Below are 243,591 nucleotides of genomic sequence, written 5' to 3'. Positions count from 1 at the left end.
ACTGCAGGGTGGACAGACACCGCTAAAGGAGACTGTGAGCACCCTGCCCAGGGAGCAGCAAGGAGACACAACATCGCTGAAGTTGGCCAAACCAGCCTGGGTGGCACAAACCAGTGCTTGCCATGGGTACTGCTGCAGAGCATGTTGCCTGTGAGCACCTGTGAAGCTGTGTGGCTCATGCCCTCTGCAAGCCTGCACCAAGTGAGCTGGGACCTGCTTGAAATGGCAAATTGCCTCTCTTGTGCTGGAGCTGGTGTGCCCCTCTGCACCTGAATAAGGGTTGTGAGGGCAGCTGGGCAGCCAAACAAGGGCTGTACCATATCATGTCCTAGAGGACGTGCCCATGGGTACCCATGCCCACTTATTCCCAGTGGATATATTCAGTAAGACCACCACAAGGAGGCATAGCAGGTTCCCCTTTCTTCCTTCCCTCCATCCAACCATCCATCCTCTGCAGGTGGATTTTCATTCTTCTGCAGAGCTCCCGGCATGGATAACAGAGCGGAGTTGTCAGGAAGGTTTCTGGTGGAGGCCTGGGATTTCCCTGTGCCCATGGAGCAGCTGCTGTTTGCGCCTGCACTGCTGGGGCTGCAGTTCTCTTCCCAGGTCCATCTTGATGTGGTCCCTTTTCAGAGAGGCTTGCAACAGCCATCTTTTCCTTTGGATTTATTGAATCTCATACTGGACCTGTTTGTTCCCTCTTTCCATTTTCATAACCTGAAATAACCAAGACTGCCTCAAATTTTATGTTTTTTTCTATAGCATAAGCCAAGCATGATCAGTGCTCGATGAAGCAGCAGTGGCCTGGGTGCTGCGGCAGGTGAAACAGCGCTGCATGTGCCGAACTGAGCAAGACTCAGCCATGAGCTGCCACCCCAAACCAGCACATGCTGGGGGTGAAGCTGCAACGAGGAGCAGAGCTAGGGGCTGTGCACCTGCAGCCTTTCCCATGTGGCAAGACCCTGCTTGCAAGTCACTGCACTTTGAAAGCAGTTTCTTTCCTGCATGCTGTGGTCTACGGAGAGGGGCTGCTCACAGCTTCTGCAGGTAACTCGGGACCAAAGGAGTTTCACTGGACAATTAATATTAACCTCTCTGCATCATCCCAATATTTAGAGAAAACAAGGTCAGAAGGACCCCACAGGGCAAAGGGGCAGATTTGAAGGAGGAGCTGCAATAACTACTGCTGCTGGGAGGGTTATATCTTGCCAAAAATCACAGCCTTGCGATTACTTGGCAAGGCTGCATCAGCACACAGGGCTGGGCAGCGTGAGCCAGCCAACACATTGTTGCTGCACCCTTCTGCGTCCAGAAACTCCCTGTTGAGCACCCAGCCTGCGCAAGTGCTCACCATGCCCAGCTGGGCAACCCCATGCATGGGACCGCACGCTCGGCACAGGCGTCTCGGCGCTCCCGTGCTCCGGCGCAGAGCGGGGAGCTCTCGGATTAACCTTCTTGCCCTGAATCACCACTGCTCCTGCAGGGCTGGGAGCCAGGATGGGAGCTGTGTCGATGCTTTGCCCACATCTGGCTGTTATTGCTGTGTTAGCTTCTGCCATTTGCGGGGAACAGCGGGACATCTCCCACAGCAAACCGTTCTCGCAGAGCAGCTTCAGCTCCCAGCGTCCGGTTTGGCTCCATGTGCCTGCCCCTCATTTCAGCAAACGCACTCAATCCCTCACTGGGCTCTCGGAAGGATTGAGAATTAAACAACACAAAAATTCCTGCCAGCTGCCCACACCGGGGCTTCCTGGATCAGTGTCATGGGCTCTGCGCGGACAGGCACACAAGCAAACGAGGTCACCGCCACGGGGGGAGGCAGGCACCTCGGCCTCCCGCTCCGATCACACGAGTGCCACCAGAGCACGGAAGCTTCCATCGGAGAGCAGATCCCAGCACTGTGCTGCAAAGGCAGGCGAGAGGGTGCTAGGCACCAGGCTGCCTTAAGCAGTTGCCAGCCCAGAGGGCCTGCCCCTGTGTCTTGCACACTTACAGCTGCAAAACAAAGCCCTGCTAGCAAAGATGTTTTGTTTGTAATTCAGAGGGAAAAAATACATATCTAAAAAGTGACTTAGCAGTGCTGATGAATGTCACTTGATGATGCAGCTTATGCCATTGAGTGTGTCCTTTGGCCACCATATCCATGCTGCTGAGGCAGAAGGGCTCTCTTAACAGCATAAGCAGTGTAGCTTTAAAAGCAAAGCTGTGGTGTGCAAGCTAGAGAGCTCTGCTGTTCAAAGCTGCCCTGGTAAACTCTCTGGCCCAATGGCCTGTGCCTGTAAGGCATGGTCCGAGGGACACATCTATCAATTATGAAGAGATCACAGCTACCTTGGTCTGGGTGCACGAGGCTGTGTTGTAGTGGGAAGCACTCAGCCACGTTCTGAGTAGCTGTCATCAGGCTGTGCTATCACAACATGCTCTACAGGAACCAGCCATATCCAGAAGCTGGCATCTCATCTTGACCGAGTTGGCTTGGGAGCGAGTATTTCATATTTGCAGGCTGCCTCTGGAATAAACACACAGGGGAGCAGGAGGATCCTTTTATCTCTAATAATAATGCTGTTCTCTAGCTGTGCATCCACTTTCCTGCTATATATACATGAAAGAAAGAAAGAGGATAATATTCATGAATTAAAATTCCAGCCCTTTCCTCCTCCATTGCTAATCCCTGTTCAGATTTAATCACGCAAAGAGTGCATTTCAGTCACTGCGGTTGGGGTTATTGCGGCAGCTCCCTGCTCCAGACAGGCTGTGCTTAAGTGGGTGTTGTGCAAGCTCAGAATAAAAAGACAAACCCGCCTCTGAGCACCCACTGTCTGGAACACCACAGCAGGTAGAGACAACTTCAAGGGGCACTGGGGAAAAATGGATAGAAGTCAGCCAGTGCAGTCTGAGTGCTTGGTGGCAAATGCAGCCAGTTTCAAGTGCTTTCTCTTTAGGATTGTATCAGTCAGACGGTTCAAGTGTTCAGCTGGGCCTGAAAAACTGGTAGGATGATGATGCTGTACTCCCGGACAGAAGGACTTGATGACAGATATAAAGATCCTTGTTCTAGCGAGGTTGAGCTTGAGGCCATAGAATGGATCTGTGAGGAAAAAATAGGGTCAGGTTAATTTTGGACAGGCAAAGCTGAGTCTGGGACAGATAGGCAGATCTGCGGTTTCCCAACATGGAACTGGTATTGGATGGTGTTCATGTTCCCAGATAAAACCTTGGATTCATCTCATCTGATATTTTCCTTCCACTGAGCTAAAAACCCCTGGCTCCCTTCACAGTCAAAGGAAAGAAATATGTACTTTCAGGGCATCTAACCTAGGCTGAATATGTATTTGAGGGTGAAGGGAACGGTGCCTGACAGGTGTTTCCACTGATTATAAATAGGAACATAGGAGAAATTGCTGAGATACAGGTCACAATGATGCGGACCCCTGCATTTTCCCAGCTAAATCCTCACCCAGATGGTGGAAGGAGAAGCAGAGGGAATCTCACAGCAAGCCAAAGGGGATGGATGCATGGCCCAAAGAACACCCTGAGGAAAGCAGGAGGACACAGGACACAGAATCCAAAGGAAAACATAGTTTCAAGGATAAAAAAGTGGTCAGTGTCCCAGAGGAGATAACATTGCATCAAGATGGTGGCAGGCTCAAGAGGGGCTGGAAAATGTCCTGAGCAGGAGCTTTGCAGGGAAGTAGAGCAGTTTTACATGCTTGCACAAACTCAGGTTGTGAGCTTGCTCTAATGAACACGCGGAGATTTAGAAATGACCAAGCTGACAGCATATAGCAAGGATGAGCTCTGAGAAACCCCTGAGTGCAAAGGGCAGGTTCTTTGGTTCGGTTTGCTTCTATGAGACAGCTGCCCTCTCCCAGCAGTACCGCCTGCTCAAGTCTTTGGCCAGAGCATTGATGTGCATTGCTATCCCATTTTCCCTGCTGTGGGGAAGGGCTTTGCTCATGGTTTGGTAGACAGTCTAGAATACACTTAAAGCACTAGAAAAGCTCTGTTCTTTCTTCTAAAAAGTGGAGACAGGGCAGAAATGCCAGTGCCTCCATCCCTACTAGAAAAGCTCTGTTCTTTCTCCTAAAAAGTGGAGACAGGGCAGAAATGCCAGTGTCTCCATCCCTACATGTAGGTGTAATTAATAAACACTGCCTAAGGAGCATTCAGACTGCTGTGGTAGCATCCTGCAGCTAAAGATTTTGTGCTGAACAATCTCACTCCATCAGCATTGAACTGATAAGGCCACGGGGAGAAACTCCCCCTAAATAATGCCAAGACATAGCCGTTTTCTGACAAGCCCTCAGATTACAAACAATCCCTGGGTCCCATTAGGTTTGCCCTATGGCTCTGTGGCTTTTAGCAGGGATCCCTCTTGCTTCCAGCCTGTGCACTGAAACCTCTGGCCAGCCTGCAGGGAACAGCAGTTTGTGTTCCTGCTTGCTGTCTTAGCAGCTCTTTGCACTCAAGAGAAGTGCTTGGGCTGCTTCATGGTTTCATGGGAGACTTCTGGAGAAACTTATCTGCCTTCTAGGAAGGTGCATTCAGACAGGGAAGCTTTCCTCCTACATCTGGCTTTGCTTCGTGGCATGGGGCCCTGGTGCCAGAAAATCTGGCTTTTTTTCCTTCATTAGTACTTCCAGTGGATTCTGGAGCCTGTAACCAGCCTGAGGATTTGGGCTTTGCCCCATTGATATATCAGCCAAGGGATGTGGCTTTTAAGGGGTTTCTGAATGCAAAAGAGAGCACTGGAACTGCCAGTCAGGAACACAAGGTGATAGTTGGTGGGACAAGACTGGTGACTGACAGTCACTGTCACCAGCAACCACAGCCTCCTCTGTCCCTGTGCTTATACCTACTAACTATCTTCTCAGGGAACTGGGTGCTTTCCTCGTGGATTTGCAGAGGGGTGAGGTTTTAGCTAGCATTGCTATTTTGCAGTGTGATGAGACACTTTTCACTCCAGCACTTTCACAGCTTTCCTCCCCAAGGAATCCTAGCCTGCCATACTGCCTCGCTTCGCTGAATACAGCAGCCCACACACCGAGGAAGAAAAGGGGCTGAGTTCTTCATTGTACACTCAAGTTCCCAATACAGCTCTTAAAGGACAGAGCCAGAAGAGCCTAGTATGGTCCTGCTCTGTCCTACACCCTCTGGAGAGTAACAGCAGCTCCTTGGGAGTCCTAGATCTGCACCCCAGCTTAAGGAAGAAGAGCAATCATGCTGCCAAAGCTGTCTCTGTTCCACTAGAGAGAAGGGGCTGGGGGCCCCAGGAGATGATGGGTGAGAGGGGAATGAGGAGCAGATGTGGGAGCCAGCTAGACTCACAGGGAGGGAGAAAAGGTAGGAAGATGGAGATGAGGTTGGGACAAGAAGGAGAGAAGAACTGCTAGGTAGCGAGGACAGGCAGATAATGGATAAGAGATCCCATGATGAAAGAAAAAAAATCTCTGTAGCCGGTATCTTTGTGAGCAGGCAGCAGTTTTGTATGGATGTATGCAATATTCCATGAAGGTGAATGGCTGGCATTCAAGGATCAAAAGACATGACAAAAGTATGGTATCTGTCTAAAAATTCATGTGCTTTAGATGCTGACTTTTTCTAGACTTGTGCAGTTGCCAGCACTCAACATTTTTCCAAGCAGAATTATTCACATTAAGGCATGTAACTCTGAGCATGAAAGCAAATGGCACCTGGAAACAAACAACTTGTAATGAGTGTCATTAAGAATTTCAATCTGCAAACCACAAAATGATGCCTAGCCCAACTAAATGACTTTGCCAGTCTGTTTCTTTTCCGTTCCACTGAACAAAACAATGACATTGGGTTCATTTCACCAGTTTGGGGTCTTACGGCTCGTACCTCAGCTTTCTGAGCAAGCGCACATCAGTATCTCCCCAAAAGGCAGGAGGACTCCTGACTTCTAGGGGCAACACCCACACCACCCAAGCACCCACCATGCTCCAGGCAGGCCATGTGCAGTGGAATCACTCTGCGAGCTCTGACAGCGTTTAGGCTCCCATGGGCAAGGGAAACAGCCTTGCTATTGACTAGGAGGCCCTGAAACCATCAAGCAATTTAGAGCCAGGCTCCCCAGGGAAGGGGAATGGCATATGCAACCAGTTACCTAATCGTGATCTAATTACCCAACTGGAATTTGGCCAGGATGCTAGGATAAGAGCACTGCCCTGAGGAAAGGGCTGTAGGGTCTCTACTGAGTGTATGTGCTCGGCACACTTAGGAGCAGAAAGCACAGTTAGCACTGCCCAAGGACGCTCCAGGTTAAGCAAATCTCATTTCAGATAGGCTGTTTCTTAGTGACTTCTTGTTGCTAGATGTTAGAGACCCAGCTTCACCTCCAGGACTTAGAACCCTAACTACTGGCAAAGGCAGAGTTTTGTCTGTTGGAGAGTCTGTGTGCCTTGAGTGTCCGTATTGTGAAAAGTCTAGGAGGTCCAGACGAGCGGACCATTACTTAGCCTCTTGGTGGATATCTTTGTCCAAATCATACCAGCTTGTGCCAGTGGGCTGTGTGGTTTCTATGTGCAGGAACTATGCCGGGGTGCCAGGATGTGCCTGACTGGCCCGATGCCCCACTCCATGGCTGCAGTGTGCCTCCCAGCACCCATCCTTGGGCTAAACTGGCCCATTGACTTCTCTCATCTGAGTGCTGGCTCTCAGCACTGTCTGGTTGTTCTGCCACCATTAGTGGTTAAATCCAAGTACAGTCTTTAGGCTTCACCTACCTGCCTGCAATCCCAGACTCTGTCTCGAGGCTCAGACCTGAACCTGGTTTCTTTTCCTCCTAGAAAACTTGGGTGAGAGCAGCTCCTCCCACACCACATGGCCTTTTGCTGTTGCTCTTGATCTAGATTTCAGTGACATTTCCCTGTTACTGCCTTTTTCTCCAAGATTGTTTTGTTCTGAGGCTGCTTCCTCAGCAAGAAGCACTAGTCACTTGCTCAGCATGAGACCTGACAAACTCATCCCATCTTCAGTTTGTTTAAGGTGCTGCTTGCAGCTGTGCTCTGATCACAGACTCTGAGAACTGCTTCATCTCAACTCTTTTTAGGTGGATGGCAAGAGTTGAGAAAGAAGAGGAGCAGAGAGGGAAATGACAGCGTTGGTAGTAACATGGGAGCTGCTCCGGGTGGAGGTAGAGGCTGGAGGTGCCAGTGTCCTTTGGTCCTCCCCTTTGGGTGGATCTGGAGAAGTTTCCCGGGTGAGCTGAGGGATAGCTGTTGTACGGTGGTATATTGCAAAGGGTAGCGGGCATTACAGCAAGGTTTGCAACTGCCTGCCCCAGGACATGGCAGAAGACATCCTCGGGGGTCTGGTGGTGGTAATCTAGTAACTGAGAACTCCCAGCTCCTCAGCTTTCCCAGCTTGCTGCAAGACAGACCTTGACGGTGGCAGGATCCTTGCAGCCTGTCCACAGGACCCCTTATCACCGCCCTAATGTTTAAACAACTATATCTGTGCCAGGCTATTTCTCTCCAACTCTTCCTGATTTCCATAAACAATTCAATGTAACCGGCAGAGCTGGACTTTCATTAGCATAGAGCAAAGGCTTATTGACCTTTTTTGCTGTTTTATGATAATAAAGAAAGCTGGTAGAGCAAAATTTTTCCTCCCTTTTGACACTTCTTTTAGTCCTCACCTCTTAGCAGGCTCAAAAAGCTCATGAACAGTGTCTGTTCTGATCTCAACACACAATGGTAATATCCAGCCCAGAAAACAGAGGAAACCTGGGATTGTTAGCTACAGGTTTGAATTTTGCTTTTATATTTGCTTTTTATTTTCTTTTGTTCAAAGATCCAGTAAACAGTATAGAGAAATGGTCCCTAAATACAACAGATCCTGCTCAAACAGATGTTACTCAAGGAGCTCCTGAGGAAGATATCAAAAGGATCTCTGTTTATGTTATTCTTTTAAGACTTACCATCTCAGATCAATCACTAGAGATAAAAAGCAAGACACAGGTACTGCTAACAAGAGTTACAGCCTGTAAAAATGACTTTAAGGCTATAATGCTACATCTTCTGAGACTTATCTTTACCTGCAGCTTGCTCTGTTACTAAGTAAACTGTGCTCTGCAGCTGCCACGCAGGCTGTACGGTGGACACAAATATGCAAAATCTGGGAAATTCTGATTTTTTGTTTTTGTTTTTTTAAAAAGAGGGGCACGAGGAAGGGGAAAAATTACAATCTGGACAGTGAGAAGGTTCCCAATTATTAGTTATTGGTTGTGTTAAACTACACAAACTGCAGTACATGGACATTTAATGAAACAGGAGGGCTTCTCTTCTCATTGTATTGTAAATTCTTTGGAAAAAGGGAAAAAAGGGGGGAGTCAAAATGCGGTAACAGAGAGACTCCTGGGAGAAGGCATCGACAAATGCTTGCTTTTTGCACATTTCCCTTAGGAGCCTGGTGGCAGAATGTGGTCGTGACAAGGCTTTTATTTTGCTATCAGGGCCCTGAAAGTGCCACCTGTGTGTGCCCAGGGGAGGGAGGGATTGCCCGCTTTGCATGCTTTCCCCCCGTGCTTCATGTACCAGGAAGGCAAGGTGCACACGCACGCGGCTTGGACTCTGGCGCTGCTGGAACAACTTGGCTGCAAGGTTAAACAGCCTGTTTGCATAGGAAATGTCAGTCATTGACTGCTTTTAGAGGCTTGGTGGTTCTGGCAAACTGTGGGAGGTTGGCCTTTCCCTGTAATGTACTTTATTGCTCTAGGAAGTAATCTTATAAGAGCACCATAAAAATCCTCTGAGAAAAAGCATGTTGCTCATAAATACAGTTAAATACCTTTCCATATTGTTTATGTCTCTTACCAAGGCATTTTTAGTTTTAATGTTTAGTTTTCTCTCCCTGGGGCTCTCTGATAACAGCTATGCTGCGATATGAAATCACACCGAGGGAGGAGGAAGCTCTGGCCAACTGCTCCACACCAAAGCGAGAAGGATTCAGTAACCCCAAGGGTGCAGCTAGTACTTTACAGACAGGCACTGTCTAATTTTAGCACTGGGAATCACAGGGGGACTGTTACAAATTAAGTTCATAGGCAACGGGACCCTGTTTGCCTTACCCACTGGCACTCTGTGTCCAGCGCTGGGAGAAGGTGTCTCCATGTCTTTTGTCTATGCACATGGGGCCACGATGGAGGTCAGACAAGCAGAAAAGCCTGTTGCGGTCTCACGATGCTGCTCCCTCAGAGCCCATCGCTTTGGCTATGTCTACCAACAGCTTTTCCTTCAGCTTTGACAAATAGCTCCTCTTTTATCTCTGACAAGCGTTCCTCTTCAATGAATAAAAAGTACAAAAGCAAGAGAAAAACTATTCCCCTAGGCTGCTCTATTGAAGAATAACCTTCTGCACTCCTCAAATTTCTCCTGTTCATGTGAACAGAATAAAAACACAGCTGTAAGGCAGGAAGCAAGCTCCGTCATGGTGAGGGCTTCTGCACTTTGCCAAGCTAAAAGTGACTCCTCTCAGAAAGGTGAGATATCTGACCTCTTTAAAAAGAAGCACCTATTTTCTCCCTCTCATTGTTATAGGGAAGCCATGGCTTGATTTAAATGTGAATCAGATCAAAGTGGAGTAGGGAATTGTAGAACTGGTGTCACGTGCTCCTGTTAAACAGAGGGTGACCTTCTCCCAGAACCGCAGAGATTTGTGCGTCTAATCTGAGGCATCAAGGTCAGGAAATGTTGGCCTGATCCTAATGTGAATTGCTGTGTACAACACATGCCATCCGCACTCGGGAAGAATTAACTCAGAAATAGCTACAAAACAATCGGAACATCCAGGCCACCCAAGTCAGAGCTGATGGTCTCTGGACCACAAGGAAAAGACGCCTTTTTAAAAGTCTGGCAAAGCAAAATCTGAGAGGAGATGGAGTTGCTGCCTATAAATACATCTAGTGGGTAAACTCTAGGAAGAGAGAAATGCTGCATGTGCATGACCCTGGGTACAGCTGGCTCAAGAATAAATTGCCCCAAAATGAACAAGAAGTGCTTTGTTCGGGATACTGCATGAAAAATGGGTACACTTCTGTCGACTCCAGCATGAACGGTTGAAAGACTCTTCTCTTTCTACTGAGCAGCTGTAATTAAAAGGTCAGTTCCCATGGAAGCTGCTCTCTTATGTGGAGGGTTTTATCCCAGAGATGAAAGGATGCTTCTCGCCTCTCCAGCTTTTTGAAGAGGGATTTGTAATCTAAAAGCCAGCAGATCACTTTATCTGTCTTAAATGATTATGTGGTGATAGTGTCCGAGTGCCTCATCATTGCTAATGACACCCTTCATCTGTAATACATCCTTAAAGAATTATCACAACCTCCACTTTGTGGATAGAGAATTGAGGCATGAAGACTAAAACCCTACTGAAGTGTCTGTGCTTTTCAGGGAGGAAAGAGGACCCTTCTGAGCCTGCTGAAAGGAAAGATTCAGTGAGGGGCTTCAGTGGTGGAGTTGCAGGTTGATCAGGGTGGTCAAAGAGTCTCAGTTACAGGGGGAATCAAAATTAACCCACTGGCTAATGCCTTAAGTTGCCAGACACACATTACACATGAAGTTGCTGCCACATATCACCAAGTCACCCTTAGGAAAAGCCAAGGGGAATTTTGGAGAGAGGATATCCAGAGTTGCACATAAAATTTGGCTGGTCAGTCAGGGAGATGCTGCTGTCCTCGCTGTCCTGTTTGCCTCTCTGCCCTACCACTCTACATATGAGTGCAGTCCTTCAGGTCCGACGTTACTCGGACATCCTCGCTATTTCTGCACCTCTAAGACTTCATTCTGCTTCAGTGTTTTGGAATGTTAAAATGAATGTTCCAGTTTAAATATAATGAGGGAATTACAGGCTACTTCCCTACAACTCCCAGAGTATGTATGTGCTGTTCTCCAGTTACTGCACTGGTACCTGCTGTGATCCACCCTGATAAATCTGTGTTTCAAGGTGCTATTGAAATAGCTCCTCCATTCAGGTAAGATGCCATGCAGTGTTGAGAAAAAGATCCCCTAGCTGTTCTGCAAATGTTACTAGTAAACAAATGGAATAAAAATAACAGTGAAAGCCAATTCATTAGACTGTTACCTTTACAGTCAAATCTGAGAGCTGTTTTCCAATAATAGAATATCAATCAACTGCTTAGACTATATTCAGCACTCAGTTATTGTCAAATGTCATGGGGTAAATTAAAAGCTTTTTTTTTTTCCTTTATCTTTAGAGCTTAATCCCTCGCAACCTCAGGTTTGAGGTGATTTTTTTTGTCAGTTCCGTAACAGAAAAATGGTTTAACAGATCTAAACCTTTTCATTTAAAATAAAGCCCCTGCAGTTTTGTTACATGCCAGATTTCAGCTTGATCCATTCTACAATGGCAGAAATACAAACCCCCAAAAGGCAGAGGAGCAATAAAAGAAGAAAAAAGCACAGTTTATGTAGGCTGCAAATATAGCTACACTATTGCTCTCTTAATAGAGAAACTAAAGCAAATAGGTTGGCATGAAACAGCTGGCAAACTGCAGTGAGTCGAGGACCACCCATTTATAACCTTCCTATTCAACAGTGAGTGATCCTAGATCAATGGCTGGAGTCTGATCACCCAGAGAAGATTAACTCTTGCTTTGCACTGAGTGAAAATTGGATATCACTTTGCAATTGCCAGTTATGACTCCTTTCTGAATTTGCAGAGAACCTCAGTCTTAGTTCAGAAAGGCATACAGCTTCAATGTGTGTGAGGGTTACTTTATTGTATTTGTTGCACTGTATTTTTCCTCCTTAATTCAGTAAAATTCTTCTTTAAAAAACATTATATGATACTGATACAGAGCATACCACACAGAGCTACCGGAGAACTCTGCCAGCTGCAGAATTTAGACCCAGCTTGCTACAATAAGATTTGGGGCTTTCCTTGTAGTTAAGTATTTACAAACTTGGTATCTTCTTTTGTGGATTTACAGAAACAGATCTTGAAGGATCTTCCATGTTTAAGAGGCTGAGAAAAGCACCGGATTTTTTTTTTCCTTTTTTTATTGCAGAGTAAGTATCACTAAACTATTCCCGTATTGCTGACAACAATGTTTAGAGGAAGAACTGGAAAAAATAATAGAGAAAAATGTATTTGGGAAGTGTCATTCAACTAGGAAAATATAAAGCAGTTTATATGAAGGAGCAAATACAATTAGAGGAGGGGAAGTTTACCTTGTGAAAGTTTCCGAGTAGTGCTGTGGTCCTTCCTCCAGCCTGTTTGAAATAGAAAGGAGGGAGAGGATGGGCAGACACCCAGGCAACCACCATATTTGGGAATCAGGAGCTGGCTGAAGCACTTTTATGAAAGATCTCTTTTGATTAGATAAGGATTGGTAAAACACTCACCTAGACCTAAATAGATCTCAGAACGGCAGGGAATTTATATCATCTACGATAATCTCAGCCTTTGCTGTTATTGCTGGTAATGAGATATCTCAGCCAGTGAAGGTCCTGGATACAAGATGCTTACTGGATTGCCACACTTACTCGTACCACATTACTATGATTTTTAAAGGATGTGACATTATCTGCCTTTGATGAGACAATTTCTGCCTTATGGTAGCATATACAAGCTGTAGGCAAGACCTGTGCCATATGCTGTGTGACACAGTAAATGGCAACCATGGCCACAAAGATTTTATTCTTTAAATCAGGATGGGCAGAGCAATGGGGCCCAGCAGATGGAGAGGCTGGTGGAAGAGGACAGTGATGATGGGATTGTGTGGTTACTGCAGAGATCAGCTCATGCACAGTTTAAGGGTTTTCTTTTGCAACAAGGCTGCAAAGGAAGAAAAGAAAGGAGCTGTCTGAGATAAGTCTAAGACCCCTGAACAGATCTTTTGTTGGTATAAATTTCTGCAGGTCCAATGATTGAGAACTGAAAAGGCTGAGAATGTGGTATGCTACCCTAAGATAGGTTGGAGATAAATAATGAAGGGCTTTTTAGAACCAAACAGTGACGTCTCCTGGAGTTAACTGGAAACCAGTGTCATGCCCAGCTCACAGACGGGGCAGGCTTTGACGATGCACAGCCAAAACGCAGAGACTGATGTGCTGGAGCCCTTATAGTATCTTACTGCTACACTTAATATGATATACAAAAATGAATGTATAAACTACGTAAGTGAGGAAACAGGAGCCTTTGTGGGGTTTTGGAGCCTGTCAGAGACACTGAGGCCAGATTATGGACAAGCAAAGGAGACTCCTTCCTTTCCTGCTTTGATGTCGGTACTCAGTTTCCTGCACTGACTGTCCCTATTCACACTGCCAAGAATAGAAGTGTTCCTAGTCCTTTGAGACAGTGTCTGGTAACACCTTAGCCCATATTCTACCTGTTTTTTTACAGGAACACCCTGGCATGTCCTTTCAAGTGTCCCCTCTTGGCATCTCAGAGAAGCTGTAAGTACTGTTGACACATTTCCATGACTAACACACTTATGTGCAGTGAATATAATGGCAGTAAAACATACTGTACTGAATGGAGCAGAACTCAGCCCTCTCACCTCCAGGGCCGAATGCTGGGAAAGTTCGTGGTTCACTGGAACACCCAGCGAAGGGATTTGTCTCTGCCCTCTAAGCAGACTTTCGCATTCAGAACTCACATTACCTGGCACTCGACCGTTGAGTTTCAGTATCAGGAACTACTTGTTTCTCCTTGGATCCTCTGTTTGGAACCAAAACCACATTCTACCTGGTTATGGTTATTAATATCTTGAGATGAAGCAGTAGCAGCACAAGAACTAGCAGCCATCAGAGAAAACTATTAAAGAACCACATTCAAAGGAAACCAAAGGAGTGGTTCTTCCCGCAACAGCCCTGTGAAACACCTTACCAAAATATGTGGATGTCAGGAGTTGACAGAGGTCTAAGAGAGACTGGGGAATCACTTGGAAGAGAGATTGATCGGGAGTTAGTAAGTACCCAAACACATCAGGCTGAGGACCTCCCATCCGGGCTGATTACCCTTCAGAGCTGGAAGGATATTAAGAGGGAGATCTTCATGAAGCATAGCTCCTCCTCCTGTTCTTACTTTTTCCCCAGCCTTTGCTTATTTTTGTTAGAAACGGAATGGAGGGACCATCGCTCCGAATTGTTTGTGCTCTTCCTAGGGCGATCAGCTAGAGCCTGTGTCAGGGAGGGTGGACTGTACGTGCAGAAAACGACTCCCACGAAGACGCCAGCAGGAAGGTGCGTATCCAGCAAGTTCTCTTACACTGCAGGAGTAAAACAAAAGAAAAAACAACTTCCCCTTCCTCAAGTACTGTCGGAGCAAGGACAAACCTGCCCTGGGCATCACCTGGCTGCAGCACTCCAACGAGAGCAACGCCTGGAATACTGTGGCCGGCGTTCCTGCTCAAGGGGGACTTCTAACTCTTCTGCAAATAAACTGTGCAGTTTATAAAGCATCTAAGTGAGCAGACAAGATGAATTGCTCCAATTGCCTTCACCTTCTTGCAGAAAATCTTATATTAAGTAGCACGGAGTCACGGACACTTAAGCATTCTGCTTGAATCTGTAGCCTTAGCACTGCGCTAACCTTGCCTAGCTAGCTCATTTACATTTAATTTCATTTCATTCCTTTTTTCAGTGCTCACTACAGCAATTAACCCGCCGGAGCAAAGCCAGTCATAACTCGCGGGCTACAAGGAGCACTTTCCATGGGTGCTCGTGCCCGAGACCTCCGGGTCAGCCCTGGAGAGTTTAAAGGAGACGGTGGCTCTCCTCAGTGCACTGCGCTGCGCTGCGAAACGCGGCTCGTCCAGGGGACGCGCAGCTCAGACGCGGAGCGCCCGCCGCCGCGGCCAGCCGCGGGTGTCGAGGCGGAAACCGCGGCGCGGGTGATTTCCAGGGCCGTGCGAGGGCTGCCGGTGCAATGCCCCGCGCGCGGCTGAACGCACCGACTCGGTTCGCTTCAAAACCCCCTGAGTTTCGGGTTCGGCCCCAACCCCCCAGGCGAGCCTGCCCGCTGAGGCCGCGGCCGCGGCCGGGGCCGGGGCCCAGCGCGGCCGCGGGCGGGACATGGCGGCCGGCCCCGGAGGGCCGTTGCCGTGGTTACCGCGGCGGCGGCGCCCCCTGCCGGCCGCCGCCGGGGGCCGTGGCGGCGGGTGGCGGCCGCCCGCGGCGCCGCCCCGTCCCTGCCCTCAGCGGGGCGCGGCTCGTCCCGCCGCTCGGGCGGCTCCGCCCCCGCTCCCGGCACCGCCACTACCGCCGCCGCCGCCGCCTCGCCCGCCTGCCCGACCGGCGGGGCGGCATGAGGAGAGCCGGGGGCGGCCGGCAGCCGAGGCGCCGCCATGTCGCTGCTGTGCGTGCGGGGTGAGTGGGCGGCGGGGGCGGGCGGGCGGGCGGGCGGCTGCGAAAGTTTGCGGCTGAGGACGGGCGACCGCGGGCTGCCGCCGCCGCGTCCCGGCTGGAGGCGGCTCCGCGGCGGGCGCCGTTGCTCCTGCCCCCGCCGCGAGGGGCCGCGCTGCCGCCGCTGCGGCGCTCCCTCAGCCTTCGCGACGCCTTCGCCGAGGGCGGGCGGTCGCAGTGGCGGTCGCTGCGTTCGAGGAGTCGGGTGAGAGGTGCAGGTGTGGCTTCACCTTCAAAATGCCGTCGAGGCGCGGACGTGCGATCTCGGAAGCCCGCTGAGCACCTCCGGTAGGCGTACGAAGTCCGCTTCGAAGGCCTCGCCGGACGCCTCTGCTGAAGCAGGTTCTTGCTGGCTCAGGGATGCTCCGGCGTGATTGAGGCTTCTCTGTTGCTTTGGACGTGCCGTGGGACGGAGGCGTACGGAGGAGCAGGGCGACGGAAGAGCCTCGTTCCTTCAGAGCGCCGGGGCGTTTCTTTGGTGCGGAGAATGTCTGCTGGGCTAGAGCACCGGGCGAGGAAGGCTCCGGAAGGAAGGTGCAAGGTGCTCTGAGGTTTTGCGAGGCAAAACTTGCGTGGCTGAGCAAAATAGCTGCTGTTCCTCAGACATGACCCCTCGGCGGAGCTGGCCGCCGCGCCGCTCGAAGCCCTGGCCCCGTCCCCCGGGGGCAGCCGCTTCCCACAGGAGAAGTCCAGTACTGGGCTTCTGAGGGGAGATGTGTTTCTCCATTTGGTGGCCTAGAACAACATGCTTTTGTGTTTGGCCCATTCTTTGCTTAGGGATAAAGATATAAAGTTTGGAAGAAACTTGAGGACTGCAGAATTAGTGATGAGAATCATCACAGCGACATGTATATCTTTAACTTCAGCTGCAGTGCTGAGAGAGTAGATAATGTTGGCAGCAATTCGAATGCTTGATACTGAGCAACTTTGTTATAAGCGTGCGGAGTATAGTATTTTACTAACCTTGAAGAGACACATTTCTTGAAGTATTCATGATGGCAAGAGCGAGCCAAGGAAATTTCACAAGTGCGAAGCATGAAACATAAAACAGCGGCATGCTGAAGCAGGGTTTTCGGAAAACCAAAATGTATACTAGAAGCTGTGATAGAGCAGTAACTTTGGGGGCAAGCAGGAGAAAGCTCTGGCTGTCACTTCTAAAAAGTGATACTTTTTCTTGCATTTGCCCTTTCTCCTGCAATAAACGAGTCTTGCTCAGAAAGCAGTGCAGCTGTTAATGGAAAGAGTCACTCTTCCAACTTCCTTATAAAAAACGGTGCACATACAAGGCTGCATAATAATGTGGGGTTGGATGCTGTAAACCTGAGATTAAAAAAGACAAAAATAACAAAAAAACTGTTAAGGAAATTTAAGCGACAGGGACACTCTTAATTGCCTCTAAACTGCAGTTTAACAGATAAAAGGAAATGTGGAAAAAAACCTAAGTGGTAGTATAACAACAAGTCTGGCAGCCAGAAAGATAGTGTTGTGATTCAGGGACTTCCCCCTCCCCCTTGAATTACATGCATTAATAGTGTTTCAATGAATGGATAATCTAAAACAGTGCCCGCCAAACAAATCTGGTTGCTGTCTTTGTTCTTGGAAGAGTGGCTAACATAGGTAACGGATATCATCCGGTAATGGATATCATTTTTAGCTGCAAGTTTCTCTTCCTTTTTCTCCTGGGAGATCAAAGCAGATGCAGCACAAGGCTTCCCAAAAGGAAGTATCTGCCTTGGGAAGCACCTGTTGGAAAACACTGAACTCTGAGAAACTGTGAATCTGGGCTCGCCTGAAGGTACTTAGAGGATGTGTGAAATGAGCCAGTAGTACGGGCTGTGGAAGTAGGAGCAAATCCAAAGGATTTTTTTGGAGGAGGAATCCTGAAAGATGGAGAGAGTTCAGTTGAGGTGGAGAACAAATCCTAAATTTTATGTAGTTAAGGCTTTTAGAGGGGAATTCTTTGTATTTTGATTCTACTGCTTGAGTACAAAAGAGATTGCGTATATTCCTGTTCAGGGCAGCTGTGTGTGGATTATGTCTGATAATCTTCTCTTGGCATAGTTTGCTTTATTAGTTTGCATTTAGTATTGTATTTGTGAATATATCACATATTGAATAAAAGTAATCCCAGTGAAACAATCTAGGTTTTCACATCAGTCTTTCATTGTTAACTTCCTTGGCTTGCTTTTGGAGTCTTGATTTTTACCTCAATCTTATTTCTATTACGTTTTTTTCTGATCTTTCCTGTCTTTATACAGATAGAAATACCTGCTATCTCAGCACAGCTTGCAAGGGTCATCCCAAAGGAGGACCCTCCTGAGGATGGATTGCCTGGTCTTGGGCACTTCATCATCAGTTCCTTTGCTGTTTGCATCCTTTACATTTAACTCCAAAGCCTTTTGCTCACCCACTTTTATTACATCTTACGTTGCCTGTAGCTCTTGCTATCTCAAGATAATGACGTAGTTCCTTAATAAATTCAGTGATGGTTCTCTTCTCGTCTTCCTCCTCTCTGCTCTGTGACAGCTTATGCTGTGACTTCAGTCCCTCTGTCTCCCTAGCTTCTTGGCCTTATCCTGCTGCTAATTCTAGTAACATTTATGTCTTTTAACATCTGTGTCTCTTACCTTTGCTTGTCCTGCTCACAGCATCAATGTCTGAAATATTTCGCTTCTCTGCTGCGGCAAGGATATTGGCAGTGGGGATCTTGCCTCATCCCTGTGCGTGATACACAGCTTAGTCCTGAGATGGTCTAAGTGCTTTTTGTCTGACTAAAATCTTGGGGCCTGATGTGCAGTGTCTGTTTGAGATTTAGCTGCCTGAGGTACTTAGGAGATTGAATTAGAAGATCTGTTCTGGTCTTTTGTTCTGAAATGATTGATTGCTGACTATTATTTGAAGTGACACCACTGTGAGGGTGGGGGCTTTCTTTTTTGGCGTGCCATTTACATTGCTGCTGCTATGAAGCTAGTTGCAAAGGCTTGCTTATCTGCTGATGTTTTTGATCTATCAGAATAGCAAGAGGTATTGGAATACTACTCAGTGAACTCAATTGCGTGTTCCTTTACTGATAGCAAAATTAAGGTTCTGAATATTTGATCACCAGTTTAAACTCTTGTTAGTGTCCAAGTGAAGGAAACAAATGGGAAAATGATGTTATTGATACTAGAAATGAAAGCATACTAACCCTGTGAAATATCTAAAAATATCCATAACTCAAAGCAGGTAATCAAACATCAAGGCTTTTTCTTTGCATTAAAAGACTTTTTCCCTGACACAATAGCCTCAACTCATGTCTGTGTTCTTTGTAGGGCTGAATGCAGCTCCTCCAGCTCTTGATGTCGCAATGGTGAAGTGTCATTGTACTGCTATGTTGTGACTGTATTCTAAAACGGTTGCAAAACTGAAAAAAAAAAAGACCTGGCTGCCTTTGTATAGATCAAAAGGGGGAAAAAAAGAATTGGTTTCCAAATGCAGTAGCAGAAGTTCAAGGTATGAAGCTTGGGCATGAATAAAAGCATAACGCTTCATGGATAAATTGCTGTGTAACTCTTAAAAAAGCTCATTTTCTCTAGTTGCAATTAATCGTGAAGCTGCCAATGGATCTACTATTGGAACAATGTAAAATGCATCAAGAATTTGAGTGTTAACACTAATGAGTCTTTACTACTGAAGGAACTTCTTTGTATTGAGTCTTGGATTTGAAAAACTGAAGTGTTAGTTGGTGGCTTATTTGAAGAGAAAACTTGAAAGCTCTCTTGCTTCTTCTTGTTAAATAATAGGACTACTGAAAATCTGTATACAAACAGTGTTTGGCTTGTTGTGCACCAATGTTAATTCATTTATCTGTTTCAAACCTTCGCTCTTTCAGCTTTGAACGTTGTCATACTGCAAAAGTTGCAACTAACGGTTTGGACTTTGTTTTAAGTATTTGGGCACTATGAACTGCTTGAAAATCCTCTGCAGTTTCCAGTGGGATAAAGGCAATGTGCAGTACTGCTTCCTGAATTGGAATAGCATGTGCTTTCTCCTTGGTCACCTGGTGTCCTTTCAGTTGACTCCTTCAGCTTGAGCTCTGCCAGGTCAAACTTATTAAAGTTCTTTTTAACTTACTTAATTTTAATATGCAACACACTGCTGGATTTATCCAAATGCTGGAAGTTGTTCATTTTGTATTGTGCTAGTATGCAAATTGCAGTTCACACATTGTCATATAAAGTCCAGGCAAATGAAACTACCTCCTCCTTTTTTCTCAATCCAGCACCTTACTTCAAATATTTGACTTGGAGGCATGTGAAATGCCTATTTCTGCCTGCAAATGACCTTCCTTTTACTTTCCTTTGAACTCCTACATATTTTACTGCTCCCTTGTTACCAAATTTAAATCATTTTGAGAACTACTTTAATCACTTAATGAAAGCTGCCCTCAGTGCTCTTCCCAAAGAGCTGAGATACTTGGAGTGATGTACCTATTGCTTTTTCCTACAGGTAATTAATTATGTGGCATTACAAACAGATGTGCTGGCATGTACATATAGATTGGGAGCTGCTGTGAAGGTGTGTAGGGATTTCCTTTACTCTCTTTGATAGATTGAAGCCTGCTGGTACCTGGCATTTTCTATGAGTGGAAGCATGTGAAAGCCCTTACTGTCCTTCTTTCTTTTTAGATAAGCTACAAACTGCCAAAGTCTTTCTGGAAGGTTTCTTTTTAGCACTTGAATTTCTGTTGGTTTTCTCTGCAGCCTTTATTTTCTGACCACACTTCTACAGTTTCTGTAGAAATGAAATTTGGGTTTAATATTCTTGTGTGGATCTCATCATCATTGAATGGAGAACTAAAACCTGTTTTATTCCTATTCATAGCTCTTGCTTATCTGTGCATGCATTTTCCATCGTTGCCAAGGACTTTGCTGAAGTAATGTTTCGTTTGTGTACTGTGACTTGTAAAACTTGGCAGATGCTTTCTGTGATACAGGTTTCTCTTTTACAGCTGCATTCTGGGTGTTCAGATCTCTGTGTTGAGCAGGATTTCACATACATTTTCTTTTGACTTGGGCCCTGCTTACACTTGACCAGGCTGTGGTGCATAATGTTCCTTTTATTATTTGCCTCTTTGCCAGCTTCTGTGTCCTGATTGCTTTTTATAAGCAATGAATGCTCAGTCTAGCATTGAAAATATTGGAACATGGCAGGCATTAATACTGGTGTTTGGGGAACCCCACGAAATGTGACTTTACATTCAAGCAGCTAACCACTACTCTGTTTCACTGGCTTTCCTGATGATACATCATTTTACGCTTTCGTAAGAACATCAGGCACTGCTGAGTCAAATGACTCCAAAACCTCTGCCTGTTATATTTGTGTAGTTCAGGTAAGTCTTTCCAAACCAGTGTTGACTAGCAATTGCTATTTCTCGATATGCATTGATTGCTGCATTAGTTCTTGCAGATATTTCTGGCTAGAACTGGCAATGTGCTCTCTTATCTGTAGATACTTGCCCTCCTGCAAGGCTGCTCTGAGTATCGCTGGGAGGTGAGTACTCCTGGTCTCCTTAGAGCCTTTTTTTTCTAATCATTCAGGATGCATTTAATACAAACATCACTGTAATACAGGCTTCTTCAGGCGACACCTAAGTTATCCAGTTATCCAGACCTTCTGATAGTTATTGTTTGCGTCTAGGATGTTTAATCACTTTTTCACTTAATAAGGGATGCAAAGGAATTTGACCACACAGATGTCCTGCCTCTGCCCAAACATGGGACAGATGTTTATTGGATACCTGACGCTTCTTTGCCATTAGCAGTTTGCCCTCTTAGAGCATTCACTGACTAATATCCTTAGTATTTTTCCTTTAATATAATTGTTTTTTTATATCTAGCTCTCTGACATTTTCCCCACCATCTAAATTCTTAATGTTGCTCACTTGTACTGATACTGCTTATTTATCCTATGCTGTACTATGATTTATATCATTTGCCACTGTTGGAGTAGGATGGACTCTTATGCATAACTGTTCTTGTTGCTTGAGGAATAGTTACTTTTTGGTCCCCTGGAAAGCTCTTTGTAAATAATTTCTGTACTTAATATCACAGTTTTGGTTCAAATTTATTCTTCTCAGTGAGTTTTGTAATAATTATCCTCAGCTTTTGAAACTAGCCCCTTTGAAATGCCTCCTGTGAATTGCTTGAGATAGTCTTTGGACTAGCCATATTGCGTTTGATTTGATCGCAACTACTGTAGGTAACTTATCAATGACTCTTTTGTAGAAGTAATTGTATTGGGATTCAGTTCTCTAGCTGCCTGCTCAACACTTCTTGAGTTAGGAATCTACCTACAAGTTTGGAAAGAACGGAAGAATTACTCGTAGGCATATGAGCTCTCCAGTGTTTGCCAGTTTAACATCTTTATGTATGTCTAATGCTGTCTATGATCATAGAATCAGTAGGGTTGGAAGAGACCTCTGGAGATCATCTAGTCCAACCCCCCTGTTCAAGCAGGGTCACCTGCAGCATGTTAAACATGGTTGCATGCAGGTGGGCTTTGAATATCTCCAGAGAAGGAGACTCCACAACCTCTCCGGGTAACTTGTTCCAGTGCAAAAATGATGAGTTCACAAATTTCAGTAAACTACTTTCTAAGCAGGGTACTCCATATCATAGTATATTATCCCAAGCTTTTATATTTGTAGTTCAGGTAGGAGGTAAGTGTCAAGTTAAAAAAGTTTTAAAAAAAAAAAAAAATCTAGTTGTTACTTCAGTCAAAGATACAACTGAGGTATTATAAGGGTTACTTGGTGTATTGCAAAAAACTGAAATGCCTTCGTCCTCCAGGCTTTCAAAACAGATTCCTTAATGTACTTTTAGGTAATTTTTTCCCATTACTAGCTGCAAGTTTCAACTGAATAATTATACTTTTAGCTAGCAAATAGCATACTGAATATCTGCTCATGTTAGCAACTGTTTCCTACTTGTACATTGTGGAGTGCAGAGACCTGTTATGAGCCCAAGTTAGATGAAGAGAAATCCTCAGCTGAGGAAATCTTCTGACTGATGTTAGCTGAACTTTGTAAGCACTGTGCTTTCTCACAGATTCACGTCCTGTGGTTATGGAAAATGGCAAGGAATTGGAGTATGGATGATGGCACTAGCAGGTTTGCTCTGACAGGTGGGTGAGAGCATCTTAACGAAAGGAGGTGATGCCAGCCGATGGCTGTGACTCAGTTTCTAGCACACTGTTTTTGAGCCTCCATATCCATATGTTCGTTCTTTTCTCAGAGAGTTGGAGTGGGATTTGAAAAGAACTGTAAGAAAGTTGGCTACCAGCATTCACTGTGGAAGTCTGCATTTGGAGCCCCACAGCTTATGGAAATCTCTTACTGAGGGGGAATTGAATTGAGCATATGTCCCTCACACCTGCTTGCAGGGATTCCTTCTGATGGCTGGGACCTAAATTCATAAAAGTCTTAGTATTACTAGGCAGGGTTACATGGGTTAAAAAATTAAGTGTTAACAAAGTGATTTTGTTCCCTTTTTGCCCTCTGTGTTTGGGGAACGGGGCATCTGGAAACGTAAGATTGTGTGATCTTTTAACAGCTTCGTCCTGACCTCAGACCCCTGCTCCTCCTCCTTGCCGCTGAGCGGACCTATATGAATACAATGTGGATTGGGCTGGAATGGGATTTCTGAGGTGGGATAAGAGGAAATGTCTTGAGATAATCTCCAGGCTGTAACTGTTGGTACCTTTTTAAGAAAAGTTTAGTGTCCCGCCTTGACTGGGTCTCTCTAAGGAATACTAATTTCAACCTTATTACTTGAAGCTTCTATGACTTAAACCCCTTATTTCTTTATAGCTAAATGCTCTGCTAAACAAACTACAGCATTGAGACATAATTATTAGGTATAAAATAATGGAAGAATTAAATTTCTGTGCATTGGTAGACTCGATGCTTATTTTCTCAATTTAGGTTGATGAAGTAATACCCAGTTTAAGCTGCATCATTTAGAACAAACAAACAAAAGGAAACAACATTTCCATGTAAAAGGACTTCGTGGTCACCCCTCTATCTGGATGGAGTCTACAACATACAGACAACCTGTCTTCCCTTTTGTTGGTCTTTCCTGAAGAAAGAAGTTTAGGTCTGGAGCTAAGTGTGGTTACCCATTAAACCTCTCATCACGCTTTTAATTCTTGACCAGATTATTCCAAAACTACTCTGTGTACTCGGGTCTTTCACAGTTTTGGTTGTTTTTAAGTTGCTAAAACATATTTTAAGGTTATTTTAGAAATGTTGCATGTAATCAGATTGTGATGCAGAGTTTATGTGTGAAGAAACCCTGAGTTAAATTTCCCTAAGGCTATATTATAAACTCAAACTTTCTGCTTATCAAACATAGCGGTTTTCAAGGAGAGAAAATGTGTGTGAGTGTATGTGTGGATGAGTATCTAAATATTAAAATATCTAGAAGGAGAACCTTTTAGTGATGTTTCCTTTCCTGGGGGCATATTTAAACCACAGAACATGTTTTCAGAAAATGTCCAGGGACTTTAGACTTTCAGTACCTGGGATGATTCATTTTTAGCTGTCACCAAGTCTTCAGACTCCCTGTCTGTGAGCTCTTTTGTTGCAACAAACACAGTTCTTTTCAAATACAGTCTCTTTGGACTGTTACAACCGCAGTTTCACTAGAGATTTGCAAACTGTTATTCTGGAAACCTTGAATAACTGTTTTTCCTAAAGGGACCAGGAATGCTAGAAACTAGTTGAGATAATGCCAAGGTACCTTATCAGCTTTGAGTGAAGGAGGAATTTGATTGCTGAGTAAAGAACTGCGAGCAGTTTGGAAAATTGTAATTCCCATTTTCTTCACCCTCTCAATATCATAAATTAGTCTTAAGTGTGAGGCTTCTTTAAGAGGAAACAAGTGGCGGCCTTCTGAAGATGTCATGGCTTCTGCAAGAGGCCCGCTTCAGGTGGCTTCTTTGGAGAGTCTGAGGACCAGAAATTATGAGAAAGCTGAGACTCCCTTGATTTTTGGATATGGAAATTGTAATATCAGCAAAAATCTTAGTGTCTTTTCATAGGGCAATATATTCTTGTTATTTTATAAAATAAATTCTTGTCATTTTCTTGTTCAAACATCCCCCAAAATTGAATTCCTGATCCGAACCTGAAACTTGTAGTGCGTCGCTGGAGTTTGGCATGCAGTATGGATATGGATCTGATGGGGAGGGGGAAATGGATGTGAAACAGTAGTTTTGTTTCAGCCTTTCCTACTTGGTATAATTTGCTGCGTATGAAAAGTTTTATTAGATTTTTGACGTATCAAATTATTTAAGTGTGGAGTCTGTGTATGCTGCATTTTAGTTGCAGATCTTTTTTGAGGAGGTTAGTTGCTTAGAAAAACTATCGTGATAAAGCCAGAATGAATTGTTGTAATGATCTAATATGACCCTCTGTAGAACGTATTTTTTTTAGTGTAACAACAGACAGTCTTTTAGAAAAACACCAGGTTTTGAATTAAAATTGATGAATTTACTGTAGTTCCAGGCAGCTGCCTATTATGCTACTTGACAAATTCATACTTTCCAGACTGAACTGGTCATCCAGCTTGCATCAAAACAAAAGAAGTTGGTGAGCCTTTTCTTGAATTGGAGAGGCTATTATGAAATCTGTATTCCCCCCCCCCCTTCAAATACTTAATGATTGGAAAAGATTAAATTTGTTAATATTTTTGTTACTTGAGTAGAAGTACTTGGCTGTTGTATCGTGGCTAGCCTCTCTATAACGAAAAGTGCTCAGGTATCTTTTCCATAGTAAAAGAAGATGAAGACATGGCATGACTTATCAGATTGGTATGTTCAAATCAATGTTTTGTTACCCTTTGGCCCAGTAGAAGGACTGTGGCTTAACAGAGCCTTAACAACAAACTTTTTACTTCTGTTGTAAATCTGATACCATTCTGTATATGTCCGATGTTCTGTCAAAGATTTAAAAGTGTATTCTGGCTTTATTGGAGCAGAGTAGCACATGATGGACATCCAAGTCTGTTTGCCCTAACCCTGTGCATTCATGCTTGCTAGGGGCTTGCATTATATTTTTTCTTGTAGCGCATCATTGAAATGATGGTAGTGGAGATGAATTATTGATTACGTTGATTCTGGAATGGCAAGCAATGTAACTTGAAGTAAATTGTGACAAACATCTTAATCAGTAATTTATCTGAGTTTGTTTCCAGGAAGCTACAAGAACGTTAAGTGTCATAAAGTGACATGTGGGCTAGGAGTAAAATGGTGAGACTTGAGCTGTTGGTTTAAAACTTGGATCTAGCTTTCGTAGGGTTATCAAAAGTCCTGTGGAGTGGGAGGTATGAGGGCAAGGTAGATGCTGGAGGGAATGCTCTGCTCTGGAAAGAGAAGAATAAAGGTGACTGGCAATATTCCACTGTGTGTTAGTGATGCAAAATTGTAAAGCAGCATTAGTGTGGATAAAGGAGAACCAGCTGGGCTGAAATTACTTTGGAAAGAGCTGATAAGAGATTTTGCTGTGATACTGCTAGGGATCTACTGCATGTACTGCAGGATTTAAATGTAGGTAAGAGTCTTCTAATATGGTTAGAGAAAAACATTTATGGCTTTGTCACAGTGAGAGACTAACTCCCCACACCAGAGAACAGATGCTGTTGGTAATGGTTGAGTCCAGAGAACTGTGTTAGCTGTCAATGTCATCGAACAGTGACTGAGATAAAGAGATGAGTAGAGTTCACTGTAGACATGTCTTTGAGAAGCATTGAAGATGCTGCAGAGAATTTGGGCCTGGAGGTGAACTTGGTTTGAGTGATCATTGCTTAAGTTGTGTTGAGTTAAATAGATGCACAAGTAGACCAGCAACTGTTAAACCTCTAGAGAAACCAAAGAAACTGGTTGTTAAAGTCGGGTTGGCAGAAGAACTGGGAAGCTTGGATATGGAGAAGGGCAGGGAATGCTGTGAAGTTAAAGTGGCAAATATTAGCATCTCAAATAACAAGCAGAGGCCCAACCTAGGAAATGACCTCAGAGCTGGTGATTCATCTGATCATTGCGTCAGGATATGATGAGCAAACAGAACCTGTGAGAGGTGTGGGCAAAAATGAATTTGTAAAGGAAGGTGTATCTTGGAGATCAGGAAATTCAGTACTAAGGCAGAGGTTTCCAATGTAGCAAATGATATGAGTTCTTGCAAAGGATATAAAAACACGTAACAGGCCCTTTGGTCGCATAAAGAGGGGAAACAACCAATCTCAGGAAGGAAGGAATCGGACCACAGTGCAACAAGGACAGGGTGGAGCATAAAGATGATCTGGGTATGGTCTCTGAGTTGTAGGAGTTGTTTTTTGTGAAGGTGACATTGAAAATGATACATGGGCATATGGGGTGGGAGCAAAAGTTTAATGCCGTAATGCATTTGAGTCAGACACATCAAGTAATCTGTAGTCCAGAGCAATAAAACATGACACTTGAAATCAGAAGTCTGGTAGCAGAAGTTTAAATGCTGCTCTAAGCAAGCAGTGGCATCACCTAATTGGAGAACAAGAAAGGTGGTTTCTGTAGGTTGGCAGAAGGATAAGGGGATGGATGATATGGGCAAGTTTGGGTCTTGACCTCAAAAGCAGATGATTCTGTGTTAATATGCACAGCTTTAAAACCAACTAGAGAGAATAATAAAAATTTTGTAATTTGGTATAAAATGCAGTGAGTGTTGGCTAACTTCTTGTTCTAGACGAAAGCATGCATCTGTTGGGGCTTCTTATGAATAACTATAGCAGGCAGGTCCTTTTTTTTTTTTTTTTTCCTTCAAGAAAATGGGAATTGGTAGAAGAAACGTGAGGTGGATAAAGAGCTGGGTGAAGCAGAAGCTAGTAACACCAAAAAGGCTGGTGAGAGAAACAAATGTCTTTCCCGTGTGACATAGCAAGGAAAGTAGGAATGTGTTCGTTAAAGCTGTTGCTGAGCCAAGTCCTGATGGCATAATTGATTTGGAAGTAGATAAACATAATATATGAAGAATTAAATGAGCCCGAGGACAGCCATGATGCGGATGGGTGGATATTAAGCAGCAGAGCTATGCGTGTGAAGGCAAATGGCAAGAACCTCTACTAGAGCAAGGAGCTCGGTGATGAAAGGAGGGCTGTTGGGTAGTCCTTATCGCTCAGCACCGTGGTACCAACTGGTACAGAGTGACAGTGGGAAGAGCAGGAGATGCATTGAGGGGAGTATTCCTGGCCGCAGGGGAAGGGCAAAGGCACGGTGGGCTGCACTGGTGGTTCCCATCTGGGAAGGCTGAGCTCTGGCAGGCCTACATGGAGAGGGTGAAAGTAAACATGACTGCTTCTCCATTCCTGTGAGCCTCTGCTATGGGAAGGAGGGGAGCATGTGCCTTTTTCCACCTAGTAAACACAGGCTGATGGGAATCTATGGCTTTTGTAGATAAATCCATCAGGAAAGTAGACACGGGGGATAAGAAGAGCCATTTAAGATGGAGGACAGCATTGGCATGAGATGCAGTGGATACAAGTGTGTCATGAATTGAAGTCTAGGCTGGAAATTAGGGATGATTTTCAAATGGGTTAAATGACCCATAGGTGCTTGTGAGAGCAGAAACTAGACTCAGTGACCCCAAAGGGCCTTTCCAGTCTGGTGATCCTCACAGCTCTAACGTCAGGATGCTGTGCATCACTTCCATGGCAACTACTTACTGTGGACAAATTGTACGTTAAGGTAATGTTTTTTAACAAATGTGTTGCTGAGGTATAAATTTTAATAATAAAAAGACAAACTACATGTGGGGAAACTTGCTCATACGAAATTACTCATACGAAATTGCCACTCAAAGCTGTTTTAGTTAATGATTTTGGTACTAATGACATTTAGCCTGACGGAATTTCACTTTCATTTTTTTATGGAGGACAAAAGGCAAGCAGACAGCATGGGTTTCAGGAGAACCATCTTGGGTATAATCCCTGTCATAGTAACACCTGGTTATGATTCAGTTCTTTGCATATGTGTTGCATCTAAACGAAAGTTTTGGCAGGTGAATGATATGTTTGGGGGTGACAGCCGTGCAGCTATTGTAAAACTGCCATGGTAAGCATCAGTGCTACCGTCCCAAATGGAGTGAAAATCCAGTGCTTGCTTGGGGATCTGCCTTTAGGCTGAATCTTAGAAAACACTTTTTTTTTTTTTTTTTTTTTTTTTTTTTTTTTTTTTAAAGGACCCATTCTTCTCAGTTACCTTGTGGAATATTTAAGTGATTGATGTCCCAAGACCTTTAAAAAAAAAAAAAAAAAAAAGAAAAAAGAAAAAAAAGGAAAAAAAAGAAAGAAAAGAAAAAAAAAAGTTGATGCTGAGCTGTCCTGTTTCTCTGTACCATCCAGGGACTCGTATTTTCAGGTTGAGAACTGCTGAACGTGAAGTCAGGTTTGCAAAGAATTCCTCTGCAAACGCTGTCAGATCTTAAGTTCCCACATGGATATCTCATGTCATAGTTTTCAAAGTAGACGAGTCCTGCTTCGTTAGATGTTGCAGGAAAGCACAGGTGCTGTTTTTTCCTGGGAGCTTATCAGTTGCCTTAGTATGGTGGATTTTTGTTGTTGTTGTTGTTAAAAAAAAAAAAAACAAAAAAAAAAAAAAAAAAAAAACAGTTACTGAATGCAGCACAGACGTGCTGTGGGTTTGCTTCTGAATTCCCTTTTTGCCCAATGCACTAAACTTGCCAAACTGAGCGATGATGTTTATTGATCTCTCCCCTTAGCGAGACTCCTTTCGGAGCAAGGTAGCGCTCGGTCCGGCTTGGCAAGGAGCAGTGTCCAGTTGGTTGATTCCCACCATGCTCTAACGTAAATCGAAACTGCCAGAAGAGATACCGGGGCTGCGACTGGGTGGCCATCGCTTGCAGTGTGATTAGTCAGCAATTTTTCTTCCAGGGTGCTTCTCATTTAACCTAAATTTAAATGGGGAGTGTAGAAACCAGAGCCATGTGCTTTTGTTGACCAAGGACAGAGGCACACTCCAGCCCTCTTCCCCTCTTCCCCCCCCCCCAAAAAAAAAAAAAGCACACAAGTTCTTTTATTCTCTCTAATTCCTGCTTTTTCTTCTTGTTTGGTATCAGAAACATGTTACCTGTGTCTTCTAACAGCGATTACCTCCCAGTGAGCAGGCTACGTTGTTTAGCCCAGTAACTCCAGCAAGTTTCTGGTCATTTAAGGGGCCTTTACCATTAGTTAGTATGTCTGAGCAGCTGCTGAATGCACTTTGTTTTGGAAGAAATTATTCTGTGAAGAAGTGAATCTTCTATTTACTTTTTAAGTAAGAGAAAAGAGAACTCCAATTTGTCTGCTCATCTGATTTTGGAGTTAAGATTTTGTGTTTTGCTCTTTGGCTTGTTTTTTTGCAGTGAAGCTTTTCTGGTGGACTAGTTGAATTATTGGCTTGCCAGCACAGTCAGCTCACTAAAAGTGGCTTCTAGCAGGCTTGATACATTGTCTGTTTCTTGCTCCACTATAGGGCAGGGATATGGCTTTCATTAGGCATGTTTCCTTAGTCTTTGACAGCTGTGGGCATGTATGAGTTGACATCTGTCTTATGTAAAATAGTGGGGTTTTGAAGATTTATTTAATTGAGGTATTTCCATTAACTTAAAATAACCTATTTCTTTCAAACTCTGTGAGGTTCAGAAATATTACTGGGCACAAAAAATTGTATTTATCTTCAGTATCTAATTCTGAAAGATTTGAGTTTTTTTTTTTTTTTTTTTTTTTTTTTTTTTTTTTTTGGAAACAGGCACTGATACAGGAGTAGAGACACTATCTCTTCTGGCAATAAATTAAAAATTCAGGAGAAATCTGTAACCTGTAAAGAATCCCTTAAAGCAAGGGAACTGAAGCAAAATCTAATAGAAAATCTCTTTGGAGGGAAAGTGACACATACAGTAAGTAACTCTCTAGTATTTTGCATCTAAGCTGCTTTTTTTAACCAATAAAATAAAATAAAGACTGCAACATTGGACAGAAGAGACAGCCTGGATTACTGGTTAGTTCACCTCTTGCTTGGGGAACCAGGTCACCTGATAGTTGTCTGTGTTGCCAGCATCAGGAGGATTAACCTCTTATAATCTCTGTGATTTGAATAAGAGATTTTGTTCCTGTCCTCACTGCTCAGTTCAAAGCAGCTGCTGAACAGACACTTGAATGAATCTTCAGTAACGTGTCTGTGTTGATCAACCAAGAAAGGAAGAAACTGATATTTGAGAATTTTTCTTAGGTTTTTATCAACTAGCTTAAGTGTTCAAATGTTAGGTTCATATATGTGGAGCTGTTGTCCTCTGGAATCAGGGAAGTTGGCTGCATCCTCAGCTGCCTTTTTGTTTAAAAGGTATTTTGTTACACAGATAAAATCAAATCCATTTCTCCATCACCAACCTCTGCTTTCGCTTTGGAAAGCAAACTCTGGAACAAGGTGTCATCTCTTGCTTTGTAAGCACACCATAACAGAATATCAGCATGTATTTGTTGCCATGCTTCTCAAGAAAAATGCAAGTGATCCAGTCCAAATCACATGAGGTGATGACTGTTTGCCTGTGCTAGGTCAGTCGAAGGCTAGGACGGGTTGATTACTCAGTCATCTAATGTATGTGAAGCCTGGAAGAATGGTGGTGGTAGTAATGAGAGGTTTAACTCCATTTATAATCCTACAAATTTTGAAGAAAATTTTTCTTCAGCTTATTGTGATTGTGGGGAGGCTGTTTATTAAAAAAATGTATTTGCTGTGTCAACCATGCAGATGAAGAATCATTTTGTTATAGGTATTTGCATGGGCAAGATACCAGGCTAAAGGGCCTAGTGGTGCAGCCCATTTTATCCTGACACCATCTTCATCAGTTGTGTGTGCAGCCATGTGAGTTAATGTAAACTCCTGCTGAAGGTGTGTAAAGAATCCCTTGATCTGCAGGGCAGGAGATACCTGACGCTTGGGACCCGATTTGAGGGTGTCACTGGTGTCAAAGCACTCTTGGGGAAATGTCACCAGCCAGTTTGAACAGTGGGATTGTTGGACTTACTCTAGTCATGTTGCTGGTGCAGGGAGAGGCAGTAACCAAAAGTTAAACTGTGAGATGGCCAGAACATCTCTGTGGGGTATAGTATAGTATTGCAAATAACATAATACTGTTTTGATTGCAGCTCACTTAACTTTTGTGAGAAGTAGGGGCAGAGGAACTGATACTTCTGGGTCTTTCTTTTCTTGTTGAAGAGAACCATCTGAAAATAGCTTGAGTTCTCCACTGGCAGTCTCTGAGCCTCTGCTTCCAGCTTTGAGTAGCAGAGATGTTGAGGTGACAGCTAGAACTGGAGTTAAATTTCAGGTAGATGTTAACATGTCTATGTGAAGGCTGCAAAGAAGTAAAGCATAATTCCAAATAAGCATCTGAGTATACTGACTCTCAGCTTGCTAGAATTAACTTGTCAGTTTGCATTGAGATCATGATTATCATCAGATAAGTTGAAGAGGTGAGTAATGAGGAGCCAGGGCTCCTTGGAGAGCAGCACGAAGGCTTGGTGTACTTTGAGATACCTTGTGTCCAGCGTAGGCTTGAGAGCTGGAGCAAATACTTTTGGTGCAACCTTTAAGGTCTGATAGCAAGATTCCATGCTAGAGGGAAGAATCTCTTTGGGCACTGGGAAGCTGTAATTCCAACGAGCACCAAAGCTGGCAGGAGATGGTCTATGAGTCTCAGCTTATTCTAGTGATCTCAAAGGTGACTTGAGCTCATCTGGTTGATCTGCTCTGCATTGGCTGGGAATGTCTCCTGAGACTGACTCTGTCAGATGATCTGTGGGATGATACAGACAGGGGAAAGGGGAATAGCTCCATAGCCTGAAAAAACAGGTGTGACTTATCTCAGCTGGTTTTGAGAATTCCTGGGTGAGATGTTCTGCATTCTCCTTAAACTTCCCCTCCTCCTCTCTCCTGCCTAGCATATAGCCAAACACACTGCCTGGAACTGGAAGCTTCTTCACTTTTTCTGTTTCCCAGTATAGTTAATGTAAAATCTGGAAAGTCTTTTTATGAGCTGTTGGCATTCTGGATTCACTGGCAGTGCTATTCTGTTACAGGGGGCTGTAGAGTTCAGGGCCTTGTGTCCCCACTTTCTTTACCGTTTTTGAGCATCTGTTTCCAGCTTTTTTGGCTGTTCAGTTCATGAATACGTTCTTTTTTTCCCAAGGCAGAAGGAACAATACACTCAAACTTGTTTCAGCTGCTGCTTATCTGAAATCAATTGAATGCTTCCTATGGACTTTCAGGAAGCTTTTCCTAGGATAATGTGTAAGTAAACTTCCTGCAACTTCCTTACTGCAAAGCGGAAGTTTCGGTAATGGCTGATGCTCCATGTAATACTGATGCAAGCTGTGGTTTACAAAAGAGCTCGTAGTGTTTTATGCTGTTTATTGATAAGATCCCTTGAGTTTTTGGTTAAAATGACAAACGTGTTTTAAAATGCTGAAATCTTTTTACAGTATAGGCTTTGTGCCTAATGGTCATGGTATATTGGTCCTATTTTGCCAGCACCAATCCTGTTCTGAGCTGTGCTAGCTTTTTAATAAAAATCACCATAGATCTTTTGAAATTCCAGAGATGAGAGGAGTTCTGGGTCTTGGGCTCTGCTGTTCGGTGACTATCTCTTCCCTCCCATCCTTTCTGAACTGTTATGGTACTAGTTGCTCTGTTCAGAATTTTATTTTCAAATCAACAAATGCATCTCGACCTTGCTGCCAGCTACTGTTTTCCTGGTTAGTGCTGATGTAAGGATTCTCTAAGAGCAGTCTGACATACACTCATTTCAGGGAAAGAAATATTACAGGTGCAAGCCTCTTTCCTTTTCCTCTTCTATTTTTCCCCTGTTGTGGTTACTTTCTACAAGTTGTTTTTATCAGCTTAAACCTTTTGCATATAGTTCCATTTTTTGGTGTCCTGTGTCTTCCTAGGATACTTTGTTTTTGGTTTGTATTTACGTGGTGAGATACAGATTTGGTTTTTCTGCCCTAAGTTTCTGTTCATTCACAACTGCAGTCCCCTTGGTAATCTTTTTCAGTTGATGCTCTTTACGAAGAAATTTCTCCAGAACAGCCTTCCGGATTTCTGCAGGAGTGTCCTAACTGCATGGTGCCATTTTTTTCACCTGTGAATTTGTTTTTGTAATAATTTAAGAAAAATTTTAGGTACGTGAATTCTCGAGATAAGCAGCAAACAAGAATGCATATGAAACTCTTCAGTTCAGGAGCATTGAAACCTGTGTGATGTTAAGTCGGTGAGTCAAATCAAATCTGGTAACAGATTAACCCATAAACAAGATCCAGATGTCTCTCCAACTGTCTGAATCTATTTTGTCATTGAAAGTGTTTAGACGCCTATATACATTAACTGCCTGCTGCATTAAACCATTGTAGAAGGTAAAGATAATTTGAATTGTAACTCCTGCTGCTGTCTAAAATCCCTTTTAGAGAAGTAGGGGCTTTTAATAGATGGTTTCTATTGCTGGTGAGAGTTGAGCTATATTTAGAAAAAACTACACACGCCCCCCCCTCCCCCCCCCCCCCACACACACCCGACTCGGCAAAGGTGTCTGCACAGCTGGTCCTCTCTTTCAGCTGTACTTTGAGAATGTGTTTTTAATTGGTATATTTGCAACTGTCAAAAAGGATTTCCTACTAAACTTAAACAACAAATTTAAAGACTATCTAGTAACTTTCGTAAGGATAGAAGTGGAGCACTGGGAAGTGTGGTGCAAACAGAGCTATGTTGTATATGTTACTAAGTTTTGTTCAGGAACTGAGCTGGAAAGTGACAGTGTCTGCAGGAGGTGTGAAATGACTTAGTTCTCTAAGGTATTCAGGCTGGATGATTGAGCAGAATAGTCAGATTCATCTTTGTTTTGATAATTGGTTCCAGTAAAATGTATTAAATGCAGAATTGCTCAATTTTGCGTAGATGGGCTATTATATTATTCATCTGTCTCTGCAGGTACCTTGCCCAGGAAAGACACTGAATGGGGAATACTTGAGATAGCTGCCACTGGGTCACCCTAATGCTGAGGGGCTATGGCAGTAATTAGTAAGATTTAGATAAGACTATGATACATAGCATTTAGTGAGGTTACTGGGAGGGACACGTATGTACTTTCTGTAGTGCTTTTCTAGATTTGGTTTCTAAAATGGTACCAAAGCTGGATGGGATTAGTATGAATGTGTCTACCCTTAGCACAGGAATCTGGAAAACCCTTCCAAGGAGTGTCACCTGTGTCTCAGCCACTATCAGTCACCATCCTGTGGACAGAAAGGGTGGAGTGGCTATTAGGAAGCTCTCTGTTGGAATATTGTATTGCAAATTAAATAAACTTGGTAGCTTTGTGTGTCTCTGCATAGGATAATGAATTTGCAGAATATCTGAACAAGAAGATGCTAATTCACAGGAATTCGGGGGATTCTAATTCATTCTTAAGACATCAGGCAAAATGGAAATTCCCTGGGTGGATCAATTTGCTATCAGAAACAACAGAATATGTTCTCTCTCTTTTTACTTCTTGAGAGATCCAAGAGTGATGATAGTTTCTTTTTAGATGTAGTTGGCTGCTGAACTGAGCATAACTTCCCTTTGTTTGACATGTCTCACTTTTCTCAGGACCTTGGGAACCAAGTTGTCCTGCAGGCGTAGAGTGGTGTAACTGAGGAAAGCTCTTTGCTCTGAGAACAGGAACTGAGATCTGAAAGTGGGTTTTTCATTTTGAGGAACTCTTAAAAATTAATAGATGCATACTGTGTCCGTTCCATTTATTTTGGACTACTTATTAAAGCAGAAAGATCTCTGTTTAATTGAGGTAAGTTTAGTGTTACTGTTGGCTTGCTGTTCAGGCTATCTAGATCCCCTCACAATCATCTCAGTCAAACAGGTGATGGATTTTTTCAAAGACTGTTTCATGTTTTAAGTCAGAAAAATTCTGCCTTTAGACCCAATGTTAGTTCTCTTTGTAATGTTGGTATCTGTGCTATGTTCCTGTTGTAGCGGCTCGTTCTGCTGCTGCCCAAACAGCTCTCAGGTCAACCCAGCCCGTAACAAATCTATTCACACCAAGCAATAATAAAATGTTGTTCTCTGTTTATTATGAATGCAGTCTCAGCTTCTGTCCATTGATACGTGACGGTACCCAGTGTGCTTCCAGCACGTCATCCTCTGAAGGAAATACGCTGGTGCATAAAATGCTCCCTTCACTGATGGAGCAGAACAATAGTTACACATAAATCAGCGATTTGTTTTCCCTGGCAGTAAGTCAAAGCATAAAAGTAATTAACCTGACTGCAGTCTCTTGTCTTTTAATTGTCCCTCAGGTGCTGAGGCATCTCTCGGGTGCAGTGTCTTAACTCCGCAGTGCGCTGCTCCTAGGAGGTGGGGTCCGAGTGGGCCCTGCTCTGGGCTCTCTTGCAGTTACAGCAGAGGCTCTTGAGGTGCTGGTGAGTGCCAGTGCCCTATCTTTTCCTTCTTAGCTGGTTAAGGAAAATTTTTTCCTTCTCAATGTGATTTAACTCTGAATGTATGAGAATACAGTGAAGTACTGGTTTTTAAATCTGTCTCAGGCTGGGAAATAGCACAGGGCTGTGACATGTTGAATCCTCGTAACAGGCTTGGGGAACCATTAAACCGCTTTTTCATCCAGCTCTTCTTTTCCTAGAGTCATGGTGATGTGAAGAGTTTCACAGCACAGTCATTCTGCTGTTCTGCTGTTGCACGTGCAAGTTGATGTTCTGACTGTCTGATGCTGAGTTTCCACGTGCGAAACAAAACAGTGCCCAACTTAACGTGGGGTCTAAGGCCACTGTGTGGCCTCTGCTTTTTACAGCATGGAGCATCTTTTAGATTCTTGTGGTGATGGAAAGGCAAGGTTTCATTGCTCTCGAGGGGGAGGTGAGGATGTGCTGGGGTCTGATCTATAAAATGTCTTGATTTCCAGGGAAAAGTACCTGTGTGTCAGAGTTGGATCCACAGGAACAGAGCAGTCCCCAGCAGATGCAAGTCTTGCATCACTTGCCAGCCTTTCACGGGTCTCAGAAACAGCTTTCAAGAGGTGAGGGCTAGGTGTTGAGTTTCTGGCTCTGCTCTGAGTACATACACTGTAGCAGTTGGTGCAGGATTCAGATGGCAAAGTGGTCACCAAAGACTCAGTGCAGCTTATACAGAAAATGTAACAGTCCTGTAAGGTGACAGCAGTGACTAGCCAGTGTTTCCCCCTCAGAAGGGATTCCCTCTTTCCTGCTTGTGTACCGCAGGATGTGCAGGGTGTGAATTTAATGTGTTGACTTTGTCTTGGATAGCGTGAGCCTCTTGCAGTTGTCTCTTACTTCTGTTGCTTAAACAACCTTTGCACGGTGCTTGATATCACTGTGCACTGAAGGTCTGAGGCACCTGCAAGAGATGAGAAAAGCCCAGCAGAGTGAAATGGGAATCTGAGCTGATTCTGCTGTTCAGGTGGAGACAGCTCTCGTACAAGTTTGTGTACGTGGCTGGTTCTCTAAAATATGTTAATACTCTGTTCAGATTTTGCAGGGAAGAGGAAGCTATTTGTCAAATTGCTTGTGTACTTTAACTGATAATAAAAATGCATTTTGAATGCTCTGCTCTCAGCGCTGCGTTTCTTTTTAGAAGCAGTAACTAAACTGCATCTTCTCATTCTTCTCCTTTCCCGCACAACCCATCCTTGCTACTTTATTGGCTTCTCTGTCAGGATGTAGATTTTGTTGTAGTGTGGTGAGTGACCAGCTCGCAAGTCATGTGCTGGATTTAGTTAGGATGTAATCTTCTGGCCATCTGCTCAGGCACTCCCTATGTCTACACCACTCCAACTTGCAAAGCAAATGTTAAAAGTGAGCTTGAATCTGTAGTTTTTCAGAACATCCGTGTTCCCCCTAACTGAATAGGAGCGTGTTTCCATTCAAGAGATTTGAGAAATGTGGTGTATGAGCCTTACGGTAACTTGGCATGTTGGAGTTTTATTCTCTGGCTAGTGTATGATATACCCACGTGGAAAAACCATTATTAAGAAGAATTCAAAAATAAGTTGATAGCAGGAATTTCTCTGTAGAACTGAATTCAAGAATAACTATAATGTATGTTCTACTGTTGCTTTTCCACCCTCTCAAAATCATTCTGGATGTTTTCTGCAAACTCTGACTTGTATTTTATCCCTTCTAGGCTTTAGGAGTCTGTTTGGTTCTCCAGCATTTTGTAGCTAACAGATATAGAGCTTGTTATTTATTTCCATACTTTATTTAGAGTAACACCAAAATGGTGAAGGATTCCTAAGGACAACTCTCTGGATGAATCAAATGTTTACATCAATTATAATTGCTTTCATACCTGTCTGCCCAACATACATCCAGTTATTTCAGTGCAGTCTGTCTCCTTTCTAGGAGGTGTTATCAGCGCTCTTGGAAGTGAGGTGCAGTAGGTGTGACTCTCATGCCCATCTTTTTTTCCTTCAACTAAATGCACTCTCATTTGCTCAGTGAGAGCAAGTGTGTTTCTGGGCATTGGTATAATGCAGTGTGTTCACATGACAGTGCAAAGCTCTAGGCCGCTCTCTGTTCTAATTTTCTATCTTTTTTTCATTCTCTTCCTTCCTACAGAGCATTGCCACAGCCTATGTGGATTACCATTCAGTGCAATTTAATGTTTACCTCTGAAAGGCTGGGCTTTCTGCACTGCCCAGTTTGCTGAGAGCAGCCATTGGAAACTGGGAAGGATTTGACATTTCCCGTTAGTTTCCAAATAGTGGTTTCCCAGAACTCAGAAGTGCCTGTGGGATCACCTTTTTTGCTTGTGTTTTTTTTTGTTTTTGTTTTGTTTTGTTTTTGCATGTGAGTAAGGAAATCACTTATCCAGACCTCTGATGTACTTTATTTTCAGATTTTTAATTTGTGGCAGCACCAGAGCAAATGCATCTGTGATACCAGCATGGTTTCCTTTTGTGATACAAGTTTTAATCTATAAGGTGTGCTGCTTGGTGTGGCTTGATTTCAGTCTGCTTTCATGCTGAGCTATGGAATAGCAATGTTTTGTCAGTCTTTGCTGTTACACTACGACTAACTGATTTAGATTCTTTCATGGCTATGTTGCTCCTTTGCGTCATTTCTTGGACGCTTGGCATATAGAGGCCTTTAGGGAGCTCTAACGAAAGAGAACGAGCAAGTGTGGGTACCAAAAATTTCCCTTGGAGAAGCAGAGCTATTATGCCTTTCCAAAGCCACAGTTCACCAGCAGTGGCATGATGCGCACTGCTCTGCTCTGTCGCATCCAGTCTGTGAAAGAGCTGGGTCTTGGCAGTGTCTAGGGGCTATTTCTAGCTCTGGACTCCAGGATACACACCCTGTTGTACGGGAGACTCTGTGGTCTTGCAGCCAGACATGATCCTGGAGTATTACGGAAGCCGCACCTTTGCGAAGGTTTTTATGTATGCCTAAGAAGTGCTTTCCGCTGAGATAAAAAATCAAAATATGGCCAAGTTGCTTTTTCTGGGACACATTGTGTTAACTTGCAGAATGAGTGAAGGAATTGCTGGTGTAGATGAAGCTTCTGGGTTTGTGATTCAGCTCTTCTTTATAAGCCCTGCTTGTGCAGTTGAAGGTGACATTTGTTACACACAGATTGTCCTCAGGGAGTGAACCTAGGGTCTCTAGGTATTGTAAATGCAAGACTTCATTTTTGTGTTACGTGCTCTGTAGCAGGTTCAAGTTGTCCTGTGTTTCGCCTTGCTGCTGCTCCAGAGCATCCCCTTTGCTGTGAGCCCCGGGGCAGCTCTCGCTGGAGCCCTGCGCTGGGAGCTCCTCTGCGTACCAGCGCGGTAGAAGCTTTGCTATATTTCATCTAATGAACCTCTTAATATTTAAAGGTTGAGACCACAGTTTACAGCCAGCCATCTGTCCCTTAGTTTGCATATTGCTTGCTGCAAAGCCCATGTTCATCTCTGTGTGGCTGGGAGCGATTGGCCTGCGCTGGCTGCTTTTCTGATAAGTAATCCTTGAATTTCCACGCTGGGGATGCATCCACTTCCCTGCTAACAGCAGCACAGCTTGTTACCACTGACCAGGGAGTGAGACTAGTTGAAGTTTAGCTTACTGCACATGCCTCTGCCGTCTTGCTCCCTTTTTACCTTCCCTCAAGCGCATGCACTTGTTTCTTTGTGTCCCATGTCTTTCTGAAGCAGAGGGAGGATCTAAGATAATCTGATGTCTGCCGGCTCCAAGGCAATGTTTACTCATGAAACACCTGCTTTTGTGTTGTATCCAAAGGCACCTAGGAAGCAGGTAGATTGCCCTCCCTCCTCCTCTGCAGTTAAACAGATTGATTGGTTTGGAGGTTAAAAAGGAATCTGCACCTTCAGCCAGCTGGAACCCTGAACCCTGACTGTTGAGTGTTTTGCTTATACCACTAGGTTTAGCATCAGGAATACTTCAAGCCCTGAATATGGGAGAAAATGTGCCTGTTTATTTTGGAAATAAAGCTTGCAGGGCTTTGCAGTCTCACTAAAAGCTACTGTGCTTCTAGCTTCTGTTTGAGACTTCACTGTCCCGTGCTACAACTAGTATAGCATTCCCTGCGTAGAAACACCTGCCTGGGATGTGAATGCTTGCAAAGAGGCTTTATCAGATAGCGAGGGTGTTCTCCAGCATCATGCTCTGTTGTAATTCTGTGTATAACCAATGTGTATAATCATGTAAAGTTTTTTTTTTTTTTTTTATTTATTTCCTTTCCTGTTTCTCTCAGATATTAGTCACTGTGGGATATTAGTAAATGTTGGAGACCTTATTTTCTGGAGGAAGATGCACTACCTCCCTTTTCCAACTGTTTTTTGCTCTCAGCCGTATCTTGCTTCCTAGTTTGTCAAATATGTTGTTAATGTTACTCTATTTCCGTTGGGAAAACTAGGGGAGCCTGGGCATGTCTTGCCTCAGTACTTACACTTAGCGATGTCGTTGAGGATATGAGCTTGCAAAAGAGAAATGTAAACAAAATCTCAGTTCCGTGTGGACCATCTGCATACAGAGAGATAAGAACTAGTGCTGTTTTATGTTCTGATCCTTGTTTTTTGATAAACGCTGTCCTGGAATTAAATAAGAAAAGAGCTCTGAAAAGTGACATTCGAGTTCAGCCTGCTGCTTGTTTGGCATAGAGGGTTCATTTCCTTTACAGATGTCATATTATAGAGGTAATTCTTAGATGATTATTTTCAAGCTGTGATTGAAAGTCTGCTCTGTTCTGCTCTTAGGTGTTCCTCGTTTATATAGTAACATTTATTTCTTCTAGAGTATCTGTAACTTTAAGTGACCTGGTAATATGAATTACCTCTAAGTGAGGTAATAGGAAATGATGTCTTGCTAAGCAGAAATAACTTTTGTTAGCCACATTACAGTGATTTCCAAACATTAATCCTATAATTATTTTTTTTAATTGCATCAATTTAGGTAGATGAGATAGGGCACAGAAGAGGCTCTGTGTCCAGATCTGTTAAACTGTGAAAATGGGTACAGTTTTCCAACTTCCAGTTCTCTGTTGGAATGTTGTCCAGTGACACTGTGTATCTCCTAGAATGAAACTGTAGCAAGACAAATCACTAACTTCTTTTTTTTTCTTTCCTTACAGTAAAGAAAGCTAAACTTCAAGGACCACCAGGTGAGCCCTGCTCTGTTCTTGTTCCAGTCCATTTTGTTCACAGCAGCAGTGACACTTGTTCTCGTTCCTGCTCACGCTGCCCCCTTCCCCAGTTTTCATCTAACTCCTCTGTGCTCTTCTTATGATTGCCAAAAGCTACCCTGAGAGTCCAGGCTGTCTGAGTTACACCTGGTGTCATTGTGCTGAGAAACCTCCACCTGTTCACCTGACCTGAATAGGTGATGAGTTAGGAAAGTCAATTTTCATCTGTTGTGTCTGACTCTCACCCCAAGCCTGACCTTCTGTCTCATTCTTTCTTTGTCCCATTTAAAAATACGATCTGAAAATATCTGCCAGGTAGAACTGGTGTGTCCCAGTCACCAGTGTGTGCCTCTCTGGATCCAGTGTTTCCCCAGTGCTGCTTGGGGTTGCTGGATGCTACTGCAGAAGTGATTTGTTCTTTTATGTGACAGCCTTTAATGACTGTAATTGGAATTGCAATCCAATCTGTCTGGTTTTGTGTCCATATAATAAATAAAAACAAACAGCTTGTGGCACATAGTTTATAGCGTAAACAACTATTTCCCTGCACTTTGGTAGCGAGCAAGGAGTCCCTCAGCAGTTGTTTGTTGAATACAGTCTCATGCTTTTTACAAAAGCATAATCATTTTGCCTTTTTCTTGGAGCCCAGTTCGTAGTTTTTTGTAAACTTGCTTTTTTTGAAATACTGGCTTTAGGTCATCTTAAAAAAAAAAAAAAAAAAAAAAAAGAGAGAGAGAGAGAGATGTGGCTTCTGGGAAAACATGTTAAAATGTTTAGATCCAAAGCAGTCGCACAGCTGTATTGTCTTGGTATAGGGGTTATCAGGCTATGGCTGAACTGCAGGTGTATCCTTTTGCTGTCTCTTTGACCTTACCCCACATCAGATCCATCCATATCTGTGTGCACACTAGCCTTGTTTTTCCAGGAAAGGAAAACCGAGTGTACCGATCAGAAAGGAGACAGTATATACTCCAGGCCTTTTCCATCCAGCAGCTCTGCCTGGGGCTGCAAAACGTGTCCTATAGTCCAGGTTTAGCACAAGTGAAGTGTGTGGCTTCACTGACAAGCCCAGAGTGCCAGAAGGGTTGCAAGCAGTGTAGCTAGATATGGTGTCCAGCTTCCAGCAACCACCACTTCTGCCTAAACTTCTGGATCATGTCGTTTCCCTTTCCTTGCTGTGTATTAAGGTGTTTGAAGCTTGATATTGGGATATGCTATAGTAGCCTGCAGCACTGGTATATGTGAATTGGGCAGTGTTAAAATGGACTGTGATCTGACTTACACAGGGCATAGATAAAGCAGAACACTGAATTATTATGAATTGTACTTTGTTTTCTTGCTGCTTAGTATGTGTCTTGTTCCAGATTTGATACTGATAGATATGCCTGATGCAGTAACTCCCCTTAAAAGGAGGTTTGCTCATTCTCAGATGCTGATACTCAAATTTGCCCTGTGTCTGTTTGTCTGCTTTTGATTTTATTAGCAAAGTAGCAGTAGCAACAAGGAGAAAAGTTATTCCATGCTTTTTCGTCAGATTTAAAAGAAAAAGCAAAAAATCTAAATAAACCCTGGCTTGTCAAAATGTGAGCATAACATGGTCGTTCTAGTTCAGCTGATTTGACACTACACATCAGTTTTTACATGTTTGGCACAGATCACTGTATTTCCCTTCTGCCCTTAACTTGTCATTAGAAAGCCCTTTGTGGACTCACAGGTGGAAAACTGGATTGGAACTAGAAGAGCAGTCAGGCTGATTATATGGTATTTTCCATGCTTCTTGCCTGTGTGTTTTGCAAGTCTGCTTTTAGCTCTGCGTGGTCTGTGTGATAGGCCCTGTCTCTTCAGACTGTCTCTCCTTTCCCTCCTCTGCATTTCAGTAAGCAGCCATCCAAAGTGGCTGTGTTCTTCAGAATTTTACACTTCCCCCCCCCCCCCCCCGACCCTGACTTACTGCAAGTGCTTAGCTGTCTGTTGTTTTGGGGAGAGGATTTTTATTTGTTCATGGCATGAATTTATGAGAGAATTGGATTGACACTTTGGAAGGTAAAAGCCTCTGAAAGATATCTTGAATGTTGGGTCTTCAACCTAGTGATGTCTCCCCACATAGGCTTTTTATTTTGGGTTCCCTGGAGTGCAATGTATGGACTGAAAGCCTTGAAATGTGCTTATGTGGTGAAATGGCACGTGTGCTGAAGGGTATAACTTTTTGCCTCTTGTTCACCAGATAAATTCAATACGTATGTGACCCTGAAAGTGCAAAATGTGAAGAGCACAACAGTAGCAGTGCGAGGGGACCAACCCTGCTGGGAACAGGACTTCATGTTGTAAGTACGGTGTTGCGTGGCAGTGAGGTGCTTGTGCATGAGTCTTTCCACGTTTAGAGGAAGCTCCTTAGCATATTGTATCAAATGGAGTGCTTACGCAGGCAAAATGCACAAACCTGCTGACAACTTAAATCACTTGCTTTTCTATTTTATGCAGTAACCTATGCTCAAGCAGATGCAGGCTGGAAGATTGTTCCTGCTCGTGGACTGGTGGGAGTAACCTATATCCTGTAATGGTTCCAGGTTGTCTGGATTGCTGCTCCTGGATCCTGTGTGTCAAGGCACAGTGAGGACTGGCTACTCCTTCTAGGATGGGGATCCAGGAGCTGAGCGTGATACAACAGCTGGCAGGGCAGGGAGCTTGCCTGCCAGGGCTAAGTCTCACAGGACACGAGCAAGGCAAGCAGGGCAGACCCCAGGATCAGGCCAGGGTCAGCTCTGAGTCCAGGGCATCATATGAGGCAGGTTCAAGGTCAAGCTGGAGAGCAAGTGACGCTCAGGCCTGGTGAGGGTAACCAGGGTCGGACACTGCCCTGTGATGGCCAGGCAGGGGCAGGGCCGTGGTGGAGCTGAAGACAGGCACTGCTATGGTGCTGCTGGAGCAGGAACTGACAGCCTTGTGCTGGGCTGAAATGGGGCCTGGGGAGGGTGTAAGGAGGCCTGAGTGAGGCTGCTCAGGGCAATTAAGGCCTGTTAGGGTGCTGAGGGCCCTGGTGCTTTGACCCTGCTTAGCTCAATGTGGCAGCTGTCCTTGCTCAGACTTTGGCCCTTCCAGGTGCCCCTGGGCTGGTGCCCACAAATGTGCTTTCCAGCTGCCTTACTGCAGCCATCAGAGATGCTATCAGCCCCTGCCCGGAGCAGCAGAGAACTGGTGCCTGCTCTCTCAGGTCTTCTGGTGTAGTTGGCACTTCTGATTTTCCCTGGTCCTCGTGGTCCCAACACAGTCAGAGATTTCCCAGTATCTCCTAGGATAGTGAGTTTTTTTGCTCATAGATTAATACCTCATTCATATATTGCATCTGCTTCTCTTCCTACAGCTTTTTAAGACAAAGTGAACTAAACTTACTAAATCACAGACTCTAAATGTTTGATCTGTTCTTGGCATGGACGCTGCTATTGGTTGTGGGAATGATGTTCATCTTGTGGAGTCAAAGCTAGTGTTGCTGGTTTTGAGTGGTCTAAGGCTTTTGCATAGCCCTTGTAGCAAGACACCCACATAGCACTTTGTGAGTTTGCTCCCCGCATAGAGCAGCAGTCAGTTCTCTCCACAGAGTGGGAAACTTTTGTCTCTGGGTAAGGAGCTCACCTGGTTTGGAAGTGTTGCTATCATAGCTGTGCTCCCATGTCCCTTGTTTTGTGGCCTTCGTCTCCTTTTGGAGCAGGATGTGGGGTGTGTGCTCCTCCTGCAAGGAGAGTTGGTAGCCCGTTTTCCGTCTTCAGAGAAACGTGAATTGTACCATCATCTTAGCTTGGTACTTTCTGTTTAGACCAGGGCTGTGGCTGTCATTAGGGTAGACCAGGCAGCTCTGAGGTAACCCCGCTAAGGGAGGCTAGGGCAGGGAATTGTACCCATCTGCCAAATCCCATGCTAGTACACAAGCTATTAGCTAATTCTTTCTGTGCTTTGGGTGGGAACTGTGGGCAAGAACTAGCTTTAAACAATGCCAAATACTGAGGAGACTACTCAGGAGTGACTGAAGATAGGCAGGTTTGTTTTAGATGACTGTTTTCACCACTGTTCTCTTCCTTCTCCCCTGGAACTGCTCTCCTCTTACAGCTGGGAGCTTAGCTAGCATGCTGTAAGGTCGCTCTGCTGCTCTGTAGTTGCTAAGGGATATATAAGCAGCATGTCAGCTGAACTGCCTCGCCCGGGTCTTCCTTGCTTTTACCCGGGCAACACCATGGATATGGTAACGTGTATTTGTAGCATGTGGCAGCCAGTGGGTTTTGCGTGAGCAAAACATGTACATTAAACTGGCCCAGAAGAATTAACACTGGTATTTCAGTGCTACTCTTTGCTGGTTTGCTCATCTTTCTGGAGCTGGAAAAGGTTTCTGAATACAGTGTATTTTTTTTCCCGAAGGGAAGGGAGTTTATACTGTGTTTCTTTACTTTTTTTGTAAGGCATGGTAGAAAAACACCCTGCAAGCAGGAAAATGCTTTCTGTGTGTGTGTGTTGGTTTTGCTTTTGAACTCCTTGTGAGAAATAACATTTTGGATTTTGAGGCTTTGTGAATGTTTGAGATTTGCTTATTTACTGGATCAGTAAAGTGCTTTAATGTCGTCTTTGGGGACACCATCAAATTTTGAAGAAGCCTTAAAATGAATGCACACTTACAAGTAAGCACCTCTTTAGTGAAAACACAAACTATGATATTTAAAACATGATGATTAAAGCAATGTTGAAGTTGGTAGAAGTCTTTCACTTATTCTTTGTACATATGGAATGGGAGCGACATTAAATCCAAATCTTAGCTCTTTTGTTTTTTGATGTTGTTCTGCCTCTAACCAGAAGGTGGAGAAAGGGAGATGTAGTCAAGGCAATCAAAGCCACTGTCATAAAAATCTTTCTCTCATAGCTGGTGACCTGTCCTGTGGAGCCCTGGACAGAAGCCCATGGTTGTCTTACAGTCAGAATCTTGCTCTATAGATGTAGATTGGCTCAGCCATACTGTAAAACCACGGTCTTTGCTTCGATCTAATGAATCTTCCCTCCCTCCTCCTCCTGGCCTCATGGTGGTCCAACTAACAGAAAATCACTTGTTTCTGTCGTTGTTGCAGGTTTATCTGAGCAGCAAGATAAACATCATCTCCCCAAGAGGGAAGCAGGAGGATGGTACTGCAGTGATGATGTAGGAGGCTAGTTTTTGGCTCATTTCAAACCATGTTAGTTAGCAATATCCAAAATGAGAGGGTTGGAGACTCAACTTCAAAATGCTAATAGTAAATTTACAACAAGACTGTGGTTAGCTTAATTTTAAACTGTGGTGGATTAACTTGTCCAAGTACTCGATACTCCTAACCTTGTTTTTGGTGTCCTAAAACATAGGTGCTTGGATTTAAAATAGATGTTAATGTGTTTTGTTGTAGCTGTAGGGTTTATTTTGAACCTTGTAGATAGATACAACATACTCTTTCCAGTGTGTCTCTGAGACAAAGCCCAAATAGTTGTTGGAATTTACAGCAGTCCTTTTTTGGATATGAGGACAATCTGTGGAAATTAGCAATTAACAGGCTTTTAAATTCCTGTGATAAACTTCACACGGGTGCATTTGACTGGACAGAAGGACAGTAGGCAGCAGCGCTTTGTGGCCAAAATACCTAGTTTTGGAGATTAGCAGGTGGATAAAGGGCAGTCTTGAACGCAAACAAGAATGGGCAACAACATTGCTACATAGTAAGTGTGAGACCGCTGTGTATTAACAGAGAGCTTGGGGGCCTTCTCTTCTTTATACTTTTTCCCAAAATTGAAGCTGTACACATCACACTGTTCTTAGACATGTTATAAACTACAATAAAAGAGAGGAGGCATAAATGGCATGGAGCACAAGGGAGAAGCGAATTTGAGATATATCCTTTGCTCACTGAGAGGGACGACAATCGTGAAAAGCTTTTGACAGGTATTTCCAGGGGCATAGCACACAAAGACTGTGTGGTTGTGTTGCCATGTGGTGCCAGGGACTCACATGGCTCCAAGCCTTGCAGCGCCATACGGAGGAACAAGCTAGTGCAGGATCCGATACAGTGCAACTCAGCACCGAGTGATAGGTAGTGCTGCTAATGCAGCTATGCTGTGTGTGAAATTATTACTCTTGGCGTGTTGCAGCTCTGTTCACAGATGCGTATTGGCATGTTTGAGCCTGCCATAGCACGCACGCTTGTGTTGCTGAGGGAAAGGAGATGCTCACTTTGTTAGAAGTAGAGATGGCTGCTGACAGAAGAGCTTACCTCTGTTTCAGTCCAAAAATCTACTGCTTCTTCCTGTGTATATAGCTGCTGAGATGAGTTTCCAACTCTGGCAGTCCATGAGATAGTTCAGGGTTTTATTTTGTGATTTTTGTGCTGTTAAACTGAGAGAAACCGACCATTAGGAGTGAATGTTCCCTATGAGTGCAAGCCACTGTGGCCCACACAGGTTCCTTCCAGAAGCTGTCTGTAGCTTGAGTAAGCTACGTGGAAAGAGTTCACTGCTGTGATCACAGTGGTAATGCAGCATCTTGAGCAGACCTGGATTGTGTTCTGCTTTTTCCTCACCTGTGCTGCTTTTTGTTTTCTTGCAGTGAGATCAGTCGGCTGGACCTGGGCCTAATTGTTGAAGTATGGAACAAAGGACTGATCTGGGACACCCTGGTCGGGACCGTGTGGATTGCTCTGAAAGCCATTCGCCAAGCTGATGAGGTTAAGCTGACACACCAATTTTATTGTGGGAGCACCACAGTTGATAGTTAATGTGTTACAAAGCTTGCCTGGTGCAGATCAGAGCTGTGCTTCTCAGCAGAACTTCAACTGGTAAAGCTGGAACAAGAAGGAAGCTGCCAACATGAAGCAGTTGAACTTAAATAGGTTTCTGTGATCTTGTTCCACTCATGTGAACTCAGAATATAAGGCTTAATAAGTTAAAGAACACGCATTTTTGGCAAGCGGCTGAAGACTCAGATACAGACTCCTTATTTATTTATTTATTTATTAAGTCCCTGCTAAAGACAGAGGGTGTTATAGTTGTCCTAGTAATAGGCAAGCTGACTTTTAAGGAAGTCCTAGGGCATGTCTACATCATTTTCCTGCAACTGCTGAGTGCAGCATTAGAGGATATCTAGTGGTGTTGATTCCTGTTTTAAAAAAGTAGGAAATAGGCTGCACTCATATCTGTAATTCTCCGAACTACTGGATCTGTCATTCCTTGCAATTGATCAGAACATACTTGGTTCTCTTACCTCAAATCTGGTGCACTTGTTTAAAATACTACTGAATTTGGTCTTGGAGTAGGGAGAAGGAATTTGTTATCCATGAAAGGGAAAGGGGTAAGGATGTCCAGCAGAGTGACTATAAGGTCTAGGCAATGCTGAGTTCGTCTGGCTGTCCAGGCAGTCCTTGGCTTCTGCCTTTGAGGACTTACCTTTGCAATTCTAGTGAGAAATGAATAGTTCTGCTTTGAGGTATATGCCTCTTGTCATCATAAAAGCTTTTAGGATTTGTGAAACCAAGACTTCCAGCATGTGTTGAATGGATGCCTGTAGATGTAAAACTGAGAATCAGATCTTGATAATATTGTGAGGCTCTAATCCTAGTAAATGTGTGAGAATTACTGCAATAGCACCTGCCAGACTTGAAACTTCATCTGTGGCTTATGATTCACAGGAAGGTCCAGGAGAATGGTCTACACTGGAGGCAGAGGTTGTAATGAAACGTGATGAAATCTGTGGAACCAAAAAGCCAACTCCTCATAAGATTTTGTTGGATACAAGATTCGAGTTACCTTTTGGTGAGTGAATATCAGTAACTTACTCTGGAGAGTTTAGTGCGGATCAATGCTGGTGACTATTCCTTGACTGACTCCTTTCTTTCTTAAAAGGTCAGAATAAATAGGAAAGAATTGAAGGTCTCTAAGCAGATGAATGTTTAGAAACTAGTAATGCTTATTTCAGGATTGTGCAGTCAGACATTTTGTGTGCAAGTAGGGAACATTCACTTCTTTGCATTTATACACATTTGGCTCTAGAAGAGTTCAAGTCTATTAGAGCTATTTTGAATGAGCTATATGCAGTAAATGCACTTGTTTTGTTAGAAGCATGCTGCTCGATTAGTGAAGTATTAATGCTCAATGTTTTCAAACCTTATCATTGACAGAGCATATAAATAACTTGATATTATAAGAATAATTGCTTTTTTTGGCAAATACTTGTGGTTGAAAAGTACAGTTTGTGGAAAAGCAGCTAATCTGAGCAAACCTGTCTCAAGTAAAAGTGTTTTTAATAAAATTAAATTAGAAAAGGAGAGTTGAGGGAGAAGGAAGGGTTTAGCTAGAATACATCCAAGGCTTTATGTAGCTTCTCTTTCCAGGTCTTCACTATCTCACAGGAGCTAGAACAGAGATGGTATTTGGGTGGATTTTGTGTGTGTGTGTGTGCGTGTGTTTGTTTATTTCCTGCTTTGGGTGTTGAAGTGTTTCAAAGTTGTCTCTCCTGCTCTGCCTGTTGCTTGTTTTCTGTGACTAAGCTCCCAGTGGTGTGAGCACTGTTGCGTCATGATCTAAGGGCTGGTGGAGCATTTGTGCACCCTCTGGCATTTGGCCAGTAATTGTCAGGATTGGCCATCTGCTGTGGAAAAAAGTTAGGTCATCTGTTAGTCTCCCACCCTCCTTTGTGCAAGGGAGGATGCAGACCTTGGCTGTGTGGCACTAAAATCAATGTAAATTGTATCTCGCATTCTGAGAGCTACACTAGATGTACTGTTTTGAGTGCACGGTCAGCTAGATGGAGCAAATCTGACTGAATGCAATGTTTTATAGAAGTAACAGGTACTGCTGTTTAACTACAGTCCAGTAGTCTAGTCAGTACAGTGAATTTAAAGGAGGAAAGGTATCCAGCATCTTAAGTTGTCTAACGTTGCTGTGGAGCTATCCCTCTTCCTCATGAAAACTCTCTTGGTGATTCACTGCTGTCACTATGTCAGTGGGAAGTTTGTTAGCGAAATTGCCTGTTTATATAAGGAGAGGAGCAGCTCACTTTATTTCCTTGTAGAACGAAAAATTGCTTCTGTGGGGAAGGTGTTCAGGCTGCCCAAAGGGAGAGAAGACAGCACATGTAGCTAACAGCAAGGCTTGTAATTTCATCTTGACACCATTGCTTCTAAATTGTCTCTGCTTTAAGAACATAGAGTTGTGATCTCTCTCACTCTGTATTCAGGAAAAATCCAAAAGAGAATTTAGTTTCTTCAGAAATTTGTGTTTTGGACTGCATTGCAGTCTGTGGAACTGTGCTTAATAGAAATAAACAGTCTGTTTCATGTGTAGGAAAACAAACTCCCCACAAAACAAGTATGTGTTGGAGCACTCTGGATTTAACAAATGAAAAATATTTCATGTAATAAATGTATGTTTTCTCCCTGCTGCTGCCCTCAAAACGCAAGACTTCTTTTAACCACTATTTTAAAATGTATTATACTGTATAGAACCACAGCATGTGCAGAAGACTGAGAACATTAAATGAATAACAAATGTTTAGTGACTTAGCCGATCTTGATTCAACCCAGCTGATCGTATAAAACACACCTATTCTTTTGTTTATTGTGCCAAATCCTGAAATCATGGGTACTTCACACTTAACTGCCTTTCAGAGGTCTGAGACAATGTCTAATATATCGTATGAGGCTTTAAATGGCAATGTGAATTTTCAGTGGATTGTAGATTTAGTAAGAAAACTCTAGGAGGAGTCTGCTGTATTGAAGTAAATTTATTCTGGAGCGTAGAAAGTTGTCCAGGGTTTTGTGATGTCCAGGGAAATGCGGGCATGTCAGTTTGCCGTTTCAAGGCTTCTGCTGCTCTTGACTCAGAGTGCTGCTGGGTTTTCTTGGATCCTCTCCCTTTTCAGTCTTTCCGACTGCAGGAAGGTCAGAAGCAGATCAAAAAGGTGGAGGTGCTAGGAATGTGGAAAATTAATCTTGGGAAGATGACATCTACCCACATCTTTCTCAAGTGGTGCTTCCCCTCCTGTGGTGACTGAATATCTGCTTCCTCCACCTGTTAGATGGAGGAGAAGGGTCCCAGCGAGATGGATTGGGAGTCTTGGAGGGATGCGTGAAGATAGCTGAGCTCACAGCACTGCCCTTGCCTCTCTCCCTGTGGATTTGCTGAGTGATCTCCCTTTAGGCTGAGGGCAGCAGCATGACCTCTTCATGCCCCACTTGTTAAGATTGTGTTGCCTTGTCAGCTGGGAACAGCTGTTCTAAACCTGCACAGAGAACTAAACAGATCTTTGATCTGCCATGGAAGTTCTTACGTCTGCAGCTCTGTCACCACAGACGTAACCTTTTAATAACAGCGTGTTTGCAGTGGCGCATCGGAACATCGTGTATCATGTTTTGTTTCCCAGGTGAAGATCTCTTCGATATTGTAGGAGCACAAGACCAGGAGTGATACATGTTTGCTCATGTACAGCTTGTGCTGCTTTCCAAATCTGGTAAAATATGGTTACCTGGGGTAGCAGCTTTACCAAAATAGTGTGTTCTTCCGTTGGAGTGTGCTGTTATACTTTTTCTATTGCTTCTGGCTGCTCTGTTTTAGTTATGTTAGATGATGCATGTGGATGCAGTGTCCAAGGCTGCTCAATCTGTACATTTAAAGTGTTTCATTATATTTGTATAGTGCGTGAGAAATTGGTAAGGGATCATAATTGGAAATAAATTTCAAAAAAGCAAAAGCTGGAGTCCTTCGTATGAAACATGATTGTATCTTCAGAGAGGTTAGAAAGGGAAACTGAATTGTTGTTTGTAATACATTTATCCCAGGTTAGTTTGCTGTTTCTGCTTCTACCTAACATGTTTGGGATTCTTCCTCCCTGGTGAGTCAAGCTTTCAGGCTTCCTGCACCTTTTCTTGGTTCTCTGGAGGCTGGCAATAGCTAAAAGCTGGAAGAAATGCAGAGCATGCTGATGCTGTAATTAGTAGCACATGATGCGGACAACCAAGAGTGTGTTTTTTTTTTTTTTTTTTTTTTTTTTTTTTTTTTTTTTAAATGTGAATTTGTTTTTAGACAGTTAGCAGACTGGAATTTGGGAAGCAACCATCTTCTAAAAGAGAGTGGTAAGGACTATGTAGTCTCTGCTTCTGGTGATATAATCAGATCAGATCTTTCCAGAGATCATCTAGGAGTTAGACTTTGCTAATGCTTACATTTCTAATGGGATCGAGAACATCTGTAAGATCCTCAGTATATCCTCTGTGTAACCTGCTGCAAGTCTTGCTTTGTGTTCAGCAGTGTTGAGTGTGGCGTTAGCTGTGGTGTGTAGGGGAAGGAGCAGATCTGTGGATCTTCTGTGCTGAATTGCTGTGTGTAATGGAGTGCAGTGCTGGGGACCAGGCTCTCACCTAAAAGTTTGTGGCTAGCCCCATGTTCTTAAATGTTCAGTCTCCCAGAAACAGTGACTGAAAATTGTCTTCTCTGAAAATGCAGGAAAGTGTGAGCTTCTAAAATAGGAAGTGCTAGTGAGAGTTTGATATTAACCCTTACAGCGCAAAGCATTTTGGTGCTTAGTAGACTTTTAAAAGTGGTAATCAACTGCTTTCTTGATGGGAAGTGGTGTTAGCTAAGACAGACTAGAACAGCTTCGGCTACTATTCAAATCTGATTCTTCTCAGGAACAAGGCAGACATTCATGACGGGAGATGGTTAGATTTTCTTCTTGTTTTAGAAACTTTGAGAAGATAGCCCAAGAATTAGTCTTGCCACTGTTGTCCTGAGATGCAGTGAACGTGTACTGGCTTCTCTCCAAGATGTTGGTTTTCAAGTGTAAAATTTTACTGCTAAAAAGCAATTTTACTCTTTCCTTCTGTTTAGAGGTGCAGTGGCTATGTGCATGTCTCTTGCATGGTGGAGTGCTTAATGTTTTTGACTCCCAGTCTATAGTAATCTGGGTCTGTGCCAGTTTGTTTCTGGTAGATAATTGGAGTGAAAATGCTCTTGGGGTTCTCACCTCTCCCAGGCTGGGAGCATGCTGATCTGCATCCAGCCGTCAGGTGCAGTAAATATGCTTTGTTGTTTTATTGTTGTGAGAGCTGTACAGGAAGAGAAATGCTCAGCTCTGCAATGGCGTCTTAATGAGAACCTGTTCAGACTCATACCTCTGGAAGGGGAAGAAATTGGGGCTGGTAACTGAGGAAGGGAGGAACTGAAGAATTGAATTTCTTTTGCTTCCATCACTTGCTCTTGCTCATGCACAGCTGGGGTATGCGCCAGCCCAGGACTTGCTACTTGGGAAAAGGTCAGGTGGCACAGGATGATGTGCAAGTAGAGTGAGGAGCTGTGGCCCAGCCCCACTGTAGAGAAGAGCTGTTATGCTGAAACTCCAGGTTAGTGCAAGCTAGGGCTCTCTACACGAGAACACTGGTGTGTGTAAGTATCCAAGGGAGAGCAACCAATCCTTGCTATGCCCTGACACCAGGAGCCCAGAGTGATGGCCGGGTTTCAGCTTTCAACGTTTGGCTGAAGATGGCGATAGAAGCAAGGAGAGTAACTAGGAGCCTTTCCATGTTAGTGTCAAATGAAGAAATCCAAAAAGGTAGTGAATAGATCTACCCATTCTATCACTGTACTTATTTAGCAGTTTTATTTCACCAGCATATGGCCTTCCTGTCTTGTTTACCCAGCATGATGTCAGCGGAGTCCTTGGCTGATGTCGGATGATCTGTTTGAACTAGTTCAACTCCTTGTCTTGTAAGCAAAAGTTAATGTAGTGAAGTAGCTTGGACTTGTAATCAAAGCTTTGTATTGATGTAAGAGCTGGTTAGAGGATGAGCCTCATAAGCAATCTGATCTCTGCGCAAGGGGTTTGCGTTTTCTGTATTCCAAAGAAACAGCTTAAACAAAACAGATGATTAAGACTAGACACAAAAGGGTGGTAAAATTAAATATTTCTAATTTGCTTTCTCAAAAAAAAAAAAAAAAAAAAGTAGTGTTCTGGCTTGTTGGGCATCTGTTCTGAGAGGTAACTTCACTCTAATTCATAGTCTGATTACTTAATGTCTAAGGCTTGCTGTGCAGTAGCTCTGCTGCCATTTGCACTGGTGGCAAGTTTCTCCAAGACAAAAAGATGCCCTTAAAAACTCAGGCTCGACCATTGAATATTTCTATTTCTGACTTGTGTGAAAAAAAAAAAAAACTGTCTCTACAGAGCAGTAGTAATCCTGTGCTAAAAATCTCATAGCTCTGTGTGTGAAACTGGCACCTTGGATACAGGAGATTAAAAACTAACCCAGGAGATGCACAGTGCTCCTTGTTGCCTGGGCATGCAGATAAACCATGATCTATGCGTAAGCTTTGAAGCCTGCTCTGAGACCACTACAGTTTCTGCGGTGTCGATGATATCGCATCATTCCTCCTGGATCTCACTGGAATAGATTTTGGGCTTTGGAGGGTTTATTCCTCAATTTATGAATTATTCTTTGGCTTTTAGAGATGTAATGGCTTCCAAGGGCAAAAATTCCATATACTTCGCTATAATATTTGGATTGTTTCAGATTCTTGCAGGAATTTCTTGTCTCCCTAAATTGCATTAGGTCCTATGTTGATAACCTTCAGTTAAGTGATGTCCCCTTTGTAAATCAATTCTCTCCAAATTTTTCACATATCATCCCTAATTTGTGCAGAGCCCATCTAAGAAATCTGTTTATTTTTGATCCATAGCCCTCATGATCAAAAGCAGGTATATATTTCTGCAAGACCCATAATTGTGGAGAACCCTCTTATGTTTCTCCTGCCTTGTTTTCTAATAACATACGACAACAGAGCAACATACTGTACATCAGAAAGAGCAACTGATTATGTGTTATGGTTAAAATATATTACCTTGTTGATCTCCTCTCAAGAAAGGAGAAATAGCTTGTCCTTTTTCTACTTAATGCAGATTTTCAAGACCTTGGCACTAAATTTCCAGTTCCCTGAAACTTTCTCAAGTGAGACTTGCTTTATCCCCTTTGTCTGTACAAGGCTTATTGCATAAAAATATAGTGGTTATTTTCATACGTAATCTAGGGAAATACCTCCTTGAAAATTCCATGATATTTGGAAATGTTCATTATTGGTGTTGAAGCTCTTTGTGTTCTAGTACAGTGGCCACTGCTTTCTCCAGATGTTTTTAGGTCAATAAAGGCCTAAACAAAGACCTTAGTAAAGATGATGGTTTGTGTGGCTGAGAGGACATATGCCAAACAGGTGTTCTCGCTGGAAATAAGAAAGTAACACTCAATCCTTTCTGAAAGCATTGTAAATCTTTAATTTCCCATCCCAGTGAAACACTTACCCTTTCCCAACTCTGCCCCCCCCCCCCCAAAAAAAAAATCCAAACTCTAAAATCTCATTGTTTCTTTCAGAAGCTAGAATAGATGTGACTTTTGGAAGTACATTTTCATCAGGAAACCATCCCAGCATACTTCTCTTATTCTTGCCTATGTACAGCTTAACATGTTTTTGAGGATCTAGTTGTATGATATAGTTCATTGCAGCAAAACAAACTTGTTAGGTGTAAACATCTTGGCTCCTAATGAGGCATCTGAACAAGTTAAGAGTTGTAGGGGATGGGAAAGCCTGCTAAATTCGTATAAGGACTTATCCTCATTTTTTAGCCCTGAGGGTGGTTAGGTTGATGGGGCTGATTTGCTTCATGTTAAGCTTTCTGCAGCAGTTCATCTGTACCTTCAACAGTGTCCTCAGAGAGGTGATACTTTGAGTGAGAGAATTCATTGTTCCCTTCAAGCCATTAGGCCACAATGTTTTATTTCAAAGTATGAAATAGAAAATCCTTACCAAAATAAAGGTGAGAATGCTTGCTACTTGCTGTTAGCAGTTAACTTGGTAAATTTTCTGGAAGGTAAAAGGATGGCTGTAATGCATTTCACAATGAAGTTGCATTGAGGTGTAAAGTTGCTTTCACTGAATGTGTCTATAGCTCTGTTCATCACCTCACAACATCTCCTTATCACCTGCGAAGGAAAACAAGACCCAACCCCGATACTTCATTTGGGTCACCATAGGTGGGGTGTGCTATCCAAAAGGAGTCCTTGTTCTTTCGAGGTTTATGCAAGCCTCCGGAAGAGGCTCTTGATCTTGTTATGTGTTATCAAGTATGTAGCAAGTCATTATTAAATGGCACCTTATAAAACTAATACTTGAATTAAATACATACCACTCTGTCTCCTTCTTTCCTACTTTTGTGTGGTGTGCATTTGGTCAATCAGTTTTAAACAAAAAAGTAATGTTTGTTCTGAAGACCTTGAAATATGTGACTATTTAGAATGTTCATTTTTCCACTTGAGTGCTAGTATAAGGCAGTTTTATTACTTCAAAATTAAGTGTGCTTTTCGTGGTGTGATCTTGAAATACTCTTAGTGGTGCTGGTGATAAATGCAAACTTGCGTGGTCAGTAAGATAGTATGACTCTGATTCTTTTTCTATAGATATCCCTGAAGAAGAAGCCAGATACTGGACCAGAAAATTAGAACAAATAAACTCACTTGGAGATGATGAGGTAAATATCTGAACTGAAAGAGGAATGTAGGAATGCAGCCCTGAATGTCCTGTAGCTTGCTTATATTTTTGGTATTGAATCCTTGTGATTAAGGTAACTACTAAATGTTTTGCATTTACACGTCTTCCACGAGCTGTTTTCAGAATTGTTTTCGTAAGTGTAATGTTGGTTTTAATCAGATAAATGTTTTTCCATATCCTGGAAGTGCTCAAATAGAACTGTTGATGCATGTGTGCTCAAAGTAAAGGTAATGTTATTCCTTACCTTGCAGGAGGATGAAGCAGTTCTTGACAAGCCATGATAGACTGTCTTCATTCATCAAATCAAGTCAAAAAGAATATTTTATAGTTTACTTTTTCTGGGAAGATGACAAAAACAGTTAGTGAATCTTTCCTGGAAATGAGACATTACTGGAGGGAAGACTTTGGCCTGATCAGATTGTTAATGGCTCAGTTTATGAATTTTGTGTTATATTTCCTGCTAGCTATAGCTTTGCTTTCTTGGATTTTTCTTGTGTGTACTTGGGTAGACTGCTGTAAACTAAAAATTATGATTTACATTTTCTTTACATTTCATACTACTTTCTTTATACTTCATACTGCTGTGCTGTGATTTCAAAATAAGATCTGACATACTTTTGCAGTTATTGAAGTTTTGCATTTCTTACATCTCATGTATCAATGCTTATTACAGTGAGTAGGAACATGGTGCTTGATTAAACTCCAATAGATCTTTTCCCTTAGCGAGATACCTTGCAAAAGGTGCTGTCAGTGACTTTAGGAGCTTGTTGTTCTGGGATCTGTCATGTATCCTTATTTCAGTCATCGAATTTACTGTGCCAGTGGAGAAAACTAAGGTGGCTTTTTCTTCTTGATGAGGACTGATCAACGTTTAGGTGAATTAAAAAATAATTGCCTCAGGGTAACCTCTCTTGCCTTCCCAGAAGTTTGAGAACCTCTTGGATTCAGTGAAAAGTAGTTTGACTTGTTAGTGATACTGCTGTGATGCATCCCTGCTCCTGTGGGCTGTAGCATGTCTGTGCCAGGTACTTCAGTGGAGTTTAGATGCCCTCTAGTGCTTTACTGAACCTTTATTTGTTGAAAAATGTCCTGAATTTGAGACTCCTCTTTTCTTGAAGTGCCATATGTCTGCATGTTAAGTGCATTCTTTTACCAAATAATAACAACAAAGTCATGTCCCTGTATTTGCAACTTAATTTATAACGGATATTCCCTTTCGCCAGTAAGAAAATTAAGAGCCTGACCCAGGCTGTAGAGCCTGGGCTGTGCAGGGCGTGACCCAGGGTCATCTAGTCCTATGTCTGGTGACCTGGAGAGGAACATCGCAAGGGGCATCTTCCTTGAATATTCTCTGACTCTGCAGCAACTTGTAGTTTAGGCACTTCTCAAGCCTGAGGTAGTAATTTTAAATTTTATGTTTAACAGCACTTGATGGATTTTTCTTCTGTGACTGTCAGTTAGCTTTTTTAACCTACCTGGGTCTGTTACATTGTAGCAAGGAATTCGGCAATTTATTTCTTCTCACTGTGTATAATTATTTTCTTTGCTCTGAACAAAGAAATCCTTCCTTATGAAACCAGCTGGAGGCAGGGAGGCAGGTGTTTTGGAGAAACTGAGTGACTGACCCTCTTTCATCCATCCTGTGCCACTTGGAGCTCTGCAGATTTCTCCCTCTGGTGGCTTTCAGGCTGCAGAGTCCTAGTCTGTATAGCAGCATTTCACATTTCATACAACTTTGTTGTGTGTGTGTGTTTTTTCTCTCACCGTTTGAGATAAAACATGAACAGACCAAAGCTGTACACAATATTCAAAATGCAGATCCATTGGGAGATCCATTATATGGTGGCATAATAATGCTTTCTGTTTTCTATTTGTGTTCAATTTCCTTTTGGGACTGCTGCTAGCCATTGGGCTGACGTTTTAGAAAGCACAAACTGTTGCCACTCTTGAATGTCATCTCTGAGTATGACTGGTTCAGAACCTGTTGCTGTTCTGTGCAGCTTAGGTTGCTCATCAGCAGACTTCCTTCCACAAGTTTGCTTAACAGTCGGTGCTATGAGATCTTGTTTTTGTGATTATGAATAACTCCGCTGAGGATATGGCTTGCCACCTTTGAGCATCACTTGTGCATTTTAAATAGCATAGAAATGAAAATAAGCACCACGGAAGTTTTTTGGGTTGTCCCCCCTTCACTTAATGAGCTGATCATTAACTTTTACCAAATCAAAGGAGAGGCTGTCTGGTGTTACTGTTTAGTGCAGATTATAGCTCTCAGGTTACTAAGTTGCTTCTTTCCTTTTCTTGAGACTCATTTTTCCTAGCAAAGACTATTCTCATTGTTTTGCCCAGTTGTCCTAAATTTCTTTTATCTCTTTGTAATATGACACAGAGGAGAATAACAAAATAAGACCACCAGTATTTCCCTGGGGAATGCTTTGATGCTATAACAGCTTTGTAAAAGTTGAAGCTGATTAATTGAAATATCTTTGTTTCCTAATTTGTTGTGAAATGAGATGTAGAAATTCTTCACTGTGGACATACAAACTCTTCTGTGACCACTGTATGTGTTGATTGGGCAAATGTTTTACAGCCCTGCTGGGCACTAATTACGTAGCTGCCTTCCAGTGTCCAAGTGCAATATTGCTGTGAGCCCTAACCTTCAGTCTTGAGCTCCTGAAGGTATGCTTGGGTGCCTAAAACATAAGTTGCCTTATGCTCAGTTCTGAGCCCCCCACCACTGTAAAACTTTGATCCAGAGAGTTGGATCTTTTAGATGCTGAAACTGAAGTCTCAGAATTGAAAATATTGCCTCTGCTTGTAGTAAAGCAGACTGCACTAGCCAGATGCACAATTATTAATGTCTGCTTTTTATGCAAAAAGGGAGAGACTTCTGGGAGAATATTTGGATGTTCTCATATTAAGATGACTGCTTTGTGCTTTAGTACTATCAGAGATGTTTTCTCTAGTGTGGTGTGTCATGCTCTGAAAACTATTTAGAAAGTTACCGGTTTGTGTTCCTTTTCTTTTCCTTTAGTATTCCTATCAGGAAGAAGTCCGGAAGAAACCATTGCCCAGTGCTGCCTCCCAGTGTTGTAAGTCAGATCTTTTTATTTCTTCATAACGCTTTTTCCTCCTTCAGTTTACTTTGTTGCCTTCTCTGGTTAGTTGTCAAAGGATGGTACATCTGAACAATGTTTTCTTGTTAGAACTGCGTGGAAGAAATGACGAGTCAATTGGAGAGAGCAATTCTTTGGTCTTTGTCAAACCAGTAACTTCTGTAGGTTATGAAAAAATCTTCCCCCACAAAACTGTAAATTTAAAACTCCTGATGCTAAAAAGTGAAACTGGGTATTAAGTGTTTAATTTGTCGATGTGTTCTCATGTGTGTTAGGAAAACAAGCTGTGTCCAGGGTCACCTAGATTGTCAGACACTTGTAATACCAAGGCAGATGAGAAACTGAATGCTCAATTTTCATTGTATAACTGAGTCAGTCTATATTCTACTTAAATGCCATGTATTCAATGTTATTTTTATGACTTTTATGGAATTTTAAGAGGAGGAAAGTAGATGTAGTCAGGGATGCTGCCTGTAGCCTGTTAAAATGTAGCTGTTTTGTGTACTTAAAAGTAATATGAAAGAAATTAAACATTAAGTGGTGAATTGAAAGATGAAAAATGTTTTTACTAATTTTGGTTTGTCTCATCTTGCTTTCTAAATTTTTTCCACACTTCTGAAAACCCAGATGGGAAAATAGCATCATATACACTATATCTGATAGTTTGCAAAATTATATTTCTGAAATATTGCTCTTAACATACACTAGATGAAACCTCAGTGATAACCCTCTCAAATGTCTTACCTATTTTTGGCAGCAATGTTAATAAAGTGAAAAGTTCATAATTTAAATCTTTTATCCTCAGCTTAAAATTCTGGAAGACTTGCATATTACTCTTTGCAGAATGTTTATCCATTAGGCTGATTATAGGATCTCTACGAAGCTATTGACATTAGGAAATTTAATTACTCTTTGCCTTTTTTGAGAGAATAAATTAATTTATCTCTATGCTTTTATTATATTGTCTTAAAATTAGTTTCAAAAACATGGACACTTTCCAGTTGCTTAGGAAATCTGGATGTGTTGTGTAGCTGAGATCTACAAGCCTATATGAAAGTATGCCAGCAGTGGTATTCTAAGTAACACCAAATGTGTGCTCCTTTTAAAGAGAAAACAAAACCCCTAAAACCAAAGCATGCATACATACATGTAAATTAGCAGGACTATATCTCTATAGGCAAAATAGCTACATTTGTTCTCAGTGCGGTGCTTTTACATCTTCAAACTCTTGTAGCAGGTGTCTTTGCTTGGAGTATCAACTCACTTTTTCCACATAGGCATAGTAAAGAGTAGAACTGCAGCTGCCCTTTGTGTTGCCTGTTAACAGCCTGCACCTTGATGGAAAGTGACCTTTTAAAATAATTAATTGAAAGAACCTGGTTTGAACAATTAATATTATATAAGAATGAATTTAATTATTCATGGATTTAAAAACAGAGTCACTAGAACTGTGATGTTAGAAATTTCACGCAGTATGTGGCTAACATTTAGGAATTTTTTGGTAATTCAGTAAAGCTTGTGGCACTGCATGTACTCTTGCCTGCAAATTCATCTATGAATATCAAATTGTTTACATGACCATATATAGAATAGATGTTTAATGTAGAAATAAGTCTTAAGTTTGAAAAATGAGCTCTGTCTGCTTTATTCTGTGCATAAAAACCATAAACTTGCCCAAACGATTTGTAGTCCTTTGGAACTAAAGAATTCAACCCAGAAGACTCATTGATTGTGACTCCATATTGGAAGCTGACTTGACCTTTGCGTATGAAGCAGGCACTAAACCTATTTACACAGAAACGGTATGGGTGTCCTTCCTGAACCAAAACACTAAGTACATAATGTTCTTACTTAAAATGTGGGTAAATAACTAATATTTTTTTTAATAAAAATGATCTCAAGAGACTTTACTTGATAAAACTCATCCAACTTTCCATCACAATGGAAGTGCTAAATGAGATCTGTGGTCCAGCTGATGGTCTTCTGTTCCAAGTAGTGATCATGGCTGGCTATGTAGAGGCAAGAGCAAGAACCTCAATGTGAGTAGAATATTTTTTCCCCATGAGAATGTCTTCCCAAATTGTAAAAATTACAAAATTATCTTAAAACTAGAATCACCATAGAACAGAAGTGCACCAAAATGCTGCGCATAGCTTGCATTTAAAGAAACTAGCTGTGCCTGTGGTCTGTAGCTTCAGTCACTCGTGACCTGACTTCTTGGAGATGAGAATTGTAGAGCTCTTCTGAACTTGCATTCCATGGTACAATGGGCTCGCTGCTCACAGAGAGCAGCTACATATGCCTCTGGTGTTCTGCTCAGCCCTGTTACGGCTCTAAAAAGACTTGACTGATGGCTTTGTTCTAGCTGGAGAAAATTGCATTCCAGTAGGCAGGCTCCAGTTCATTAAATGGGGAAATGCTTGTCCTTAAGCGTTAGAATTAATTAGTCCTGGTCTGTTCTGCTCTTATGTTCTCCACGTGCCTCTGGTTGCTTACCAAAGCCACCTGTCTCATGGTTGTTTTCCCATCTCCAGTATGGATGTGATTTTCTGTTGCAGGGGAAGTAGAGAGGAGGTGAAAGATGGGACGATGAGTGAGGGAAGGGAGCTGGCTCAGGGCTGTCTGTTTATGGTGCTTGACAGTAGCCTCATGTCTAAAAGCCAAAGTCTGATCAGTGGCGATGGGCTCTCATTTTGTGTGGTTTTTCTGTGTTCTGCTGCTGCCTTGGCGTGGTGCCATGGGAAATCTCAGGGCAGACTAGGTGGTCTAATTTCTCCAGAGATTATGGAGCTTTCAAACATGCTTCACAGCCTGAAATGCTGCTTTGTCTTTAGAAGAATTTGACTTTTTTTTTGTTACTGGTGTAGTGCAGGATTTGGGTTTCCTATGGATTCCTCAGATGAAAGGGATGGCTCAGTGCTTGTACGTAGAGTCTTTTCTAACTAGGCCCTCCTAGTTTTGACACTTCTTGCCTCTTCCTTCATCATACTTAGTCATTTCACTTTTTCCACACTACTTCTGTGTTTCTCTGTGCGTTTGTCCTGTCCCAATACGATCACATGCTACCAACTGCTTTAACTTCTACTCATCTTAAGCCATAAGTGAGGCACTATAGTGGTGATATATTTAAACATATATAAACATATATAGAGATAATATATTTAAACAAGACTTCTGCCATGAGTCTTTCCTGAGAGTGAGTCCTGTCTGTAATTGGTGCCTCAACTATTCACTTCTTGGCTTGTTTTGTTTACATTTCTATTAAATATAACCTTAATTCTAAATTTCCTGATACTTGGTTGTTGGATAATTGCAGCATCCTCCTATTGACTTTTACCCACAACCTTCAAATTGTGTAAATTAAAAAAGAAAGCAAGCTTTTATTGCCTAGTAACTTGCTTTAAATGAACCAGACTGAAAAATTATTTGATTATTTTGACATTCATTGAGTCAATAAGCTCTACGTTATTTCCTGTTCTAGGTATAGATTTATTTTCCTTGCATGCTCACAATTATTTCTGGCAATGTTAAAGTCCATTATAATCCATAACTGAGTTGCTCTGTCAGTATTTTAAATGCAACTCTGACTTGGAGCAGACAGCAAGCAAACTAGGATGAGACATGTATTTTTTTTATCTCTGGGAAAAATGTTTGACTACCTTAGTTTGTGTCAGCTGCTGTAAATACTGCTGTATCTGTTTTTCAGAGAGTTCCTAGATCTGGAAGAGTGCAGGATTTTTCAGTATTGTTCTTGAAAAAGATAAGCTATGTGCCACTGGATCAACCGGTTTTCTCTGTCCTCACATCTTTGGCTGATAATCTTTCTGAGAAAGCTTTATCCTCCCATCTCTACATGTATTTTTCTTCCACTTCCTTGAATCTGTGATGTTGCTCTTTTCAGTTAGACCCTAGTAGACTGCAGCACACCGTAGTGCTGTCTTGCTTGGTTTCCACTGTGTAAAATCCCTGTTCAACAAGGCTGTGGATTCTCTTCAGAAGAAAGTAAATTTGTTGCCTAGCTCTGGATTATGTGTTGATGAAAAATGAAATAATTTCTGTAATTTTCTGTTACACCACAAAAAGCAGTCCAAGCCAGCCTGTCCTTGTTCTGTCAGCAGATAAAACAGAATGGAGCAAGACAACATCTAGTTTGGAATAATAAGCAAAGACCCTAAATACTATCTGGAATATGTATGCCTGTGTGTGTGCATGTGCACACAGGAAAAAAAAAATACAACTTTGTTCTTGATACTTGGATGCAGCCTTTTAACTGCCTAAAAGCTGGCAAAATACTTTGCACATGCTGTAGGAAGGGGCATCTTTCCAGGCCAAATGAATTTGCTACGTAGATCCTCCTTTCTCAGCAATATTTAAGAGATCTGACTCTTTTTTTGCAAAATATATAAGGTAGAATTTTGTTAGTATCTTAATTCATGAATCCATTGGAAGTACCAAAAGCCTACTCTGAAAAATTGAGAGGTTTCATTCCTGATATCCATTAGTGTTCTCTCTAGGAGCTCCAATCCCATTGATGCATCAGGAAGATTTATACATTCTTCTCCATAGGCTGAGCTTATGGCAACTTCTGTGGTACTGATGAGCTTTATCTACTAAAATGCCAGATGCCCACCTCCTTTCCACCTTACTTCTGCCCTCCCACTCCCCAACCAGCCCTAATACAGCCACACTGATTTTGTTGTGTTTAGGGTGCTGCACTGTGAATGCTAGCATCTTTATGCTGGTATTAATGCGTCATTGAGCTAGAGCTATGCAAATCTGTTGCTGGGATTTCAGTGGCGTAAGGGGTACAGTTCTTGCAGAAGTGGTGCTCTGTTTACAGGTCTTGGCAAGCTGTGGACCCAGTAGAGACAAGTAGAGCTCTTGCTTGAAGAGCTTGGTTGGCAGAACATGCATTTCAGCCTGTTCCCATGGAGTGCACTCAAAGTCACCCAAGGCTGCAAGTGCACTGGCTCAAACACATCTTTTCATGCAGTTGTAGAATCGTCTAGTTTATTCTAGTTGCAATTCAGTCACTGCTGTCCACCAGGGAGAGCTTGACCCTGTGGCAGTGAATGTGCTGAAATGCTGTCCTGTTGAGAGTTTTTTTTGTTGTTGTTTTGAACAACGTAACCTTTGCTATATAAGGCATTCAAGACTAGGCATTATCAAAATGCTTTTAAATAAGCCACAGATTGGTCATCTTAACTGTTCATAGAGGTATATGATCTGTAATATTGTACTGGCAAGCAGTGTAGTACACAGTGATTGCTGAGAGATGATACTGTTCTCCTGGTTGTAGAAATGCATGCCATACCTCTAGTTTTTTGGATGCTTTTTCTGAAGTTATTAACCTGCATCTGCATTTAGAAGCAACAGTGGGTTTGTAGCTACTTATTGCATCTCTAGACAGGCCAAGCCAGTTTGTTAAGGACAGCGAAGAAGTCAGTGACCATTTTCCCTTTTTCCTCAAGGGCAGGTGATGCTAAAGATTCTGCTGCTGTTGTTGAAAAGCTGTGGTTTAGGCACAACTACTGATTGCAGTGCAGACAACAAGCTTTAGGGCAATCCTCAGAAAACATTTGGTGTAACTCGAGACATGGCACATGAATAAAGGTTAAATGGTAAGGGAGATGGTGAGTAGAAATGAGGTTAGTGAGTTGTTACCGTTGTTACTGAATTAGAGAATAGCCGTCCTTGTGTGTACAAATGAAACAAATGTGAGGTGTTCTGTGGTTGTTCAGCTGATGGACTGGGAAAGTGGCCTTTCTGTTTCTGGAGAACTGATTCCTCTTTGTTTAGGTGGGGGATAAATCCCATCTGAATTTGTTTCTATGGTTTTGTGGTACTCGCTGTCCTGACTGGAGAAACGATGGGGCTACTCAAAGGAACCATGATTCAAAGTCTTGCTCTGAAATGCCTGCCTGCATCTTTAGTATAAAGCTGCTACTTCAAGACTGTATATGTCTAAGGGAAAACTATGCAGCAAACTAAAGTTAAAAATAAAAATAATGGCTATACTAGAAGATTATACAGTAGCAAAGTTGCTAACGTTTGACCTACTTCTGAACGCTGGAGGAGAGCAGATCTGTGACTTGACGACTGATCCTCTCAATGTACTTTGTTATCACTTTACTAGAGCACATACTGAATTTTGAAGAGGTTTGACAAAGAAACAAAGCTTTGACTTATAATTAACCCAGAACATAAATGTCTCTTCTTTAAATGCTGAGTACTGTCACAGGCTGTGACACAATTCTCTATAAACAGCGATCAAAAAAAGGCCAATGCTCAGTAATGACTTAGGCTTCCTAATTTGTTTATTGCTGTTTATGAATGCTTCTAATCTGTTTTTTCTTTTCTTCTTCCTTTTTTTCCTCCTGGGATAACTTTTTTTCTTTTTAAGACTTTACAGACTCTAATACTCATATGTCACGCTAATAACAGAAAATTAGTTTAATTCTTACTGGTTAATAAACTAATTTTTAGTACAATATAAGCATGTTTTTTTTTTAAAAAAAAGAATAATTTAAACTGATACAAAAGTTACTGCTTAGCTTGTACATAAGTCATAAGCATTTGTCCTGGAGCAGCGGGTCTGGTATTGGAAGTTCAAGATGGAACATTAGAAGAAAAAGGCACCAAATTTTTTATCTCAGCTACCAGTTCAACAGTATATTCTTCATTGCTTTTTGTATAAAGGTGAAATATGATCAACTGTAGTCTTAAACTGTATCTCAAGGAGGAATATATAAAGCTTTTTGTTATGTTTATATTTGTTAGCTGAATAGTCTGTGTGAGTTGGCAGCCCAGAAATTTAAATGACATCTGACAGCTCTTTCAGGCATTTGTGATGTGATGCAAATATTGTAGCTTTTCCACTGGGGATAAAATCAGTGCTTTCCCTGATAATTTTTTTTTCTATCTACTGTTATTAATGAGTTGCACAAGTCTCCAGTAACTTAATGGATACCTTTGAGGATTTGATGGTGGTCCTAGCCCAGCTTATGTTTTCAGCTCTTGATCAATTTGCTTGACCATAGTAAAGTCGGCCAGAAGGGCACTTTAATTTAGTGAAATTAAAATGCCCCCAAATTTCAGCATAAACTGAATACCAAACTACAAAAAAATGTGCTCAAAAAGAGGGAGTGTAGCAGGGAGGAGAGGAACAAGTACTCCTGTGCTTATTCTGGTCTCTGTCAGCTCCTTGTAGCTCATTTTCCTCCTGTGCTTTCTCACTCCTTTTGCACGAAATCCTTATCTCCCATTTCTGCTCTTCCAAAAATGAACTGGGAACTGTGATAGTTGGCATGAAACACTCTTGGTTAATTCTGCTTACTGAAAACTTGATTCTAAAAGCTAGCTATTTGACATTTGTTTTATATTTTGGAAGCTTATTCTACTAAATTAGTCTGTTTAATTTTAGGAAGTACATCAAACATTGGAATAATTACATTTTTATAGAATCTGCTGAGATCTGTGCATATTGTGTAGAGGGTGTTAGCTAGAGAAAGAAGAGGTATATAAAACCTCACATTAAAAAACTGAACAAGACTTGCCCATCTCTGTTTTCTCTAGAGCAGTACGTTATCAGCACCAAATATGTTGTAATTTCTTGAGCTCAGTTTGCTTTCTTAAAACTTGTTCAGATGCTCTGTGCCTTTGCTCAACATGGGCTGTAACAGGAGGATTACATAATTTATCAGCATAACTGTAGGAGAAGGCCAGTGGTAAATGATAGTATTCTGATGGGACTAGTACAGCCCAGCCACTCTGAAAGATTTGTAAAGAGTGAAACAAAATGACATGCGGAAAATAAAATTAGACTGCGTTAAAAACTTGGAATATTCTGCTTTTCTTCAGTGTCCCTGCTGATCCAGGCTTGACAGTGTGAAGTGGGGAGGAGAAGGTCCTCCTTTAATAGTTGCATAATTTGAGTCACAGAATGAGCATATGCTCTGTTCAGCTAACTGTGGGAACTTCGGTGTATTTTATAAAATGTGTTAATGACAAGAACGTTGCAGCTTCCAAGGCACCAGGCTTGCTGGCATTGCATTGCTCTTAATTGAGGTTTGCATGAAACCTCATTTTTGAGAGTACTGAAGCTTCTGAATACAAGATAATGTGATAACCGAGACGTGCACTGTTTGCGTTTAAGAGCACGTGAAGTAGCTAGTCAGATTTATCCGTTTCATCTATTCCACTGTTAACGTATTTTACTGTAACTTCTTAGAATTGCAACTTTTACTTTTCTGCTGTCTGGGCTTCTTGGTGTTTTCAATTCAAATTTGTAACATTTTCCCTTTGGCTTACAGGCTTACATTTGCTCCCAAAGGTGATCTCAATCTTGAAGCATAAAATCAACTTGAAAAGGCTAAAAAGAAATTCTGTTTTCATTAACCTTCAAAATATCAAGACTGTCAACCCAGGTCTTCTGTGATTATGCCAAAGGACTGAGATATATACTGTTAGCTCTTGAATCTTAAATGAAGCAGCATGTGTGTTGAATCTTTAATAAATTCATCTTTTATCCAAAATGTTAGACGCTGAAGCAAAATAGGTGTCAGTAAAAACAAACAAAAGCAGGGTTTTGAGATTCTGGCTGAAAATCTCTCTCTGTCACTGCATCCCTTTCTGGCTGTTGCTGCAGTTTTTCAGGCAGCTCTCTGGTTCTAGCATGTCCTTTTTAGCCAAGAGCCAACTTAGAGGGTAAGGAGATGGTCTCTGAAGGCAGCTGCTCTTCTCTGCCCTCTCTTCCTATCAACTGCTGTTTATTTTTATTTTTTTTTTTTTTTTTTTTTAATGCATGTTTAATGCATGTGTAGGATCTTGGTAGCAGTAAGGTAGAGAGGTAAGTAGCTACCTTAGGGGCATCCTTGTTAATTTGAGGGCTCCTGTCTATGGCAGGTGGTAATGTTTCCCCTCTAAGGACATACTTTGCCTCTGTGAGGCTTGTTTTTAGTGCTTAAATGCTTAAGCACACTAACTCTAGTGCTTAGTGTTTTCTCCTTGTTGCATTTTGAAGTTGTGAGCGGTACTGTACCAACCATCCTAATGGCTGCTGTCAGCGAAACAAGGGTAGGAAGGGGCTGAACTGCTTTCAAGAGTTTTCCTTAAGAAGCCTCTCGGTCCTTCTGTGCAGTTAATGTGGTTGGGATGGAGTTTTACCTTGGGGAAAAGCTGCAGGATGAGTAAGCTCCATTTCTTCTGTAGTTTTTTTTAACCTCTACGCTGCTTGGTGAAATGTATAGTCTCTACTGTTACTCTTCGCCATTGTCCTTGGTATGTTATATGTGCACGCAGTCATGAATAATGAAAGGGGGTTAACTAGCAGCTAGACTGAGTGCGGTGAGGCTGATCTGCTGTCTCTCTAGCAGTAATCCAGGCTGTGAATAGCTGAGCATTGACTTCCTTTGTCTCTCTGTGTTTACTAGAGATAGCTTAAGCATTTCCTTCCATCAAAAAGTTCTTATCTCATCTGCTAGTGGTGCTGTATCAGTAGAACTCTGCGGAGCTTCAAGATTTTCAGGATTGAGATTCATTGGCTGCTATCTGACTTGATGATAATAGGAAGCTGTTGATTTCTCTTCCACCTGAACTATTTAAGACAGTGAATTAAAGCTCAGTGCAAAGGTTTAGCTGTACCTTGCTCCATCTGCCTGGCCCTTTTCGCTGTGTGCTTCTTCATAATGTTCTTGCTTTCATTGCCTCTTGCTTCCATACTCTTTCTTCTGGCTGTCTCCCCTTCTCATCTCTCCTTGCCACATCTGTTTTACTTCTGTTTTCTTTGTCTGCCTGATTTCTTGTTTCTCTCTGCCTCCTCCCCTTTTCCTATGAAAATGACTTGGATTGTAGTCCGCTGGTGCTCAACTCTGTGGACTTCAGTTTTTTTCATTTGTTAATTCTGTAAACAGGAATTTTTTTTCTTTGTTATTCCTGTAGACAGGACAGGAATAACTTTTTATTTTCCATAGACACTGCAAGTATTCAACATTATATCATTTTAGTATGTGATTTTTTTCTAGATACACTGGGTTAAAAAATACCACATTTGTTTGGAGCACATACTTGGTGAGAGCTGCTTAGATTAATGACAAAAAGCAAACATATATGTGCGGCTTTCTCTTTGCTCTACTTGCTCTTCCAGGAGCCCTCAGGCTCATTTGTTCCCAGATCAGAGAGGATTAAACCTTGGTTTCTCTCTCCTCTCCCTATCCCTCCCAGATACTCCAAATCTACCCTCATATTTCTCTTATCTGCACACCTTTTTCTTCACTCACAGAACTGAAGGGGCACCAGTTCTGTGATAAATGTGCACATGGACTAAACTTATGGAAAGCCAGGTTACTCACTAGGATCAAAATTTGCTTATTTAAGTGATCGGGGGGTGGTTTGTGGTGTCTTTTCTAAGGGGAAAGAGGTTTCTAGAGATTTATTTATAGCTAGAAGTAAGAAATAGTCCATTTGTGGGTCTTGTTTTGAGGGAAGGAGGGATGATGTTGTGCATCCTCTGATCTATCTCTTACCAGAAAATAATACCTGCCTCACAGCTAGCGATGCAGATGGTAGCTAGAGAAGAAGGCTCTTGCTAGTTCTCTTTCCACATGTGAATTTGTTTATTGCCTGTTGCACGTCTACATCAGCACGTTTGTAAACTTTACTTTGTAAAGCATTCTTGCACACTGACTTCTAGAAATGCTTGTTCTGAGGCTTTTCTTGGTGTTACAAGTTTTGGGCATGCTTCCAAATTGCTTGGAAGGGTATATGTAGCAGCTTGCTACTGCCATCATCTTGGATATCATGTTGGGGTGACAATGTGGATATTGGAAAGCTATAAATTGACTTGCTTACCAACTTGCTGTTTAGCTTTAGTGCAAGTTTGTTGCCATCTTTAATTACAACACGGGGAAATTGGCTTGCTGCTGCAGGTTATGCTCCAAGAGCTCTGAGTTCTGTAGTTTCTCTCTCTGGCTAAGACACAGCTTTTCATTTATGCTCATTCACACGCGCGTGAATAGTTTTTGTGCACATAGTATTACCTATGTGGCCCTTTCACCACTGAATTATCTTTGCTCTGGAAAGTGGATAGGAGTGGAAACATGAAGCAACTTTTGCCAGTTAATTTGCGAAGTTCAGACTGGAATTCACATGTTACTCTGACCCAATCTCCCCTCCTGACTCTGGTTTCTCGTACATCCTGTCTGTAGTCGTGGTAATGCATGTACTAGAAAGTATAGAGCGTTTAGCTGCTCTCACAAAGTAGAGCGTTGATAAATATTTTGTCTACTCATGTTAATAAATGTGTGATAGGTTAATAATTCCTAGAGCTTATAGTAGTCTTAATCATCAGGGTGTCTTATAAGCAAACTTAATAGTGAACAGTGATCCCCAAAAGAAATTAAATGTTGTAAAGAAAAATTCTTATGTTCTTCAGGCATTTTAAATTCATGAAAAGTACGCTTGTGATTTGCTTTTCTAAGCTTTCTTTTTCCATTCCTATTCTTTGCTGCCATTTGTGTTACACCCAGGCAACTGGAGTTATTTCGGATGGGGAGAGCAGCTGAGTACGTAACTATTTAATTTCTTGCAAGTTTCATGATCCTATAGTGATGCAGCATGCTCCAGTATGAGGAAAATGGGAATATTCATGCATATAGAAAGTCTATTCTGTTGTCTTGTCTTTTCTTTTCTTTTTTTCTTTTCTTTTTTTTAACTGAGTCTTCATTTTTATGTGAATGGTTTTCTGCTCATTTTTATTTATTATTTAGCTTTTGTTTTAGCAATGCTTTGAATGAATCACTGGAGTTTGAGGGGTAAGAAAGCAGAATTGGAATATCCTTCCTATAAGGATGATTGATGATTCTGATTTTCTGCTTGTGCACTTCTCTGTGTTGGTCTTCCTGCCCATGTAAACCCAAATCCGTCTTTGGAGTAACTGAAAAACAGAAGGGAATCTGTAACGGTTGCTTTATTCAGATGACAAGATATGTTGGAGGTGAACGTAGATATACCAAGCACTACATACAAGAACAAATCTAAAAGATGAAATGGCTAGTGAATACCAGCGTGACAGAAGTGTTGCAGATGTTCTAGCATATTTGAGCTCAGTAGGACAGTGACATGGTAAAAGTGGTAAGGCTTTGCTTTAATTCATGTCCAGCAGCCTAGAAAAGTAAAACTTGGATACTGCTGTCTATGTCCTGTAGAGCGGAGGACTGCATCTGAAGACTATTTGGCATGATGACTTTTGCAGAAGCCCTGCAGCTCAAGGTTTGTGTTAGTTTGCCTGAAGAACCTGCATGAAGCCTCTTTACTTTATGGAAGTTTCACAGCCAAAGCTTCTGCTTAAGGTGTAGTGCATGGTTTCTCCTCTCTGTAGGACTTCCAGAGATGGTTCTATCAGTCTTAAAATTAAGATATTTGTTCCCTGTGTCAAAGCAAAAAACTAGTATTTCGCTCAGGGGCCCTCTAAAGAACAGCAACTGCTGCCAACAGGGAAATGGTTCTGCTGGATGCTGTTCCACATTTGACCTAATGGAATCTGGAGAGGAAACTTCCTGCAGCCAAGTAATTAGTCTGGTGTCAAGCTAATGTTACAGTGCATTTCACTAACAATATTTCTTCTTTCAGCTCTGCTCTATATCCAGCTAAATAAGCAAAAACCATGGATTCTTTTTCTGTCTTCTAGAATGCTTCGACCAGAGCTTCCCCATCTCTCCTTCTGTAACATCCTCCTTGTTCTACTGTCTTTGATCAAACCATAAGTTCTTCGAACTTTGACAGTGTTGAATGACTTCTTTGCACTGTTAATGTTGAGTTTCTCCATTGTTTGTGCTTATTCTCAAAGATGTGGTAGGATATTTGAGAATTGACTAGGCTTTTGTTTATTACTAAAAACAAGAAAGATCAGTGTCCTAAATGGTGTTTCTTAATTTGTCAGTTTGTGTGTTTGGGGGAGTGGGAGTGCTTAGGTATCGGTCAATCAGATTTACAGGTTTTGTGCAGAGAGTACTTCACCTGTTTCTCTGGAGTGGAGTTTTCAGAAATGACTAGTACTCATGGAACTCCCTCGTTCCCCTTCCTCCTTTCTGTGCTCTTCTCCTTGAAACCATGTTATGCGTTCCTTAAGGGCAGGCTTGGGCCAGCATTCGTTGCCCTTACGGATTGATTATTGCCACAGAAGAGTAAGGAAGAACATTTTTAGGATATGCTTTATTGCAGCTTGTGTGTAGCAAGCTTTAGTTTCTCTATGGCTGCTAAATGTTTCTATGGCTAGGATAAACTTGGGAAAACTTTTCAATGGAAGATGAATTTCCTTAGTCTCCAGTTATATTACCCCTCTAGTTGTGAGAGCCTATCCTTATCAACAGAAGACACTGATGTTGTCAGACAGGTTTGCATTTGTATGAATTGTACCCAAGCCAACTCCATTAGCTTGACAGTGTAATGAAAAATCCACATGAAGTTATAAACTTAAAGCAGCACTTGAGAGAAACAGCAGTTTGGCAGACTTCTTCCCAGTGACAGCTTTTTGCAAGAAGAGTGCTGCAGCCCGGAGCCCTGCTGTCTGGACACAGCATGCCTAGAGCACAGGGATATCTTGTACTGCTGACCTAACTTCCTTTTTGAGAAAAGGAAAGACAAAGAAATAAGGTAGATGTTGAAGATGCTCTTTGCACCTGTGACTGTCAGTCAAGTTCTTGACTGCTATTTCAGCTGAAGAAAACTTCTGAAGCAGGAAAAATAAAATTATGAAAGGCCTCAGACTGACTACTGCTCACATTTCTAGCGTGCTTTTTAAGTAACGAGGGCAATAGGAAGGATTAATGACTTGCAAAGTTTCATTCAAATCACTACTGCTAAGCTTTTCAGTTTTTAGCAGCAAGAGAGCAGTGGAAGAGCCTTTGGAAAGATTTTCTAGTCTCCTTTCTTTCTTTTTCTTTTTTCTCTGTTACTTCGCTATTTCTCCTTTAGCACCTGTGAATTTTAATTATAAGATTTCAGAAAGGGAGTATAACTGTCAGAGGTGACAGATGGTTCAGGGAGGATGGAGTACTGGGTTCTGAGAATTGATTAAGGAAAGAAGCTGTTAGAGGCTTGTGTATAAAGCAATTTAAATAGAATTCAGGGTGGTGAAGGTGAGCTGGGAAGGACCTGCTGTGGAAGTGGCAGAGATCCCTTCTGGCCTTGGACTGAAAGCACTGCATTCAGTCAGTATACTCTCTTCTTTTCTACCCTGTTCTTCTAAAAGTAGATAAAAGCTGTGAGAAGCTCAGTGACTTATTTTGGAGAAATGGCAGGGTCTTTGGAATGCAGAGCCTTGAATTAACCTCTTCCTTCCTGAGGACCTCCTATGGTGTGCTCTTACTCTTTTTATCCAAGTTCTTGCTCTAGCTTGTGAAGCATAGCTAAGCTTTGGGATTGGGCCTCCCTCATGATGGCAGATGACACTTCACCTCTAGAAAAGCATAAGGCAGTTTTAACTGAATGCAAATGCAAACTCTTGTGAGGAGCCCCTGCTGTGCATTGAGTCCTTAAAAAAAAAAAAAAAAAAAAAAAAAAAAAAAAAAAAAAAAAAGAAAGAAAAAGAAAAGAAAAAAAAAGGCACTTCTGAAAGGGCATTCATCCAGCAGCCTTTAATTTTGCTGTTACCTTTGCTTCCTATCCTGAAGTAGGATGTAAAGAAAGTTGCAGAAGTTAAGTCTAACTAGTAAAGCAGATGTGATAGGACTGCACAAAATGATTTTGAGATCATCATATTAAAAACTATGATTCTGCCCTGCAGCTGTGATAGGAGAACTTCTCAAGTTTAGGGAGAGGAATAGAGTTTCTTGTTTCAGAGAAGTGGATGTTCTGAGCAAATCTTATCTCCTTTCTTGTTTTTTCCCTACTCTGTAAAAAATCTTACCGTGTGATGTGACTGATAGGTTTTCTTTGTATGCGGCCTATATGCATGAATATTCAATTATTAAATATGGACAGCATGCTTTTGCCCTGCCCTTCAGCTTCCTCATTCCCCCTCTACTCTCTAAAAACTGGGTCCAAACAGTTTTCATCCCTTGAGAGCTCTTTGGTACATGTGAAACTTCTCAAATTGGGATAAAATAATTCCTTGTGTTTATGTTTCTTGTGATGAATGAACTGTTCTTCAAAGATTGAGGTTAAGCTACTATTTTCCTTTATGGAATGCTTGGTGGATCGTCTGTTTGAAGAAGATAGTGCTTAAACTTAATACCTCGTTGTGTGTTGTGAGGGGTGTTTTGCTGGAACATGACCTGTAATACTTGATCTTTCCTTTTGAAGTGTTACTCACCCTCAAAGCTGCTTCTGCAAGTTCTTGTCAGTCTCTTATTTAAATCAAATTCGTTAACTGTCGGGCATGTTAGTGAATGAGGTCATCACCATGTACAGGTACTTCATAGTGAACTTTCTTGCAGGGATAATGGGCTCTGAAAGCCACATAAGGGTCAGGTTTTGGTGCTCCTAATCAGGCTGAGCAATGTCTCTGTGAGTGCTTCCATTAAATGCTTTAAGACTGATCACTGGGGTAGGTGCAGTTCAGCATGGACATGTGTTTCTGAAGCTGGCCATTATTTGAGTCAGTTTTTGCTGAGGGTTTCTGCCTCGTACTAACAGCTATACGTGCTGTAGGTGCTGGCACTTGTATCAGAGAAACAGCATGTTCCTGTCTCGGTGGTGTTTGTAGTAGAGTTTGGTATCCTTAAACCTGTCATCAGGGAGGCATTCTGTGTGATGACCTCCAAGAGACGTCCTCATGCTGTACCTTAGTAGGAACCGGAAAAAATTCTGATGCCAATTTTTATAAGCGTATGTATTGTAAGTATCTAACTTTGAAGCTAGACTATTATTTTTAGATATAACTTAGAAATATAGTGTTCTTCTGGGAAATCCTCTTTTTAAGTCACAACATGTATTACCTTTCCTACAGAAGAGGAGGAGAATATCTGCTAATGAGCATGGTCCAACTAAGAGTGGAGAATTTTATCAGTCATGAATTTCTTCAGTCTGACATAGCAGAATAGTGCACTCTGCAAGACTAGCCAGTGCTAGACTGGTCATCAGCAGCCACTGGCATGCATTTAGCAGAACTGAAACAATGGCCTTACAGTCACTTTCAAGTGGTGTTAAGCATTAACTCCTGCAGAAAGTGGTCATTCACCTGCCAGCTGGTCATCTAGCGGCACATCCTGCCACCTCCCCTGTGCTGTCCCACTGTGAACTTTGTTAGGAGCTTGGCTTAGGCTGTAAACCAGCCTCTTCCACAAGCCAAAAGTGGGTTTTGGCTGGAGTGTGTGTGTGTGTGCATGTCTCTGACCTGCCCAGTGCTTAGGGACGTGGGCGCTGGAGCCAGCGCAAAGCAAGCGGGAACGCAAGGCCGCACAGCACGCGGACCGCGGGCTGCCTCGTGCGGCAGCAGACTGCTCTAACCACAGCTTACAGTGACTATGCAGCCACAGCTGGAAGAGCTTTGCATTATACTAGGTTTATCTAAGCTTAGCTTTAAAAGAGGGTTATAACTGATGGGAAGAAGAAATTAACTGAGCAGCAGAAGACATTAGAAAGCTCTTGTGAAAGTGTTTTCTGTCCTGACAAAAGTAATTATTGTGCATTAGACAGTAATGGCTCAAGTGTTCAGCAGTGACATTGCTCATCTGAGTAACAGCTTGTTATGCTTCTGAGGATGGTGCATGCCTTGATCCACAAATAGCTCAGACTTGCTCCACAGACTGAAAATATGGTACTTTTCAGAAGGGTTTGGCACTTTGGCATGTCAAATCATTTTTGTGTGGCAAATCATCAGTGTTTCTCTTAGGCACTCAACTGATGACATTTTGTTTTTAATAAAACTGAATAAAGCAATATATGTTTACTATTCATTTTAATTCAGTTGATTGGAGACTGACAAGAGCTATGCAGCATTTAGACAACTAAAACGCAGGAGTCTTAACTGTTTTTTCATTGTGGACAATCAAATTGAATTGATTATGCTTAAGAGGGTAGAGCTTCCTGCCCTCCCAGGAGTTTATAGATGTGTAGACGTGTTTCACACTGGCGTTGTTTTCTGCTTTTTCATCTGCTTTAGGGCATTGATGTATCTTTGCTCTATTGTAAAGGAACTGAAAAGGTCACTAACAACAGGCTTTACCTTGGATGATAAATAGAAGTTGAATTGGAGGGGCTTGACGCTCCAGTAGAAGAAAAAGGTGCACCATCGTTGTGCATCATGTCTGTCTAGAATTTCAGCAGTTAAACTTTTTTTAATTAAATGACATGAAAATGGACAGCACTTTTCCTTCATTCTTTGCTCAGCCTCATGGTGAGTGGCTGATGAGGGCACATACTATTGAATAACTTGCCAGTAGGTGCATTAATTTGATTGTCCTTTTTAGGCAGGCTTTTGGTGGCAGACCTGGTGAATAACGGCTGATCTTTATTTTTGTTTCAAGCATGCTAATGGTGCGTTCCACTAACTTACCAATGTTCTTATTTCACTGTGAACTTGCAAAGTTAACCTTGTGTTCTGCACAGCCAAATGCAGCCTTATACGAATATTGTATTTTTGACAGCTTTCCTCAGTATAACTCTTTGTTCTCTTTTTCTGAAGGGTTAGCAAGCAGAAGCCCTCCTCAAGGGAGGGAGACTCATGGGAAGGGAGCTTTTCCCTTTGTGAAGGTTTTCTTTACTGTCAGCTACTAAATTTAACAAGCTAACCTACCTTGGTGTGTTAAATGCAGCATTTTTTTTTCCTGGAAGGAACAATAATTGCTTGTAAGCAGAGCTGCTTTCACAGTTCTCCTGATTTTCCTACTGACTGCCTTGAACTTCCTACTATTTCATTAAATTTCTCTTGGCTTAAAAAACTAATGCTTTCAACAACCCTCCCCACTCCTCAGCCCACTAAAATACTGATTAAGGATGCTGAGAAGAGATGGTGGTATTGTGAAAAGGCAGAAATGGTTTCCAGACAAGAGCCCTTTTCCATAAGGAAATGTTTTTCTCCAACATCTAAATGTTTATTTTGGCAGCAGCAAAGAATCTTTCTTGCTTTCTTGAATTAAAAAAAAAAAAAACTTACTCTCCTGCTTATTAAGAATGACTGATGAAAAATAAGTTCCTCTAATAGGAAGTGGGAAAGAAGGGTGTGGAAGTGACCATTGGAATTTGTCAGTAGGTATTGAAAGAACTGCAGGTTATAAGCAGCTACAGGTGAAGACCCATCTGAAGACCCATAGTAGAAAAACTTTTTGTAGCTTTCTGTAATCTAAATGAACTTCACTGCCCCAGCAAGGCAGTATTAGAGCTGTGCCCTTAACTACTCTTGTTTCTTAGCCTTTGAAGATGCTGACAGTGCTGTGGATGATCGAGACAGTGATTATCGCAGTGAGACAAGTAACAGCATTCCTCCTCCGTACCATACGACTGCACAGCCCAATGCCTCTGTGCACCAGTTCACCGTACCGTCGCGCCTGCAGCAGCAAGGGGTCTTGCGGGAATCCTGTGCTGACTCGCTACAAAACTGTGATCTGGACTATCAGGAGCACGTGGCCATCAGGTGGGTGCTGTCTTCTGGGTAGCTGCTCTCTTCCTATTTATCTTCCATGGCAGAACCTGAAGTTGCTGTGCTAGCAGAGGAGGACAGCTCTAGGGCTCTGAAAGCCTTGAAATGAGGAGGTACAATATATTTTTGCTCACACTGGGACTCAGCTGTGAGCAGAGACGAATGCTTAAGTCTGTTACACCAGATCCTGCAGTTTTGTAAATAACCTTTTAAATATGTACTCAAGTATGAGGTCATTTATTCTTGGTTGTACTTTCTTTCCCTTTCGAAGGCCAGAACATTTAGTAATGGGTTGTTCTGGTACCAGTGTATGAGTGTGCCTCCAAAGTCTGACAAAGTTATCGTATTATGAGTTTCCTTTTGCTAGGAGCAGATGTATTTTCTTTTTTGGATTAACTCCTGTTCTTCTATTAGCTCTGCCCATGCAGCGTATTCAAGGAGAAGGTCTTTAACCGCCCTACTGTGCAGGATTGTTGGCTATTTTTTTTTCTTTTTTTGGTCTATGTGAGAGATAGAGTTTGCAGCTTTAAATTAACTTTCTTCATCATCTTAAGTGACTTCCTTCACTATGAGATTGATTTTTATTCATGACAAACATGTAAGTCTTAAGGCCTTTTAACCATAAAGCAGCAGTTTCACAACCGCTTTTGCCTGATCCAAGTATTAAGCATTAAAGCGTTAACTTGCAAAGATCACATGGTTGTGAACAAGAGCTGGTTTTCCTGGAGTAGTACAAATGTAACAAGAATGCTGTTCAAAGTAAAAGATGAGTAAGCATTAAGGGAAAGCAGGAGGAACTTGGACAATAGTAGTCAGCTTCATAGGTGGATCTGTAGGCCAGGGCATGCTGCTGCTTCTGCCCCTGTGTGGGAAGGAGGAGGTAGTTGCTTAAACACTGTCAGAGTGGGAGGTGCAGAGTTTTTTACACATGCTTTAACAGATTTGTTCTACCTTATCCTTCTCAGTAAGACTGTTCTTGTTTTGTGAAGCCTGAACCTGAATTCAGTTATCCTCCTTGGTGAATGGCTGAGGCTAAATTTTGATTTTTTTTGAGCTATAGTTAATTGATTTTTTTTGTGAAAGCAGAAGCTGACTTTAATAGTAGCATTTAATGTTGTCATTGGTGTTAGGATTTCATGTGCCACCAAAAATGCATATACTGTAATGTGTTGTGTCATTCTTACTGTTTTTTTCCTAGTCTGTTAAATGCCTGATGCAAGGAATAGACTCTCATGTAAGCTATTTTGTACTACTGGTTTGCGGTGGTAATGAACTGAAACCTTTTCTTTATGGGTAGGTGAAGCTGAAAAGCAGGTATTGGGCCCCCAAACTGAGGAAACTTTCACCCCAGGAAAACAAGTCCCAGATTTTTGATGAATTCCCTGTCAGCATTGCTGTTCTCCCATGCAATTTCCAGGTGCCCAGCAAAATTTTTTGCTATATATTTCATCTTAGGACATACAACTATGCTTTCCAAAGAAGCGACATGGGATTTTCTTTCTTACCAGGAAGGTATTTCTAACTAGAGTCATCTGAAAACACATATTTCAGTAGACATTAACTATTTTCAGAACTCTGTTGATTATTTAATATTTTTCAAACTCAGTTGCAGCTGAGTTTTGCTAAACCAAAATGTGTTTGACTTTTGCACCTAGCAGCTAGAAGTGCCCTGGACCCAAGCAGCCACTTGATGAAACCGGCATTCCTGGTAGACTTGTTCATGGTTCCTACGGGAATGACTGTATAACTGTTACAGACTCTTGGGCAGACCCAGAGGAACCAGACAAGGTTCTACTGGAACCTGTCTTGAATTGGGTGAAACTGATCCATGTCAAAATGCTTCAACTGAAACAGGCTCTACTAATACCTATTTTTTTTTTCCCTAACACCATTTGGTTAGACTGGAAAAGTTCTTATCCTCATGTTCACTTTGAACAGCTGTTCAAGGTGACTGTTCCTATGACAGAAGGACATTTATTTTATTCGCCTTTGCATTGGGGATAACAAATACTGTTCTTGATCGTCCTTGCAGAATTTCTGCTCCCAATAGCCAGTTCAACTTCCAAATAGCAGACACCTTTCCTACGTTTTTTTTTTTTTTTAAGTTCTGATTTTTCTTTGTTAGTTCATTTTTGGAAGCACTTTGTAACCGTGTGTCCTCCGTGTCTCCCTGCTCTTGCTCTATTCATTTCCAAGGTGCTATGATAGCACAGATTCCACTGTGAGTGGCCGAACTGACCCAGAATCTACATCTGAGTCTAGTCAAATGACAAGCCGCCCGTGCTCGCTCGAGAGCAGGCACTCTCTAGATCTGTCTGATAGGTGGGTTAACCTCTTTGCAGCCTACATGCTTGTCTCCTTGCTGTTGCTGGTGTGAAGTGGTCTTGTGAGGTATTTCAGCTGATTTTCACTGTTTGCCTTGGCTGTGTTTCAGATCTGTGGTAGTTTAATGCTGAGCTGATGTCATCATCTTTTTTCCCTATCTCCCAGGTGTTGGGCTTCTTGTCATTGCTTTCTGTTTTGTAAAAGAAGTACTTTGTAGAGTAGCAGGGGAAACTCTTATGAGAGGGAGCCGAACTAAAAACAAAAATAATTTGGTACTTAAATTAATCAATTACTGATTCAGCATTTACAGCTAATGGCTCTTCATGCATTCATGTAACTCCTATTGCTTTCAGCTGAGACTTGGAAGGACTTGATCCAGCAACTGTGGTGTCCCTGGGAGTCTTTTCCATTTCATTAGCTTTTTAAAGATAAACATTTCCATTACTGGCTTAAAATCACAAGTGGGAAGGATGTGGCTGTTTTCTAAACTGTGTATAACTCATTTAAAGTAATGGACATCTTTTCATTCAGTACTGATGGAAATGAGGCTCTAAACTAGCAGTAGTGAAAATGCAATGACCCATTTCTCTTTCAGTGCTAGCCCATCAGCATCCTATATTGGAGTGCCTTGGGCAGCGCAGGCTCTCAGGGTGGACAGACTTGTATTAGCAGTATCCATACAGTGCCCATATTCCCATTCCCTTTTCTTGTTCTGGTGGTGTCAAAATGTGCCCTTATGCTCGTTAGTTCTTTTCTGCCATGTATCTTTTAGATAAGCATTTTGATTTTTACGTCCACTTTCTACCTGGTTGTTCATTTTTGCATAGGCTGCCAGGAGCTCTTCCTGGAAGTTTTTGATGAGGAAGCTTTCTTGCTACTGGCATTGGGGGTGGTAGGAAATTGAAATAATCTTGTGATAATTTTGGTCCTGGCCTAGGAACTTAACTAAGTAGGAATTAATCCAGAAATCGCAAGGGTCATTTACTTGGGATTCTAGGAAGCTCAGCTGATTTGATAGCAAAACTGCTGCTATAATCCGTTCTCCCACAGTGGGCAAGTTTGGATTGCTAAATCTGTTTAGAGACATAATAGAGGGGGAGGTATAGACCCATGAAAGCGTCTGAGGCTTTTAATGGGCTAATATCTATCACTAATGAGTTGTTTTGCCTTCTAACCCAGTAGTGATCCTGAGGATCTTCCTTTTAAATCAGTAGGTAGATCCCTCCCTGCTGAGGGAGAAGAAAAGATCACTCTGTGCACATCTGTGGGCAGCAGGCAAGTTTCCCCTGGAAGAGAACAGAAGAGGATCGTGCTGTCCTATGTCTGTCCTGTTAAATGATCCAGTCTCAGTCTGTGCAGAGTCCTGAGACGTGAGCTCAGTTCTCCCTAGTTGCAGGAGGGTGCACCTAGTCAGGGGTGCAGGATCTGCCTGTCCTGCAGAATACCTGGAGAGGGGCTGCTCTGGCTTTGGTGATCCCAGCAAAATGAACAGAGCAGCTACAATAGCCAGAGCTCCTCATGTTGTCTGTGCGCATAAGTTTGTGTTTTGGGCCCTGGCCCCTTTCCCTTGCAGTCCGCTGACTGCTGAGGCTTTGCACATGTTCTCTGCTCTTTAGCCAGCCTCAGGAGAAACGAGGCACCTGTGTGCTGTATGAATACTGCTAAAACAAGGTCTCCTGCCTATAGTGGCTGAAATGCAGGCACAGCATAGTGGAATGGTGCACGTGGGCATGCATCTTGAAGTAGTCCTATTACTGTAATAAGTGACTTTTTTCAGCATGCTGAAAAATTTAACAGCGGAGCCTGCACAGTACAGTGCAGCCAAGGCTGTGTGCCCTCAATCGATCGCAGAAAGCTACTCTTCCTCAAATAGGCACTTTGTTAATTTTTTGAAAATGTAACTGCTGGAATATCGTAACCCATGCTACTTTTTTGACAGTTTGATTGAAATTGAATGTTCATGAATTGTCAAGTTTTTAGTTTTGTTATCTCTGACTAGTTCTCATTTTAATTTTTCCTTATTTAAAGCATTACTATTTTTCCTCATTGAAACTGTCCTTTTGAAGATTTTTTTAAAAAAACTTTATTTCCCTTTTCTTCTTTTTGTTGCTTCTCTTCCTTCCCTCTCCCTCCTTTATTTCTTATCTTAGACAAGGATCTCTAGCTAGAAATGAAAGAGTCAGGATCATTCCATTTAACTGTGAAGATGGAGAAGAAGAACAGGAGAGTAACTATGAAGAGCTAGGAAAACTATTAATAGAGGAATTCTTAGAAAAGAGCCATAAGAATAGAAGCTGGCAGGAAACAAAGATAAAAAAGATGCAAACTCTCTCAAAAAGGGAAAAATCTAATCACTGTGCAAGATCAAAGTATTGCCAGAACGTGTGTGTGGAGTCAGGATCTTTAGATGTCCCTAGGTATCCTCAGGAATATGATACAATAGATAGGAGAAGGAAAAAGAAACTGAGATACAATGATTTTGATGACAGTGAACAAATAAGCCTGCAAAGCAATGGAGGCCTGCAGTTTCCTAGGGAGAAAACAGTTTATTTCAGTGGTGTGCCAGCTACTTCTGAACTTAATGATGTTTTCCCAGTATACGATAGAACTGCAAAATATACCAGCAGCTCTGAAAATAAAGAACATTTGCCTGCCTATCCCATCCTGCGCCCATACAAAAATGGCCTGATGGTTAAAAGTGGTAAGTTGCCCAACAAGCAGGGACTGAACCCTGAGAGCTCACTTCACCTCAGTAGCAGTGAAGACATGAAACATAGGAAGCAGCTGGATGACGCTTTTGTGCCCCTGGATATCCTTGAGGAATTTGACAGCAGTGCTTCCGAGGAGTTCCAGTACTCGCCCGTTTCAGACGAGGAAATGGAAGAACTGGCTGTGCTTTCACAAACATGGTGCGAGGCTGACATCAGCCCTTTGAGAGACTTCACTGTTAATTGCCCTCCAAATTTGGAGTCCACGTTAAAGGCTAGCTGTGATAAAAACCACAAGACTAAAGGAAGCAAGCATAATTATTCTGTGCAAGACTTGGCGCTTTCTCCTGTTGAAGAACCCAGCGAGGATTATGTAGACACGATGGATGAACTTCAGTGTTTAGTAGAGTCAGTCTCAGAATACTTGGCTGAAAAAGAGGAGGAGATCAACAAGTTTGCTACATTGCCAGAGACCAAAAAAAGTGCTGAGTGTGTGTCACTGAAGAAGGATAGTGCTGGTAATTCAGTAGAGGGCAGACAATCTGAACAGACCAAACATCCTGCCACAGAGGAGATTAGCAAGAGCAAATCTGAATCTCTCCCGGACTTGTCAAGTGTGAAGAATACAGTGAATTCCCTGTTCAGCTCTTTCACTGAAAAGGTGGGATCAAGTACAAAGCAGTTCACAGCCTCTGTTGAAAAGCTTGTCTCCTCCAGTCCAGAGAAAACAGAAAGCAAAAACTCCACAGAAGGTGGAATCTCAAATGTAGTTTCTAGTAAGCCCGAATGTGAGAGTTCATCTGGAACAATGGCAGACAGTAAAGCTGACACCAAGTTCTCCATTCACTCTTTGCTACCATCCCAGGTTAGCGGTGATAAAAGAGCATCAAATACAAACTCCAGCAAGCCAGAAACCAAGGAGGGAGATGATAAGGCTTCCACACCGCATCATCCTCAGCAGTCACAAGAAACTACCACCAGCAGCCAACAGCACCAGCATTCGGTTATGAATTCTGTCCTAGGCATGTTTAATCCTTTAAAGATCTTCTCTGAGAAGGAAGTGCCAAAACAAGAAGTCATAAAAGAGGAGCAAGCCAAGGAGGACAGCCATGCGAAAGCTGATGAGGCAAACATAAGTGAGACACTGTCTGGGCGGACAGCAGTCAGGACTGGCAGTATTGTTCCAGAAATACAGGCGAGTGAGACGAGAAGTGAGGGAGAAGTAAACACAAATAACACTTCTGTGTCTTCAATCTTTGGCAAGCTCACAAACTCAGTCAGCTCCTTCAGTCTGAAAGCCAATTTTGATGGTCTCTTGGCTCCCAAGCAACAGGATGTGCCACAAATGCAGTCAGATTTGTGTCCTGTTACAAATCAGCCAGACATCACTGTCAAAGGGGCTTCACAGACTGCCAAAGAGCAGCATCCTATGAGTCCCTTAGGGAACTGGCATGCTACAGATCATGAACTAGGAAAAAAGCAAAGTAGAAGTAATGTGGAAGTTCATTCACAGCCTCCAGATCAGGCTACAGTATCTGATAACTTTCTCGGTCCACTCAAGAAGTCCTTCAGTCAGTTGCTTCATTCTGCTGAACTAGGGCACAAAGAAAGTACATCAGCGCTTTTTAAAGGCCACAAGTCTGAAGAAGACATAAGACGAAACAGTTCATCAAACGATGAACATTCATTTCCTTTTCCTGGGAAGGTTCCTTTTTTCAGCGGGTTGGGTTTTTCAGACAAGCAGGAAAGTACAAAGGAGAAAGGAGGCTTTATTCCTTCTTTGTTTAAATTTTCTTCTGCAGAAAATCTGGCAGCTTCAAAAGAACAACGAAGTCATCAGAGTTCTAGTGGCGTTTTTGAACAGAAAAACTGTGGTTTAGAAGATACCATGTCATTAAAATCTACCTCTGTTCCCAATTTATCAGACCAGAAAAAGGAACTTATACAAACAAAAAATATGAGTAAAAAAAACCCTTCTAGTGCCCAAGTAAACAGAGATAAACACCAGGAGAGGGCCTCTGGTGCCTTCAAGGTTGCAGACGAGCAGCAGAGAACTAAGAGTGCTCCAGAAAAACCTAGAAATGTAGAAGGAGGATTGAGAGAAGGTGCACTAAGTGCACCAGGCTTAAATGACAGCTCAGTTGAATCCATTTCTTCTGGTGAAATACCAGAAGCTACAAGTGCAGATGATATACAGAAGAAACACACAGCAGGTTTTCTTTCTGGATTTCTTCACATCTCTTCCAGTGAAAACACACCCAATAATCAAGACTTAACTGTTAAAAGTGAGGGTGATGGCCAGAGAACCAGTTCTCCTGGATTATTTTCTAGCTTATTTAAATTGGCTTCAAGTGAAAATGTATCTGAATGTAAGCAAGAGAAGGTGAAATCAAACTCTCTAGGCTTCATGAAGCTTTTTGATAGAAGTGATGGTTCTAGCTCAGATAAAAAGTCCAGCAGCTCCGGAATGACCTCTGATACTCAAAGCAGCACTGTAGAAAAGCATGAAACTTCCAGCTTCTTAAAAAATCTACTGCCCAAACCAAAGGAGAAACTAGAAAATGTGAAAATGGTGGAATCTTCCAAGAATGCCAGCTACCTGTCCAGTACAAGAGTAAATAAAACAACTGAGCCTCATGTTCCCAAGAGTGGGCATCTTATGTTCCATGATGCTCAAAATTCTGAGGACAAAGTGCAAGACTTATCTGGAAAGCCTTTAAATAGCAGGCATATCCCTAATCAGGATGCAGAATCTAGAGTTCTTCCAACCCCTTTAAACAAAGGGTCAAATGAATTTCTCACTTTGTCTAATAAAAGCCATAATTTTACAGAGCAGTACTCAGATTATCAGGAAACAAGAAGTCATTCTAGCTTTGAATGGGAGTATGACGTGGGGGAATTTGCTGCTGATGCTCATGGAATAGCATTACCAGTTTACTATGTACTAAACCAGAACTACGTTCCACCCTCTCAGTTCTTGAGCTGGCCAGAAAATGATATGGTAGTGAATCTCTGTAAAAAGGATGGAAATGCAAATGTAATGGATTGGCAGACTAATGCTAATTTTGATGGACAGAGTTTAGATTTAAGCGTGATGTCATATGAATCATTTGACCATTTAATGTTTCAAGATGTCTGTTCAGAAGAAAATGATAAATGGACTATTAATTCTCTCAATGAAAATTATAGTAATTTTCCATTCGAAAGAGATGGCAGTTACTCATTAGAAGAGATGCCCATGGATTTAAGTTACTCATCTGGTGGTGATGGAACTATGTGGACCCTAATTGACCAAGAGACTTTAAGTATGGATGAGAGCTTTATGTACTCCTCCTATAGCCAGGAGTACCAGGAGTGGCTAATGATGCTTGAACAGGGTATATGGTGGCCATCAGAAGATGGTGATTGTGGATACTACATGTACAGCGATAGCCAGTACGTGTATTCACTGCTCACTGATCCAACTGGGCAGTATGTCTATGTGTGTACTCCTGAAACATACTCCTACCCAGGTGGTTGGGATTATAATTTTCACATGGATTCTGTTTCAAGAGCTGTGTTAGAAGATAGCATGATTGCTGTCTGTGGTTTTAAAGTCCCTCTTGGCAGTGAAGATGAGCTGTTCTGGTTTGCTGAAGAAGAATCTTTAGATGATTACACAACAAATAAACCTCTGGATTTGTCAGTAGCTTTGCAGAGAAGTGATGAGTTAATGAACATGAACTTGGAGACTTTTTCACAGATGTTTGAGGAATCTATTTATTATCAAAGAGAGCAGCCATTAGACTTCTCAGGTTATAAACTTCAAAAACTCAAGGTAGACTTAAGACCTGAAAAGGAAAACCTGAATTATTCAGAAGAATCTCCTCTAACCCTTGATCTTAGAACACACTCCAAAGTGGCTTTCAGTAAGTCAGTGAATGAAAAAGTCCATACCAAGCAAGCGGATAAGACTGTCCCTGTGACAGCTACTGAGAGTGGATCATCAGGATTCTTTGATTTCCATCTGTTTCAGTCTGCTTCTAAAGCTGAAGAAACTGTGGTATCCACTGAAGGAGTAACAGAAGCAAAAAAGATTGAAGAAGGTAAGAAAACACCTGTGAACAAAGTTACTTCTTTATTTTCTGCTTTGGGTGGACTGATTGGAAAGTCTTCAGGTCCTGACTCTGAGCTGTCAGAAGATTCTGCTTTGAAGAAAAAAGATGCACAGTCAAAATCATCTGAAAACAAAGCTGATGTTTTATCACTTGCACTGGATGGAAAATTAGGAGATGAAGCAAAAATAGGGCAAAAGTATCCTATTACATCTGAACCAAGAATAAATACATCATTAGAATTTAATTTGGAGTCTACTAGAAGTGAAAAACATGAATCAAATCAGAATGAAAACTTCTATGTTAAAAAAACAGGATTAAAAAAATCTCCTTCTCAGCTGAGCCAAAATATTTCAGGTGATAGACCTGTGAGAGAAGAGAGACCCATTAAAGCAACACCAGTTTCGAGGCATCTTGAATGTCATGAGAGTAGTAGTGAGCCCAGACAGTCGCAGCCAAGTCAGAGCCACCCAGCCACCGAGCCTGAGGAGACATTATTTAAAAGTGCCCTGAAACTGTTCAGCATCGGGGAAGATTCTTCTGCAAGCAAAACTGCCAATAAAACCCAAACTTCTGGATTTCTTGACTTCTTTAAAACACAAGTAAGTAAAGCACCACAGCCATCACCAAATCTGGAAAAAAATCAAGGCAGTAGACCAGAAAAGACGATACATCTGGAACAGAAGGAAACCTCTAGCATCTCATCATTATTTGGATCGCTTGGAGATCTCTTCAAAGTGGAGGCTGTGTCTTCTCAACCAACCCCAAGTACTACGACTCTGCCAAAAAACAGTGGCCAAACTGTGGCTGAGTTGAAAGAAAAGAATGAAAAACCTGTTGGTCATCAGAGCACCAGTATGCCATGTCTGTCCTCTGCCCCTAAGGAAGATGTAAAAGCAGAAGGCATGGACAAGCAGATTTCCCCTAGTCCTGATGTGCAAATGAAAGACCTGAGAAAAAAAGCTGGGGAGGAGTCCCCTAATAATAAAAGAGTGCCTCCTGGAAATGGTTCACAGAAGCCAGTGTGTGTAGGTCCCAAAATAGGGCAACCAAGTCACTCAGCTGTGCAGCAAAGCAGTGTGCCCACTGTTACACCAAAGCAACAAAAAGCAAATCTTTTAGGTGATGCAGTTAATCAGACAAAGCCAAGCAAGGCAGATCAGAAACCTAAGGAATCTGGTTTCAGTTTGCCTTTCAGCTTGTCAGATATTACTGCTTCAAAATCACAGCCAGCACAACCAACCAGTAGGAACATATTCTCATTCTTCACCAGTTCAGATGAGCCAATGCCGTCAACTGCTAGTGCAAAGCAACAAGAAACAGAGGGGCTATTTCGTCTGCCCTCCTTTTTTTCCAGCAGTTCAGCTGCCGAGAAGAGCATACCTCAAAGAAGTACTAGCTTTAGTTTCTTCAATTTGACATCCTTTTTGGATGAAAAGCCTCAAACTGCCTCAAGACAGGAGAATGAGACAAAACGAGCTCAATCAGTGAACTCCAAGTCATATATGAAGCAAAGCATTTCCACTGACTCTGGTGTCAGAATTAGCAGACCTGCTGGGCAACAAGATGCAGACAAAAAAGAGGCTGATGATATTATCGCAGCAGTGACTAGTAAACAAACATCTAATAATCTCATTCTCTCAGAAAATAAATTGGAAGTGGAAAATATTGTAGAAAGTGTTGCTGAGCTAGTTGAAGATAGTGACAGAAAAAATATTCTGCAGACTAATGGCAATGCAATAACCAATTTGGCTGTTTCTGATGCTTGTCTTGAAACTCCCGGTGTGCAGGAGGGTTCTCAGGGCCAAGAAATAATTTCGTTAGAGGCAGAAAAACATATTCTGGGTAGTACAGGGAAGATGGACAGCATAGCATTTCCTATTGATGAGGAGCAGCCTTATTCTTCAAAAGATCAAGTCTCTGAAAATAGAGATTATAACATGGTCTTAGATGATAAAAGGGATTCGATGAATCTAAATGGCGTAGGTATTACAAGTGACATAATGAATGAGGCAGTCTCTAAAGAAGTAGCATGTTTACAACATGAGTTGCTGGAACATAAATTACCTGAACAAAGTCTTGGTGATGGATTACATCAGGCACAAGACCTGCAATCTCTCTCTAAAATGCCAGATGCATCTAACTTACAAAACAGACCTAAGGAATCTGAAAGTGATAAATCAGTACTCGATTCTTCAGTTGAAATGTTTTCAAGTTTCATGACAAAAATGAGACCTACTAAAACACTTTCTAGTTTCTTTTCGCAACCTGAAGTTCCAGCACCTCCTACTGCACAGAAGAAGAGCTCCTCTTTCTTTGGTTTCTCTTCTCTCCCAAGTGGCCCAGCCCCAGCTTTTGCAAATGATCTTTTTGGCGTTTTTAAAGGTCCAAAAGAAACTCCAAAAGAGATGCCTCCAAAAGCCACAGCTAAACCTCAGAGTAGTAGCATGAAAGATGTCATTGGGTCCATTCCAGACTCTAGAAAGATGGAAGATGCATCTTCCAGCAGAGCATCTAAAATAGATGTGCCAAACTCTCTGAAGCAGGATAAATTGTCTGTCTCAGCAGAAGGGAAGGCCACAAAAGAATCTCTTATGAAAATAGAAGCTGAAGAAAATAGGAATGCAGAAGTCTGTAGAGAGGAACCACTGAGGAACAGTCTAGAAGCAGTGGTCTGCAGTGAAGATCAAACCCTGGAGGTCCTGCAGTTGGATAGTGACACACAGTCCTCCGAGGTGGTAGAAGCTAAACCATGCCAGTCTGATTTCAGTAATGCAGTTGATACAGAGCAGACTGTGGTCACTGACCAGACTGATGTAAATCCATGCCAATTAGATGTGGGATTTTCACATGTAGAAGAAGCTGCTTCAACAGACGAGACAGCTGTTAATTTCCTTCAGACTGGCTCTAGCAGTGAGCTTGAACTGGAAATTGAAGCCCCACCTGCCAGTGTAGAAACAAACTTCTCTCAGACTGATCTGATCGCTACTCTTGAATCAGAGCCCACTGTAACAGGGCTCCAGGCAAATGCTAGCGCTGAACCGCCAGACCTGAGCGGTGGCATTGGAACAGAACCCACAGCTCCAGCTGATGAACCCAATGTTCATCTGCTCCCACTGGATGGGGAGAAAACAAGTGAAACAGAGCAAAGAACTGCTGAACAGACAGAGCATTTAGCAGTTAACAAGGCGCCTGCAGAAAGGATTGCCTCCAAATGTGATTTAGAGAAACAGGGTCAACCTAGTAGCGCTCCTACAGATTCAAGCAGCAGTAAGCCAGTCTTTGAAATACCGAGCATACCCAGTTTGCCAAAGTTCAGCTTTATGTCGTCTGCTGATAGTGGGAAGTCATTTGGATCATTCTTCTCTCAGCAACCACCTTCTGTTAATAAAGCAGGAGCAGACCAGGGGCTCATGTCCAGCTTTAAGAAATTTTCTTCAACTCTGTTTGAAGGAGGCAGTGAAGAAAAAGTGAATAAGCCAGAGAGTGCCCAAGGAACAGTATTCGGAAAAAAGCTAGATTTCTCCTTCCCTTGGCAAAAGGACAACAGGGAGGCTCCTGTCAAAAGGGAACCACATGTACCACCACAGGCGTTGTCAAAACCAGATGACAAGGTGTTAGGAACAGTCAGTTCAAATGAAAGCTCAAAATCTGCAGTATCGGATCAACTAACTAATGCAAATACAGAAGTGAATTTGTCTTTAAAGCAGCTTGACACTGTAGACAATGAACTTTCTGAAGAGCTATCTGGTACCAGTGCTGTCGATGAGGTATTCAACAAAGAGCTGAAAGAAAAAGTTGATAAAGAGGCTGAGGACCAGCAAAATGTGGTTTCCGGGGAACTGCATGAAGATGATAAGGCAGAAGAATGGGAAATGGACCAGCCTGAACTGAAAGAAACTGAGCTTGATTCTGCTCCGAAGAGAGAATCACTTCATCCTAGCACACAGCCTGCAGATCTGAACAGTGTGGAACAACTGAATGAGAAAAGGCTAGTTACAAATTGGGCATAATAAATGGTTTAAAGCAAATGACCATTTATAATGCAATACTGCAGCAGCAGATTTTGGCCTTAGTGTCTGATGTTTGTAGCTCAGTCCCACCCCTATTTGTCGTCTAGTGTTTGTAGTGCTACTGACAGTTGTCACAAGAGGATGTGGCAAGCTATTAGCACTAGTATGTGTAGGCCCTTACATCATTTTCTCAGCTTTCTCCGTTCCTTTTATAGGTGTTATTAGTTTTCCCCTGTTCTTGTACTGTACCACTGAATTAGATGCTTTTAATGCTAATTTCATTAGCCTTTCAGAACTGAAATCTTTGCGTGTTAATTCTGCTGTGTACAATGTGCTTTACTTTCTTGTTTAGAGATGATTTTGTTGTATTTGCTAAGCAAAAAGTGACAGTACATATGCTAAGGAGAAAGTAACAGTAGATAATGCTCTGTGGGGAATGAGCATGTTTTCAAAATGCAAAGTAAAGAGAAATCTAACTTACTTACCAATCTAACTTACCATTATAGAACTAAATAGGCTCATTTCACATTACTGAGGCTTTTAAAAATATTTCCAAAGATATCAGTGAAGGTATTCTAATGCTTGCTCTTCCTAAAAACTGTGCAAAGGTCATATCGTGCAGTTAAGGAAGCTACTAAAGGAAGCTAGCAATATTTCATGAATTTGAATTCAGTTCTGTATGCGTTCAGTTACAACTGCCCTCAAAAATCAGAACAGAGACTTGCTAAACTTTCAGCTGTAGGCTGTGCAAGTGAAACTGGTTGTGCTTTTAATCCTACAGTTGTTACACTGGACTCCAAAATTTCCTGTCTGACATCAAATTCATCTAAATTCTAAATGTGCAAGTAGGAGAAACATTAGTACAGCTTAATTTCTTGGATTGCAATATTTGCTGTGGTTCAGCTGTAGTTTCTGGACTGCACGAGAAATTTTCATGCACTCTATTTTGTGTGAGGATTGCAGGGATTCACTCCCAGAAGTGGTATCTTGAATCATGGAGGTCAGACCCATGCTGTGTTGGACTTTTCTATATGAATGAAATTCTTGGGAAAGCTCTGTTGGAGTGAGACCTACAGCTTCCCTTTGTGAACAAATTCTTCTAATTTTTTGATGGATTTTATGTGGATTATCTCAACCTTAATTTTGACTTTAATATTAGTTAACTGCGGTTCTTAGCAACAGTCATATTAAATGGCTGTAGTAAAGCCCATGGATGCAGTAAAACCATAGGAGGCAAAACCACTTCCATTCTGAATTCCTGTGTTTCTATTCTTAGTCCTGTCTGGCTATTAAAATACCTTCACGAGCAGTTTGTAGCTGACTTTAATGGAAGGTAGTTTGTGGATATTACCAAGACTGCTGTAATTCATTAACATATGTGGTCTGTATACTGGTAGGCTGTGTGTCAAGTATTTCTACTGCCTACCAGAGTTTTGAAGTTTGATAGTCTAGATCTAGGTCAGGGAGCAAAATTGTTATGTATTACTTAAAAACATATCTTTTCAGTGTTTCTGCTGTCTCATGCAGGTTGTTAGATGTGCAGGTTGCTTTGTGTTTCTCCAAGCCCCTGCTTTCTTTCCTGACAATCTCTTATTCTCTCATAGCCCTGCTGGCAGTAGTAGATATGGCTCCTCTTGTAATGTCAGCCGGGGAAGCTCTCACCCAAGTGAGCTGGACCATTCCCATGAAAGTGCCCACGGCTCTGAGCAAGATGATGACCACCAGGAAAGGGAGTCGATCCATTCTTACCACGACTCTGGCAGCTACCTGAAGGATGGCCAGACCTGGCTCAGGGAGCAAGAGGAGCCTCATGGCAAAGAGGAGGAGGAGGAGGTCTGTGAGACAGAGGACAAAGATACAGATCATTCTGCAGCTAAGTTACCTCTGGAACTTGAGAAGCCCAAGGACATTGATGCAGGAGCTCAAGTGAGGTAGGTAAAATGCTGAATTATTGAGTTTTTTTTGACTAATTTGTAAAGGATGCTTCTCTTTGCTGTCTGGAGCAACTTGGGTGCATTGTTGTTGCCCTCTTCTCTAATAACTAACTTGGTGTTGTTTATATATGAAACATCTTTATGCACAGAACGAGATGTTTTCGAGACATTGGCTAAGCTTAAACTATGTTTTCTATGTACATAAAGAGGAGCACCTGCTAGTGTCTTGAAACTCATTTGCTGTGTTTTATTTACTGTTCAGTGAGCCTAGTCTGGCCCAAAGATTGCTGCTTGCTTTGCTCATTTGTGATCAAGCTTACATGCAAGCAATCAAATACTACATCTGGTGATGGTGAGAGCTGCACTAGTTCCTTCCTGCTGTAGCAGGCTGCCACAGTTAGCTGGTCAGAATTAAGGTGTGTGTAGCTGTAGGTTGTAGTCTTACGATATGAAAAGACAAGTTGCTATGACTCGCTATGGCAGATTTTCTTGTCCTTGTACTTTCCAAGCCGTCAGCAGTGTTGAAGACGGTGATTTTGAAGACAGCCATCATAGCTGAGTTTGGAGGAGTAATACTCTGGATGATGTAGAGTTTTACAGCGATTCCACTATTTTGCTTTGGGAGTGACTGTGCTTTTTTTAAATGGTGGAATTAAGTCATAGCAGCCCCTAAAGTGGATAATTTTGCTTTCTGGATTAGGGATTGTTTGCCTGCCTGTGCTCAGAGCTTTGAAGGTAACCATATCTTGACATCAGTGTAACTGTGTGAGACAATAAACCACCTTATACTAAGGACATTAAAAAAAATACTAGAAAAAGCATTAAATATTAAATTCTTTTTAAGCTCTGACTCGCTTTCTTCTTACAGATCAGCAGAAGTCTTGTCCCGGAATAGCTGGCCTATAGTTATTTATGTGGAGGGTTATTCACACAGTCTGTTTCAGGCTAATTTAGGCATCTAACTTGGATATTACTGCATCACTGTCTTCCTTTCTTTCCACTTTCTGGGAACACATTCCTTTCTCCCTGGAGCATATAGAGAACTTAGCTCTGAGCAATCCTTGGAGTTACACCTGAGCTTAGATGTGTAGCACGGATGGTGTGCCTTGTTCCTATAAACGATGTGTGTGTGTGTGTGTATGTATGTTACACCGCCAGCAGTGCCTGATGCTTTACAGACAGGGAAGGACGCTTATGTCAGAATGGCTGACATCTCAATAGTGTACAAAAGAAGGGATACATCCAAAAGTCCAATGTATCATGAGCTCAGGGAGAATAAAACATTATGGGACACTGAGATAGAACATTTTTGCCAGATGCCCATAACCTTTAGAAAAGCTGTGGAAACGAGTGGACTGAGAAAGGTGCAAATGTGGATAAAACACACTTAAGCCTTGTTGCTAGGCTTTTTTTTTTCATGAATTTCCACTGAAGAAGGGCTGTAAATTTGTAGCAGTAGGGGCAAGAGACAGTAGTTAGTAGGGGCTGGCAGTAGATGCGGGTAATAATAGTTACAGATGTAGAATCTTCAGTCTACCTGCTTGTGTGCAGATGTGGTACCAGTGTGGTGAGTCGGCTTGATCTGATTAACTTCTTTCCCAGAGCATATGTGGGGTTGTAGGGTTTTTTCTGTGGGTTATTTTCACTTCTACAATTTAAGCTATAATTGTGCTGTGTAATGTCTTTAATATTACGGATGAGTAATTTTCATATCATGTTTTTCTGTTTCTTATCCTTAAGCTACTGTGATAATGAGCCACCACCATTTTCTCCAGCGAGAGCCCGTTGGATTCAAGCCATTAGCAGAGTACGATTGCAACTTCAAGAGGTAGGATGGAGTATGGCTTTGCGCCTTATCTGTGCTTTCTGGATTTTAGATCTGTAGCTGAGAGTTTCATTCCTTTTCCTTATGAGACACCTCTTGCAGTTTTTATGTTTCACAAACAAAAAGATAATCAGATGTATTGCATAGGACTGTAACATGTTTTGATTAGTCCGTGGTCTTAAAACTATCTCATTCTGCTAAACATTTTGGATGTTTATTATTTGGAACTAGAGAGAAATTCTCCGAAAGGATGCCGAAGCAGAGAAATTAGCTCTGAATTAGTAAATAATTAACATAAAAGTCTGGGCCTAAATGGTTCATGTTAAACTTTTCAAAATGAAGATGGCTTTTCAAGCCAGCCCTAGAATCTCTTGTTAGCTCAGTAGGTGTTAACTGTATTATGTCTCTTGTGAAGATCTACATCAAATATGTTTATATATACTAATTGGAAGTGGGAGTATAAAATATCCTGGTATGTCCATCTCCAAAAATAAGATTTTAAAATAAATAATCTCAATTTGAGAAGTCAAAAAAAAAAAAAAAAGAAAGGGTTGTGACAGTTTCTTCAACAATATAAACAGTAGGTTTAGAAAAAAGCAATTAAGCCTCCAAAAGTGTGTATGTGTGTGTATAATATATAATATATATACATATAAAGTCTCATGCTTTCGTCTATCTGTATGCCCAGAGAAGTAGAACATATGGTGTGTTTGTTTCCTATAGATGATACAACTGCCAGCTATCTAATGTGCACAGTTAATATTTTTCATTTAAAAAACACTGCTTTCTTCTATAACGTATTTTTTATGTGGAACAATTTTACGGCTTCTAACTAACCCTAGAAGAACTTCTATTTCTTTCCTGGATCTTTTGCTAGTTTTTTTCTGGGAAGGCATTTGAAGCATCATAGCATAACCCTCCTGCCCCCCCCCCCCCCCCCCGGCTTATCTGGATTGTAAATTCTTTCTTTCCCATCTGACAATTACTATATTACTTCACTTTTGAAAAGAATGACTCTTTGGATCAAAACTGTCAGTGTTTTTAGTTAATCCCAACAATTGGTATTTAAGATCACCACTGGCATCTAAGTAGAAAAGAAATTTCTGTTGTAGTTTTGTAATGCATGCAAGCAAAACAGTTTAGTTATGTGCATTATGGAAAACGTATGTACAGACATACCAGAGAGGGCGAGAGATCGGTGATGCCTCTCTCTGGGTATCTCTTCCTGAGTGTGCACAGGGAAGCTGTCAGAAGTGAGAGATGTTTCAGCATCAGTTTGACTGTGACTTTGTTCATTTCTCCTGGACTGAAAGGAAGTTATACCTTGAGATGGCTGTTACAGCAATCTTGGAGCAAAATCTCTCTTAGGAAATTAGTTTGAAACGAAACTTGAAATATCCTTAGTCTTCCTACACCATAGCAGGTTGTGTTGTGTTGACTGTACCTAGCCACTTTCTATCCAAACTTTCCTTAAAACAAAAAATGGAAGTGATTGAGCTTTCTAGGGGCCTGCTCCAGGGTTAGTTGTCTTTCCCGTCCAAAACCTTTCTTAACCTCTGTTCTGGATCTCTCTTGCTCCATATAAATCCATTTCTCCTGGGTAGGACCAGCTGTAATAGAGCAGAACTGATTCTCTTCCTCCTCACAAAAAACAAGGGCTGCTGCAAATGAAGGACTGAGTCCCTGCTCGCTCTTCTCCTATTCACTAAATGACCCTTTTTCTTTGACCTTTTCTTGTCAACATTTTTAGGTACTCTTTAATCAATAATTCTCTTCTGAAGTGCAGTGTCCAAAGCCGCCTATAGAAAGGCCAGTGGAGAGCCTTCTGATCTGCACTGGCGAGTGAGAAAGATTTGTCCATTTGTCCTATTGTTAAAAGCATTTGACAGTTTTACTCTTGATGAAACCATGCCAACTGTTACTTCCCTCCTTTTTGTGTTCTGGATGATTTACAGATAATTTGATTATTTGTTCCAGTCTTCAGTTCTCAAGGAGGGAAAAAAGTTATCTCTTCCATAATTATTTAAGTCTGTCTTTCTCCATTTTTTTTTCAGGATAAATGCTAGTGTTGCCCTTTTCCAATCTGCAGGTGCATAGCCTGTTTTTCAGGTTCTTAAGCATTAATGCTTGACAGTTGTCCGTGCTGTAACCTAAGTACCTGAGGATGAAGATTCATCAAGGCCAACTGATGTAGAAAGAACTACCTTTTGTATTTGATCTCCAGTTTCTTTTCCTTTACTGTAGCCTATTTCCTAACTTGCTAAACCAGTATTTTACTCTGTCAGCTGTCTCACTGCAGTTTTTATTTCCAGTGAAGACTGAAGCAAATAAGGCATTAAATGCTCCAGCACTGTTAATGCTATCTAATGATAGCTTCTTGAGAGCAGCAGCTGTGTATTTTGTCATGTTGTGTGTTCTCTGCTAGCTGTTTAATTTTGTTCTTTGCCCTTTTGATTTTTCTTGCTTGTTTGTGCTCATCCTTAAATACTTTATTTAGAAGAAATGTCAACTTTGAGCTCCAAGCCCTCTGAAGAGCTTGCGATATTCATGAGTTGCCCTCTTGTTGCGCCTCTTTTCCTTCCTCTTCACTGGGATAGCTTGTGGTTGTGTCAATTAATGTTTTTTTATTATCTGTTAACAGCTTTCTGACATTCTTTCTCTTTAAGCCAATTCTAGTTACTGATTTTCTGAGTATTGGTTTCCTTTCTTGAATTCTAGTGTTCACCTAGTCCATCTCACTCCTTTTCTTCCAAGCTATCAGTAAGACTGTTTCAGTTTTCCAAGATGCCTTTGCCTTCTCAGCTCATCTCTGTCTACAGTCAAATGTAGAAGAGCTTCTCTGCTAGTTACCGTTTGCATCTAGTGCACTGTCAACTCATTTGAAGACTCTTTTTTGGCAGAAATAGACTATTCAGATAGGTGTCTGGGTTTTAAAGTGCCATGTGATGGTAAAATCTGATGTTTCAGGTGATTGTAGGGGTAGTTAGAAAAGTTCTAGTCTGTTTATCTTCCCATCTTGTGTCACTACCTAGAAGCCTTCAGGAGGACTGTCTCCTTTTGTTCCGGCCGTAGGTGCAGGTGCTTACGTCCTTACGTCCCTTATGTTCAGGACAATGCCTCCAGCTCTGATCCCTGTTCTTATTCCTCGGTGCGTGACGTTCTTTCATATTAATACTTGTGGAACTCCAGCTCGCTGATCTGAGCTGTTGGAGTCCTCTCACATAGAATACCGGAACGGTTCTAATGACTCTTAATTGTTAATGATCTGGGCAGGAATTTGAGCAAAGATCTAGCTGGACTTTGAACAAATGACACCCAGTAAGTTTCTCTGTGTGATTACAAATCCCCTGAGCAACTCAGCCTGCTACCTGGGAAGAGATTAATATTCATGTGAATAATATACATGCATCCTACAGCACCATGAGTCAGAGAAATGTAGTATTTTAATTAAGACTTGACAGTTATAAAATAGCACAGAGATTTGTAACTATTCACATTAAAAAGACTTAGGGGTAGCATGTGTAGAGTTTTTTCTTCTTTTCTACTATTTAGCTAGTTTACTTTCTGTATTTCTGAAAAGGGAAATTTAATTATGCCAGAATCAAAGTAAGATTTTTCAGCCCTGAGAGGAATGACTCAATAATTCTCACCTTCACACTTAGAACCTTGTCTAGAGAGATTAACTGATAGCTCTTTTGCTGCAGTCCCTCTGTGGGAGCTTTTCCTCTTTTCTTCCCCCACCCTGTTCAGAATAAGAACATACAGAGGGCTATTAAATGTTCGACTTGCAGCCTCCTTAATTGAAATAGCTTTGAGTTATGGACATGCCTATGTGACTTTTAAAGTTATACAAATTTGAGTCTGATTGTAGAATGCAGAAGAATTAGCAGACAGAAACAGAAGACAAATTCCATCAAATCATCAAACTGACACTCTCACCAATTCTTTCAGCATTTTAAAGAATGCTTTGATCTGGAATTTTTGTGGGGAAAGCCTTAAACACATCAATTTGCTTTGCTTTGGTTTTGAAACAAAAGCCGTCTAAGCAGTGTTCCCTTTTTGGCTTTTCTATAGATGTCATTTTATACCAGTCATTTTGATTTTTAATCTTTGTCTTTGCTTGTTAAATATCAGTGTCTGTTCCTTCTGATTGCTGTGTAACTAGATCGTGTATTGAGATGGCGAATGTAGTTTGAGAGTTCATGACACTATTCTTCTGGATTGTGATAAGCACCTGGAGTAGGGAACACAGTTACCAGTCTTAATCTTATTTCCCCAGGCCTATAATTAAACAGACAGTGCCTTTAATCAAGCTCCTATAAATATTTAAGAGCCATTAGGCACTCTATTTAAATAGCTTTGCTCCTAAGAGTGTTATATTGGTGGCTTTGGAGTGTTAAGCCTTATTTTTATTTTGACAAAGAAAGATGGTGCTGCAGCAATTCCAGCATTGCTTTTGTACGTAGCTGTGGGGTTCCTGGCAAAGCAGAGCCATTTTTGGCGATTTCCACTTTTAGTGAGGACAGTAGTGGGGCACTAACTGGTGCTGGTTTTATTGCTAGTTTGATTATAAGCTGTCTGTCTGCCCCTCTCTCCACATCTGCGTTTAGGCCACCACTGCTCAGTAAAACTGTGTAGTGCTTTAGCGCAGACGGCTAATGGAGGACATGCTTTCTTTGCGTTAGTCACCAGGGGATTAGAAGCTGTCCCTTTCCACCTTTCATGAACCCTGCAGTCCATGCAGTCGTTTACTTTTGGCATTTTATCTCCCTTAAACTTTGTTGCCAAGGTGTCTTTTCGTCAGTCCCGTGAAGATGAGTTAAGCTGTGCATTTTCAAAGCCTCCCACACAGTGGCAAGGAAGCAAACTGAAGCACCGTGTGCTCTTTCTGAGAGTTATTAGAAACTCCTCTTCATAGGAAAAATTTCATCTCCAGTTAGAAATCTGTTGTCTTTTCTACCTCTTGTGTTCAGGAGGATTATCTTTAGCCTTCAGAAATTTCAGCATTGCTGATCAAATGCCCCAGAGATCAGGGATGGTGGGGATCTGTAGAGCACCCTGGTGCTTAGATTACTGTTCCTGCAGTGAAGAGCACAGCAAGTTTGTGTGGTTAAGTAGTGGGTCTGATGATCACTGCCAGCTCTTGTGCACACTGTCTGATGTTAGGCAGCTGTGCGTACAATGGCAGTCCAATAGTTTCTGCATACGTTATCTTCAAAATGCTTATGTGGCTTTCGGATTCCTTAGGGATTATGTAACAATAATTATTTCAGGAACATTACATACAAAAGAAATGGGGACCATCTCCCCATGCCATAATCTTGCTTCCTTGTGTTGCATCTGACTTTGTGGTATAGCAAGTCCTGTGCCAGGGCAAAAGTGTCAAAGCTGCACAGCCAGGGCCTCCCCAAAGCCCTCACTGCTCTCCCAAGGCAGTGTATGGTGTTTGGTAGTTATCTGATACTTAAGCGATCTGTGTCGTTTGCTTCTTTCTACTGCCTTTCTGTAAAGGTTTGGCTGACACTGTACTTGGAGTTGGAGGAGAGAGAGGTTCTTTCATCTGCCATCTGTCTTAAATAGCCACTTCTATTTGGAATAAAATATGTGTTTGTTTAGCTTACATATCCTTACTAAGGTTTTCTGAGATGTACTATCACTTTTAACCTGCTTTACATTGAATGGTAACAGTTATGTAGTAATGAAGAGATGATGTATACACACAAGAAAATAGTGTTGTACATTCCTTAATGCTGCTGTTGTAGTTTTGAGTGGCTTTTGGATAACCTAATCTCCAGAGGGGAAAAATCAGCAGGCTTGCCCTTTTTAGGGTAGTTGCACTGAAATTAAGAGAAATGCATCTCTTATGAGGCAGTGTGCCGGTTAGAAATCTTTCTCGTACTGAGCAGAGCAGCTAGAAGCCTACTTAATTGCTAACAGGATTTTCTGTGAGCTTGTCTAAACATACCAATGCATTAACATTCTGCTTCTATTCATTTAGAACAAATTTCTGTGTTGATGTCCAGTGCCAGGGAACACAGACCCTCCAACCCATTCAGTGAAAACAAAGCTCTTCCATACGCCCCCAGTTGCTAGAACTGAGAAATAACTCATTTTTGTTTGTGCAAAAACAAAGCAAAGAATCCTCTCTGGAATTTAGTGACTTTTCTTAAAGTCATTACAGGAATTTGCAGAGTGGACAGTTAACTTTCCTATTAGGCTGTTTTACTTATTCACTCCAAGCCTCCCATAGGTGTGCAAGACCAGGGACACCTGACATTTTATTTTCCCAGTCTGTAGTAGTACTCAAGACTACAGCTTTGTTTCTCCAATTTTGTATCAGAAACCTTACACATCTCTAAGTTAAAATTATTATGTAGTCTTTGAATGGAGATTCAAGTGTAATTTATTTCTACTCCAAGGCTTATTCCATTGATTTTCTTAAAAAGAAAAGGCAGGGGTGTGTGTGTCTGTATGTGCATGCAATGTCTGGCATGTGGTTCCACATATAATGATCCACAGCCTGACACCTCTCTAGCATTTGTGCCAGTGTGGCACACAAAGTTCAAGAAATCAAATTTGGTCAAAATATATGCTTGTGCTCTTTGACATCTAAGATTACATTGACACTGGGGCCAGGCTCTTTTCAGTGGTGCCAAGTGACAGGGAAAACAGCAACTGGCACAAACTCAAACAGAGGAAGTTCCACCTGAACATGAGGAAAAGCTTCTTTGCTATTAGAGTGACAGAGCACTGGAACAGGTTGCCCAGAGATGTTTTGGAGCCTCCTTCTCTGGAGGTATTCAAAACCCTCCTGGATATGATCCTGAGCAACGTGCTCTAGGTGACCCTGGTTGAGCAGAGTGGTTGGGCTGGATGACCTCCAGAGGTCCCTTCCAACCTCAGCCATTCTGTGATCCCGTGACGCAAGCATGTATGGGGATGCATGTGAGTAGTTCGCCATTATAGCTCAGATCTGACTTGAACCATTTCATGTTTAAGTGTTTTACTTCTGGAGTGAAGCTGTGTGGAAAGCAATTTCTTCTGTCCCATAACATAATGTGGGTTGATTACGTGCAGGGTAAAGTGTGGGTTTTCTGTTTGATTTTACCAAGAATGTCCATTACAGATTGAGATGTGACATATGGAAGATCATCTGCAGAAGAGGCAACAGCTTAAGCTATAATACATCTCAGATAAACAGGTGGACTAGGACTCTGGTTCCTGTTTTGAACTTGGCAGTACGGAGATTTTAACCTAGGTTTCCCACGTCTTAGGAAAGAGCACTGGCTGCTGAGCTGTAACACTCTTCTATGGAAGGACTCTTCCCTCCTCTTCCTTCTCTGTTTGGACATAGCTTCTGTCTTAGACCTGAGAAGTGTTTCCTGTCAAATTTTTTGTGTTCTTGTAAAAAATGTTTTGATTCTGAGAAACCAATGTTCTCTGAAGGCAAAGGTGTTTTATTAACCCTGCTTCCTCTGGACTGGACTACTGCTGATGAGAGAGTAAGATGTGAGTGGCGACAGTACTTTGCTAATGTTGATAAATGACCTCATGTCCCAGAGGATCCTGAGGTCCCCAATTAGAAGGGCCTAGAAATACTTATTTTTTTTTTTTTTTTTAATCCCTGGTTCTATTTCTCTCAGGCAACCTAATCGCAGTTTCAGGGTTTGTCCTCTGCAGAAGTGACTTGGATGTTGTGGAAGACTGAAGAAACTGTCATGAAGAAACGTCCTGCGCAGCGTTGTCCAACTGGGCTGAACCAGCAGCTGTTCCTCTACCTGCTGCTGCTCAGCCTGTATCCATGCTTGTACCAGTACCTTCCCAAACAGCTTGTCAAACAAGCGCTTTGCTCTTTCCAGGACCTGCTGCAACAGTTGTCTGAAGCTTTTAGGAAAAAAGACCATAGAAAAGCACTAAACGTGTTAGAAGAGGTAGCATTCACTGCCTTCTGCAAAATTTCCCTCTTTGCACCTTACTTTGGGGGTTTCATGGCAGAAGAATTGTAGCAGTGTGCTCTGTTGGTAGAAGCTTGTTTCTAGCGTGGAGTGCGGCAAAGAAGCCTGCAGTGGCCTGACTTTCTCACCATAGCACTTGCACATGGTGTTATTTTGTAAAAACAGTTTCATCTAGCTTTGGAGCAAGTCGGTTACTCCTGCTCAGAATAGGGGCGCAATGGGAGCGGTGGGTGGGGGGGGGGACTCCTACCTGCCACATATGCAGCTCTTAAAAATAACGTTGCCTGTTGGGAGAGCCAGTCTTCACACGCTTATTTTTGAGACTCTGCATGGGCGGAGGGGATATTTCCCCGTTTTGTATATTGCTGAAGCAATCTGTAATGCTGTGCTAGAGAGATAGCAGTGGGCTTTGGCTTACAAAGCACAGGACTTGCGAAGAGACGAGCTAACCAGCACTGCTTGGGAGAGCATCACAGATGAAGCATTAACTTTTAGTGCAATGTTAGCAAATGCTTTGAGTAATATCATAACTGTAGAAAAGGCAATAGCTCAGAGAAGTGGTCTAGTTCATGATGGTTTTGTTTTTAGTGCTTTTCTTTCACTTTCTCATTTTTCAAGCTGTGTCATCACACACGGCTTGCCTTTTATGCTGTTCAGCTAATATTTGGAGTTGTGGAGGGGTGGTTGTAATTTGAATCTTATAATACTGTGCATCTGGTTTTAAATAAGATAACTGCTCCCCCACCCCAATCATAAAAATGGCATCTGGAGGTCAAAATACTACTAATTATGCTTAATGCAATGTCTGGAGGCATCAGGGGCTTAGTTCTGGCTACTGCTAGGGTGTGCAGAAATCAAAACACTATTTGATATCAGTAATTTACGGAATCTAAGCTATTTGAAGATTTTTATGATATAGTAAATGAATGCTGTCTATTAGAAGGTCTCATTTTGAACCTGTGCTTGATAAAGGAGAGACAAATGCTTCCTCTCACAGCCTGCTGAACCTCTAAGGAAATGTGTGCAGCCCTGCTTGGCAAGCTGGGTTTGTACTGTCCATCCTGTGCTCAAAGGAGCTTGAGAACATTGAGGTATCTGATATCTATCCTGTAACGAGGGTTTACTGCGTGCGTTGACAGCTTCATCTTTGTGTGCACCAACTAAAGATAGTTTAGGCATAAAGCTGGGGTGGGATCCCAAATGTAGCTTTAGATTTTCATCTGTCGCTCAAGTGTGCATATATGAGATGCTGGAAGGGTTGTAGTGAGTGAGTGTTAATTTACTGGGAAGTGGAAGGCAGCATGTCTCTTGTTACTGCTCTACAGGGTGGCTTGTGCCTTCTGGGTTGTAAGATGTGGTCCCAGCTGAGCAGTTGTGGTGGGCACATAGCAGTATCCTATTAAAAACAGGAGAATCCTGCTTAAACCACTTAATATATATTAGATCAGGAGGAGAGAGGGAAAATTTGTTCTGGGTAACTATAGGCCTGCTTAGTTTGCCCTAAGCAGTGCGTGAAGCTGTGGAATAAATTTGGAGGGAAAATGTTACTGGGTGGCAAATGGGAAATTTGTAAAAATGCTAGTTGCATGCTATTTTCTATTCTGTGCTGCACTGTGACAGCCCAGGTGAGCAGTAAGTTTTGTCTGCGTGTATTTCCATAATATTTCTAATATGATGCCACATAGGAAACAAGAAAATAATTTGGAGAAGATGGGTACTGTTGCAAAAAATCAGAAAATGGGTTGTAAAACTGATGAGGGGGGCCCCCAGGGCAGTGTCTGGGGGGGAAGCGCTGGGAATGTGAGAGATTTGTTCATTTATCTCAGCAGACTGAAAGCTGAAAACGGATGTTGCTGCCACGTGCTAATAGATCAGGGGAGTAAATATTGGCAATCTTACAGCTATTTAAGCTAAAGGTTAATGTTAACGCAAGAACAGAAGGGTGTAAACTGGTTATGAACAAACTCAGGCTAGAAGTCAGAAAGCAATTTTTCTAATTGTTGGTGAACAGCTTCCAAATGGGTTCCTTTGCCCTTTCTGTTTCTAATTAATCTAAAAATGACTCTGTTTATGAAAGCTATTTTATGACAGTCGCATGTGGGAGCAAAGAATGGGACTTCATCATCCAGGAAGCTTCTAAGCAGGCTGTGAGAAATGTCCACATTTCCACAGAACCACAGCCTCCGTAAGTATTTTTTTGTAGCGTAGCCTCCCTGCGATCACGCTGCCCACCCGCCTGGCTTTGCCGCTGAGCAGTGCTGCCTCGCAGGACCCTGTGGGCTTCGCAGCCCAACCAGAGGTGCGTGGGAGAGATATTTGCCATTAGGTACAATCACTGAAATAAAACTGTGAAAATTATATTGCAGCCCTTATGGACTGACTTTTCCCTGTACTAGTGCAGTAGATGTTAAAGATGCTAGCAAGTGTGAGGTGTTTTTTTGAAGAATGGTGTTTATTAGTGACTCATGCCTTTTAATGAACCTATCATAGATACAAATTTGTTTTCTGACAAATGTTCAAGTGGTAGCGGTTTCAGAAAATATGGTATAGTATGTAAGCAGGTTTCTTAAATGAGATTATTCTTCAAGTTTCCTGTAGGATTTCAGTAGCTTATTTAGACAGTAAATTGCAGCTGAACCCATACTTGTTACAACTTTATAAAAGCTAACACCAGAAAATTATTTTTTAAGGAGAGCTTGAAAAGCAACAATCAATACAGCATTAAACTGGTGATCTGTTCTGAAAGCGAGACAACAGAGCTGTGCAGCATTTGCTAACTTTAGATTTAACCTTGAATTTATTTATATATTTAGCTCCATCTTGGCCAAAACTTTAAGCTTTTCTTACGTTCTTGTATATAATAAGCTGGAGATAACTTTACATAAAAGATCAGCTTATTTTAACTGTGTTTCCATCTGTTTTCTATTTTTTATGGTAATCGGTCAATATTCACCTTGTCAGTATTACCTTAAGGTAACATACATATTTTTGTGAAGCTGTTATTTGGACTACTAAATCTTATTGCAAGTTATTTAAATTTTCCTATTTTCATTCAGTTTATCCTGTTAGTGCTGCAGATTGAAATGCTTAAAGGTATTCCTGTGATATTTTATATAGAGGCTACCTGATGGATCCAGTTTTGTCTGCACAAATATCTCTGTATGTTGGCTGGTATATTCACTCTGGATTTTGTCATGCCTTGTTTGAGGAACTTATTTTAAAGCAAGTACCACTACTTCATATTTGTATGACGCGGATGCATGTTACTCATCATAATTAAGTCACACTATTTTTAGCTCACAGTACTAATAGATAGTTAATATGCAACTATATACAGCTGCTAGAATCATCCCTCTCACACACTGTCTTTGAATTTGCTTCTCTTCAGTTTCAGTGGAGATTAAAAAGGTTTCAGTGCCTTGAGAGCAGGCAACAGTGTTAGCTACAGGAACCCTCCTCCCTGCCTTCTCTGCTCAGTATTTGTGTATACTTTGGTCAAACTGTGCTTGTCCCTCCTATCACAGACTTGCCAAAAGGGCTAATTGGCCTCTCAGTCACTTAACTTAGTTCAGCTGTGTAATCAGAGACTGGTTTGTGGGGATTTTTTTTTATCATTTTGCATAAGCTTTTCAAACCTGGTTATTTTCATTTTTTGCATTAAATTTCCTGCTCTTTTCCCTGTCCCTGACAAGCAGGGGAATAGCCTGACTGGGTTTGTAGGCTAGCATTCAAACTCGCTCTGCAGAGCTCGTCAGCTGGAGGTTGGACTGGCACTGGTATGGTTACTGAAGCCAGCTTTGTCCGAGCTGCAGCGTGGCAGTGCCCCTGCTTTCTTAGTCATTGCATCTGTTAACAGCGTCTGCAGAGACTGGCGGAAGAACGTTCATATATGAGGCTTATGACAGAGGTTTATGACAGATCTTTAGGGGGTGTTTTGGTTCATTAGTCAACTGCCGTCTTCAGTAGGAAATACAAATTACACAATTATTCCCACCTACAGAGAAAAGCAAATTATTTCAGCCAGCTGTCATTAAGCACAAGGAAGGGTTGCACAAAGATTCTTTCCATGCTTTTGTGAAAGTTTATATGTCTATATAAAATACGGAAGTATAAGAGGAGAAAGCAGAGGTATCTGGGCATAGCTCCATATGGTTATTAGTTATTATTTCTCTGCCATAGTGTTACATGTTGCTGAGGAAGCTATTCAATGGTGGTTTTTGAAAAGGATTTCCTCCTGGCGTCTTCCTGTGATCCATTATTTGATTTCTGGTTATTTGACTTAAGATGCTGAAAACGAGCCATCGCAGCAGTAACTCAGGTAGCTGGAAGCTAGACTTCATAGTCTTTGATATGCTCTAAACTCAAGTACTCTGAAAAATCGAGTTTTTGAAATCTTGAAACAGTTGTCCAAAAGGAGCAGATGATCTTGACCTGATTCCACTCTTATTCCTCGCTTGTAATGGGGACAGTACACTTGTTCACTTCACAGGAATGCTATGAAAAAGCAAAATATTGTTTAAAGCGCTTGAGTAATATGGTGATGAGTACAAGGAACACTTCCTAACTCACTGTGTGTAACAGTGGTTCTGTTATGGTAGTGCTTGGCTGTAATGCAATAAATGCATGTGGCAATGCATTGAACAACACAAACAACTTTTCACTGAACAGTAGAACATGCTCTGTTCTTGCTGAAAAAGGGGCTTACCTCCAGCCAGAGAAGGAATGGTCTTGAGGTCCATACAGAGTATCATCCTGTAGGATAAAGTCATATAGGGCAAAATTAAAAGAAAATCTATGGTCAATTAATGTTGTGGGAAAGAAGAACTTAAACTCCACTTTTTTGGCTCTATGTAGTAACCAAACTGTTATCCAGGGCAAGAAAACCAACCCTGAGCAGATTTAGGGACACACAACCCCTTAATTCTAAGGGCATGCAGTGGGAGATGAGCACAGTGTCATGTCCCGACAGTGCTGATTTATGCTGGATGAAGAGTATGTGGGATGCCTGAATCCTGAGGAAGAATTAGGTGCTGAGACTGTGGGCTTCAAAGTTTGGTGTGAAGAAAGGAGCTGAGTTCCTGTAGCTAAATCTTTATTTCAGACCTACCTTTCTACAGAAGATGCAAATGGGTTTGTCAGAGACCTTTTCCTGTTCCCACCATTACACTCGAGTGGGAAAGCAAGCTCCACAGTGGTGGTCTAAGCCATTGTACTGTGCACAGCTGGGATGTTGTGCAGACCATCCATAGGGACTAATACGCCCTCATCTTTTATCACTAGAGAAATGATCTCCAAGGACTGATGGTGCTCAACTAAGGAGACAGTGCTCTAGTAGAGACCGGAGTCTAATAGGCTCCATAGGCTACATGTAAAGTCGTTCAGACACCTTGGTGCCTGTTCACTGGTATATACAGTATTATGTAGTTTCCTAGTTGAGAAAGGTTCTGAAATAGTAGAGGTAAGCAGCAATAGAATTGAGGCCTAGGCAGTATGTGAGGAGATTAACTAGACCATCCATCTTCCTCGAAAGCAGCCCTGAAAAATGCAAGTACTCCATCTTATTAAAAGCTTCTGGGATGGAGATTTTGTAGCCTCCATAGGCACTGCATGCTCACTTACTGTTAAAAGCTTTTCCTGATGTCTACCTAGCTTTTCCACTGCTGCAAGTTAAGCGTGTTATTTCTTCATCTACGTTTACAACACAAATGCTGATTGATTTGCTACACTTGTCCCTGCTTCAGCTGGTTTGTGCCTGAAGGCTGCTATGTCTATCTGATGCCTGTTTTTCACAGCACCTGCAAATTTTCTTTCCCAGGTTTCTTGATCAAAGAGCAGTTACAGCTCTAAATGAGTGTGTGTGTGTGTGTGTGTGTGTGTGTGTGTATATATATATATATATGTGTATATATATATATATATTTCATTCTCACCTCCAGCATGTTTGGGCTCAGATGCATTTGCATTTTAGTGAGGTTGATTATTTAATTAGATGTGCAATTAAGATATTGATTGTAATTTTCTAATCTCATGAACTATCAAGTCCTTATGTTTTAGATACCATATGGAGAGAGAAAGAGATGTAATTTGAAAGAGGAAGCAGCAGAGGGAGAGTTTTCTCTGCAATAAATGCTTCCTCACTGCCTGTTGACTTAGTTAAGCTGACTGAAATTTAAAAGCCAATTTAACAGTTGTTTCTGGAGTAGGAGCACCCAGTTGGTAAAAATTAAGTCAGGTGAGTTCTAGAGGGCAGTGTGAAAGATTGGTACATCTTGTGCTTGTACTTTTTCGATTAAACATAGAGCGCGACAATTCAAGTGAAGAAAAGCTGCTAGCACTTCTGAGTGGGCAGCCTAAACCCAGGACAAGAGCTCTGGAGGCATTCAGCTCATCTCAGGCGGACATCTAAGAAAGGTTTTGGTGTCAGTCATTCCTGGAGTGCAAGAAAACATGTTACTCCGGAGCTTGCCACCTGAAACAGCTTTGCTCTTCAAATCTGACTCGTGCTTTGAAGGCTGGTGTGGGATGTGACATGTGGGATGGTTTTGGCTCAGGAGCAGCTTCTGAAAAGAGCACAGTGTCCAGGGAAATGAGGCTAGTTTGTGCCCTGGAAAGGTCGTGACTTACTGGATGAGAAACAAGCTCTTTTTTTTTTTTTTTTTTTTTTTTTTTTTTTTTTTTCATCTGAAGACAGCATCTTAAAGATGGATATGAAGTGTGTTGTGGAACTACAGAATGGCTGTGATGACAGAAATAGCATTGATAGGTTGATCTTAAATGACTTGGAACATACTGTCTTTTCTCTTCCAAACTTGCATCTTAGCAGCACTGCTTATGTTGTGCTGATCCATATGACCTCAGATGCATGCAATGAGGACAGTTCTCACATGGTTTTACATGAATACTTTAGTATTTAGACTTTCTGATTTTATTTGCTTGTGGCTGTAAAGAAGATAGTGAATCATGGTTTCATTGCTGAACCAATTGACAACCACTGCACTGTGTATTTCAACTTTCGCGGTCCAGTACAGTTCTGATCCCAGACTACCTCACTGTGCTTTTTCTCTCTCTTTGGGGAAATGCAGTAGGCAGCTTCATTTTCAATAGCTGATGCTCCTTTTTTTTTTTCTTTTTTCTTTTTCTTTTTTTTTTTTTTTGGCATGGAAGAAAAATGATTTATTTTAGAGAACTCTTAGATCAGAGATGTCGGAGGCTGTTCGTGAGATGAGTCTGTACTGGACAGAGTTTATCCCTGATGTTCTAGATGGACTATCTGGGTTGATGTCTCCTTTCTTCTCCCTTTGTTCCAGTTCTGTAGGTAATATTTTATCCTGTAATTTACTTAACCCCCAATTTTTTACTTCTGCAACATTTGAGGCTAGAAGTGTTCTTGCTTGTTTTCCTGGTGAAAGAAAGGTGTAAGTGTGTAGGAGGAGCAGGAACTGTGCTCAAAGCTTGCTCATTTTCCTTTGGTTAATCCACTCGTGCTCATGGAGGAATTGCTTGCTTATACAATTTTATTAGTAATTCAGTACTTTACAGGGAGTTGGAATGAAATAGAAAGATGAGGAGGATTAAAAAAGAAAAAAGGGTAATGTATACCTTGCAGACATCAAAGCACTTGGCCTATATAGTGGAGCCTGGTTTTATCAGTTTTAATAATTCCCTATTGGCTCAACCTAAAATTAAAATCTAGTGGCAAATTAAAAAATCACAGTAAGAAGTATTTAAATTTTTAAGTGGAAGTTTATTTCTCTAGTAAAAGGCAAATAACTTAGCAATCTGAGCCTTAAGGTAAAACACATTCTTTCTCATAGGCTTCTTAGATGGGAGTTGTGCATACTTTTTCTAATCCTGAATTAATTCATTATTTCCAAAACCCAGAGAGTCCTGAAAAACAGAGCTAGTACCAATAAGCAAACAGTCTTCCATGTGTTAGGTAATGGATTTTAAGTGTTTGAAAGGAGCAGTCTTCCTTGCTTCTGTGAGCAGCTGTATTTTGTCTTTTCATAACCGTGTTTTCCTCTCTAGCTCTTCATGAGCTGTGATAAGGACCATAACCAGTATTTCACTGCTCATGACCTCGGTTGGCAATGTCTCCTGTCTCCTAGTCTAATGATGCTCACTTTTTCCATTTTTTTTTCGAGGCCTGCTCTTATAAGACATTCTTGGAAGTATTGGGATTTTATGTGGTAGTGCTTGGAAACCTTTGTAGTCTATTTTGGATCTCAAGAGCCCTGCCTGGAGGGCTGTGTTTGACCCTGGTGCGTTTGGATGTGCTGCAGTGAGGGGAAAAGACCAGGAACAGAAGACATGTGAAGGACAGAGGCAGAAATAGCAATATCAGTATGGCTTTGGCTGTACTTGTAAAAGGATCTTTGGAAAAGAGGGAAGACACAGACAACCTTAGGAGGCTGTCTAATGGGTACTTCAGGTGCTATAGATTGTTAAGGCCAATAAGAAGGGATTGTCTGACTGAAACGTTGTTTTTATTTTTTACTGTTATGAAAGAGACCACTGAGAAGGTCCTTTTTGTCTTATTTGTATGCAGAGCTTTGAAGATACTAAGTGGCACACAAATCCTGGATTGCATTTTATTTTTTCAGTTGGGCAGTCTTCATCCTTATGTGAATAAATTTGATTTGGAGCTTTGGCTCTGAGCTAAAGTGCTGTAATTGATGTGTTTAGTAGTAATCATTTCTATAGCAGTGGAACTCAGTGCCCTTAGTTGGATAGCAGCCTTGCTGTCCTGGCGTGGTGCAAACACAATGAGAAGCTCAGAGTCAGACTCTTAGAAGCATTTAAAGCTAAAACATTTCTGCAAATCTGACCTATGATTCCTGCCCCTACACCAAGGGAAGGGTAAAGAGGAGAGGTTTCTGGAGGATGGAGGAAATGAGTGACTGTGGTGGATCTTCAGGCTTATGGGTGGTCTGAAATGAAGTTGGCTGACTGATTTCTGTGGCTGGCTGAAAGGGGCAGAGCTGTGGCTGCATGTGGAAAGAGCAGAGGGGGTACTGTTCACCAGCATTGCTGCGAAGACAAAGTATTGTGAACCATGGTGTTAGTCTACCTGTAAGCAAAACTTGTGCTTGTATCTGTCAAATAAATGAGCTGATGGGGACACCAGCCTGACCATCAGCAGCTGATGTAGATGCTCCATCAACTGAAGTAGATGGGTGCTGGGAAGAAGCTGTAGGAATAGAGGGTAGAGGTTGTCAGGACAATGTCCCATGCAGTGAGAGTAAGACTGGGAGCACAGTGATCCTTGTGGAGGTAGTGGAGAATAAAAGTTGATTTTGGCATAGGGAAGAGATTTGGGAAGGGGGAAGCAAGTGTCATTGTCAGCAAGGCTGGCTCAAAAGGAGGTAGGAGGTACTTGAGCAGATGGGAAGACAGTGGCATTTCTATAGCTAAGTCACACAGGCCTCTTAAAAAATCCTACCCCACACTAAAAAGACTTTGTCTTGAATGATGCAGTGAGTTGTCCTTGAGCAAAACCAGCTGTGCACAGCTTCTGTATAATCTTTCAGTGCTACAGGGTACTGTGGGTGCAGCAGTGAAATAACACTTGGGAAGGAGGTAGGTACTTGCGTTGGGTGCATGAAGGAGGAGGGCCCACTGGTAGGGTGAAGGGAACATTTGTGAAAAAGGGGATGTGATGCAGACCAGCTGACCAGGAAGACTTTCTTAGCATCAGACCTTTGGATGCTCCTGGGACAACTTGCAGGGCAGATAAGAAGTGACTTTTATTTAGGTACATTTTACAGGGTTAGCGTCTGCTGCTGCCCTGATTTTGTATTTAAAGGAAAGAAGTGTCGGTTCAGAGTGAGTGGATCTGATTCTTTATGCAATGTTTTTGCAGCCGTTCTTTTATGTAATGATATGACTTTTATTTTTGGGAAATGCAAGATCAACGAGTGCTCAATCCCCCACACTTGTAACAGAACTGGTACTAGTCTTCCTTGGAAACTGGATATGATATGTTTGAGTGAGGGCATCACTGAATCTTGCAGGTTAGTCTGGGGGTGAAATGGAGATATAAAAATATACATGCATATCTCTAAAATGGGCAAAGAATCTTCTTGGAATGGATTAGTTGTACAGTCCTGGGCTTTTTTCCTGGCCCCCCTGCTCCGCAGACCTGCAGGATGCCAGGAGCCAGGCAGAGTGCTTTTCCAACGCAGATCTGCTCGCTGCGCTGCGCTGCCTGCTCTCCTAATGCCAAAGGAGTTCTTTTTGTCTGCAGTCAGATTGGTTCCATCAGTTCTTATTTCCTTCTGAATGGATAATAAAGTGGAGAATCATTTCAAGTCGAGGAGTGTTGGTGTGTGAGCGAAAGAGGGAGGCTGCGTGTGTGAGGATCTAGGCAGTAAGCAGCTGACGAGGAGGAGTAAAGTAGCAGTAGCTGCACAGCTTTCTCTCTGCCTCTGAAGTACAATATTTTCTGTTGAGTCACAACTGAAGAGAAGGATGAAGTTTTAACTGTACTTGGTACTGCCTGAGAAAGGGAAAAGATGCATTATGTTGGTGAACAAAAGAATTTCTGTTGAGGCATCCTCCTTGAAGCTGACAGGATTTCTGCATTTTTGGTTTTTACATTCACTGGCTTATACTGTTTTTTGCTTTTTGGATTTTTAGCAGCTGTTTACAAATTTTTTTGCTCTTCAAAACATGCCTTCAACTTTACGTGGTTTCTCATCCTAGTGCTGCTGTGGAACAGGATACTCTCGGTGCCTTTGTACCATCTCTTTCCCCGATACCTGAGATGGGACATCAGGAATATGTTGATAATCTCCATAGTGAAAATTCATTATCTGATGAACCTTTAACAAAATTAGGAATCATTCAGGACCTGGCTTTTCTATGAGAACAAGCTATTGTATTCTGTAGTTTTCTATTAATTCTATAAATTTCCTTTACATTTTAAGATTTTATTTTATTTTGAAGCAGAAAGGTAAGTGAATGATTGGAACAAATGAGCTGACTAGGCATAAACTGCAAATAGGCAGCAAACAGGGAGAATTGTTCTGTTTTATATTTAAGCTGAGCTATTTGAGTGCTGTTTACTTTGGTAATATAGTAGCTCCATTGGAAGCTTTTTGAATTTAAACACATGCTTTGAAAAGACAATCTACTCTTGGTATGTTCGTTTGTATGATCTATTTTTTAGTTTTTGTACTCACCTCTTAGACACTAATTGCAGATCTCTTATCTGTGGTATAATTGAGGTTGTGTCTGTTTATTTCGCATACTTCTGTATTAAGAGGGTTTGTATCTCAGTTGGAATTTGATGTCAAAATCACTGTATGAAGAAGAGTTAAAGGGGAAAAGATTTTGGAATAATTTAAATTTGATCACTTGAAAAGCAGATAGCTAGAGAGAATTAAATTACTGGTTTGATTCTTCCTCAAATGTCACTTTAAACAGGCTTGCTTTTAACCCAGAATATTTGTCATTGGCCTAATTTCCTGTGCTGGGAAGCTTGTGAACTGATGAGATGAAATGACTGGCGTGAAGGAACAATGAGGATGCTGTACAAGCTCATGAATCAGAGCAGATGGTGTGGCAGTTTCAGATATCTTTTCAATTTTTATTCCTTTTTTGCAGGCAACTAATGGAGAGCCTTTCTGGGATAAACATCAATATTTAATCCAGAATGCTTAGCTCTTCTGCCCTCAAGATGAAAGGGAGGATGCATATAGAAGTAAAGCTCCGGTTTTAGCTCAGGAGGATTTTAGTTGGAGAGAGCTGTCGTTTAGCAGCACAAGCTGGGAAAGCCCAGTTGTTCCATCAGCTGCCTATGTTTCCTTTTCCCATCCTGTCTGAAAGCTACTGAGTGTCTGTCTGCCCTAAAGATGTGCAGGACAGGTCAGAGACACATGAACGAGATGATGCAGCACCAGTCCAGCTGTGCTAGCAGTGCCTTTGCAACACAAGTTGCGTCTCCTAATTACATCACCTTGGGCTGGTGGGTGCTACCAGTCACTCCCAGCTTAGACTGTCCTTATTAGCTGAAGCACCAACTCCAGACCTTCTCAGTGAGCAACAGGAGTTCAGAGAAAAATCATAGGGATGTATGTGTTTCCTGGTGTCTCTTGTCAGAAATGCAGCACTCAAAAGTTCACATGATTGCTTCAGTGGTGGTTGTAAATTGGATTGCAAGTCGGGGAAGGTACAGCATGTTCTGTTTCTGTTACTCTAGGCAGAGCTCTTAGCTTCCTTCACTGCTTTCATAATGGTGCATGCAAACCTTATTTAAGGCAGAAGTACTGTACTTCTACTGATGGTGCTGCCTGGCTGTTCTCCTGTTAGAGGTATCTGGAACATGCAGAAAGAAACCTTTCCACAAAGCCGAGCATATTTCTACAGTCGTGATTCCAAGGCCAGCTAACTTGTCAGTCTGCTCTGGTGCTTGTATTTCGGTTGTTCGTCCTGTTTCCTTTAAACAGGAAAGTTTTTGTTCTTGCTCTGGCTCATATATTCAATATAGTACTTGTTCCTCGGGGTGCTGATTTGGGAAAAATCTGCTTTAAAGAGCAGCTGTCAGCTGATTATACTGCAGTGAATTAGGTTATCATGAGAAAAATCGTTTAATGGAGATACCTGATTCATTCAGCCACATACAAAACCCCATGTAACCTAACATGCTCTGGAAATAAGGAGGCTGCTGAACTTAATTCCCTCTCAATTTGCTCTTAAACTACTGACAGCTGATTGCTTGGGTTCCCTGTTTGCTGCTAAGCAGTGGAGTGATTTTGCATAAGAATGATAGAAGAAGCTGTGGTTTCTTTTTTTCTCAGCAGTCAATTATCCTTTCTGGCTTTTCTCAGCACAGTATTCTTAGATTTAGGTAGATGCCTTAGACTTAAGTTGCTGCTGGCTATGCATGGCTATGCACGAGCCTTGTCACTGCATTGCCATGCTCAGCAGCTTTCAGCCTGTTCTTGACTCTCCACTCAGAAAACTTTGTTTCTTTAACTCTGTCTCTGGATGCCTTGTGTTCCTGGCTGCCGGGTAATGACAAGACTTCATATGTTGTTGCAACGGGTGCATTGCTGTGCCAGTTGCTGCTCCTTTTAGCTTGCAGAAAAAGCCGTGATTAAAGGATGCACACAGGGAATGAGTACATCGCCGGGAATGGCAAGCCTGTCTAGTGCCTAGGTGCTCTTGGGGGCTCCAGATACAGCTTAACTTCAAAGGCCTGAGTATCTCAATCCTCCTCCATCTGTGCTGTCCAAGCTGGTGCCAGTAAGGAGGGGGAGCAACATTAGTCCCATTTTACAGAAGGCTCAGAGACACTTAACAACTTTTTCAGTCTGATGTACTTTGTAAGGGGTAGTAAGGAATTACAGCTGTGTGCTAGCTCCTTGCTGTATTTCACAGTGATACCCTTTAATTGCATGAGTTTAATTTTATGCTGGCTCTCAAAAAAAAAAAAATTTTTTTTACACTGGTGAATGCCTTTTTGCAACACTTTAGCAGCTTTTTTTACTTGCATGCTTGGTGTTTTTTACTGTTCCTTCACTTTGTAGCTACATCAGTCATGTGCTGCTATGGCAAAATATGACTTGGCAGTGTTTTTTTGCATCAGTTGAATGGACCCAGGTAAAAGGGTGCAAATACCTGTGGCATGAGAGTTGCACGAATGTGTAGTTTATTCAGCCAGTGTGTTGCATTCCCCAGATCATTTTTCAACCATGAAGGTTACTGGCATGTCAGATCTGACCCTTTGTCTTCCTTCTTTTCGTCTATCAAACAGCTTTGGAAAGGTTTCAAGTGTATTTTACAAAATGTGATAGAGGCTGTCTCTCTTTGATGACTGCTTTAGTGTTCTAAAACATTTTTCTCTGCTTTATTGAGACAGATCTGTTTGTAGATACATGTGAAACCTGAAAAACATCATTAGGAGTGCTTGAAAATTTCAGAAAATTTTACAAGTTGGACTGGGATGCAGTTACAGAGTTTTGCAGCTTGTGCTCTAATATATGAGCAAGAATACAGACTGCTAGTAAGGGATTTTGAAATAGTTTCTTTGCTCACTTTTTTTTTTTTTTTAAATAATTTTCCTTCTTTTGTAACTATTTTCTTTTCATTAGTATGGATGTATTTCCTTTATAATCCAGCTGTGGAGCGCTGTGCCTCTCCTGTACCTTACATTTTATCCAGAGTGTCCTCAGGTGAACCAATTTTTCTGAGTACATTTTGTTCTCCAGTTCTGCTGCTCTTCACCCAGGCTTACTCAGCTTTGTAACTTCTTGTTCATATAATTCATAACAGAAATTCCAACTTTTAAATCCTATTAACAACCAGGAACAAAGTTTGGAAGAGACGTATTCTAAGAAGCAAGCAATAAATGCCATGTTTAGGTAAGATCCAGCCCAAAATTAAATCAAATCTTGTTAATTAGAAAATAACATGTTCACCTTCAGAAGTCATACTGTCAGCAAGTCTGGGTGTAACTCTTCATATCACTGTCAAGCCTTGTTAGGATGCGTTTTGCAGCTAATGTGTTTAAAATTCTGTAATAATTCCTGGGAAGAGTTGATGTTTCAGCAGGCAGAGTGCTGGGGCGATGTTGCTATGGTAGCCTTAGCCGTGAATTCTTTCTCTTGTTAATGGCAAAACCTTTCTTCCTCAGAATGTCCTGCGTTTTACTTCATGATTTTTGTGTGTTTAAACAGCTCTTTATAAAATAGCAAGATGATTTTTCACAATTTTCCTATTGTAATTACTAGTACAGGTAACTACCACTTTGTGTGGAAGATGCTATAAATAAAATCTGGTCCAAAAGATTTCACTTAGTGCAATGGTTATGTGAGTCAATAGTCAGAGAGGCTGCTGTGAAATATTTTTTAGTCATAGTTGATCATTTTTTACACCTTTTTGCTGATGAATCTGAATATCACATTTACATGGGTTAACTGGCATCTTCTAACATGAAAATGTGGGACAAAAGTGTCTCATTATCTCCCTTAATGTGATGAAAGCCACATACCCGGTGAAGAGACAAACTGATCTCGTGTTAGCAGAGGTTTAATGGACACAAAGGGGCCAAACTCTCTCCTGACACTGTTGTGCTTTCCCGTAGCCCACTCACTGCTGCTTGGGGCAGTGCTGAAGGGACCACAAAACCGTCTCTGTTTTCACTCTTGTTTGTCCAGTGGCTGATAGAAGTGAAGATCCTGCTCCAGGTGGTTGCAGCCAGCTTTCCTCACTCTATGGAGAGCTTGACCTTCTCCAGAACACTGTAAATGTAAAGTTTGACTGATCCCCAACTGTTGAGCAGGGATTTCGTGATTGCAGTTTACTTCTTTGTGGGACTTCTCATATTCTTGTTTCTCACCTATCAGTGCTCAGCGTTGTCATGCCGTGCTTTCACTCCTCTTGTCATCACAAGGATGACATGCAGGAGGAGTTGTAATTGTTTATTCATGTGTTATGAGGATGTTTCAGAAATGTGGCCAGTGGCAAGGTGATCAGCCCTGCAGCCTTTGTGGTAGGTTGCCTGTTTCCCCCTGTCTAAAACCTTAAGATGTCGTTTTTCATCCCATGGAAATTAAAAAAACCTCAGATGTCCCCAAGAAAATTCAGGGTGCTCTCACGCCTGCTTAGCATGTGCCTAGCTTCCTTTGAGGCAGTTGCAGTACGCAGAGCTGTGGATGTTGCTGAAGGCTTTGCAGCTTGCTCTTCCATCTGCACACCCAGAGATGCCTGCGCTGAAATAAGCGCTGAGATCTCCTGGAGACACACGCCTGCTAAAAAGGCAGTCAGAAGTTTGTGTAGCGAGCGAGGGCTTGCAGCATCTGGCAGGATATCAGGAGGCAAATACTCTTTCTCAAAAGACTGGATTTCTTGTTACATGTTAGTATGATTCCTCAACTGATCCTGGGAGAGAAAAAGACTTCAGCAGTGATCTAAGTCTAGATTTTTATTATTGTTATTTTTATTGTTGTTTTGATATCTTTCTGGGCCGCAAGGAACACATGACCTTAACACAGGTGATACTAGAGGAACAAGAGACTTTTTACGGGGGACTAGTGACTGCACAACACCCAGTCTGGAACAGCTGAAGGGAACAGGAGCACCCACATAACCCTGGATGAGGAAGAGGAGCGAAGGAGCTTGGTAGGAGACGTAGAGGGACGGGGGGGAGTTCAGTCCACTGTATGAAGTGTGGGAGTACCTGGAGCTCCATGTCTCATCAGGGGAAACGGAGGTTTCCATTTGCTTATGCCCACTGTACAGAGAGGTGGAGAGATTCGCTCTGAGCTAGAGCTGATGTCCTTGTGTTCTGCTCTAGCCCTGTTCCCATGCTGAGAGAAAGCAATTTCTGGCCCTCTTGGAATGAGCTGGACTGGTATTGCTGGTGTTTAAAATTACTTCATTAATAAAATTACTTCATTATTATATAAATGACAGCTTTAGTGTTTGCTTTGAACTGCCTGCTTTGGAAAGGCTGCAGTCCTGCAAGTGTTTGATAGGAAAACATGTTCCTGTAACAAACTGCTGCTGTTGAATGTTGCAACACACGAAGTAACTCAGAGGAAATTTCTACAGTAGCTTGACAAGTCCCTCCAGCAGCTTGATAGCCATGTGCAGAAGGAAGCATGATGAACATTGAGCGTTCGGAGGGAATCCTTGCACAGGCATGTGTAGGCTTTTCTCCTAGCACTTAGGGTTTGATAAGCTGGAAAATACTTGAAATGAACATCTGTGTGTGTGTTACCCTCAAGCAACATGTGTCGGGAGGCACAACTTCAGAGCTCTTCTGCCCAGCTGCCACTGAATTCAGGTGATTGCTCTCTGAAGGTTCACTACTTTATTTTGACATGAGAGTGTTTCTGTGGCGTTAAATACTGATTCTTTGCTCAAGTGAGTGGTAACTGTGTACATGGTGAAAGAAGAGAGCCTGGCCAAATATTTCCTAGGTCTGCCCTGTTCTGTGATTGAGTAGATAGGTAGAAATGCATAAAACCCAGATCTTTATGGACTAATAGCCTGAACATTTTATACAATCAAAACTCCTTTAAGAAGCTAACAAAGAAATTTAATGGTAATTAGCCTACACAAGGACAGGTATTGCATCTGGTATGTAATTTCAGCTGAGGCGCTGGACAGCGGGGCTTAAACCTGAAGCACAGATGCAGCCTCTGTTATGGCATGTTAGCTAGCTCTGATTATAGAGATCGGTATTTGCAAGTGCAGCTTGCTCCAGATCAAAAACCCTCTCCCTCCCTAACCCCAAAGCGAAATGATAACAATGAAAACAGTACTTGCCAGAGTGAAAATACTAAAAGTGAAATACTGGTGAATTGTGAATGGCTGTCAGGTGGAACTGAAGGATGTTTGAGGGAAAGGGGTTTCTGCACTGCATTGGGATCAGGGCAGATGCAGAAATGTTGATTTAATGCTTTAAAAGTGGGAATCACTGTTTGACCATTGCAAGAGGGACCTGGTGAATGCTTCTATGACCTCTGCAGCTGACTCTTAGTCCATGGAAAGGTTCTTGTGTGTTCCCTGGGCTGTAGATCAAGACCTCAATTCAGTGCGAGCAGAGTTACTGTGGTGTTCAGTCCTCTGCTTCACATGAGAACATGCAATACTTGGGCTCAGCCCCTGGTCCCTCACTTGCCAGCAAGTGCTGTTGAGACGAATGTGACAGTCTCTGCAGAAGGTTTCAGGGTGGCACAGAGCATGGTAGGAGAACCAAGGTTACTAGGCCTTGAATAAGGATGAGAATGAAGCAGAAGAAAAATACTTTATGTAAATTGTAACATGTGTTAGCCTTAAAACAGTTAAACGAAGAACAAGGATAGCTTTGAGCTTTTGGGATTGTGACTTAATGGGGAAGGAGTTAAAGCTCGGGATTATTATTCTAGTGTAATTCTGAGGAACTGGAGGAGACCCCAGATTCCATCTTGCCCTGTTTCTGTTCCTTGCAACATGGCAGTAAACCTTCCCATACAGAGCTGTTGTGAGCTATACAGGAATGTGCATTCTGGAGGAAGTTGGTGAAATTTAAGTTAGGCTGAATGTTGCACGTGGTGCTCACATTTGTGCATTGTGGAATTAAAAATTAATTGTTTTAGATACTAGTAAAAATGAAAATTAAAGGTGCTTACTATGGATCTTACACCAAACAGGAATACAAGAAAGTGTCTCAGCAGCAAGGCTGAATTGGAATATCAAAGACTGGGATGTTCTCTAGTCAGCTTGGCTCAAAGAGATAGGTCTGTGTCTACCTCACTTTCCTGGCTATCTGGAGGAAGCTGATTGTATATTGTTAGCAAGTACATCAGTGAGGCCACATGAAAGCCCTTAAGTAGGTAACAATTCTTAATTTTTTTTTTTTTTTTTTTAATTTTACAGTGGAGATTTAATTTGGGAAAATGATCCACTGCAAAATCTTGATTGTTGGACTAGAAGTGACGTGCAGAATCTTCAGGCTGTCAGCTCAGCCTGTTCGTACATATGCTGAGTATGGCGTGTTTAATGGCAGGTTAGCTTGGGAGCTTGTAAGCTTTGAAGGTGTGGGTTTGGGGAGTGTTTTTGGTTTTGTGTTTTTTTTTTGTGCTTGGTAGCAATATATTGAGATAAAAATATTAAAACAACAAAAAGGTTTCACACTCAAAATCTGTCATCCAGGCTTCCTGCCACTTTACATCATTTTGTGCAATTTCCGTGGGATAGCTGGTAGTGAGCCAATTTAAATGTGATTTCTGCTTCAGTTTGAAGTAAGAATGGATGAAGCTAATGGACTGATGGGAAAGAAAACTTATAGGGGTAGAATCCTTAATGTTTCATGTCAGAATGCTGTATTCAGAGAAGAAATTACACAGCACAACTGCTAGGCGCTCAGACTGGAGAAAATTGCAAACATGATAGTAAAAGTGAATGGATTGCTCACAGGTTTGGTCTTTATTTTTTTGGAGGGGGGGAATATTTTGGAAGTTTTGTTCATTTTACACGGGGAGGAGTGAGGAACAATTATTTCAACAAAGAAGGCTTAATATGGGGAGGTGACCAAAACCAAGACAGTGGTTGTAATATAGTTTGAATAGTACATCTTTTTCTGCCTGCTTTTATGTGGATGCTATTTTTTTTATTATGCTTCTTAAATTACTTTGATTATTTATATCTGAACCAAAACGTAATGTTTTTTCCCCTCTTTTGGTAGCTGCTTCATGACAGAATAAAAACTGGATGTGAGTTGTGCTTTGGGAAGTGATTGATGTGTGTTGTGCACCTTGTAGCACTATGAAAAACACAGGTGGAGCTGCTGATGATGTTTGCTAGAAGTAGATTGAAAAAGCAAGACAATGAAATTGCACTTCTGCAGAGAAAATCCGTTGTAAAGCTGTGGGCCAGGAAGCAATTCCAGAAGCAAAGACTCCATTTTCTACGGGACAAAATGAAGAGACTTCTCCAAGGCCAGGTAGATGAGAATCCAAATCACGCTCATCACTGCCAGCTCTCTCCGGTAGAGATTGAGACGGACATGTTTGTTTGTGGAATAAAGAGAAACTCTCCAGGCACTGAATTTTCTACTGCTGGAGGGGACTTTAATCAAGATGGAAGTGATGGCTCCAAGAGAGCAGGTGAAGTTTGCATTGGGGAGGTGGAACTGAACTGGGATGGCTATGTCAAAATACCGTGCTCGGTTCAACAGAACCAGAAGGACCTAGAGGGGAATTCTTCCCATAGTATGAAACAGACCTCTTCCAAAAGAAAGGGTAGAGTGTCTGAGGGGCATGACGTTTCTGCCCTGAGCATTGCCATGAGCTGGAGGGAGATAGCTGAAATGGAAGGGTGCTTTCCCCAGGAAAAGACTCCAACATACAGCAGTCATAGACGGAAGTCAAGAGATCGCTCGGCTGATGTGGTTGATTACATTGTTAAAGAGCTTCAGGGAATAAGCCGCATCCAGACTGAGATTGCGGAGCTCCGACAGCACCTCACGTTGATAAAAGGCTCTGTAGATGAAGTCTCCAGCTGCGTGGATACAGTCTTGAGTGAGATAGAAGGCCTTCAAAGTGGTTCTACAAAAGCCCCAGGGACGCAGGCTCGGGAGCCATATAGGGAGGCACACAAGGAAGAACCAGTACTGTATTTTTATGGGATCCCGGAAAAAGATGGTGAAAACACAATGGAGCTCATCTACAGCTTCTTGTCTGAATATCACTGTTTCAACGGTATCCAGTGCAGTAAGTATATAAAAGATGCTTATAGGTCAGATATTGGTGCAGGCAAAACACAAACACCAAGACCAGCAGTTGTGAAACTTGTAAATTCTGAACAGAGAGACTTTATTTTACAGAAGTCTATCCTTCTGCAAAGCTCAGGGGTCCGGATTGCTACCAGAGAAGAACAAAAGCGTCAGAATTACCGGAAGGACTTCAAAGTGGAGTCAGTTTCTCTGCAATCTGGTTTCAAGGAAAATCATGGCAACTCAGCAAATCTTGATGTAGCTCAGAAAACTGATGGAGTTGGACACCTTCGAACTGACTCTTACCAGGTTAAGTGTAAAAGTGCAAGTAGGAGAACACAGTGCATAGAGGAGAGATTTAGTTTTGCGCAGAAGTCAACCTTAACTAAGAAAAGCAACTTGTTATCTGAAACTGAGAAGGAAGCACAAGTAATAAGCTGTAGTGAGCAGCCTTCACATAACAGTGACTTTCACCAGGCCCGTCATGAAGCTGCACAAAATCTTCAAGTGACCGGTTTGGCCAAATCAGATGATGGAAATTTTTGCTGCTCATCTGAATCTTTGGGCAGTGCTAGCCGGGTATGTGCTTCAAGCAATGTAAGTGAGCACAGGCCTAAAAGTGAAAGCATCCCCGAGAATGGTTCTGCCCTTCTAGATAAAGATGAGAAGGTAACTGCAGAAGAAATTGAAATAGACTGTGATAGCCCATGCAAGTTCACCAGTCTGGAGAAAGTTGATATTCAGAGGGAAGATGTTTCTAGTGGGGTAACAACCATTAGCTGTGATCATATAACTGATGAAATGGCTGATAGTAGTGACAGTTTGAAAGATATGATCCAAATGGACCTGAATGATCAAGATCCAACTGATCAGGTCTTTAGGGATGTCCTGGAAAACTCTCAGTATTTCCTTGACCATTCTCGGGATAACATTGATCTTGTAGACATGAAGTTTTACACTAATAAGCTTGGGAAAGCTATTCATCACTTCAGGTCTGCACTGCAAGTGGTATTTAACAAACTAGAGACAAGTGATTCTGAAATCCTTTTGGAAAATGATAGTGGCTTACAGATGGATGATGACAATACGCTTATGCTGAACAGTTCAGGTATGTGTGACAGCTCTGACAACTTTGCAGAAACCCCTCCTAGTCAGTCATCTGAGAGCCAGGCAAACACAACTGCAAATAGTGAAGCGTCTGCTCATATGCAATTTGTTCCTTCCGGTCTTTCCTCTGCTCCATGTGACCCTCCTGTTTCCAGTTTGATGTCATCATCTGACTGTGAAATTCCTGCTGGGCAGCGCTCATCGCCTCATGAGCTTGGAACAGATGTGAGCTCTCTACCTGAGCAAGTAAAGGAGTGCAGACCCATGAGCCTTGACAAAGTTTGTGCAGAGACCATCTACCTGAACAAATGCATCAACAATTTCAAAAATGTGCTGAGGGAAAAGAGACAAATGCGTAGGAGACTCTTAAAAGAATTAGCACAGGAAGGAAACTGGATTTCTGCTGAGGAGACGAATTCAGGTAAACTGAAAAAAGTGTTTTTAAGGAGATGCTAAAATCGAGCATTTGTGCAACTAGTAGGCAAGACCTAGCTCTGTGGGTGAATGGTTTATTAGAAGTTGTTAGCAAATGGTTATGAGGACAAGTACACCTGATATGCAACAATACTGAACAAAAGAACCCAAAATTTATTGGTAACACACTAGAATGCAAGTTTGCAAGCTTCACTCTTTTTATTCTTTCTTTAGAAGGAGAGAGGCTTGCAATGTATCTTCAGAATAGCAGGTGTTAGGTTTTTGTCATAATTCGTGACTTGGTTCCTTGTTAAATATAATGGTTAGAGAACGTGATAACAAAGTGTGCATTTGAGCTATCAGTATCTATATTTACCAGTTTTAGGAGTTGAGTAGATTTAGATTTCAAGTGGCTCCATCAGGAAGTGGGAGTTCTCAATGTTTAATACATGCTAGATTTTTATCCTAGTGGGGACATAAAGAAAAAGTTAAAACTCGTGCTGTGGTACTGTGTTTTTGTAACTTGTTCATGAAATGAGAAATCTTCCATTCCTGTGGGGCTGCGTGTCTTGCTGCCAGCACAGATAGTGAAGCGTTAGTTCTCAGTAGATATAAGCTGATACAGGGATGCAGCAGTGCTGGTTGACATGTGCTGGGGATGTGGGGCATAGAAATGATCTACGTGTTTTGATGGGCCTTGTTTTGATAGACCTTGATTTGGTAAAAACCAAACCTAACCTTGTCTCTCTAGCCCCTCCTTATCCAGGGAGTTACGAAACTTTCTCAGTGGCGTCTTTCATAAGGAAAGTGAAGCCACTTGACTGTTTCAAGAATGCTGATGTTGAGACTGTAGCTTGAAATCTTCATTTACTTGTTTTAGGCCTCCTCATATCAAATATTTTGTTCACTTTTCTCCTTGCAATCATCAAAGCTAATCAAATAATCACAGTGCTCCTTTGCCCATTGAAAGAGTTGTCTCGCTTCAGCAGTCTTATTCAGTCACTGTGCATTTGCTGTGAAGAAACGACTGTCAGTCTGTGTTTGACTTCTGTACCAGTGACCTTCTCGTTAGGTGGATCGTAATGCTTGTAATCAGCTCTGCGCTTCCTTATTTTGTGCAAGGCCTTTATTGTAGAATTCATTAAAGCAATAGGCTTTTGTAAGTAGACACAATAAGATTTTTTTTTTTTTTTTTAGCAGACTTAACATGGTAAACACCTGTTTCTGTGTTTTCAGGGGTATGTTCAAATTACTGAAGTATAGATGATACAGATGAAACTGATTTTTTCCATTCAAAAATTTATTTTTTTTCTGATTTTTTTTCATTTCCTATTTTATTGCTTGCATAGCGCTCAAATCCTGGAAGCATGTCCTAATTTTAGACCTATGGGAAGAGACAGCAGGTTAGCTTTATGCCACTGTATAACAAACATTGCAATAATCTATTTATGAGGCTGCATCGAATGGGAGGCTGCTTCTCTCTGCAGAGTTTCGACAATACAGGTCCATTCACAAGAGGAAAAGTAGCTGAAACAGTAAAGAGGAGAAAGATGACAGCTGGACTTTAGTGCCTGATATCTGGCTTCAGTATGGACTGGCATTCCTGAGCATCCTTGGTTTAGTTGTCCTGTCTAGTAATTACAACAACCTCTAGTGATATGAAAATGAGTTGATACTTGTGTAATAAGTCGTGTAGAGGCCTGTCTATATGGTAGCTATGACAATTGCAGTTACTGCAGTAAGTATCGGATGAAATCACAGCATAGGAAATCTGTTCTGAGAGACAGAGGGAGTCTAATGGAGTGAAGGGTAATGGAAGGAACGACCTGGGATGGGAAAAGGGGTAGAGCTTGGAGGGGAAAAAACCCTGGAGGAGAAGTCAGGAAGCAAAGCAGCCCAGAACATCAGGGCAAGGCACGGAAATGGGCAATGGAAGAGCAGGTCCATCTACAGTGGAGGTAGGGGGACGTAACCAAAATGCCTGTGCCAGCACAGGATGGAGCAAGTGAGGAAGCTGGAGGGTAAATAGCTGCTGGGCAGTAGCCAGAAGAAGAGGAGGGGATGACTGTATTGGCAAAGGCCATAGCCTAAGTCAAAATTAATCATATAGTCATTCAGCATGTTTTAGTATGCGTTTCGTGAAAAAGAGTAGCAACTATTTTATGTTCCTTATTCTTGCGGTACTTGACTTAAAATAAGTTTGAGCCAAGCTTTTATTTTCTGCTTTTCAAAAAAAAGTGTCATATACAGAACGCAATGAGTTTTCTGTTTGTTTTTTTCCCCCAGCTATAGGTGACTGTTTGTCTTTCTTTACAAATACAATTTCCTCTTAATGGGCTTTGAAGTTTCTGGATCAGGTCTGGATCAAGTTCTACCTACTAGCTTTTTTTCTTCTGAGCCTGAACCACTATATTGCTTATGCCTGTTTTAAAATTCAGTTCAAAATATTTTATTAAGTAAGTTTGACAGCAGTCTGCAGCAAAGGAATGGATGATAACTTTGAAGGTGTTAGTAAGTCTGTGTGTTTTGGTGAATCAGAGATGATGCACTGGCATAAAGGTTTAAATTATTTATAGTTGTACACAGATGTAAATTACAAGAACAGTTTAGAACTTGGCAGGAGCATGCAAATAATTGTTGTATTTAATTTGAAGTAAAAAGAGAAAATAGAGTATCCTCTAAAAATTTTCTTTATTGGCAAGCTTATAAAGTTTTAATTTGAAGAAAGAGCAATTGAAGTGATGAAGATGGTTTGACTTTGCATATTTAAAACAAAACGAAATGTTAGAGATTTCTGTAAACTTAAAGTGAATACTCAAAAGTGAGACAGTAAAAATTCTGTGATCAGAGTGTAACTACATCAGTCGCTGTTAATGATCTGTGCTTTTCAGTATTGGTGAGGCTGTTAGTTTATCTGCTATAATGGAAGATAATCAGAAAATTTTAAATCTTTGTCCACAGTTGCTTAGAGATCTGCCAAATTTTATTTAGCCTGAACCTATCCCTAAGAACTTTGAAATGAAGGGGCTCAGAAGTCAAAGATTTGCATGGAATTTAAGCCAAAATAATCTAGCATTTTCTGGAAATGAGCCCAATGCAGGATTCAGGGTTTTACATTTCTATAAAAATAAATTTGATGACCTTTATTTGAGAAGCTTCAGTGCCCTCAAGCGTTAAAATTTGGCAGTGGTAGTCTGTGTCAAGGGTTTATCTGTGAAAATCTACTCCAAATGAGTGAAGAGAATAAGCCTTTGAAAAATGTGTCGTTTGCATATGCTTACTGATAATTTGCTGCAGCTCAGCTCTTGCATTGCCAAAGACTTCATCTGTCCTCAGTGTTTTCCAGCCTGGGGTGAAGCAGGGTTTTTCCTGCTAGGGATGACAGAGAGCTCTACTCAGTATGAGCGGGACAACAAGTCCAAGTCTTCTGCTCTCAGAGACTTCACAGGCTCTGGCAACATCAAGGAGCAATTTGATTCAAGTGTGGAGGAGATAAAAACCCAAGAAGGAAGGAAGGAGGGTTGGACCTGCCTGGGACAAACGGAAAGAACCAAAGGGATGAAGTCAGCAGGGACAGGGTTTGGATGTGGAGGTTTGGTGCACAGAGAGGAATGAAAACAAAGGACTTGAAGGGGAATTGAGTTTGGAGTTGCCTAGGTGAGAAGATTTTAATAACTTACAGAAAGGAACAGGCAGGAGAATGGTGTAGAAAATCACAGTAGAGAGGACCAGTCAGAAGTGGCTGTGCCCCCAAAAAACAAGACTTCATCTTGAGCCTGGAATGGACCCCAAGTTTGCTCACTTTCTCTACATCAGGAGATAAATGCAGAGCAGACAGGTAAAGTGTAGCATTTCTGTTGTAGAAGAGAATGGTGTACTGCGTGTTTGCTCCTCTGGCAGCTCATGAATGCGAGGTCTATCCGGTGGTCTAAAGGCTTTCATCCCTGCTGTGGATCTGTGCAGGCAGCATTGACATGTTTAGGGTAGAAAGCAGAGTTTTTATTTTAGCTGCAATCTATCACTTCATTTACTAAAATAATTCGACTTCTCCTTCGTGACTGAATTAAAATAGCTTCTCTGTTTTCCTGTCTTAGTGATTGCATGTGTGTAATTACACCTATATAGAGAGTAATTTTGGAAACTATTTTAGCTTTTTAACCAATTGGAGTGGCCCTTGTTGCCATGAAGCTATTCCTTTGCCTCCATCTTTCATTGGCAAATGGATAATTTGATTCTCCTGTGCCGATACAGAATTATCTGATTGGTAGATTTACGAAATATCATGTATGTACCGGAAGTTTTGAGTATGGCTCTCATAACTTTACTAGTCTTGAAATTGCCTATCCATAAATATGAGGTCTAGTGTAGGAGGTTTCTGGGTTTTTTTCAGAGGAGAATTGCCTAGATTTATAAAACCAGAAAATCTCTCTCAGTATTGTGGTATTTGCAAAAGCAAAATATGTTCCGTGGGAGTTACTGGTTTCCTCCCAATGGGCAAAATGTACAGGGGGGAGGGGGGGGGGGAATGCTTCATATGCAAACAGTGCATGCAGGCTAGGGGAAAGGGGGATAAATCTCTTCCTGTTTGTGATAAATACAGATTCTCTTTCAAGTGTGATAAATAGCACCTCTAATTTAGTATTAATTAAGATTAATAAAAGTTCTTGAGTTAATAAAAATGGGAGCTGGAACACTGTAAAAATCAACTCTCAGAACCATATGTGCTAATGCATGCGTAGTTATGGGTGAAATTTGATCACAGTTTAACTAGAGATTAATTGGTAGAGATTGATTAACTGGTATGTGCCCAGGAAGCACATGGAAAAACTCTACTGCGCGAATGTTTTATCAACTTGAAGCAAATGTTTACTCCACTTTCTGAAATAATTTTACAGAGCTTGTGGCAAAAATCTGGTCTATTAACTTTTATTCCTCTCCTTCCTCTCTTTTTCTTTGCAGAAGGAGGTAGAGGAGAGCTCCAGATTGTACGTGTTGTCCCTTCTAACCAGCATCTCTGAAACACCTGTGTGTGCATGCCTTGTCTTCGTGTAACCAGAAACTGAGGCGCTGAGATTCAGTTTAGCATGTTGCGGTTGTCGGAGGCGTTGTTAACGCTGTGTATGAGCTAAGAATCTGTTCAGTGCGTATTACCTTTTAGAAAGAGAAAACATGAGTACTTGGAGGGGTCTCTTTCCTTCGGCGCTCTGTGGGCCGTGTGCAATGTGCACAGGCACCATGCTAGTGGAGTACAAGTTTTGTCTCGTGCTCTAGTCATCCACCCTCTTACTTTCTAAACCAGATATTTCCTGATTTTTTCCTCAGTTCTGTTGTTTCATTCCACCTCTGTTTTGTACAAGTTACTGCAATTGAAGTCAAATGTACCATTATGGGCTATAGTACTGGGATTTGGCGAGGCTGTGGGTGCTAGGAGGTGTCTGCTGCAGATCCCATGCCCTTTTAGCTAGTACCGGCTGCACGTTGCTTCAGATAGCAGGGCAACATGCGCCACGGGAAGGGCAGGATTTTTCTTTAACACCTGCAGCTATTGCCTCTCCAGTCGTGGACCTGTTGCTTCTGCTTATCGTGCTCAGGGGGGTGAGCAGTTTGTGAGCAGCAGATAACTATTTCCTCCCAGGAGGGAGGAACTTTTTGGTGACTGCTGTGCAACATCTTAGTTTGTGTTTGCCGCTGCACCTGGTGTAGAGGAGTTTCTGGCTATTTGATTCTCAGTTTGTTTTTTCTTTTCTTCTTTGAATCCGTGCTATGTGGATTAGGTGCCTGCCGTGCCTCTTCCTTGCTTTTAGTTGTGCAGGTTAAATCAGCTTCCTGAGTAGACTGAATGTTGTATGGCTTTTGGGCTTCCATACAGGTCTTAACTTTGAACTTCATGAATTTGCATTTTTAACCTTTGTTGGCCCATGTATCGACAGCTTTGTTTCATTCTTACTGGCAGGTGTCTGTCCGTTAACGGAGGTTACTCGGAGGTACAGAGAAATCCAGAACTTCTGTCATCCTCTGGCTTTGGTGGAAAAACATTGTAGCCTTTCCTTAGGCTGCTCATCTGGCAGGTGGAAAAATGTAACTGGAGAAGTCATCAGGTGGAAGTAGCTTCCTTTGTGGCTTTTCAGTCATTATTTCAACCAATGCTGTTGAATGCTGCGTTCATTGTGACTACAGTGAACGTAAAATAATCCTTTGGCTTGTTGCAGCTTTAGATTCCATATAAAATGTAATGTACTTGATCCAGTAAAGGCATTGAATGACAAGACTGGTTGGTTTAATTGGGGTGACCTTAGCTTTGTCTGATTCTGCCAGTGCCCTTGGAGAAAGGGTCTAGTTAGACATACCTAGAGATTTTATTTAGAATTGAAACAGTTGTTCCTTCCTTTAGCCTGATTCAGATTCTTCTATAACTAAACAAAAGGATTTGAATTTCTAGAAGACGGATTTTGGTTTGAAGGTTTAATAACTGAACATGCTATGTAGGTACAGATGATTTTTAAAACAAACAAGAAGTCATTATTGATTTTTCTTATGTTTAAGCAAATTGTATTATTATATTTAAATAATACAGCTTTCTACGTTTTAGATCTGATTTTCATCTGAGAGAATGATATGCCAGACACAATATTTAAATGAGATGGAAAGTTACATTTCAGAAAGCCTTTTATGTAGTCCTGGAGAGGACTAACAGATCTGGAGATGTTCTTCCTTTTCCTTATGCTCTTCCAGAGTTAATGATCTTTTCTGGATGCCACTCTGTCCATTTTATGGACTACTGTGAAAGCATATAACTGTTCTCCACATTGAAACATCATCTTGTATATGAAATAATCTCAATGCAAACTGCAACTTGTTTGAATAACTTCTCAAATTATTTTGAATTCTAGCTGTTGCTCTTCTTGAATAATCAAAACTCTTACTGGGTTCTTTTTTAGACTTTACTGATGATTCAGTACTGTGCCTTAAATGATCATGTCTGTAGACTTGTTTAATCCAAGGGATAAAATTCATGCTACTGTGTTTCTGGTATTATTCTGGTATTATTTTGCTAATGGTTCATGGTAAAGAAAAAAAAGCAAAAAAGTTTAATTACTTTACAAAGACCTTGCAGCAACTGATTGCAGCGTTTTTTACTGTGAGTTCATATACTGAATTACTAGGGGTGACAGGCCCTTCTCTGGCAGAAGATATTCGTCGGATAGTGGTTATAAAACCATCAGAAATGAAAAAAAATGGGGAGAGATATGATAGGCTGTTTTGTTTATATGTTTGTTGCTCCATCTTCTCACTGCCTCTTTATGCACTTACTGCAGACGTAAACATCAGTACTTTCCAATTTCAAATAAGCTGGCCTGGCTGCTTCCAAGTGACGGAGCTGTGTAGAGAAGGAAAGTAGAAACCAGTCACGAAGCCATTCCCTCTGGAGTGCTGAGCGTGGATGTCTGCATGTTGTGCGTGCTGGCCTTGTTTTCTCTCCCCATTTCTTCGGGGAAGGATAGTCGTTAAAACCCTTGCAGTTGTTCTGGGTGTTCTTTCCCTCTATCCGTTGCATTTTCTCTGCTCACCGAGGCTCTAAGCAAGTCTGACCGTCATTTGGGACTGCCGGATGGGAGCAGCTCCATGACTGGCAGTGAGACCCGGACTGGCCACTGGAGCCCTCTGGCACGCTGCTGTGAGTGCTGCATTCCAAGAGCAAACCCTAGGCAACTCTGCAGCTCTAGCAAATCTCTTTAAACAGCATTGCCATTTGCACCTTTTAAATGAAGAGGAGTGTATTTCTGTAAAATGCTCTTACCCACAATAGTGATATAAACTATGGCTTACTTTGTGCTTAATCAGTGCTCCCAGAGGTGCCTGAACCTTGTTAAACTGCACACCAGCACTTGTAGCTAATATAGCCCTCATTTCTCCAAGCTCCTTTGACTGTGTAGGTTAGTGCAACAAGGGACTGCAGAGGTAGTCTTCATCACTGCCTAGCTCTCTGCCCTTGTGTAATATTGTGCCATTAACTTGTATATAAACTACCCAGTTTCCCTTTCTAAAACTAGTTAAATTTTGGGGTCTGCTTCTCCTTTTGAAAGGCTACTACAGAGCTTCAGTCTTAACTGTACTTAGACTCCTTATTTCCAACTGCTAATATATATTTATCTTCTTGTAGCTGTATTTATCTACAGCTATTCACATGCTGTATGTTTTTCTGTCTAATGAATAAACACAAAAAGGTCCATTTTGCTAGAGTACTCACACTAGTTTTGCAGTTTTCCAGTTTGAATTCTTTTAACTTTAATGTAGAGTACTGAGGTTGTACATGTCTTTCTGAGGGTGTCTTGCTAGCACCGCATGGAGGATTTCATGCTTTTGTTTCTGGAGTCTGGAGACTTTTCGCTGGATATGCCCATGGATGATACTCTCTCCCTTTATGGCTGTATCATGGTAGCTCATGACCACTTTGTGATGGCTAGAACTCAGGTTCACCATCAGCTGCTTCCCTTCCACTGAATGACCACTTGTATGCAGTAAAATTCACAGCAGGTTTTGGGGCAGGGGTTGAGTTGGTTGTTACCACATTTAATTCTCTGTTGTTGCAATCTTTGCTGTCATCAGCTTTTTCCATAGGGTTTCTCAATTCTCTTCTGTATCAATAATTCTCTTGTGTTTGTCATAAGCAGAATTTATCAGTATATCTGACTTAATCCCATTAACTTCCTTATGATGTTGTCTGTGGCTGGCTCAACTACACTTGCTTGTTTACTCACCTTAAGGCTCCCCTACTCCTTCTCAATTTACCTAATTAACAGCACATGGCATCACGTCAAATGTTTTGTTGAAATAAAAAGAATTATTGTATCAATGGCATATTTATGGTTGGTTGCTTTGCCAAAGAAAAACCAATATTTTTAAAAGCTGGTGTACCTTGTATGACATTTTATCCTGTTTTTCGCTTGTCCCCATGTTAATTCTTCCCTTTGTTTTCTCCGAAGTCTTACAAGCTCTTGAAGTCAGTAATGAGCCTGTGCTAGTCTGGATCACATTCCTTTCTTCCCTCACATGCCTTAGTTACGGGCACTGAGTTTGCTCTTCTACAGTCTAAGGCATCAGCCCTGGTTTGATGGATGTCAGGTACTGGTTCTCTCAGCATTTACTCAGGGAGAACGACATCTGGAGCAAATTAACCTCTTTACTTGGCTTTTGCCTGGAGATAACTCCTGTTCCCGCACAGCCGTCACCTACCTGGCCCCTGCATCAGCCCTGTCACTGACGGAGGGGTCTGCCTTTTGTTTTGTGGTGTTACGCTCAGATAATTTTTAATCTCAACCCTGCAGAGGCTCCTCCTTTTTTCTCTGTTTTTCATTTTACTCCCATGTCTAAAAGGCTTGGCAGAAGAAATTAAAACAAGTAAGGAAGAGTACAACTTGTCTGACCTTTTGACAATTTTTATTTTGCATGTCTCAGAAGCTGGGAGATTTGTTTCCTGGTTGTTTTTTCTGCCTCCCCCCACCTTCACAGACTTTTTTTTTTTTCCCTCAAAGAGAGTTCTTGATGCTTTTATGGGCTCAGCGCTGTAGTATGGCCCATGGTATTTGTGATCTGGTTATGTCTCAAAGATTGGCTGCTTATGTTTGGAATTTCTCAGATAAATTGACTGAAAAGTGAGTTACACTAATTACCTGTTCCAGTAAATGATGCTGCACCCCGGAGTGCTGGAGAACTGTGCACTGGGGGCAGACTCTACCAGTTCTGCAATTGCATAGAAGAGCTGGGAAGTGCATTAAGTACTGGATAGTGTCACATTGTTCATGCCTGTGGGGGAAAAGATCAAGTCTTCTGGCCCTGGAGTTGTAGGAATAATAATGAATAAGAAGTCTGGGCACTTGCTGCTGTGCAGGTTGACACCTCAAACTTGTTTTTCTTTGTTATTTCTTGTGAGACCTCTCCTGTCACCTGTGAACAATCCACAGGTCGTGCAGCCCACTGAGGGAGATGAAGAAGTAGATCTTTCTTTTGGTGCTATGTTCTTTTATCTAGCATGTACCCGAAGCTTATTTTCTAATAGGTACTCCTTTGCGATGATTCTCGGATCGCGCTTTCCTCAACTGGAGATGTTATGTTTGTTTTCTACTGTGTGCAAATCACAGCCTCTCTGTCCTCCTGGCAGACGTTAGTATCTGAGGTTGGACTGTTAGGCGTTAGCACTCTATTTTGCTTACCTCTATGGTGCTGCTGGAAGCTAGCTGTCCTTTCAGGGAGTTTGCAGGAGGACATACGAGCTGTACGTTAGGAACAGAGAAGTTACCATTTCCCCTTAGGTGGAATCTTTACTGTTTTCCCCCAGGTATGTTTTAGGTGTTTAAACGCTTCCCAGCTGTAATCAGTCCTTTTAAGGTTTTCAAAAGCACAAGACTTTGCCCAGTAAATACAGTCTTACGCTAATGTGAGAACGTGGTTTGAATTCAGATGATCCCTATTTTGCTGTCTGTAGTGGTTTCCATCATGCCTACAGATCGCGGTTCTCCTGCAATCATCTTGCAAGCAACTGCCCTTGTTCATCGCCTGTTGGAAATGAAATACTTGTACACAAGCGGTGGGAGCTGCAATGGAAACTTCCTGCTTAGAGGGTGGAAAAGTCCTTGTGTTTGAGCATGAGCAAGTGACACTAACATGATCTCAGCCTAAGAAAGCTCTTGTGTTTGTACAGAGTTTCATGTTGATCCGTCTTTTGTCCATTTCATACAGATGCTTTTAATTTATAATGTCCCAATTCTGACCATGTCCATGTAAGCTGTGAGCTAGAGCAACAGGAGCTCTCTGGTACGTCATGGCTGAATTAGGTTGGGAGGGGAGAAAAAAAAAAGAAAGAAGTCAGTCTTCAAAGCTCCCTTTTGAAAGGGGAGATGCACTGAACAGGCTCTTCTGGTCCCAGTGCTAGGCATTTAATGAAATTGCATAGCCTGTCTGTGTCCATGTAACCTGTCCTGACATGTTGGTCGTTTGCAGTGCTTGAATAAGTATCTGTATGCATTTGCCTGCATGCAGTGTGGCCTGTTATCCTTTCCTCAGAATATAATCTGATAATATTTTCCGGTGTTTTCAGAAACTAATTTTGCATTGTTCTTTCCCCTTTCTCCTTTTAAGGATCAAGATGAGGCTGATCCATCAAAACCACCTTGGCTTAGAGGAGGGTGAGTAGTATTTTGAGATTTTGTTCCCGTACTCTTATAGTCATGCTGCATTATGTGGACTTCAATTCAAATTAAGTAGCAGCAGCACTTCTGATGTTTTTAATGGCTATTTTCAGGAATAATCAAATAGCCAGGTCTCACCTAGAACCAGGCTGCTGCTACATTTCAGAGGTCTCCTCTTAAACAGCTGGAGGTGGGCTGTGCAGCTATTCAGGAGGTCTGTAGTTAAGAACAAGGCTATAATTTCAGTGAACGATCTCTTAAGTGATGGGAACAAGTGCTTATGGCACTAGTTAGTAAATAATCCTTACTGAGCACCATAGAGAAGAGTCTGGATGAGGTCTTTTTTTCCTGAATCAGTTGCAACTGGCACCAGGAAAGGGGGGGGAGTAGCTCAGAATGACCACTTTGTCTTTTGCGCTTAGAAAAAAAGTAACTTTGGGGAAACTTTCTGTCTTTGTTGTGATTTTTATGGCCAGGATAGCAGACAAATAAAACTAGTGTAACTCTGGAGATCATTGCAGTTTGACACTTGTAAAGCAGTGATGATCAGGCCTCTTTCACGCAGGTCGGAGTGAGTGGCTATGTATGTTCTCTCCGCAGCACGCTAGTTACAGCAAATGAAGCAGACAAATTTTGATTATGTCTAATGTCAGTGTGATGCTCTGCATAATAGATGCCAGCATGGTAGCTTCCCTAGAATCCTTTCTGGAAAAGAGTGTACGCTTTTTCCGAGCTGTTGGGTGATTTGTGTGCGATTAGAGCAAGACGGTTTTGTGGTGGTGCACTCATTAGGGGTTGATGTTGTAGCAGCAGATTTATCCTGAAATCTCAGCAAGAAACTGGCTTTCTGCACGTACAAGTTAATTCTCATACTACTGAGGTAGGCTTTGCTAATAAAATACAAAGTTAAATTGAAGGCTTCATTATACAGCTTTCTGCTCTTGGAGTAATTGTTCTGTAACGTTGGTATTGCCACGGAGCGTCCTCCACACCTGCAGATGCCTGGAGCTGCCTAGCAACCCCCTGCTTTCCTAAGGAGCCTGATAGTGCTGAGCAGACTGCTGGAGAACTGGCAATTAGCAGCAGCAGAAGACAGTGATTAATTCTAACTATAAACAGCACCTTCTTCTGTATTAACAGAGTCAATACACTGCATTTACTGGTTCACACAGATAAAATTATTTCCTAGCTTGAAAGATGAATACAAAGGCAATCCTCAAATACTTAAAACTTATTTTGTCAATGCCAGGCAACATTTGCTCTAGTCTGTGATTTTTTTCTTACTCTACAGGAGGTAACAAAACATGCCAGCTAATGTAGTTTTGACAAAAATCTGGTTTATTCACTCTATTGCCATGTGCAAGGGATTTCCAGAAAAGGTGTGTGTGGCTGGTAAAACTTTTAATTCGAATGTTAGCCACATTGCAGCTTATTAGCCGTAATAATCACTGATGTTTGAGGTTGTTCTTCCATAAGAAAGATTAGAAAAGTAGAGTTCTTGGAAGGGAGTAATCACTTCTTGTCATCACAGACCATCTTTGCTTGCTGAAGTTTTCAAGATATAATGTAAACATATGTGTATAAAGCTAGTATTGAAATATCAATACATGCTTTAAGCTAAATGTGCTTTTAGCATAATGTAACAGTAGCTTCCTGTCTATAAGCACTGGCTTTGGAAAGATAGCTTTAAAAAAAAAATTCATATAATTGGTATTATAGATTTGTTTCTGTGTATAATTTCTTATATCTATATATTTTATTTATTAATGCAAGTAAATCCCTCATCATCCTCATACTGAGATGCTATTTACTCCCCAGCATAGCACTCTATTAGTTCTATAAATATTACATGCGTTGCAGAGTTACCCTATTATATATCTAGCTACAGTGTACCTATGTGATGCACCATCCATAATTGTATCTGTGCAAAAACTGTAATTTAGTTGAACAAAGTTAAGCTTGTGCTTGAATAAAGAGGTTCAGGTATCCGAAAATGCAACAAGCTGAATAATTTTGAAAATCAAGAACTGTTGCTGAAAGCTCTCTTTTCTTTTATATATATATAATATATGTATATATGTATATGTATATACACACACACATATATATATACATACATATATATATACACATACATATATATAAAAATAAATAACATAGGCTAAAGCAGGTCATCTAGTTATAACCATGTAGGTATTTGGATGCATCTCTTCAACAGAGACTGCAAGCACCTTTCAAATATTCTTGCCCTCTGTCAGAGTCTGGCTTAGGTGGTGTTCTTATTTTGCAAGTGCAAAAACGTGTCAGTCTATCACAAATATTTGGCACAAACTAGATTTTAACCAGATATATTCTCAAGCACAATAAGCTGTTTAAGCTTATCTTGAATTTATAAAACATGCCATTTTAATGTTTTTGTTTTCCTGGGAAACATCAAAATATCACAGTTCCAGTTGAATTAAAGAGAAATCAGAAATCTTGTAGAAAAGAAGTGTTACTTCTCAACTGTTCTGGTAACTTGGACTCTGTGTTTTTCCCTGTATCTATTCTGTTGCATCTTTTCATCTTACAGACTTTAATCAACTAAAATTATTAATTAATTACACTGCATTGTGATGATAAGTAGTGCTGTAATTCTTAACTTCATCTGAATAGCATTCCATGACACCTATTTTACTCCAAAACAGTATTTATCACTAACATCAGAAGTGGTTTTTAACATCAGGGCAACGGATGAATTTCCGCTTTGATTCCGGCAAGAGCGTAAGGAGTTTTGACAATGTACACTTTTTACGCAGGTATTAATTAATGGTTAATTTGGGTCAAATATTTCTCCTATAAACCTGAAAGGATTATTGAAGTGTAACTTGGTCAAGAAGATTTTCCAGAGTTTGCTGTTGGAAAGGAGGATAGCCTTTAATAAAAACACCACCTAGCCTTGCTGTAAGGATTTCCAGCGGTGGAGAACTGTTGAAATCCTTGGCTGACGCTTCCAGCATTTTTAGTTGCACCGCTAAAAATCCGTGCCTTTCTCAGGCCCGAGTGTTTCCCATCCCTAGCTGGGGCCGGGGGGCTCTGCTGTTTTGCAGAACAGAGCAGCTGACTGAATGCTTTTTGTTCGCCATGGAGGAGCATCAAAAGCCACCCGGAGTGCTGCAGTGCAGCAGTGACTAATGTTGCATGCAGAGGCAAACCCCGGTTCACGACGTTGCCTGCAACTATCAGCCTCACGCTGGAGCTGTTCAACCGGCAGCGGCTGTCACTCAGCCACATCAGCCTCTGACACACTGTCAAAAAAAAAAAAGGCAGTTTTTACCTTGATAGCACTGTGGCATGTTTCTGTATATAATAGACTGGTTTCTTCTTGGTCACAGCCTCGTGCTAGGCTGCGCCATGGCACCCTTGTCCATCTCAGAGCACAGTCCACTATGCTGTGCTGGGATTCTTAACATGTCCTTTCTCCTCAGCTGTGAGGGTTTTTTTTTTTTTTCCTTTTCTGAGGGCCAGGATTAAGTATGCTCTGGCCTAAACTCAGATGAAGGATAGCAGGAAACTGCCCCAGGTCTGATCCACTTTGATATGCTCCCTCCCATCCACCAACACTTGGCAGAAAGCTCTGTGGCATATAGGAAGATAAGTGCTTAATCACTTTTACCATAACTGTACACTTTCTGAAGCATAATCTCAATTCTGGTTGGCTTTACTTTTTCCAGAAAAGCATTTTTTCCCATTCAAAACAAAAATAAACAAGAAAACGACCCTCCACCCCCCCAATCCTAAAAAACAATACTCCTCTCTGCTCCCCAAGAAAACACAGGATGGATTTACTGGAAAGGAAAGGAGCAGAGAAAGACTGGTGCCAGCCTATTTTCTAAATTTCCAGTCTTTCCTGACATGCCACTCAATGGCAATAGTAAACTATAAACTGAGCTCTACGGAAGGAACAAAAAAAGTTTCTCCAAGTGTAAGCGTGTGAATCAGCTACTGCTGGCTAAGCTGTGGCGTGAATTAGTGCCACAAGTCTGCATTTCTGTTTGCTGTTCTGTGAGTTTTTGCCAAATCTGCGCCCAGTAGAAGCCGTGGGGAAAAGGCTGCCTTCCTTCCATGCGCAGGCAGCAGCTAGCGGGGAGCTCTGCGTGCTCTGTAAGCACGTGCCCAGGCTGCTCTGAGAAAGTACAGACCTCCGCTGAGAACTGGAAATTTTTTGTGCAACAACTTGAGTTCAGTAGACTATTACTGAGTTGCATTTGCAGAAAAATTGATTTTTCATCTCTAAAGGCCAGGTCCTTCTGTGCTTTTTGATGATTGGTATTAGCAAGGAAACTTTGAAAGAGGCTGTTCGGTCATCTATTTGCCATATCTCATTGCTAGTGAGATTTTTTAATCCCCCTTTTTTTTCTCTTGAATTTCCAGGCCTGCAGGTGGACTCTATGGCATTGATAGCATGCCTGATCTACGCAAAAAAAAGCCAATTCCACTTGTCAGTGATCTGGTAAGAGATTTATCTTCTGCCACAGAAATAGTCATTGGTGCAAATGGCTCTATTTTGTGACATGTGCTAATGTTCATTTGACGTGTGCTAACGTTCTTTCAGCTTCCAGAAGTTGTAGGTTTCGCGGTTAATTAAAATAGCTCTTACAATGAGTTACGAGTTGTGCTTGCAAAAATCTCCGTGAGATGAGGTATGATTTGGTAGACTAAGATCTCTTTGATCTTTTTTGCCTTTTTGTTCTAAACAGGTTATTTGGTTATTTGTAGGCCTGTGTTATTTTTAAATGTTTTCCTAAAAATCACTAACTTTGGGGAAAGTTGTTATAATGCCCATGTGAGAGTTAGAAACTTACTAGAAGATCCAAATTTCAGAAGATAGATAAACCGAGCAAATGTGCTTGGATTTTGAAAGTAATTTGCAATATTGCCAGGAGGCTTCTGTGCTACAGAAGCACAAGAACCAAACAAATAACGAGGACAAATTTCATATGCTTGTGTGATATGGTGAGATAAGGCTTCTGTGGGATGAATTGGTTTTCTGTTGGCTCTGCATTCAACACAAGCAGTGCATTTGCGCTTGGGAGAAATGCTTTAAGGAGCTACAAGACCAAGGTTCCTGTATCCTGTGATTCCTGTGAAAAGATAACATACAACTCTCTCTTCCAACTTAGGCATAGGAAGGCTGGTACGTGTTTTACTAACTGCTTATATCTTTTAAGTCTCTGCAATGATGGCATTAACTTGTGTTACTTCTTTTGTATGCTTTCACCCTCTTTCTCTACAGGCCATGGTAAGTGGAGTTAAAGATTATCCACCAAGTCTTCACCAGAAACAAAAATTATTTTACCTTATTTTTCCCTCCATTATTTTGTTTTTTATTTTAAACCTGAAGTGCTGCAGTGCATGCATATTCAATATGTTGTCCTACCACATCACTGATGGAATGAACTTTTTCAGTCTGCCTTCAAGTAACATAAATTGGAGCGTAGATGGAGGTCTCCATTAGCATTTGATAACTTGAACGCAGATGTCGCTAGCTCTTATTTCCTTCTTGCCTTCATGCAGTTGGAGTGGCTTGCTGAAGAAATCCTTTAGATGCCAGTGTTAGGTGCTGAAAAGGCAGTGACCTACCGTCTGCACAGCTGCAGAGCTTAGCACTGATACGATGTGAAGGAGGCAGTTTGGGGAGGAAATGCTGTTCATTGCATTCAGTGATGGCCAATGAATGTGACATGCTGCGCATTCAGACGTGCTCCCTACCCACCCTCTGTTTTCTTTCACCCTGTTTGTATCCCTTTCACTGTCACATATGAGAATGTTGGATATGTTATAAAACTGATGAAATAATCTCCTTTTGATGAATGAACTTAATTGCAGAATGACCTTAGGCAATAGCAGTGTTACTCTTGCCACCAGAACGTAGAAGTGGAGATGTGAACGCAGATTTTTGTCTGCAGTTTATACAAAGAAACAAAACTAAAATCTGCCAGAGTAAGATGGGTTGTGGACAGATGGAAACAAGCCGATACTTTCAGAGTATGCTTTTGACTCTTTTGGTGTACGGACTACCATCATTTAGGAAACAAACTGAATGTAATGGGCTGGTTTGGTATCATTTTGGAATGACAAGCTCCCTGCTTGCTCACATTTCTGTGTGTGTAATACCAAAGCATTTCTGAATATTTGTAGTGAGTAACAAACTTTCTCCCCTCTTAGTCACTGGTCCAATCCCGGAAAGCAGGAATTACCTCAGCAATGGCCACTAGAACATCTCTCAAGGATGAAGAGCTGGTGAGTAGGAGGGTTGCTTGGCTTCTGAAAACTTTTAGTAAGCACATTAAAGGAGTTTGGCTCTCTGGGATGTAGAGCCAGCTTCACAGAGGTCTAAAAATATAGATGCAAAGCTGCTGCTTTAATTTGTTTAAAGAAATCAAACATACTTTCAAAAAATAACATTTAATTTGTGAAATATGATCTTATTTCCATCTACTGCAAGAGACACCATGTGAAACCTGCTTTAGGCAAGGTACTCCTTGTTCACAAACCTTAGTTCTTTCTTCTTAATTTTTTTTTAAATGTCTACAAAATCATTTTTGAAATGGTGTTCTCTAGCAGACTTTGTAAAAGTGACAGCAAACTTGGCTACCTCAAAAGTGTAGATTTATCACTGCTTGTATGTTTTCTCTTAAAACTCACGTGATAACCAGCGAAAACAGATTCAATCACCTTTCCGAATGTTGGTTCACATGTTCTTGTGTTTTAGAAATCTCATGTCTATAAGAAGACTTTGCAAGCCTTAATTTACCCCATCTCCTGTACAACCCCACACAACTTTGAAGTGTGGACAGCCACCACTCCTACCTACTGCTATGAGTGTGAAGGGCTGTTGTGGGGCATTGCACGACAGGGAATGCGCTGCGCTGAATGTGGAGTCAAGTGCCATGAGAAGTGCCAAGACTTGCTCAATGCTGACTGCTTACAGAGTGAGTAGTGACTTTGCTGTGCTCCCTCTTGAGAGGTGCAGTGGAGTGTGGTCATTTCCAAAGGTGTTTCTACACCTTTTCTAACTGCATACGTAATACCTTAGTGATTAGTGAAAATGCTTTTATTAAAGTGATTTCTTATTTTCTGAAAAGGTGACATTGGGCTAAAACTGCCCGATTCACTCTGGATACACACTGCTCCACTGACACAGACAAACTTGTTTGCAAGACTGTGCTTGATGTGATTTAAAAAAAATTTAATTCTGGGCTTCGATTCATCTGTTTGGTTTTTGGGGTTGACCCGTATAACATGTTTAATTTCTTTCTGTATCAGCTCAGGTGGAGTGTTTACTACATATCCAGTGCAGGTGAGAAGTGGGCTGGATGGATAAGGTACTGGGTTGGATATTCTGGCTTCTATTCTGTCAGTCCTGTCCTGAAATCCCAGGCAAATTGCTTTTTACTGTCAGCTCATTTTGCTGTAGACCTTAAGATACTCAGAGCAGCACTGGATTCCTGCTGATGGAATACAAACCATGGACTTAGCTGGGATTCTCAGTAACAAGTACAAGCTGGCTAGGTTTTTCGCCTTTTAAATAGGAGAGCCTTTTAGCTGAATCACTTTAGAGGCTTAGGGCTGAGTCAGCATAGATGATGGGTGAGATAGGTGCCATCTGAGTGTATGGGCATTATCTCATCTTACTAGGGCCGTTGCGGTTTATTTTGCTGTTTCTGTAGCATTTAAAACATGATGCCTCCCTTCAAAGAAGGCAAAGAGCTGAGAGCTTGCAGAATAAATGAGACCTAACACAAGCAATAGGAGGATTTGATTAAAAAATAAAAAGAAAATGTTAATTTGGTAGATACCTTGCTTAGATTATTTTTATGACTGTAAAACAGTTTCTTGATTTGGTCTCTAATTTATATTCATACTTGAGAATAAAATATCTTAGGCTAAATGGAATACCAGTTTCTACTATGAGTGTTAAGTCTTGAGTAGGGAGGACTTCTCTTGATCTTTTTTTTTCTTGCTCTTCCATATCAATAGAGTAAGTCTAATCAGAAAATTTTATAAATACCAAGTTATTGCAATTTATGGTGATAGGAATCTAAATAATCAAATCTTGTATCTGCCTCAGACTTTAGTTGGGAAAGTTAGGCTGGATGATCTAGCAAGAGATACGAGTGAATTCTACATCACCAGTTTCTTACGACTTAAGAAACTTGACACCTTAAACAGATGTTCTTTGTTTTTATTTCTCATGCATGCAGAGTTTTAAAGAATTCACAGTTAGAATTAGGGCTCTTTGCAGGGGCTTATTTCTCAGACATGACTGATATTGGTGAAATGTATCTGTTCTTCAGTTGCTTAGCATTTCTTGATTTGTCTTCGAGGGCCATAAGGTGATCTTTACAATTTATAGCATTTAAGGGGTTGCATTATTGATGGCTTGCTTTATTGTGACCATTTTGTGCCTAAGCAAAGGGCTTCTGGATTTCATTTGGTTCAGAAAAAAAATGAAATTAAACCATAATTCAGGTTCCTGACAAAGTTTGATGTAGAGGGTCACTTAGACTCAGGATAACTGTGCTAGTTTTTGGTTTCTGGAGTCCCCAGAACTCTCTACTAACTGGGGATTTTCAGCATTTGAGAGGAAAAGCTACTGATATGTGCATCCAGATTTGTTTTAGATGCATGCCCAAGATACGGTAATGTCCTGTTTGGAGCTGTGATATCTCAGTATGGCAAAATGATACAGAGAGCAGAGGAAAAATTAGGTTTGCACCAGCAGCAGTGAGGAAATAAATGTAATTCAGCTGTGCAGAGCAGAAATAATGAAGTCAAGAACAGTAGAAGGAAAACTAAATTTAAGAAATAGCTAATGACTAAGAGGAGATGTATTTCTGCAGAGTGCAGCTCTGGCCATCCATGTTCAAGAAGGTTTACTTCAGACTGGTGTGGACATTGGCAGGGTACAGAGATAACGGAGGAAATGTGGACTGTTTCAAGAAGAAGAAAAGAGTTTGCATTAACCTTTCAAAAAAGCAGCTTGGTGGTGTGAGATGGGAGGAAGACAGGACTGATGCTATTTCAGGAAGCTAACAATAGTCATATTAAGTCTGTCCCAATATCAGGTTTTTCTACAGAGATGTCATGGAGCCCTAGGCAGAGATGTTAGATGTGCAGTGTAGAGCTTCTACACCTCTGACTTGCTCTTCCAGCTTAGAGCTATCCCTGGCTTGAGGACTTCCCAAGCAGTAGATGCTATATTCGGTGCCCAGCAGTGCTGGCTCTCTGAATTGGGCTAGTCTGTCTTTGAACTTGTTTATGCTTGGATTATGTTTAGGAAGAGGGACATAAACAGCAGGGGAGGGTGGTCTGTCTTTTTCTTTTGTAAACATTAGGATTAAAAAGAATATATTTACTGTAAGAAAATTAAGGCTGGAAGCTAGAAAATGACTTTAGTGGTGAGAGTAGGGAATCTCTGAAACAGCCTGCGAAGAGTAACTATAAGAACAGGTTGTTTAATTTCTGGCTAATTTCTAATCTGGAGTTAAATCAGTTTATGGAATGGGTTGTGGGATGTGGTGACAGTAGTCTGTATACTTTTCTGTAGAATAGAAGTAACAATTGGAAACAACACTGCTTTTCAGGTATAGCAAAGCACCAGGTAAGAACTTATCTTATTCACAGGATTTCAGATATTTGCTTTGCACATTTCTTTTCAAAATGTAAACACAAGATACTTCAGCACGCTCTCTTGAAGGTAAGAGAGGAGGAGTGCTCTGGGCTCAAAACTAGTGAAGCACTTAAACTTCACTTACTGCGCTGCCCAGTATCAGAGCAGGGAAGATGAGGAGACTGTGAGCCAAGGCTATGAAAGTAGCCACTGTGAGTGTGCATCTGGGTACACGTATCTGGGGTGGAGACAGGAGGGGAATTGGAGGTGGCTGCTGTGTCATTAAAAGACATGAGACAGAGGAAAGATGGTTCTAGGAGATCAAGATGGTAGGACCAATGTGTGGATGTGCCACTGGGTTGGGAGAACACTTACTGTTGATAGTAGAAATCTATTAAAAGGCTTTTTCAGAAAACTGTGTTCTTTGCTTCAGCATGTTCATGCTAAAATTCTTCTAACCGGAACCCACAAGGCCAGAAGAAAATGGAAAAATTAAATTAATTTTTATGTATGTTTGAAGAACATAAATTGTGCTTAAGGAATGAGAAAAATGAACTTCTGTAAGGAAAAGGAATAGCTTAGAGATACAGTAAATCTGAGACTAAACTGTTTTGTATATTAAACTCAGGAGGGGATTTCTTCCCAGCAGAGAAGTTTTATTATTGCTATCGATATGAAAAAGCAGGTTCTTGCATTTTATCCTCACTTAAATCTGCAAAACTTCCAGAAAATATTGCATTAGAGTAAATGAATTTTCAGGCTAATAAGAAATAAATTCCATTGATTATGCCTTGATCTCTCAGGATATGTCTTCATTTAAGTCTATATAAATCTTCCAGAAAATTTTGCACTGGAGTAAATGAATTTTCAGGATGGTCACAAGTAAAATTCCGTTGGTTATGCCTTGAAATTTTGGGTAGACACTTGGTGTTTTATTCCTTAGAATTAGGATGTGCTGTTAATCTGTCTTCTACACTCCAGTGACTTTTTCTAGGAAATAACAAGAACTCTTTCCCCAAACCTAATGCTAGAGTTAAATTTGGTTATTTCTTTTGAGTTTTGTTTGTTTGTTTGTTTTTCTTTTTCTTTGCATTTAAAGAAATTGAGTATCTGATACAACAAATATGACAAAATACTCAAATTCAGCACTGGTTTGCTGCAGTTCAAAACAAAATCCATTTTGGTAAAATTGGGCACTATTTCTATATTAAAGCTAATTTGCTCATCAGTTTGTTTGTGAGATTGCCTCAAAACATGAATAGTCTAAGAGGCAATTAAGAATGCTTGGATTATATTTCCTGCTCCAGGAAGCATTGCGCCCAAGACAGGACACCCTGTGTGAAACTATCTAAAATTTGCTTAAGAAAAAAAGCAAAACTTGCAACTTTCAGCCTACCAGCTTAAGGTTCAGCAGTCTTTTGTTTAGTCTCCAATGTTTTGTGGTGGGACACAATTTGCAGATCAGTTCAGCAAGGCTGTTCCATGAGTTGGCAGTTTGAAGTCTGCTAAGCTTGAATCACTTGTGGCATGTGTACTGCAGCTGTCTGGTTTATGGCTTTGTTGGCTCTAGATTGTTGCTCCAAGAGGATTAAGAAGTTTGAGTTTCTTTATTGCTAGTATTTATAAGATGTTATTGTGATGATGAGGCAAGTAATTTTTTTATTATAAGGTCATAAATACTTGCTCGAGGTAAGATGCTTTCTTTTTAGTCTTCAGCAATTCCTGGGAGTACTTGAAATTTCCACTGTGGGGTTCAATCCTTTCTTACCTGGCTGAAAATGAATGGAGGGGTGTTCTCGGCACACTTGGCAAGCTTTGGGAAAGGGGTGCTTTTATCTCTTGCCGTGAGCACCCGTATAGTACTAACTAGAGAACAAGGAGGAGGCAGAGCTTGTATTAAAGGAAGAGTAAAGCTGAGGATGGATGGGCAAGATGCGAAGAAGCAGATGCAGGGAAGTGGGAGCGGCAGAATTATGAAGAGAGTGGAAAAGGGGCGTTGTTATAGCAAGATCACAGCAAAAGAGGCTTACACACTTCTGGGCTGCTTTTTGAGACACGGTAGTATTCTGCTTCTGCAGGTATGCGTCTTATTTTTCTGTGATGTTGCCAGTGTAGTCCTTGGTAGATTAACAGTTAAACCTGAGGAAAGAAACAGCCCTGTGATATCATAATCTGGATCCTTGGAGCTCTTGAAAATGAGGAATTGAGATCCCAGGCTTGAAATTGCTGTTGAACAGGAAATCTGTGTTGTGTGTGATCAGCCATATGTCTTTGCTAGCTCATCTGAAAGAGCTTTTGTTCTTTATGATCTGCTGGAGTCACAAAGCTGGAGAACTTCAGGTGAGGTGTCACAGCTGTGTTTCTGGATGCAGTGCTTGGCACTGTTTTGAGCTCTGGGATTTTGGTTCACTTCTGGAGTTCTTCAGAGACTTTTCTGACTCGGGTCTTACCTTTGTGACTTTTTGAATGAGAAACTTGTGTGTGTTATACTCCAAACAGGTTGCAATCGCAGAGGCTGTCTGAAGGTGGACTGTTAGTAAGATGGATAAGTCACTCTTGTGATAAATGTCTTGGCTTTTGTGTTGAATGATGATTAAAGCACCATAGTGATGAATACTTGTTTGCTTCCAGAATCCTGTATGGGAAAACATTTGCACAGAAGGAGGAAGGATACCTTTATTTGAAACTTCAATATCTATTTTAAGTTTCAGGAATATGTAATTTCTAAGCATTTTCCGCCTACTAAACAGCTGTCTTCTATCCTGCTAATGTTGTTTTCTTGACTTTTTCCTGTTGGAGCATAAGGTAACAGCACTGGCAGTTTAGTAATAGCTGTATCAATACTAGTCCCAATATAGTCTTGTTTCCTTTCTGTTTCCAGTCATAAATTGGCTCGTGATTTATTCTTAGAGAGGAAGAGATAAGGACAGCCCAGTACCATTCATATGATACTGTGTATTCCTATACACAGTACTTGGATATTCCTCAGCCTTTCTATATAGTCATTTACAGAACTACTTGAAAAGCTGAACCTTTAAATTGGCCCAAAATCACCTTTTTGCAGCTGAATGAAAAAAAAAAAAAAAAAAAAAAAAAGAAATCTCAAGTCCACCAGCAAAAAGCACTCTCTGCCTTCCAGTGTAGTGATATACTTTGGGTTTATTTCCTATGCATTATAGGCAATTAATCCCCTGATGATCTTTATTTTAGAAACCCTGGAGATCTTGTACAAACAAGCAGGTGTTACAATGAGGAAAGGGTGTGTTGTTGTGACAGGTTTGTCTATTCTTTACTCTGTTAGTCTGTATTGTTAAATAGCTGCCTTACTTGTCTGGTCCTGGCTTTTGCACTCTGGATCAGTTACAACCTCAGCAGAGAGAGGGGGAGCCTTCCTAGGCGGGGGAGTGACTGAGCCCACTTACCTGGGCAGGGTGGGAAGCAGCATGGATGGAGATGGGGGATTACCAGGGAAAGTCAGGAAGCAGAGGCGAGCCTTCGAGGAGGCAAAAGCCGAGGCTCTCTAGGGGTCTCATGGCAGTGGCTGCACGTCCTGCAGCCAGGCAGCCACAGACGGCTGCTGGCCTTGGAGCAAGCCTGGATGAGTGGTCCCCTGTGCAAAGTCTCTGGGTTGGGAGGTTGTTAAACAACCTTTTAACTGGGATTCCTCCAGTTGCGCAAATCTGCATCCTGAAGCTGCTTTGGGGCCTCTAGAGCACTTGCATTAATGCAAAAACATAGACCGTGCTGCTTCAAAAATAGGTTAAATCAGGGCCTATCTCAATGACCAATAACAAAACATTTTTATGTGCAAGCTGCCTGGGTAGTAATTTCTTTAGAAAACGACTCTGAATTAGAGCACTTGCACTTATGCGTGACATGAACTGCTAAAACTCAAATTTGGTCCTTGATTTTTACGAAGTCCGAAAGGGCAGGGCAGAGTTGGGTTTTTGTGAATCATTATGGATTTCAGAATTTCAGTGAGAAAATCCAAATTGTTCCGTTGGACCACTCCCAGTTTCCCATTAATTTTCTGTGGCTCTGCGTGTACTAAGTACAGTTCACCTCAGACCCCAGAAGGCCTAAAGCTGAACTAAAGCACTTCTTACCTGAAGTTCAAAGTGTAGCCCTTGGTATCATTTCACTTTATTCCTTTATTAAATGCTAAGTCTACAACCGGATGATTATCTGATACAAGATATCAGTTTGGGTGGTGCTGGTCTGTGATCACCAGTGAGTGCAGACTGCAGGGACTGTGCAATTAATTCCAGTATTTTGATTTTATTACGTCTTAAGCCAACAGCAGGAAACTCTGGGGCCTTTTCTCAGATGCCTTTTTATTGTACTAAATGGACTATGAACATCAAGCCTCTAGCAAGTAAAATGAAAAATAATTATCAGGTAATACAAAGTTATGGCCTGTTTTAGAGCCAGGTCTTTAATAGCGTGCCTTGGTACACACATCTTTAATGAACTTCTGAAACTTCAACTGTCACAGTCTGTTCCAAACTGCATTTTTATTCTTTTCAGTTTGGATGGTGGAAGTTATAATTGAGTTTTGTTTCTTTGTTGAAGTGAATTTAACAACAGTGGAAGGCATTAGATTGATAGTCCTAGAAATGGATGTCTTTAGGCAGTGTTAGTTACTGAGCACCCTGTTGAGCCTGCTAACAAGGATGCCTGTAATGTTGTGCTGCTGGGAGTCCTTTATGAGCGTGCACTTGTTTCACAGAGCTTTATTTGTATCCAGACACTAACTGAAACTGTTTTATATACAAAATTTTAATGCCTTATATTAAGGTGTTCCCAGTATCATCTTGCCAACTTCTTCCAGAGGGAAGCAGTTTTAGGTGTCTTCATGATTTGATGGCTGGCTTTGCACAGACTTGCACCTACTTTAATGCATAATTTTACAGAAGATAACTTACTTAAAGCCTTTTACAGAAGTTATCCCAGGTGGGAAAAGAAAAACCCAAAACAAACAAACAAAAAAAGCAGAGTAAGCTAAACTGATATGATGATTAATATGTTCACAGGATTTTTGTCATAGTTTCACTAAATCTGATGTAAGATCGCAGCTTGTTATCACTGCAGACAGTGTAGAGAGACTGTGTGTTGTCTTGGATTCCTGCTTTTACTTTAACACTCTAGTTTGTCTACCTTGTTCATGTTGATGCTTTCAGTAATGCATGACTCCTATGTGATGCAACAGGCTGTGGCTGAAATGTGCACATGACTAGCATAATTTAATAGGAAATAATTGGTTGTGGGAGCATTCTTATAATCTCATAATTATATAAACCTTTTAGTGTTTTAAGATATATACGGATGACCAGAGTCCTCTATTTTCCAATTACAATTAAATATCTATGAAGTACAGACTCCTACTCTGGGCTCCTGTGTTTTCAACTGCTAGATACTGTACTTGCACCCCTTTATCACAATGGTCCATGTCTTTAACTTTTGAATTTCCTACCTTATATGTTACATTTAGTATAACTGCACAATTCTAATAATGGACTTTTTATTTTGGCTTCTTACAAGTTGATAAAATAGAGTGGAATCTGGGAAGGTACTTCAGATGCCTCCACCTTAATGCCTGATCCAAGCAGGATGGTTCCAGGCAGAAGAATTGGGCATACATTGGACAATGAGCCCATGCTGAATGGGAGCTGTGTGAAGAAAATCAGTAGAAAATGATGTGCACATGGGTCTGTCTGAACTCTTGCTCTTCCCTGGTGCTTAGATGCAACCTTAAGACAAGCTCATAGGTAGTATTTGGAATGAAAGACGTATGTCCTCTTCTTGCGACTTGCCCAGGCAGAGATCTATTTATTCAAAGCAAGGTCATGAGGAGAGGGGGCATGCTAATGGCTACTGTTACAATGAGAACCTAATTTCTGGATCCTTCTCAGTTATAAGAGTTTTGAATTCAAGCTCCTACTCAGGAGAGCATTCTTGTCCAGACTAGAAAGGAGTCTGGGAATCTCCATTCCATGATCCCCTCCCAGTGCTGAGTGGTCTGGATTCTCTTGCGTGTGTGTTGAAATTGAATGTCTGCCTACAAAAGTCAGTAGCAAGAGGCATTGTGTGGAGGGTAACTCATGACTTTGATCCTGCCATCCAGATTCAGTGGCATAGGACTTCCTGTCTTTGCCTGTTTCTGATGAGCATTTTGTACTTTCTGGTGCACAGGAGCAGCAGAGAAGAGCTCAAAGCATGGGGCGGAAGACCGAACCCAGAATTTCATCATGGCCATGAAGGATCGCATGAAGATCCGAGAGCGGAACAAGCCAGAGATCTTTGACTTGATCAGAGATGTGTTCTGTGAGAGTAAACTGACACATGCTCAGCAGATGAAGACAGTGAAGCAGAGTGTGCTTGATGGTACCTCAAAATGGTCAGCAAAGATCACGATCACAGGTGAGGGAGGGGAGGCATAGGTTTCCTTGGCTTCTCTTGGGAGCCTGACCTAAGAAGGAGTCAGGGCAAAGCTCGAGAGAATGGAGAGGAAGATCATCTGCTCTGAACTGTATCTCTTTCTGCTCAGTGTACAGGAAGGAGATGGAGATGTTCTTTCTATCTCAGGCAATGTAATGCACCATGAGCTGAAGCTCATCAGAAACTGTCTATGGGCATTCTGAGCTGTTGTTTCACATGGCGTGCGGACACATTGTCTTACTGGTGGGTCGTGGTAACACTTTTCTTCTCCTTCCAGTAATGTGTGCTCAGGGTCTGCAGGCCAAAGACAAGACTGGATCCAGCGATCCATACGTCACTGTTCAAGTTGGCAAAACAAAGAAGAGGACAAAAACAATTTTTGGGAACCTGAACCCTGTCTGGGAAGAGAAGTTTTATTTGTAAGTGCTCTACCAAGGGCTCTCACTCCTTTTCTTCCTTTCTGTATGATCTATACTTCTACATGTAAACCTTGTGTATCAGCATGCATTCCCACAACACCTATCATGTATGATGCTTTCATTTGTTCTCAGCATATTGTGTGTGTCTGAGGGCTGATGTCTGTAACAATATGCCTAGTGCATGCCTGTCCATGTCGTCTTTCCTGCTTGTTATGTGTATCTAAAAAAAAAAATCTATCTGCTTTGTGAATGTTTTTATATTGATATTTCTAGAGAAAGCTAAAGAAAAGGGAAAATCTTTAATTGGGAGACTCTTGTTCGTGGATAATAGATGTACTTTCAAAATTCTTTGAAATATAAAAGAGTGAAGTTTGTGTATAAGATGATGCAAGCTTCCTGTGACCTACTGCTTGTGTTGGTGTTTGACTAAATTTGTGAGCTCAGATTAGAGGTAGTTATTGCCTGTCACTTTTTGGTGAAGCTACCAGTCTCCCCCTTAATTCTGGAAAACCAGCGTAACGATAATTTAAGGGGTTATCTGCTTTCAAAATGAGCAATGTATCGACATCTGAATCAAAGATAAAGGCTAGAAGTACAGTTTTTTTAAATATCAATAAGTGCAGAAGACTGAAAAACTTTTTGTTCTGTCAGACTTTTATTGAAGAAGTAAAATAGTACCATCAATTTATCATTAAACTTGTTATAATTCAAATTGGAGACTTGAAATCCAAGAAGTAAGTAGCTTACGAAGATTCAGGATAATCTATTGCTACCATCTTTATTTCCTTCAGTGTGTCATCTCTTCTGTTGTACTTCTTTCCTTTTTCTCTTCCCTGATATCCCCCTCCCCCCCCCCCCAAGCTGGTTGGAGGTGAGGAGTTCTCCCTGAAAACTGAAATTTATGTTTGCATTTTAAAATCAAGCTTATGTCAGTCCAGGTTTGTCTTTTCAATGCACAGTACAAACAATTATTTTTAAAGTCATTTTGAGCTCCTCGTTAACATCAGAGAAATCTCAGTTCTATTTTGAGCTGGTCAGCCCTTGGCTTTATATTCTTACTTTAATCCAAGGTAATGTTATTGCTTGGTAAGTAGTAAGTTGACTTAAGTACTATTTGGATAACTCTAGCCACAATAGCAGTGAATCTACGTGGGAGCCTTAAGGACCTTCGTTTACCATGCCCAGTAGTTACCATGGTATTTACTGTGTGCCCTTCTAATTTTAGGAAATTCAACAAATACTGTGTTTAAGGATAGATAGCACAACATGATAAATATCGCAGTTCTCATAATGCCTCTATATAGGTTTTATGGCTGTGTTTGTGATTCAGTAGAAAATGTGCTGTTGGATATTGGAGTTAATGCTACTTTATATCTTGTCCATGTCTGGATGGGTATAAATTACCTTGGGAGTAGCAGGAAGAGAGTGAAGGAAATGAGCACGGTATCCAAATCAATGGCTGGAAAGCATCCCACACTGGAATCAATGCGTCATTTCATTAACGAATGCTGAAGCTAACCTTATGCTAGATAAGGAGAATCATTTAGTCAAGCGTGTGCATTGCAGGTCTTTTACATGCTCGTTTTTCTTTTTTTCGTTTATAGATCATTTTTAAACTTACAGTTCTTAAAACTACTGAAATCTCTTCCTCCCCATGATCAAATGGAAACTTTAGTCAGCATACGCTGACCAAAATATACTTACCAAGCTTTTTTCTTTCTTTCCTTTTTCTTTTCTTTTCCTTTTTTTTTTTTTTTTAATGGAAGAGATTGTCAGGACGTTCAAGAAACCCTCAGTTTTGAGGGGTTTTGGTTTGTTTTTTAGACATAAGTTATCACAGTGGGGGAAAGGAATGGTGGTAGTTATTAAAAGCCTCCCTTCAGAAGGGAAGCCTCCCCTTACAGTGGAAATTTAGTGCTGAAAAGAGTTAAACATTTCAAGGGGTGTGAGATACACAGGTAGAGGGAGGTCAGGGCAACGATAAATATATGGGTTAGTAATTGCTGTTCCTTTTCTGTTTGGCTTGTTGGACAGCCTTGTTTGTAGCTGGTATTCCTTAGGTGCCCATTGTCTTTATATCTGATCACAATTTTGGTGTTTTTTCAAAGGTTGAATACAGAGCCAGAAATCTGTCTGTATCGGTCATTATAGGTTTGATATTGTAATCCATACCATGAGCTGAGGTAGTCTATATATAGGTCAGTACTATAATACTTTCTACAGGTTCAGTAAAGTTAATTAAAATTCTTAAAACTGACTTAAACTGCTTTTAAGGCTGCAGTAACCTATTTTTTCCAATAGTTCTTCTGTGCTTGGTTACAGTGATGGGTGGAAAAATACATTCATTTCAATACCTCTCCTTAAATATGACTTTGTTCCTTTCCTATATATTTTTAGAAAAAATATTGTGGTAAGTTTGACCCAATTTGGAAATATAAATTTAGAACCCTATCTTAGAAAAGATAAGATTGAAAAGATTTTGGCTTTGCATTATTTAGGTCGTTACCAGCCTGTGTCACTACAGGTGTCTGCTTAGATTAACGACCAGGTCTTGTAGCATATTCATGCTGTCTGAGCAAGTGATTTTCAGATCCTGTTGTTTCTTTCTGAACATTATCTCCTGGTATAGTTACATCTTCAGTTTTAGTAATGGTCCTATTACACAGTGAGATTTTTTTAATATCTTCTAATTGGAATTTAAAGACTTAGGAGAATTTAAGGAGTTGGTTTTTTTCTGCTCCATTTGGTGTTGCACACTTGACTCTGCATATATGGTGTTTGGCAGGATGAAGCCTTGTTGGGGGGGACCTGGGTGTTGCTGCAACAGAGAACAAGTTGCTCTGTGAGCATGCACTATTGAAGCTTGCTTATCTTGGGGTTTCATCATGCTTGTCTTCTGCAATAGATCTCAGGTCCCCTCCCTGGAGGCATGATGAGTAGGCTTATAGGTGGTCTCCTTCATTTGCCCTGTAGACTTCTCTGCAGGGCCCTCGGTTCTCTTCCCTCGTGCTTACTCTGGCTGGACTGAAGGCAGCACAGGGCATGCTTGCAGCTGAGTCTGAGTTGCATGCCTGGATTGATCAGTACATGTGAGCAGTTGGCTGTAGATTTCCTTGGGATGGCAGCTGATTTTGGATTTTCTACTCTATCCAGCTCTAACTTTTCACAAATCTTGTTGGAACTTAGTTTGGTAAGTCTACACAACTTTCACTTCCATAAGAAAAAGCCCATTAATATTAGTAAATATTTTCAAACTATTCAATATAGTTAAGCAAGAATTTAATTATCTATTTAGATATTTTGGGGGGGGAGGCTGAAGCTTAGCATCCATTTGAACAAATTGCAATGACAGACAATGTTTAGGAGAGTGTTTTAGGAGAGTTTATGCTTTTGTCTGTAAGACAGAGTCTCACTTTATAGGGAAAGCCCTGGGCTCTGTGGAGGGTGCTGGTCTATGCCTTTTTGTTTCAGGACGTGCCCCGGTCTTTAACGAGCACGAGCGCTAGAAGTTCGCTCTTCCCAACAGGACTGTGCAGGGCTTCTTGGCATGGACACAAAATGAATCATTCATTTTAAAATAATACCACGTTGAAGTTGTCTTGTCTGAATACAGCTCTATCTGAAGCTGTGAATGATGGATGTGAAACCATTGCCTGGAACGGACTGTGTTGTTACAGGACAGTTTGCAAAAACTGTGCTTATCTCTCATTGCAGAGGAGTAACTAAGTTAAAATAAATGCAGTGCCTCCTGCTAGCAGATAGCCAGTAGTGTTTTAGGACATACAGAGTCACACATGATACCCATTCCTGTTAAACTTTTGGGAATGGACTTACCACATCGCTAACCACTGAATTGCCAACCAAAAGCTTATTTGGTTCTGCAGTCCTCCTTTCGTCAGCTCAGCCTGTTGGTAATCTCAGCATTTTTCAATAAATTGTGACTAAGTTCCAAAGTTGTTTTTAGGACTGCCCTTTCTGAGACCACTATATTCATAAATGTTACTGCAATGCTGTACCTTCAGCTCTTGCTCATACCATGGTGGGGGCCATGCAGGCTGTCCTGCTTTCTTTATTCTCCAGGCACTGCAGATAATGAAACTGGCAGTACGATAAAATCCTACTTGTTTCCCTGCTCAGTGACCAATGTGAAGCTTGCATTGGAGCATGGAGTTGATGCCTTGCAGCAACTGCCTTTTGGGAAGCTGAGTTAATATAGCTGAAGCTGTAACGGTCCGAATCGCTTTATCTGCTCTTTGTAGTTTGGAGAGATGCACAATTAATTTGTGCAGTCAGTGCTGTAGCATTGGGTAATAGCAAAATGATTGTACTTGTTCCCCTAAGAGCAGAACTTTGTGCTTGTAAGAACAGGAAACTCATTTCTTTGTTCTGAGACAGCAGCAGCTGCATCTTGGGTCATAAGTCTGTGTTGTCACGCTTAACGTCTAAGCTGCTCCAGATCTTACCCTGGTTCTCTTGCCTCTCTGATTTTGCCTTCATTGTCTCCTCTGATGTCTCTTTCTGCCCTGATAGAGGAGTCCTGGCATTATTTAAAAATTAACCGGTCCTTTGAAGTTGTCAGCCTTCCTTTCCTATTGAAGCTGCCATAACAGACCTACAAATTGGACTCTGCTCTTTCAAGACCCTGCTGTTTGAACCACATCAAGATGTGGATTTTGATTTTTTCAGACAGATCATTTCCCAAAGGCCACTTTTTTTCTGCTTCCTCTGTATATATTATTAGAACTCTTTCTTGGTCTCTTCTTGCTTCATACTGGATGGTACAACTACCCCTTCCTTTCTGATTTTCCAGAAATCTGCTTTACTCTTTTTTGGAGTTTTGTTCCCCAGAAACTGAAATGATGACAAGTCCTGAACTCCTGCTGGTCTGCATTTCTCTCCTGTGCATTTTCCCACCTCCTGCACACCCACCCACTCTTCCTGCAAGCTGCTTTGCACTTTTTTTTCAGTGTCTCTAGCATTGCGAACTGTCCCCCTGCTCCAGACTAAGAAACCTTACAGTCCCTACTCAAGAGCTGTGTCTGCTGTGAGGCAGAATTGGAAACTGCTCACAGTAGATGTCTGTAGAAATATTCATTAGGCACTCTGGACATAAATACTATTTTAACATCAGAGCATAGCAAAGTCACTTAATTCTGAGCTTGACTGACCTACTTTCAAATCTGCAAAATGTTATTGCTTCCTCACTTCAATTGTTTGTTCTTGCTCTGTCTACTTGTTGCTTTTTGTCTTTATTAGACTGTCAGTTTTGCAAGGCAGGGGCTCCCTGCCTTGCTGTGAGCTGCCAGCACCGTAGAGTCCTGATTGCATTTGGTGCCTCTGGGCTTTCCTGTTCTTCAGACAGCAAATACAAGAAAACAACATAATTTAAGGAAATGTTTTTATGTGAAAGGAGCATGCTCAATGAGAGGGTTGTGTTGCCTTCTCACCTCTCTAGTCCATGTAGTCATGTTACAGATGTAAGTCTCTCTGCAGCATTAGTGGATTGATGCTGATGGTTTGATATATACTACCGAGTTGACTTGTTGTTAACACATATCTGGAGATGAGAAATCAATTGAGAAGAAATGTCCATGTGGATGTGATACAAAGGGCATTGAAAAAGCCCTTATTGTAATTACCTGACTCTGTTTCTCTTCTTGGGTGTATCTTGAGTGTATTGAGTGAGGATCACCAGAGTGAATGCCAGAAGGTTTTTGTTTCCTTCATGGCACTCTCCGTGCTCTAAATTTATGGTCTTGATTGCAATTCTCTTTATCATTTGTGATCTGCTGGGGACACAGTTTTATAGGTGTACCTTTGTATCTTTTTTGTAGAACTTTCCAAACTTTCTATTTAGCTACAACTTTGATGTACAACTTCATTTAGCATTAGGATTTCTGCAGCATAGAAATTCAGTAACAATCCTACAAATGTAGTTAGCACAAGCAACAGCTGATTAACAAATTCAGCACATTTGTCATTGTTTTTTTTTTCCACCTCAGAGTACAAACCATTGGCTTGAAAGTGTTGTTCTGGTAATTTCTAGACAATTCTCCTTTTATTCTTCCTGCTTTCTTGAGGGTAAGAGGCATGTGCCCATGTTAACTCTGAGCCAGTTTTTCTCCCTGAAAAGATGGGCAGAGGTCTAAAACCTAGGAATAAGTTTCTACAGTGGTTGTGTGTGTGTAAATTGGAGCTGGATTACAAATTATTAACTCCGTTGTGGGAGAAGCTGTAATGAATATTCAGCAGTTAGACTCAAAACTAATAACAGCCTCTCTTACTTCCCATCACCCTAGCTGGTGACTGGGATAGGAGAAGAGAGCAGAATATTGGAAATGCTAGAAACTTGTGTGGGGAACTGGTGGTTTGGGGCTGGGGGACAGTTAAGGGGGAGAGTGGCAGAAAAGCTGGAGAGAGTGCGATAGGATGCAAGTCTGCAGAACCAGGCCTTGCTAGTTCCACAGCTCCTGCAACCACTAACTTCAGGGAGAAAAACATCATGGAAACAAGTTCACTATTTATTTGATACTGTGTGTCTATGTGTAGATTTTGTGTGCTATTTCCTGAAAACATTACCTTACTTGGTAGTTTGACATGCCAAAGTAACTTCTTTATATAAAAAGGCATCACTGAAAACATCAAAAATCTATAGCTACATGAGAGAAAATTTCTGGGCCACAGAATGAAGGGAACGTGCTTTCCAGGCCATCAGACTCTTCTTAAATGGGTCTGAACTCATATGTGGTTTCTTCCTTGTGGTGGGATGTAAGGATGTGTTTCCTCTATCTGCCTCCTCTTGTGAAAATTGTGGGGATTCAACATACAAGAGGGACTGGATATACATACTTATGCCTACAAATCCTGAGGAAATCAGGCTTCATGAAATGGTAGCAAGAAGCAGGGCAGGCATCTTTAGAAATGTGCTGTCTCCTTTGTTACTACAGGGCAAGTTTCTAGCAGCAGTCTTGCTGACTTGTTATCATTCTGTCACAACTTGCAAGCTAATATTTTTCATTAGTTATCAAGCCTGTTATCAGTTAAAAAGCCTGAATCCCCACGTGTTCATGGCTTTGTTTCGGGGTGGTCTCTGGAAGATGTACTGATGCTGACACAACTGTCTTGCTTCAATGAAAGCAAGAACTGTGGTTCCTGCAGACTTATAAATGATGATGTTTGAAGCGTAAGCCACCAGCCTAAGGATTTCAGCTGCTGTGAAACAGTGATAAGGCACTCACTCTGGCATGGGAACAGCATAAGGAAAAGGAATTGAGAAGTCTCTTAAAAATGGCAGAAAAAGGCATGGTAAAGTAGAAACTTCAGCTACTTAAAACCTTCCTGTGGCCCTTTGCAGCAAGTTGTGCTGCTGTGGCCAGGTGAAGGAGGGCAGCCAGCTGTTCAGGGAACGTGGGATGTGCATGTGGGGGCACCTAAAGCAGATTTATGTCTGAACGCCTTGAATGCCTCCTTGAATGAAGGAGCAAAGTTTTGACCATTGGTAGCAAAGAACCGAGATCGAAGCTGTCTTAATGAGGAGCTGGAGCACCAGAAGGTGAGGTCTGAAGGAGTCCGAATTTAACTTGCTGGTGCTTTGTAAATGCCACTGTGTGCTAATCTGTGTCTTCAGGTACCCATGTATTTCTGAACGCTGAGCCTCTTGAGGTACTGCCAAAATGTACATTAGTGCGCTGTGCTGAGAGCAGAAGTTTTAAGTGCTTAAGCTGTGTTGCCTGTAGACATGGCAATGTGCTCGGATAAGTCTGAGAATTACAGAGAGCAACCGTCCAAGCATTCCCGGCTCGTGACTGTTTGCTGCATGGTTTGGTTGAAGGAGGACATCCTTGAAGGGGAGGAGGAGGAATGGAAGAATAAAGGCAGGAGAGAAGCATTGAACCTTTCTTCTGAATTTAAATATGCTCATATATTGCATAGAAAAGGAAGGGAGCTTGAGCAGGGGTCAGAACTACCTGGAATTGCCTCAAAATTTCTCCATATAATTCCCAGATATTCCTCTGACCTGGAGAAAGAAAGCCTGTAGGAGCTGCCTAGACATTTGTTAAGTGGTCCTGAACCACATCAGTAGCAATCGGAGCCCAAAAGATTTTTTAATAGGGAACATGCAAATACTGGTCCCTGTCACATCTTATTGACCAGGCTTAGCAGATCTCTTCTGACCCATTTCTTCCTTTTCCCTGTTGCTTAGCAACAGATGCAGCATGTTAAAAAGGCTAGAAAACAGGCCTTCAGCTGAAGTTGCTTGTTTTCATAGGTTTTATTTCCTTGAGGGCAGGCATTTGTAGTGGTTATCATGAGTAATCACCCTTGTCATAGTCTCATGTGAGCATTCAAATTGTTTTATTGTATTGTGTGGCCTATAAATGAGCAGAGCTCTTATTATATGGTCCTTCTACCCACTTCTGCTATCCAGGAGCCTGCTTGTGTCTACAAAAGGTATCTGAACACCTACATGGGGAGGGAGGCTGTGAATTCTGCCTCTGCGCTAGGCTGAAGGTGCAGATTCAGCATACAAAACTGCTTTTCTCTTTTTTTTATAGAAATGTCTTTACTGACATTTCTGTCTGCCTGTGGCACAGAGCAAGTATCAGCCTGAGCTGTGAATAATAGGCAGCATCAATTCCAGTAATTAAATACCAACTTTATTACAACTACTGTATCCCACCACATCCTCCTACGCACAGGCAGGATTTGTATCATCCAATTATAACGTATTGTACGTTAATGTACTACTGCTTTGTGAAGATCTTTGAAGTAAGAGATCTATCTCCACCTGAGCTACTTACTCATTTATTTTTATTGCAGAGAACTTGAGAAGCCCTCGTTATAGACCTGGACCTTGCTTTCTTAGGCACTGCACATGCACAGACAGAAATAGCCCCTAATGCTTGCAGTCTAACATGAGACCATTGATGGGGACAGATATCAGAAACCAGTGAGATGCTCATTGTTCTTTTTGAGGTGTCTAGGTCGGTGCACGAGCCTAGCTATCATTGGGATTTTATGTACTTCATAGCAAAAAAAGATGAGAACAGTGAAGATGATTCATGAGTTCAGGGAGCTGATCCTGGGAGTGAGGAACAGCAGGAGACATGCAGCCACCTACACATCTAAAGCTGATGGTTGCAGGGCATCATCATCATCAGTGCAGGGCACTCTCCTTCAACCTGCGTCAGATGTGCAGTGTCCATCATGTCGTAGGAGCAGTTAGGAACTGCATGACAAATTTTTGATGTATTCTATCAAAATCTACCCTTTTATTTAAATAGTCAGTTATTTATACTTTATGTTTATACATCCCTCTACCTTTAGACAAGCAGGTCAAAATGGGTGTAAAGCATGTAGTGTAGAAATACCACCTAAAGCATACGCTCTTAAATATCTCGTGTCTTGTTCACAGCGAGTGCCATAATTCCTCCGACCGAATCAAGGTGCGAGTGTGGGATGAAGACGATGACATTAAGTCTCGCGTCAAGCAGCGACTGAAACGCGAGTCAGATGATTTCCTGGGACAGACTATCATTGAAGTCCGTACGCTGAGTGGAGAGATGGATGTGTGGTACAACCTTGGTGAGTGGGGCTTTGGAATTGAAAAAGTATCATGTGTTAGTTTGGGAAGCTTAGGTGATTTCAAGGGTGGATGTGCTGCAAGGCTTTGACCTTTGGTCCCAGCTAAAATGGAGAAGCACATTATAGCATTTCCCTACAGACACTGGAAAGTACCGTGGGTGAATGCTTGGCACATGGTTGGACTCTATTGATGCTGGACCAAATATTACCTATCCTGTGCCCTTTTTTTAATGCTGACTTAAAAGATTTTACCAGTCTGTAAGTGTACTGCCCTGGACTGGCAAGTTGTTGAGGCCTTTTTTTGAGTGGCAAAAATAGGACTTGGAAGGAAAAAATGATGCATGACCAGATGGTGCTGGACTGACAGGCACAATGATCCTAGGAGATGCAAAATTTTCTTGATGGGGGCAGCATCGGCAATTCTCAGGAGCCTCACGACTATGGTGAAGTCAGGAACAGATTCTTCATCAGTCATCTCTTTTATTAGAAAGAGATTTGAGCCACATCTTCCAGGCATGCTGGCATTTTAATGCTAGTCTTGGTGAAAACCTTGTCTTAGCTGTGCATGATAGGTATGCTGAATTCCCTTGCCTGCTATCATATGAACCTTAGTCTGGAGAGGTTTGCAGTATATTCCCTGGTTGTTCCAGTTCAATTGACTGAATCCAGGTTTAGGGACCCTGTAGCACAGTTGGCATCAGAAGGGCTCGTTTATTGCTAGAATTGTGCATAGTGGTAGCTAAATGTGTCATACTGAGAATGTATCATGTCAGTTGTTTTCCTGAGGCCTAGTTAGTGTTTAATGTTTTTTTTTTTTTTTTTTTTTTGGGGGGGGGGGAGTCATAGTCAGCTTTCTCTGCAGTGATTCAGACCTCAGGTTCAGTCTGAATTTCCAGCAGTCTCTTTTCCCATGTTGACATCCCCAGATAGCTGTGCTCCATATGTGAAAAATGCACATAATTACTGATGCATTTTCCTTTTAGAGAAGAGAACAGATAAGTCTGCAGTGTCTGGGGCTATCCGCCTGCAAATCAGCGTGGAGATCAAAGGGGAGGAGAAAGTGGCTCCATATCACATTCAGTACACTTGCCTTCACGAGGTAAGGAGCTGTCTTCTCAGTCATTACCGTGTTCCTCCTTTCTGTTGAAGAAGCAATTTTCTGACCTTTATTTCCTTGAAATGTTCCTGCTTGCCCTAGATAAGCTATTTTTTTCCGGACTCCACAGGCCTGGAGACACACTGACTCACCAGACCTGTGCTTGTCAGGAAGGCAGGGGAGGCTCTAGGCTGTTTGCCCCGCACGCGAGTGCTGCCCACTTCGGCTGGTGTTGCAGCGCTCCGTCGTGCTGTCACAGCTGTGCTGCCCTTGTGCTAAGACCAGGCGTTAGTCCAGTTCAGAGCCCCCCCGCAGAAGCATAACGTGGAATCTTCTGTGTTCCCGCAAGCAATGTTTTCAGCACATACAATACCTATGTTTTTCTTTAGGACAGGACTACTCAAATGGCAGACTCTAGCCCAGCTGTTTCACAAATAATGCTCATACTTTGTGGGTCCCAGACATGCAGCATTTCTGTGAGATGACAGCAAGCATTTCTTGCTGTTATCCCAGTTTCTGATTGTAGTGAACAAAAGACATTGCATATCACTAATAGTGAGGAGCAGTTTCAGTGCATCACTGCAGTTTTCGTCTGGGCAGTCAGCATGTGTTAAGTGATTCAGCAAAGCTCGTGCTTGAACTTAGTTGAATAATACAGGAAAAACTGAGTGGCACTACTATAAAGTAACTGCTAAGCTACAGGCCAGTGCCAAGTGTCCTGCAAATTTGCAGCTGAAAATGACGGGAAGTTCTTACTGCGTCTGTATTTTGTGAGGTAGGAGAGTTGTAGAAAAGCTCTCAGTTTCCTCAGTAAAAAATGTAGTTAAGCTCAGCTACCTGAAGAAGGAAGAGTGACTGTGAAAAGTTGAATTTTGCACCTTAACTGCCTTATGAGTTGTTCTGGTGAGGGCTTTGACCCTGGCCACTGAGCCAGGTAGTTATGGGTGGCCTAGATTCCTCTGTTTTGCTGCGCTGCTGTAGGACATATGAATGACTACTGAGGAATCAAACATGAGCTATGGTTACACGCTGCTGGTCTGGCTCAATATGGACTAAGCTGGGTGGGCAGTGTTTTAGAAGTTGGAAGAAATTTAGAATGACAACCTGTGAGAACAACTAAAAAGGAAAAACCCTGTGTCAGAGAGAGATTCATGATGCCCAGTCTATTTATCAAAGATAAAGCAGGTGACAGAGTCAGTCTTTAAGTGCTTGAATGGAGAGTAGTAATCAGAGTCCCTTTACATGATGGATAAAAATATCACAAGGTCCAGTGAAGTTTAAGCAAATTCAGATTAAAAGGGCAGATGTGTCACAGTGAGAAGCATTCAGCTATGGGAACAACTTATTTATTCAGATGCTGGGCTAGATGAGCCCTGTGTCTTTTGCCCTTACCAGAGAAGAGACAGATATTAGATGAACGCCAATTTTGTTTAGTAGTTTGTGCTGTGACCTTCAATATATAGTTGCTGTTGTTTTTAATTGAGTGACTACTTCTGTTTGTCAAGCTGTTTTGCTCTTTTTTTTTCCTCCTTCTAAGCATGCGTGATCACTTGCTTCCCCTCTTTTTCGCATTGCCCTCTTTCTAAGCATTGCCTTTCTGCATGGATTTATTTGTACATCATAAAATGAAAATGGTTTACACCTACAGTAATTTCATCAGGAGAAACAGCAGTGTAAAGCAGAGTCCAGCAGAGGACTAACTAAATCATAAGACTTTTGCATCCCTAACTGCAGGAAAGCAGCTGTCTGAAAGGCTGTTGAATCTGTAAGTGACATGAATTTGAGGATTACTGAGAAACCTGAACTGGATGTGCAATTTCTGCACAGCAATGATAGATGAAAGCTTTCCCAGTGTTCCTAGATAAAGTGAAAGGTCATGATGAATAATAATGCAGGGGTCTAGTTGTTGAGGGTCCTACTACTTTGAAAAAAATCTGTTTGGGCTGTTTTCCTGTATAAAATAATTTAGGGTCCTTACTCTCAGAAAAAAAATCTGTTCAGACTGTTCTGTATAAAAATAATTATAAAGCTGATGAAGAACTGTTACATCAGCTAGTTTAAATAGCTTGTCCATGTTAAGCCATTTCTTTCTGAGGACAGAAATGTGTAGGTTTCAGGAAACTAATTAGTCCATTATTTCACTTCATTGAAGCACTCCTCCGTATCATTCACAAAGTCTGGTGGGTAAAATGGTTGGTATGCACGTGAAAAATCTGGCTGGGAACACTCAAAGAAAAACAAGTAAAAGCAGAAAAATGACTCTGCAGGCAGAGAGGAAGGAAAGAGGAAGGGGAAGGATACTTACCTTCAGTGGCTGCTCTCTCAGGGCGTTTCCAAGCTGGACAACAAAACTCACTTGGAGGCTTCAGCAACTTCACATATAATTTAATTCTTGTTTTGTATTTCAGAACCTCTTCCACCATCTCACAGATGTGCAAGGGAATGGGGTGGTGAAGATCCCTGATGCCAAAGGAGATGATGCCTGGAAGGTGTATTTTGATGAGACAGCTCAAGAGATAGTGGACGAATTTGCAATGCGTTATGGCATTGAATCAATATACCAGGCCATGACGTAAGATGCCTTTTGTATGGTCCGTAGTGCAAATGTTCAGTCTAACTGATGTGACTTTTCTGAGTGTGAAGGCTGAATCTGGTTGGTAATGAGAGAATTGGTATTGCCAGCTGTTCCTTTGGGGGATTACTGTGAGCAGGAAGAGACTGGCATCTCTGAATCACTACTCTTCAAAATCTAGAAATGAATGTCTGAAAGTGCTGGAATTAGGCACCTGTCGGACCTTTAAAATGAATTCTAAGGAGTCATACCAACCTCAGTAGTGTAAATGGCTGTACTTTATTATTGATAATGAGCCATTTTTGTCTTAAGATTCTAAAATCTCTGTTTGAACACTGTCATATTAAAAAGATATTGTCCAAGGATCTTGGTAGTTTTCTGGTGGTGTAGGAAGGGAAGAGGTTTTGTGAAGGTGTTAATCCTGCAAGTCCAGTATGGCAATTGATACAGTCCTATGAAATCGCTGCTTTCGCAGATGCTGCTGGGAACTAGCTGTCTGTAGGAAGTTTGAGTATGGATCTACTGATTTGTACTGTTTGGAGTTAAGCTAATATAATTCTTGCTCTTTGAGAGCATTTTCTTGGTAACTGTACTTGAACTTGGGTTTGAGATTAGTCCTTCTTTTAGAGACTAGTAGTACTACACTTAGCTCATTTCTTGTTTAAAATGTAATATTAAATGTAGCAGAGTAATGAAAAAAAAAAAAAAAAGTCCACATCTGAAGCTGAAAGCTTTGTTTTTGAGTCAGCCTAAGGTTCTTGGACTAGTTATGATCCGCACTTATGTCTCCTTGCAAGCACCCTTCTGCCTGTTGATTTAAGCCAAAATAGAAAGAAATTGCTGAAATTAATGAAATGCCTGCCATGGCTAGATGTTCTTGTGGAGGGCTTATAACTGCAATTAGGCTGCCAGCACATTGTGGATATTATTTTTTCAAGGATTTTTGTAACAGTAAAAATAGGGTTTGTGTGTGGGGAAAATAGGTCTTTCAGAGACATTTGTTTAAAGATGAAAAAAACAACTGGAAAGAGGGACATCATTATTTTGTAGACTTATAGAAAGATAATAGGTTGGAAGGGACCTTTGGAGGTCGTCTTTCTTGCTCATAGCAGGGCTGTGGATCAGGTTGTTCAGGGTCTGGTTCAGTTTGTTGAAAATCTCAAAGGATTGTGAACCACTGTCTCTCTCCCCCTGTCTCTTATGAGGACAGGAACCTTCTGGGGAAGAGATTCAGAAAAGTCAGAAAAACATAGTCGGAATTTTCTGTGCTGCAACGGCTGCATGTTGCCTCTTGTCTTTTTACTCTAAGATACTGTATCTGTCTCCATCTTCTTGCTAACCCTGTCTGCTAATTAATGAAGATATCAGTTAGATCCCTGCTATTTAACCCTTTTCTTCCTCAAGCTAAACAAAAGTGTTTAATACGCCCTTATTGATCCATCTCAGTCTTTATTTACCCACAGAGTGCATAAATGACCCCTTGGTACATAGGTATCGTGTAGCTAGCAAGCTAACACTGAGGCATCAGTATCATGTTGTTATCTGAAATACTGGTTTGTGAATTTGTGTGAAATCCTCTCCTTGGAACCTTTTTGATTATAATTATTTGCAGGGTAACTTGCACAAAATCTTATGTCTGTAATCAGTTCCATGAAGAGAAAGCTACATTTAGAAAATTGTTGCCAAATTTGGTTTGAGAGGTTTGTAAGGATTTTTGCACAGAGAATTACTAAAAAGTTGCCCAACTCTCCTGTCTGTTGGAATGAATTTCACTTGCCTTTTCACATATCAGCCTTCTTAAGCTTTGTTTTTTTTTTCCTTCATGTCTAACAGATTTCCTTTGATTGTTTAATCATTTCGCAAGCCCAAGTGCTTCTGGAATAACTTTGAGATTTCCTGCAGGAGGGTTCCTTGCACTTTAATGAGAACAATTAAAAGAGAAAATGCAAATGAGCCTGTGCCCTTCCTGCAGGATAGAAGGGTTAGCCCTAAAGAGTCGAGTATCAGCATGGCACACAACTACTAGTGTGTGATCTGGCTGTGCTCAAGTGCTTTGCAACTGCTGCTACCTCATGTCACCTCAGATGTTGTGGCTGCCTCATGGAGCAGTAAAATTTATAGTAATCTTCTTGTGTCAGACTTGACTCTTACCATTGACGCTGGGACCCAAGCTATCACATAATCATAAGCTACTGACAATAAATTGTTGAGAAGAGAAGCTATTTTATGGTGTGGAATGGGCTGTAGTAAAGGGGTTGTTTCTATAATATTTATTGTTTTGATGGTATCTTTCTGAAAAACTCAAAGTAAGGTGCTGGAGATGCACTAGAAGGGAGAAAGCATAATTTGTATATGTAGGACTTGCATGTATGACTTGATCTGTGCAGGGTGCTAAGTAGAGCCATGTGGCTGTTAAAGGGGTAGGAAACCGTGGGCTGAGAGTTGGTTCTGGACACTGTAGGCAGAAAATGAAGTTGTGTTATACAAAAGAGACCAGAATGACCAGGACTGTCTTCTGTATTGCAGGCACTTTGCATGTCTCTCCTCCAAATACATGTGCCCAGGAGTGCCAGCTGTGATGAGCACCTTACTTGCCAATATCAATGCTTACTATGCGCACACAACTGCCTCCACGAATGTGTCTGCTTCGGACCGTTTTGCAGCCTCCAATTTTGGGGTGTGTTTCAGTGTTCGGTAATGTTAGAGCTGCACTTGTTTGATTTGCCTATGCCATTTCTGCCTTTCAATAAAGAATGAGCTCTGTTTAAGATATATTAGATCTGTGAGGAGCTTTAAGCTGTGGAGCTCTTCTAGACAAAGCAGAACCTGGTTTATTGTCATCTGCGCACAGTTTTAGATATTTGTCAGCGTAATGCATTGTGGTGTTTACTCTTTGTGTTCAAGTTGCACTAGAGCACAGATGGTATGTAAATGAGCAAACTGTATTAAACTCCATGTGGTGATGCTGTTGATAAAATATACTGTGCAATCTGATAGTTTCAGAACTTTATTTTTAAAAACAACAACTGCTTGAAGGAGAGGGGGAAAAGAAAGTCTGACCCCTAATGGTTCAGCTCTTTCATGTAATATGTGGTGGAGTTGAGCACACTGGGAAAGTATCTGCAGTAACTCGAATTCCCCTGGTGGACAGAGAATACATACATTTGAACGAGGAGACATTCACAATGCAAAACCAGGATCTAGTGGAGAGACCTGACTCCAAGAAGATAGTTGTAGTCACAGAATACCTGTAATACTCGTCACTGAGCTAATGCGTAAGATCTCGGATCTGTCGTTGCTCCACAATAGACCTTTTTATGCTGGTTCCTTTGCTCACCTCTGAACAATTTCTCTAAAATATAAGCTTAACGTAAATCGTATTCTAGATATCAGGGTTATTTTGTTATACGTCTACTTTGAAATGATAATGGAGTATTTTTCCAACACTTCTAGTGTTTTACAAGCATCAAAAATAATTACAGTGTAACAGCAAATCGAGGAATCCAAAGAAAATACTGTTTGCACAATACAGTTTCCTCCCACTCTCCCGAGATCAGACACTAAGTCTTTGATATCTTGCTTCTTACTCTGAGCATTGATTGGACAGTGATGATATGTGATGTTTATTGGTGTTTTCTGCTGGACAGAAAGAACGATTTGTGAAACTTCTGGACCAGCTCCATAATTCACTTCGCATTGATCTTTCGATGTACAGGGTAAGTGTCAGTAAGCAGAATCTTTTCAGTAATTCGCATGGGCAGAGGGGAAACATACAGCTTGGGTTTTTCTTTTATGTCTGAATTTTTGGGTAATTTCTGTGTCCTATGGAACTGTCGTGACCAGCTTGTTGCTCAGATGTATAATTCTGGTTTCCTGGATAGCACTTAAACCATATTTCTTCTTGCATTATAACTAGCTCAAGACTTCTGAAATAATTTAAAAATTGTAAACGATACATATCTCTACTGTCTCAGAAATGTAAGTTGAATTCTTTTGAATTAAATCCTCTTTGGCTACTTCAGGCATAAACTACAAAGGGAAAACACAGACGCGTTCTCACTTAGAAAGACAGGAATCTTTCAGGGCACCCGCAGCCATGTTGTAGGTATTTTAGATCTGGTAAACTCTATTCACTGTCCCTGACCCTGGATCTATAAGATGTGCTCTAAGGTTAGGATCTCATTTAGAGGTATAGAGGAAGATGAGTTTCAAACATTGGTGTCAGCCTATCAGGCTGCTTAAACCCTCTAGTTTCTTTCAGTGCTACTCCAGAGCCAACATAGTCCTGCCATGTGACTTGGCTTTCTCCCTCCTCTTTTAATTCCTTCCTGGAGAGGATAGCAAGGAAGCAGGAGCATAGGAGCTCTTGTATATATTTTATTTTTCTTATTTTTCTTATTTTTATGAAATACACTAATTACAAGTTTTTGTAAAGAAACAGGAGTTCTGGAAGCATTTTAGTGACCCCTCAGCCTTGTGGCTGAGGGGGTAGTAGATGTAGTCATCTGCTGAGATGTAGTCAGCATTTAGGCTCAGTGAAGTCTCTGCTCCTGAGTATAGAGAGGAATGGTATTGCGCTCAAATACCCTTTCTCAGTTCAAATGAAAGTCCTCTCCTTTTGTCATAGTTTCCTTCAGAAGCCTCCTCCTTACCTTCTTGGCCCCCATGTGAGAGTGGAAAAATCTCTTGATATTTAGCAGTAGCTAATAACTCCAGCTATGAACTGAATGGCCCTGGCTTGTTTGGGATATTGAGTTTCCTCTTCTTGGCAGGGGAGATGTTGGGATAATTCTGAGCTGTTCAATACCTGTGTCAACAAAAATACAGCAGATAGTGACTAATGCTGCTTCACTGAAACTTTTTAAAAATGTTGGCAAAATATCAGCTTTGATTTAAAAATAATTAAATAAATCATATTCTGGGTGGTTCTTCTAACTGAAACACAACAAAACATACAGAGAAGGGAAACATGAGCAGACTAAGAGGAAGAATGCATTAGGAAGACAAACAGAAAGGGACAGAAGGGCAAGGTACAAAAAACAAGATAAAAGGGATGTTGTATAATGAGCTATTTTATAAGTACATTACTAGTAAGGCAAGGTCCAAAGAGCACACTGATCCACTGTATAGCAGAGGAAGAGTTACCAGCACATGGCAACAAGAAGCTATTATGTTGGTCCCTTTCTGCTTGGTCTTCAATAAAAACTGCATTCATATGTGGACAAACAAGAAAGAGCTTAGATAAGGACTAGGAAAGATTAGTATGCTTTAAATAATTTACAGGTTATCAGATTGGTAGTATATTAAAGAATGGGCTGAAGCCATCTGAGACCTGCTAGTGATTATTTTAAGATCCCTGAATGGCAGGTTAAGTTCTGGAAGACCAGAAAAGGGATTCCAGTTTCCAGTTTTAAAAAGAGGCGATGGCAATTTACGATTCAAGTTACCCGAATTAAGATTCCTCTCACTCCAATATTTAAATAACAAGCTATTCATAAGCACTCATAAGAAAATAATGAATAACCAGCAATGTGAATTTGTCAAAAAGAAAGTGTCAATAGTTTTTGAATGGGCAAATATGAGGACCCTAGGCAAATGCAGTTGCTATTTGCTAAATATTAGCAAAATTTTGCTAATATTTTTGCTATTACTGTAGCAAAAGCAGCACATCAACTGGAATGTAAGGCTCCTCAGCATGGTCTTAACATTGTGAAAGGACAGAGGAGGGGAAAAGTGGGAATGCAGGAAAGGGAATGGTACCTGAAGTCTTAAATCTGTTGCAGGAATTAGCATGTTGCATTGGGGGTGTGTATATTATGTATTCAGCACATCTAAAAAGTGTGTGTGTGTGTGTGTGTGTGCAGTTCTGGAAAGGACAATGGCACTTTTAATTTTAGTGGAACTCAGAGTGGAAGGGGAAACAACCATTATGGACAGCAGGGTGTTAACGTAAAATAAGTGTGTTGAGCAGAGGAGGCACTGAAGGTCAAATGCTTGTGCTGGCAGATTGGGTCTTACAGGGGACTGAATCATTCAGTTAACTTCTTATGGTGTGCAGTGCTCATTCATTTTCTTCTCAATCCACCTTAGTCTTCTGGAGAGGCTGCGAATATACTGTACCTTTTGGTGTGTCAGAAGAGAAGTCAAAAGCTGAGCAGGGAGCCTGAAAAGGAAAGGACTAGCCCAGCGGCTAGGCAGGAGGCCAGGTGGTGGTGAAGGTGGTGAGGCTGTTGCTCACAGCCTGCTCATCCTGGGGCCGAGGGAAAGCCTCCTTTCTCTCAGGGCTTGTTAGTCTCCTGGCATCCACAAACACTGCATCCATATGAGAAGCTATTAAATTAAGCAAACAGATGAGCTCCTGCAATAAAAGGCCTTATTTATTGAGCATTGTTTTGACTGGTACAAGCTTCTTGAACAGGAAATGTTTCCAAGACACTTTCTCTATTTAGAACATGCTTCAAGCTTTGCAGGGTTCTGACTGTGCTTTCCAACATGATTTCCCTTTTATGTCAACAGAACAACTTCCCAGCCAGCAGCCGTGAACGGCTGCAGGACCTGAAGTCTACAGTGGATTTGCTGACCAGCATCACTTTCTTCAGGATGAAGGTAGTGCTCTGGATGGGAATGGGAATGAAATTTCTGTAGCTTTGCAGCAGGAGCTGATTTTCCACTTTTAAACTATTATTTCATACCATTCATTTAGTTCTCCACTATTACAAGGTCAGTATAAGACCTGCATTGTGTTTCAAACATCCATATTTTATTTTTATATCACTCTGTGTTGTTTGACAAAGATACCCTTTTTTCCATAGGGTTTTTGAGTCACAAATATGGCACAAATACGCCTTTTTCTTTTTGTGTTGTGTTATTTTGTTAATAACATCAGGAAGCTTTTCTGTAAAATTGTCTATATCATTTAGTTGTCACAACCATCTTCACCATCTTTTATCAAGTAAATATTTTTAAATTTCTTTCTTGGAGGGTAAGATACTGAAATAAGATAGTATTCATCAGCAAAGACCCAAGAAAGTTTTTGTGTATCTTAATGTGCCTGCCTTGTATTTAAGTTTATTGTTTTGGCAACAAGTAATGAGATTATTTTTAACTCTTGATTTCTGTTTCTATACTACTTTTTTAAAACTTCTGCAGTTTTTTAGAAGTTTTCATTCATACAACATGCATTATTGAATGTTTGGTTTATAGAAATCCTCTGAAAAGTTGAGAGGAAGTGACAATAGCAAAATTGTCTCAGGATGTAGTTGTATTCTCAGGATGGTGCATGCATATCTGTTGTAGTTTCAAAGTAGACCTGTAATGTTTTTCTAAGTAACGTAACAATGAAATAAAAAAACTGATGTTGTAAGAGGAGAATAGAGTATCACTTGGCATGTCACTGAGGGTTCTGGTGTGCTTTAAAATTCAGTGAAGCTGGTGAAAGAGAAGGCCCTTGAAGAAAGGTATTGTATTTAAAGGAATGCGAGTGTTTGGTCTTCAGTAAGACTTTCCAAATCAGACGTAGTGTGCTCTGATAGTGTGTCTCATGTTCTTCCAGTGGTTGAAAAGAAGGTTTTCTGACATTATAGCAAAATCATAGAATCAGTAAATCCTTTAAGTTTAGCAGAAATTATGTGCACCTAACTCAGACTTTCCAAACTAAACCACATAATTTATGTATTCTGAAGAACTTTCCTTGGCACTTCAAAATCTCTCTTATGCTCCGAATGATCCTACTGATGTTGTCATTCTTGTTTTATAGCTGGGGAGGCAAGCCAGAGACACTCATACATGGCTTAGGTCATTGACACTGCAAGTTGTGGAAAGCAAATTTGCTGAGTCCTGGGTAGTTTCCAGTCTTGTTCTTATTCCAATTTAAGAACGCTACTTTGGCTTTTTTTTGTTGTTTTTTTTGTGCTGTCTCCTCACAGGTTCAAGAGCTGCAGAGCCCACCTCGAGCTAGCCAAGTAGTAAAGGACTGCGTAAAAGCTTGCCTGAACTCCACCTATGAGTACATTTTCAACAATTGTCATGAGCTCTACAGTCGCGAGTACCAGACCGATCCTGTGAGTAATGGATAAGCAGGCAGAAATCCAAGCTTCTACTTTGCTTAAGATGATAATGAGGATACTAATTAATACAAAAAGCCAGAACAAAATTATGTGGCGTGTAATCTTCTGAATGTACAAAACTTGTAATCAATTAATGAGCACTGATTAGCAAGTGGAGGATGATAATTGTTTCACACTAAGAAATTGCTCTGCCATTCATTTTACCAGCCTCAGCTATTTTATTTTGTGAGCAGATATTTCTGAAGGGAAGGTTTGATGCAACATTCAGTCTGCAAAAGCTAATTAGTGTGTAGACTTATCAAGGAAACTGTGTTTAGTTTAGATAAACCTCAAGGAGTGAAGTTTTACCTTGTTTGCTGGCGCCCATTGTCCTGCACTGGGCTTAGGTACCTCTAGCCCCAAATTTTTCTCAGATCCCTGAAAGCTCTATTGCTCATTCTTCAGTAATGTGCACAGAATGTGTTAACATAGATATATTAGTCAACATAAGTAACTAACGTGTAAGTAGTTGCAACTAGCTTAGAGAAAAAGATGTCTTGGCAAGTTTGCCCTAGCTTGAGTGCTCTTGGTGTGGTACATGGCAAAAGGAGGATTGTGTCTGGCTTTGAGGACACCAGTTAGGGACATGGTTTGCATGTTACTGTGTTTTTTATTAGGTCCAGGAAGTTGCAGGGAGATGTTAATAATTTTAAACTCTTTGGAAGAAAGTGCCCAAGTGCACTTCATGTTAGGAGTTTGTAAGGAACACAGTGATCTGTATTTTTCAGCTTTTTCTTTCCCCTTTAAACTTATACTTGGTTTCCAATGGCTTCTTTCCCAGAACAAAAATCAGGACCTTCCTCCTGAGGAACAAGGCCCCAGCATCAGGAACCTGGATTTCTGGCCCAAACTCATCACTTTGATAGTTTCTATCATAGAAGAGGACAAAAATTCTTATACCCCAGTCCTGAATCAGTAAGAAGCTTCCATGTCCTTTATGGCTAATGCTAGTAGCAGTCTCTGTGTGTTCTGCTTTATTTGTTAAACTACTTTCTATCTCTTCTGTCACTTGTGTATTTATAGAAGTACTTATCTTGTCTGTCTGTCTTTCTGTCTTATTTGTCTCTGTCTATATAAATAACTTTTTGATTGGGATGAAGAGTTTCAAAAGGTTCATTTACGATGACGTTCGAACACAAACACCCTGATTATTACAATCCTGAACTCAGGGAGGCAACTGAAAATGGGGTGAGAGTTGTTGGTTTTTTGTTTTGGGGGTTTGGGATTTTTTTGTTGAGCAGTTCTGGGATGCATATTAATGCACACATGATGCCATGGTGACAGTGCCTTACACTGTGATTTAGGAACATGGTATTATGTGCTGCGCTGGGAGACTACATTGGGTGGGCTTGGCATTAGCATTGCAAAGAAATCTGCAGCTGATCTGAATAACCAGCAAATGCTCCTCCAACATTCCCATAGGGCACGAGAGAGAGATGTGACATTATATTATACATGAAGGAATGGATTTTGCCCTTAAGGTTGTGGATTTAATGCCTGATCCATGTTTGCCTGCCACCAGTGCCTTGTAATTCTAGATAGAAAAAAACTGGAATGTGGACAAGAAAGAGAAACAGGTGTAAATGTATTGAGGTCATATTAGTAAAGTTATTGCATATGTCTGTTTTAGGAGAGGCATCCAGTGGCTGGCTAGCTGAGCTAAAACCAGTCTCAACCAGTCCATGATCTCCAAAATCCACCTGATTCTCTCTAGGATGAAAGCAGTGTCTGTAATGTTGAGCCTTTCAGCTTAAAGTTTAGCTCAGAACTAAATGAAGAAGAGCCCCTTTTTCTGAAATGTACCAAAGCCTTTCCCAAATGTCCCCCCAGATTTCCTCAAGAGCTTGCTGTTGGGAAGATCAGTGCAGAGGTCATGTGGAATCTTTTCGCTCAGGATATGAAATATGCCATGGAAGGTAAGAAGATTTCTCTGCTAGCTGACTTGTTCTTGCTGATCTGTTATTCTACATCCATTTGGTGTAAATTAGGCTTAAGCAAATTAGTTGCACCTCTGTTTGGAGCAGGATTTTCTAATGTTTTGTTTGTGGACAGCTGCTCTGTGGAGACAATTCAGTCTGAAAGCTGCATGGTGGACTCCAGGGGGTCTAGACTTGTGTGTCAGGCTGTGTTGCAAGCTGTTGATAGTCATCCTAGCTGGTTTAAAATAAGGAATTCACCTTGGCCTTAGGACATGATGCCATAAAACAGCAGCAGCTTCTTCCTGCAGCATACTGAGATAGGAAGGGTTGGAGAAGTAGGTGGGCTCTGGGTTGTACCATGGCTGCACTTCTCTGTATGATACAGTGTAAGTTTTATCTAAGAGATGGGCAGAAATGTGCTGCTAAAACAAACCCTACTGCAGACATACGCGTCTTTAATAAATCTTTGCATAATCCTAGCAGACTCCTAGCAAAGGAGGAATTTACACTTTCTGAAAATAATTAGGCATGCAGAGGCCACCAAACTCCTAGAAAGAAATTTTGCCATTTGAAGTATTCTTCTTAGTCTATTACAGGGTCTGAATATGATTTTTATATTAGTTTGCAGAGGGCAGAGAGCTTCTTACAAGGTTCAGAGAGCATCCACCTCCAACTGTCTCTGCAGTGGGAGCTGTTTTCTCAGTATTTTGCAGTGTCAGGTCTTTACAATTGTCTGTAAGGTGCCAGTCTGATAAAATAGAAATGCCTGTTCTGTCTGCATGCTGGCTGTAGTTCTTATTCCAAAAACAAAGTTGCTACTTTTGGTCACTCACAAGATTACCGTCAGTCCATTTGCTCCCGGTCTGCTCTAAGCTCCTTTGTAGGACTAACAGCCCATTAAGCTCTTATTTCAGACTGTTAGAAAAAAGCTGCTGCCAGCTAAGAGAGTTTCCTGCATGTTGTTCTGTAGAAACAGTCTTGGGGGCTTGCTCTGCAAGTGAAGAGTATAGACTTCATCTATTTTTCAGTCTCTGTTAACATAACAGGGCTAGAAACTGCTGTGGACACTCTTTCCCAGGCTTGACTTGAGCAGGCTGCAGGTCTAGATGAAGCATTGTCAGTTCTGTGTTAGAAAATTTTTAAATACATTTGTACCGCACAGCATCTTTGTCCTATGGGGTTGTGTTAATCTAAGAATAGACATTATGAACATGGGGCTATGCTCTTCTAACTGTATTGAAGAGTCTCTTTTGTAATGACTGGGTCTGCTGGCTCAGGTATTAGAGATAAGGCAGCTGTGATTACTTTATGTTCAGTTTCCCTAAAAAACATTCGCTCCTGTAAACCCTTTTGGCTCCTCTCTCCATTTTATCCTCCCTTCAGGAAATCATAATGCATTTTACTCTTCTACATGTTCAAAGTACCATATTTTCCTCCTTTCCCACTAGCCTTGAGAATTGTATCTCTATGGATCTATTGCTGACTCTTTTTGCTGAGATTCCCATTCTCCATTGCATCTAAACTGTAGCTGCCAAAAGTTGTACTGATTTTATCTGTGACTGAATCTGACTACCCCCTTCCCACTTTTAAATGTCTCCATTAGTTTGTCAGCACCCAAGCTCACTTTGCCTCCTGGATTTGCCTTTGGATTTCTCTGTTCACATCTTATACCTTGTCCCCTTTGTCCATATCAGTGACTGTCTACTATTGTGCATCTGGGTTTATTTTTGTTTTTTTCTGCCATCCGTCTGTTTGCATGTGAGCTTCTTAAGAAAAGGATTGGCATGATGTTTCCATTTGTGAGTTCATCAGTGCATAGCAAACACTTGCTAAAACAGCATATGTCATAAGAGCTTCCCTGTTCAGAATATTTCTTGCTGAGAAAGGTTGATGCGAAGTCAGCTAATGGATAGGGAAGGGTTTGCATTTTGAACTAAAGATGAAAAACTGGATGGTGTATGTATTCGTAACATCTATGCAAGTCCTGTAGGAGAGTTGAGCGTTGGTAGAGTGTATGTTGTTTTGTGTCTCTTCCAACTATATATTTGAGAGATCCTCAAGGTATAGAGTTCTATTTGAGGCAAGAGTGATTTCCCCACTCCCTTGCTTTCCCAAAACTTCAAAGATAACCTTCAGAGCAAGCTTACAATAATTCATTTACAGGTGTCACTATCCAACTTTTAAATACAGATATTTGGATTAGCTCACTGCATTTTTCTTTTTTTTTTCTTTTTCTTTTCTTTTTCTTTTTCTTTTTTTACATGGAGGGGGAGGCATATGAAGGGTGAAGATCAGTTGTGCTGTTCTTTGCTATATAATTTCTCAGTTTAACTCACTAATTTCTCTACCAAGAGTTTTCTGTACCAAGAGTTTCATATTCCTGTTTTTGGGTTGTGTGGTATCTGTGGTTACATTTCTAGTGTGCTGAGGTTTGTATGTGTCAGAAGCTCTCTGCTACAAAGGCTGATCTGTTTTGTGGAGATGTGTGCACATGAATGCAGAGTGTAATACCTGCTCCTAACTTTCTTCATGGTGTTTTCCCTTATGTTCTGTTCCTAAGTTCTGGATAATATGAACTCATTCACCTCACCAAGTGGTAAGTTCACGCTCTTTATAGTAAGTTCACTATAAACAAAGAGTTTATAGTTGTGAGTAGGCAAAGACTTTGATCTGTTACTGGTAGTTACAGCACCTTGGATGTAGTTAGCATTAGCTTTAGCATCCTGTGGTTTTACGCTACTGATAAGCAGATCTGTGAAGACGACTGGGAAGATTGTACTGCTGCTGCAGAAACGGCAGGTATGTGCTGTTTGGGAGACTCCTCTTCTCACTAGTCATTCCTGTTGTTGTTTGATGGTACCCAGTACGCTCAGCAATTCTGAGTGAGAGTCCCCATGTTGGGTCTCAGGCACTAAGCTGCAGGTAACATTCAGTGAAGAATAACTGCTGAGGTTTGAGCTCTAGTTAGTGTGTGGGACTGTTCCTACCCTCCTAGCTGTGTGATGCTTGAGGATCTGTGGCTCCTTCACTCTGCAGTGGCAGTAAGTTTGCTTCTAACTCAAATGCTGTACAATGACTTTGATATAGAAAGAGTGGAGGCCTGGTTGTACAAAACTGCCCTCTCCCTCATTCCATCTTTATGCTTCCACACTGCTCTCCAGTATGCAGTGTGGAGAGAATTGCAAGATTCAGGGAGAAGATAGCTTCTTTGAGCTGGAGAGCAGCTCCTGGCTGCATGAGTCTTCCTCTTCTTTTCACACAGGTGGCAGCTAACAGCATCTCTGCTAGCTGGGACTTAACTAAGCAGTCTGGGTACAGCAATATAAAAATGCTAATTTATAGGAACAGTGCATTGAACTACTCAGTGCTGTTAGTGGGCAGGATGTTTTAGGAGGAGGAAGTAGGGACCTCAGTGAGATGCACACCCTAGACCAAGTTAAACTTTTTTTTTTCCTGTGCGTCTCTAAATCTGTAGCCTTGTGAGAAGGACAGCAGCTTTCAGAGTAAAGTGTAGGAAATACTTAGAATACAATGTTTGGGGGCTCCAGAGCTGGAGGTCTTGCTAGTTTGGAGGTGCTGCAGCATGTGTCTTTTGGGCACCTTTAAAGGAGTAAGATTGCTAATGTTTGAAATGTTCAGGTTGTAAAAATGAAACACCTCAGTTCCAAATGTGTTTTGGAACTGATAGTAGTAGTGATGGCAGCAGCATGCTGGAGGTGGCTGCTGGAAGGCAAGTGCACTAGAGGCCCATCTTTTGCCCTCCTCTGCCTTCTCTAAGGATATTCAGGTGCTGAGACAAGGCAGCAGCCCCAGGGTCTACCAGGCCTGTCTTCTTCCTCTCCCCAGAAGCAGTGAGAACTCAGGACACTAAACAATACAGGAAGAAGAATTCAAAAATACCTCCTGTTCCCCATCAGCCTGAGGGTAAAACAGATCAGATAGAAATGTCACATGGCCCGGATTTAGCTAGCAGGATCACCCTGCTCTGTAGAGAAGAGCACGATTTTTCCAAGTCGCACAGTTAGCTTCACCTCTGTGGCACTGACTCATGCTCAGCAGCTAGATAGCCTCCTTATGAACCCACTTTGGACTGACAGATGAAACTGAACTGGAATTACTAGTTTTCTTGCCATCTCCCATAAAACCTCCTTAACCCAGAAAGCACATATTTCCCAAGCAGAGAGGGATTTTGCTCTTAGTTTTTTAGGAAGGCATTAAAAGACTGTAATAGAAAATCAATGTCCTCCTTGACAATACCATTTCATCTTGTTTTGGACACATCAGCATTAGGAAAGCTGTAAATTGGAGGCATCTCTGGTAGGAGCAGAGCTGAGTAGACTTGGCAGGAAGGGCTGAAATCAGTCATTCTGCATATGGGAGATCAAGCGCACATGCAGATGCCAACTTTCTGAAGTGTTAACACCTCAGCAGCCTAGGTATCTATTAGCATTTTTTTTGCAGAAATTCAGCATTATTTGCTTGAAATTAACCCAAGAAAAATAAGTTGACTATCAAAAGAAAAATCCACCCAGTGTGATCTAATGGCCTGTGGAGTAAGAACATGGTGGAAGACCTATTTTCTGCCTCAAAAATAGAACCGGACGTAACATTGAAAAACATGTTCCTAGGAAGCAGTTCCTTATTAGTGCCTTAATAATATGGCCTTAGTGACCCTAAAACTCTCCTCCAGAGGAGATTGTTTCCGGATGAAATCTTCAGACAAAATATGAGAATGTTACAGAACTTGGTGTTTTTCTGAGGATAAAACACAGCAGTTGCTGGAAAATATCTGTGTACTCTTCCACTGTTGCTGCTGCTAGGCTCTTTAAAAGCCAGCAGGTTATAAAGCAGAACCAGAAAAGCTAAGACTCATGGCTCTTATGCTCTTCAACTTTTTCTGGCATGTATAACAGTGTGAACATCTGAAACATAGGTTGCTTTGTGTGAAAGGTGTAAGTGCAATTTTATGAAACACACCTCTGACCTGTAGCTGATACGCTTCCCTGTCGCCTTCGAGTGCTCTGAAACCTTTCTCTTTACAAAGAGTGTGAGCGATCAGAACCCTGTAGTGGCCGTTGAAGGGGGGAAGGCAAGATGGTACAAGCTGGTGGGAATGAGGGCTTTCTAGCTTTGATTTTCTTTGTGCTTCAGTGTGGTTGGATGTTGTAATTCACTTTTGTCTTTTCTCTGTCACAAGCCCCACCTTTATTTCGTATACGCAAAGGTCTCTTTTATGGTGGTAAGACCTTTTTTTTTTTTTCTTTTTTTTCTTTTTTTTTTTAATTTCCCTTAGTTTTGTCTCCTTAGTGTCAAGCCTGTCCTTTACTGCGTAGATGGTTAGATAGCAATCCCTGGGCTTATGCTTCTGTGGCTGCTTTGCATCTTCTTCTTCTGCAGTTTTTACTAATGTTTTAATTGTCCTACCGCAGAAAAAATGCATTTCAATAAAAGGCTTGAATTAATTGCTTCTAGTGCACTGCTTAATTTTGAGGAAATAGGTCTGAATAAGTCTTTTTTACCTTACTTTTTTCCTGCAACACTTAAATTTTAACCCCCTCAGCTGCTATTGTATGCAACACGTTTTTCTCATGGTTGTATTTTGGCAGACAGTGTCTTTGCTAGAATTTTGGAAAAGAGTTACTGATAATCAGCTTCCCTTGTGTATGCGATGCAAAAAGCAGAGGGGTCAAGCCTCCTCTCAAATTTCTGATCTAAGCAGCATTAGGCTTATCACAATGAATGTGTTATGTTGGCCAGACTATTTTTAAAGCTACCTCTCCACCCTTTACAGGTGATGTGACTCACACTTCAACTATGACTGCTGCAGGCTTCTGCCTAAATAATACTTATGGAGGTGGATAGTCCACTTGTGTGTTTTTTGTTTTTTTTTTTTTTTTTGAGTGATTTTTGGATGACACCTTACCTTCGACAAGGTGTATAGCCAAGCTTTCAAGTCAAGCCTTCCATCTGTGGGAGCAGAGCTGTTCTCACATAGGAACCGCACCCCTGTAGCACCGCATACCAAAGTTAATGAAGTTATAATTGTCCATTGATTTCCTCTTCCTTGCAGGGAGCTAAGCGGGCAGTGTTATTGTTATTTTTGTTTCCAGATTTAGATTTACAATGAGACCACATCATTTTTTTCTGCAGTTATTCCAGAGGAAGGTCAGCAGTTCAGACTCCGAAGGAGGGATATGTTTCCTTAGTGCTCAAGAAATATATTAGCTTTATTAAGCTAAAGCACGAATGTACTTCTGTTCCTCTGCTTCCAGTAAAAGCAACTTCTCTGTGGAGAGTAATGGATCACAGCACATGTGTGAAGTGGTAGCATATATGAAATAATTTGTTCATTGAACCATCACCCCTTGGGGATTATGTCCGTCTGTTTGATACCAGCCATTTTAATTTAAATTAATTTAATTTAAAAGGAAGATTGGATTTTCTTTTTCTTTTTTTTATAAGATTGCATCTGTGTGCATTTGCTAATGTGAATTGCAAGAATTGGGAGGAAATCTGTATTATGCTGTAACAAGAGGTTTGCAAACAACTCACTGGAGTGTTCCACTGCTGTGGGAATTGGTGAAGCTTATGAAACAATTATGCATGAAAGGTTCCTTGTTTTTTGTGTTTTCAGTTGGATAACTCAGCTTATTTGGCCTTTCTTTTTATGCATATTGCTTCAGAAGAGAAGTGGGAGTTTCTTCATGTTTTGAAATAGTTGCAAGTATTCACATTTACATTAAAATAGATCATGATAATATGAGATAAGCTTGTCTGTCAGGTTACTGCTTAGAAGACCTCTGACCATTTTACATCTTTAAGACACATGTTCAGCTAATGAATACTAGTAGTGTGTATTCTTAACCTAATATCTAAGACTACAGCCATGGCCTAGCAGCTTAGTGTGGTGCTATAGTGAACAGACTGAAAAGGCTGGCATGAAATGTATTCGTGCTGTTGAAATCTGACAGAAGAAAGATGGACACAGGTAGTGCAGCACTGGTCAGCTGATAATTAGGATCGTGGTTCACACAAAGCCCAGCTGCTGTGAACCGTCCTTTAGTATCGTGAAAGAAGATCTAATATTATTCTTTTCAAGAAGGATTTTTTTGAAAAGCAATGCAGTAGGAGGAGCTTCTTAAAAGCTTGTGAGTGGTGGCCTGGGAGAAAGAATGAAGATGCTTTTTGGAGAACTTAACAAGTAGGTTAAAAACAGGACTTGTGGGCTGACCAGAGGTGGGAGTCAGCTGCTGAAAGATGGTAATGTGGAAACAGGCTATCAAGGACCTTGGAAGTAATGACATGGAGCATATATTTCTTGTGAGAGAGGAAAGGGAGCAGTGGTCCAAGAAGATGATCTCTGCAGTAATGTAGGTCTGAGTATGGCAAGTGCTTTAGCAGTGTAGGTATACGGGAAAGGTAACATTATGGAGACACATGCATTATGCAGAGAGGAACTCTGCATTGTTCAAACATAGCCTAGGTTCAAAGACATCTGGAGAAGCTCAGCTCAAGCAAGATGGCCAGGTTGCAGGTCTCAGCAACAGAATGCCATGTAGTGACCACAGTGAGCAGGAACAGCAACTGAGATGGCTTTGAGGTGTGATGGCTTCAGTTTGCTTTGGTTGCGTTAGGCTTTGCGAATGAGGAGATGAGGGGAGAGAGCCTGTGATTTCATCTTGCAGAGAAGAATATAGCCTGAAATAGAGATAAAATCAGATTGCATTTGAGTTTGTGTTGCAAAAAAAAAAATGAGATGGAGGGGAGAATAGATGGTTAATCTAAGGGATATGCTGCAGTAAGAACTAGAAGCTACAGGAGAAGCAGGAGATGGATACAAAGTCTCAGTGGGGTTAATTTTTTTGAGAATTATGCCCCACCCTGTTGATAAGCTGAGCAGGGGCATATGGAGCTCTGGTACTGAGATTTGAAAGAGGTCATGTGGATCAAGTGTAATTTGAGTGTTGTAGGTAGGAGATGATCTATGGTGGAATGAGACAGACTCCTAGTATTGCTTGTGCACGGCATATTCATTGAATAAAAGTGGAGAAAAAGTGACCAGTTAAAGACTGGAGACACAAGCAGTAGGTTGCTTTACAGATGGAGGAAACTAAGGTGTACAGGTGTTGAGGAGCACAGAAGAGTATCAGGAAAAGTCTGAGAAGAATAAATTGGGCAAAAGAGAAGCAAGGTGAAGGCAAAAAGTCACTAGGAGGCTAAATTGAGAGGAGGAAGAGAGCAGAAGAAGAACAGGCACAGTAATGAGTAAGTATAAACAGATTTATGTGAGGCTTAAGAGCAAAAATGAGCTCTTTTGGGCTGTGTAAACTACCATCAAGCCCATTTGTTACTGGGAGGCTAGTCCATGTGTAGAATGTAAGGTAAAATAAAAACAACTACTTGAGGCCAAGCTGGTGATGAAAAGCTATATGAGCTCTCCAGGAGATGCATGGAAATGATCACAGAATCACAGAATGGTTGAGGTTGCAAGGGACCTCTGGAGATCATCTAGCCCAGCCCTCTATTCTAGCAGGGTCACCTAGAACGTGTTGCACAGGATCGCATGCAGGCAGGTTTTGAATATATCCAGAGAAAGAGACTCTTCAACTTCTCCGGGCAATCTGTTCCAGTGCTCTGCTACCCTCACAGGAAAGAAGTTTTTCCTCATAATCAGGTGGAACTGCCTGTGTTTCAGTTTGAGCTCCTTGTGTCCTATCACTCAGCACCACTGAAAAGAGTCTGGGCACATCCTCTTGATACTCTGCCTTAAGTATTTGTATACATTGATAAAATCGCCTCTCATGCTTCTCTTCTCCAGGCTAAACAGGCCCAGCTCTCTCAGCCTTTCCTTATAAGAGATGCTCCAATCCTTTAATCTTCTTTATAGCCCTATGCTGGACTCTCTGCAGTAGCTCCATATCTCTCTTGTACTGGGGAGCCCAGAATTGGACACAGTACTCCAGATGTGGCCTCCTCAGGGCTGAATAGGAGGGAAGGATCACCTCCCTTGACCTGCTGACAACACTCTTCCTAATGCAGCCCAGGAGACCATTGGCCTTCTTAGCCACAAGGGCACATTGCTGGCTCATGGTTAACTTGTCCACCAGCACTCCCAGGTCCTTCCCTGCAGAGCTACTCTCTAGAAGGTCAGGCCCCAGCTTATACTGGTGCATGCACCTCCCTAGGTGCAGGACCCTGCACTTGTCCTTGTTGAACCTCAGGAGGTTCCTCTCTGCCCAGCTCTCCAGCCTGTCCAGGTCTCTCTGAATGGCAGCACAGCCCTCAGGTGTATCAGACACTCCTCCCTGTTTTGTGTCTTCAGCAAACTTGCTGAGGAGGCACTCTGTCCCCTCGTCTAGGTCACTGATGAATAAACTGAACAGGACTTCTTCCCCCAGTACTGAGCCCTGGGGGACACTGCTGGCTACAGGCCTCCTGGACTGTGCTGCTGATGACAGCCCTCTGAGCTCTGCCTTTCAGCCAGTTCTCAATCCACCTCACTGTCCACTCATCTAACCCACACTTCCTGAACTTGTCCATGAGGATGTTATGGGAGACAGTGTCGAAAGCCTTGCTAAAGTCCGGGTAGACAACATCTATTGCTCATCCAGTGATTGCTGAATTCATGTTATCTGCCTTCGAATCTTCACAAAGCAGAGTTGGGCAGAGGGAGATTTAACATGCTATAGTGAAAAGGCTTGACAGGACCTATCTAAAGAATTCACAACTTGTCTCAACTTGCTCATGACTGATACTGTCAAACTAAAGAACTTGATTCTCTCTACTGTTTTATCTCGGGGATATAGTGTAACGTGTGTTGCCTTTATTTATAGCTAAGAATTAACAGATTCAGTCGTCTTGATTTATTTCCTGCAAGAATAAAACGTATCATACATTAAATGGAAAGGCTATAAGAAATTGCTCTCTTTATTTTTTTATTGCCTTGGCAACCAAAACCTCTTAATAAGTGGAAGTATTAGTTTGTTTGCTCTTAAGCCTCACATAAATCTGTATTAGTTGGAGCTACAGAAATAAATTCCAGAGCACAACCTATCGAATGTAGAGAACCCCTGCTCACTGCTGAAATACTGCATTGTTGAAGATTTTGTCTCTATAGATGCTTTGCGCTCAAAAGCATTGCATACTGCAGACATGCTTTGTAAGACTCTCCTGTGTCTGATGCAGCAATAGTAGTAAATTCAGACCTAACTGCTTTTTTTTTTTCCTTTCTTACAGAGCATGAGAAACATAGGCTGTGTAAAAGTGCAGACTATATGAATTTACACTTCAAAGTGAAGTGGCTGTACAATGAATATGTTCGTGATCTGCCTGCCTTCAAGGGAAAAGTGCCTGAATATCCAGCGTGAGTGTGTCATATCTTCGGTAGTAAGCCATCAGTCTGCATCTCCTTTTGTGTCTTCTTCAGGGTTGTCATTTATTTCTCCCATGGTTTCTTTGTGATACACTATGTCACCACTCCTTATTTTATACATATACATGCATATTTGTCCCCTCTGGTGTTCTGCATCCTGTCCCTGACAGTTCAGTCCCTTGTTGTACAGTGTGTATCCCATAGGTCTCAACAGGTTTAGCAGAGGCGTAAAGAGTCCTTAAACTATTCTGTTCTTGTGGTGTGGCCTTTGGTCAGTTCTCAAAGAGCAGATATTCCCTGTCATTAGAGACCATGCACGTATGTTTTGCCCCCCCCCCCCCACCTCTACAAATCTTTCTTGATTTAGTTTGAGCTTGTCCTGTCCTACCAGCCTTGGTATGGAGAACAAATTGCTCCTGTTTTGTGAAAGTCACCTGTTGTTCTCCTGTCCCTTCCCAGTCTTTTACCTGTTCCCATTTGTTTCTAGCTTTACTTGCAAGTGAGCTTTTCTCACTGCTCTCCAGCTGGTCTGTGTCTGGACATGCAACACCCATGCTTGAATACAACTGTTCCATCTAGACCTTGCCTTGTACTGCCTTGCATGCAGTACTGCAGTTCTTGCATGCCAGGGTGGTGGCAGCCTTTTTGCAATGGTATTGCCAGTGCCTAGGCATCCTCAACAGTGTCCTGCCTAGCTATTGTTCCCATCCTGTATTTGATTATTCACTGCTGTCTGAATGATCATAGAATTGGTAAGGTTGGAAGGGACGTCTGGAGATCACCTAGTCCAACCCTCAAACAAGGGGCCCATATGGGGATCAAACCTACGACCTTGGTGTTATTAGCACCACACTCTAACCAACTGAGCTAAACCTAACCCAAATATAGCACTTGCCCCTCTTGCTTGGACTGCCTCCCCAGTTTGGCATTTTGAATTCTCTTCCCATCCTCCACTGTATGCAGTCCTTCAAGCCTGGTGTTATCTGCATGTTAAGACTGAGGCACTTGGTGTAAGTTCTTGGCTTGGACTATGGGCCTCACTTAACAAATCAGGTCAGAGAGAGACATTAGCTGAGTGAACAGGGTGCTGGAGTGACAGTCAAAGAAGGCTTATCTCTTTGTGCCTCTGAGTCGGTGCAGACTTAGGCAAGCAATCTGATATCCTTATTCTCCCTCCCCTCACCCCCCACCTCTTAATCAGGATAATGATGCTGAGTTTCTTTTTGCAAACTGTTCTGCTCTGCTGGTCTTTGTTGTAAAGCTCCTTCAGTGCTCCTGTACCTGTGCAGTGTCTGGCTTCCCTTGCTACTTCACTCTCATATTTTAGGACAACAACCACATTGTCAGGGTCTTCACTTGTCACAAAATATCCCCGTGATATCAATTACAGCAATGAACTGTTGTCTGTTTTGCTCGATCACCAATGTTTTTAGCTTTGCAACTTCTTTAAACAAAGGAGTCCATGCATAAGGTTTGCACATCAGTAAACTCTTTAGATGAAACCAAATTGCTGCTGTCCAGAGAAAAACTGAGATGTCTATCTACTAAACAGATGAGGATATTCATGAACTATCTTTTCTTTTTGGAGCTGTAAGAGACCGTGCTTCTAATTGCCTTGGGACATGATTGAATAAGGTGAAAGCTCCAAAATAGTGAAGCTGATTTTTTTTTTTTTTATGCTTCCCTTATTTTCTGAAATTCAGCAGCAGTTTCTGAACTTGAAGTAGAAACATAGCTGGCAGTGGATCTTTAAAACTTCTTCTCTTCATTTCTTAGCTGCCTGCTAAAAGCTGTGAAGTGTCAGCTTCCAAAAATAAGTCCATCTATTTGGACGCATAAAGAAATGTTCTATATTTGTTTTAATACTGATATTAGCATGCAGCTAGTATTGTAGCTGTACTAGAAACTCCAATGGGGAAGGGTATTCCTGCCTTTGAAATCCTGTCTTTTTCCTCTGGGTCACTTTATCAAACATCTAACTTCTGCTCATCTAACTCTTGGAAATCCTGCCTGCCGCTTTGTGTCTGCAGTTGCCAAGGCCCATTGGATGTTCACTGGGCACCCACATGCATCAAGCACAGCAAACGAGCAAGATTAATTCACCTGTCAAGCCTGAGACCACAGAAGCCAGGCTCGTGGCCAAGCTGAAATTACAGCCTTTTGTGCTACCTTGTTGTTGTGCAACCAAGAGCAACGCACTTGCGTTTTATCACAAAGCACCGCTCCCCTTCCCTGCCGGCAGGACTGAAGTGTGTTCTGTACAAAAGTTGTTTGGAGATGTGGGCTGTGCTGTCTTGAGTCAGGCTGTGCTGACCTCTGCAAGCACAGACTGTTCACGCAGTGGCGGCACTGGCCTCTGCCTTGTGTGCTGGTGCGTGAGTCATTACCCCGCTTGCTTCTAGATCGATAATTCAAAGCGACAGGACAAAGATGATATTTGCTGGGTAACAACATTCTGAATCTATTTCTGCATGGAATCAGATTATTTTTTTACTGGCTTCTGTGCTAGATAATTTTGAATATAGACAATTTGCCTTCATGGTTCACAGTGTCCCTCCTTGCTTGCCCAGCAGCCTGAAAACTGGTGGTAAAACACTGTAAAGGGATACTTAGCCTGAGATAACTCTACGTTTTTATTATAGCTCAAAGCACACTTTGCACCTGAATGTGTCCAGGAACTAGAAATATTTATAGATGATTTATAATTTTTTACGTTTTACTCCCAGCCAGCAAAAGGCGAAGCTGAGAGTGGCTTTGCAAATGTGGCTACAGAATTTCCTGAGCTGATTGGAGTAGTTCACTTTGCACTTGAAGGCTCATTTTAAGTCTTTGAACCTAGATATTTTTTTTAATGGCAGGGCTTGGTGGGGGAGCAGATATGACAAAATCCCAAACCTCAGTGTCCCTTTCTTTATTCACCATCTTTGCTTAGGCAATCTGGTGAGACAGTAAAATAGCTATGCAACTAATCTTGTATATTGACATATGGTAGCCATAAAGACGAGCAATGATTGTTCTGAACACTGCATGGTCCTTTGTAATGGATATGGCGCAATAACCAAGGACGAATGATAATCGAGAAGCAGTTCTACTTTTCTCTATGCCAGAAGCCACAATTTTGGCTCTGTGCTTTCTATCCTATGCTATAGTATAGGTGAGGCAGTAAGCAGCTTGCAGCCTGGGAATTTTGAAAGAGGTAGAGGATTTGGAAGTTGCTTCCTTGTAAACTGCGGAGTTCCCTTGCAAGGATCGAGCTACAGCTTCAAAATGTGCTATTTTAATTAAGAACAAAATGTTGAAAGCACGAGAAACTTGCAAAGCACAGGAACTCTCAAATATGCTGACTTTTGAGAGCTTGTACTGGCAGTCAAAAGGAATTTTTCAGGAACATGGGAAGTCCATATGTCTGACAATTTTGCTCAGTTGCTGTCTGAATTGGATAGCGCTGCATAGGCAGGTTGCTGTCGGCATTTAACACTGTGTCAGTTACAATTTCCAGTATTAGCATCGATGCGCTTTATATTCCAAAGCGTAGAGAGTATTTAAGATTATCCAGTGTGCTCTGTCTGTGAATTTGCTCTTGATCTCCCTCTCATGTCTGGCACATGCTTTCATGCTCTTTGCAAACTCAGCCCATAATTAGCACGATCTGTGTGAACACAGCTGCTTGTTTAGAGGAGGTTGTACTCTGTTGTGAAGCTCACATAATAATCTTTTGTATGGACTGAAATCAAACGTGCGCACTTTTTTCCTTGTTTGTCACTGCTGTTTAGTAATATTTGAAATTAAGATTTACTTCAGCTGCAGTACATTGGCACTTCCACATGATAGATCTGAATAACAGACCCTAGACAGACATTTAGATAAAGGCTTAAGTGCTGTGTTTTTGCTTAAGCACAGACAATGCCCCTCCCACTTCTACTGTGTGACTGTCCCAAATAGCAGGGACCCAGAGGGATGACCTGCTCTCCAAGCTCTGGAATCCCATCACTAAAGCTGCTTCTCACCTTGCCTGTTTGGCATCTCCCATCTTGCTCCCCTACCTCTCATATTCTGCACTACCGTTTAGCTTTTCCTCCCAAGTGAGGAGAGGGGACAGATACAAAACTTGTCTTGCTTCTAGGGCCTGCTGATCTCAGGGACTTGATCATGTTGCAAGGCTGTCGGGCTTGCAGTTTTCTTGTAAAACGAATTTAAACTTCTTTAAAAATCTGATGAAGTGCTATTTCAGGCCTGACCAGCTTCTTGCAAGTCTTAGAGGATGGTCTATGCTATCACCAGAAGTTAATCTTACTCAGGCACCCTCACAGTGAGATCATCAGATGAAAGAAATGGGTGCATGTTCTGGAAAAGGCTGGAGGAAGGGGAGAACAGGATTAAAGCACAAAATTTCTAACCTCACTTCTCCCTCCTGGCACTCCAGAGCAGAGCCTCTATCTGCAGATTAAGTGGCTACAGGGCCCTGGAAAACAGTGCCTTTTCCTCCCTTTGTGCTCATTTGTATCTCTTAAATGTAAAATGGTAAGTCCAAATGCAGTGTGGTGCGTCTCTCATTGCACACAGACAGTGGGTATGGAGGTCTTCATTCTCTTGTGTAACACATGAATAAAAAGGGAGGAAAAGGCAATAAAAACGTTCTGAGATGCTGGGAAAAGGTAAAGAAGGAACCCAAGGGAAAATGGGGAAGGTACCAAGGAAGAGAAAATATAGGGAAGAAGGACAAAAATAACACAGGACCAGCAGTCTGCAGAGACTGGGCCATGCTGCATTCTGCTGATCCAGCCCAAGTGATGGTATAGGCCCTACTCAGTGGTAGTTTGTGAACCGGTTAGAGCATTTGGGGAGATTTTGGTGGGATACATAGATAATAGCGTTCAGGCAACTAACAGAAGCATGCTTTCCATGAGACTTACTGAAAGAGCGCCACTGATCTTGACAGTAGTGTTGGGGAAAGAGGAAGGGCAAGATGTTATTCTGGGGGTAATTAGATCATCTGAACATCTGCTGGATGCTACAGGGATGGATCTGTCCTGGGGAAAGGTCTATTTGGGGTACTCTATTTCATGCTGTATCTTGTCTTTCCTGTCCCTCTTCCAGGTGGTTTGAGCAGTTTGTGATGCAGTGGCTGGATGAAAATGAAGATGTTTCTTTGGAATTCTTGCATGGTGCTCTGGAGAGAGATAAAAAAGATGGGGTATGTAGGTCACTGAAAGGAGGGCTGCACTATTTAGTGTCCAGAACCAAATAATAACACTGTAAATTCAGCTGTTGTACAAAGGGAAGATGCAGTACTTTTTGCAATAGGGAACTTGTTTATCTAGTACATTTGTGTACAGGTCACAAAGAGCTGTTTTAAACTAATAGCGACGTGCAAACCATTCATTTATGCCTGTTGTGTTCTGCTGCTATTAATCTTTCAGTCAGTGGCTTGGTGCGCTCTCATCTCCTTGTGTTTGTGAGATACGTAATTGAAATATAAGGCACTTAGCATGTGTTTAATCACAGCAGTGAGACTATGACCTTAATCCACCTACAGATTAATTTTATTTCTTAGTTTGCTGAGTATTTCCAATGGTGAGCATGAGCCTTGCATTTTTTTCAGTGACTGGTGTTGTAGCCTGTGATGTGATGCTGATGTCAGCATTCCTCTTAATGTCTCCATATTAAAAAAAAAATCCTCTTTTCTTTACTCATTAACGGACAGGCAAGCAATGCATTCGTTAAGGGTCTCAGCATCACACTGCACACTAGGATTGTCAAATCCTAGCTGATGAAGGTCGGTAAACCTATAAACCCAGCAGAATTGGCTGTTTAGCTCCCCTGGGCCTCTTGGAGAACTTGGACTAATTATGAGGAAGATGTGGGTTTTTGTGAAGGTGTTCTGCCTCCAGGACTGCAGATGACGAGATAAGCGTGAAATGCCAGCTGTGTGTTTCAGACCTTTCCATCTGAGAATGACTGTGTGCTTCTGTTTTAGTTCCAGCAAACATCTGAGCATGCTCTGTTCTCCTGCTCAGTGGTGGATGTCTTCACTCAGCTCAATCAAAGCTTCGAGATCATTAAGAAGCTTGAGTGCCCAGACCCTGTCATTGTTGCTCATTACAATAGGAGATTTGCTAAGGTAATATCCTCAATATCCAACTGTTTGTCTGCCTTTAGCAAGATGAAAAATAGGGTCCTTCAAAATGTTCTGTGGTTTTGGCTTGTTTTCCTGGAGTTCTCCTGCAGCGATGGGAGACCAATAACAATACTGCCTTGTCTTCACAGACAATTGGGAAAGTGCTGATGCAGTATGCTGATATCCTCTCCAAGAGTTTCCAGTCCTACTGCTCCAAGGAGAAACTGGTGAGTCGTGATGAATTCCTCCTCCACCCTGAGGAATCACGTAATTTGTCGTGACAAAACAAGTTTCCCTGCACACTGCATCTGATCACATGGATGATGTAAATATGATCAGTACTGTTTTTATCATCATCCATACACTTTTGAATTGGATTCTGGCTTACCCGTGACATAAAAGTAGACCCCAAAGGTGATCCACAGGGTTTGGAGATGTTAGGTCCCCTTGGAATTCTCTGCCTGTCTACATCCTGCATCAGAGTGACAGGTGATGGGCATAGGCTGTTCTCTAGATCAGAACTCAGAAGCACTCTTTGTTTACATTTGTCTCTATGTAATTAACTTACTGTTTAAATCCAAATTTAGTGAAATTCAGGATATTAAATGAAACAAGCTCTTTAATTTTTGAGCCCTGGGTCTGTCCCATGCTGTTTTTAGTATCTCCCACAGCTATGTTTGGGGATGGAAGTAGAGAGAGAAGGAGTCTATTCCTCAAGCTGCCTTTGATTACTGCTCTCAGGCTTGGCCTAGCAAATGTCAAACACCTCTTTGAGTATAGACAGTACCGGTAGTATCTGGCTGGTAGTTCCCCTTCTGACCTGAGATTTGCACAACTCACAGTAGTAGATGGCAGCAGTAAGAGGCTATGAAGGCAACAACAGCTTGGACTTCTGGAGTGCATGAGGGGAGAGAGTTGGGTCTTGTCCTTGCACTGATTTCTTCTCGACTTATCCTCAGTGATAGAGGTGAGGAGGAAAATACAACAGCTGAGAATTCGCTGATCTGGGGTTTTTTGGAACTGGCCATTTCATTTCAAGCTGGAGAAAATAAAAGCTCCTTTTTTAGGTTTGAGTGCTGAGATCTATGCCTTACCTCCTATTTGACTCACGGAGGCAGTTGTACTTGGGGGAGGGTGTCTGAGGCACAGACTGTACTAGTGGATGAATGTGTTAGCATCTAGAGCAGTAACAGGCACCTACTTTTGTCCCTTCAGCCCTGCATCCTTATGAATAATATCCAGCAGCTGCGGGTACAGTTGGAGAAGATGTTTGAAGCCATGGGGGGTAAAGAGGTAAGAGCATTAAGAGATTGAGTAATTATTTACTCATTCTTACTGCAATGTTACTAGGTTATTAGCATCATCCTGGTACTTGCAGACTGCAGTCTTGAGGAGAGCCCTGTGACACCTGGCACTATAGTAAGTGTGAAGGGACAGCCACGCCTGGAGATTTTTCAGCTAAATTTATCATAAGATGCAGGAGGGAATGTTTCAAGGAACAAAATAGAGTGGAGGAGGAAAGAGAGGAATCTGTAACGTGTTCATGTAGGCTGGTTATGGACATGGCTGGTGGTTTCAAGACTCTGAAGTAAGACATGTGTCTGAGAACTGTTGACATCAAGTCATTTTAGATTATATAAATGTAGGACAATACCTCTGATGTTAAATGTCCAATATCTAACATATTGCAAATATGCAAGTGCTGACTTACGTGCTCATGCTTTGTTGGATACTCAGAAGTGTGCATAAATGTAGATGTATTTCTTAGCTTTCCTTTCTTTTTCCTGAAGTGGCTGTTCTCACAAAAATAAATTTTTTTTTCTCCCCTAAATAACTGTTTCTGTTCTGATATAATCTGTGTGCTTTCTTTCTTTTTCATTGCTTTTCAATATTCAGGAAGATGAAGAAAAGGCTGCTGATGCTGCTGTTAGGAAAAATTGTTTTCAAAGCCTAAGTGCATTTTCTTTTGGCTGTGTTGTGGTAGAATCTGTGCTATGACCTATATACCAAGAGGAAAGTTCACTTTGCTAGTTTTTGCCTGCATTGCTGTTTCAAATCTTTCTCGTGCTTAGTGGCAGAATTCTATGAAGTAGCAAAATCTCTACTAAAAGATTAATCTTGTAAGGCAAGAGACCCCCATCTTGTCCTTTCACATGCAATCTCAACAATCCTAACTTCTTACAGTTACATCAAGAATTAGAATTATATCTTCTCAGCTGTAATAGCAGTGGTAGCTAAATGCTTTTTTTCAGGAAAAAATAGAGTTATGATGAAATATTTGTGAAATGATTTATAAAGTTTTAATACATGTGCACTTGATTTCTCTTAAGGAATCAATTTGTCAAATTATCGCATAGTACTGACCATTAGGTAGAGTTTCCCTATGCTTAGAATTGAAAATACCAACAAGTTAACTGTTAATATGTTAAATTGGGGAAAAAAAATGCATTTAATGGAACTGTCAGCTGCTTCTTGTAGCCTAGACCTATTATCTGAATTCTACAGTTAAAAATTTTCCTCAGGTGGTAGCTGACATAGAACAAAAATAATGAAGGCACTATTTCCCCTGTATTGTACCAAAAAAGAGAAAAAGGGAGAGGAGCCCAGACTGGGAACAATAAAACCCAAACAAAAGACCTGGTAAACATGCTAGAAAGCTGGTTTTTTGGAAGTCATTTCTTTTTTTTTTTTTCTTTTTGAATTCTGCTTGTTCACTTCATTAGGATGCCACTGATCACCAGAAATAAATCATGTTGTGCTAAGTGCCTGAATTATTTGCCATCTCCAGGAGTTTTCCTCTTGGTGACCATGTAGTACTTTGCTTCTTGAATTGAAACCTGCCAGATCCTCTGTTTTGCTAGAGTAAACAAGGCCTCGTCGTAGTTTGAGTAGTCCCTTCTCTGATGGAGATTAAGCTTGGCTAGTGAGTATCAGTTGGTGAGACAACAGCTTTGAAAATAGAATCATGTAGGCAAACATGCTGTTGGAAATGCATTTCTATAGAGTTTTATCCTCTCCTTCAAGAAGGGCAGTTTGTAGTTCGTGTGGTGGATTTGGTGTATGTTCATCTATACATCACGCAGCAGCCTGCACAAATGTAAATGTTGTCCTGGCTGCTGTACCTAAAACAGATCTGCTTCTTTGGAGGGATTAATAAAGTAGCATAGTAATATGTCCTGGCCACCTTGAACTATTTGCCTGCTTGTGTCCTTCTGTGTTGTTAAGAATTAGGTACTAAATACTCAGTTGTTCGAACAATAGTGAAGCTAGACATACCGTGTGTGAAGCCAGAACTTGGGGATTGATTTCAACTACTTCATGTTCAAGGCTTCTTTTGCTTCTGATGCATACAGAATACATGATCCATGTCCATCTGCAGAACACTAGCTCTTCAAGTCTCTGGAGAGCTTATAAATATGACTGCTCCCTGGTGCTCTTTGCCAGCAAGTCCCAAAGCACTCTCCAAAGAAAATTCGTGTCATAGTTTTTACAAAGTTAGGGAAATGAAAAGATAATAATTATACTGCAGTGTAATGGCATAACAAGGAATAGAAGTACTTGCCCAGATATATCATGGAATTAGACTCCCTAATATAGTGGCTTCCTTCCCCAGATGAGGAATCTTAATCTCCACCTCCACTTTTTATTATTATTATTATTATTATTATTCTTTTTCAAACTTGGAAGGCATAAAGTAGGGCAAAAATTGGTCCAACATCACCAGGTTTCATGTGCGACATCACGTAGTCCATGAACAGTAGTGGTAGGAAAGGTAGGACATCGAGGCCTTTTAGAGAGCTCTGTGAGGAGCAATTCTGTTGTGTCTGTGCTTGAGATTGCAAGGAATCTTTATATAATTATAGGAAGAAAAACTCTTACATGATTTTTATGGCTTATAATTAATACTTCTATCCCTTTTGAGGTCTGTTATCTCAGAGGGTCAAAACAGCTTCAGGGTGGTTCAGAAGCTCTTTCAAACATTCCTGAAGCCGATCTTGAAAACTTACGCATTTATGGAGTGACACTTAGCATTCAAAGTATAAAGGACAGTGGAGTCAGGGGTGAGTGCTGGACAGAGACTGGGTACATAAATACTTCTTAGAACTGGGCTGCTCTGTGCTAAAATGGGATATATATATATATATATATATATGTATATGTATATATTCATTGCTAGCTCTTGACTGCATCTGGCCTCATTTATGTAATTCTTCTATTATCTAATTAAACCTAACATGACCTGCATTTTCTGCTCACCCCTGTAGTTTTCCTGCAAACATCAGCCTGCCCTGCATGCTCTCCTTGAGGCCATTGTAAGCCTTTTTGATTTTGCTGATGAGAGATGGTTCTCTGTAGCCCATTATTTTGCTCACCTTTTCATGAGTTATGAACTCATAACATTGAAAATAAAAGCTGCCCTACCGCATTGCCTACTTTTGGAGGCTAAATGTGCTGTGGAAACCTATTTTAAAAGAGCATTTCTGCACTGATTGCTTCTCGTTAGCCTCCCAAGAGCCGTAGCTAGATAAGGCCACTCTAGCATTTGAAAAGCATGTAGCTGTTGCCACTGTTAAACTCTCCAGGTTTCTCATTTTTGAAATCTATAGGAAAGTGGGGAGAAGTATGAAAATTCAGTGCAGCAAGGCCTTTTAAGGAGGTTGAATGTGCTTAGCTTCCTGCCTCACAGCTGTCTTTTCAGAGAGAAGTTTCCAGGCACTAGTGGAGGGTGGTAGAACAAGCATCAGTAACTTCAGGCTGTAGCCAGATGAGTCCCACAACTTGCATGTGGCTAAAATAGGATAGCAGGACAAAATTCTCCAGCTGCTGCTATGTCAGGTCAGACCTGATGATTTCACAGACTTTAAGATCTGAATTAGTTAACATCATCAACTATCTAGAAAGACAGAGCTGAGTTTCTGTAGCTGAAGAACCACCTTCTAGTTCTGGTTGCTCATTCCTCATCACTGTGTATAGAAATGAAGGACAAACTAAAGACATTTCTTGGAGAATTTGGAAGCCCACAGCAGAAAATTGATGGGTTCCGTTTCATCTGTGAAAGAAGCAGAAGTTCAGCCTAAAATGAAATTTATAATACTGTGCTGTAACTAACACCATGCAGGTTAGCAGAGAACTTGAGGTTCCAGCCTTTTATCTGTTTGGATGAGACTTTGAGGCCCAAATTCTCTGAATTGCCAAGTTCTAAGTCTTTACAGACAATCAACAGGGCCCTGCTTTGTTCCCCAAAATGTAAATATAGGCTAGTGCTTTCCTGTTTTTGTTTGCACCTCAGTTAAACCACACATTTAACATCTCAAATATGGTACTGTGGAAGTGCCAACCATTATTTCCGCTAGAATTGGAGCATTTGCTCAGAGATCAGAAGCCACTTGGCCATGGGTGCTGTCCCATGTTTTGCACAGATTACTTTTCATTAGCTTTCTTCATCTGAATCATCTTCTGTACACGCACAGAATAGAGATTGTAACCCTGCGGAGCTCTTATTTCCGATAGAGATGGGATGTGACATCTGGACTTTACGTATGGCAGTGACCCAACTATCTGATATCGCTTTCTGCTTTGCTCTACCAGCCAGATTTATCATGCAGTCCAAGTAGCACTTCCTACTATCAATAACAGCTGATAAGCTTGGAATTCATTGGTAGAGCAGCAGAATAGTCACTGTTTCATTTGAGAGCTGTTATCAGTGCTTAACCATATTGGCAAAGAACAGTTTGCAGCTGTACCATATGCTACAGGGACGCTGTAACCAGTATGTGACTTATGCATGAGAAACAGCAATACAAACCTGCCTATACCTTCCTAATGGACTTAACTCATGCTCAAGTAATTCCATAAAATTTACTTTGAGCCAATACCTAAGCATGAGTAATTGGTAACATATTATCTATACTCCTTCTTCTGCAGTAGTAGTTGTTCAGAAAAAAACAGCTTTTACAGGATGACAGAGGACATGGTGGTCAGTTAACCAGAACGTTCATCGTCAGGGTTGCCTTTGGCTTTGCTTCCCTGGGGTAAGGCTGGGCGCTTCTATGTCAGTCTGGGCAGCTGTCTTGCCAGTTGCATCTAGAGAGCCATGAGCTTATGCTCCGGAGAGGAGACAATTCCTCATTGCGGATACTGGAGCTTGTCCCTATGGTGAAGCACTGCTCCAGCTGTCCCTTCTTGCTGGACAGCTGCCTAGCAGATTTTCTTCTGCTCCCTGGAAGGTCAGACTGTAGCAGCAAGGAAAAGCTTAGAGGCTCTTAGTCATATCACTTCACAGTAAAATGGTTGATTGCTTGCATAGTTCATAAACCAAGGCACCAAGTTGTTGGTCCTGACCTAAAACATCTCTAGATCCAGCATGCGCACATCTGGTAATTAATAAAGAAGTAGAAGTAAATAGAGAGGAATAGTTGACCCATAGAAATTTCTTCTGGCCTTTTTTTTCCAACTGGAAAAACAGTTCCTTGAAATGTTTGGGCCAATGATGAGCTGAACTTGCCCCAGTCTACCAGGAATGGATAAAATCAGAGCACTATTCAAAGCACTGTGCTGTTACTTATCAATAGTGAACCAGGCAGCTTGTGACTTGTTGCCACTGTGTGCTAAGGTGAGAGTGAAAGGCTTGTGCAGGGGCATGACAAACATCGCCAACAGACATTGTTCTTTGTTTTGGTGTGACATTATCTTCCCTCTGCCTTCATAGCAAGGGACTTACAAAGGTAGTAGAAATACAAGGTCATATTAAGAGAGAAATATAATCACAGAAAGCAATGGATAAAGTTATAAGGCTTAAGTAATCATCATCTGCATATTTTTCACCATTTCTTAAATTCTGATCCAGGACTTTCATTAGCCCTGTGTCAAATGCCTAATAGAGTCAATTTTCCATGCCAGCTTGTGATAGGAAAATGAGTGGATCAGATTCCAAATCCCCTAAGGCTTGGCTTTCTCTGACAAATGCTAAAGAATATAAGCAGGCCTTCAGCACAGAATGCAATAGTGGGAATTCCTGTCATGTTCAAATCTTGTGTAGCTGCATACCTGGATATACCATAAAAATCTAAACTGATTACTAGCTACTGTGCTGTGATCTGGCTGATTATATTGGTAAATAGATAGTCTGCTTAGAGGTAAAGCTGAACATCTGAATGCTGAATGCACACATTTTTGGAGTTTGTTTTTTGTTTTACAAGCAGAAGCTTGCTGGCTTGCAAACACAAATCTATCTACAAAGTTACTCTTTCAGGACAAATGATCCCAAAACATTGAACATGTGGTGTTATATTAACACACAGGTGGCCTGCTCAGAAAGTGGCTTTGTTTCAAGGCTGGAGGGATGAAAACAGCCAGAATACAAGCACTTTATGAATGCAGAAACAGGTGGCTTTGGGCTGAGAATGATGGAGCAAGTACCTTCTTACAGCACATGCCAAGATGTCAGCAAAGTACATGTAGTGCTTGGGCTCCATTTTGTGTGTGTGTGTGTGTGTGTGTGTGTGTGTATATATATATATATATATATATATATATACACACATATATATCTTCTCTGAAGAGCTGTATATTAAAAGTTATCTGGATCCTTATGAGAGAAGAGTTGCATGTGCTAAACACACATAGCTGAGATTATGCTTTGCAAAAGTGATCAGTGCACAACAGTTCTTGATGTGGTACTTGGGTCCATATCTGCAAAATATCTGGGGAGCAGTCTTCTTAGAGCAGTGGCTGGACCTCTTAAGTTTGAATACTGATACTAAGGTGGCAGGTGAAATAGCATCTTTCAAGATCATGCATGGAGAAACACATAAGTAACATCAAATCTAAAACAGCCAAGTATCCTTCTGAACTTGAAGTAGTGTCAGGAAGAGAACTGTGAGGGAGAATATCTGTGCCTAGGGCAAACTCTTACTGCTGTTTGGTCAAGTATCTGTTGATGATCTCACAGCTTCTGTAACAGCAACAGGCACTGGAGGAGAGAGTCCTAGTGTGCAAAGTCCAGTGGTGAGAGTTCACATACTTAACAGTGACCTCAACAGCAAACATGAACACAGTGAAGGACAGCGGACTGACTTCTGGGTCCATGCTAAATTTTCTTCTTTCGTCTGCAGTTGGATACAGAAGCAAGTGACCATCTCAAAGAGCTCCAGGTGAAGCTGAACAATGTTTTGGATGAGCTGAGTGCAGTGTTTGGTAACAGGTGAGTATAACTAGGTTCTCAGTCCTAAAAGCGTTCCTTTCTTTCATCTAGCCTCATTTGTTGAGATTAAAAAGAGAAAAGAAACTCATGTCAGCTGTATTGCATTTTTCTTTTTGTCATGAATTCATGGCCTTTCAAATGCTGGGACCACATAAAGAATTGAGAAATGGTTTGAGAAGTCTGTTTTCTATATTGCTTTACATAGAAAGGTAACATAGAGATCTCTCAGCTGTGAAATGTATTTGAAATTACATTGACTGTTTTTTTTTTTTTTCTGTAAACAGTGCTTGTCAGTGCAGTCAATTGCCTGCTCTTTTATTACTCTGAAAGCGGTTTCCAGCTTAGCGTTTATGCAACAACATTCTTGTTTAAACATTCTGCTCTGAACATATGAAACAGCTGAGTGATTTCTGATTGTTAAATGAATTTTGGAATAAGAGGGAAACAGGTTTAGAATTTGAGATTGACTTAGTTTAATGTTGCAATGAATGGTGTTTTCCAGTGTTTCAAAGGGAGAAGCTCTTTAAAGAATCGCCAGAATAATTGTTGGCAATTAAGTTTTGTTTCAAAACATGATACGATTTACCTTAAGGTAAAAAATGTGCTCAACTTTATATTCTTGCCTCAGTGCAAAATTATTGTATCAACTAAACAAAATCTAGAAATTGAGGGTTCCCAGCTGATCTTCAAGAATAACGATTTCTTATGATAAACCTCATTTATTTCATGTTGTGCGTTATAATAAGATTAATGCAGGCATGTAGAGTGGTACAGCTTAAACATAGGGGAGGGGAATAAAGCAAATTGTGCCAACTTAGCTTCCTGCAGTCTATAGATTTGCAGCGCTTATGACCAAAAATCACTGTGGCATTTGTCGGCGCCTATTTGGATTTCAGCACACAGTGCTAAGTGGGTAGCTCCCATTGCCACTAATGGATGGCGTAGCAACAAGCAGAGGTTCAGACTGTAACTAATCTGAAACAATAAGGTTCATTATTAGAGGGCGGATGAGTGAGGAATCATAATGAGGGGGTGAGTCTTGTTACCTGACACCTGTCTCTGTGGTGTCACCGCTACAAGACAATTAGGGTTGAATCTTGACATTTGCAAATATAATTTAAAGAGATTATTCAGTACCAGCACACATACCAGGCAGTGTTTTAGAGAGGCGTGCCAGCAAGAGATTTAACCAGTCAGAGGGCTCAGCTGCTTCACCTGCTCCTTAACAGCAAGAGAGAATGAAAAGCAGAGCTGTAGTTTGCTGTACGAGTGAAGCCTTTTCCTGAAGGATGTAAATGTGGGAGGTAAAACCAATATCCACAGTACTCTCTGCAGGGTCTGCAAGGAGCTGCACCCACAACACTGTGCACACCTGACACTGCAGATCTCACTTTGCTTCATCTGTGTGAGCTAATTGCACCTGCTGGGAAAGCAGCCCGCACCCCGAGAGTCCTGCCACCTTTGCACTGAGGAATGATTGTGTCTGGACACAGAAACATTTTCCGCTTTACAGGATTTCTCAGGGAAAGGGAACCCTGAAAGAGTTCACACTTCATGCAAGGCTGATTGCTGTTTTGTTCCTGGAGGCAGTAGGAGGGAAGGGAGGAAATCCTGTAAGAATCAGGGAGCAGAAGGCCCTGTCTGACAGCCTAGGTGAGGTTGTCTTTTACCTTAGTGTTGCGGAGGGTTCTTGGTGAGCTGTGCCTTTACATGAGCTTCAAATTCAGGTGAAACTGTTACCACAGTAACTGATTTACCAGGTTTCATCATTGGTGACAATTTTACCTTTTTTTTTTTTTTAATCTTTTAAGAGATACTGTTGTTTTTCTTCCCCCAGCTGGAGGTTTACAGCATCTTGAAGCAGGATCCCACAACAGATGCAGTGTTTGGGAGAACTGTGGGGTAGGATTAGCCTGTAACAGAATTAGGACTGTCAGCAGTGCAAGCAATTCCTGGTACTGGTTTTCCTAGCACACCTGATGTGGCTTATGTCTCTGGCTAAGCTGGTGTTGCAGCCACAATTGGCTGCTGCAAGCCCTCCTCTGCCAAAAATGGGGAAAGTGGAAATGGAGGCTGTGTGCGGAGAGAGCTCTTATGTCTATCTGGAACTGCAGCGCGAAGAAGGTTAGAAGTGGGCAGGGAGGATCATGAGACTGGAGGCTGCGATGCAGGAAAGGAAAGAGGTGATGAGTGGGGGAAGGAAGGGTAGAGCAGCGGGAAGGTGGTGTATGCTGGGAGGGGTGCTTCCTGGTGATTCACACAGTAGAAGCTCAGGCTACTTACACAGTTAAAAAAAGTGGCTTCCAAACCTGGGTTCCTGCTCTTAAGTCTTTACCCTAGTTTCTAGCACTGGTTTCACTTCACAGTTTCAAACCTCTGTGCTATTAGTAGATCACTAAATGTCACTCGTAATACATATTGTTAGTAATTGTTCTTTTAAATATCAAAGCATTTCCCTTTATTTGCTGAATCAGTAGGTTGACAGCTCTGCCGTGGTGTTCATCATATCTAACCGTTGTATTATTTCATTTTAAATCTCCTCTTAGCAGTAAGAGATGGAAAGGTAACTGCACTTTAATGGCTTGCAAGTCACATCATTACAGGAATGCTGCTCATTATATAGCTAAACCCCACATCCAGTCCTGATATTTCAGGATAATGTGGGCTGTACACAGTGGACTGGTTTCAACCTGTATCTGCCTTCAAGACTGTCTCTGTGATTTTAAAGGCTTGGCCTCTGATTGATCATAGCCAGATTGCTGCCGATGGACTCTCACATGCTTGGAGTTGTGCGTGTGTCCTGCCATCGTTCCGTATCGAATCTTGCTCTCTCTGGTATAACACTGTGTGTAGAAGGCAAAGATATGTAAGGCTTTGGGCTAAGAATAACTGCATTTCTAGAAAACAACAAAGGATCGTTTCTCTTTGCAAGCAGAAAGAACAAACTCCCCAAGTATGACTTGTGTCTGTGTTCCCAGGTGATGTGCTGTCTGAAGATGATGTGCGTAAGGATCTGAATAGCATGTGCCTTTATAATGAACACTGTGAGGAAATAAGCAGGAAACCTCGGGAAGGAAGAATATATAACTGAGTGCGCAGTTTACGGGCTTGAAATGTTTTACCTTGTGTACTAGAGGTGAGATCTGTGCCACAGATAATCATTCTTGCTTCTCTTTTACCTGTCCAGCTTTCAGACTCGTATTGATGACTGTGTCAAGCAAATGTCTGATATCCTTTGTCAAGTGAAAGGAACGGGAAATGTTCCTGCTAATGCCAGAAACACTGTGGCACAAGATGCAGATAATGTCCTGAGGCCGTTGATGGATTTTCTGGATGGAAAGTAAGAGTGTGTTCAGATATGTCTCATGTGTGCAGTGCATCAAATTGGGAACAGGGTGGAGAAGGAAAAATAGCTCTGTGTTCTTGGGTGGTTCTTGAAATGTGCAGCCTCTGAATTATCAGGTAGAGTTAATGTCTGTCTTTCCCAAATCTGCCTCTCCCCAAGCCATGGTTCATGTATTTCTTCAGCTTTCCTTCACTGCCATAATTCATTTTCAGTTCTTCCTTCCTCCCTCTGACAGTTATAGATACCAGCAAAGCACACTGCTCATCAGGTAGTGCGAAGACTATGAGGCACACAGTAAATTATAAGTTCAGTAGCTACAGTTTTCTCCTGTACAAATTGCACTGTAATATGTACTGGATGCATACACTACTCAGTATCCCAGTATATCACACTAAGCTTGTGTGTTCTGGCCGTTCCAAGTGCTGTTCTGGCTAGCAAATAAGCTTTTGCACTAGCTGAGATACATTTCTGCACATCTAGTTTGAATCAATTGAATTGTAGATCCATTGTTTTAATTAACTGTTGCCATTAATGCTATGCAGCATTATTCAACTGTTCAGGGACATTTTGCTGCTAATAGCACATAATTCTTATCAGCTAAACCTTGATCTACAAAGTGATATAGTTTTTAATTATTGTAGAAATTAATTTTCTTGATGATACACAACAGTCCTTTGTTTTGAATGGTGTAGCCAGCAATTTAGATGATAAATGCTGTGAGACAAGTGAAGGCTATTTAAAAGTTTGAGAAATAGTTTCTTTGCTTGTTTTCTGTACTTGATCGTTCCATTTTTCTTTCAAGTCACCGTATAGCAAATGATTCTGCAGCAATCAATACATCTAGGACCTGTCTCATTTCTTTGAGCTTTTTCCGTACGTGCCTTTACTAATCCTGAAAAGCTGTCGTCTTTTGTATTCTGCCTTTGTATCATTGGGAAATTGGGGTGCTGGCAGCTTTTCATCCAGCTGCAGAGCAGGTCATTTTGAGGTTGATAATCTGAGCCTGGGTTATTTTCTTCACGCTTATATGGAAGAAAAGTCTTTTTTAATGACTCCTGCATCCTGCATACATCACATCAGTCCTGTCTCTGTTCAGTTTTGTTCATGTGCTCTCTAACCAGCTATGGGAAAACAAGAAATCTGGGAGAAGATGTTACACAGTGTAGAAGAGTTGGCGCTACTACTGCTGTAGAATTCCTGTTTTGTAGCTTTCCCAGGGTGGTTAGCAAACAACACGGGAAAGGACTGTGGGACCCTAAAGATGGATCTATTATTTCTTACCCTTTTTGGTAGCCTGTACAATAGTAAAGGAGGAATAAATAGGGAGATATGCAGAACTGCTTTCTATAAAAGGCAATAAACATACGGCAGGTGCTTGATGGAGAAGGCAATTGCAGCAAAGTGCAGAGGAATTCAAGAAATGCCTTGATGTGATTCCAGAGGTGGTTTGTTAAGGAACTTCAGCAACCATCAGAAGTGCGTTTGCAGGAACTTCTGCATAACTGGGAAGTATTAGTTTAGGAAGCCAACTATGATTATTTTAATAATCTGTTCAAGCTTAAAAACATTTTTCTATATTTTTTATGACTTTCTCCTATATACTTTGTCTGCCCTATACAGTAGAAAGTATCTTCTTAAAAGGAACCGGTGTAATAGTAACTGATCTTACCTGAGATATTCCCAGCTACCATAATTCAGTGATGTCTTCTGTGATCCCTGGCTCAATAAACAGAAATGACAGAGCTCAGAAAGGTCAAGAACTCATTTTGGCCAAATGTCACTAGTGCTAGAACTCCAAGGATGAAAATAGACTGCCCTTTACGAAAAGGGAAGATTTTTCCCATAAAGCAATCATTATGAGAAACATTTTTTGGATGGGGCAAAACTGATTCTCACATACACATCTCCTTTCTGATTGCAAATTGCATTTCTGGTACTTACTGAATTATTACTCTCTCCCTGCAGCCTGACACTATTTGCAACTGTGTGTGAAAAGACAGTGTTGAAACGGGTGCTGAAAGAGCTCTGGAGGGTGGTAATGAATACCATGGAGAAGCTGATTGTGCTGCCTCCTCTTACAGACCATACGGTAAAGCATTTTCTCCTTCCTGACTCATAGCAGAAAGTGTTAGCATTCCCTCTATAACTTAGCTCCTTGACCAACTGAGTCTTCTGTACAGATAAATCAGTCTGTGCATTAGCCTGCTCTGGAAAGGAAAGAGGTGTCTGTAACCTAGCAAAGTAAGAAAGCAGCTCTATTAGCGTCAAGGTTTCAAGCTCTATTTGTTTCAAGGTTACAAGGTAAAGAGGACACACTCTAGAAGCACAGCAATTCAAAATCCATGATCCCAAAGTAGTGGCTGTCAAGAATATCAGATTACATTAATTAGGAATGACATTCCTTTAGAGAAAGTGTGTATATGGGATTATCTGGCAATTGATGTTGCCTTCATGGTGTTAGATTAACACCTGTAAACTCTTTTGTCTAATTACTGTCATCTATTATTCATCTGTCTCTCTGTGTAGATGTGACTAATTTGGAATTGCTTTTTAATGACCCCAGGCTTTAACATTAGTTAGAGCTCTCATGGTTTCTGCATCTCCGGTGCTGGGGAGTTGGAAGCATGTCTAGATAGTTTGCCTTCAAAAGCAGCCTTTTATATAATTGTTCAACTGCATGGACATGCTCAATGAATGTGTCATGAGATGTTTTGACATTTTAACAAAAGCGAATTAGCCTCTTTCCTAATTTTGAGAAACCACAGAAGCTGATTAAACCTAAGTCACATATGTCCAGCTACGCTGGGGGATGACGCGCAGTTGGTAGGTAGCATGAAGTCTGGGCTATAACCTTATTATTTGGAGATGATGCCAAACTGCTTTTCATGTGTGCGTTGGAGTGGACTAATGGCTAAATTATGCTGATATATTTTATCCTAGTAGTAGGCAGGACGATAGAGGTATTCATTATTCAGCAGCTGCCTACATATATTGAATGGATTTCTTGGGCTGTAGTGTATCGATGTAAAGTTGCAACTTCCACTGGGTATTCCTTGCTTTGAGAGAGAGAAGGTCTTTGTCTCTGGCCTTGATGATGACAGCATTAAGTAGAGCTGCTGAGACCTAGTGTGCTGTCATACTTACTGATGAGCATGAGGCACAAACTTGCAAGATGCTACTTGCTCTGAGCTCGGATTTGGTGTGATCATTTGTGTTTTCCTTTGAATTTATAAAGGATAAAAAACCCTAATTTTAAGAGTTTGGAATGTGTATTCCTTTGCTGAACTTCTATAAAAAGAGTCTTTGGGGAGAAATGCTAAAATTATCATGCAAGAGCAGCATTATCATGACCCCTTAAGAATGGAAGCAGTGAGATCAAGGGCCTCAGAGAGGAGCTGCTTGGGCTTTATACTTGCTGATTTTGAATTTTAAAGGTGGAGTAGGAGGGTGCTTCAGTGCTTGTATCATGAGGAAGGCAATAACTGTATTCAGACAGTCCTGCTAGCCTGCAGCATGTTGCTGTAAGTCACTCTTTGTTTTTTTATTTTTATTTTTTTACAAGTAGTTTCATGTTGCCATTACTTCAATTTCAAATTGAGAGACTCTTTGTGCAGTGATGCATAGCATCAGTTTTCTGAGATAATGTGAAATGATCGTAGCTGAATTTTTGGCTATTTGATCAATTGTATCATAGTGAGAACGCTGAACTAGTCTGACCTGGAAAAAGAGTAGCTGTTTCAGAAAGGCTTCAGAAGGTTGTGGACAAAGCAGTGAATGAAACGGCCCCTTCTGCAGTCCCTGAGCAGGGACCTGCCATGAGGCTAGATGGGCTACAGGGATGAAACCCTGCTTGCAAGGTGAGGAGGGTCAGTTATCCCTTGGGACATGGTGCTGTATTCTGTCACCGCCAGATCTTCAGCACACTGGTGGTGAAGGCTGGCAGGACTGCAGCTCTGGGCTGGTAATGTAGACAAAAGCTGGACTTTCTCCTTGCTATTCTGTTTCTCTGCTGTGCACCTCTACGTATTTTATTTCCTCATAAAGGATGGAACATCATACTCAGAAGCAGCCCCAGGCACCCTAAATCACTTTCTTCTCTGCCCTCAGCAAGAGAAGGCCCTAATTGTACCCTCTGCATGTTTGAAAGATGTTGGATGGGGTTTTCCCTCCTAAAATTCCTCTGCGGCTCTTTAGAAGTAAGAGATTCTCATGGTAGAAAAGAGTCCCTTTTATGTTTGGAATGATTTTTCTCCCTTTTCTGTAAACTTACTAGAGGTGTAAAAGTATTTTTAACGGTGGTTATGGAAAGCATAAGCAGCCAGAAGGTTTTCTGCTGGGAACACAGAAGAGCGTTTAACTCGGCATGACCTTGTCACTGCATAGTGCTTTAACAGCCCGTTATTCTCTGGACTGATTTATTCCACTTGAATTAGCTCAGCCTGTATTACACAGGGAAGAAAATCTGATCTGTCCTCTCATTTTCTGCTACTCCTGGAGGGTTTTGTGTGTATGTGTGGGGGGTATTCAGATGAGGGATCATGGGCAGCTACTGCCTGTGGACACTCTAATGGGAAAGGGGCAGTTTTAGAGCCTCACTCTCCAAGGACCTGAGCTCCCAATGACTCTCAAATGGCTCTCAAATGACTGGCATCTACCTCTCTAAGCTCTGACTGCTCATGGTTTGTGAGATTAATAGCAACATGATCGCCAGTAATTCACAGAGCAGTTCACACCTCACTAGTTTTAAGTAAAGATCAACATTTAATTAGTATTCTGTGTCTTGGATGAGAGGATATGCAAACATAGCGCTCTGGGAGTTCTTATTTGAGGGATAAGTGCACATCACTTGAAGATATTAGCAGGACTAGATATACTTTTCCTTCTTTCCCTCCATGCTTAGCATGAAACTCCAGCCTTTCATCAGTGGCTGATCAGATGAGTGAAGAGCTGCTTAATTTGCACACAGATGATTCCTCTGAAGCCTCTCCTTTATTTCACATGGTACACAGCAGCCCATTTACGTGAACCTCCATTTGTGCTTGCCCCTGCTCTGCTTTTCTCTACTCTGGGCAGACTTTTCTCCACTTAACGAGAACATAGTCCAAGCTAGAAACAAAATCTTCTTCAAGCTGCAGATAGATTTTTTTTTTCTATGTGATTTCTTGACTGGTTGTTCTTTAGCATCTTCTGCGAGTTATTCTGTGGTGCAGGAGTGTTGTTTTGAGAGGTTTTTCTGAAACCTTTCTTAACTTCTGGGCAGCTTAAATGCATCCTCTCTCCTGCAATAGCTAGAAGTGAAAATGTCCAAAGCTGCCCTGTGGTGGGGAGAGGGGGCTGTCCTAAGCTTGAGTAAAATGCTGTAGTTTTGACTGTCTGCATGAGTCCTGCTAGAAGGTCTGTGAACTGAACACATGCCCGGATATATGTAACAAGTGGAATTTTTCCCCCTTTTTTATTCCTATTTTAAAAACTATCTTCTCAGTGTTTAATAGAGCACAACACCTCGAAAAGTCTGATTTTTAAAGGGTGGCAGGTAAAGTTGCTGGAAGATAAAGCTTTTAAAATGCACTTAAATGTTGCTAATAAATGACCACCTCTCACGTTGTTGAGTCTGGGAGGAAAAAGAGGAACTGAGAAAGGAACGTACAATACCACTTAAAACTTCCTTGCATTAGTATGATTAAAAAAAAATAACTCTGAGTAATAGTAAGTTTTCTAAAAAAGACTAGAATTCAAAAGACTTTTAGTAGGCTTTTGTTTCTTAATTTTATTTACTCAGTGATAGGACAAAGCTATGCAGCCTTGAGCCTCTTGGAAGAAAATTCAGCACAGTTCTATTGGCTTCTAGCAAGACTTGTCAGCCAGTGATCCTTCTCTGAATGCTTTTTCTGGGGAAAAATCTGGTCAAAGATTTAATAGTGAATTCGAAATCTCTGTGCAGCAGACTATGGATGTTTCTGCATATTCCTGTTTCCAAAAAGTTCACCAAGGTAAATGAATTTTTTGAAAAGATCTAGGAAAACCAGCACTGTTTAAGGTTTGTCCCTTTTCCAACTATGTTTTTCACAGAACTAGGTAAAAACATTTCCTATTAAGGTCTTAATTTCCTCTCACCTGTCATCTTTGACATTTTAATCAATTCTACTCTGGCTTTTTTTTTTTTTCCCCCCAAGAATGATCTGATATCCAACTATAGTTATATAATTTCATTCCCAAGTGATGCACATAGAAAAAATGCTACCTGTGTGATTTTAAAGGGTGGTAGCTAACGTAGACCTATGTTTTCCATGAATAAATAACTTTCTGAGGATGTATAGCAACTTATTTACAGGAATGCCGTTTGGCAGAGAAAGGAGCTATCCACATTTTCATTATGCATTACCACTATTGATGACAAACTCTGTATAACAGTGCAGAAACTTCTGCTTGCAGGCATGTTCACAGAGATTGGCACTGATTGTTGAGAATCTTCTTAGTGAGCAAGAAGAGCTGAAGAGCAGTTATCTAAGCAGCTTTGTTCCATGAAGCGTATCAAGTCACTGGGAATTGCTCAGTGTTACAGACCTGCCCTGCTAAGAAGCCTGTGGCAGGGAGACTACGTGCCTTGGCTAGTTAATGTTGTTGTTCAAATGCATATCAAAAAAATTCCAATGAAGGCTGAAAATACTGAAGCAAGATCCATTAATCTTAGTGTGTTTTGAGGTACTCACTCAACATTTTTATAACTTGGATTTTGAAAAACCTTTTTTTTTTTTTCCTACTTGGTCAACAGGCATGAAAACCTTAAGTTTAAAAACCCATAAATCAAACAAGCTCCATGATCAATCATAGAAAATGGCAAGTGCATCTAACAGTATTTACTGCTTAGTACCAGACTACTGGGAGCTGCCATGTCCCTCCAGGCGTGTCCCACCTGGTGGATTACATGATGTGGCCCAAAGTGAAATCTCTCTCTGCTGCTCCTGTTGTGCAGTCATACCCCACTTTGTTTGCTAGAAATACAGAGAATTTTTGTATTCTTTCAGTTTAGAGCATTATAGTGTTTTATCACTATACTTTGGATTTCCTGGAGATCTTTGGGGAAACGTGGCCCTTCTGGAGCCAAGGATCCCAAAAGATGATTAGTTTTACCTTTTCCCAAGTGTTTTCCTGAGGAAAACAGGCCATACTAGAAAGTGCCAACCACAAGCACATCTGCCTATCTTTGAAAGCTTATTTGTCTAGCCTTTCCCAAGCCCTTCTCAACTGGTAGCTGTAATAGTATTTCCACACGCTTTTAACCCTAGCTCCTAATGATTGATTATAAGTCATGAGAGCTGAAAGTCATCTGTGAGAGGACTGCTCTCCTGACCTACTTATGGCTTTCCCAAAGAGGAGGAAAAAAAAAAAAAAAAAAAGATGATGGAGAAGAGTGGTTAACTGGAGAAGAGTAGTTTACTAGAGCGGTGTGTCATAGTCCTTTCGTACAAATCTGACCAGCCTGAGAGGACTGGAGTGGAGAGCAGAAGTTTCATAATGTGACAGATGCACTGTTCGCAGCCAGAATTACAGCAGGCTGTGATTTCATTCTGAGTGGATAACGGGCACTTGTGACAGTTTAAAGAAAAAGGAAAGAGCAGATGAATGACAAGAATAGAGTGAAGTGGAAAAAAATAAATTCTAGCATACCCTATAAAGCATCTGTGGGAGGAGAGACTGGAGAACTGCACTGGTTGCTTTTATCTTTCTAATTTAATTTTGGACTTAAGTCCCCAGGCAAAAGAAGTATTATACAACAGAGAAAAGCTGTGGTGGGGCAAAGGAAAAATATCTATGTTATCACTATTGTAGGGAGAATATGTAGAAGTTCATTCCACTAGAGTGCAAGCTACTTGAAGCAAGATTTCTTGCCACTGGGATTTATCATCCTCCCCACCTCATTGGTCATACAGCATCAGTAAGGCTCAGTGTGCGTAGAAGAGCCACTGCCAAGAATTCTGAGATATAAAGAAGTTACTGTAATGTCCACTGGACTTAGTTTGCCAATCTGTTGTCTGAGAACTGCTCAGATCCAGTTTTGTTTCTGACCCAGTATTTGCTTACCCCCATCCCATTCACTGTGCTGTACTTCTGTAGGGAGATTGTCATCAGCTGGACATCTGTTCTCTGCTTTGACCAGTCTTGCAATATCACTGTGTTCATGTGTATCTAGACTTGATTTGAAATCCAGAGGACCACTTGGAGATGAATCCAATAAGCTGTCTTCGCGCCTGGTTTGTGCAACCTATTTGAAAGGGCATCCTGTTTAAATGGTGGCCTCTGTAAGCAAGAGCAAGTCAGTTAGCAGAATATTGTGATCTAAAGTAGGTCTGGATATGGAATACACAGAAATTCACAACAGACTGACCATGAGCCAGCAATGTACGCTTGTGGCCAAGAACGCCAATGGTCTCCTGGGGTGCATTGGGAAGAGTGCTGCCAGCAGGTTGAGGGAGGTGATCCTGCCCCTCTACTCAGCCCTGGGGAGGCCTCATCTCGAGTACTGCATGCAGCTCTGGGCTCCCCAGGACAAGAGAGACATGGAACTGCTGGAGAGAGTCCAGCGTAGGGCTACGAAGATGATCAGAGGGCTGGAGCATCTGCCCTATGAGGAACGACTGCAAGAGCTGGGCCTCTTCAGCCTGGGGAAGAGAAGACCGAGGGGGGATCTTATCAATGTGTACAAGTATCTAAAGAGAGGGAGTAGAGAGGATGGGACCCGACTCTTTTCAATGATGCCTAGTGATAGGATGAGAGGCAACAAGCACAAACTGAAACATAGAAAGTTTTATCTGAATATGAGAAAAAAACTTCTTTAATGTGAGGGTGACAGAGCACTGGACCAGGTTGCCCAGAGAGGCTGCGGAGTCTCCATCCTTGGAGGTATCTAAAAGCTGTTTGGACACAGTCCTATGCAATGTGCTCTAGGTGATCCTGCTTGTGAGCAGGAGGGTTGGACTAGATGATCTCCAGAGGTCCCTTCCAATCTCAACCATTCTGTGACTCTGTGAAATGCCAGATTTTTCACTAGGTAATTAATGAATTGGCAAGGATTCAAGCTGTGACTGGCCTTGGGGGTTGTTGCATAAAGTTGTTATATCTGTGAACCGACTTGACGTGCTCAAAAGAAAAAGATGCAAAGCTTGTTTATAATCTTTTCTTTTTTCCCTTTCTTCTTTTGTAACTTGCAATCATAGGGTACACAGTTGATTTTCAGTGCTGCTAAGGAACTGGGACACTTGTCAAAGTTGAAGGTATTGTTGCTGTGCATGGCTTGTGTTGACGTCCTTGTGTGTAAGCATGAGAGTGTAATAGTGTGTATAACGTGTCTTGTGCTTCCAGTGGTTTGTGGCTGTGCGCACTTACAGAGAATGTGTGCTTCGAAATGCTGCTAACATTAATATTGTGCTTAAATTAGCTGTTAAATTTTCTTGTGGATTTAGTCAGCTGAGTGCTTTATATATTCAGTAGAAATAGTGATTAGGTTTTTTTATATCACTTTAAAATGAAAAAGTAAAGGTCTCAGTGTCTGGCTAATGCCTCTGCATCCCCTTGTGTAAAAGGGGGTCCTTTGTGTCATGCTTTTGTAGGACGTTTTACTTTGCTCCCAGTAATGAGACATCAGTAGAAAAACCTATTTTGCTAGCTATTGATGAGGGAATTAATGCACTGTTACAAAAATAACTGTTGCTTCTGGAGAAGAGCCTGTGTCTGTAAATTCCTACTGCGTGGGCTCTCTTTACAGGCAAGCTGGCATTTAGCATGAAGGCTATGTTGATGTATTTTGACAGTGCATGACGTGACAGTGCATGACATGAGCATTACTAAGTGCACGCCACCTCGTAAGCCAATCAAGCTCTAATTCACTGATCACGACAGGAATGGTATGAAAATAGTGATGCCTTACAACATTCAAATTGCACTATGCTGTGGTTGGAAATGTGCTACAAAATACATTTTTTGCAAGAAGAGGTTTAGATTGGAAGAGTCACAAGGCACAAATGATGCTGGAAAGACCACCAATATGAATGCTGTCTAGGAAAGTGGCCAGGGAATTTTTTGTATGGCAAATGGTGTTCTCCTAAGTGATTAATGCAATTTCAAAATACATCTGTCTTTTTCCACGGTGTCCTTTTGTCTTGTGCAGTTATTACAATTATCTTTATACAGCCATTCCCCTTGCTTGGCAGACACATTTTACATATACAAGTTTATGAGCCAACACAGTGTGCACTCATCTAAGATAGTACTTATTAGAAAGCCTAGTAGTAATCTGAATATGCAGTTGCTTTCATTAGATGTACGTGCTTTTCTACAGTTACATTTTAAGGCTATAATATAATAGTTAACAGCAACAACATAAGCCCTTGAAGTGTGGTTTCTGAGGAGAATAGGTGTCATCTCCGATCACTTGGAGGATTGCCCCATGCACTCCCACAGCCAGACTGGCCTCTGCTGATGGGGTGGCCCCAGAGGAACATGCCACCTCCACCGTTTCCTGCATTTACAATGCTCCGTATCACTTCAGAGACTTTTGAGAGAAATGGGGGGAGAGGAGCTTTGTAGCCAGACTGGGAGAGTGGGAGCTGGACCACAGTGCTCTTCCTGGCAATATCCTCTTTCCCTTTTAAAACCAGCTGTGAGCACTCAACATTTGGAGGTGGAAGAGTTATCCCTGCTCTCTGCATGCACTTCTGGCATCAAAGGGAAAAAGCTCTGTGAATTTACTTCATTACTCTTCACAGGTCACAAGGGTAACAGTTTGTGTACAGATGACTTCAGTTGCTGTAAATTCCCTGCTGCTTTGATGTAGTCAGTAACATTCACTGTTATCTGTTACTTCCTCCATATTTTCCCTTTACTGGAATTTCTGAAAATATGCCAGGTGCCCCTTACCGGGAAGGAGCTGAAAGCTTTGGCCGTGTCCGTTTGCGCTGGTTGCATAAAGGCCATCCTTCAGCAGCAGCGTGTCGTCAGCTCACTTTCTGTGAGGCCTGTCTTTGGTAACTCTGGACTGTATTTTTTTAAAATGCACATAATCATGCAAATCAGTCAAGCCTTGGTTGAGTGTTCAACGCTTTATTTGCATATCCACATGTAAAACTACAGCAGTGCAGGTACGTGGGATTTTATATCTGGCAAATGAACTGTACACAAGCGTGAATGCGTTCTGCCACCTGTATTCAGGAGACTTTTAGTTCAGGCAGATGGTGTGAACTATACTACATCCAAATGAGATCTTCCAGAAGAATAAAGGTGTTACAAGAGTGTAAATTGTTTGGGTTTGTGAAAACGCTGAGGATTTCTTGCCCTTTTGTGCAGACATACACAAACTAACAGGAAAAGCATTAGTGAGTAGCTCTTCAGAGCCCCTCTCATGTGCATTTTACAGCTAAAAATCTGGAAAAATCATGGCATGCACTTTAAGCTTCTATTTGTTTTACACAAAACGGGGGGGGGGAGGAAAGAGCCCTAGTGAGTCAGATGACTCAGCTGAACAACAGAGGCTGGCAGACCTGATGAGCACAGGCTCCTGACCTGGTGACAGGTCAGTTTTGCGGTGTATTTTAAAATGCTGGGAAGACCACCCATGAGACTGCCCCTTTGGTGCCCCATACCTGCCTTCTGTTTGTTATCAAACCTGTCTGCTCTGTTTGCTAAAGAGAAACTGGGTTGTTGCTGCTGTCTGCCCTGCGGAGCCAGGAGCTGGAAGGAGCGGAGCAGGGAGCAGCCGCCTGTTCTCCCTCGCACTGCTTCCAGAGTAATCAGCCGAGCTCTAACTGCAAAGTTTTTCCGAGAGCACCTGTGTAGCGTACAAGAAGGAATACATGAGACCAGGAAAAGATTTTGACTTCGTCTGTTTGAAGTTACGTAATTATTTATTTGATGCAAGTGTTTGTAGCTTGTTCCTGGCTCACGATCTGGGAAGTGCAGGGTAGCACTTTGTGCAGCCCTTTATAGGAACAGTGTGTGGGATGAGCAGAGGGCAGGTGCGCAGGGGAATGGCACTCGTGGGCTCCTTTGGGTGTAGGTGCAAACATTACCAGTCCAGTCACTTGGCTATTTTTACATAATGTGTTGAAGTAAATGGCACTGGGAAACTCTCTTAGGAAGCAGTGACGTGTTGCTCTGCTGTGATAGCATGGACGCAATCAGGCTGGGTGACAGCTCAGTTAGGGGGTGAAGGTTGGTGTTTAGGAGAAAAAATGCTGACCTGGTTTCTATCGCAGCATGGGGGATTTGGCTGGCAGGTGGAGAGAGTCGGTTCAGCAGACTTGAAAGTCACTCTGCCTGGGGGCACGGCTATCCTGACTAAATAGTCCTCTCCGGTGAGTGTGGCCTTGGGCTCTGTCTGATTGTGGTGCTTAATCTCAGACTGTCAGAGGGAGGAAGAATGATCTGCCCTCTGTGTGCTGAAGTGTGAAGCCACATCGTCTTCAATTGAATTACTCCCAGCTCAAGCAAAGAGGGAGGAGAGCTATCGCTCCCCTAAGGAAAGCTTGTCGCAGTAGAAGATGCTTTACAGCTCGCAGAATAGCGTGCCACCGCAACGAGGTTCCCAGAGCGGCCATAGTTAGGGGAAGGAAAGAGAAGAGTTAAGGCATGTCTATACTACTCAGGAAAGGACAGTGCAAACTTGTCTGAAGTACTGCTGACTTGAGCAGCTTCTTCTGTGTATTTTAATGCAGCACTGTGTAAAGATAACTAGCCGGATGTCTCCGAGAAGCATGCTGGTTTGCCTAGCACTGCTAGACTGCAGGAAGCCTCATCTCCATCAGGCTGGAGGGAGATGGATAGTGACTGATAACAAGCTGAACAACCCCAATTGATGTAGGCTGCAAGACAGCAGACCTATCGGCGCAGAACGCACACGTGAACTAGCTAGGCATGCCTCACTCAAAGATAATTTAGCGGATGTGTCCCCTGGAAAGTGCCTCTTATCAGAAGTTATGCCATGTTTATAGCAGGCATAAATAGCCTGTGTCTGATTTTCCTGTATCTTATTCGTGGATGTCTCTGCCCAGGCTGCAGCCAGCTGGCCTGACCCTCAAGCAGCTCAGTTAGTCCAGATTTGTGCAAACCGATTTCCTAAAATGTGCCAGTCTTCCCTAAGACCTAGAGTCAGCATCAAAGAGCTTAGTAAAATCACAAAGGATAATGCATCCTTGTGGCCTGGTAGGAGTCTAACAGGGATATACTCCAACTGCAAGGAAGAAAAACTTCCCAAAGGATACTTGACTGGTATTTAGAGGTGGTAAGTCTTAATGGGAACACCTTTTTCTTTTAACAAAGGTATTTCCTAGAGCATGTTGTTTGTTTGTTTTCCCATATTACACTAATGATATGATGAGGTAGTAGGATCTTTATAGATAGAAGAATAGAAAAAAAAATCTGCAAAATATCACACAATTTTGCCCAATTTGTGGTTCACAGAATTCTTAGTTTCGAGAGTTTTGTTGTGATTGTTCTAGGATGACTAGAGTAGCATGCAAGTTCCTGTCTGGGTTTTCTGAATGACAAACTGTTTTTAAAATGTAATTTGTTGTTTTTGTCCAGTTTCTTTCTGTATTTTTCTCTTCTTTGCCTGGAAGAAACAGAGGAATTGTATGTGTTTTTTCCGGTTCAGCTGTAATAAATGGTGACTCTGAAAGACTCCATTAAGTGTTCCTTAAACAACTGAATTAACATTGTGGCCACGTAGCCACAGCATGAATCCAGAAAAAGATGTGATGCTGGCAACTCCTTTTCCTTTAGTCTCTAACAGCATACTAATATCATATATAATGGTTGTTTGCAGGATCATATGGTGAGAGAAGAAACTAGGAGTCTCACTCCAAAGCAGTGTGCTGTTTTGGATCTCGCACTGGATACTATCAAAGTAAGTGGTCCCACTTCTGTCTCTGTTCTTCCTTTGCTCCGTCCTCCAGTACTGTTTGGGAGGATAGTGCCTGTCCCAGTTCAGGAAATGCCAGCAATCTGTTGCTGCTGTTAGCGCAATAAAGGTACCAAGTGAGCCATACTGCCTTGTTCATGTAAACCCAAACAGGCTCAAGTGACTGGCACATGCTTGGAGCCAGCACATTTATATTTGGAGAGAAGAAAGCCGTGAGTAGGCAGTAGTAGCTGATCTACTATCAGCAGGATTTTCAGTGTAGAAGTTGAGTTTGGGCATTTTTAGCTCTTTCCATTCTATCTGCAAAATATCACAGTAAGTGTTGGTTGTTGATTGCAGTTCTTTAACATTTTTCCTTGTTCTTTTTACTCTTAGCAATATTTCCATGCTGGTGGGAATGGTCTGAAGAAAACCTTCTTGGAGAAAAGTCCAGACCTGCAGTCACTTCGGTATGCACTCTCTCTCTACACTCAGACCACAGATACTCTCATCAAAACCTTTGTCCAGACTCAGACAGCTCAGGGTAAGACTCTCTTTCTGTTGTTGGCAAAGATGAATGGAGCTAACGACTCTGTTCATAATTGCTCTGTCTTGTTCTGCCAGTTTGCAGAGTGCTTTTGGCAGTAACGTTTCTAGAAACGTGGCAGTTGAGAGCTTTTGAAACTGGGAAGGAGGGAAAAGCGATTATTTCCTGCTCACCGTTTGAGAGCATGAAAATATGTGAAATATAAATCCTGAGGATTGTGTGATCTTTTTCCTCGATGCTCATTCAACAGTCGCATTTCATGAATTAATGTGGGTGGGTGACTTAAAAGTGAAATTTGAAGTTATTGTACTGAGACTTGCACAGTGGTGTGGGAGACAACTTCGGCAAAACATCGCTGCAGAAACTAGTTGGTACCAATATCACAGGCCGGTTTCCAGCAGTTCATGCAGTTCTGACTAATGTTGATTGACAGCGATGCTGTGAGTCAGAGGGCTACATGCTGCCTTTAAAGGGCACAATCTTCAATGAGAGTAACGCAAGCACTGCTCTGTGTGCAGCCAGTACAGGATGCTAGATAGATGATTACAGATCATAAATATTGAAAGAAAATACTCACTCACGCAGTGTTTTAGTAAACTGCTGGGATGGGTCACTGGAGTTGTTTGGTAGCCCTCTGGGAAGTTAGGGTGCTGTTTCACTGATTCAGAACTGGCAAATAGTTAATTGTCTCTATCGCTCATTGCTTTCATGAAAACATATCTGGATTCTTGCAGAGAATAATTCGAACTGTAGTCAGGGACCATCAGTGACTGACTTTGAATCTTGCTAGTCTCAAGAGTCTCAGGAGGGGGATACAAATGTTGTTATAGATTAGGTAGAGAACAGACTGATGATTTAAGATTTCAGGCTGTTTAAGTCTTGGGGCTGGGCAATGGAGCTAGTACATTTTCACAGTGAAAGTCGTAAGGCTTCATGGTGGATCTTTCTGCCACTTTTTGCTTGGAATTTTGTTTCTTTCAGTTCTTCCAAACCCACTGCAGCTGGCAGCCCCACGGGCCGTACCAACTCTGCCAGTGTACTGCCACACCAAGCTCTGGGAACAAGCAGAAAGCCTTCCTTAGCTAATGCGCTTTTCCCTGGTGTGTGAATGATACTGCTTGATACTGGCATTCCCCGAACACTGGAGAAAGTACTGGGAATTCTGGGGATTTAGAAACTGAACCATCCCTGTCTAGCAGCACAAAGTTTTCTTCCTTTGGTTGAAGTACACTGGATTTAAACACGTAACTAAAGAGACAGTACCTGCATGTGAGAAAATAGTCCTATGACTGTAGGTCCCAGCAGAGCAATGATGACATCCAGTGGCCAGAAAGGTCAAACACTGCTATATCCACAAGGGACTAAGGTTAGAATTAAACTCTCACTTTTCGATATAGATGCACTCATTAAAATTTAGCCAATTATGTCTCATAACTGACTGATAAGCTACTTCACAAAGAAGTGTTATCAGAGACACCTTTGGGAACAGTCCTGGTGGGCCCCCGAGTGGTCCAACCTAACATCTATATTGCTGGACTGAGAATTTTGGACCAGGGAAGAAAAGACTTGAGCTATGCCACATACAGTCTGTAGGATCAGTGGTGGTGTATCTCTGAAAGAGGCACAACTGACTTCTGGATTGGGCGCCAGAAAAAGAGAATGTTGCTTGTGTATGTTTTTGAGCAGCCCCAGACCATGCAACGACTTGGAGATCTGCGTATGCGTTGGTGGGGCAGAAGAAGCAGCACTCATACTTGCAGCTGCCACTGGCTTTACAGAGCTCTGATTGGTGTTTCCTTTTGCATAAGTCAAGCTTTCCACAGGCCTATGGGAGGACATGGCTTGCCTGCAAAACTGCTAGTAGTAGTTGTGTATTCCAGTTTGCGAGGTCTCTATTGCCCATCTTTTCTTCTGAGCAGACTTCTGTGACACAGTGCTGTTGGCCATTTGTGCTTCAATCCTGGATCAGGGCTTGCAGTTTACTTACGCTAGCACAAATTCTCACCTCTTTTTAACCCAGAGAATCCCTTACTCTGGGAGCTTTGCTCTCTAAAGCCTGTGTTGGTGCACAAGATCTAAGAGGTTATTTAGTCTGTCAAGAGCTAGAATATTTGTGCTGTATTTGTGTGTCGCCACTAATTGGATTATAATTCACGCTCTTCTCTCTTTGTCCTGCCTGCTTTCTTGCCTTCTGAATTCATGTCTCAGTGCATGATGGGAAAGGTATTAGGTTTACCGCTAATGAGGACGTTCTTCCTGATAAGGGTATGTTCAAGACTAATGTTGTTACCATAACAACATTAGCCAGTTGCAAACTTGCCTTGCTTTTGAAGTCACCTTGCCCATGCACAGAAACCTTTTCCAGAGATCCCTTTTGCGTGATTCCCTGTAGAAGTGGACTGCTTGTACCCTACAGATAGAGCCGTGGGCTGCACGTGGGAGAAGTCTGCCTGTGAGCCTGTCCTGAAGCTTGACGTTTATTCAGCAGATGTGAAAACTGTCCTAAAAATGGACTGTTTTTTGAGAGATGCTACAAACTTTTTCCCTTACCCTCTGTCGTGGGCTCTTAAGCTTGCATGCGTATGTTCCACCACAGCAGGCTGCTGCGGTACATAGTAACATCTGATATGCACTCAAAGTTATGGCCAAGCTTGAAACATTTGGTTTTGGTGGGGAGGGGAGCTGGAAGCCTGGGTGCTCAGGAGAATGGAATAAACTTAAGTCTTGCGTTTCATCTCTCATTTTATGGTGTCCAAAACATTTTGGTTATCTTGGGTTCAAATATGTCTGTGACATGTTGCACGAGCTCACTCTGCAATCTCACCTTCCAGTATCACCATACCAACAAGACTTTAATGTCAAGATTAAAATGTGCTTGTCACTCTATATGTAAGCATATGTATGCACACAGTTATAAGTGACCAGAGTATTTTCACTGGCTATCTGTAGCTATTAACTATTTTTTTTTAATCTGAGAGCAGTTCAGTTAATAAAACATGATCTCTGAAGAGAAAGACAAAAGTGAAGGTGAAAAACTCTAAATTAAGTCTGTCTCCCTCAAAGGTAATGGGACAGTTCTGCTCCTCTGAAGCATCTGTGTCTCATTTATAGCCTATTAGCCAGTGAGGTATGTAGTCACTACAGCTCAGTAAAATGAAGACTCAGACAATAATACTTTTGGTAAAATGCTTCTCCTTTTGCAAGTTCAAGGCTCAATGGTCAAGTGACAACTATCCATATTACTGGCTTGCATCAAATGCTCAGCCCTGGTTTACTTCAAAAGCATGTGTGCTGACGAGGCTGGATTACTGCATCTGCTGATCTGCTCGCTCCTTGTAGGAAGGCAGGGAGCTGACATACGCAAGGTCCTTGCTCTCCAAAGTACCTGAGGAGCAGAAAGACTTACATGTTTTGTAGCTGATGTTTATGTAACTGTGGTCTCATGAAGCCCAAGAAGATCCCTCTACATAGTGTCAGTAATCTTGCCCACTCCTGTGGAAAATGTTGACAATGTGAGTGAGGGCCATCACCATCAGATGGGTTAGGTCAAAAAAAAAAAAAAAATCAAGACCTCCAATTTTAACACTGTGCTATGTACAGGAAAGAAAGAACAGTTCTGAGTGTGTGTGTGGGAGAAGCATATGCAAGATAATGTACAAATGTTATAGCCAAAAGGCTGTTTATTTTACTTAGGTCAAGAATGAGAATCTATCCTCAGATAATAATTTGAAGTTCTATTATGTTTGCTCATATACTTGCATATTAGTACGATTTTCTTTTGTATACAGCTTTTCTGTGCCATGTAATACGCTGTTCAGAAAATTGCACAGATCAGCTCTCAACCTCCTGTCATCTTTTTAAAATGAAATTTTGCTCCCTGCAGCCTGTTCTTGTAAAAGTTGACATTAGACCCATCTAATCAAAATATTTATTTAATGATATACTTCAGGCTCCTTATCCTGAAGTTCAATTAAATACATCAGTTCTTTCACTTCATAATGTGTTTTAGCCTCAAAATTGACAGAATAGCCCTGTTCTCCATTGGTACTCAATTATTCTGTAGTATCCCAATTACAACTGCAGTGCTAATTGTCAACCTGAGATCAGACAGTTATCAAAGGAAAAGTAAAATAAATCTCACTATCTCATCAAAGAACTTAATTTTCATTTTGCCAAGTAGTCTTGTTTCTGCAATTTACATGAGGTCTTGATTTTTTTTTTCTACCCAGATAAATGTCATTGCCCTGTACTGCATGGTAATTACGATGAAAAGTGGAAATGTTGAACACATTCTGATACAAGAATTTTAAGCTCATGTAATCTGTTATTCCCCTTCTGTTGTAACATTACCTTTTACTCTGTGAAACCACATCTGCTTTTCTCCTGGCTAATTGAGGAAGGGAACTAAGTACACAGTTGGTGAACGCTTGCTTTCTCTTGAACTTTGGCATGCAACAGTTAAGAGATTCACATTAGGCTCTGATGGGAAGCAGGTAGGCAGTCGGTACGACAACTTTTATCTGAAGTACGACATGGAAGCTTCTCGGAGGGTGAGGCTGCAATATGGCTCGGTGCAAATCGCTGTCATCTTGTCTTTTTTTTTCCCCCTAAACTCCCCCTCTGTTTTCCCCATCACCAAGCACACAGTTCCATAAAATTATAGGAATGCTGAGGCCCAGCACGGGAATGCCTGCATGTATATTCAACAGCTTGACAGGAACTTCAAAAAGTCCTTGTTCTCTGTGAGGGTCCATTGTTGAATTTTAGGACTCTTAATTTTTTTTTTCTTCCTAGTGTTCTCACCAGGATGTAATTTCTAGTATTTCTTTTGGGTTAGGCATGCGAGCCTGATGTTAATTGGCATTAGTGTTACATTATCCGTGTTGACTGAAAAACTGGCTATGGAAGGTGTATTGTGGAAAGGATACCGTCTTGCTGAGGCCATAAACCAAAGATGGTGCCAATGAACAATAATCTCTGTATGCGTGGTGGGGGGTGTCGATTTTCTTCCAACAGGGTCTGGTGTGGATGATCCCGTGGGTGAAGTGTCCATACAGATTGACTTGTATACACACCCAGGAACTGGGGAACACAAGGTCACCGTGAAAGGTATGAGAAAGCATGGATTACCACTCGAGATCTCCAGTTGTATAGAGACAAATTTCCAGCCTAGGAAGTCATTATATTTTTCCGCTAAACTATGCGGTGTAAGTCCAGAATAGTCTTTTCTGTTTCTCGCCAAGAACACGTAGAGAAACAGCAAATGAGCTTGTCCAGCCAAGCCAGTGACATGGCAATGTGCAGTCCGATTGTTTATCGGCAGCGATATATAAAGTAAACAAAAATCAGATGACAGCTGTCCCCAGGCCCTACAGTTTAGCACGTGCTGCAAAGCACAGGGCAGCTTGACAGAGCAGTCTTGCAAAATTGCTCAGTGTGAGCCAAGAAATCACAGAGCCACTAAGAGTTCAGAGGATCCTCTCCATCTTGAAGGCCAAAGTGGTTCCTGAAGAGCTGCTCTGAAAATAACCCACGCAGTGATTCATCTCAGGCTTCCTCTTCCTCTTTGGTCTCCCTTGCTTGCCTATAGTTTAATTTTCTCTAAAAGTTTATATAAACAGTTCTTCAGGCCTCTCTTCTCCAGGGTAAATCTATAATGTAAAAAAAGTAGCTTTTGTAGATATTTCTTGTGCTTCAGTCTGTCCCCTGCAGTAACCTAGGAGTGGTTGAAGATTAAAGAGCTAATAATTTGGGGTTTTCCAAAGCTTTCTGAAAGAACCCACAGTTCATATGCTTTACTGATTTTATCTGCAATCTCATTTTTCAACAGACTTCTGTATCAGGCCCAAAATGCCTCATTTTTTTCCTCATTGCATGGCTGATCTAGTGTTAAGCACAGAATTGGCAGGGCAACCTGTATGGAGCTGTACGAATGCCTATTTCTCAGACTAATATTTTGACTCTGCACATGACAAAAGCCAAGTTCCATCCTAAGTATTAAATTCCCTTTAAAAACCTTAAACAGGAGCAAAAAAAGCCTGTCATTGTAATACAACACAGTCCTTCCCATGCGTGTCAGGACACTCGCATGCTTTGGAGTGAACTTTATCGTCTGAAACAAGGAACTGTGAGTTGATGGGAGCTGGGAAGGTTCCCAGAGCGACAGGGACAAATGAATGTTTATTGGAAAGCAGGTTCTGACTCTCTCTTCCAGTTGTGGCAGCCAACGACCTGAAGTGGCAAACATCCGGTATGTTCCGTCCGTTTGTCGAAATTACCATGATTGGGCCCCATCAGAGTGACAAGAAGAGGAAGTTCACGACCAAGTCAAAGAGCAACAACTGGGCTCCCAAATACAATGAAACCTTTCACTTGTAAGTATGAAAAATAGCCTAAAGATTTGACCTGGAAAGTGCAGATGCTGAGTGCAGATAGGGCCTTCCAGTTCAGCGAACAGCCTGACCAGGACTGAAAGGACTATTCAAGCCAGCAGCTTGGCCCCATGCTTGGTGTCCTGGCAGGAAATCCTAGAATATGGAAGTTCTTGCTGTGGGTGGGATATTGTCAGCAGTGTCCTTTGGCTACTTTCTCAAATGTATTGGATATCCTATTAACATATTTCACTGTGCTCTATCATTTTAATGAACTTTGCATTTTTTGTTGGTAGAGTTGAGGCTAAAAGTTCATCATGTATTTTGGTTTTGTTTTTTTTTTTTTTTTTTAAACTAAATATTTGTTTCTGTCTTGACTTGACCTACAGGACATGCTTTCTGAATTTGTTTCCAAGGATATAGTCCTTGGAATTAGTAGTGGTTACATTGCTGCAATTGCAGCCTTTCTACACACTGAGTATTGACCTCTTCTTATTTGGCTTCCATTATTACAAGGCATCTTCCTCCTTGGAAGATTTAACCAAAGGAGCTACAGACCAGTCTTCACCTAACTGTACACTAAGAATGAGAGGAGTAGAGATAACCAGCAAAAGAGTATAAACATCTTGGAGAGGGACTATCTGTACAATTTTTTATTGCTTTGATGTGAAGAAAGATCTGACAGGCTTCCTTAAATGAAGAGATTTTTGTGCCTTTTTCTCTTCAGAAGTATCAAAGTTTGGAGCTTTAATTTTAATAGCTCTTACTTTAATGGAAGGTCTAAATCTTGTTATACTTCATCTAATTAAAATATTAATTACTGAAATGAAGCAACCTTTAGCACAAGCAGAAATGTTCAAAGTTATTTGACTTGAAAATGCTGTTAGCATGGCTTTCATGTTCTCTGCTTCTGCCATTTCACAGTTTAGCAGAAATGTACATGCAAAAAATATTGTTGGCTTTTTCTTTTTAAATATCCAGGTTGTCTTTATCGGCCGTGAAGCATCAAAAACACCCATATGCCGTATTTTTCACTTCTCCCTCTCTAGCCCTCGTCTTTTTTTCCCCCCTCTCTAACCTGGATTTTTTTAGAGTTTTCCTGTAGAAAGGAGGTTTTCTATGGCTCATCTAGAACTCAAAGCTGCTGCTGACACCTTTTTGCAGAGAAATCAGTATATTCAGCTGAAGCTGTAAACAAACCTGTGTGTGTTTTTCAGCATACTGGGGAATGAAGATGGCCCTGATGCCTATGAGCTCCAAGTCTGTGTGAAGGACTACTGCTTTGCTCGGGAAGATCGGGTACTGGGCATAGCAGTAATGCAGCTCAGAGACATAGCGGACAAAGGAAGCTGTGCTTGCTGGTGCCCGCTTGGGCGCAGGATTCACATGGATGAAACTGGACTTACAGTCCTGCGGATTCTCTCTCAAAGAACCAATGATGAAGTTGCCAGAGAATTTGTAAAGTTGAAATCTGAATCTCGTTCCACAGAGGAAGGCACCTGAGCTGAGCTGTGTAATGTTCCCTTTTCTCTTCTGCCTTGTGCCAATATGTGCAAGTGTTCAACAATTTTCTCTTATTAGTTACAAAAGGTTTTTCATGTTGTCTTTGTCAGCTCCGATAGCGCATGTGTGCTGTACAGAAAACAAATCCATCAATCTGATGTGAATTATTTATTTTTCAGTAGCTGGGTAAGATCCTATAGAGAATGAGACAATCTCTTATTTAAGATGCAAATTTTGCTTTGTGTATATACATTATTTTATACTGGAGGCTGGGTATGCTGGGTTTTGTTGATACGCAGCACTGTGATTTTATCCTCTGAAGTTGGCAGATGTTTAAAAAGGTTCTACATAATCACACTACAAAACAAACCAATTGCATGGAAACTGGGAGGAGAACAACAATTTGTGGTTTTGACAAAGCAGTTGTTCCTCATTGAATTCATGTACTGTGGAGCTGCCAAGGGATGTTCTTGCACAGATGATACCAGTGCCCCAATATGAGAGGCAGACGCCTCAATGTCTGCTTAAAAATGTTGTGTGTTGCTTTGAAGATGCACACCAAATGAATGTATGACATGGATGTGCTGCTGTGAGCCCAGGTAAGACCAGTGGCTCAAGTGCAGAGGGGCCTACGATCTCATAGCCAAAATCTGTAAAGGCCACATACCAGGAGCAGATTGCAGCTGTCCTGCTATTGCAATTAGATGGTGTGTGTTGGAGAATATAAATCTCTGAATGCTGCTGGGATTCTTGCATTAACATGGGGGTGCTGTAAGCTGCCAACCTCCACAAGTCACACTTCGGCTACTGTGACCAACGTAGTAAGGAAGGGAACAACTTTAGGACAATGACAAATAAGGAGGCTGCTATATACATTTTTCACTTCAATATTCTTCTGTTAGTTTTACGTGGGTTTGGATAATTTAATACTCGCAGACTTTCTGTAGCATTTTCTTTCCCTGGAGTAGTGAGACCATTCCTCACTATGAACCCTGAAACGATGACGTGTTTGAGAGAGAGCAACACATCTCCCCTCTGTGACCCCTCAGTCCTCAAGTACTGGCAAGGTGCTGCAGGTCCATTCTGTTCCGATCTTAAAGTTGCTATTAGTCAGGCCGTGGTTGATCCATGCTGGTTGTCATTGTTCTGTGATTAATGATACCACTGAAATATTTTTTTGCACTAGTGTGAAGATGCATCCAGGTTTTGGTTTTTTGCAAAATGAAGTGATATCCTGAGCAAAGTGATTTCAAGGATGTTAGAATTTCCAACTGGAGTTTCCTAAGCAGAAAGTACCGGAGTAGTGATTATACCTGATGTTTTTGTTTTGTTTTTTTGTTCTTTCCTGTTTTCAGCTGCCCTTATACTCTGGAAAGTTCAGCTGGAATGAGCCAGTCCTTACCCATAAAGTACTGTAATACTGTCCATAAATTCAAGGACTGTGTATTGAATGACTTTTTTTTTATTATTTTATTTTCTATTTTCTCTGACACTTGTACAGCTGTATGATAGGACTCCTGTATTTCACAGGCCTGCTTGTAGAGTTCTGAGACTGCACATCTGCTTTGTTCTTGTCCATGGTGTATTATAATAATGCTCTTCAAAACTCCACACTATTTGTCATGACTTTGAATCATTGTATGTGCCATTGTTACAAGAACTGTCAGTACAGTCTTTAATAAACTCTTTTAGCAGCATTTGGAGTCATCTATTGAAGTGTAACTGTAATTGGGTTTGGTAAATCGTGTAGGGCAGGATCACTATTGCATCTTTGTAAATTAGTCTCATTTAGTACACACTCCCCCCGCCTTGGTATTGTAGATGCCCAGCAAGAGATATGAGTCAGACAGTTCTTTCTCCATGATGTCATGTCTCCATCTTTGACATCTTTCACTGAAGTTCTTGGCTTCTGATAATGCACTGGGATGTAACAGAAAAACATAGCAATTTATTTCCTTTTATTCTCCTATCTTGCCTTTAAGTCAAGTTTCCTTTGTATTCAGGTAGCCTCCTGAAGGTGCTAGATAGAGAGAGTCAGGCAGGCAGTAGGATATTGTACAGATAACACATGAGGAAAAATAATTACGTAGCCAGCTTGATTCATAGCTTTCATTCTGATGTGAACATTAGTAGTCTGTAGATGATATTGACAAGAGATGAAAGAATAAACCTTCTTAATGCCAACTAAATTACTCCCTCTCCTTGTTTTTTGGGGACTCTGCCAATTTTCAAGCAGACAAGCTCAAATAACTCAGACTCGTATTTCTTGATAATGCAGGCCTCAGTTCATTGTGCTCCGAGATACAGGTTTTTTTTGCTTGGGTTAGCATATGCTTAGCGATGTGAGTACAAGTAACTCAGCTAACTTGAGGTCCAGCCTGTTGCTATAATTCTGTTTCTAGCTTGAGCATGTGAAATACCTGAGTTTGATGACATGTCCCATGTGATGGACGATCTAGCATAGCTGTAAAGGCTAACTTACGTGCCATTAGACAGGCAGATGTTCCTAACTCCTTAGTACGTTCACTTGTTGCTTCAGCAAGCACTGCACAAAAGAGAACCCAGTAAAGGTCTAGTCAAAGGGTAGAAGCCTGAATCAGGCAAGTGATTTGGCCGTTATTAACAGAGCCAGGAACCCAACACTCCTGAATACATTGCTTATCCAGCTGTCTATTGCTTGTCCTGCACACCAAGTTTGTGAACTTCTTAATTATAGAATCAACTTCTATGACTGTTTCTTTATAACATGTTCATTTAAAACTGCCTATCTTGCTTTGTTCTTTGAGTTTCTACTTATTCTCTAAAGCTTTTAAATTTTCTTTTCTGCTAGAAGATCATGCAGACCTGAGCTACAAACACTTGGACTTTCTTGTAGCTGTGACCCTAAAGTGCATGGCAGTGGTTCTTTGAAACTTTCCGGCTTTCTTGGAGATTTTCAGATATCTGAACAGATATCTCCAGATGCCTGGAGCTGTTGCTGAAAGGATAGTGGGGTTGAGATGTCCACTTAACTATTTGATTTCTGGTTCTCTTCACATCCAAAAATATTAGTGTTTAGAGCAAATGCAACAGTCAGAAGGAAGGGACAGAGGCTGAAAGAATCAGCTTCCTTGCCTTTCTTTCTGTGATTTTTTTTCCCCTTCATAGAGCCACAGAATAACTTGGAACGAACCGCTGGAGGTCTCTGGGTCAGTTCCACTCAAAGCAGGCCAAACTCTGAAGTCCTTGTCCAACACCAATTAATTGTATTGGTGGTACACTCTTCAGGTGAAATGTCACTTGCCTCATAGCTAGATGTTTCAGACACCCGTGCTGAGTGAGTAAAGGCATTTCTGTGGATTCCTGTTGTCTTTCCTCCAGCTCCAGGAGCTACAGACCTGCTATCTTGACAGCAATGCTAGGTAAGATAATGGTGAATTCAGGACCATCAGCAAGACATCAGAAATCACAAATACATTAGTTTCAGAGTGATTTTGAATGGGTATGTTTTTACTTTTTTTTTTTTAATGGGGTTACATGACTGTCCCAGAATACAGTTGTGTTTATCAAACTTGAATGTTCCCAGAGCACTTAAATTAATCTAATGTCTTTTCTGATTAACAATGAATTAAAAATGGGCTCTCCAGCAGGTTTCAAAGTAGGTCTGGTGGAGAGATGGGAGAGTAGAGGGTTCCTAATATCTAAGTCCTCGGTCTTCTGATATCTGGAGTAAGTGACTGTGGAGAGCGTGAAAATGATCCACCATCATTTTGTGCACATCGCTCTTTTTACTCTGTCTGAACGCTACTCACAATGACCACTAGGCATAGGCAATATACTGCATCTGGGTATACCTACATTTCCCAACATACTTGGGGTGGGAACATCGCCAGAAGAGTTGCAAGAGGCTGTTATAGGAATGTCGTGGCAAAGGCACCAGAAGCACCAGTAAGTGGTAAGTTGCCTGCTCTCCCATTTGGGATGAGCATGTCTGCTGACAGTCCAGTTGCTCTAACTGTAGGGCTTTCTGCTGTGCCTGTGGGAGCAGCTGTGTGGTTTCTATCAAGAGTTTGTCCAGCCCCAATCCTGTCTCCAAGAGTGGTTCAAGCAGCAGTCCAGAGACATGTTAGAATAAGGTAAAAGAATGATGCTTCCTTCTGGTATGTTTTAAGGTACTGATAATTTTTAGCTCAGAGGATGTTCCTAAGCTTGTTATTTCTCTTCAGTAATGCTAAGTTATCCTTCTTCTATCTCCCCTTGAGTCTGTGAAAAGGAGGTTTAAGGATTTAGAATTTGTTCCATGAAGACTTTTTTTTTTTTTTTTTTTTTTTTTTTTTTTGAAACTAGCTCCCACTAATTTAATCTGATGCCACCCATTCTTGTGTTGGAAAAGTTGCAGAAGTGTTGGTCCTATGCACCTTTCCCAGGCTAACCAGCGTATTGTAGACCTCTAATGTATTTCCCCTGCTCCTCCTCATTGTTATTTTTTAGGGCTGTAGTGTCCCAGCTAACACAGTTATCTCAAAACTTTGATAATCCTCATTGCTTATCTCTGAACCTTTTCTATTTATGTGGATAGTTTTTGAACTGTGAAAACCAGAACTACAAGGACCAGAGCAACATCCAGCCTTCAAGATGCGGACGAACTGTGCCAGGAGGACGCCTTTTGGAAGAGGCAGATTGCTCCTGATCTTAAGAGCAGTGGAGTCAGCTAGTCCAAGACAAGCTTTCCAGTTGCAGGCAGAAGACACTGTCAGACTGCTGGGAGGAGCAGGGAGCAGATACACAGCCAGACTCCTAAGGTGACAGAGACACCTTTCCTAGGAATCTGAAGGAGAAGTTAGAGAGTTACTGCAACTTGGGAAGCCAGCCTTGCCCAGAACAAGCCTGACAGAAAGGAGCCACGCTGCTGAGATTCAGTGGATGGTGAAAATCTATTTTAAAAAACCTTTTATTTCTAGCCTTTATTTGAAAAGATTAGACAATTTTCTAAGAATAGAGAGAAAGAAAAAAGCCTAATTTTGTATTTGATAGACTTACTGTTCTTCAGGAAAGTCCCTTCTAAAGTTTTGGCTAGCTCAGGGTTGTGACGCACGCCTTCACATAAATGGTTTGAAGGAGTGACATAGCAGGGATGAAAGGGGTGATGCATGGTTGTGAGTACGTGACAGGGATAGAACGGGCTTACAGGAAAGGACATTGTATTTTTAGGTTTGAGACAAGAGAGGGTAGAGAGCCAAGAGCTGATGTGAGGTGGGTGTTTTGTCAGTCTTCCTGGAAGATACCAGCAAAATGTTAGATTGAAAAAAAAGGCAGGAGAATGGGAGGGTCTGGGGACTGAGTAGGACATAGTGAGGAAGCAGCTGGCATTGCCAGCACGGCATTTGATTTTCCAGTTTCTGGGCAACAGCACTGAGGAAGGAGGCAGTGTAGTGGCAATGGAGGAAATTAGGCTGGTTGTGGAATTTCCTCCAGACACTTGTCATCTTCCTTTTCTGTTCTTATGTTCTCATTTCCTCCCTGTGAGAGAAGAGTCTAGACCTTGATCCCTGTTGTGCTTCCACATGAGTAAAGTTTGTGAACACATGCAAAATGGCTAATAAGGCTGGCAGTATTTCCTTGTGCTTGGTGGAACACACTCTATGGGTCAGAGCCCTCCCTGGGAGCTAATCCCACCTTCTCTTTTAAACCAGGAGTGTGGACAGGTATTTAACAATGTCTGGAGGACTTTTTTCAGATCTTCACTTCTCCTTTACTTGGCTATTCTTCTCAATTGTGGCTTCAACTGATGTATGGCCAAATCAGAAAGAGTTGTTCTTACGTGAGCAGTGTTCTTCAGTTTGATTAAGTCTCTTCCTTGGTTCCTGATACTTGGATAACTGTTATCTCTGCTAAACTTTGTTCTGCTGATCTGGAGAAAACTTAGGTTTCTGCCTGTAAGAAGTATTCTCCATTTCCAGTCCTTTATTTACATCTGCTCTGAAGTGCAGCTGTTCAGGCATCACTTTTCCCCTAGCTTTTAGAAGAACTCATTATCAGTCTTTTATCTCAAAGGGCTTCTTACAGTGCTCAGCCCATTTCCTTTATGTCACCTCATACTTATTTCACTAAACCAAGTCTCCTCCTAAGAGTTCCTGTCTGGCAATGTATGCAATGCTTTTCTCAAGTCCCAGTAGTTTTGATGTATATTTGTCCCTAGAATTAAGTTTACCCAGCCAGCAGCCTGTGGCAAGATTCAGGTGGCAGAACAGTTCCTGAATGACTTGGAATGCCTCTCAGCATCATGTACTTAACCCTGCAAGCTGCCGCTGCTCCCAAGTCATCTCAGAAGCAGTGAAGCAAGCTTACAGAAAAGTAAGCCTTTGACAGGTCAGAGCTCGGAAATCATTTATGAAAGGACTGATCAAATTGATTCTGCACATTCTACCTTTGCCAAATCCTTTTTTTTTGTCTTTTCTCTCATTTCCCATCCTGTCCTTATTATTGTTTCCTCCAAATTCTAGCCAATCCGTGTCCATTGGGCTGCCTAGCACTGAGCAAAAGCAAGATAGAGAGGCATTTGAGCTGTTTCCTAGTGCAATGGGTAAATTGCAAAATACACTGAAGAGGAGGATAAATTAGAACAGTTATGCATTGAGAAGGAAGAATGATTGATTCTGGAAGCCTACAGAAGACGAGCAGAAATCCTGAAGCATAGCAATAGTTATTTCAGTACTAATATGATGTAATAAATAATGCAAGTGTATTAAAGTTTAGATAAGAGAACCAGATGACATTCAGAATACTCAGAGATTAAAGCTTTTGTTGAGAGATATTAGTCTTGTCCTCAAGCATCCTCAGTAATGGCAAGCCTGCAGTGCTCACCGCAAACTGTCAAAGACTTCTTCTAGCCCAATAACAACTTCACTCTGAGACCAAAGCACTAGCTTTAAATTCTACCATGAGAACACACATGGCAGCTCCTCCTTCCTCTGTTCCCTCAGTCTCTGTGCCTCTTATTATCTGAACCTTTACATTCAGTCCCTGACAAGATTAACTCAGATGAACTTTAATGGGTTTTTGCTCCTCTACTCAATTTTCAATGTCTGTGAATTTTTTGTTTTAGAAAGTAAAAGCTTTACAGATTCATATTTATCCTAGCATTTAAACAGCAGGTAATTATTGGACTAGACAGTAGCATCTTATGAGTTGGTGGTTGTAGTATTTTCACAGCTTATTGGAACCAAATCCAGAATGACACCTTCTTTTATTATCCTGGTGACTATGTGGTGACAAGATCTGTCAGTTGTCATGTCTGATAGTGCCATTACTAACAGCAGCTATTCACCAAATGCTAATTTCCTGTAGTGGCAACTGTCAGCCAAGCATTTCCATCTACTGGCTGTGAAGTAGGTAAGTGAGAATATCAAACCAGGGAACCAACCTATGGGGAGGGACATTTGACTTACATGGATTTTGCAAAGAAACACTCTTGATCCTTGCTGCGCATCTTCTCTTTTTTTTTTCCCTAAAATGTTCTTTCCCAAGACCCCCTCTTGTTACTCACTGGTATTCAGCAAACTGAGGAAAGTAAACCTTGCCTGTCTGCATCTTCAGAAGCAGAAGATATAATTAATTTACTGTAGTGTACCTCACCCCTAGTCACAGCTACAGAGAGGCATCTTTTCTGTAGCTGCAAGAAGTGACAATGTCAAAAAGCCACCTTTCATTGAAATCCCTACTAAACATGGTCAGTTTATGCTACTTTTAAGCACAGCAGCTTGTCGTGCTGCAGATCCTTATTTGGACTTATTTTCATGTGCCTGGAGCCAAGCCCAGGTCAAGACATTTTGTTTTATCAAAGGAGGAAGTTTCTGAGGATGACAATCACAGATGCAATAACCCACACAATGGTGACCAAGGTTTTCTTTCACAGTTTGGCAGACGCAGTCAAATATTCCCCTGTGTGCATGGCGGGGAGGGGGGGGGGAGTGAGCCTGAAGAAACAAACACCCTGTGTGTTTAAAGGAATTTTCTTGTTCGGTTTTAAAATGCTTAAAACATCAACAAAAAATCACTCCCCCACATACGGATACCTTGAGACCCCCTCCCTCCGTATGCTAAGGTCATATGCTAAGTGTCTTTTGGGCACTTTATCCCTTTATCTCCCTTTCCTCCCCCTTGGAAGAGGCAGAACAGTCGTCAGCAGGAGCTTGAGGCCTCAGTCGGTGCAGAACTGTTGTACTGCAGTTAGGTAGGCTGCTCTGTGTGATTTCCCTAAATCATCCTTTCCTTATAGTGCTGTATGAACAATCTCAGTCTTAGTTGCATGTTTTTCTGTAGGGGGAGCTTGTAGTCCAGTCTAGAAACTGGAGTTAAGAAAACCAGCAGGAGAATATCTAGTTTATTCAGCTAGAGCCAGATTAAGAAAATTCCTGCCATTGCTCCCTGAATGAAGTGCAAGGGTTTAAGGCACCTGGTTACTGCTGCATGCTGTAAGATTCATTCTCCTAAAATAACAAGCTATGAAGGATACGAAAGTAAAAGCTCTGTCAGAGGAAGTTTGGCCTTACGGATTTTTAGGACGATGAACTTTTCTTCTTTTGGGAGCTTTCTTGAAAAAAAGAGAAACATGAGAAATCCTCTTTCTTACCCCCAGGATAATATACCAAAACCTCTTCCACTGTGGCACTAACAAGCTTAAACCAGACTTCCAGTTTCAGCAGAAGCACTGATTTCCATGGTGGTGAGCCAGTGGTTACAAGCCACACATCTCAGCAGTCATCTAACTGCTGGTATTACAGCACTCAGTGATCACCTCTCCCCCGCCCCATCTGTTTCAGGCCTTTTCACAATAAAAAAGATACCTCTATTAGCAATGTTCAACTCTTAAACTTCATTGATGTAGTGATGTTAACAAATGCCTTTTGTATTTCAGAAACTTAACACTTTTTGTCTAGACAGTCAAGGTGAGCAGTGCCTCTGCTCACATCTTTTGTTTCTGCTCTTGAGGAACTCTGAGGCATCTCCTATGTTGCCTGCAGTAACTGTAGCAATAAGCCAATTTGCAGAATGTTGAAAATTATTAGCTATGGTTGCATGTGGTTTGAACCACAGGGAAATAGCACAGGGGCATAAGAGAAGAATGTGGCTTGAGAATATCCCATGCGCAAGCTTCTCTACACAGTAGATGATGATGAAACAGGAGAAAAAGTGTTTTGCTCCTTGGCATTGCTACTGTTCAGTCTGTTCTGTCTGTCCAGTATCATCCCCAAACAAGTAACACTCATAGTCATGACAACTCAATGTCTGTTACGTAAAATACCATTCTTTCCAATCTAATGAGCCTGAGTAAATTAATGCCGTGCTGTAGCCAATTTTGTACATACTGAGTTTCATTTGAATTATGCACTGTGGTTTTAAAGGACTGACAGAAAAGTGTGATTCAGCAGAAAGCACCACTAACCTGAGTTTAAAATGTAATCCTCTTAAGCAAACAAAACCCATCATCTTCATCGACAGAAGATCCCACTAATTCTTTCACAGTTTACTACCTCCCAGTTTACCGAGTTTGCTACAGACTAATAAGGCCTTTTCCTGGCCTTACTCTGCCTCCGCATGCAGATCTACATGATCTGCATAATGACCACAATATGCCTAACAGCCATAGAATTGGAGCCAAGGAAGAACCAGTAGGTCATTTCATCTCATCTGCTGCATTTCACAGGCTGTAGTCTGTCACCCAGTTCACTCTGTATTGAGCTCAATAGCTCTGGACTTGTCTGTCATCTCCCCCAGACGGATATTCTTTATCTTGTCGCTAAGACACTCTGAAATGGAGATCGGCCCACCTCCTTTGGTACTTGGCTGTATTGGATGACTGCTTAGAACTGTTTAGCTTTCTAATTTTAGAAATAGAGCAAGAAAAGATGAGATGTCTTACTAGATTTTCTGACTGTAGGTTTACCAGAAAAAATGTTAGTTGAAATGGACCCAATCAACTTGCAGCCCACAGACCTACAGGGAAAATTAAGTCTAAAAGAAAAGGAAGGAAGGAATGCAAGATTGTAAGCTATTACTAGGTTCTGTGTTTCAATATTTCAAAAGTTTTGTGGAAAGACCATTATTCCCCCCCCCCTTCTCTCTGAACAAATGGTTAGGAATAAACTGAAAAAATATCTACATTTCCTTCTCCCACCTCTCCGTGAAGCGGTTGATCAAAGATTGGCAGTCCACCCTCTGTGGGTCACAGGTTACACAGAAGTTCCCCTTCTGGAATGTCTGGTTGATATTTCTAGCACATGTGCTCAAGTTCATACTGATAAACAGATTTGGGTTCAAGAAGAAGTATTATTAACGAATGTGTTGACTTGGGCTGCAGAGGGCTTCCACCCAGCTCTTCTTTACAACTTCAAATCAATGGCCAAAATCCCTTGGCATCTCTTTCCCAACTAACTTTTTGTTAATGAAAGAGCCTTGCCTTCTGGAGGCTTCTCAGTTCATCCTCTTATCTGCTTCTGGTAAATATCAGGTCTATCCTCTGAGGACTGAAATATTTTTGTCAGCTAGTGGTACGAGTTCTTACCACCTTCTTTTATGCATCAGATTAGATCATCTAAGGGACTGGATAGAGCTCTGTGGACTATGAATCGTAGAAATGTATATTTTTCCATATTAAAAACAGGCCCTCTGAACCTTCAGGAATTTCTTCCTGTTTTATTAACATTGCAAATAATTAAGAAAATGAAGTAGCTAGTTCTAACACCATAAAGACAATAAAAAGCACCTACAACAACTTGTTTGTAACAGCATCAGAAACAATGCTGGAGGACTTGCACAGCTTATAGTTAGGATCCTTACCCAGAATAGACAGTGTCAGGAAGCCCCTGTAGCTCCCTCACATTTGTCATGTGCATTGTAGAGCATTTTGCGACTATGTAATAGACTATTTTGAAGCACTGTAAACATCATAAAATTCTGATGTAGGGTATTTAGTGATGATAAAATCATTTTTTTGACAAATGATATCAAAGAAATTCTCCTTTTATCCACAGAATAGCAGCACAAGTAGACTTCCCACATACTTACTATACCAGCATGCTTGAATCCTGGTCTATATATGGGACTTTAGCCAGGAGTAACACGTTCTTCACCACTCATGTAAGTTCTTATTGCTCTTGAGTATCCTACTTGGGTAGGGTAACGTTGCATAAGCTGATGCAGTGCAGAAACACGGGGATGAGATTCAGCAAGTGTTTTAGTTTTGCAGGCACAACACTACTGCAACCAGCTATGGAGCCCATTAACTGCATTACGTTTTTCAGGGCTACAGCTGGAACAGACATTGCTCACATCAAGCACAATAAGCCCATAGATAGAATGTAGAGCGATGGCTCATAAGTTACGAGCAAAAAAATATTTTTTTATCAAAATTTGTCAGATATTGGTTAATTTTCATTCTACTTCATGCATCCGTGTATGCAATGATAAGATTAGCTGTGCAATCACAGCGTGTATCCCTGTATTGACTGTTGGGTATTCAGTCAAGGAAAAAGTTGTACCATTTGAACAAAAGGCGTAACCGGAAGCACTACTGTCAACAACAGCCGATCTTTTTGCTGTCTCCTTTGGCATGTACAACAGACCCTATGTTCCTCACCTTGTGCAGATGTGATGTAAGCGTGCTTCACTGCCATCCAGAGCGTCCCCGCATAGAAACAGTATTTGCTGAAGTTTCCTTTCAGTGCAAAGCATGATAGTCATCATCAGTGGCACGGAATCCACTTGGAGGCCTGTGGCTAGCGGCATCCCCCAGGGCTCAGTACTGGGTCCCATCCTGCTCAACTTCTTCACCAACAACCTGGATGAGGGGACAGAGTGCCTCATCAGCAAGTTTGCTGATGACACCAACAAGCTGGGAGGAGTGGCTGACACACCTGAGGGCTGTGCTGTCATTCAGAGAGACCTGGACAGGCTGGAGAGCTGGGCAGAGAGGAACCTCCTGAGGTTCAACAAGGACAAGTGCAGAGCCCTATACCTCAGGAAAAACAACCCTAGGCACCAGTACAAGCTGGGGGCTGACCTTCTGGAGAGCAGCTCTGCAGAGAAGCACCTAGGAGTGCTGGTGGATGACAAGTTAACCACGATCCAGCAATTTGCTCTTGTGGCCAAGAAGGCCAATGGTCTCCTGGGACACATTAGGAAGAGTGTTGCCAGCAGGTCGAGGGAGGTGATCTTGCCCCTCTACTCAGCCCTGGAGAGGCCTCATCTTGAGTACTGTGTCCAGTTCTTGGTTCCCCAGTACAAGAGAGACATGGAGCTACTGGAGAGAGTCCAGCGTAGGGCTACGAAGATGATCGGAGGGCTGGAGCACCTGCCCTATGAGGAACGGCTGCGAGAGCTGGGCCTGTCCAGCCTGGGGAAGAGAAGACTGAGGGGGATGTTAACAATGTGTACAAGTACCTGAAGGGAGGGTGTCAAGGGGACGGGGACAAACTCTTTTCGGTTGTCTCATGTGACAGGACAAGAGGTAACGGGCAGAAATTGAACCACAGGCAGTTCCACCTGTACGTGAGGGGGAATTTCTTCACTGTGAGAGTGACAGAGCTCTGGAACAGGTTGCCCAGAGAGGCTGTGGAGTCTCCTTCTCTGGAGATCTTCAAGGCCCACCTGGATGCAACCCTGTCTACCATGCTCTAGGTGACCCTGCTGAGCAGGGGGGTTGGACTAGATGATCTCCAGAGGTCCCTTCCAACCTTACTGATTCTATGATACCCAGACAGAAGACATTATGTCACAGGGCAAAATACAGCCAGGTAGGAATCAAGTCATGGCCATGGTTTATGCTTGGAGACCTGGAAGTGCTCCTAGGTGACCGGTTTAGTGTGAACAAGGCACAGCTGTTAAACATGCCTAAAACCTGTGATGCTTGATGGCCATGCCACTTTGCTTGCCTGAGATCCCATGTGCCAGCACTTTGGCTCTCCCTGGGGTGAACAACCTTCTTGCTGCAGTGTGGGCATGGAGAGGTGACCACACAGCTGCGGGCAGGTGGCCTCATTCTATGAGAGTTTTCTACTCAGATCTGGTTCATAGAAGTTCAGCCCGGGGCTGGTGCCGAGTAACACAGAAGGTTCAATAGCTAACAGTGTCCAGAGGTGGTGGAAGGGGAAGCTGGAAGAGTAAATAGAAAATAGATTTCCCTTTTGCTTTGAAGTCTCACGGATGTGGTGTGAAATCAGCCCTCCTGGAAAGCACAGCGGCTCTCCAGGTTGTAAATTCCCGTACTCTGAAACTCCATCAGGACTCGTTCCCAACTCCTGCTAGCAGGGAGCTGTTAGAGATCAAAGCCCTAGGTAAGTAGGGCACCTATTATGTGGAGCCTCTGTCTTTTCTTGACAGGAGATGGGAAATAGCAGGAAGTTTGACTGTGCAAAACTAAACCAAAAATATTTCTGCAGCTCGGGGATATCAGAGGAGCCTTCACAGCAATTTTGAATTTGCATCTCTCAGCAACTGATGGGTTGCCCCCAGTGTGCAGGAGAACATTCTCAGGGATTCAGCAACCACACAAGGAAAAGAAGAAAAATGTTAACAAAATGTGTCTCCTTTCTTAACATATTGTCATGTGTATTTAAACTTCACTTTGTCATTTTTAAAATTATTTGTCTTTTTTTTGTAAGATGCCTCTCTTCAAAAGCCTAAGTAATACTGTTGAGGAAGGCAGAATTTTGTGGATATGTCTATGATGTTGTCTTAACTCATACTGTCCCAAGAACACCTATTTAGTTGCTCTGAAAAACATGGTAATGTGAAAAAAATGCTAAAAAATTTAATGCTTTCTTTATCTTCCCTCCCCAAAACTCTCAGAATTTTAGCAGCCTCAGAATTATATTTGGAGAGACCCGTTCTGCTCAGTTCAGTGCAAAAGCCTATATGACGTTGCTAGAAATAATTAAGGAACAAAATCTGGATGACATTTGCGCTAGCCGTGGAAAGAGACATTGTGGCAGTACCAGGCTCCCACTGCTACTGAGGCAAAAAGGTTCGTTGGAGCAGACCAGGAGAGCAGGGAGCGAGCAGGGGATGCATTCTGCGGTCTCCTTGCCAAGGCACGGGGCAATTAACAGCTTTTGCAAATTGTCTCCAGTGAAAGTCATGCTTTAAGAAGGACGTGTGCCGTAGGGGATCATGAAGGGGAAGCAGCTCGTGATGATGGAAACTGAATCATCCAAAAGTGTTGAAGTGAAAGCCAGACAGGAATTTGAGCAGTGGAAGGTATTCTCCTCCACTGTACTCGGCACGTTGGTTTTTCTAGGGGCCCTTTTGACTGATTGCCTGATGTATTAGTTTTGAGATGTCCACATGGCCTGGAAAATTCGAAAACCAGGCAAACCCTTGACTAACACACACTATTGTAGCTCCATTTCTAACCTACGCTGGATCAGAAAATGGACCTTAATATTTTGTTCTACAGTAGGGGGAATTGAGTTTTGTCTACTCGGCATGGTCTGTCTTGCTGAGTGAATATGTTAATGTGAATCCTTCATCGAAAATGTGGCAAGCTTTGTGTTTCTGCCAAGTCTTTGCCAAATTTCTCTGTTACAATGTGTATTGTTGTATATGAATCTGTCTGTGTGAGCTAAAACCCTATTTGACAGAGCCAACCTGTTAATAGTGGTGAATTCTACACGTGCATCTTACTCCTGTAAAGACTCCTTTTTCTCCTATTTCCATTATTTCCAGTTTTACACCAGAGCTGCCCATTTTTGGGCATGAACTCATTTGTGCACTATTTTGCAATTAATGATTCTTATTGTAATTACTGTGATAATAAAATAAAAGTACAGTGAAAGCATTTTGTAATATTTTAGCGCGCTCTGACTAATTGAAGATGAATGATGCTAAACAAAGGTATGTTGATTATCATTTGCAATAATGCTTTAAATGTTTCCAGTTGTAAGAGTTTGTGTGCACTAAGTGACTATGAATTTAGCACACATTTTGTGATCTTTTACTTGTTCATACAGTTAGATGCTTGGGGTCAAAATCTAAGTTATTATAGCATTGTGAATTCAGAGTAACTTCTATAATGTTAATGATGTTAACTATGAATTAAATCACAGAAGTAGTAAAGTTGTACCACAGTACAAAGCCTTGACCTACCTTGTTACACCTCTAATGACATAAGCTCTGAGAAGGTTAGCACCCTTATTAAGAACAGATTTTGTTATAACTGTTCTTTAGCTGGTGTTTTATAAAGATGTATCATTGCTTTTTAATGATATTTTCTTTTAATACAGACTCTACGTTTAATAGCTAGTAAGATCATTCAGAGAACTGAAAGGTTTCTCTCTTAAGTATTTAACCATGGTTGAAGCTCCTAAGTTCCTCCAGGAGACTCAAATTTTATTGTCACTTAAGAGGTTATATCAGTGGTATTTTAACAAACTACTGGGAAACTGAGATTTTTCACAGGAGCCAAAGGGATGTAGGCGCATAAATCTTCCTGAAGTTCCCTGGAAGGTGACAACTGTACTACTTGCAAAAGTTAAAATGGAAACTTTGGTCAGAAGTTCTCATGACAGCAGTGGACTGTAATGATTACATGACCATGTACTTCTTTTAGACTCAGATTGTGACACTCTTTCTTTACTTACATGTCTTATTTTTATTTTAGGTCATGGTGCAAGCATCAGGGAGTCTGTTTGTGCAACAAACATCTGACATGCCTTGGAACAAATCAAACCAGAATTAACAAAGCCGGAGAGGCCTGTCTGAATTCTAATCAGCAACAATAACTGCATTTCTACAGAGCTGTCCCTCCCTTGGGTCTTGTGCTATTCCTTCATGTTTTGGAGTGAAAGGCTGTTTATAGACTCATTATAGGGTGTTTAGCATTAAATGTCAGGAAGCATCTGCTGGCACATTTCTCAGTAGGAGACTTTTAAATTCTGCAAGTGAGTTTGGGTAGCTGTCTTGAATATACATGGGAGTTTCCTCCAGAGATTTGGATCACATCTTTGAAGACAAGTTAAAGCTGCCTTATTGCAAACACACTTCATCAAACAGGGTTCTCAGTAAATGGTCAAGCTGAATACTCGGCAGCAGCAGTTCTCATCTTCTCTCATTTCAGTAACATCCACATTCTGGCCCGTATCATAGGGCCCATGGGAGCCTTTTTGCTGGTGTTATCTGCGTGTGTGAAGTTACACTTCCATGAAACACTGGTTTCAGCGAGAAAGAAGTTAATCACTCCTGGACCCTGGCATCACAGTCCCGTGGGTTGTGCCAGCACAAATGTTTGTGAGGCCATATTTTAAACTTAGTTGCTGAAAGTCTGTGTAGAAAGGTAATCCTGTGGCTCCACAGGCATTGCAATAACTACAAATGGGCTTAACCAGGCCCCTTCTAGCTTGTTCTTACCTTTCACGTTGGGCCTGGTTTTGTGACTGTAGCAGTAATATAGATGAGGGAATTGATCCAACTGAAAATGCAAACATATTTTTTTTGCTGAATCACTTCCTATTCTGAGGATGAGAGTAAACAGGAGCTTCTTAAGGTGGTTTCCCTGTTGAAGACAATGTCTTATGAACTAAACTGAAGTTTTGTGGCCTACGGAGTTTGTCTAAACTGAGATTTGTGCCCAGTTGCTTTGAGCTGCCTTTAGGCATGAATTCTTAATTCAAAGTGCCTGCTTCTCTTAAAGCACAACCATCACATGTTCTTAAATATTTAACATTCAATTCATATTATTGATAATCCATATAGTCTTTGAGGTCTGTATGGTAGGTTCTAGAGAATAAATTAGGGCTCATCCTTGTCGAAAATGTTGAGTGAAATCATGTGGCTGATGGATTCTTTTGTGTTTTAGAACCAGTCCTCAATTAGATTGGTTTTGTCCTCCTGTTTGAATAGTCAGGAGAGCCAAACCATTTTCTTCTGTGTTTGCATCCATCAGTCATGATGCCATGATGTCATGATGAGTTTTCTTATTCTAGGAAGATAGGGAAGCTTATTATCTGCAGAATGAGTCTCCTTGGGAAACCATTAGAGATCTGTCATTTGCTTTGTGTCTTTCCTAGCATATTACAGCTGTTGAGTAGGCCACAATATAGCAAGATATTTCTAAAGCAGCAGCTGGGGATGGAGACACAGGGTTTGTTTGTACAAACAAGACTCTGAATTCATCAAGGGGGAGGAAAATGGGTTTTGAGTACCATCTACAGTCTAGAACCTAGAGACAGGTAGAAGATGGAAAAGAGTGGGAACCTCTCCCAGCTTTGATGTATTTTGGAG

General features: G+C 41.6%; 1 protein-coding gene across 2 annotated transcripts; it reads left to right on the top strand.

Moving 5' to 3' along the window:
- The first annotated feature begins 15,297 nt into the window (after positions 1–15,297).
- Positions 15,298–228,135, top strand: UNC13B (unc-13 homolog B). 2 transcript variants are annotated; one of them, XM_062599297.1, is made up of 39 exons: positions 15,298–15,350; positions 41,103–41,132; positions 43,378–43,477; positions 47,758–47,875; positions 48,836–48,959; positions 56,645–56,715; positions 59,770–59,827; positions 78,200–78,422; positions 93,173–93,499; positions 95,243–95,330; positions 136,146–136,192; positions 140,609–140,687; positions 142,403–142,477; positions 142,950–143,169; positions 152,043–152,270; positions 152,566–152,707; positions 162,123–162,292; positions 163,276–163,391; positions 165,797–165,960; positions 168,487–168,637; positions 169,608–169,676; positions 172,477–172,566; positions 173,886–174,020; positions 174,847–174,980; positions 175,896–175,981; positions 186,221–186,347; positions 191,454–191,550; positions 192,334–192,477; positions 192,624–192,701; positions 193,690–193,767; positions 200,589–200,677; positions 203,865–204,017; positions 205,989–206,112; positions 213,239–213,295; positions 217,840–217,920; positions 218,311–218,458; positions 223,478–223,570; positions 224,676–224,835; positions 226,050–228,135. In XM_062599297.1, the coding sequence occupies exons 1-39, from the start codon at positions 15,329–15,331 to the stop codon at positions 226,333–226,335; spliced, it is 4,782 nt and encodes a 1,593-aa protein (XP_062455281.1). In that variant the 5' UTR covers positions 15,298–15,328; the 3' UTR covers positions 226,336–228,135. The 2 variants fall into 2 exon arrangements, with proteins under 2 accessions (XP_062455281.1, XP_062455282.1); XM_062599298.1 differs by lacking the exon at positions 213,239–213,295.
- The last annotated feature ends 15,456 nt before the right edge of the window (positions 228,136–243,591 follow it).

This window comes from Rhea pennata, chromosome Z (assembly GCF_028389875.1).
Source record: "Rhea pennata isolate bPtePen1 chromosome Z, bPtePen1.pri, whole genome shotgun sequence".
In the NCBI taxonomy this organism is placed as follows: Eukaryota; Metazoa; Chordata; class Aves; order Rheiformes; family Rheidae; genus Rhea; species Rhea pennata.
The sequence above is the reverse complement of the archived record's forward strand: the minus strand, read 5'-3'. Positions and strand labels throughout refer to the sequence as shown.

Coding starts and splice junctions, on each gene's coding strand:
- UNC13B (XM_062599297.1), top strand. CDS start 15,329: ATGTCGCTGCTGTGCGTGCGGG. Junction 192,702..193,689: donor ACTGCTCCAAGGAGAAACTG/GTGAGTCGTGAT, acceptor TTGTCCCTTCAG/CCCTGCATCCTTATGAATAA. Junction 200,678..203,864: donor AGTGCAGTGTTTGGTAACAG/GTGAGTATAACT, acceptor TTACCTGTCCAG/CTTTCAGACTCGTATTGATG.